General features: G+C 44.1%; 1 protein-coding gene and 1 non-coding gene across 3 annotated transcripts; both read left to right on the top strand.

Annotated features, from left to right (window-relative positions):
• The first annotated feature begins 71,969 nt into the window (after positions 1–71,969).
• On the top strand, positions 71,970–252,647 carry SFMBT2 (Scm like with four mbt domains 2). 2 transcript variants are annotated; one of them, XM_052650792.1, is made up of 21 exons: positions 71,970–72,068; positions 89,157–89,307; positions 94,872–94,966; positions 98,125–98,365; positions 153,147–153,235; positions 154,919–155,165; positions 164,012–164,109; positions 187,655–187,747; positions 189,153–189,300; positions 201,029–201,111; positions 205,989–206,115; positions 217,718–217,831; positions 223,578–223,620; positions 225,391–225,461; positions 228,296–228,435; positions 234,603–234,712; positions 243,947–244,122; positions 245,228–245,394; positions 245,729–245,992; positions 246,724–246,852; positions 250,256–252,647. In XM_052650792.1, the coding sequence occupies exons 2-21, from the start codon at positions 89,208–89,210 to the stop codon at positions 250,394–250,396; spliced, it is 2,676 nt and encodes an 891-aa protein (XP_052506752.1). In that variant the 5' UTR covers positions 71,970–72,068; positions 89,157–89,207; the 3' UTR covers positions 250,397–252,647. The 2 variants fall into 2 exon arrangements, with proteins under 2 accessions (XP_052506752.1, XP_052506753.1); XM_052650793.1 differs by lacking the exons at positions 71,970–72,068; positions 89,157–89,307; positions 94,872–94,966; positions 98,125–98,365 and having other exon boundaries at positions 153,153–153,235; positions 155,110–155,165.
• A 17,269-nt stretch (positions 252,648–269,916) lies between these two features.
• On the top strand, positions 269,917–270,023 carry LOC128058953 (U6 spliceosomal RNA). The gene has a single exon (XR_008200548.1). It is a non-coding gene; the product is annotated as a U6 spliceosomal RNA (small nuclear RNA).
• The last annotated feature ends 18,335 nt before the right edge of the window (positions 270,024–288,358 follow it).

The raw sequence follows: 288,358 nt of genomic DNA, 5'->3' as shown, positions 1-288,358 counted from the left end.
ATTTACTTTTTAATGAATATGGTGTTTCTAAAGAAATCTTGCCCTCTAGCTTTCTAGTCTCAAAACTGGATTCAACCCCTGGAAGGGCTGCAGGCTGGTGGATAAACAGACGGATGGGGCCATCTAGTGGATGATTGTCATGAGGCTCTCTGAGTCCAGGGAAAAATCGAGTATAAGAGGAGGAAGCAGTGACAGACTACTTTCTTGGGCTCCAAGACCACTGCTGATGGTGACCGCAGCCATGAAACTAAAAGACGCTTGCTCCTTAGAAGAAAGGCTATGACAAACCTAGACAGCATATTAAAAAGCAGAGATATCACTTTGCCAACAAAGGTCCGTCTAGTCAAGGCTATGGTTTTTCCAGTGGTCATGTATGGATGTGAGAGTTGGACTGTGAGGAAAGCTGAGCACCGAAGAATTGATGCTTTTGAACTGTGGTGTTGAGAAGACTTGAGAGTCCCTTGGACTGCAAGGAGATCCAACCAGTCCATTCTGAAGGAGATCAACCCTGGGATTTTATGGCAGAAAGTGAAGAAGATATAAAGAGCCTCTTGATGAAAGTGAAAGAGGAGAGTGAAAAATTTCACTTAAAGCTCAACATTCAGAAAACGAAGATCATGGCATCCGGTCCCATCACTTCATGGGAAATAGATGGGGAAACAGTAGAAACAGTATCAGACTTTATTTTTGGGGGCTCCAAAATCACTGCAGATGGTGACTGCAGCCGTGGAATTAAAAGATGCCTACTCCTTGGAAGGAAAGTTATGACCAACCTAGATAGCATATTCAAAAGCAGAGACATTACTTTGCCGACTAAGGTCCGTCTAGTCAAGCCTATGGTTTTTCCAGCAGTCATGTATGGATGTGCGAGTTGGATCATAAAGAAGGCTGAGCACCAAAGAACTGATACTTTTGAACTGTGGTGTTGGAGAAGATTCTTGAGAGTTCCTTGGACTGCAAGGAGATCAAACCAGTCAATCCAAAAATAAATCAACCCTGAATATTTATTGGAAGGAATGATGCTCAAGTTGAAGCTGTACTCCGTTAGCCACCTGATGCAAAGAGCCGACTCATTGGAAAAGACCCTGATGCTGGGAAAGATCGAAGGCAGGAGAAGAAGGGGGTGACAGAGGACGAGATGGTTGGATGGCATCACTGACTCAATGGATATGAATTTGAGCACGCTCTAGGAGATGGTGAAGGGCAGGGAAGCCTGGAGTGCTGCAGTCCATGGGTTCGCAGCAAGTTGGACACAGCTTAGCAACTGAACTACAACAGCAGCAAAGAGGAAGAAAGGACGATGCATTTTCTCTCGTGGCAGAAGATGACGTTCACGGCTGTATTTTTTTCACTGTGAATAGACTTCCCATTTCATTTCTCTGAGGTACAGTTATATTCTTCAGATCATTTATAGGTACAACTTCTCTCCATAGAAGACGAGGACTCAGAGGTCAGCCCATTGTCACAGTAAGGTGACGTGAATAGCTCCAGTGGACTTTAATCCACTTGTTACAAAACTAGGAAGCAGCCAATTCTAACCTTCTCCATCATTACCACGGGGGAACATGGGAGGCTGCAGAGCAGAGAAAGGGTCCACACTCCTGACACAGATCCTGTGGTCTCTCCTTTGGGCTAAGAAAGGATTTTTGAGGGTAACAGTGCAGTGGTCTTTCCAGACTTGGAAGCATAGAAGCAGAGTTTATGATGTTTTTATTAACATTATAAACTGATCAAATTCTTAAGACCGTAACTTGGAAAATACCTGTGACCAATGACTCGATTTTGTGTCTTCCCCCAAAATAAGAGAAATCCGTGTGCCCGGATGAAAACCAACCTTTTATTCAAGGTATGTGTCTGAGATTCATTTCCAAATCACAGAAATAACCCTGACAAGATGGAAAGTCTTGCCTGAGATGTTGCCTCTGAAGTTCATTTATAGAAGCAGACTCAGAATGAGCTCCAAAGAGAATAAACAAACAGAGCCCCAGGGCTCACTCTCTCACCCCCAAAATGGTTTGACAGAGATAACAGTGGAACCTTGGTCTGGGGCTGAAAAACAACCTAAAGAAGTAGATTTTGATAGCACCTCGACTCCGTATGAATTTATGCCCTGACTCATTTCAAAAGCAGACTGAAGGGAGCTATCTTACTTTTTTCTTCCAGGCTGATGTGGCTTGGCAACATATGTACCAATTAACTCATGTAGTTTTGGAGACAGCCCACAGCAGTATGTTATTCGGGATAAGGAATAAGAGAGGTGAAAGGGTTTGCCTGAAGCCACTCGGCACCAGCTCAGCAAGACTGACTCCACATCTTTTGACTAAACCCCATGCTTAGTGCAAAACTTCTCCCTGTTACTTTCAGGGGCTTTGCTTTTTTTTTGGCCACGCCTCAGAGCTAGTGGGATCTTAGTTCCTAGTCCAGGCACTGAGCTCCCCACCCTCGGCAGTGAAAGCAAAGAATCTTCACCACTGCACTGCCAGGGAATACCCTTCAGAGGCTTTTGAGATAAAACATTACACTTGCTGGGAGCAGAGGATCCTAAAGTTGAAAGTGTTAGTCACTCAGTCTTATCTGACTTTTCAATCCAATGGACTATAGCACGCCAGGCTCCTCTGTCCATGGAACTTTCCAGGCAAGAATACTGGAGTGGGTAGCCATTCCCTTCTCCAGGGGATCTTCCCAACCTAGGGACTGAACCTGGGTCTCCTGCACTGCAGGCAGTTTCTTTACTGTCTGAGCCGCCAGGGAAGCCCAGGACCTCCCCTAAAGATCTTATTGTCTGGTTAGTGGAAAAAGGATTTGTCTGAGAGGTTCCCGCAACCTGGTTTGTGGGTGAGATAAAATACAGGATTGTAAGTGGTCCTGGAAGGCTATTAAGCACCAGTGCTAAGTGACCTCACACTCTTCTGCCAATGGCAAGTGGCCAGTTAGCACCTGACTGGTGAGGCAGTGATGGAGGGCACAATATGACCCAGAAGCTAACGATGCATCGCCTTGTGAAGCAGAGCTGGCCACACCTCATTAGAGTAAAAAGAGTTATCAAGACACAGTAATTATCAGAGACAGTAAAACTGCTGTATTAAGATGAAAAAGCCAGTATCAAAGGGAAATAATTAACTGCTTACCAGGGCATCTGATGAGCTACTTGGTCCAGGAATCAGACCCCGAGAAACTGCACAGGGGGGCCCTTCTGCTGGGTGGGGCTTCAGGCAACATTAGTCATTTTAGGCCGGACCTTTTTTTTTCTTTCAATTGTTTTTTACGGTGGTAAAATGCACATAACGGGAAATTTGCCATCTTAACCGTTTTTGAGTGTACACTTCAGTGGCAATAAGGACATTCATAATGCTGGACTGTCATCACCACCATCCTTCTCAAGAAGGCTGTCATCTTGCAAAACTGAAGCTTTTCCCCGTTGAAACACAGCTCCTCGTCCTCCTCCCCAGCCCCTGGCCACCACACGGTACTTTCAGTCCCTGAAGCTGACTCTGCTGCTGTTGTTTTTCAATCACCAAGTCATGTCTGACTCTTTGTGACCCCATGGACTGCAGCAGATCAGGCTTCCCTGTCTTTCACTATCTCCCGGAGTTTGCCACGATCATGTCCATTGAATTGGTGATGCGCTAGGAACTGCGTGTGAATGGAAGCATGCAGCATTTGTTTTTGTCTTTTTGTCCCTGTCTTACTTCACTTATTTCAAGATTCATCTGTGTTGTAAGACTCATCAGATCTTCTTTCCTTTCTAAGACTGAATCATATTCCCTGGTATGGATGGACCATGTTTTGTCTATCCATTTATCTATTGATGGACATCTGGGTTGCTTCCATCTATTGCCTGGATAATGTGTACAAATATCTGTTTAAGACTGTGCTTTCATACTCAATATGCTGTGATAAGCCTTATCAAAAAGAATATAAAAAAGAATCTATATATATTCATAAATGAATCACTTGGCTATACAGCAGAAATGAACACAATATTGTACATCAGCTCTATTTGAGTCAAAAAAAATTAGCAAGAGAATCAGGAAAAAGAAGACATTGCTTTCAGTTCTTTTGGCTTTATATCTGGAAATAGGTTTGCAGGGTCACATGGTAGTTCTATTTTTGATATTTTGAGGAACCACCAAACTATAGGATTGGCCAAAATGTTCCCCTGGTGTTGGTCATTCAGGAGGTGACCAGCAAATACATTAATTAAATGGGATTGAAGTTTCTGCCACTACAGGGAGACCTTGATTTTTTTTCATGTGAATTTGTTCCTTTAGACTGTTGGAGTGCAGTTGGAGTCTATTTAAATGGGTATGATTCAGTGACTACTGCAGCTATAGTAATGTGATTCATTTTGCAGATGGGGGAGACAAAAGGAAACGTTTCAGCATATACTATAATTTGCTTTATTTTCTACGAGTCAGATTACTCAATCTCTGTATTTATTCAATTTCTGCCAGTATTTTTCCTGGAGACATTTTATACACTTAATCTCAGTCAAAATTCAAAACTGGTGAACAGAAAGGGGAAAAGGAGGAAAAGGGGAGGAAAAGGCGGTGTAAAGTTGCACTAGGGCCACCTGATTTGGTAGCTTAACTGTAGAGCAAAAAAGAGGGTTTATAACATCTTTTGTTTGCTTGGTACAGAGAGAAAAGAGAGACCTATAATCACCTTCCCCAAAGAGAAGCAATTTTTAAAAGATTGCAGGCCCCAGGATATTCATGATCGTGTGTGAATTCATTTCACAAAAGGATTTTCTTAAGACCAGTAATTGTAGCGTGTTAACTCTGTACCGAAGGAGTCGCAAAGGGATGTTCAGGAGGAGAGCAGGCAGGTAGACGTCTCCATCTCCCCAGACTGGTAGAATTTTTTTTACCTTCTTATTTTATACTGGGGTAGAGCCAAATAACAAAAAATGTTGTGATCGTTTCAGGTGGACAGCAAAGGGACTCAGCCATACATATACACATATCCGTTCTCCCCCAAACTCCCCTCCCATCCAGGCTGCCGCATAATATTGAGCAGAGTCCCCTGTGCTATATAGTAGGTGACTGTCCATTTTAAATATAGCAGTGTATACATCAGACCGGTAGAGGTTTTGGTCTACGGAGGTGGCAGTTCAGAAATTTGAATATTTTTAAAACCTAGGTCCTCACTATTTCAAATGAAGGCCTTAGTTTAATTCAAGTCATCTAGCTACTATCAGCTAAGAAAGCGGAAAAACAAACAAATTCTTATATTGTCAACAAGTCAAATCTTTTAAATTAGTATTTAGAGCAGCGACTCTTATCCTTTTGGAATTCTGGCTTCCTTTTAAGAATGAGAGGAAAACTTTGATATTTTCCCCCAGGTTAACAAAAGTTACAAGTATAGACAGACATCGCTCAGACAGTAAAGAATCTGCCTGCAGTGCAGGAGACCCGGATTCGATTCCTGGGTCGGGAAGATCCCCTGGAGAAGGGAAAGACTGCCCACTCCAGTATTCTCAGCTGGAGAATTCCATAGGTAGAAGAGCCTGGGGGATACAGTCCATGAGGTCACAAAGAGTGACTAACACTTTCACTTTTTCACTTTCATAGACAGACACACGGAGTCTTTTAAACACTATTCAGAGGATTCAGAACCATTTTATACTGTTCTGAAGGGAAAGCTCCTTAAATGGGGTCCATTCTCTCCAGGTTATAAAATGCTCATCTAGAGATATCCAGAAAGAAGACACCTAAGGAATTTATATTTCATTCTGTTGTTTAAAATATATCAGGAGTTGATTACAAATAAAGAGAGGTAAGGTTTCATGCAAAGCAAAATGCATTTAACGTAATATATTTATTCTAAGACTTGCGTGCAAAATTTTCATCTTTGGGTGGATAAAATAATTTGATGTTTGAAGCAGAACAAATGAATAGAGTATGTATCTCATAAACACTGAAGAGAAAACCAAGCAGCTTTGAATTTAACACTGTATGCTCAATGTTTTAGAAAAATCAGCTTGAAAATTTGGAACCACTGTTGCTAAAAAAAAAAAAAAGGAACTTCAGAAAATGACCCTCTTCATCCCTTACATGAGACAAGTCAAGGGGTAACACTCCCCACGTAGGAAAGGCATGAAATATAAAGTTTGAAGAGCTATAGTTTGCTGGTTACTCCCATGCAGTTTTCCTTACAAATCTCCTCAGCCTATATATTTTCCACTGTTACAAATTACAGTGTAGCTTCAGCCATCTCTGACTCTTTGTGAACCTACGGATGGTACAGAGGAATATTGCTCAGCTATAAAAAAGAACAAAATAATGCCATTCGCAGCAACTCCACCTAGAGATGATCGTACTAAATAAGTCAGAAACAGGCAAACAACGTAGGCTATAACGTATATGTGGAATCCAAAATATGACGCAAATGACTTACTACACAGAAACAGACTCACAGACATAGAAAACAAACTTACAGTTACCAAAGGGGAAAAGATGGGGGTGGGAGAAATTAGGAGTTTGGGATGAATAGATACAGACTACTATATTTAAAATAGATAACCAACAAGGTCCTACTGTGTAGCACAAGGAACTATACTCAATAGCTTGTAATAACCTGTTATGTGATGGAAAAGAAACTATACTTCAATAAAAGTTGAAAAAAACCCTTCATTGCTTTGTGCCTCAGTTCAGTTCAGTCGCTCAGTCGTGTCCGACTCTTTGCGACCCCATGGACTGCAGCACACCAGGCTTCCCTGCCCATCACCAACTCGCAGAGTTTACTTAAACTCATGTCCATAGAGTCAGTGATGCCATCCAACCATCTTATCTTCTGTCTTCCCCTTCTCCTCCTGCCCTCAATCTTTCCCAGCGTCAGGGTCTTTTCTAATGTGTCAGTTCTTCACATTAGGTGGCCAAAGTATTGGAGTTTCAGCTTCAGCATCAGTCCTTCCTATGAATATTCAGGACTGATTCCTTTAGGATTGACAGGTTGGATCTCCTTACAGTCCAAGGGACTCTCAAGAGTCTTCTCCAACACCACAATTCAAAAGCATCAATTATTTGGCACTCAGCTTTCTTTATGGTCCAACTCTCACATCCATACATGACTACTGGAAAAACCATAGCTTTGACTAGACAGACCTTTGTTGGCAAAGTAATGTCTCTGCTTTTAAATATGCTTTCTAGGTTGGTCATAGCTTTTCTTCCTAGGAGCAAGCATCTTTTAATTTCATGGCTGCAGTCACCATCTACAGGAATTTTGGAGCCCCCAAAGATAAAGTTTCTCACTGTTTCCATTGTTTCCCCCTCTATTTGCCATGAAATGATGGAACCAGATGCCATGATCTTACTTTTCTGAATGTTGAGTTTTAAGCCAACTTTTCCACTCTCCTCTTTCACTTTCATCAAGATGCTCTTTAGTTCCTCTTTCTGCCATAAGGGTGGTGTCATCTGCATATCTGAGGTTATTGATATTTCTCCTGGCAATCTTGATTCCAGCTTGTGCTTCATCCAGCCAAGCATTTCTCATGATGTACTCTGCATATGAGTTAAATAAGCAGGGTGACAATATACAGCCTTGATGTACTCCTTTCCCATTATGGAACCAGTCTGTTGTTCCATGTCGAGTTCTAACTGTTGCTTCTTGACCTGCATACAGATTTCTCAGGAGGCAAGTCAGGTCGTCTGGTATTCCCATCTCTAGAAGAATTTCCCAGTTTGTTGTGATGCGCATGGTCAAAGGCTTTGGCGTAGTCAATAAAGCAAAAGTAGATGTTTTCCAGGAACTCTCTTGCTTTTTCGAAGATCCAGTGGATGTTGGCAATTTGATCTCTGGTTCCTCTCCCTTTTCTAAATCCAGCTTGAACATAGTTTACCCATAGACAAAATGAGAGCCCAGACAAGTACCACAGTTACAGCATGAGGTGAATTTATACAAAAATACTCTGATGCTTCTTGGTGAGCAATTTTTCATGTTTTAGATGAGAAGTTATTGACTCTTGGGTACCATGGTCACAGTTGATGTGAAAGTTCAGTTTGGAGGAGAAATGCCCCTACAAATGTGGCTCCTTTGAGGCAGAATTAAGCTTAAAAGCCCGAGGCTCTGAAGATAATTATTCTGTGTAGAATCTCATTTTCTTAATCATTTCAGGCAGCTCCAAAACTTGTCTTTGAGGGTCTTAATCATTTGAAAGGAGCCGTCAAAGCACTCAGGAGGGAGGAGAAGAAGGAGCAGTTTTAAGAAACGAGGAGGGAAGGACTTTCCTGGTGGCCCAGTGGCTAAGATTCCTCGCTACCAATGCAGACGGCCTGGGTTCAATCCCCGATCAGAGAACCAGATCTCACATGCCTCAACTAAGGCTCAGCACAGACAAATAAATAAACACTTTAAGAAAAGAAAGGAGGAGAGGCGGTGCCCCCATGGTGTTATAAACTCCCTACAGCCTGAGAAAACAGGACTGTGGGCAAGAGATGACTTTCTTCCCTCCTGTTGGGTAAGGCAGCACAGTCGTTGTGCCTGAGCTCGGAAATGAGCTGCTGAGCGGTCAGTGATGTGCACAGCACCTCTGCTGAGCCCTGTGGCCGCGCTGCCCTATTGCAAAAAAGTCCTGATCTTAAGAAGGACTCAAGGTGAAAGGTGTGGCCACCGTGGCTCACAGTCTTAGCAAAGGAAACGAAAAGGATAGAAATTAGGCTGCGCTCTCATCTGCTTGAGAATCACTTTAAAAATTACCAGCATGGTTCAGTATCCATCGTCCTGTCTGGCTTTTTATTAGGATGGTGGAAAAATGGGTTGAGTGAACAGATAGCATCTCTGCCTCCCAGGAGACAACGATACTGACTAAGACTAAGAAAGCAAATAGTATCAGATAACCTACTAAAATAAAGCAGGGAAAGTCATTATGCTTTTACTTTATTGATCTGGGCCCTGGCTAGTAGGGGAAAAAAACAACTTACATTGTTGAAGCTGAAGATCTCTAAGGGTCTAACAACATGATATTTTAAAAAGAGGTGTATTTATCAGCAGTAAGAAACAAGACATTGTATTGAACAGTCTGGGGACATGCTGAACACCCAGCCAACAATGGAGAAGAGGGAAAACCATTTGCTTTTAATTGTTGGACATGCTGTCTGAATAGATAACCATTTCAAATACGTTTTTATATTAGCAGCATCCTTTAAGCAGGTTTGGAGAATGGAGTCCAGGCCAGTCTTGTTCACTATTCTCTACCAAACTTATTAAAAATTCATGAATAAATGAATGGCATCTAATAAGAGAAAATTTAAATGTTAACATACTATGATAATTGTGCTGATTTATGTCATTACTGTAGAATAGAAAAACATGAAGAATTGCAAGAGTTAATTTCCTGGTTTACACCCACACACATATACACACATATACACACATATGTAAATATACACACATGGCTTCTCTGATGGCTCAGTGGGTAAAGAATCTGCCTGTGATGTAGGAGATGCTGGAGATACAGTTTGATTCCTGGGTCAGGAAGATTCTCTGGAGGAGGAAATGACCACCCACTCCAGTATTCTTGCCTTGAGAATCTCCATGGACAGAGGAGCCTGGTGGGCTACAGCCCAATGGGTCATAAAAAGTTGGACACAACTGAGTGACTTACCACAAAATTGCTTTAAATTCACTCAGTACAGGAAATTTCAGTGTATGTTTTTATTTTTGTTTCAAGATATTTTTGTACTTATATTTTCTATCTTGCAGCTCAGACAAACTTCTCTCGTTGCCAGATTTTACTGGTTGACCTTCTCTGAGATCCTTACAACACCACGAAATCTAAGGCTATGACAAACAAACACGAAAGGAAGACACATATCTTCAGCGCCCAAAGGCTACCAACGGGAGGCCTGGGGTGTTGCTAGCAGGGCTTCAGATGCCCGCTTCAGATCGGAAGCAACACTCCAGTTGTTCAGTTGCTAAGTTGCGTCTGACTCTTTGCAACCCCACGGACTGCAGCACGCTAGGCTTCCCTATCCTTGATTATCTCCCAGAGTTTGCTCAGATTCATGTCCATTGAGTTGGTGATGCCATCCAACCATCTCATCCTCTGTTGCTTTCTTCTCCAGCGGCTGGTCCAAAGCTCAGCTCTTCTAGGTAGGACTGAACCTCCAGGGAGGGGGCAAGTGGCCTGGAGAAGGAAGACGGGGATCTCAGCACTCCTCGGGGTCCTTCTGCTTCACTCACTGCCTCACACCGGCCTTTGGCACCCTGTGGACTCCGAGGACCCTGACCTGCTCCACAGGCGCCAAGACCCTGCTCGAGAGATGTGGGCTTCTTATTTCCATACAGCACAGGGCTCCTGAGTACCGGTGTTAGGGTTCCTCCGCCTGCACCGTACAGCAAGATGGACACTGGCCTCACAGTCTGACCCTCTGCACCCTGGGCCTGGTATCCTGGGCAGGTACAGGTGGATCCAGCACTGCCCACTTTCCATCCTCTCTTCCCTGGTGGAGAGCAGAGAATGGCTCGTGCCCCACAGACGATCCGATTCCACATTTAGTGGGATGTGAGCACAGCGTGCCTTGCCAGCTGCCCTGGAGCCTTACAACCAGAGAAGACGTGACTTATGCCATCGGAGAATGTGTAATCTAGTGAGACATTTACAAACAATGTGATTGGATGATGAAGGAGCATCTTCTGCCCTGAGCCAGAAGCCTGATGCTCAGTGTAGGGAAGAGGAGGTCCTTCCCTGAGACCTGACAATGTAATGAACCAAGGATAAATTACAGGGGACTTCCCTGGCAGTCCAGGGGTTAAAACATGGCCTTACAAAGCAGGGCAGGTGGGTTTGATCCCTGGTCAGAGAGCTAAGATCCCACATGCCTTGTGGCCAGAACACCAAAACATAAAACAGAAGGCACATTGTAACAAATTCAATAAGACTTTAAAAATGGTCCACATCAAAAAAAACTCTTAAAAAAGAATAAATCTTAGCACAACATTGTTATGGAAACTAACACAATATTGTTCATCAGCTATGCTTCAATATAAAATAAAAACAAACAAAAACAAAGGTCAATGGGTAACGTCTCAGTCAAAGGAAATACTGACTTGAGACAAACAGAAACCCAAGTCTTGGTCTAACATGAGCAAAACTGGTATCACACTTTGGAACTGAATTACTTCATTGAATAAAGGGCTCAGAACTGAAGGGCCATTCTCACCCACAGGGCAGGGCTGCTTAACGATACCCCGTGGATGGTCCCAAGATGACAGTCAACAGGAAATTCCTATAGGCGCAAACTGGCTGATCACCAGGCCTCAGGCAGGTCTACAGCCCAACTGCTCTCTCGATTTTCTGCTTTGCAATCTAGTGCCACTGGGATGATGACCCGGGAGCGGGAGGGGAAGTTGGGGGTGGTGCTTTGACATCTTTCAAGATGAATAAAACAATTACTTATAATACAAATCAATCACTTAGGGGAGAGAGAATCTCATGCCTCGGGGAATCTTTCTTTTCTCCCCCCTTTTCTTTTCCAACTTTACTTTGCTGTCATAACTTTCCATCTATATTTCAAGACTTTAATAACGTCTTTAGAGTAACAAGCAGGTCAAAGACTTGAGGAAACATATGCCGATCCTACTTAGCACATTACCCTCCCCACCATCCCCGTCCAACCCAACCATCTGCTGCTCTGTCAGCCCAAGTATTTATAGCCTCTTGCTTTTGCCTCATTACCGGGGCCCTGGAGTCTAGCTTTCTCTCCCCCACCCCGAAGAAATAACAGGACAGAGTTAACTTCTAATCATTGGACCATTTCCTTCCATTTCAGACCTTAAGACCAAGCTAATCTTGCAAAGTCTTGACTGAGATCTGGTCAATAATTTGCCATGTATTCAGCCTGCAAAGAACAAAAATCACTTCTGACTTTTCTCGTTCTCTCAGATGGAACTCAATAGCCATAATTCAGTAGAATAGGGTATATTAAGCCATAGGCATTCAATCCCATTTTTTAAAAGCTGGCTTTTATTCACAGTTTGGGATGTCATGTTATTGACCTAGAAAATCACAGGACTAAGAACAAGAGATGTGAACACTTGCAACAACAAGAGTAATCAGATCTATTCATCCTGGTTGAACTGGAAAGCTCTCCTCTCGCAAGAGAAAATCATAGACTGACCCAGAGATTATGAGTCTGTGTTTTTTTGTAGTAAACTTTCTAAGCATCCGTTTCTTCATTCACATCACAAACCAACTGACGGACTCAGAATGCTTGATGAAGGGAAGCTTTTGGTTTAACCCCTTCTTTTGAGGGAATCCTGCTAGTCCAAGCATTTTCTCACCATTCACAGGTTCTTTATCCTTTGAACCAAGGGAAACTTGCTAAGTAGCACCCCAACACTGCCCATCCTGATGTCACGCAACTGTCACCCTAATCCTAAAGCAAATCTGACCAAGAGCTCCTACCACTTGGGAACATGGTTGCCAACAGCCAAGTCTGAGTGGGACTCAGAATAAACTCACAGACCGATTTTCTGAGTTTGGGTTTAAAGTACCAGGCCTCCCAAGGAAGATAAACCAGAACCCTGCATTTACACGTCAGGGTTGCTGGAGGTGCCTACAGACAGGAGGGCTTATGTAAGGGGACCCCAGATGGTCACAAAGCACCTCACTGTTGCAGCTGCAGGGTGGGGTCATAGCGAAGGCTATGAGGAGAGGGGCGTAGCTGGGAGGAGGGTCCTCAGGGCTGGCTGTTTTGCAAAATGCCCCTTCTGCCATCCACCTGCGTGGGAGATGGGTGTGCAGGAGAGGGAGTCACTCAGACCCCAGGGCACAGGCATACCTTCCGGATGGGACAGTGAGGGTTACGGATCTAAGACTCCAGAAAGGGAGTGTGTAATAACACTAACGCTGCAAGGAAGCAGAAAGGCCTTTCCTGGACTTCTCTGGAGCAGTGGTTAAGACTTTGCCTTCCAGTGCAGGGAGTGCTGTTTCAATGGTTGGGGAGCTTAGATCCCACATGCCTTGTGGCCCAAAAAACCAAAACATAAAACAGAAGCACTATTGTAACAAATAAAGACTTGTTTTTACAGCCTTTTCTATTTACCACCTTGTGCAAGATTGTGTGGAAGGTCATGGTCTTCAGAAAACGTTTCGGTGTTGGATGTCTCCCTGAGACTTGTCACCACCCCGTCCCTACCTCACCCACCTGATGAAACCTGGGAGGCGTGGAGGGCTTGCCCTGAGCAGACACAGAGTCAGTTGTCCAGTCCTGTGGATCCACAGGGAGTCCCTCTCTTACAAAGCCTCCCACAAAGAAAGAGAGAACCTGGCAAAGTGGATGGAACTCAGAACCAGAATTTCGGAATTTGAGTTCTAACACCAGAAAGTCACATGCATCTTTATGGCCAGGTCTCAATAAACGAGGAAATGGGGGCCAATCATCTTTTGGGTCCTTTCCGGCTCCAAGATCCTGGACATCTTTGCCTTCAGTTTCCCTCCCTTGTCTCCAGGTTAAAAGCACATGGCCGTGAGAGGGTGGCCTCATAAAGTATTTTTCAGTAGCTTACATCTCACTGTGACTTATTTTTAGAATTGTGGTGAAATAAAGCTGTGAAATCTTCATTCCTGGCTTATCACTGATAATGCAGATAACTTGGCAAAGGATGGCTGATTTTTTTTCATCTTCTGCACAGTGAGGGCGCTCCTTCAAAGGCATGCTCATGTGGTTTGCAGAAGACTGCAGCCTTTGCTGCAGAAACACAGAAGGATAGTAACCAGGTCTTCTGTGGGCTCTCTGATCTTGGTCTTCGTTCACATGAGACTGATTTCAAAGCAAACCTGTGAAGACAAGTCTCTTCCACTGAGCCTCAGTTAGGAAATGGCCAAAGAAATAGCTGTTTTGCTGAGTTTTTTTTTTAATGTCACAAGTTGCTACACACTACATTTTTTAAATAGGAAATCCCCGCATTTGGGCACTTATGTTTTCTGTGGTATCTGGAAACTTCGCTTGAGAAAGAACCCTTTGACTCTTTCTGTAGTCTTCTCAAGTTCCAAAATAGTGACACGTAGAAGGTATTCTGCAAGGCTTCCATCAGTCAAGGGCACAGAATTCTGCAAATCTAGCTCCAGGAGGGCAGATAGAACCATTGGCTGCTTGCCAATAGATTTGTGCTATTTTCCTCTGTAACTCACAGGCCTGGAAATTCTGACAGTGTCAGCAGCTCAGTGGTTTTCTAAGTAGCTGCCCCCTTGCCTGTTTGAAATGCTTCTCGCTGGCTGGTGAAGCTTTAGAACCTGGCAATTTCTTGCTTCCCTGGTTTGTAATAATTAAGACATTCCTGCTTATTTTAAATCAGCTCGAAGAACAAAAACACATACTCCCAGAAGAGGAGGTCTGAACAGCGTGCCTTACGTCTCTTGCAGCATGATATAAGAAAATGGGTACTTGACTTGGGAAGCAAATTTAAATGTCTTTGGGAGAATCACCTCACCTCTTTGAGCCTCAGTTTTATCATTTCTAAGATGGTGATGCAAATATCAATCTTGCTGTTTTGTTGGGAAGTTTTAAGTTTAAGATCTAAAGTGTAAAAATATAACATCCTGTACGTTGTCCCTCCAGCATTGGATATTTGATTGTTTGGCGTGATTTCATTTTTCTAAGTAATATTTAGACCAAACTATCTCGTAGCTGATAGATTCTTCAGTCCAAAGATGGCAGGGTTCCCTTGCATCACCTCAAGGGGGAAAATGCAATTAAGTGCTTAACATTTTTCCACTTAAAATATAGAATGAAAGAGGTCTTTATTAATCCAATTTTCATTTACTAATCTTTGCATTAGTAAATACTTGTTTTGTAATTTTTTATGAGTTCTGTATGGATCAGACTCTTTTTTCCTTCTTTCTGTCTTTAAAAAATTTTTCCTGGGCATTGTTTATCCATATTTTATTTTTGAATGTGAAAATAAAATAGAGGAAATAAAACCCAAAGATAGCAGGGTCACCTTGGATCTTGCGGGCCTTTTGGACCTAGAACTTCACATTCTTGGTAACCAGCATGGTTTCTTCCCTTTGGTTATGGAGTGCAAGCATGTGGGAGCAAAAATGTTTACCTTATTAGGGGTCAAAGCCAATCGCGTGGAAGGCTTAAGTCCACAGTCTTTATGTGTAACAAGGAATCATCCTACCGTGGTCTCTGTTTGATAGCTAGAGTCGATTATATAAAGACTTTCATCCCTGATGTCCTCCATCATGGAACTGGGACATTACATGACCAGCAATAATATTCTACCACTTGCTATCTCATATTTGTAAGTGTGGCTTTCTTTTTTTCTTTTTCAGCCACGCCTCACAGCATGTGGGATTTTAGTTCCCTGACCAGGGACCAAACCCGTACCTCCTGCAAAGGAAGCACGGAATCTTAGCCGCTGGACCACCAGGGAAGTCCCTTGTCTCTGCCTGTTCATTGATCTCCTTGTCCCACTCTGTTGTATGTCTTGCTTGTCAACCTTTTCTCCTTCTATCTGTGTGTTTTTCCATGTCTACTTTGTCTCCACGTGTACATGTTTCTAACTCCTTTTGTTCTATTCCTGATTCAAAATGTACAATTAAAATCCTTTTTAAAAATTATTTTTTCCAGTTAAAGATGGCAGGTGAATCTCATGCACGCATCTCTAGTCTCGCCTAAAACTTCAAGCAACTCAAAGAATGTTATGAAAAAGCAAACGATCATCATAAAATATAAATCCACACAGATAAGGAGAACAGGAGGAGAGGCAATGGAGGGGGGAATTTGCAAGCTGGAAGTAGAAGGTATCTCTTTGGTAGAAAGAAGTACAGATCTAAGAAATATTCTAAGCCAGCATTTAGAGAAGCCAAGAAGCAAAATGCTCACACTGCTGCTTCATGATTTTTCTGGAAATGCGAAATTAATTCTAAGAGAAACAGTTGAAAGTCATTGTTTCTGTGGAGCAGGAGACTCTTCAAATTATTTACATGCATAACTTTAATAAAAATAAAAATGAAAGGGGAAAAGCACCAGGGGGAAAATATTAATTATAATACTTCTCAAGCAAAGATTATTTTAAAAAAATGAAAACTCTTTCTTAAATTAAGTTGCACTTTCCTCATGCGACATGAATATCCTTCCTCTAGAAGAAAGAGTCTCAGTAGAAAAAGATATTCCTAGTGCCAAAAATAATACAGCTAAATCTAAGCTTAATAACTATGCTAATAGCTATGGTGTTTTTGTTGAGGTAATATATACATACAATAAAATACACCCATTTAAACTTCATTTGATTTGTATCTGGGCAACTTCTAGTGCAAACAAGATAATGGGGCATTTCCATCACACCTAATGGGCTCCGTCTCAGACAACTCTTCCCCGAAGCTCCAGGTAACCACTGCCCACTTTCTGTCACGTTAGGTTTGTCTCTTCCAGAGTTTCATAGACACAAAGTGAAATACACATAGTACATACTGTTGTGTCTGGCTTCCTTCTGATGCATTTAATGTGTATTGATGTTTCGCGTATCAATAGCCTGTTCTTTTTATTACTGAAGAGTGTCCCACAGTAGGAGGGCTTCCCAGGTGGCGCCAGTGGTAAAGGACCCGCCTGCCAAGGCAGGAGATGTAAGAGATGCAGGTTTGATCTCTGGGTCGGGAAGATCCCCTCGAGGAGGGCATGGTGACCCAGTCCAGCATTCTTGCCTGGAGAATCCCGCGGACAGAGGAGCCTGGTGCGCTAAGGTCCATGGGGTCACGAAGAGTTAGACGCGACTAAAGCGCCTTAGCAAGTACATTCACATGCATCCCATGGTATGAAGACACTGCAATTTGTTTATCTAAGATTGCAGCTCTTTTTTGTAAAACTTGAGATAGTTAATTTTTTCAGTTTCTCAAGCCTCTAGATGACAAGCTCTTTCTTTCCACCAGCACACTCTCTCCTTGGTCAATTATCAAAAAGGGAAAACAGGTCTGACAGCGTGGAGTAAGGTTCTTCTAGGTAACCCAGCTCTGTTGCTTAGCAACAACAGAATAACTGTATTAGTTTAGTGGATTCTGAACAAAAAGATAATCATCTTTTATCCCAAAATAGATAAAAGATAATGTGATTTTAAGTAAAGTGGGGGGAAAAAATAAAAAACATGCGACTGGAAAGAAAATACATCTAGAAAATAAAGGCATCTTGCTGACGCCTAAACTCACACCATTGAGCCCCAACAGCTGTACTATAGGAAACCAAGGGATCCTCCCTTATATTAAATATCATGGTATAGGCACTGATGTGGGTAAAATCTTCTAAAAGGTAGAAACAAATGATGCCAGAAATATTTATAATTGATAACCAAAACAAAGAGAAACATATTAACCTTAATTAGCATTAATCCAAAAAATCCACATGAAGTAAATGAGGAATTTTGTCCTGTATATCTGCCTCTTCCGAGAAGGAAACAATTCCATCACAGGCTATTCTGCACCCCTTAGTGAGGAACTGCATTCCATAGGAAAGGTGCTGACTGGTATTTGTTCACCTGGTTCCTTAACATCAAAAAGAATGGCATTCATTTTGCCGGTGATGTTACTGACAAAAGTTTTTTTTAAAACTTCCCCTGGAGTTTTGCCAACTCTACACCACTACTTCGTTCTCATTATCCGTCCCTCCCTCCCCACGGACCACCACCCCCAAAATGATAAAATCTGGCAGAAATAGCTCTGCTGAAAATCATGGATTTAATGAGCAGAATATCCCCCAGCTATTTAATGCAAAGTGTTTAATAATCAATTGGAGATCAGTTTCACTTAGTTTTACAGGGTTGAGAGGGAGACAGAAATGCTTCGCCACCGTTCCTGAGCTGTCCCTGGAGCGGGTCCCCACTTGCCTCCTGACGACAGATTTCTTGGTTTAAATCATGCCCCGAGGGAATGGCCACGAACCTCTGGTCGTGCAGTTCTCTGTCAGTGCCTGGGCTTCTGGTGAAGACAGCTTTGCAGTTTCACTTATTTGAGGGGTGGAGTTGACCACCAAATAGTTGAGTTTACATCCCCCCTTTTCTTCGGTGGTGAGGCTGAGTTTTCCCGTCAATGTGCTACATCAAAGCCTTCGAGGAAAGGGGCTAGGGAAATGTACCTTCCAGAGCTGCTATGCTCTTTATTTTCAACCTAATTAAAATATTCTGGTCCTGTCTGGTTTTGTGTTTGTTACTTTAGTTTTTAATCGGAAGATAATTGCTTTACAGTGTTGCATCAGTCCCTGCTGTACAATGAAGTGAATCAGCTACAAGTATAGACACATCTCCCGCGCCTTCCAGAGCCTTCATCCCTGCCCCCAGCCAGCCCACCCCTCTAGGTCATCACACAGCCCTGAGCCGAGTTCCCGTGCCGCACGGCAGCTCCCCACTGGCCATCTTTTCTGCACAGGGCAGTGTAAGTATGACAATGCTACTCTCTCAATTCGTCCTCCTCTCTCCGTGCCCTACTGTAATGGACGAGACGTCCACTTGTGGTTGGAACCTTATGTTCTAGGAGAGGCTACCGAGGCAGATAACAGGAAGGCAGGCCCCACCAAAGAGCTTGTAAAACACATCCTGGGGCCCCATACTATTCATGAAAATCTCACCGACCTGCAAAGCTAGCAGAGCCTCTGCTGCCGTGGGGCTGAGACACCATCACTTCTGAGTCACAAAGAGCCTACAATGTCTTACTCCCTGTTGTGACGCTTTGTGGCTCTGGTTTCTGCTCAGGGGAGATTTATCAGTTCAAATAGACTGGATGGAAAAGTCCAGCTTTGCCCATTAACAGATTCTGGTCTACAACTGCCCCTGTTTACAGACACTTACTGAAATGGATTCTCCTTGCAGATAAAAGACTCTGAAAGAAGTGTCCGTATCTCTATATTTCAAAATATATAAAACAAGAGCCAGATTTCAGACTGATCCTTTCTTAAAGTGAAGTATAGTTGATTTACAGTGTTGTCATTAGTTTCTAATGTACAGCAAATTGACTCAGTTATTTATACACACACACACACACACTTTTTAAAATGTTCCTTTCCATTATGGCTTATCCCAGGACATTGAATATAGTTCCCTGGCCTATACAGTAAGATCGCTTCATTTTTAACTTAGTGCTGTCAAGGGATATATAATGGTGAGGGGAAAATATCAGAGCAGTGTCCTCTGAAATTCAGACTTGGGGTCAGCAGTGGCTGAGTTCCATCTCATCTACTCATCTTCATCTTTCTGAGTTTTGTTTTCTTTTTTTTGAATTGTGTTGGCAAATAGTTGATTTACAATGTTGTGTTAGTTTTAGGTGTACAGCAAAGTGAATCAGTTATGCATACGCATACATCCACTCATTTTTAGATTCTTTTCCCATATAGGAAAAGGCAATGGCACCCCACTCCAGTACTCTTGCCTGGAGAATCCCATGGAGGTCATTACAGAGTATTGAATAGAGTTCCCTGTGCTATACAACAGGTCTTTATTAGTTATCTGTTTTATATATGAAAAAGTGCTAGTCGCTCAGAAGTGTCCAACTCTTTGCGACCCTATGGACTGTAGCCCGCCAGGGTCCTCTGTCCATGGAATTCTCCAGGCAAGAATACTGGAGTGGGTTGCCATGCCCTCCTCCAGGGGATCTTCCCAAGCCAGAGATCGAACCCAGGTCTCCTGCCTTGCAGGCAGATTCCTTACTATCTGAGCCACCAGGGACTCCCTATGTTACATAGAGTAGTATGTATATACATGTCAATCCATTTTCCAATTTATCCCTCCTTCCATTTTCCCCTTGGTAACCATCTGCAAAACTAAGGACCTCGTTTCCCCTTTTCCAAGAAGAGGGCGGCTAATGCTGCTTTGATCCAGTAAGCGGCTCCAGTGGCCCCAGTGGCCCCAGTGGCCGGAACTAACTGTGTTTGCAGAAGCGATTAGCTGTGAATTAAGGGCGCATCTGATCTTCCGGAAGGTGTAGCTCATGGGTTCCTATCTGTGAATCTTGATCTGTTTTGCACACTTGTGGGTAATTTATAAATCAACCCTACCAGTCCTACCAAGAGGAAGTCTATAACAAAAGAGATGTGCTCGGTCCACCTGGAAATGCTTTTATTTGGGAGAAAAGCAAAGCATACACTTCAAATAGAAATAAGCTGAGGCTGCAGGAAGCATCTTTCTGCAGCTCTATGACATCAGGAAGGATGCACAGCCTTCCTGAAAAGCACACATTATTGAGAAGCCACATCTCTCAGTTTTCAATAGGGGCCTGGGTCTCATGCGATAACCAGGGCATGGAACTGCAACACATCTGTAGGAATTCTTACATAAAATCAATTAGCTAGCACTTCTGACTCTGAGCAAAAGTCCTGGTTACCCACCTAGTGAAAACACCTTTGTAAGGAGAATGTGACCATACCAACTGAAGGCACTCTTACTAAGATGTGTATTTTTATGCTTGAACTGAAAGCATTCAGAGCTCAGTTTTAAACTTGGCTGGGCTGGATGCTCCCCATGATGACTGATGTGAGATCCACAGGCCATCTGTCAATTTAAAAGTTGTACCTCACCACCCACCTGAGGCTAGATTTGACCCTTCTTGATATTTTCACTTATTCCTGTTATTTCCAACATCCTAGCTTCTTCACTCATTGGCTGTGTGACCACAGTAAGTCGCTAGGCCTCTCTGAGATTCTGCTTCCTCATCTATAAATTGGGGTTATAATCTCTATTTCCAACACAGAATGCCTCGCAAGAGCTAGTTTGCAACATACCGTTGACAATGGGTTTCAACCTCCTCTTTTCCTCTCCTGCCCCTCTCCGCACTGTCTCTCCTGTATCTTGTTACTGAACAGCTCCTCTGACTTCCAATGCATTTGACTTCTCTCTCTAGCACAAAACCAAACAAAAAAAGAGATAAGAATAATCATGTGAATTACAGGCTGCAGACTTGTGTGGCTGACAATTCGACTCTCCAGGGACATTTCCGAACAGAAGCCAGGTCGATGATGAAGTCTGCAGTCCACTGGATGACAACATTTCACATTCAAATGAGAATTATTCTTACTACACGAAGGATGGGTGATAGAGCGAATTTTCTCGTCATTGCCTCCGATAAGGTTTATCTACAGGTATTAGAAGAACAGATAAAAGCCTTTGCTCCCTGGCTTACGCAATATTTCCTTGTCTTACTTTAGCCCTAGTAATTCTTAAAGGCTTAAAATAATACAGGTGAATGTAGCCAGCAGGGAAATTTTTTTAAATAAATTTAATCTGAGATAAAACTCCTGCTTTGTTTTCCCACAGAAGGAATTTTTTATGATTGGTAACTTTTGGTCTGCCTAAACAATTGGAAAAGAGTTTAGTAATGGATTTTGTCTTTCATATGTATGTGTGTGTGTGTACGTATATATGTATGTATTGCTTTGTGTCTCCGTTTTATGTCATCTAGGTATTTGATTTCCAAATGCTATGGTATTTCATAATTCTTTTTCCAACGTGCCACTTAAAAATGAAAGTATATAAGTGTATGAATCCTAAGTAGGTGAACTACTTTCTAGCTCTGACACTGAAAGAATAAACTATCAGGGGAAAATATTACTACACAAATATTGTATAGACCATATAAATTTGTATAGACCATATTAATATGTATTAATGTGTATCAGCATACATATAAGATTAGGAGGCAAGTAATAAATGAGGAGAAGGTAATCTTAAAGTATAAAAGAATCAGAAACTTAATATTCTTAATTTTAAATAGAGAGAACACTCACAAGTCAAGAAGACATAAATAAATGGAATAAAGTGAGTGAAAGACACGGAAGAACGCTTCACAAAGGAAGGGGAGTGAGGGAGCAATAAGCACATGGAAGTGTGCGCAACTACAACAGTCAAAGAAACATAAATTAGTACTGGGAGACAGTATTTTTAACTAATTTAATTGGCAGAATGGTTTCTTTTTTTCAGTTGTCAACTTTATATTGGTAAAGTTGCAAAAAACAGCAATTTTCATACATATTACTACTAGGGATGATATTCATATCCTTTAACCCATCATTCCTCATCTAATAATTTACCTAATGAATTATTTGCAAAGATCTGGCTGCAATGCTCTTTACTTCAGTGTTCTTTAGAATAGTTAAGGAAAGGAAGCTAAAAAATATATAACCATAAGGATATAATTGACTTATGATATTTTAGATACAAGAGAAAATTATTCCGCTATTACAAGGACACTCTTATATGCAGAGTACATCATGAGAAACGCTGGGCTGGAAGAAACACAAGCTGGAATCAAGATTGCTGGGAGAAATATCAATCACCTCAGATATGCAGATGACACCACCCTTATGGCAGAAAGTGAAGAGGAACTAAAAAGCCTCTTGATGAAAGTGAAAGAGGAGAGTGAAAAAGTTGGCTTAAAGCTCAACATTCAGAAAACTAAGATCATGGCATCCGGTCCCATCACTTCATGGGAAATAGATCGGGAAACAGTGTCAGACTTTATTTTGGGGAGCTCCAAAATCACTACAGATGGTGACTGCAGCCATGAAATTAAAAGACACTTACTCCTTGGAAGAAAAGTTAAGACCCACCTAGATAGCATATTGAAAAGCAGAGACATTACTTTGCCAACAAAGAACTGTCTAGTCAAGGCTATGGTTTTTCCATTGTTCATTTATGGATGTGAGAGTTGGACTGTGAAGAAAGCTGAGTGCCGAAGAATTGATGCTTCTGAACTGTGGTGTTGGAGAAGACTCTTGCGAGTCCCTTGGACTGCAAGGAGATCCAACCAGTCCATTCTGAAGGAGATCAGTCCTGGGATTTCTTTGGAAGGAATGATGCTAAAGCTGAAACTCCAGTACTTTGGCCACCTCATGCAAAGAGTTGACTCACTGGAAAAGACTCAGATGCTGGGAGGGATTGGGGGCAGGAGGAGAAGGGGACGACAGAGGATGAGATGGCTGGATGGCATCACTGACTCGATGGACATGAGTCTGAGTGAACTCCGGGAGTTGGTAATGGACAGGGAGGCCTAGAGTGCTGCGATTCATGTGGTCGCAAAGAGTCAGACATGACTGAGCAACTGAACTGAACTGAACTGAACTGATAGATAGCCAATGCGTTTCAGTTGAAATTCCCTTAAATAAGTAAAGTAAAAAGGTAAAATATTGAAAGGTCAAAATAAACCAATGAACACCTAAAGGAGAAATATCAATAACTTCAAATATGCAGATGACACCACCTTTGTGGCAGAAAGTGAAGAGGAACTGAAGAGACTCATGATGAAAGTGAAAGAGGAGAGTGAAAAAGCTGGTTTAAAACTCAATATTCAAAAAACAAAGATCATCGCATCCGGTCCCATCACTTCATGGCAAATAGATGGGAAAACAATGAGAGATTTAATTTTCTTGGATTCCAAAATCACTGCAGGTAGTGACTGCAGCCATGAAATTAAAAGATGCTTGTTCCTTGGAAGAAAAGCTATGACCAACCTAGAGAGGATATTGAAAAGCAAAGACATTACTTTGCGAACAAAGGTCCATCTAGTCACAGCTATGGTTTTTCCAGTAGTCATGTATGGATGTGAGAGTTGGACCATAAAGAAGGCTGAGCACTGAAGAATTGTTGCTTTTGAACTGTGGTGTTGGAGAAGACTCTTGAGAGTCCCTTTGACTGCAAGGAGATCCAACCTGACAATCCTAAAGGAAATCAGTCCTGAATATTCATAGGAAGGACTGATGCTGAAACTGGAAACTCCAATACTCTGGCTATCTCATGCGAAGAGTTGACTCATTGGAAAAGACCCTGATGCTGGGAGGATTGGGGGCAGGAGGAGAAGGGGGTGACAGAGGATGAGATGATTGCATGGCATTACCAAGTCAATGGACACGAGTTTGAGCAAGCTCCGGGAGTTGGTGATAGACAGGGAAGCCTGGCATGCTGCAGTCCATGGGGTTGCAAAGAGTTGGACACGGCTGAGAGATTGAACTGAACTGAAGCGAAGGAAACAAACTTAACCAGGTCACACAGGAGCAGGAAGTGGAAATCAGGTGTCAAGGCTACAGTACCCACCTCTTCACCCACAGACACCTGTGATCTCCCGTTCTTGTCTCTCCACAAGTCACTCTGCTCCCCTGCTTCTACTTGTAGACCAGCTCCCTTGTGCTACTCAAGATCTCTCTGCATAACTTCTGTTTGCAGGTAGCTTTTCTCTTGATTTCACTAGTTTCAGCCAACGCATAAGACTGTTCAAAGACCTTCACTGTCATCTTAATGACCAGACTTTCACAGACCAATTCCAAATTACTAGAAAAGAGAATCCGATTGGCCCCATCAGGGGAGTGTATGTGTGAATGTGTTTAATGTGGGGTAGGGGGACGCTGGCTATAGAATGAATGAAGAGGTGTTATGAACTGTGATCATGTGATCCCTAAGGTCACCTTTTCCAGTCCTAAAATGGGGGGAGAGGTTAGGGTCTTTACAGATGAACTTGGCATGTCTATTACACAGAAGAATATTTAGTGATGTAAAAAGACATTCAAACTCCACTAAGTGTAAAAAAGATTGCATTAAGTATAGTATAATCCTCATTTTTTAAAATAAATATGCATAGAAAAAATAGTAGGAGAGTCCCTGGTATTGGAATAACGGAAGACTTTTATTTTCTTTTTTAATGTTTCTGTTTTCTGTATTTTCTGTAATAAAGTAGTATAAGTTAAGAAAAAAATACATTTTTAATAAAGAAATAAATATAGCAAGTGCTACAAATTTTAAATGTACAAAGAGATTAGGATCCTAAATTAACTCTTAAGAAAAGATAATTACCCTCATTAATGGGTGATTACTTCTAACCCAGCAGATAACAATATTATAGGGGGAAATAGTCTGAGTATCTCAAGGTAAGGAGCCCTTTTACCCTAAGATTCACTGTTTTTACTTGGTGGATGTGGGCAGTGAACACTTAAGACTATGCTTAATCTATAGGATTTATAAACATCAATAGTAGGATTACAATATAATATGATTATAATATATTATTGGGTTATGTCAACAATAGGATTATATTATTAATTTAATGGTAGATATTCATTGATTGGAATCAATATTGGGAAGTTTTTTTAAGACCTTGCTTCACTTTTTAAACTTTTTATCATAGAAATTTTCAAAGAGGCAAGAGTAGAAGAAATAGTACTGTGAACATTCACATTTCCACCACAGTTTTCTGTGATTACTCAGTCCGTTTACCTTTTCACTCATACACCTCCCCTGCCTCCTTACCCCCATCCTCAGATTACCCTGAAGGACATCTGGCTGAGAATTGATCCCCAGCTTCCTGAGGGACAGCCATGCCCAAGCAGCCTCAGATGGTCTCCAGCTTCACTGAACTCTGGCAGGCAGCTGCAGAGCAGGGCAGCCAGGGGCCCTTGGGCACCTCATTTGCCGACTGCGAAGTGACTGCTAAGTAACACTTACTACACACACACTTCAGTGTGTGCAAGAACACCAAACACTATTCTACTGCTTTCAGAGCTTCTAAGTCTGATCACCACCCTTGGTCCTGGCATTTCTCGTGGGTTTCAAAAGATTCATGCCTCGCTAAAGAATCACTCTTAAAAACATAAGCTCAAGGATGTAGGCTTAAATACTCCTAATTAAAATTAATGCAGGGTGGGACAGAATAAGGTAAGCAATAACGTATCAGTGTTAATTATAGGTAGCAGAACCATTTCAGAATAATTAAAACAGGCTAACCAATTAACCAGTCTTTGAACAATAACAGAAACTTGACCCTCACCTTTGGTTTATCATGCTAGAGTGACTGAGATAGTCCCTGTTATCTGGCTTGAGAGGGTATTTTTATGATTGTAAATCTGGGAAGTTCGGATCCTCCCCCAGGGTACCAGGGGGCATCTATGAGGCACCTCCTCCAAGATGGGATGGCAAGAGCGGTGAGTGGAGTCATCCAATGCCTGCCCATCTGACTTACTCTGCAAAATGGGAAGTCCGAAAGACTTCTTTTTTGAAAGGGCAGTTCTAGATTCACAGCAAAACTGAAAGGAAGATACAGAGATTTTCCATCTCCCCTCTGCATCCCCCCACCTGCTCTAGCCTCCTCATGATCAGCACCCCCACCAGATGGGACATTTGCTACAACTGATGAACCTGCGTTGACATGTCCTCATCACCCAATGTCCGTAATTTGCATTGAATCCAAGGGTCCCCTTCGTGGGTAGTTTTACTGCCCTAAAATTCTCTGTGGCCCACTTACTTCTCCCTCCACCATCACCTCACCTGCAACAACTGATGTTTTTACTGTCTCCACCATTTCCCCTTTTCCAGAACATCAACATATGTTTGGAATCATATGGTGTATACACAACCTCTTCACATTGGCCTCCTCCACTTAATAATATGCATTTAAATTTCCTCCAAGTGTTTTCCTGGCTTGATAATTCACTTTTTTTTTTTTTTTTTTTTGGCTCAGAACATTATCTCATTGTCTGATGCACCACAGTATCCCCTCCCCTACTAAATGACATCTTCCAAGTTCTGGCAATTATGAATAAAACTGTTACAGACATCCCTGTGCAGGGTTTTGTGGACATCATGGTCACTTGGCTAAATACCAGGGAGTGGAATTGCTGGATGGTGGCGCAGTGGTACAGAGTCTGACTGTCAATGCAGGAGCACCAAGAGTTGCTGGTTTGATCCCTGGGTCGGGATGATCCCCTGGAGTAGGAAATGGCATCCTGGAGAATCCCATGGGCAAAGGAGCCTGGTGGCGTCACAAAAAGTCAGACTCAACTGAGCAGGCACGTATGATAGGAATATGTTTAGCTTTATAAGAAGCTGCAACATCCAAAAGTGTGTGCACCATTTTGCATTTCCATCATGGTAAGTTTTCTAAACATTTATATATATCTGCTACAGTTAGTGATCTAGAAAGCACCGAGGAATGTATCACTTTAGAGAAGAACCTATTAAATGCTCTAGCAGTTAGGACAAGACCCTTTTTCTTACAAACTAACTACACTATTGTTTAAAAACACACTTTTCTCTCCAACTCCCTCACTTGTCTGTTGGCCCCCAAGCCTACAGTTGCTCATATACCCTGAAGATCAGCTTGGTAACAGCCTCTATATTTCTCCCAATGCACTCACAGTTTGCCAGCAAGGGAGACCTGACTTTATAGGAATGTTTACCTCAAAGTGAATTCTTAAGAGATGCCAAAGCTCCCCACTTCCACTCCATTCTTCCTGGAAAATAAACATCCATTAAAGATTCACATCTTTGGGTGAATGTAGAGCCAAGAAGCCAGGATTTAAGATTCAAAAGGCCCTTGGAAGGGAATGCATTTAGCCGTGAACACTTGAGCATGGATACTTTCATCAGGATATGCTGTCCCGTCCCCTTCCATGGCCCCGAGAAAACGAGGGAGACTGATAGCCTTTTAAAGAAAAGAATCCAAGATTTGAATGGCTGCCAGGCGGCCTCTAGGAAGAAACAGCTGGGATCAGCAGGCGGGCACTAGACACTTGGCAGGCGTCTACACTGGGCAGGAGACTGGGGAGTCGAGGCTCAAAGGCAAAACCGCAAAGTGTTGATTTAACCCTGGGTTTTTCCCAAGAGGTGCCCCTTGTCGTTACAGTTAATCCCCGGAGTTTTTGATCATTCCCTTTACACAAATCCAGATCCGTGGGTGACCGCGGAGCTTTGTCCTCACAGTAGGGTAGGTTGGGGAGCAGGGTCACCAATGGGTCCATTGGCTGTCACTACGGTGTCCCCGGGCATAGGGCCAGTTGTTCCTGCCAAGAGTCATAAATCACCCGTCTTAACCTGTTGCTATGAAGGTATCGTCCACAGTTATTTTTCTTGTAGTGTTTTAGCACCCAGCTGAGCTCATGGCTAATTAGACTCAGAGGAGCCAGGGGACGACTTGCTCATGATTGTGTTGGCTGAAATGCATCCTTAGGACACACTGCTCTGAATTGGCTGCAACAGAGTTTTGGGATTTTCATATTTTGCTGCCTAGTTGAAGTCTACAGTATTTAAAAGGTATTCCAGCTCACTTAACCTGTATTTGCAATGAGTGCATTGCAGAGCACGTTAGGGGTACAGAGCAGGCCAAGATGCTTGTTTTCAAGCACCTCCCTATCCATTGCTGTTGTTTAGTCGCTAAGTTGTGTCTGACTCTTTGCGACCTCATGGACTGTAGCCCACCAGGCTCCTCTGTCCATGGGATTCTTCAGGCAAGAATACTGGAACGAGTTGCCATTTCCTTCTCCAGGGGATCTTCCTGACCCAGGGCTTGAACCCACGTCTCCTGCATGGGCAGGCAGATTCTTTACCTCTGAGAAACCAGGGAGTGCTTAAACACATGCAGAATTAATTCATGAGTGTGAGATAGTGTATAATAAATAGTAAGAGGGTTACCGATTTCCATGGAAGTGGCAGAGAATGGGTGGAGGGTGTTTTAGGAAGACCAAGGATTACCTAGTGGACTCGATGCAATTCTTTTGATCCTTGTAAAGGGAAGGCAGGATGCACAAGGTGAAGTGAGATGTGACAACAAGAGTAAAAACTGAAGCGAGTGATACGTTTCAAAGAGGGAGGAAGGGGCCATGAGCCTGAGAATGCAGGCAGTCTTCAGAAGCTGTAAAATGTTAGGAAAGAAACTCTCCCCTGGAGCCCCCAGAAGGGGTGCAGCGCTGCCATCAATGTGATCTGACCCAGAAGACCTATGTCTGACTTCTGACCTCCCAAACTGTAAGACAATAAATTGGTGGCGTTTTAAACCACAAAATATATGATTATTTGTGATAGCAGCCTCAGAAAACAAATATACCTGGGAATGGACCGTTTTATTTGGGCTGTTTGGCAAAAGAGAAGGATGGTTAAACACACAGACTTTGGGAGTCAGATGGCCAGAGCCCAAACCCTAGAAAGCAGCTCTATGAATTGGGTACATTAGGTAACTTCTATGGGTCTCAGTTTACAGTTTTAGTAAAATAGATCCATCTCATAAGGCGGCTGTAAGGATTACGTGAGTTAATACAAGTAACTCTCGTATTAACTTGGAATCAACTCTTTTATTCCAAGACGATATTCTTGGAGGAACATCATCTAGTACACAGCAAGCACTCAACACATTTTAGTTGATTCGTATAATATTTTGAATATTTCAGCAAATACTGGAGCTAGGATTGTGTTGAGAGCTCTCTATTGCTGGTTTCGGACAGCTCCTGCTGCAACCACAGTAACTGTTTAAAACTCTAGAAAATGGGCTTTCTCAGCACTCACCCCCAACAGATGCCTGCTGCTATGACGTGTTTGCCTTTTGGGAAATCCTCCCCCCACCCCTCCTCCCTCACCCCACCAGCACACATACTCCCTTGGGAAGGATTCTCTTTTTTTAATTCCTTTTTCAGAGTCTCTGAACTTTCATACCATCTGGTCTTGGTGGTTCTGTGGTTCTTGAAACACAGTTTCATTTCTGTTTGTGAAGGTAGAAAATCCTCCAGGCTATATTTAAAACAGTTTAAAGACCCTCCTGACTATACCGATCTGGGCTCACCCTGGGAAATGGCTCTTTCTGATGACAAGCTGCTTCCCCTCCCAAACTGAACCATGTACAGGATTTTGTTTTCTTCTAGGAGCCCAAACTTGGAATAGACTGATCCGGATTTTGTGAGTGGCAATGAACACTGTTTACGTGTGTGCACCATCCAAGCTTGTGTGCAAACATTCAGCTACCCCATTAGCTGCATTTGCAAGCTGGCGTCTGGAGCTCTAAACTGTAACAAGGGTAAGGATGCACTGACTACGATCTTCAGAGCCCGTGAAGCAAAAGCTTTTAAGGTCAACCACAGTGTTTCGGGAACGGGGTGAAAAGAAACCATTGTCTCATCCCATCCTTCTAAGAACTTTATAGTGTTGGCCCTTACACTTGGGTATTTGATCGCTTTTGAGTTAATGTTTACGTGTGGTGGGAGGTTGAGGTTCAAATTCATCCTTTTGCAGATGGATGGCCCGTTGTTATAGGACCATTTGCTGAAAAGGCTACTCTTTTCCCATTGAATTGTCTTGGCACACTTACTGAAAACCAACTGCCCCTTAATGCAAGGGTTTAGTTTTGGACTCACTGACATGGATGGCAGATGAGACCCTCTTGATCACTGTAGCTTTGTAGCAAGTTGTGAAATTGTGGCCTATGAGGCTTCTCCCACTTCCTTCTTCTCTCAAGATTGTTTTGGTTATTTGGAGCCCTTTGTATTAGGATCAGTTTGTCGATTTCTGCAAAAGAAAGTTGGCTTAGATTTGGGAGGCATTGAGCTGAATCTGAAGATTGACTTGGAGAATGCGTGCGTGCTCAGTTGCTTTGGTCGTGTCTGACTCTTTGCGACCCTATGGACTGTATCCCGCCAGGCTCTCTGTCCGTGGGCCTCTGCAGGCAAGAATACTGGAGTGGGTTGCCATGCCCTCGTCCAGGGGATCTTCCCAACCTCGGGGTCCCAACTGCGGGGTCAAACCTGAGTCTCCTGCACTGCAGGCAGATTCTTTACCCATTGAGCCACTGGGAAGCCCTACTGCCATCTAAACAGTCTTCTAGTTCACAGACACATCCTTGAATCCTTTGACAGCCTTGAATTCTGAAGACATGTCTCCAATATGGACCTGCCTAGCTAGCGACGGTCAGGCAGGGTGACTGACATGTCTAGTCAAGAGTACTGGGCAGTGAATTAGTTGGGTGTGGCGCCATTAGTGTACACACACTTTTCTGGGCTGCTTACATCTGTAGGATGGAGCATGGCCTCCAAAGTCCAGATAACTTCTCCAGTTCAATGACCACAGACTTTTTCTCCAGCCTCAGTCAAGTACCATTCAGACTCTTGAAGCGGGTATGAAGAAGTATTGGGAGATTATTTATCATCTTCGGGGTAATGTGTCTCCCACATGGGAATGAAGTCATGTGCCATTCTTTTGGGGTTTAATCTACTCCACATGAGCCTAAGATGCTCGGGTGGTCTCTTGCATCGTATCTACTCATCTACCTAAGCATTTATTCCAGTCTAGAGCTGGAGAGGGGTCTCCTTGGAGGAAGAGCCCTATGGTTCAGAGGAAGTTTCAGTACCGCACCTACCCTGAAAATCAAGGAATTAGAAGGGTATGGCAGATTTGGGGTCATTTTAAGGGAGTCAGGAGCTGATAGACCCACACTTTCAAGCTGTAGGATTTGAACCATCCGTGGGGCTCTGAAATCAATGCAATGGCTCACAACCAGAATTCTGGAAAAATGAAATACAAATAGAACAAGTTCATTGGGAAAGGTAACAGTAAGGTTGGTTTCTGGGAACTGTCAATGCAACGTAAAAGTTTTCAAGGTTTCGGTGCTTTCGTAGCTGCTCTGTGTTTGTTATTTCAGCTGCCTTTGTCTCTTTCTCTACAGCGATGAACAGAAGAGGCTTGAAACAATAAGGCTGGAGAGTTTAGCTCCAAGCTCTTTAAAAGGAGCAAAGCACAAGGGGATTTAAGCTGGACAGTGACTCCATTAATGCTGGATATTCTGGGAAGAAAAAGGCTGATCCTTTGGAAATAAAGAAATCTTGTTCATGGGAAACATGCCTAGGACTGAGAAATGGCCACAGAACTTAACCAGCAAGAAGCCCCAAATATTCTTATTCCTTTGGCCACAAGAAAACAGACCCAGACAGAACAGATTTAACTATTTCTGTTTAATTAACTAATTAATTAACTAAACTGAATTTAACTATCACATTTCATGAAATGTGAAATTGATAACATAGGCACTTGTACTAGACAGACATTTTTTTTTTGCCACGTGGAATCATGATAAGGACGATTCATATGTATGAAGTTCCTTTGCAGGAGATCAAGGATAAGAACTTGATTCTCAGGGAATAATGGGCTTTAAATCCCTACCATCTGCCTCTTCCTTAGGTACCAAGTCAAGAGCTTCAGGCAAAGAAAGTCCTTCAGAATAAAAATCAGGAAATCATACAGGGCATCTGAGTGTGTACATTTATGAGTTTCAAGTGTTTTTTTTTTTAAACTCACTTTCTGAGATTTAACACCTTGTCGGAACACATTTCCAGCAGGTCAAGGGTAAGTTAGGACAAGAAATGTTTAACTTCCATTGAGAAGGAGGCGGGCTCTGATAAAACCTTCAGAATGTGGTATGAGGAAGCAGGGGTAATCGCTCCCTCCCACTGGCCTCCTGAGACCTCAGGGGAAATAGAAACACACATCCATATACACGGGAACAAGTGAAGGATGGTGCGCCTTCCATGCGGGAAGCCAAGAGAAACCGTAAGATTTTCAGTTGATAAATCCCAGTGATCAACATGTACACGTCCTATAAAAGCCCCCCAAGTCCAAGCATAAAAATGCCATCTGGTGCAAGTCAGCACTCTGGAAGTACGGATTTCCCCTGCCCGGGGGTGAGAGTCCAGGAGACGTGTGTCCGCCACGTTCTTCCCTGGACTCCCTCCGTGGCACTCCTAGCCACATCCCGACTCTATTTCTTTCCTTTTTCTTAAAAATAATAATAATTATAATAATTCCCCACACGTACCGCTCATCCTCTTGACTCGTTCATTTTGTAACTGGGATTTTTTGCCTCTTCATCTCCCTCGCCTGTTCCTTTCCTCGCGGAACCCGCTCCCTTCCGCTCACTACCTGTTTGCTCTCCGTGTCTGTAGCTCTGCTTCCGTTAGGTTGTGCGTGTTCATTTGTTTCATTTTTAGATTCCACATGGAAGTGAAACCATATGGTATCTGTCTTTGTCTGACGTTTCTCTCAACATAATACCCTTTGGTGTCGTCCCATATGGCAAGATCTCACCGTTTTTAATGGCTGAGTAGTATTCCATTCCCTACATACACCGCATCGTCTTAATCCATTCTTCCGTGGGTGACCGTGAACCCCATCCCAGGCACGCATATCCACACCTCTGTTCTATTTTTAGGCAAAAAAACACCCCCAAAACCCTTACTTAAAAACCGCAAAACCCACAGTATTTTAGCCTTTTTTCAGTATTAATATTTGGGTCTTCCAGCCACAGTCCTAATCTCCCTCCTTTCCCAAATTGCCCTTTTTAATCAATTCTCCTTTACACACTTCCATTTTTGCCATCGGTCTTCTCTATTCCTGAGTTCTATGTGTCCGACTCTTTTTCTTGGGCTGCCCCTACTTCTGAAACCTGTGAAAAGTCTTGTGACGGGGAAGGGAGAAGAGAAATGTAAAAATAAAATGAGACACCGAGGGATAATTCCAAGACACGGCACAAATCCATCCCCCTCCCCCAACCTCAGGCCCCACAGTAGTTTCAGCTTTGGTTGGTTTTCATCCTTTCTCTGTTTCTTCGATACATTTTCCAGATTTTTTTTTCCAAGTCAAAGTTGTGTCTTCCAAAAATTGACCTACACAGCAAACCACCCAAGATAATCCACCAGATAATATTTTCTAATTTGTATCAGAATGTCCTGGAATTTGTATAAGGCTTTTCTCCCCCAGAATCACTTTATCAGCTTTTTTTTGGTTGATTATTTGGCAAGATGCCCCCATCTATAAAGCTAAACAACGATTTAAAAATGTAATTTCCTTATATAAACAGCACGTTCTACACTCTGATAAATAACTTCAGATTTGTTTGTTGTTTTAGGTAGGTCCTAAATTCCCAGTGCCTCCCATGACGTCTTCCCTTAGAGCAATTCTGATTTTCATTTTTAAAGTAAACACTGCAAACGATCAAATGTTGAACGAGAGAGAGTAAAACAATTCCCATGAATTATTCAAAGAAAGGACCTGAGAAATATCTGCTGGAATTTCCTATAAACTTGCACCTAAAACTGATCATTTGGGATCATTTCCTTGGCAGTCTAGTGGTTAAGACTGCCTTCCCCACTGCAGGGGCCTGGATTTGACCCCTGGTTGGGGAGGTAAGATCCCACATGCTGCATGGTCAAAAAAATAAATAAAAGTGATCCAAATAAATGAAAGTGATCCAAATAAATAAAAGTTGGATTTGTCCAACTCATTTTACAGATGAGAAAAGTGAGGCCTGGAGGTGTGGTAAAACTGTCCCAGAGCTCGCTGGGGATGGGGAGTACGGGGGCGGTGGTAGCCCTGCCTGTCCTCTGGCTTCTGCGTTTATAGTCCTCTCCAGCTGGGAACCAACACCAGCACTTGGACCAACCCTCACCCCACCCTCCTTTGCCCCTCTCAGCATGATGGTCACTTCCCAGGGGATAATGCCTGTGACAGTCCCCCGAACTCATAAGCTAGCGGAGCAGCCTGCACTTACTCTCTCCCACTTCACACTGCGTGGTGCCCCTTGGTTGCTACTTGTGATCTCAGCCTCTGAACTGTGAACTCTTTTCTTTAGTTCTCTGAAACACGCAGCTTCCTATAGTCCCTGGTGTGTAACAGATGCTGAATAAATATTTGTTGGGGGATTTTTCCAGGTCGCTTGCTCTCCCAGAGCGTGCGCTTGCTTTTATACCAGGATCTGAAAACCTGATAGAGTGTCCTTTTCTTTGGGCACACCCTGCGGCCTGTGGGATCTGTGACAGCTACGGTGAAACACGCGTGTGGGTGTGATGGGGATGATGTTGCTGACAAGGCCATGGATGTATTTTCCTTCTAAATGACCCCCTTGCCATTTTCTGGGGATCACCCCCATCTTATGCCAGCAAGCTTTTTTTTTTTTCCCATGGAAGGAAATGGCAGATACCACCTAAAATGAGATAGCTGCTGCTGCTGCTAAGTCGCTTCAGTCGTGTCTGACTCTGTGTGACCCCAGAGACGGCAGCCCACCAGGCTCTTCTGTCCCTGGGATTCTCCAGGCAGGAACACTGGAGTGGGTTGCCATTTCCTTCTCCAATGCATGAGCGTGAAAAGAGAAAGTGAAGTTGCTCAGTCGTGTCTGACTTCGCGATCCCATGGACTGCAGCCCACCAGGCTCCTCCGTCCATGGGATTTTCCAAGCAAGCACCTTGCAGTAATAAGAAGGCTTACCTGGGACCTGAGCCAGTCTGTGTCTCCTTCAGCTTGGAGGGGCACTGAGGGTTTGAAAGGCACTGCTGGTGTGGAATACGGCATCTGAGGGCCAGTGTGTAAATACGACGAAAGTACCATTCAGAGTAAGATTTTTCAGCCAGGTGGTGGCTCAGCCAGGTGACACCTGAAATCCCTAATAGCTGGAATGGTGTCAGTTGCATGAAACTGGTCCTGGCGATGGTCTCCAAGGCTATGCCATACTTCTCAAAAGTCTATAAGCTGAATGTTAAAAGTAATGTTAGTATAAATCGTGAAGATCTTATCTGGCTCAAGGGAGAAAACTAAGAGCCTGCCCAAGGTTCTGTTTTCAGGCCTCTGATGATTTCAGGATATTAAATGTCAGTGACACTACACGCATACGCCACATCACTGATTGGCAACCGAGATAAAATCTAGGTTATGGATCGAAAAATGCTCTCAAGCATCTTCTCGACAAATGCAGCCTGGTGTGAATGATTTGCTAGGATGTGATATTGTAGAAAAGGGATAACTTCTCGCAGTAGGAACGATGAGCCCCTCTCACCCGCCGGTGGGAAACCTCACTCCTGCTCTGGGGTTTTAAGTTGTTCTAGAAAAGCAGGTGTTGATATGATTAGAGTCTGACACAGGAATAAAGGGATAAAGTAGGTCAAATGCAATACACAGTTATCCCAGAAACCAGCTGCTTAAGATAGTGGTTATTAAACACAGAGTTTTGCTTCCTAGATGACTACGCAGAGGGCCTAATCCAATCGCTAAGGCGGTGTCAGATGCTTGGTTTACTCATTTCTTTATTCAGCAGGTATTTTATTGAAAGTATATTGTGCCAAGCCTTGTTCTAGACCCCAGAGATAGCAACATGGAAACAATCAAATCTCTAACCTCATGGAGTGTGCTAAGCAAATTTGAATTCATCCTGATCTTCGGACATTTTCACTTGAGAATATCAAGCGGGCCTGGGAGAGACTACAATACGACACTGGCACAGTTTGAATCTACAGACTGATGGAGATAATCCACTTCCTAAAATATACCTGCAGTTCCGTGGAAGGTTGCATATCTGGTTTTCAGTACATGAGAAAATCACATTATGATGCTTCTACAAGGGGATCCCATTTTGTTCCAACATATCTGCATAGAAAAAATTACCAAAAGTCTATACATTGAAATTTTATTTTATTTTGTTTTTTTTTAAATTAATCTTTATTGGAGTACAGTTGATTTACAATGTTGTGTCAGTTTCTGATGTATAGCAAAGTGAATTGGTTCTACATAAGTATATCCACTTGTTTATAGATTCTTTTCCCATAGGGTCATTAAAGTACTGAGTAGAGTTCCTGTGGTACACAGTAAGTAGGTCCTTATTAGTTATCTATTTTGTATATAGTGGTGTGTATACGACAATCCCAATCCCCCAATTTATCCCTCCCATCCTTACCCCCTAGTAACCATAATTTTGTTTTCTACATCAGTGACTCCATTTCTGTTTTGTATAAAAGTTCATTTGTGCAATTTTTTTTTAGATTCTACATATAAGTGGTATCATATGATATTTATCTTTGTACACTTAAATTTTAAAAGCAACCATGGGATGATGGAGGCATTTCATTTTTCTCACAAGGCTTAAGCGACTTGAAAATCTCAGTGCTTCAACACCATATGCTTCTCCTTTTTGCTCACCAGTATCCCTTCCACGGTGCAGTTCCCCGCTCCTGAGAGCCCCCTGCTCCCCGGCAGGAGCAAGGTCGTGCATGGTAAGGCTATCTGGAGGCCCCACCTGGCAGGGAGGGAGCCACTTTTGTGTGTGATCCATTTCCCCAAACTCAGCTGTCTGGCCCCCTCCGAACTGCACAGGAGGTTCGGAAGCACCTGCTTCCCGCTGCCAGTGAGCATCCAGCAAGGCTTGGATTCGAGTCTCAGTTCCTTGCTGAACCCGTGAGAGCTCTCTGAATATCTGGTTCTTACTGGATGCTCTATGCTTTCTGAAAATGAGCCTGGGAACTTTATATACGTTATTTCAGATGCAAGCAATTCAATTTCATAGTTAGATTTGAGAGGCACAGAAGAGACACTATGGGTCTAGTGTGGCCAGTGCCTTAGACTGGAAGACAGAACAGGAGCTCATTGTGCACCTGCTTTGGACAAGGCATGTGATTTTGGACATATGAGCAGCCTCTTGATGGAAAAAGAATAACATCCCTTATATTTGTAATATTCTATGATTGCTTAAGCTAAGTAGCTGTTTATATGTATATATTTAAAGAATCTACAGTTTTACATTGATACACACACATATATATACACACATTAAAAAACCATGCATATTTGTGTGTGTAGTCGCTAAGTCGTGTCTGACTCTTTTGTGACCCCATGGGCAGTAGCCAGCAAGACTCCTCTGTCCTATGGGATTTCCCAGGCAAGAATACTGGTGTGGGTAACTATTCTGTCCTCCAAGGGATCCTCCCAACCCAGGGATTGAACCCACGTCTCCTGTGTTGCAGGCAGCTTCTTTACCACTGACCCATCTGAGCCACCAGGGAAGCATCGGGCATGTTTATGATGGTTGATTTTATATGTCAACTTGACTGGGCCAAGGTGGGCCCAGATTCAGTATGATTTCTGGGTGTGTCTAGGAGGGTGTTTTGAGATGAGATTAAAATTTGAATCAATGGACTCAGTGAAGGATAAAGAAGATCACCCTCCCCTACGGGAGGAAAGGTGGGGTAGGAACCTCATCCAATACCCCAAAGGACTGAATACAGCAAAAATGTAGAGGAAATTGGCCCCTTTTGCTTCCTTGCCTACCTGCTGGGCTGGGCCATAGGTCTTCTGCCCTCAGACAGGGATTTACCTCCCAAGCCGTCTGCATCTCAGGCCTTTGGACTCAAGACTGGAACCACACCACTGGCTTTCCTGGCCTGCAGTCTCCTGGTAAGATGTCTCAGCCTTCGTCACTGTGTGGGTCAGTTCTTCACAATAAATCTCTGCATAGACACTTGTTCTGTTTCCCTGGAGAACCCTGACTAATAGAATAGGGCCAGGCAGGGTTAGAACCGGGACCGAGTACAGCACTTTCGACGGCTCTGTACTTGCTGAGCGGGCCTGGATATACATACACGTGTGCACGCTGGCCATGACCCTTTCAGTTCAGTTCAGTTCAGTTGCTCAGTTGTATCCGACTCTCTGCGACCCCATGAAACGCAGCACGCCAGGCCTCCCTGTCCGTCACCAACTCCCGGAGTTCACTCAGACTCACGTCCATTGAGTCAGTGATGCCATCCAGCCATCTCATCCTCTGTCGTTCCCTTCTCCTCCTGCCCACAGTCCCTCCCAGCATCAGGGTCTTTTCCAATGAGTCAACTCTTTGCATGAGGTGGCCAAAGTACTGGAGTTTCAGCTTCAGCATCAGTCCTTCCAATGATCACTCAGGACTGATTTCCTTTAGGATGGACTGGTTGGATCTCCTTGCAGTCCAAGGGACTCTCAAGTCTTCTCCAACACCACAGTTCAAAATCATCAATTCTTCGGAGCTCACCTTTCTTCACAGTCCATACATGACCACTGGAAAAACCATAGCCTTGACTAGACAGACCTTTGTTGGCAAAGTAATGTCTCTGCTTTTGAATATGCTGTCTAGGTTGGTCATAACTTTCCTTCCAAGGAGTAAGCATCTTTTAATTTCATGGCTGCAATCACTATCTGCAGTGATTTTAGAGCCCCCCAAACTAAAGCCTGACACTGTTTCCACTGTTTCCCCATCGATTTGCCATGAAGTGATGGGACCGGATGCCATGATCTTCGTTTTCTGAATGTTGAGCTTTAAGCCAACTGTTTCACTCTCCCCTTTCACTTTTATCAAGAGGCTCTTTAGTTCCTCTTCACTTTCTGCCATAAGGGTGGTGTCCTCTGCATATCTGAGGTTATTGACATTTCTCCCGGCAATCTTGATTCCAGCTTGTGCTTCCTCCAGCCCAGCATTTCTCATGATGTACTTTGCATATGAGTTAAATAAGCAGGGTGACAGTATACAGCCTTGACGTACTCCTTTTCCTATTTGCAACCAGTCTTTTGTTCCATGTCCACTTCTAACTGTTGCTTCCTGACCTGCATACAGATTTCTCAAGACACTTTCTCATGACACTTTCGGTCTATGCCATCTCTTTATTATCTTCCTCTTCCCTCAGAGAGGAGCTTCCCAGTGGCTCAGGGGTAAAAAATCCACCTGCTAAGCAAGAGATTCGGGTTTGATCCCTGGGTCAGGAAGATCCCCTGGAAGAAGAAACAGCAATCCACTCTGTTATTCTTGCCTGGGGTATCCTACGGACATGTGAGCCTGGTGGGCTACAGTTCATGGTGTCACAAAAGAGCTGGACATGACTTAGCGGCTAAACAACAACAACAACTCCCCCCAGAGAAGAGGTGCATTCATCCCGTGGGGCCCTGGCCAGCCAGGCAGGTGTGTGTCGTCCGAGGGGAGGGTATACTGACGGGTATACTGACGTCCCCAGCCCATGGGCTCTGCTGGTAGAAACAACACAGAAGCTATTGAGAAACCCAAGGAGAGCGCAGCCCTGCAGTCAGTCTGGCAAAGCCATGTGCCTTTCTCAGTGCTAAGGGGGAGGGGGCTCAGGCTATTTATTTCACACCAGAGACCAGTAAACCACATACCGATGAAAAGGCGACATTTTCTAGCTAACAAAACAGTTCGCGGTGCCAAGGGACAGGGAAGTCTTTTTTTTCAGCAAGGTTGACACAGTCAAAGCAGTCGGGGGAAGGACTGTAATTCCAGGAAACTCAGCTACAAGAATTTGACATTTTAACAGGAACCAGCTAGCATTGCAACCTTGAGAGGCGACAGCCTGCTACAGAGAAGAGGAAGAAGCACCAAGACAAATCCAAAGAAATGACGCTGCCACCACGCTGACTTTTGGTTAGGTGGGAAAACACACGTCCCTATCATTTAAACAGTTTGAGTCAGATTACTGTGTATGTGCATTTTTAAGTAATTCAGATATAAGGGTTTTTGTTTTGGGTTGCAGCAGGTCTTCCCAGGCTTTCTCTAGTTGCAGCGAGCGGAGCTCCTCTTGGTTGCAGTGTGCGGGTTTCTCACTGCGGCGGCTTCTTTTGCTGTGGAGCAAGGTTCTAGAGCGCACGGGTTTCCATAGCTGCAGCTCCCGGACTGCAGAGCTCAGGCGCGGTAGTAGCACAGGCTTAGTTGCTCCGCAGCATGTGGGATCTTCCCGGATCAGGGATCAAACCCTCATCCCTGCATTGGCAGCCAGATGCCTATCCACTGTACCACCAGGAAAGTCCCCAGATTACTATATTTGTTGTAAAAAACCTTCCTGATACAAGGACGCACCTAGAGGGACTACATACTGATAACCAAACCCCCCTCAGGAAGCTGTGCTTTAACAAGCCCCCAGGGAGCAGCCAGGGTTTTTAGAATTCTGAACAACAATCTTTGATTAACTCTAGAAATTGCTGATGGGAGTTTGTGAATGTCAAATATCATTAATCCTCTTGCCTTCCTTAAGGAGACCTTTCAAGTATATGTAAAATGGCTGTTTAAGAGTCAAAGGAAGGATGTCCAATTTTGGATCAGCTCCTGGCAGAGGATACATGGAATCCAAACAACAATTTTAAAAACAACACTGCCCTAAAAATAACTGGTGACGTCCCACTGGAGTGGAGGAACTAGTGGCTAATGTTTCCTGAAGGAAGTATTCCCAGTAGTAGCTAAACTATTATTTGTTGCGTAGAAACTGTAGATAAAACACACTGCTAATTGGTAACTACGGGGGGACCATTTATTATAATTATGGTAATTTAGAAAAGACTCCCATAAACTCATTTTGACTTAGAATGCACAAATCAGTGAAAATATTCTGTACTGTTCCTCTCCTGATAGTTCTATGCGGACTTTCCCCCAGATACTTGTCTACAATCTTCATTAAAAATTTGGACAGACTCACCAAAGCCAACAATCTGTTCTCATTTTTTTTTTTTTAAACCAATGGGTGGTATTTCATTCTCTTTGCATTCTCCCTGAAGAGAGTTTAGTGAAAATGTGCATAATTTTAATTGAAAGATATTTAGTCCTTGTGTGTGACAAGGAAACGCTGGACTAGAAAGAGTCTGGACCCCAGGAGGCAGTCTTATACATTTTCCTCGGTCTGGCTGGCTTCTTCCCTGTGAATTCATATAAAATGTTTGTGAAATGTACTGAAAATATAGATGAGAAACCATTTTGTCTCAAGGAACTGTATTAACTTTCCTCTTTCAGTTTGCAAGGAGTAGAAACTGTCTCTTACTTCAGAGGACAGACTTCTTGTTAAATAGGAATGAAACAGAGGAATCAGGAAAATACATCCATGACTGGATAGCCACTATGCAAAGAGAACAAAGGGTTTTTATCCATTAGGACCCAGTAATAGCAACAGTGGGCAAGAACTCTGGGGACCAGAGAGCTTTCGAGTCCTCAGACCTGGACAGCTGTCACCCCCTACTTAGGATTGCTATTGGGACTTCGTATCTCCCGAATCTTGTTTGCCCATCTTTTGTCTTTAGAAGATGGTTTCACTCTATATAGAATTCCAGACTTTGGTAGTGTTGTTGTTGTTTGTATGTTTTTTGGTTCGTTTTTCTTTTCTTTTTTTTTTAGCACTTTAATGTTATCATTTCATTGCATTCTGACTTGATTGTTCCTAATGAGAAGTGAGTCATCCTTATTATCGACACTGCATTAAAAAAATCTTCAATTTCTGACTTAACTGAGTAATTTCTATCTAGTGTTCAAGTTCACTAATGTTTTCTCTTGAAGATTCAAACCGCTGTTAATGTCATCTAGTGAGTATCTAATTTCAGGCATGCATTTTAGAGTCTTTGAATTTCCATTTTGGTCGGTTGTCAGAACTCTCTTTGCTCTCATGAAATACTCCTTTCTCTTAATCATTATATTCATCTTTTTCTGTCGGTTCTCTTTTTTTAATTGTTTTGATTTAGAACACTTTAAAAGTCTTTATTGAATTTGCTACAATATTGCTTCTGTTTTATGTTTTGGTTTTTTGGGAGATCTTAGCTCACTGACCAGGAACTGAGTCTGCACCCCCTGCATTGGAAGGCAATGTCTTAACAGCTGGACTGCCAGGGAAGTCTCTCTATAAATTATTAAAAATGCTTAAAATAATATTTAAAATTTTTTGATATTAATTCCAATAACTGGGTTAACTGTAGGTCTGCATTAAAAATGTAGGTCTTTAAAGATGTAGCTCTTTACAGACCTACTTTAAGCTGTTTTCTCTCAGTTACTGGTCAGTGTCTCCTACTTATTTGCATGCCTCATAATTTTTTACTGGATCTAAGATACGTACATTCAAAGACAATGAAAACTGAAGTATCATAATATTTTGATTTTATTTCTCAGAGCATGCAGGCTCTTTTCTTCCGTTGACAGGGCGAAACGCTGACTATTTATTTTCCTTCTGGAGTCTAATTGGCTTGGGTCTGTGCTGAAGTTTTAATTAGACTGAGATGACCTATGCTTAGACCAACCCTCAGCTCCCACGCAGCTTCTGTCTTTTTGAAATCTTCAAATCTTTTTGAAATCTTTGAAATCTTGTATTTGGGCTGATGGGCTTCCCTTTAAAATAGTTTTCGTTTACTTTGGATTCAATTCAGAATCCCTGGAATCCAAGCACGGGGTGAAGGCAGCGGTCCTTGTGATTTGCCCTTTCTTCAATGATTATTTTTGTCCAAGTGTGAGGGTGAGGGTGGGATGTGAGAGTCATTGGGCCAATTTGGTTTTGCACTTGGGACTCCTCCGTATTCTGGTTCCCGTCTCGGGGCACCACGACCGTCTGAATTTCAGCAAAACCTCTCTAGGCCAGCCCTGCCGTATCTACACTGGAAGTTCCTCCCTATGAGTGTATGTTGTTCAAACTTTCCCTTTGCCAGTGAAGGGTTCATTTCTCTGAAATTCAGTTTATTAAGCTTTCCCCTGTCCCCAGTCTTTGTCAGCCCTTTGGGAAAGTATGGTTTTTATATGTCTGGGCCTTTTTTGGTGTTGCCATGAGAACAAAGGTCTTTCATGTCCTTCTAACCTGAAGTGAAAGTCAGGGTCAAACGTTTGAATTTTTAAAAGTGAAACCCTAAAATCACTAAAAGAAAATTTAGACTATTGTATTTTAAAATTTGGAGTGAGAAAGTCCTTCCCAAGCAAGACCCAACCCTCAGGATCTCACAAGTCATAAGGAAAATGATTTACTTTCTCTCTCACACATATGAGATACATATATATCAATAGCTACATATAAACATGTTCCTATAACTCTCTTCAGCTTCAGTGTAGTATTAGTGAAATGTACCAAAGATTGAAATGACAAACTCAGAAAGAAATATTTGCATCACATAAGACAAAAATGACTTCAAAAACTATTAAGGGATTTTTAAAGAAGTAAATATTTTCAAAAAGAAAATGAGGTATTTAACATAAAATCATCATAAATAGAGTATCTGATGAAAAGATGCTCACACTCACTGAAAATTAATAACTACAAATTGAACTGAGACATTATTTTTGCCCATCACCTTGACAAGATTAGGTGCTAGCAAGGGTCTGCGGAAACCGGCAATCACAGTGTGAGTGGGGTGGAGATTAACACAACATTCTTAAACAGGTTTGCTTCTTATTATCTTCAAGTGCTTTTTGGTGACATCTAACAAAATTAGAAAATTAATACAGCATTTGACCCAGCAATTTCAGTTCTGGGAGTTTATTCTGTGCTAAGTGTGTGCTCAGTTGCTCAACTGTGTCTGATTCTTTCTGACTCCATGGACTATAGGCCGCCAGGCTCCTCTGCCCATGGAATTTTCCAGGCAAGAGTACTGAAATGGGTAACCATTTCCTCTCCCAGGGGATCTTCACAACCCAAAGATCTAACCCAGGTCTCTTGTATTGCAGGCAGATTCTTTACCACTAGCATCACCTGGGATGCCCAATTTATTCTACAGATACCCTGAAAATGCACATGAGAATGTATGCAAAAGTGGAACCGTTGCTGTATTGTTTACACGAGGAAAACCTGAAAATAACTTTACTATTCATACCAGAGGCCTGATTCATAATATATAGTACATCATCTTAATGGAATATTTCATAACTAGGAGGAAATTAATAGAGCTGTGTGTGCTAATATAGAAAGATGGCCAAGGTATGCAGTCAAGGGTAAAAATCAAGTTATAGGATAATATGATTCCTATGTCCTCATTAGTATATATGAATAAGATCTGTGGATATGTATGTACAGGACAATATATCCAGAAGGTACACAAGGAATCGTTGATGAGTGGGTCTAAGAGTCTGAAGGATTTATTTTTAATTTTAAACCATATTATTACTCGGATTTTTCCAAACTCAAGGAGCATGGTTATTTTTATAAAATAAAAGAAGGAAGCTATCACTATGTTATGAAATAGTGTATTTAGCAACTGACCTATATGGTTTATTGTGTTACAGACCACATCATACTAACAAATATTCTGAGTCCATTGCAGAGTCTTGAACACAAGAAAAGCAACGTGTGAATGAATGAAAAATGAAGCTACGAATTTTTGGACAGTAATGTGGGAAACAGGCAAGTTCACAGAGTCTGCTGATAACATTAAAATGCTGATAGATTTAGCAAATCTCCTTCAGTTGACCAGGTAGTGGCTTATTTTGCTGACCTGAATTCAGAGTTGTTTGTCATAAAGGCTTTGGAAAAAGAAAAATAAACTTTTGCTTTTCGGTGGGACTGAGCTGTCGTTCCAGAAGAAACAAGGATCTGTTGTCTTGCTTGAATTGTAGCAGCATTTTGGGAATCAAGGGCCACTGGTCCCAGAATCAGGAGTCTGGCGTCTGTTGTCTTCACTTTGATGCTAACTGGCCTGTAACTGAAGGCAGTTTCTAAGGAGATGCTTCCAGTGCTCTCATGCAGCCCCATCCCGCCCTTCTCAGATTTGTCTCTGCCTAATTGAACTCCCTTTGGCTCTGATCCAGGACAGTCCTGTTTCACCTGCTGATAAATAGTCTCTCGCTTTCCAGCTTCAGAGCTAAACGAAGTCCTGGAAGGAATCACCGTTCATCTTAACTATGTACCCAGTGCAGAGACCAGCAGGCTGGGCGATCAATGTGGTTTCGCAGCAAATTGGCAGAGTTCAGCAGTTATTTGCTGGAACATTAAAAACCCAGGTACTGAAGGGCTTTTCCCCAGAGTCACTGGGGACCCTCGTTTCAAGGTATGAAAAAAAGAACTTATGCTTTGTTTCAGCTTCTTGCTAAAGTTTGGAAGTTCTAAATAATGGCCTGGGTGAACTGATCAGGGAAATACTGAACTCTCCCTTGGGTTAAGCAGGGGAAATGAAGGATGAACTATGAAGTCGTGAGACATCCCTAGCATGTGGATGGCACCCCCAGCAGGCATGGCTGTCTACACAGCCTGAGTTTAGCTGATTGGCACAGCACAGTTGGCCCCAAGGACTTCTTCTTGTGTATCAAGGCACCAATTCCTCTCTACTCTGATGCTCTCCGTTTTGCCTTCCTGCATTTCCTGCAACAAGTGGTGACTCTCAGACTCCCCATCACTCAATTCTCACATCTGTTACCTCCTCACTCCCTATAGCCCTTCCGTGGTCACCTCCTCGGTCCAGGCGCAGCCCAGGTCTGCAAGCGGATTGAATCGTTTAAGGAAAGCTCCATTGGGAAGGACGTCCAACAGGGAGGCCGAACACAACGTGTGCAAAACCAAAGCTTGGTTTCTTTCAGAGAAGCTGATAAATGGAGCTACTGTCAGCTCTGGGCATGGAGACCATGAGCACAAAAGTCACTGGGGCCAGGTGCTGGTTCAAGCAGCAAGAACGTGGGGCGACCCCTGGACACGTGGCACTGACCACACCTACCAGGTGCAATGAGGTGTTCCTGGGCTCTCTTTTTGACAGGTGGGGGCCAGGTCAGGCGTTTGGGTTTTATGCTACTGTTTCTTGTTCCCACTATAATTTTTTCTGCATCAAGTCCTTGCAGGCTTATAGTTTGGGTAAAGTGGACTATTTGATTTTCTCCATAGGTGGTCACATTTCCTGTCTAGTTTATGGCATATTCACATTTCACACATGATTCCTAAACCAAGTGCCTTTTTCAGAACACAAGAAAGTCACATTCAGCCTGGAGGAAATAATTGAGTGTCTTCTGCATCCTTCGGGTTCTAACACACCCAAGTGCTCAGATGTCTAGATTTTTTGCCTGTTGAGTAGGATGCCAAGAGCTGACTCATTGGAAAAGACCCTGATGCTGGGAAAGATTGAGGGCAGGAAGAGAAGGGGACGACAGAGGATTAGATGGTTGGATGGCATCACCCACTCGATGGACTTGAGTTTGAGCAAACTCTGGGAGATAGTGAAGGACAGGAGATCCTGGCATGCTGCAGTCCATGGGGTCAAAAAGAGTTGGATATGACTTGCGACTGAACAACAACAACAACAAGGAACTTTTTAAAAATACCATTTTAAAGGCTATTTTCCATTTACAGTTATTATAAAACATTGGCCAGTGAGGATTTTTTTGGTCTTATTTTGATTTTTGCTTAGAAGTGAGAATCCATTTTTTTTAAACTACTCATTTTACCTAAGTATTACTTGCTTCTTCAGTCTCAGAAACCACACAAACCTTGAGCAGAATGGGTTTCCCAGGTAGCTCAGGCAGTAAAGAATCTGCCTGCAATGCAGGAGACCCTGGTTGGGTCCCTGTATCTGGAAGATCCCCTGGAGAAGGGAATGCCTACCTATTCCGTATTCTTGCCTGGAGAATTCCATGGACAGACAATGGGGTCGCAAACAGCTGGACACAACTGAGCGACTAACAGTTTCACTTTGAATAGATCACCCGAGAGCAATCTTGTGTCTCCTTGCAGTTGCTAAGTGTTCCCAGAAGCCAGAGTGACCCTAGGAGATGGTGTATGTAATCGTAACGCGAGAGCAGCAGAGGGCTGGGAAGAGCATCATTTTTCTTCCATGCCATCACCTCCATTTCCCTGCGACAAAGACCAATGGAGAGGAGCGGCTTGCCTCCACGGCCTGAAAGCTTTGTAAATTACACTGGTAAACCCCTGATGGATCGCTTCACGGCAAGGAGTCGAGGAGGAGGGGGCCCCTACATTTTCCCTCTCCCAGTCTCTGTTCTAATTTCATCTTTGTCCCATCTCACACATCATTCCCCATCTTCCTCATCACACTTTTTCTATAATTTAGGAGGATACTTTCCAGGGCAAAAGCAAACCAGGGGGCTGGCTTACGAAGAGAGAGCCAAGGAAGAGATTGAGAGCTGTGTGTGTGTGTGTGTGTGTGTGTGTGTGTGTGTGTGTGCACATGCGCACTGTTGCTCGCACAGCTACACAACACACGCCTTGAGGTGTTCTCTATGATCATCGTGGTTTCTAGTTCAGGGGCTGCCCTGCCTTACCCTCCCTTGGGCGGCGCCCAGTCTGAGAGGCAGTGCAGTGCAGTGCAGTAGAAACAATGTTGGCCTCCGGAGTTCATCCAACTCAGCACTGAATTCCAGGCTCTGTTACTTATTATCAGACACACTCTCTGAGCCGTAATTTCTAATCCCTAAGAGAAGGATACAAATCCCAGCTCGCTGGGCTGTTGCTCTGTGTGAGGGGTGTGAGGGGCATACATTCTCTGGAAATGAGAGATTTCATGTTTCAGACTCTTACACTGTGACGGGTAAGAAAATAAATCTTTTTTTTTTCTTTTTTTTTTAGGGAGAGTACGCATGAGAACTGATCCACTTTTTTTTTTTTTTAATGATTTCAGGGTCTAGATAAGGCTATAGCTTGAGTATTTGAATCACAGATCTCTGTGTTAGCAAGGTCCTTGGTACCTAACATGGCACATGTTTTATGAAGGTCATGTTTCCCGATGCGCCTGTGTTTGCCAATGAAGAAACAAAGGTCTACAACGTGACAAATTAACACATAAACTCTTTAGCTACTGCTATAGTCCTTGCCAATGTTTCAAGCCACAGAAAGGAAAAAACCCCACACATATACCTTGCCAGGCCTTATAAAAACTGCACAGTCCTTGCAGAAAGTTTCCAAGCAAGGAATTTCTCTGTAACCTAAGTTATTTGTGAGTTTTTTTTTTAATATAGAAAATATGTTCCTTGCTTGAACCAATTCCCATGTTAAACGTCTGCCTTCATCACTCATTTTTATTACCAGTCTAAACACAGACTGTTTCAATGGAGCCCATTTACAGAGGATAATAAAAAGGATTCATTACTCATTTTCCTCTTATTATCTTTCAATTGCTCGAGCTCAAGATGGTACTTAAAGTGGACATTAGGCCTCCGTAGCCAGGACATTACAGGAATGCAATTTACAATACTACTTAACACCCTCCAACACTTAAAGAAGAGAAACGCTCTTTCTCTAATTCCTTAGCGCAGGCTGCCTTTCCTCATGTATACTCCACTTTTACCTCATTAAACTTCACATTTTTATAGGCAGTTTTCCCTCTTTTCTTCATTAGGATGTTTCCCTCTTGGTCTGCAATTGTCTCAGGTCCCATTCAATGAGCTTGAACACTCTCTTCTTCAAAAAATACACATAAAACACCTGCCTTATCACTTTCATCATTAAGCATAATTTCTCTACAAACAAGCTGTCATCCACTACTAAAAATTTAGCTGGAATTGAATTCCAGTGCTGCATGCAAACAATAGCTGTTTTTGAATGATGGTCAATGGTTATCTCATAATGTGAATAGGTTATAGCCCCAAATTTTGTCTTCCCATGGACTAGTACCTTCTCTCCATTTCAACCTTCCCCTGGATTGATCCCACTATACTCAGCATTATTTTGATATTTAAATAGCATTTACTGAAATTGGAATTAACTTAGCACAGTAGAACAGGTGCTGAAAAATCCCATTGGCTTTTCTCCCTCACTTTTAAACTGGAGTATAGCTGATTTCCAATATTGAGCCAGTTTCAGGTATACAGTAAAGTGATTCAACCATACACATATATGTATGTATATACATATATATTTCAATTCTTTTCCATATAGGCTATTAAAATATATTAAATGTATTTTATTCAATATGTGAATATATTCATATATTGTGCTATGCTATACAGTAAATCCTTGTTGTTTATCTGTTTTATGTATAGTAGTATATATATTGTAATCCCATACTCTTAAATTATCCCTCCCCCTCTTTTCCCTTTGGTAACTGTAAATTTGTTCCTTATGTCTGTGAGTCTGTTTCTGTTTTGCAAATACATTTATACCCACTGACTTTTACAATTCAAGTTAATGTCACTTTGCTTCTTTATTTAAGCAATAATACTATTTTATTAATAAGAATCATATAGCAACTTTCTCTAGGAAGCTCTAAATCATATACAAATCTCATGGTTGCCTGGGGGGTTAACTCCTGATGTATTTAATTAAAATGGAGCAGGCTTATACAAACAGGAAGTGGCCTTCTCCACCTGCCACTTACCTGGAAGTGGCACCCTGAATAAGTCAGGTAAAAGCTCCATGCTTTCATCTCCTTGTCAGTAAAATGAGTATAATAACGAATGAATATAATACTTAGTTCTTAGGGCTGTTGAGAGGAACAAAAAGAATAATGCCCATAAAATACTTACTGCCTTGCCTGGAGTATTTAAAATGCTTCATAAATATTAGCTATTATGTCTACACTCACTACTTATTAGGTGACTACTGTGTGATGAAGGCTTTTATGTGTTGTCTTAATTAATCCCCCTGAAAATGAGAGGAACCATGGTGGCGTTGGTGCTGTCCGTAAATATTAGATAATAGTCTGAACAGAGACTGGAGGGGGTGGTTTGATGGAGGAGCAGAGCTCAACGGACTGATTGACTCCACCCACTGTAGGGGTCAGGGGACATCCAGCCTCCTCTCCTGCCTCCTTCTCCCCCAGGGGTCTAGAAAGGCAGTGTTGGACACGACACTGCACGAGGAATGCCCTCGGCTTTGCCATCAAGGCCACTGCTTTTGGTTAGCTGGCGGCCTTGAGTGAACTACTAACCCTCACTCCGTCCTGGTTTCTTCCGCTGTAAGTGAGCAGATCATAACCCCCTCACATGGTCTGGGGGAAAATTCAAGAAAAGAATGCTTGTAAAACTCTTAGCTTTCACAAGGAAAAAGAGAACATAGTAGATTGAAAAAAAAATTTAATTGGATTATAATTGCTTTACAACCTTTACAATGTTGTGTTGGTTTCTGCTGTACAGCAACGTGAATCAGCTATAGGTATACATATATCTCCTCCCCCTTAAGCCTCCCCCCCTCAGTCCTTCTCATTCCAGTCCCAGCCCTCTGGGTCATCACAGAGCTCTGAGCTGAGGCCCCTGTGCTATAGGGCAGCTTCCCACTAGCTATCTGTTTTAAATGTGATAGTGTATATATGGGAGAAGGTAGTGGCACCCCACTCCAGTACTCTTGCCTGGAAAACCCCATGGACGGAGGAGCCTGGTAGTCTGCAAAGAGTCGGACATGACTGAGTGACTTCACTTTCCCTTTTCACTTTCATGCATTGGAGAAGGAAATGGCAACCCACTCCAGTGTTCTTGCCTGGAGAATCCCAGGGGCAGTGGAGCCTGGTGGGCTGCTGTCTATGGTGTCGCACAGAGTCAGACACGACTGAAGCGACTTAGCAGCAGCAGCAGTAGCAGTGTATATACGCCAATTACAACCTCCCAATTCATTCCCCACTCCCATGTCTGCACATTCATTCTCTATGTCTTCGTCTCTATTCTTGTCCTGCAGGTTCATCTGCACCATTTTTCCAGATTCCATATATATATGTATATATACACACACATACACACACACATTAATACATGACATTGATACAGTAGATTTTAACACTACCTTCTCTCTCTTAACAGCCGCTATAGCAGAAAAAACAAACATTTCCTAACCCCAAAATGAAAGCACACGCACAAAAAATTATAGAGTCATCTTAGATCATATACTTATAATCATGATACCATGTAGTGGCTAGCCTGTGTTTTCTAAAAATAAATTTGATGCCTAACTCAGCACAGGAGGCTTGGAGACTGGATCAATTTCTCTTTCTGACACCTCTACTCAAAGAGTCCATGGAAAAGAGGTTCACAGATTTAGCCAGAAAGTAGAAAACACAACTGGACTGTAACGAAGCAAGATGAAAACTGAAACCGTAACCCTAACCAGCGAGGTTCCTGCTGAATTCAGGGTTGTACACTTTATCAAGCAAACCACTTTCTCAATTGCACCCATCGTCAGACACTGGCTGGTTTTCCCTTTTTCAGTATGGTGCCTGTGAGGTGGCAACACTGGACCCTGTGTGTGTGTTTTCACCCACTCTGTTGGTGACGTCAGCAAGGAAAGCATTTGTTCTGTCTTCATGGTCTCTTTCCCTTTGCTTCCCTCCTGGAGTCCTAGGCGCCCCCCTTCCCGGTCTCCCTTTGTTTACGCTAATGTAATAAACTGTCCCCAGGGAGTTCTGGCTAAACATAGTATGAAATAGTCAGCAACATAATCAGTTATTTTACTAGCAAGGATGGCTTTGTTTATTTAATCTATCTTTTAAAAAACAATCATTTCTAGAAAGGCATTTCATATTTCACTTACTCTGACAGCATCAGGAAACTCCACTGTTAATCATAAACATGTTATATTACACAGACATGCATACAGGCAACAGTCAAGATCTGTTAGCTGGATTGACTTTTACAGCATAAAGCTGTAAAAACATTTTATAGGAGGCAAATCCTAGAGCAGCAGGGCACGCACAGACTGAGGGACAAAGCTCAGCCCAGATGAATCCACGACGGAATCGGGCATTAAATACCCAATTTCATTTTAATACACCATTTTTATAGGACGGGCGTACTTGGATATGAAACGCTAATGATAGGAAAGAGTATTAAGGATTAATGAATATATAGGAAAGATAAAGAGTCATGGATTCTGAATCACTAAGTGTATTGGTTGATTTATTTTGACAGGTGCAGTTTAGTTTTAATGATTTCAAATAACACTTCTTAGTAGGGTACTAAAAATCCTGCTGGGTGTGTGTATGCTCATGGTAATAAAATCTTGGTAATATGAGTTCCACTGTAAGCCTTAGCAGTTAAATCTTCATTAAGAGTAAGTTCCTCTGCAGGTTTGTATGTCAGTGAAGTGAAATTATGCAGATCTCTTCTACTTTATGATGTGATTTCTTTTTGGATCATTGTTATTTATATTTAGTTTAGAATATGATTCCTTTTTGAAGTTAAGAGTGAGAATTTATCTCCTGGATAATCATTCAAGTCAAGTCTCTACATGATTTCAAGGCATCACTTCATTTTCTGCCTCAGTTTCCCAAGGATGCAAAATAGGTAACTTCCTGGTGAGAGAATTAATTACTATCTCGTGAAGAATTTTAAGGTTTTGTATGAAAGAACTCTTCATGAGGAAAAATATGAAGCTGTATGACATAAAAGAGCAAAGACCATAGATTTCAAACACTGTGGAAGTTACTGAAGAGTAAAAAAAATACCAGAGGGATACAGTTATCTTCAGAAAGACATCTATCATCAGGCAGACTATAATACAATGATGAAAGATACATTAAGAAGGAGTTTGATGAAGCCTTTGGGGAATTAAGCACCATGTCATTGGCAAGACTGCTAAGACTCACATTGTACAAACCCTAAATCAAATATCATCCAGAAGGCTGAATAAAATGACAGTGGTCAAATTACAGCCTAAATGTAAGGCTTCTAGTAATCCCGACAAATCTATCAATGACTCAGTTTTTCCTTGTGTTGACATACCATGATTGATGCCTCATTATTGACTCAGAAAAGCCTTTCCATCCTTGCTTATAGACCTGAAGAGCAGGATAATCGAGGGCTGTAGGTTGAATTTCTCTTCCCATCACTCTTTCGTCCCTGGTCTCCCTGCCTTGAGTTTCAAGGGATAAGAGAGGAATATTCAATGTATGGTTGTCTCTGTAAAGTGAAAGTATTCAGTCACTCAGTTATGTCTGACTCTTTGTGACCCCATGGATTGTAGCCCACCAGGTCCTATGTCCATGGAATTCTCCAGGCAAGAATACTGGAGTATCATTCTCTTCTCCAGGGCATCTTCCCAACCCAGGGATCGAACCCGAGTCTCCTGCACTGCAGGTGGATTCTTTACCATCTGAGCCACCAGGAAAGTCCTATGGTTGTCTCCATAACTTCAGTTCAAATAGAACTTCTGTCTCATCACTTTGTACTTGATAACTTTCCCTCAAAAAACTGCTTGACTTTTTTTCAATATACAGTCCATTTTGTGCGGACAGTATCCGACATTTGCAAAGTATTGGGAAATACTATGCTTTATTTTGTCAGGGACAAATAACAGACGCCCAAAGAGTCTTTCTGAAGAAGAACTTGAGAGTTTGGCTCCAGGATGATTCCAGCTCTGAATTGTCTGTAGGCAATTTCCTACACGACATCCACCATTCTCTGCAAAAAGACACGCATGGTAAAACAGCAGGAGATGGCAGACTGACGGGACCATGGGTTCCTGGAAGTGTCTCTGGTCTTGAATATTTTTCCAGTGGTGCTGATCCTTTTCTAAAATCCAGAGGCCATCAGGAATTTCCAAATAATAAGTCATTTGACGGAGGGAAAAAAGTTTCTTTGGAATAAATCCCAGAAGAGGATCATCATTTTCAGAAGCTTGAGACTCTGACTTCCCTGGTGGTCCAGTGGCTAAGAGTCTGCCTTCCAATGCAGGGAACAGAAAAGATCTGGACCCTCACTGGTCCAGAAAGATCCCACATGCCTCAGGTCAACTAAGCCCACATGCCACAACAAAGACTCAGCAGAGACAAAATAAAAAATGATAATAATAATGAATAAAATAAATTAGAACAACTCATAGTTCTTTGCTTTTTTTTTTTTAAAGAAACTTGAAACTCACAGTTGATTTAAGAGGTAAACGTGGACCGAGCAGTCAGCATGGCCATGTACACAGAGCACTTACTATGTTGCTGGGTTCGCTGCTGCTGCTGCTGTTTAATTGCTAAGATGTGTCCAAGTCTTCAGGACCCCATGGACTGTAGTCTGCCAGGCTCCTCTGTCCACGGGATTCTCCAGACAAGAATACTGGAGTGGGTTGCCGTTTCCTTCTCCAGGGGATCTTCCTTCGCCAGGGATCACAGTAAAAGCCAAAAATATTCCACAGGAATCTTTCCTACAGAAGGAAATGTGCTGAGAAAAGAGATGGGTAACAACCTATTATGTGATATAATAATCCAACCAAACTCGTACACAGTCTGGATGTGAATTCAGGTGGCTTAGCAGCAGCAGCAGAGCTGGGTATTGTTACAAATGGAATGTTTGTGTCTCCCCCACATCCGCAGGTTGAAATTCACCCCAAAGGGGAGGGGGCCTTTGGGAAGTGAGTAGGTCGTGAGGGTGGAGTTTCACTGGGTTTAGTTTGTGCTCACTCTGGGCCCGAGTGAGGACTCAGAGACGGTGGCTGTCATCGACAAGACACAAATTTGGCCCTCATCAGACCCTCATCTTGGACTTGGAGGCTCCAGAAATCATTGTCCAGAAATGCATGCTTAAGTCGCCCAGTTTGTGGTGTTTTTGTTTTAACAGCCTGAACAAAGACAGATGTGGACCATCGTTCTTCTGTTCAGCTTTGGGAAAAACTAACAGGTGCCACATTTTTCAGATGAACTGTTGTACCTAATCACTTATGTCTAAGCATTCAGGGAGCTACTTCAGTTTTCAATCTGCTTCTACATTCTAATTAATAATGAACCCTTCTCAAGAAGTTAGAACCCCTCCCAAGAAGTTAGAATTGGGACAAACCATGTTTAAATAACCTATAATTGCTTTGTCTCTACCGTGGATGAAAACACAAATGGTTCTTTCTTCCAAAAGGAAAAGAGAACAAAATTCTAATAAATACTTAGCTGATTTGATACTTCTTGGGAAATCAATTGGGTAATGGAAATGATGGATAATCATAGAGTACAGCTAAGACATAGCATTTCACATTTATATTTTTAGAAGGTGGTTACATTTAAAATATGACAGTAATTATCATATCATGGAAAAGACAGTCTAAAATTTTTTATTTTTTATGCTCTTAAGTCGCTTCAGTCATGTCTGACTCTGTGCTACCCCACAGATGGCAGCCCACCAGTCTCCCCAGTCCCTGGGATTCTCCAGGCAAGAACACTGAAGTGGGTTGCCATTTCCTTCTCCAATGCATGAAAATGAAAAGTGAAAGTGAAGTCACTCATAGTTGGTCCTAAAGACTGAGGGAAAAAAAAATTGATGTTGGGAACACTGCCTTCACTAAGGAAATATATTTAACCCAAGACATTTTATCCCATTTGTACAGATGACGATGGCCAGCGGTATATTGATTATTGAGTTCAACTGGTTATGGAAGAGTTGAAGTTACTTCCTATTTCAACATCACCTCTAATTCCCACTTATAACCACAGAAATATTAGTATACAGAGTGGTCAGTTTAGAACTCAATGAGTAAAACGTTTTTTTCTAAGTCCCTTTATTTATTTTTTTTAAGCATTTATTTATTTATTTAGCTGTGCCAGATGTTTGACCTTAGTTGCAGCATGTGGGATCGAACCCGGGCCTCCTGTACTGGGAGCAAGGAGTCTACGCCACTGGACCACCAGGGGAGTCCCCATAAGTGCCTTTATATTTTTCCACTTGCATTTTCATCTTGTTTATGTTAAACACGAGCCATGTGAGCTTGGCTCCTTCATTCAGCGTTTTCATCTGTCAAATAATGGAATTAAACTAAAGCTTTATTGGTGCATTTGAACCCCCTTGGTAAAATGCAGATTTGAATTCAGGATGTTTCTGGGTGGGAATCTTGAGCATCTACAGCTACAAAGTAATGCCAGGGATGCTGGTCCAGGGACCGTGTTTTGAGTAAAGATGGTGCTTCACGCCTCTCCTTTCATCTTTGTTTTTCATGAGATAACCCAAGGATTCCTGTTCTCGTCATCAGGTTGCTTGAGTTGTCTACTGAGTTTAGGACGCTCAGTAACTTTATCACTCTCAGCATCATGAAATAAAAGGTCCACCTTAGGTTTTACTGTTGATTATTTACAGTGGTTTTTTTTTTTTTTTTCATTTTCCACCAAATACTGGATGTAATCAAGTTTTAAGAAAAATCACAAGTTTGCAAAAGACTGAATTCAGCTCCCCTGAGTGTAAGACCAGAGCCTAGCACTGATACAAGGCCCTCGTTCGCCAATCACTTTTCCTTTGATTCCTTTCAATGTTCTCTGAAAACTCAGTGACCACCCCTTTAAAAGGCACACATTCATCACCTTTCCTTTCAGTTTCTTGGACTGTGGTCTGTCGCCTGTAAAAGAGGCATCTCTTACTCTTGCAGGTGAGGGAGCGTGGTCTAGCTAGAGCAAGTGACAGAGATTCAGGGCTCCCAGCTCCATCCTGATGTAAAGATACTAATTTTAGGCATAACAACAAACCACAACCTTAAGTGCCTTATTGAATCACCAGTTTATTTCTATTTGTCTGCAATAAAATACTTTAAGAGGCTTAAAGAGGTTGAGAGTGAGAGAGTAAAAAAGTTGACTTAAAACTCAACATTCAGAAAACCAAGATCATGGCATAGGTGAAGAGTACTGGCTTACAAACATAAGCGACACCTCCCCAGAGCCGAGGGGACCACCTTGGGTGAGTTATTTATTCTTTTTATCCCTTGTTTTCCTTATCTGTAAAACAGGCTAAAGTTTTCCTAGGATTGTTAAGAAGATGAAGTGAGTTAATGCCTGTTAAGTGCTTAGAACGATACTTGGCACATTGTGAGTCCCATGGAAGCATTTGTCAGTGCTGCTGCTCAAATCTTGCTTCAGACCATATGCATTCGTTCATTTATTGAAGGTAGCCTGAAGCATGCTGCAGTACCTAGGGGCTATGAGATTGCTATCTGTTCACTAAAACAAAACTGAAACCTACTAGATAAAATATGAAAGTATCAGAAATGGAGACTCAACTTTAGTTGTCACCGACTGTCACTGGCAGTTTACAAATATAATGATGGGTTTTTAAAAATCCATCTATCTTTCAGTTCAGTTCAGTTCAATTGCTCAGTTGTGTCTGACTCTTTGCAACCCCATGGACTGCAGCATGCCAAGCCTCCCTGTCCATCACCAACTCCCAGAGCCTGCTCAAATTCATGTCCATCATATCCGTGATGCCATCCAACCATCTTATCCTCTGTCATTCCTTTCTCTCCCCTCCTTCAGTCTTTCCCAGCATCAGGGTCTTTTCCAATGAGTCAGTTCTTCACATCAGGTGGCCAAAGTATTGGAGTTTCCACTTCAACATCAGTCCTTCCAATGAACATTCAGAGCTGATTTCCTTTAGGATTGACAGCCTGGATCTCCTTGCAATCCAAGGGGACTCTCAACACCACAGTTCAAAACCATCAATTCTTCTGTGCTCAACTTTCTTTACGGTCCAACTCTCACATCCATACATGACTACTAGAAAAACCATAGCTTTGACTAGATGGACCTTTGTTGGCAGAGTAATGTATCTGCTTTTTAGAATGCTGTCTAGGTTGGTCGTAGCTTTTCTTCCAAGGAGCAAGTGTCTTTTAATTTCATGGCTGCACTCACCATCCAGGAATTTTGGAGCCCCCCAAAACAAAGTCTGTCACTGTTTCCATATCTATTTGCCATGAAGTGATGGGACCGGATGCCATGATCTTGGTTTTCTGAATGTTGAGTTTTAAGTCAACTTTTTTACTCTCTCACTCTCAACAAGAAGCTATTTAGTTTTTCTTTGCTTTCTGCCATAAGGGTGATGTCCTCTGTGTATCTGAGGTTATTGATATTTCTCCTGGCAATCTTGATTCCAACCTGTGCTTCATCAAGCCCAGCATTTCTCATTATGTACTCTACATATATCTTTAGGGATTAATAATAATGTGCTATGATAACAGACTATGAAGAAACATCAGAGCAGCAAACTGGAATCAGGGGGCTTCCCTGGTGGTCCAGCAGCTGAGATGCTGAGCTCTTAAAGCAGGGGGCCCAGGTTTGAGGCTTGGTCAGGGAACTAGAGCCCATGTGCTGCAACTTAACACCTGGTGCAGCCAAATAAATATATTTTTTAAAAAAAGAACATCTAAGACTCATTATACTTATATATAAAAAAAGAAGACTGGAATCAAATGGGCCATACACCACACCCAGGGGTTCCAACCTGGCTAAGGATCAGCCAGTTGTGGCAACGTCTCCGGGCTGGTGTCATTGATGCTGAGATGTATCAGGGCAAGTCCAAGGCTGTCCCTTGCAGAATTTCCCCCATTCTTGGTGGGGGGTGGTGGTGGCAACCTTTGCTCTGTTAAGGCTGTCAACTGATCAGAGGAGGCCTATTCACATGATAAGGATAACTTGCATTACTCCAAATCCACCGATTCATATGTTCATCCGATCCCAAAAAACACCTTCACAAAAACATCCAGAATAATATTTCATCAAATATCTGGGCACTGTGGCCCAGCCAAGACGACACACAACATTAACTGTCATAGTGCCAACCCCCAACTTCAATACACTCACACTTTTGCAAGAGGGAAGAAAGGTGAGGTATGACGTCATTGCAATGTTGGCGCTATTTGTTTACTCCTTGATGGGCCCCTCAAGCTGGTGGTCTCAGGCTCTACCATTTTTTTCATAACTGCATTTGCAAACAAATGTGTGTACTTTTCTGGTGATGATCAATAAAGTTCACCAGTTTCCCCCCCTGCCCCCCTCCCCCATTCGAATCCAAGACTGCCTAGTACCTTTTTACCATTAAAATTCGTGGCCGGAGGCCATGACATCGAATGCCAGGTGAACGTTAAAAAAAGCCACCGTAGAAACATGAACAGTGGCAAGTTTACCTCTCATTGCCTCTCTAGGGAAAACAAAAGGAGACATTTTGCATTTTTTGTGCAGAGGAAGGCTCCCTTCTCTCAACTATCCCTCTTGTTAAGATGTCTGTCAAGGTCATTCACTTTCCATTGCGGTGCCGGTTTCTGGCCGTGCTGCACAGCTTGCGGGCCCTTAGTTCCCCAACCAGGGATTGAACCCAGGTCCTTGGCAGTGACAGCACAGAGTCCCAACCACTGGGAATTTCCCTCAGCTTACTTTTTAAAACCATACTGTCAGGGTTGTGTCGAGATGAAGGTGCCAGTATACCAGCAAGTACTCTCAAAAGAGCCCCACACTGACACTCAATAGAATAAGAACAATATTCACAATGGTTCAAATTTGCATTATCCTTTGAAGCTGGCAAAAATGCCACTGCAGCGTGGATGATGAGAAAGAGTTTGAGGTCTTTACACCTCTCAGGTTCTCCAGTTTGAGAGTAATGTATCCTTAGCTTTTTAAGAGTAAACAGACCACACGGCAGGGCTCAGCATCCTCACATTCTTTTGTCACTAAAATTCAGTTTATAAAAAAAATTTTCTTATTAAAAGCATCAGCGGCCTGTTGCTGGGGCCTCTCTGCAGCAGGATATCTCCTCTTGTTCCAGGACAACAAAACTGAAAGTAAATAAACCCAATGGTGCAAACAATGGACCTCTCCGAAGCTATGCAAACAATCTTCGCTTGCAAAAGAGCAGAATCTTGATCATCCTTTTTCTTCCAAGAAGCTAGAAAAGTGACAAAACCGCAATGACTTTCATATAATCTTTCCCAAAGCGTGTGCATGATAACATCACACTTCATTTCCAGAAGGGGAAAGGGAGGTGCCTCCCTCCATGGTTTACATTCAGGTCAAGGCCAAAGTCCTGACCAAATCCCACAAACACACACTGAGCCTTTTCTGTGGACAAATGACCATGGTAAACGTCAGATTCAGGTTGAGATCTTCAGACACGTATTTTTTCACTACTAAAATTTTGTCAAAAGCTTCCTTTGAGTTGACAAGTGGAATGAAGAGAAAAAAAACCTGACTTTTTCTTTAAAAACTAGAAAATATTGGCTCTTACAGTGTGATTTATACTACTTTGAGTCAAGAGAAGGAAGATGGAGGTATTTCTGTCTCAAAGAACTCCTGGTTTCACAGATTCTTTCTTTCTTTTGCTCTGAAAAGCAGCTGAAGGCACACCAACAAAAGGCTCTTAAGAAATAGGAGCCATATGTTCCATTCTGTAGGTCTGTTCCTTCTAAGAGTCCAAAGTAGTTTGAAACTAGTACAAATATGAAAGCACATAGCGTGTAGCACAATGCCTGGAATATAACAGACAATAACTTACAATGACTTGAATTATAGCATTGCCTTACAACACAGCTTTTTCTGATTTCTTTGACTCATGATTTGAGCTAGACTTTAAAAAGTTGGTTTATTATCAAACAGCAAAGGAGGATGAAAGGAAGTGTGTTTTTATTTCTTTGCACCTAAGTCAAAGTTCTATATCACTGAGTATATTCAGTTCAGTTCAGGTCAGTTCAGTTCAGTCGCTCAGTATTACATCACCTTAAATTCTCTCCATCCTGTGAGGTAAGACGCTATTAAGAAGAGGTGGCAAGAATACACAGAAAACTACACAAAAAAGATCTTCATCACCCAGATAACAACGATGGTGTGATCACTCACCTAGAGCCAGATATCTTGGAATGCAAAGCCAAGTGGGCCTTAGGAAACATCACCACGAACGAAGCTAGTGGACAGAAAGAGAAAGATAAATATTGTATTCTGATGAACATATATGGAACATAGAAAATGGTTCTGAAGAATTTATTTGCAAGGCAGCAGTGGAAAAAGAGACATAGAGAATAGACTTACAGACATGGAGATAGGGGAGGTGTGGGTGAGATGTATGGAAAGAGTAACATGGAAACTTACATTACCATATGTAAAAGAGATAGCCGATGGGAATTTGCTGTATGGCTCAGGAAACTCAAACAGGGGCTCTGTGTCAACCTAGAGAGGTGGGATGGGGAGGGAAACGGGAGGGAGATTCAAAAGGGAGGGGATATATGTATACCTATGGCTGATTCATGCTGAGGTTTGATGTTCAGGCTAGATTTAGAAAAGGCAGAGGAACCAGAGATCAAATTGCAAACATCCTCTGGATCATCAAAAAAGCAAGAGAGTTCCTGAGAAAATCTATTTCTGCTTTATTGTCTATGCCAAAGCCTTTGACTGTGTGGATCACAATAAACTGTGGACAATTCTGAGAGAGATGGGAATACCAGACCACCTGACCTGCCTCCTGAGAAATCTGTATGCAGGTCAGGAAGCAACAGTTAGAACTTGACATGGAACAACAGACTGGTCGCAAATAGGAAAAGGAGTATGTCAAGGCTGTATATTGTCACCCTGCTTATTTAACTTATACGCAGAGTACATCATGAGAAACGCTGGGCTGGAAGAAGCACAAGCTGGAATCAAGATTGCCAGGAGAAATATCAATAGCCTTATATACGCAGAGGACATCACACTTATGGCAGAAAGTGAAGAACTAAAGAGCCTCTTGATGAAAGTGAAAAAGCTGGCTTAAAACTCAACAATCAGAAAATTAAGATCATGGCATCTGGTCCTATCACTTCATGGCAAATAGATGGGGAAACAGTGGAAACAGTGGCAGACTTTATTTTTGGGAGGCTCCAAAATCACTGCAGATGGTGACTGTAGCCATGAAATTAAAAGACGCTTACTCCTTGGAAGGAAAGCTATGACCAACCTAGGCAGCATATTAAAAAGCAGAGACATTACTTTGCCAATGAAGGTCCATCTAGTCAAGGCTATGGTTTTTCCAGTGGTCATGCATAGATGTGAGATTTGGACTATAAAGAGAGCTGAGTGCCAAAGAACTGACACTTTTGAACTGTGGCATTGTAGAAGACTTTTGAGAGTCCCTTGGACTGCAAGGAGATCCAACCAGTCCATCCTAAAGGAGATCAGTCCTGAGTGTTCATTGGAAGGACTGATGTTGAAGCTGAAACTCCAATACTCTGGCCACCTGATGTGAAGAACTGACTCATTGGAAACGACCCTGATGCTGGGAAAGATTGAAGGAGGGAGGAGAAGAGGATGACAGAAGAGGAGATGGTTGAATGGCATCATCGACTCAATGGACATGAGTTTGGGTAAACTCTGAGAGTTGGTGATGGACAGGGAGGCCTGGCCTGATGCAGTCCATGGGGTTGCAAAGAGGTGGACACAACTGAGCGACTGAACTAAACTGAACTGATGGCTGATTCATGTCTCGGTTTGACAGAAAACCACAAAATTCTGTAAAGCAATTATCCTTCAATAGAAAATGAATTGAAAAAAAAAAAAAAAGCTAGTGGAGGTGATGGAATTCCTGTTGAGCTATTTCAAATCCTAAAAGATGATGCTGTAAAAGTACTGCACTGAATATGCCAGTAAATCTGGAAAACTCAGCAGGGGCCACAGGACTGGAAAAGGTCAGTTTTCATTCCAATTCCACAGAAAGGCAATGCCAAAGAATGCTCAAACTACCACACAATTACACTCATTTCACATGCTAGCAAAGTAATACTCAAAATTCTCCAAGCCAGGCTTCAACAGCACATGAACTGAGAACTTCCAGATGTTCAAGTTGGATTGAGAAAAGCAGAGGAACCAGAGATCAAATTGCAAACATCCTCTGGATCATCAAAAAAGCAAGAGAATTCCTGAGAAAATATATTTCTGCTTTATTGTCTATGCCAAAGCCTTTGACTGTGTGGATCACAACAAACTGTGGAAAATTCTGAGAGAGATGGGAATACCAGACCACCTGACCTGCCTCCTGAGAAATCTGTATGTAGGTCAGGAAGCAACAGTTAGAACTTGACATGGAACAACAGATTGGTTCCAAAGAGGAAAAGGAGTACGTCAAGGCTGTATATTGTCACCCTGCTTATTTAACTTATACGCAGAGTACATCATGAGAAATGCTGGACTGCATGAAGCACAAGCTGGAATCAAGATTGCCAGGAGAAATATCAATAGCCTCATATACACAGAGGACATCACCCTTATGGCAGAAAGTGAAGAAGAACTAAAGAGCCTCTTGATGAAAGTGAAAAAGCTGGCTTAAAACTCAATCAGAAAACTAAGATTGCGGCATCCAGTCCCATCACTTCATGGCAAATAGATGGGGAAACAATGGAAACAGTGACAGACTTTATTTTGGGGGGCTCCAAAATCACTGCAGATGGTGACTGTAGCCATGAAATTAAAAGACGCTTACTCCTTGGAAGAAAAGCTATGACCAACTTAAGACCGCATATTAAAAAGCTGAGACATTACTTTGCCAACAAAGGTTCATGTAGTCAAGGCTATGGTTTTCCAGTAGTCATGTATGGATGTGAGAGTTGACTATAAACAAAGCTGAGCACCGAAGAACTGATGCTTTTGAACTTCACTGTTGGCGAAGACTCTTGAGAGTCCTTTGGACTGCAAGGAGATCCAACCTATCAATCCTAAAGGAAATCAGCCCTGAATGTTCATTGGAAGGACTGATGCTGAAGCTGAAACTCCAATACTTTGGCTACCTGATGTGAAGAACTGACTCATTGGAAAAGACCCTGATGCTGAGAAAGATTGAAGGTGGGAGGAGAAGGGGACGACAGAGGATGAGATGGTTGGATGGCATCACCAATGTAATGGACATGAGTTTGAGTAGGCTCCAGGAGTTGGTGATGGACAGGGAAGCCTGGTGTGATGTAGTCCATGGGGTCACAAAGAGTTGGACACGACTGAGCAACTGAACTGACTGAAGACATTATTATGCCCATTTCACAGTTGGTACATCCAAGGCTCAGAGAAATCCATTGACCTATGAAGAATCTACTAGGGAACACCACTGGGAGTTGAATGCAAGTCTCTTCATTCCTTATACTTTTTTTTTCCCCACTATTTTGGTCTGAAGTATTATTCTAGGTCCCATTGCACGTGAAATTTAAAACAATTTGTCTAGAAGCAGGATATTGGTGGTGTTGTCTGCTTTTCAAACTGGGCATTAAAATTTATTAAGTCCTTTAGACATGGACAAAGTTTCACAGGGTTGTGCAGCCTTGGTATCTATGAAGACTTTGCCTACAATAAGAACCTAACTTAAAGCCTCAACCCTGAATATTCATTGGAAGGACTGGTGCTGAAGATGAAGCTCCATTCCTTTGGACACCTGCTGTGAAGAGCCGACTCGGAAAAGACCTTGATGCTGGGAAAGATTGAAGGTGAGAGGAGAAGGGGACAACAGAGGATGAAATGGTTGGATGGCATCACTGAATCAATGGACATGAGTTTGAGCAAACTCCAGGAGACAGTGAAGGAAAAGGAAGGCCTGTTGTGTTGCAGTCCATGGGGTCGCAAAAGGTCAGACAACTTAGCGACTGAACAACAACAGTATCATATGAATCATTTGCTAGCCCCCTTCTTGTGATGGAATGTTTTATTTGTGTTTTCAGGAAAGGAAGCCACTGAATAGTGGGGTAAGGATAAAGATAATAGAAGACGGTCAATGAAGAAGAGGCTGAAATGATGATATAGGATGTGAGAATGTGGTAAGCAGAAAACAGATTTGGGATATGATTTGACGCAGTCATCCAACCTGCAGTTATTAAACACAAATTTTAAAATACTGCAAGACTGTACTAGAAGTTTATGAACAACGTGTACTTTGAGCAAGTGGAAGATGGGAGGAGATGGAGCAGGAGCAGGGAGTACCTCTTAAGCTTCTCTTCTGTACCAGGCCATTCCCCTGAAAGAGAAATTTAATCCATTTTTACATAGATACAGGTAGAGTGGGAGGAAGGAGAGACGCAGAGACCAAAAGGGAAACCAGTCTTGGCAGCGCTGGTATTTAACTACTAGTCCTTCTGGCTTCCAGTCCCAGTTCTTTCCAATCTAACATACTGCCTCTCTTTTTTCTTAATCAAGCACATTTTCTTTTGTCCCCACTGCACAGCTTGCAGAATATTAATTCCATGACCAAGGGTATTGAACTCGTGTCCCCTGCAGTGAAAGTTCAGAGTCTTAACCACTGGACCGCAGGGCAAGTCCCACCAGGGAGTTTTCTGCAGGCCTCTGGTGAGTTTGGCAACAAGATGCCCGTTAGCTTAGAGTAATACCTAGTGCAGCCCCATTTTCAGCAAAAGCCATTTTGCCTCTTAACTCAAATATAAGCAATGATCAATAAATATTTGAGGTTAATTTTTCGTTTATAAGAACTAATAATCTCCTATATCTAATTTTTAATACATTTACCTCCTTGAGCACCTGGCTTGGAAAACCCTGAAAAATCCTCGTGTTCCTCCCCTATAAGGTATAAAATTAAAAGGAAAACCTCTAAGAAGCCATCAACTTTATTCCAGAGGCACTTACTAGTGTAAAAATTAATCTTTACAGGGATAAGAAAGAAATCATAGTACTCTACTAAGAAGTTAGTTGTAATGACCCTTTTTTTAAAAAATGGAAGAGGTCTTACTTTCTGAAGAAACATGTTAAGGACTCTTTATGTTATTCAAAAACTGAATGGTTTCATACAAATATATCTCAGTTTACTTAAAAGTAGATTCGTTTGATTATAGATAACAACTCGTCCAAACTGTTATCTCTAATGAAATATGTGTGAGTGTTAGTTGTTCAGTCATATCCCACTCTTTGGGACCCTACAGACTGTTGCGATCTTGTGGACTGTAGCCCAACAGGCTCCTTTGTCCGTGGAATTCTCCAGGCAAGAATACTGGAGCGGGTTGCCGATCCCTTCTTCAGGGAATCTTCCTGACCCAGGGAGCGAACCCGTATGTACTGTTTGGCAGGCATACTCTTTATTGCCTGAGCCACCAGGAAATCTTTCTTTACCCCAGATATCTTCCTTTATCCCAGAAATCACAATACTCCATTAAAAAGCAACAAAAAAACCATATTTAAAAAAATCTGAAAGCAAGTCAATATTTGTTTCCAGTAGATGGCACTGCAAATCAAGTCTTTATGGGTCTATTACCTATTATTTCTTTGACCAGGATAATTATTTTCTATAACGAGGTCCACTAAAGCAACTTATACAATGAAATTTTCAATTTTGCTAGTTGAGCAGATGAGGTTGAGGTTACAATAAAGCTGCATTGTCCAGCGTCCAAACACTGATATTTCTTCTCTATTTAGCAGAGTTGGGATTTATTAAAGTGGTAGATGCATAGAATAAAATCTGTCTACTTGCTTTTACAGGAAACTTACTTTTTGATATGGGATTTTTGTTGCCCACTTTAATTTGTTTAGTCTATGTTATGTTATGAGTCCAAGGGGACATGTTATACTTCTGCACAGGGTCTGATTCAATCTCACTAAGGCTAGTTAACTTGCAGAGGCGAAACTGAGCAGGACCATAAACCACAACCCTGACTTGTGCTGGTTTTTGTGTGTGTGTGTGTGTGTGTGTGTGTGTGTATGGGGCAATAAATACCTTCAGTTATAGAGAATGCAAATAATTCCAGACAACTCCAGCTCTGCCAGAAAAAATGACACATGGAAATGTTCTAGTGACCGTGGATCAGAGTCTAGTTTTGTAAGGAAAAGAATATGTTTACAACGTATTTAAAAGCCACTTATGAGACATTACACATAATAGAGACTAGAATGTACTGGTATGTACTAGAGACAGTACATACCATCACATATGTAAAGACTCCAGAAGAGGGACTGGTGTAAAATAGATGCTAAATAAGTCCTCCCTCGGCTTTCTCCTTCTTTAATGGAGCAGAAGAGGGAAAGGTCAGGCGCTGCTCTGCAGCTCTGGGTGAGATCTCTGTCATTTCACCTCCTTGGACTCTGACTTCCCCACTTCTCAAAAGGACTAGGAGCCAGGCTGCAAGATCTAGAATATTCTGCCTCATATAAAACAAGACTTACAAGCGGAGTACATAATACTAGGCAGCCCATACAGGTAGCCTCAGAAGTTGGATGTGACTTTCATCATGGTGTTTGTCTTCCTCAGTGAGAAAGAAGCCATCAGTCAAAACGGGCACTTTCACAGAGAAACCATCTTTGTTCTTTAAATCAATGTCCTAGGGGAGTTCAGACATCACTAATTTTTTTTTTTAATACATCCTCTGTGTTCACTGCTATTTTTTCTCTTGTCAAGGAAGCCTGACACTTCTTCAAATTATACAGGAAGCAACAGTGGGGTTCTGGAATTTTTAGAAATGGATGAGTAAGTGTTCTGATAGGTGATACCTTTGTGGAGATATCCTCTGATAGGTGCAATCTTTGTGGAATATCCTATTCATCATTATGCTCACTTCCCCATGTAAACAATGAACTCCATCACCCAGACTTTTCCCAGTGATTCTCAGCCCAGACACTTCTGTGGGGGGTGGGGAGCGGGGGAAGGGGAGTGGGGAGGGAAGGGGAAGGTGGGGAAACCCATACAGTAATTATAAAGACAAAATAATGATCTAAACAAGGCAGAAATACGACTCAAACAACACTTTACTGCTGGCTAGGAGGGCAAAAAAGGCCCTTCCCCTGCAGATCTGTTCATTACTTTTTTCCTCTTTGTGACCTCAGAATTTACACCTGGGCTATTTCTAGTCTGCAGAGATGGTGTTAGGATATTACAGAAGGCAAACTGTGGCTTTGGGTGGGGTAGATGGATAAGCACTTTTTAGAGTCTGAAAAGACCTTATAGAACGTCTAGTCCAATCCTCTCCCTTTCTTTACCGTAGAGAAAAGACGGCTCAGAGAGGTCATTTGAACTTACATAGGTCACAGAGAAAATTAGTGATGAAGCACTGATAAGGTCATTTGATTTGCATCCCAGGAGCTAGGTGCTGGAACAGGGATAGGGGTAAAGGGTGAAAAATAAGGGAGGAAGTGTCTTCAGATTTCAAACTCAGTGACCTTAAGAGAGTGATGGAAAAACACAGTCTCACCCCAGCTAAGAGACGTGTTTAGATCTCAAGCCTCTGGTAAAAAGAAGATTGCATACATTCCTCAAATATTTGTTTATTTTATTTTTTAATCTTTTTTTAATTTTTTAACTGAAGGATAATTGTTTTTGTTGTTTTCTATCAAACCTCAACATGAATCACAAATATTTGTTTGAGAGGCTTTTGGGGGACACTTGTCCACCCTTCTACTTTTATGTTAAGCTAATTTGTCTAATATCTCAGAGATTCTCTTTGTTAAGGAAGCAATATGATTCATTTTCTTTAGGGCATTTCCTTATACAATGATGTCAACATGGAGTAATTATGAGCCAATTGACTAATATTTTTCTTGGTGTGAAAATTAGTGCAACAAGGTTTAAGTAATCATATGCCTTTAGAATAAATAAGATAAATAATATGCATATAATTTTTGACTCATCTGCAATATTTTTTGTTAAGTCATACTTAGAAATGCCCATAATATGAGAAACTTTTCAACTGTTGTTTTTAATCCTATTTTCCAATTAGCAAATATAATTTTAATATTTTATATATTGTAGCCTCATTTGTAGGAAAGAACTCCAAAGTCCCTTAGAAGGCATAACTTAGACGTTTAAGTGCATTTTGAATGTGATATAATTCATGGTTTAACCATTGTTTAGACATGAGATAAGTTATAGTCAGTTGGTGTGAGCAAAAACTTATTTTTGCCAAGATTTTTAGAAAATGTTAACAATTTATAGAGACCTCATGGTGTTTATCATGAGATTTACTTGGTTGAATTTCCTGACTTGGAATGTATTAATATTACGTCTTCTTTACTTTGAAACAGTCCCAGGCTTTATCTTTGGCTAACTCTGCTGGTCCCACGTCCACTTCATCTTTAATAGATTTAGGGTGGATTCTACCCCTGGATACTCACATCCCTGAAGTATCTGCTTCTGAAATACAAATGAAGGTGGGAAGGTATTGGAGTGGGATGAAGGGACCCTTTAATAACAGCAGATAATCTTGGAACCAATTTCTTTTGTCTCATAGGTGTCCTTGGATAGAGGAGAATGGAGGCAGGATATAGAATAAAAAGCCAAGGAACGGTCAAGAAGTTACGTGGGAAAAGCAATATGAAAGCCAAAGTTGGAGAAATTTTACCCTGGACAACTTCGAGAAGATTCTTGGAGGTAACAATGTGACGACCATTGTGTATTGTGGCTTTATGATTTTATGTCTTAATCGCGGTGAGTACAAAAATTCAAACTCCTCCACACTGCTCTCCAGACCCACTGACAAAGTTATGCAAGCCTGTGAGTTCCAAAAATATAAAAAGACTCCATTACTTTGGAGGAACTGTAGGATAAAGTAGAGACAGTTCATCGAGTTGGGGATTAAGTGGTTTTTTTTTTTTTGCAATCGTTTTTTATTTTGATGAAATAACGTTCCGTGCATAATAATGACTTGAAACTGGTAAACAAACCCAGAGCCGGCGCAATGGCTGCTGCAGCTCACGTCGCCTCTGCCTTTGGGAGACGAAAAGTGCATCCCCTTTGTAAACTGGAGTCGCCCGGAAGTGCTGGGGGGCCAGGCGAGAGCAGCGATCCTCTGCCCCCTCCCCGGCCCGGGCCCCACAGCTAGGTTTGAGACCCTCGAGGAAGGGGCGCTGCCGCGGGCGCCCATCAGGGCTGCGGTCACCGGAGGGCGCAGCACGGGGCGGGGGGAGCCGGACGGGCTGGAGGAGGGGAGCCGGGCTCAGACCTCTCTGCGGCGGATGTTCTGCGCATCCGTGGCGCGGGAGCAGGTGATCCCGGCGAGGGGAATGGTGGGATTCCCCTCGCTGTAAGTCCACTTGGGACAGGACCTTCCCCCCACCCTGCCCCTTCTGGGCCAAACTGTGTGCTGAAGGCTCAAGCAGTCGAGAGACCCCGGGGTAAAGCCGAGGCCGTCTGGAGTTCTCCTTCAGGATTCCTCGGAACCGCTGTGCATCCACGGTCTCACTTAGGAGACATCTCAGGGCACCGAGGGAGGCGGTTTTGGGGCTGCAGGCGGCCGGGTGTGGTTGGAGAAGCTCCGCCTTCGGTGACCTTCAGGTGAAAGAGGTCGGATGTCCCAAAGAGGTGGGGACCGGGAAGCTGGTCTGGGAAGGAGACTCTGGATGGAGTATGACCTGTGAGTCTCTTGCCCTTCCTTTGTTGAGCCTCAGGGGCACTCAGAAAGCGTGACAAGACGAAGGCTCCCTCCAAGAGCCATCGTAGAGCATTCACCAAGACGTGAGGAGACGCCACTTGCCCAGGCTGCAAACGCGAGGGCTCTCACCGCCGCGGAAGTCCCCCAGGATCTCCGAGCTCCACCCACCATTTCGGTGCAAGGGCACTCGCGACCGCAGGGCTTGGCCGGAGGAGTTTCCGGGCACATCCCTCCAGTGGCTCTTCTACACCAGCTCGGGTCCCGCCGTCGGGGAGAGGACCCAGCGGGCAAGACCCCTGCCGGTCCCGCGCGCGCTCAAACTCTTGACTTCCTCTCTGCATCCCTGGTCCCTGCCCTGTCCCTCGCCCTTGGGAGCATCCACTTATCCTTCGGGGACCCTACGTGCCTGAGCACAGGGGTCCTCGCGATTAGCCGGGGTGACCGGGCGTGGGAGGGCGGGGGGAGCTGGGAACGCGTAGCAGTGTCCGGGGTAAGAGAGCCTCCCGACCCCTGGGCCAGGGGAGGGACTCGGAGAGAAGGTCCGTAGGAAGGAGATGGACACAGAATTGGAACACTCGGGGGGGCGGGGGCGGGGAGATTTACCCCTTGTGGTAAGAGAGCAAAAACCCTGCCCAAAGTGCTGGTTCTCCATTTCCCGTGGAAATAATTCTAGCCTCCAGCAAGATCTCCTCGCTCCTCAGTACAGCAAAGCCCACCTTCGGAAGTTCTCGGTCTGACCCACTCGGGCGTCACCAGCTCTTCCTCACTGGGACATTCCTTTCAGTCTCTGTCCAGCCACCGCTCCGGCCAGGGAGATCCTCTTTGTCGTCCCCCCACCCCCAACGCCCCAGGCAAAGTGCAAGCCGACCCGCACACGCCGCACGGAAACCCTGCCCCGCGCAGGTGCCATGTCTCTAGTTCACTCCCTCGGTCGCCGAGGGCCACGCTTTCCTCGGGCAGGATTCTTTTCCCGCCCTCCAAGAGCCAGCCTAGGTCAGGTGCCCTTCGCTGTCCCCCAGATCTGGACATCCGGAGACGCCGTGGAGACCCTCGTTACCTGCGTCCTGCCGATCTCAGCGGCAAGGCTAGTCCAAACAGCCCTGATTGAATTTCCGACTCCTCTGGGCACGTTTCCCAGGAAAAACCTTTCTCCGGCCCCCTCCCGCCACCCCTAAAGGCCTCAGAAAATATTTGAATCTCCATAGAAAAGGCACAATTTAAGAGCGGGGTGGGGCACAGTGGGCGGGTCCCGGGTCTCGGAGCGGATTGAATTTCTTTCCGCTGGCTACCAGCCTTCCGCGGATAAAGCGCAAGTTTGTGCATTTAGTCCACGGAGGGATTGTAAACCGACAGAACCGAAAGTGTCCCGTGAGTTGCGGAGTCTGTCTAGACTTCCCTGCAGATGGATTTGCGAAAGCGCCTGTGATGGGAACTTTCTGCAGATCGGGTATGGAGGGAGCTAAAGGGAAAAAGCGAGGGGAGTCGGACGGGGAGGGGGCAGTGGGAACGTGGGGTGTTTTTAAGTGAGTGTGTGTGTGTGTGGGGGGGTGGCGATGAGCCCAGGCGCGGGGGCGTCCCAGCTCGTGTAGGGGAAGGGGTGCAACGTCCCTCCGGCTAATTGGCTTAAGACGTGCCGCAAGCACTTGGAAAAGGTCGTTGAAGGAGTTCGCTGCGCACACACACAAAATAATAATCTTAAAAAAGAGTGCCGGGCATGCGCACAGAGAGGATGCCATATTGGAATGAGGCTGTAGTGGGAGTCCGAGCCGCGGAGCGGGCGCGCAAGGGAGGCGGCGGGCGGGGAGCAAGCGAGGCGCAGCGAGCGGGTGAGGCCGGCGTCCCCCGCCTCGGCGGCGCCCCGGCCTCTGTCCACGCCGCGGGGAGGACGAACTTCACCAGGTAGGACCCCGCGCCCAGCCCGCCCCGCGAGGGGACCTCCGGCCCGCAGGTTGAGTGCGCCGGTCAGCTTCTCTTTTTCCAGCTCCGAGAAAAAGGGAAGCTGGATTGGACTCGGGGTGGGGGGGCCGAAGGAGGGGGTGCAATGGGAGAGAAGCGAAAGGGCAGGGCTGGAGGAGAAGGCGACAGCTCTGGAGCAGATCCCCAAACTCCGCGCTGTGCTCCGGGTTGTCATTTTTGCTCCCCCTCGTCCCCTTCTTCCAGGTCCCTCGGCTTCGCAAAGCCCGGCCTCACGGGAGTCTGTCCGTAGTTGGAAAGCGTACTCCTCTCCGGGTGCACAGTGTCCCCTCCCGCCGCCCACCTTCCTCATTTGTGCGCTCATTTTGGCGACGCAGCCGCCCTTGCTACCCCGCGTTGGGGTCTCTTTCTTCCTTTTTTTTTTTTTTAGATGGTGTGTGTGTGTTCGGGGTGGCGGGGTGGTGGTGGTTGGGGGAGATGGTGGGGTGAGGACTGGAGACCAGCCATCAAAGGGATTAAAAATCGTGGACATATTTGGAATCGCCGCCCCCCTTAGAAACATTTGCCTGTGTAGCTGAAATGAATTTGTCAGTAGTAGTTTCGGAGCGTGCTCCGGCATGGATGATCTTTTTGTTCTTTTTTTCTTTCTTTTTTCTTCAGCGTTAAAGTCACATCCTGTCCCTTGGGGCTTTCCTGTTGTCTACTCTCATATAACCTCCTTTCACAATTACTAATCTGATCTGGCTTTGGAGTTTATTATTTTTAAAAAATGTGTGTATTAGCAAAATCCGCAAAAAAAAAAAAAAACCCCACCAAAAAACTGCTGTAGGAACTGTTAGATATATTTGTGGATTTTTGATCCGGAGAAGCAGGACACGATTAGCTGGAGAAAGGGAGCCTTAGCCGAGGGAAGTGGTTGATTTGCGGTGGCCAGACGCGCGCCCAGAGCCGCTCAGTTCTGGTGTTTTCTTGGAAGCCGCGGCGGAGGAGTATTTAGAAGCCTTGCCAGTTTCAATATGGCGGGCTAAGGTGGCTTTTAAAAACTGAAAATAAAGATTTTGAGGTGGGAAAAAACCCAACCGGAGTTGCCATCTGTTAGTTTAAGCTCTCTTTGGCTTCTCTAGTAGCTGCTTGAGCGAATTAAAGGGGAAAAAAGAGAAGGAATGAGCTGCCCTAGTTTTTTCCGTGGTTAGAATCTGCGTGTGTCCATTCCATTGCTAAAGGGGAAAGGGGTACAACTGGCCCGGACCGGGGCATCGGAGCAGGACTGCTCTGCGTGCCTTTGAATCAGTGGGCATACCTGTGTTTGCAGTTGGGTGGGAGTGTCCAAGAGATCCGCCCCAGATTCGTGTGTGCGTCTCCGAACCAGACCCTGCCCTGATTTGACGTGACAAACTGCTGACACGTGGTGCAAAATGCATGAGGGCAGAGGGAGTGATTTATTTCAGCTTTCTAGGAGACCAGTTCTCTTTCTGTCTCTGTACGCAGGATCCTGTGTGGGTAAAGCCGGGTAGGTGCAGCGGTGTGCCGCTTACTTAAAGGACTCAGTATCCAGGGTTTCGGGGGCAATCAGGCTGCAGACGCCAGTGGGGTTGTGTGTGTGTGTTTGTGCAGGGGGCGCGCCGTACTTAGTGGAGGACACCGTGTAGTTTGCGCCGCGGTGGGGTAGAAAGTGGGAGTGGGGGGCGGCGGCGTCCGGGGCGCGGTGGGTGGGGTGGAGTTGGGGTGTGTGAAAGTACGTTGGCGGAAGGGCGGGGGCGCACGGCCCTGGCTGCAGAGCGTGGGGTGGAGCGGCGGAGTTGGTTTTGGAGTTGCGCTCTAGGGAAGGTGGGGGATGGGGAGAGCGTTCGCGGAAGAAAGTGCCCCTCGTCCTTGTTGGATCGGCGAGCCTTCCAGGCGATCGAGCGGGGGTGTTGCCTTGGGGTTGAAGAGGGCGGTGAGGTGCTGGGGAGAGGCCGACTTCTGGGTCCTTAGAGGGCCTGAGAGTTTGAGGGCAGAGTCGGAGCTTGTAAGTGGAGCCCGAGGGTAAGCGAGCAAACGGAGTTTCCTTAGCTGGAAGGGGTCCCCGACAGGGGTCGCCAGTGGCCAGGATGCAGCCGCGGAGCGATGGTCGCGCAGCGCAGCCTGCAGGGTGGACCAGGGGGATGGGGGCCACAGGGCTGCCGCGCGCCATCCCCGGGGCCAGGTTGGGGCAGGTTCGGGGGACTTTACCTGGGCCCGAGAACCTGATGGCGCGTCTGCCTAGTGCGCCAGAAGATTTTAAGTCTCAGGATTAAAAAGCGCTGGCCAGGTCTGCAGTTACCACAGTGACGTGGGCTCTGGGCATTCGCAGGGGCTTCGAGGAAGGATCGAGGGGGTCGACTGTCCTACTTGGACGGTCGCCGCGCCTTCGGACAGTCTGCCCCCTGCGGCGTCCCCAGGGTAGGGCTTGGGAGCAAGCATTCCCCAAATTGGGGACCCCGCGGCAGATTTCACCTCCTACTGGGCAATGAAGCTGACCCTCAGGCCCAGAGGCGTTTTGCACCCGCGACCCCCAAGCTGAGCGCGCGGCGTGGCGCGTCCCCGGCGCTCCGGTCCCTGGCGTCCCCTCGGCGACTGCTTCCTCGTGGGCTTCGGTCAAGGGTAAACCAGCCTAAAATGGCTCAGTGCTTGTAAACTGCAGTTTCAGCCGGGAACCCCTCCCCTCGTCCTCCTGACGTCGCTGCTGACAAGCGCACAATCCACTCCAACGCCCCGAAACCTGCGATTTTGCACGGAGCTGTGCGGTGGAAGTCAACGTACAACCGATGACAAAGAACATTCCCCAGGATTCTCGCGGGGCCCAAGTTTCCCTTCTTGTGGGGAGGAGCGGGCGGAGGGCGGAATGGAGACGAAGTAGGAGCACCGCCGACCCCCCTCCTGGAACCTAGACTGGAGACTGTTGCGCGTGAAAAACCCGGGAGGTGCACGGGAGCAGCGGAGGGCGACCTTGCGGCGCGATGACCACTCACTGGGGCGCTCATCCTTGACTGCGTCCGTGGTGTCCGGACGCCGGGAGCCTGGGAAGCCGTTTCCAAACTTCTGGAGACCTGCTTGCAGTTTCGCTTTCGGAATTTTCGGGATCTTCGTGTGGACAGAGTTGGGTGGGATTCCGGGAAGGGCAGGGCGCCCGGGGCTGACCGAGCGGGTCCTCGTTCCTTTCGGCGCAAGAGTGAGGTTGCTCACACACCCTGGTGTCCCCTGTATTGCCTCCCTGGACCCCGAGCTCCGGCTCCTCCAGGGTCCGGGACTTCAGGCTCTGCGCTCGCCCCTTGGCTCCGCGTTTTGTCCGCTCTAGCGGTGCATTCGCGGCGGATCCGAGCCCACGGGTGGGAAACTGTCTCGGATGCCCGCAGACCGTGTCCGAATCCAGACCCATCGGCGCCGCCTGCTACCTTCCCTCATCCCTCCACCCTCGCACCCTTGCCGAGGGACCCGGGGGACCGATTGGTGTGTCTGCACCAAGCAGATGGACCCGGGTTTCACCAGATGAGAGAAAAAGGGAAAACCGACACAAATTCGGCCCCATTTCCTGGGGAGGCGGTTGGGGGTGGGAGGGAGCGGGTGAAGGAGGGGAGGGGCGAGGCCTCGGTAGGCGCGAGAAATTGCTGGCGAGGCGCTCCTTGGAGGTAGGAGGTTTGCTACTCGTTCCCTGCAAAGCGTTACATTTGCACACACTCTGCTTCCTCCCTTCGATGGACAAGTACTGTTTCAGATGTCTGTCGTAGCTCACTGCTGAGACCCAGCCGCTGCCTGGAAGGTGGGGGGCATGGACAATACACCCCATAGGCACCAGAAACCCTCCAGTCCCCTACTCAAGCGCAGGAGACACTCCCCTGGCCAGTGGAAACCGCCGTCCACTGGCAGGGCTATTCAGCAAACCTTACTCTAGACAACTGCGCCAGTCAGTCTGTTTTGATGTGTGGTGTTCTAGAAGTGCTGGCAGAGACCTGCAGGGGTGACAAGAGTATTTCCCCTTTCCCATTGGATTACCCACAGCCTAAACCTCAAACAGGCCATACTGACGGTACCCTGGATTTCTTTAATGATGGGAGTAATTGATCAGAGAGGGCTTTTCTTCTTAATGTTTTCTTGCAGAGATTATGGACTGATTATGAAGTTATGTCAGCAAGGCTGACCACTCATCAGATTCCATTTTATGTTCTCTGACTGAGGTGGCAGTTTCCACCTTTCTCTCAGAGGACTTGCCAAATCCGAGCAGAAATGCTGGGTGATAGAAACATTGCTCAGAGCAGTAAGAGAATGCAGCCTCCCTGGAATTGATACAGGGTGCTTTGGGGATACAAGAAGCGCAGGCAGTGAAAATGTAGAGAACTTAAAAGTTAAAAGAGGGTTTGTTTTTTTAAGTGATTTGAACAAAAATAGTTAATGTGGAGTTTGAATCATCTCCAGTTCTAGTATTAGATACCATTTCTCTTTTAGTATTTCACTTTCTGGGGACCTTTTGGAGTTCCTGTAACAGTGTGGAGGCCATAAAGAAGAGCTTGGTAGACTCCCCTGGTGATCCAGTGGTTCAGCCTCTGTGCTTCCAAATGCTGGGGGCATGGGTTCAGTCCCTGATTGGTGAACTAAGATCCCACACACCATGGGGCACAGCCAAAAAGAAAATAAAAAATAATAAAGAACTTGTAAAAAGTTCTTGCCCCCAAAAGAAATTAGGATCCACAGTTTAAGACATATTTAGTATTATTTTCTGACTGTTCTTAAATCGACATTTCCCTGGGGAAGCAAAACTAGTTAGGGAAATTACCTCTGTGATGGCAAACCAGTTGCAGTGGTGACTTGGGACCTGACAGCTGTGTTTTATGAGGAGGATTCCGGACAGAGGAGGCCAGGACAGAATCCAGAGGAGACCTGGTTTCAGCGACGCTTCTGTCTCACTGTGTGACCGTGGACCAGTTACTGGTCGTCATCTTTCTGAGAATCAGCTTCCATATCTAAGACTAAGTACTTTAAAGTAGAAACTCACTCAAACATCTCCATGGTTCTATTTGGGGAAAAAAATGTGTGGTTCAACACATCTGTGCAGACCTGCCCACGTGATTCATCTTTAAGACTCTGGTCTGGGGGGTAGAGTGGACGCTTGACTGGCCATCATCACAGAGGATGTCTGTGAATGCAGATCCCTGTCCAGAAGTAACGTTACTGTTGTTAAGTGATACAAGTGCACATGGGGTCATGATTTCACTTAGGGTCTGGAAAAGGAGAGATGTAGAGAAAAACTGAGGCATACCACTGTAGTTTTCCCATATAATCCAGTAATGGCAGGCCCTGGGCCAGGTCAGCCTGCCTTTGAATACAGGCCATAGAGAAAACTTTGATTTGAGTTTGCTCTAATAATTCCTAGACTATAAGGGACCATTCCAAATAGCCCCCTGTACCCCACCCTCCCACACAAGGTGACTGCTTAGACTTCATCTGATGATATTCATGATATGTGTGTTTGTGTGTGGCAAGGGGAAGGGGGGGTAAACTGCAGCCTCCACATAACTCAGCCAGTGAAGGAATCAGAAACCTGACCCTCTGTTTTCCACACCTACCCTTCAGGTTGGGCCACTAGGCACGTCCTCCTCTCTTTGTAAGACTGAGAATGTCCTGGGATAGTTCACAGGAAACTTGATCTTGTTGGCTAAGCCAAGCGTTCTCTGTTTGGAGGTCAGTGTAAACAAGATGTTTATAGACAGGACAGTGTATGGTAAGAGGAGATACTCAATTTGGAGCTTGCAGTCCAACAGGGAATGAACTGTGCCGTGCTTAGTCACTCAGTTGTGTCCGACTCTTTGCGACCCCATGGACTGTAGCCCGCCAAGCTCCTTTGTCCATAGGGATTCTCCAGTTGCATGCCCTCCTCCAGGGGATCTTCCCGACCCAGGGACTGAGCCTAGGTCTCTCGCATTGCAAGCAGATTCTTTACTGTCTGGACCACCAGGGAAGCATTACCAAATACAATTCTTAAGGTTTGGTTTTGTATGATCAGCCCAGTGGTGTTCTGATTGAAAGGTACCACCCTTGACTCCCTATCTCGTTAGCCCGTAGAGAATTTTAGTTATAATTTTGGCTGTGCCGCGTGGCATTCAGGATCTTAGTGCCCCTCCCAGCACTTGAACCCACTCCCTGCAGTGGAAGCTCAGAGTCTGAACCACTGGATCATCAGGGAAGTCCCTCGTAGAGAATTTTAAAACATGCTAATACTTTGCTGTACATCAGCAGTTAGGGTCATTCCTGTTACCTATGATACTCACTCTTCAAAAAGTTTTACTCTCTCGTCCTGTAGGTTTCTATTCTTTTTTTATTTTTTGTTTTTTATTTTTATTTTTTTTAGGTTTCTATCCTTGTGATAAGATGGATGTCTTAGACATTGATTTAAAGAAAGAATCCATTGTGCTTTCAGGTTCAATTTTTTTTATTTTTTTAAAAAAACAGTGACGCATTTTGGTTGATGCCTTATATTCAGTGAACTCTAGCGTTGGGCAAATCGGAGAAGGCAATGGCACCCCACTCCAGTACTCTTGCCTGGAAAATCCCATGGACGGAGCCTGGTGGGCTGCAGTCCATGGGGTTGCTAAGAGTCGGACATGGACACGACTGAGTGACTTTACTTTCACTTTTCACTTTCATGCATTGGAGAAGGAAATGGCAACCCACTCTAGTGATCTTGCCTGGAGAATCCCAGGGATGGGGGAGCCTGGTGGGCTGTCATCTATGGGGTCGCACAGAGTTGGACACGACTGAAGCGACTTAGCAGCAGCAGCAGCATGAGCGTTTGAAATGCCAAGTACAAGTTCCTACAAAGCTTCGTGTGAAAGGTCATTTAAACAGATGCTTATTTACTTGGCTGTGCTAAGTCTTAGTTGCAGCTTGCAGGCTCTAGTGCCCTGACCAGGGATTGAACCTGGACTCGCTGCATTGAGAGCAAGGAGTCTCAGCCAGTGGACCACCAGGGAAGTCCCTGCCATCATTTTAATAAAGGCTGATGGTTCTGGAGCATCCCGTTTTTCTCTCCTCCCCTCTCCTTTGTCCCTAATAGCCCATAGGGCTGTTACTAAGAAACAGCCAACTCTGGGATGAAACCTAGCCCTCTGGTTTTCTGTGTTCTTTGATGTTCTGCTTGGAGGCAGGAGAAAGGCTCTAAGTGGAGTAAGAGAGTGTTTGGAGCCTTGAGTCTTGGTCCTTACCATTTATTGTCTTTACAACTTTAGCTTAAATATGCTTTCTTTTTCCCAGCCAGCTGCAGAATTCAGATGCCTTTTTTCCCCTTTCCTCCCTGTACTGTGAACTAGCGTGGCTCAGGGCAGTGTAGCAGGTTGTCCACTCTAAGTAGCCAGCTGGGCACTTGGGACTAGCCCCATCTCTTGAAAGCTTTTGAATGAAGGCTTTTGGGATCCAGCGCAGACCTTGGTGACTACTTCCTTTTTTGAGTCTCTGTTCCGTTTGAGAGGATTGTATATTGTTCTTTCCTACCACATCCATTCTCAACTAGGAAGGTTCAGGAAAATCCAGATCTTCTGAAATGTTTGAGCGGGTTGAGAGAGAGACTTTTGGAGACCTCTAGAATAGTCCCTGTGTTTTACAGTTCGTGAAAACTGTTGCTTGTTGTGGTTTAAAAGGCCCAGAGTACATTCTGCTAAGTGATGGTTACACTGCAGGGTTAAACCAGCTCTTCACAGGATTGGTTACATTTCCCAAGTTCTTTATAACTAAAGTAAATTAGGGTGTTTTTATTGACTTGGCAGTTGGATGGGGCCCAACTTACTATTGTCTTATTTATTCTCCTATTCCTCTAGAGCTTCCCTGGTGACTGAGATGGTAAAGAATCTGCGTGCAGTGAAGGAGACCTGGGTTTGATCCCTAGGACGGGAAGACTTGTTTCTAGTAAATTTCCTTTCTGCATCTAGATCATACCTCTCATGCCTTTTGATTGGTGCCCCATTTTATAGATACATATCTGTGGCTTAAAGTCAAAACCTGAAATGCTCTTCAGGTGGATCCCCAGAGCTCAGCCTGGGGTCACATCCTTCAGGGATGGGCTTGCAGAGTCCAAATCAGTTGAAGTATCTGTGCGTCTGTCCTCCTTGAAGTCATCCATTCAGAAAACCCCCTCAGAAAATTAGGTACTGATGACTAGACGCTTACAGTGGGCCTTCCAGGTGGTGCTAGTGATAAAGAATCCTCTTGCCAATGCAGGAGACTTAAGAGGTGTGGCTGCAATCCCTGGGTCGGGAAGATCCCCTGGAAGAGGGCATGGCAACCTTGCCTGGAGGATCCCATGGACAGAGGAGCCTGGTGGGCTGTGGTCCATGGGGTCACAAAGAGTCAGGCACGACTGAAGTGACTGCACGCACGCGTGCTCACTGAAGGGGACCCTGTCAGGTGTACTTCCTGAGTTCTAATGACTGTACGTACAACGCATAGGCTCATTTCCCTAACTGACCCCTGTGCACAGGTGTGTGATGTGGGATGCACGTCTCCTGTAGAATGTGAGGTTACTTAGCTTTGTTACGGGGGCTTCCCAGGTGGCTCAGCGATAAAGAATCCACCTGCCAATGCAGGAGACTTCAGAGACACGGGTTTGATCTCTGGATTGGGAAGATCCCCTGGAGGAGGAGATGGCAGGCCTCTCCGCCGGGATTTCTTGCCTGGGAAAACTCCCCTGATAGAGGAGCCTGGTGGGGTTGCGCCCAGACTGAGCAGGAGTGTGATAACTTTGCTGCAACCTCGGATGGTGCTCTGACTCATCGCTCTTAATATTTGCAGATGGCAGGGAGATCCTGTGTTTGCAGTTTGTCCAAGTTACTAGCACGGAATGTCTGTGTTAATTCTGAACGTCACGCTTTGATAAGGCCTTACAGCCAAGCTCTTCTGTGTCAAGTATTTCTTGTCCGTCGTATGCTGACGTAAGGATGGTGTTCACCTTTGTGGCTTGCAAGTCAGTTTCTGGTGTGACAAGCCCTAGAGAGCTACCTTGATGCAAAGACCAACGGTTAAGTCGATATTATTGCATCTTTCAAGACCTAGTCTATCTTGATAGGAAATACGTAGAGAATTGTACATACATAATTCGAAGGGAAATAGTTAACAAATAAATGAACTTCCCGGATGGTGGCACAGCTAGTCTGTGATTTGATTGGGTTTTCCTTTCTCTCGAGCAAGTAACGTGGAGGGCTGTTACCTTTCTCATTTTGCCCACGCTCTCGCTCTTGAGTGGCTGATTTAGCTCTTATCTGGAGTAACACACTTGCTGTTTGATTCGGATGGGAGATTAAGAGGTGACAGTTAAGACTGTGAATCAGAAGACACAATTGGCTACGCTCTGCGCGACAGAATCTAGGTGAGAGTGACGTAAGAGGAAAACAAATATTGTATATTAACACATGTATGAGGAATCAGGAAAAACGGTACTGAGGAAGCTATTTGTAAGGCAAGAATAGAGGTGCAGATGTCGAGAATGGACCTGGAAGGTCGGGGCGGCGGGGGGGGGGGAAGAAGAAGGTGGGATGAATTGAGAGAATAGCTTTGACGTATATATGCTCCTGTGTGTAGAACAGCCAGCTAGTGGGAAGCTGCTGTATAACGCAGGGAGCTCCTTTGGTGCTCTGGGATGACCTAGAGGGGTGGGATGGCGGGGGATGGGACAGAGGCTCCAGAAGGAGGGGGCATAGCTGATTCACTTTGTTGTGCAGCAGAAACTAACGCTACGTGTAACACAGCTATCCCCCAGCTTAAAAACTTCTTTAAAAAAAAATACGACCCAGTTTGCTGTCGTGGGGATCATTGGCTGCCACTGGCCTTGCGATGTACTCTTTGACCGTCTCTTACCCTCTGCAGATCTAATTTCTTGGGACAGAGGTATGAATTGGGATGTGAGAAGTTAGCATTTCTTATGCTGGGGGAGCTGTTTGTGTCAGATTTCAATCCATTTAGAGTGAACTGGATGCATACTGGTTGCAAAGTGGCCAGGAGGTTGAGGTCCTAATCAAGGTGTAAACCAAGCTCTGGAGCACATGGCAGATGGCAGCGTTTCATGAAATCTTCTGTCCCAAGGAATCAGGTTATCTCCCTGGATGACGGAATCGGAAGGCCTGCCTCTTCTTGGAGAAACAGTGTTGGGTGGTGAGCATGGGGGAGATGGACTTGGTCACGCATGGTTAGTAGAGTGATCCGGGTGACAGGGTGGGTGTAAACAGAAGGGAGCCTTCCTTGCTGAGTGCCTGGATACTTAACACCTCTTTTCATCCTTAGAGCCATTTATAAATGTGGTTCTTGCAGATAACCGCCAGGATCCCAGGCTGGTATTTGCATGTTGCTTCATAGGAAGGTGGACGCAGTGATTGTTTCAGAGATGAGGTTTGGGTCGCAACTCTGTGCCTCCCTCAGAATGCTCTGAGATTTTCCATTTTGATGGAAATGTTTGGGAAGGTCTTGGCTCGGATGAGGTGTCCTGTGCTCATTAGGAAGTTCCTGGAGTGTGAAATGAGGCCATTTTCTCTGATTTAAATATGCTAGATTTCCACGGGCAGCCAGAGCCTGTCTGGAATTTCATAAGCTGTCCGTTTAGGCCTTCGCCTTTAATTTTCAACCTGGAGAAGAGTCTTTCTTTGGAGTCACATAAAAAACAGCTGCCAACCATTTCCCCGTTTCAGAATGACGAGCTTGAGATGGTAAGCATGTTAATAGGCAGTAAAATTGCCCGTTTCTTAAACTACTTTAAGTGGATCCCTTTGAAAGGGCTAGATAATTGGGTAACTTTAAAACAGATGCAACATTTCTTTTATTGCTATTATAGTAACACTCACTGGAGTAAGGCCTTCAGAGTGGTATGTGTTTTAACTTTGCCTTTTGATGAATGCAGGTAAGAATGATTTTTAATGCTAAGTCACTCAGTCATGTCCGACAACTTGGGACTTCATGGACTGTAACCCACCAGGCTCCTTTGTCCATGGGATTTCCCAGGCAAGAATACTGGAGTGGATGGCCATTTTCTTCTCATCGTCTTGACCCAGAGATTGAACCTGTGTCTCCTGCATTGGCAGGTGGATTCTTTATCCACAATGGAAAGCTTCATTAATGGGCTTTCCTGATCCCTCAGTGGTAAAGAATCTGCCTGCCGGTGCAGGAGACAAAGATTTGATCCTTGGGTTGGGAAGATCCTCAGGAGTGGGAAATGGCAACCCACTCTAGTATTTTTGCCTGGGAAATTCCATGGACAGAGGAAGAAGCCTGGCGGGCTGTAGTCCACGGGATTGGAGAGAGTCAGACACAACTTAGCAACTGAACAGTGACAACAAGCCGAGCTGAGATTTTTTTTGGCTGTTGGGGGGTAAGGGTGGAGAAACCAGAGACAGCATTTGACATTATTATTATTTTTTAAATAAATTTATGTAGTTAGTTATTTTTGACTGTGCTGGGTCCTCACTGCTGCGCGCGGGCTTTTTCTCTGCGAGGGGGCTACTGTTCAGCCGAGCTGCTCGGGCTTCTCTCGTTGCAGAGCACAGACTCCGGTGTTTGTGGCACACGGGATCAGTAGCTGTGGCTCTTGGGCTCTAGAGCACAGACTCAATAGTTGGGGCGTACCGACTTAGTCGCTCCGAAGCATGTGGGATCTTCTCGGATCAGGGATCACACCTGTGTCTCCTGCATTGGCAGGCAGATGTTTTACCAGAGTCACTAGGGAAGCCCCCGCCCATTTTGGGCCTTATTGATAGGCTTTCAGATAAACACAGCGCCCACCCTGAATTCTAGAGGACCACCCAGTCATCTTCATTACAAGCATGTTACTAAGGAGCACGGTCCTTTTCGGGTGTATTTATTGGGGTTGGCTGTGTATCAGGGGACCCTCAGATGGAGGGGTGGAAACCACACAGCTGGTTTCTCTCTGAAGTAGTCATCTGTAGCTGACAGCAGAACCAGGAGGTCACAGCCTTTGGTGGAGAAGGCGGGCTGAGCTCATTCACTCGGCAAACTTCTCACTGGCCAGAACGCAGTGGCATGACCACATCCAACTTTTAGGATGGTCCAGAAATGTTTGTTTTGGGTAACCAGTTCCTCCTCCTTGCAGACAAAGCAGAAAGTGGAGATTTGGTGGGGGAGGGGGTCTCTGGTGCCTGGTCATTTCTCCCTACGTGCAGGTTCTGGCACTTTCTGTCCACAGTAGAGTCGCTTGTGATGATCAGGTCGTGTGTCTGGGTTCCCAGCCCGGCAGTACCATTGTCACCCCTCTATAAATCTGCCTTAATGGCCCCAAGTTCAGTGATTGCTGAACTAAGTGGAGGATGTGTGAGTAGTAGTCATAGTTCCTATTTTGCTGACTCACAAATAAAGGAAAGTTGGTGCATGGAACCGTAGCCTTGTATGTGTAAGAATTTAATAGATGGTAAAGACAGGCTGTTAAAAACCCAATGGGGTAGGAATGGATTATTAACTTCTTCACAGTTGGGGAGGACAGTTTATGAATATAAGTTTTAGAAGACATAAAGTGGATCGATGGATCAGACTAAGTTGAAAAAGACCGCATGTTCCATCCATGTATCAGAAGGTATCACTAAGGGGAGAATTAAGGGAAAACGTCTGCAAGGGTTTTGTGGGATAAGATATGCAGGGCTCTTAAAGATCCATTAAAAATACCAACAAAGTTAAAATGTGGAAAAGAGCTGAGATGTCATGGGAGAATTGCAAATTATGATGTCCATAATAATGAAAAATTAAAAAATCAAAATAATGGCCAGCAGTGGGAGAGGGATAGCAAATAAATAATGTATTCATATTGTAATGAAAATCATACAACCATTTTAAGTCATGTTTTCAGAGAAGTTTAATGATGTGGGAGACATGCTTTCTAGGTGATATTAAATATAAATGAATTAAAATTCTAAATTCTGTATGAAAAAAAAACCCACAGAGAAGTATCTGGAGGAGACACTATAAGTACAAAAGAGATTGTCCCTGAGTGTTAGAATTACAAGTGATTTTAGTTCGTCCGTTTTTAATTTTATTTTGCAAGACTTGTGCAGAAAGTGGAAAGGTTATCTTTTATGGAAAGGAAAAAAGTAAACATTGTGAAAAAGCAAATGGTGACATGTCATTTACCAAAATAAATAAATCTTGCGGCTGCCTGAGTAGACAAAGACTTGTTACTTGTCCTTATAGAACAGTGTGGGTTTTTGGTGTAAATGTTGTTGCTCTTGACTTCTATTCAAAATGATGGGTCTGGTTCATTAAACTGAACTTATTTTACAGTCGCTGATTACCTTTTTACAGCATGTAGTTAGACGCAGACAGAGTTGAATCAATAGGAATCTTAAAAACTTGAGCAGACTTTTTCCTCCTTTAGTAAGGGCATAGAAGCTACTGATATTTGACTAATTTACTAGTAGTTAGGTTCATAGACTTTTCCTTGCAGAAAAACTGTGCCTGGTTACATTTCTGAGGTGGAATGATTTTCTTTAATTTGTAGATGAATGAAAGAAGCTGTAATCTTAGTGGCATAACTTACCTGCTAAGATTGCTTCTCTTTTGAGATTGTTTTGGTATAAAAACAGCACATTCACTGAAAACCTACTACTTTAAGAAGATTGCAGTGAAAGATTTTGAAATATTATGGAGAAACTATTCAGTCTGCTTTTGAAGTTCTTTAGGTTTTAAGATTCCTATGCTCTTTAAACTAGTTTGCTATATATTAAAACTACCAAGAAAGGCAAGAATTGGTGCTGATTTAGGGCATATTCCAAACTCAAATATCATAAACTTCTGCTTACCTAGGCAGTGGTCTGGGTGTTCAGGATGGCAGCTGCTAATCACATAAGGCTTTAAAATAGATACGCATGCATGCTCAGTTGCTAAGTCACGTTCGACTCTTTGTGACCCCAAGCCTGCCAGCCTCCTCTGTCCATGAGATTCTCCAGGCAAGAATACTGGAGTGGGTTGCCATTTTCTTCTCCAGATTTAAATAGGTATAAAAAGAAATATTACTCAGCCATGAAAAAGAATGAAAAATTTGCCATTTGAGCAACATGGATGCACCTGGAAGGTATTATGCTTAGGGAAATATGTCAGACAGAGGAAGACAAATACTATATGTTATCACATATATAGAATCTAAAAAATGTAACAAAGGGATATAATGAAACAGAAGCAGACTCACAGACATAGAGAACAAACTAGTGGTTATCAGTGGGGAGAGGATGGGGGAGGGGCAAGTTAGGAGTAGGGGCTTAAGATATATAAAATCAGTTCAGTTCAGTTCAGTCACTCAGTTGTGTCCGACTCCTTGCGACCCCATGAATCGCAGCACGCTAGGCCTCCCTGTCCATCACCATCTCCCAGAATTCACTCAAACTCAATGTCCATCGAGTCGGTGATGCCATCCAGCCATTTCATCCTGGGTCGTCCCCTTCTCCTCCTGCCCCCAATCCCTCCCAGCATCAGAGTCTTTTCCAATGAGTCAACTCTTCGCATGAGGTGGCCAAAGTACTGGAGCTTCAGCTTTAGCATCATTCCAAAGAACACCCAGGGCTGATCTCCTTTAGAATGGACTGGTTGGATCTCCTTGCAGTCCAAGGGACTCGCAAGAGTCTTCTCCAACACCACAGTTCAAAAGCATCAATTCTTTGGCACTCAGCTTTCTTCACAGTCCAACTCTCACATCCATACATGACCACTGGAAAAACCATAGCCTTGACTAGACGCACCTTTGTTTGCAAAGTAATGTCTCTGCTTTTCAATATGCTATCTAGGTTGGTCATAACTTTCCTTCCAAGGAGTAAGCGTCTTTTAATTTCATGGCTGCAGTCACCATCTGCAGTGATTTTAGAGCCCCCCAAAATAAAGTCTGACACTGTTACCACTGTTTCTCCATGTATTTCCCATGAAGTGATGGGACCAGATGCCATGATCTTTGTTTTCTGAATGTTGAGCTTTAGGCCAACTGTTTCACTCTCCTCTTTCACTTTCATCAAGAGGCTTTTTAGTTCCTCTTCACTTTCTGCCATAAGGGTGGTGTCATCTGCATATCTGAGGTTATTGATATTTCTCCCGGCAATCTTGATTCCAGCTTGTGCTTCTTCCAGCTCAGCATTTCTCATGATGTACTCTGCATAGAAGTTAAATAAGCAGGGTGACAATATACAGCCTTGACGTACTTCTTTTCCTACTTGCAACCAGTCTGTTGTTCCATGTCCAGTTCTAACTGTTGCTTCCTGGCCTGCATACAGATTTCTCAAGAGGCAGGTCAGGTGGTCTGGTATTCCCATCTCTCTCAGAATTTTCCACAGTTTATTGTGATCCACACAGTCAAAGGCTTTGGCATAGTCAATAAAGCAGAAGTAGATGTGTTTCTGGAACTCTCTTGTTTTTTCCATGATCTAGCGGATGTTGGCAATTTGATCTCTGGTTCCTCTGCCTTTTCTAAACCCAGCTTGAACATCTGGAAGTTCACGGTTCACGTATTGCTGAAGCCTGGCTTGGAGAATTTTGAGCATTACTTTACTAGCGTGTGAGATGAGTGTAATTTTGCTGTAGTTTGAGCATTCTTTGGCATTGCCTTTCTTTGGGATTGGAATGAAAACTGACCTTTTCCAGTCCTGTGGCCACTGCTGAGTTTTCCAAATTTGCTGGCATATTGAGTGCAGCACTTTCACAGCATCATCTTTCAGGACTTGAAATAGCTCAACTGGAATTCCATCACCTCCACTAGCTTTGTTCGTAGTGATGCTTTCTTTTTTTTTTTTTTCTCTCTTTTTTTTTTTTAATTTTAAAATCTTTAATTCTTACATGTGTTCCCAAACATGAACCCCCCTCCCACCTCCCTCCCCATAACATCTCTGTGGGTCATCCGTAGTGATGCTTTCTAAGGCCCACTTGACTTCACATTCCAGAATGTCTGGCTCTAGGTGAGTGATCATACCATTGTGATTATCTTGGTCGTGAAGATCTTTTTTGTACAGTTCTTCTGTGTATTCTTGCCACCTCTTCTTAATATCTTCTGCTTCTGTTAGGTCCATACCATTTCTGTCCTTTATGGAGCCCAAAAGATACTAGGTATCGTCTCTTAATTCATCCTGCAGGAAGAGCTACCTAAGGGAAACCAAGATATACAAAATATTAGGTAGTAATTTCTCAGTTTTTTCTTTATCAGGTTATGCCCTATCACTCAACATGTTCTTATTCTCTATTTCCATTCAGTCTCTCCCTGTCTGTCCATCTATCTGGCATGCAGCCGCCCTAATGATTTTTCTGAAACAAACCTGATCGTTTTGCTTCTTAGAAGGAAGCCCTGCAGTGCCCACTTCTGCCTGCAGAGTGAAGTGCAAGGATCCGGTCTCTATTTTGGCAAACCAGCCCTGACTGGCTGACTCTTAGTAATGATAGCACCTGGGTATTTCACTGGCTGTTAAGTACACAAACCAGATTGTAGGATTCTGTGAGAATCGGCTGTAATTTTGCCTGTTTTCCCACCAATTCTAGCAGAATGCAAGTGTGGAGTCACCCTCTTATTACAGGGAAAGTGCAGTTGGTCAGAAAGCACGTTATTGGCATGCAGTGATGCTTTGTCTGGTTTTAGTAACAAATCACTTGTGAGACACCAGTTACCTTCCCTGTGTGTGGGGATGCTGAGGCCCGGGCAGGGGATGGGGGATGGGTGCGGTTCCTGCTTCATAGCTTCCAGCGAGAGAGGAGGGAGAACGTAGATCTCGGAATGTCTTACTAATGCCACCAAGGTAGAGTTGGGGGTTGAAATGGCAGTTTTGTTGATTGGATGACACTTCTGTTGATTGATGAAAAATGTGTCTATCTTACTGGTGATGATGACCTGGAGAAAATGGATGCTTTTGCTGTGCTGTGACCTTGTTGTTGACCTTGTGTGGGTATGTGCTCTTTAGTCTTCAGTCCTGGTATTTTCTGTTGCTAACGTGACATCACTCCCTGCATGTTGTAATGATCGGTAGCCGCTTTGATGGGCTGTCGTTAGTGTCGGAGAGTTCAGAAATTCGTGGTTATGATTGCCGTGCTCTGACTTCTGCTGTTGTTGGTTTCCCTTAGGTAACTCTTCCTGCAGGATGAATTAAGAGAAGACGATCTCAGCCGTTGAGAATGGAGGGCAGTGTGTCAGCTTCCAGTATGCAGGACCCTTCATCCTCACCCTTGGAAAAACAGCAGAGCTCCGCTGATCGTAATGGAGATCTTGACTCAGGTGCGATTTTGTTTCCTAAACGGGTTTGGCCCTTTGACGTCTTGATCGGTATTTTCCTGAGAATGTTTAGAAAACATTGGGGCGTATTCTGAGGCTTTACATACTGCTTGTTCTGAGATCTGCAGGGATATTTATAAGCATATAGCAGCTTGAAAGTTAACGGAAAATTGGGTTCAAAATACTAGACAGAGCAGGCTAGGTTATAATAAGGTGACATGTCACTTCAAAACCTCAGTGGCTCTGTGATCCAGCAGTCCCCATCCTGGGCGTGTGTCTGGACAAAACTGTAGATAAGTGCACCCCACTGTTGGTGCAGCACTGTTTACAGTAGTGAAGAGTTGGAAGTAGCCTAAGTGTCCGTCGACAGATGAATAGACTAAGAAGATGTGGTACCCAGATGCAGATAGACTCTCAGCCACGAAAAGAATGAAATATTGCCATTTGCATCAGCACGTATGAATCTAGAGGTTGGTTATCGTACTAAGTGAAGGCAGTCAGAGAAAGACAAATACATATGATACACTTTATGTATGGAATTAAAAAATAGTACAAATTGAACTTATTTACAAAACAAAGGCACTCACAGACAGAAAACAAGCTTAAGTTTATCCCTCTCGGATAAATTAGGAAGCTGGGATTAACATATACACACTACTATGTATATAATAGATACAACAACATCCTGTTGTATATAGCACAGGGTACTCTACTCAATATTCTGTAATAAACCATAATGGAAAAGAATCTGATAAAGTATATATATGTGTGTGTGTGTATGTATGTGTGTGTAACTGGGTCACTTTGCTGTACACCTGAAGTGAACACAACATTGCAAATCAGCTGTGCTCCAATAGAAAATAAAACCTCGGTAGCTTAACACAGTAAGTGCTTATAAATTGGCCATATCGTTTGAGCAGGGCCAGTGGAGGCTCTGTCCGGTGAGTCCTTCCACACCCTCTTCAGGGCTGCCATCTCTCCACGATGCTCCGAGGTCTGTCCTCACAGGGGTGAGCCGGGCTGGAGGGGCTTGAATCAGCGCTTAAATCCTTGAGCCCAGAGGAGGAGACCTTTGCTCCCAGTCTCTTGACTAGAACTAGTCGCGGGTTTTGGCTGCTGCAAGGGAGGCGACCAAGTAAAATTGTCTCCCATGTGCCCAGAAAGAGAGGGCCAGGGTGATCTGCCCAGTTGTCGGATGCCCCTTCCTAAGACCCTTTCTTTCCTTCTTTTCTTTTTTTGGCTGTACCTTGAGGCTTGAGGGATCCTAGTTCCCCTATCAGGGACTGGACCTGGAACACGGCAGGAAAAGCACCAAGTCCTAAAGAGCATAATGTGAAAGATATTTAGATTCTGTGAATTTGTGCTAAAATATTTCTCCTTTTTAAGAAATCCCAAACAAAGCAATGGATATCTCTGATTGAATTTTCTGTTTAACCAGTGAATTTATACATGCATCTTTTTCTAACTACTGACGTAATAAAGAGTTTATTTTAAAAAGATAATTTTTAAAAAATAAAGGTTTGTGATATTTACATAACAGCAACTTTTATAAGGACAGCTTGGCTCTGAATCATAAACATTGCTCTGGAGAATTCATTAAAAAATGACCATTAGCTTCTGGGAGATTTGACCTGCATCTGAAAAGTTACAAGATGTGTCTTTGCATTTTAATGAGACTACGAGTCTTAACGTGGTTGCTCCTGGGTGTTTGTGTAGTTGGGGGTCCCCCACCCTCACTCCCAGTTGCTGCAGTTTCCTGCTTGATGATCCACTCTGATGAAAACTTCAGCTTCACACAGAGGACTCTCTGTCTCATAAACAGCTTTTTTATTTTTTGTTTTGCCTCATTTTAAGGAAGGCTCAAATAGTAGTTGGGGCCCATGACACTCGAGTCCCCTCAATGAAATGGTTGTTCAGTCGCTAAGTCATGTCTGAGTCTTTGTGGCCCCGTGGACTGCAGCACGCCAGGCTCCTCTGTCTTCACTATCTCCTGGAGTTTGCTCAAATTCATGTCCATTGAGTCGATGGACTCAGTGACGTTATCCAACCATCTCATCCTCTGCCGTCCCATTCTTCTTTTGCCTTCTGTTTTTTTCCAGCATCAGGGTCTTTTCTAATGAGTCAGTTCTTTGAATCAGGTGGCCGAAGTATTGGAGCTTCAGCTTCAGCGACGGTGCTTCCAAAGAATATTCAGGGTTACCATGTAAAATTTCTCCTCCTCCCAGCGGCCCTGAGGCCACCCTCAGGATAAGCCCCATGGATGCTCTGAGGCCTCCCCAGCAGACAGCCTGGGCAGCTCTGGTACGGGGCTCAGAGAAGGAAGTTGGGTCAGGATTGGATTCCTGCTCCATTTCTTCAGTTGCAGTGATGAAAGCAGGCAAAACAGTGTGCTGATGGAGATTTCTTGACGTTCTTTTTTCAGACCAGCTCAATGTAATTTGCTGATGAAGCCTGCAGATAGAGTGGCATTGCACATTCAGACAGGGCAAGCCACTGAGGGAAAGAATTATGCTGGAAATGTGGGCTTGATGTATATGTTTTTTGTATTAGGGGTATACCAATGTGAATAGTTGGACGCGACTTTGCGGCTAAACAACAACCAGAGTTGCCTGGGCTCTACTATTTGGGAAGGAAAGGAATCAACATTCTTTGTAGAAAATTCCAGATCTCTTACTCTTCCTGCTGGGCACTGGTTCAGTGTGACTCAATAATATTCCCCCTTCTCCCCTTTTTAGAGTCTCTTGGAACAGTTGTTGCCTCCCTAACTAGGAGAATGGGGTGTGTTTCTTTTTTTTTTCTGGAAAGTCTGTCTGGCCTTCTTGGGGTCTGGAAAGCTGAGACAGCCTTGAGGGCCTTGTGTTGTACCCCCTCCCAGGTGTAGTCCTGCAGCCGTGAACTCAGGCCTAGGATGAATGTTGGCTAGTCCTTGCTGCGTTCCATCCATGCCGTGTGTCTGTCCACTGTGCTTACAGTGACTGCTGTTCAGTGGCTAAGTCGCATCTGACTCTCTGTGACCCCAGGGACTGCAGCACGTCAGGCTTCCCTGTCCTTCACCATCTCCTGGAGTTTTGCTCACACTCATGCCCATTGAGTCGGTGAGGCCATCCAGCCATCTCATCCTCTGTCACCCCTTTTTCCTTTTCCCTCAATCTTTCCCAGCATCAGGGTCTTTTCCAATGAGTTGGCTCGTTGCAACGGTAGAACTGTTTTTTAAACCTTGTGATCCTAGGGACTATCAGCAGTTAGAATGATAAAGATTGAGTGTCTTCTTCCTGTCTCTTTCCACTTAAATATCTAGCTCACAAGAAGGTGCCCTGTAAGATTTCATTTACTCTAAACCTGCTGGTTTTCTGTTCCTTGACTGGGTACTGGAAATAGGTTTAATATTTCGCTTGCAAAGGACTTCATTGGCAGCCCACTAGTTAAGACTCTGTGTAGGGGGCACAGGTTCGATTCCTGGTTGGGCAACTAAGATTCCACGTTTCATGCCCCCCCCCCCAAATTTTTTTTCCCTTGCGAAGTTAGTCTTATTTCAGATGGTAATATTCTACAACCCAAGATCTGATCCCTTAAAAAAAGATGGGCGAGTCCTGTGTTGATTCCATTTTTCACTGTAAAGTTGTCTGCACGTCCGCTTTTCAGTAAAGTGTTCAGTATTCTTTTTCTAGTTAATAGGAGTGATTCTGGTCACATACCCAGCGTTCTGTATTCTAGAAATGGATCACCACCAATAAATGCTCCTTTCTTTTAAATCGTGACATTTCTGTAGTAGCTCGTCATAATCTGTTTACATTACATCATGGGGAATGCCTCCCACCGGTTCTTGTGCAGAGAAGAGAGATTGTCTATAGAGTTTCCTTGATAAAACGTGGATGGGTTTAAGAGGTTTATGAATCAGCTGTAAATATTTACTGTGGGTTTATGAGACCTCCGCTCATAAACATTGTGTGTTTATCTGTTGCTCTTTGAAATGGCTTTAGAGAATCAGCTGCTCAGGGCATAGGTGGCTGAGGAAGTGTCACTGCTACAGTTTCCAAGAGGCTGTCTTGTGGGTAATCTTCAACTTTGTACATGATTTTATTGTTAAAACAACATTGTTGTTCAGTCACTTGGTCGTGTTCAACTCTTTGTGACCCCATGAAGACCTATAAGACCTTCCAAAACAGCACTGAAGCCTGGCTCTTGGATGCTTTTTAAAGTATTTATTTAAAAACGTTTTTTTTTTTTTGGATTTGGACCATTTTTAAACTCTTTATTGAATTTGTTACAATACTGCTTCTGCTTTATGCTTTGAATTTTTTTTGGCCCAGAGGCATGCGGAATCTTAGCTTCCCGACCAGGGACCGAACCCACATCCTCTGCATTGGAAGGGCAGATTCTTAACCATTGGACCTCTAGGGGAGTCCCTCAGAAATCTGTTTAGATGATAGAGAGCGCCTGTGCTTTCCCGAGCACTGATCTCACTGTTCAGGAGGGACCCAATTATACCTTGTCCTTTCTTGATTGACGGGTGTGAATGCCTGGGTGAGCCCCAGAGCTGCTGTGGCCTGTTTTAGTGGGAGAGGAGAGTGGAAATGTAGCTTGTAATGAATTCACATTGGGCAGAAGCAGCCTTTTTGGTGACAGTGTAGGTGAGAATCTTATGGAGGATCAGGAGTTCTGGGGAGTGGGTTCAGAGTTGAACTTGAGATTAAGCCCTGGCTGTGGTCTCCCCGCCACTTCCAGGGACCGGAGCCGTCAGGTCTCCTCTGGTTCTGACTCGGGTTCCTTAGGGTCAGGCCTGGACAGCACCAAAGGTGTCTGTACGATAATCCCCACCTCCTAATCTGTGCCCCCTTCCCGTTCTGTGTACATATGTCCGTTTCCTGTCTGTCCCTGCCCTGCAGATAAGTTCATCAGTACCATTTTTCTAGGTTCCACGTATATGCCTTAATAGACGATATTTTTCTCTTTCTGACTTATTTCACTCTGTGACAGATTCTAGGTCCATCTGCATCTCTACAAATAACCCCGTTTCTCCCCTTTAATGGTTGAGTAATATTCGATTGTATCACATCTTCATCCATAGGTCTGTTGATGGACATTTGGGTGGCTCAGTGGTAAAGAGCCCGACTGCCAGTGCGGGAGCTGCAGGAGACCATTTGATCCCTGGGTAGGGAGGATCCTCTGGAGGAGGAGATGGCAACCCTCTCCAGGATTCTTGCTGAGAAATCCCGTTGACAAAGGAGCCTGGCGGGCTGCAGTCCATGGGATCGCGAAGAGTCAGACGTGACTGAGCGCACATAGACACACTCCTAGGTTGCTTCTGTGTCTCCTTCCAGTCTTCTCTTTCTAAAACCAGCAAATGGGAACTTTGAAAAAGAATTCAGCAGTGCCCTTCTACACATTGAATTTGTTCCTCTCTCGCACCAAAGAGTTTCTGATTTTCATGGAAGGCCAGTGCCTTTCCATTCTTCTTGCTAGTACTGATTTTCTGGGGTTTTTTTGTTTGTTTGTTTGTTTGGTTTCTGTTTTGAGTGTTTCTTTTAAACGTTAAAAAATTTTCATTTTGTTTGGTCTTTCCACAGAAGAGGGCTCCAGTTTGGAGGAGACCGGCTTCAACTGGGGGGAGTACTTGGAAGAGACGGGAGCCAGTGCAGCTCCACACGCATCCTTCAGACACGTAAGTGACGGTGGCGTCCCTTCTGGTTTGCGTTTGGGATGTGGGAGATGCCACACCTGTTCTGCGAAAGGGAATGAAAAGGAAAGATGAGTTTGGCCAAGATTTATCCCCTGGAGAAAGGAATGGCTGCCCACTCCAGTATTCTTGCCTGGAGAATTCCATGGACAGAGGAGTCCATGGGTTCGCACAGAATAGGACACACCTGAGTGACTAACAGTTTCTTAGAAATATGTAGCAGATGAGGAAGTGAGTGGCGGGGGTGAGCCTTGCTCTGATCCTGCCCACGGGTTTCAGCCTTGTTTTGAGCCTCAAAAAGCCAGAGCAGAAGGCTGTGTTCCCGTCCGTCTGGGGGACGGAGACAGGTAAGGTTGATGTGAGCAAATAAAAGCAACTAGGCAAGTAGGTGTTATGAGTCGTGTCTTCTTAGGAGATGTAAGGACTGGATATTTTAATTTTCCATTGATGTTTTTACTTTGAAAGGACACCTAAGAAGCCATCTAGCCATTTGTGGACAGATGAGCCTAATTATAGGAAATGCCAGAAGTATTCAGGAAATATTTGGATCAAACCAAAAAATCACCCTCATCAGTACTTTTTTTGAACAATGCAAATAGTGTGCCAAGCAGAGGGCAAGTCCCAGGAAGTAAAAAAAAATAAGTTTTTATCCAGTGTTTGCTTAAGAGATTTTGGTGCTGTATCATTAGCAAGAAAAAGAGTAACTTTCTAGGACACAAGTTCCTGGGTTTTCCTTTTTGCTTTACTGGAAATGAAAATTTGATAATGAGAGACATTCCACCCCCCGCCCCCATACCAGGCTTCCCAAGGCAGAGATTTAGCCATCATAAACAAATCCCGGGACTTTCTCTACCTGGCATGACCTCTTTAAAGGTGGATTGCATTCCTGATTGCTTTTTAACACTGACACTTAGATTGTTATAATTACTGGCTTATTATGAATGGGATTGTGGCCATTTAGTGAAACCAGCAGGCAAATATTAAAATATAACAAAACTAAAACTCGCCTATACCAAGTGGTTTCCGTTTTGCCAAAGCCGTTGTAACGTGAGCCCTGTCTGGTGCCAGAAGGACTTGGTAGATTTCTCCAGGCACTTTAGGAATGAGGTAGATCTTCCTTGGAAGCTCAGTGGTAAAGAAACTGCCTGCCAGTGTAGAAGATGCGGGTTCTATCTCTGGGTTGGGAAGATCCCCTGGAGAAGGAAATGGCAACCCACTTCAGGATTCTTGCTGAGGAATCCCATGGACAGAGGAGCCTGGCGAGCTCCAGTCCATGGGAGCTCCAGTCCATGGGATCACCAAGAGTCGGACATGACTTAGCAACTAAATAACAATTGATTGACAACTTTTTCCTTCCTTTCTGTACCGGGAAGTTACCAACATCTCTGTATGAAGTCAGTGCTGTTCTCTTTCACCCAGTCTGTTCCCCTCCCTGCCTTTCAGTCATGGTATACTGTCCTGTACTGCAGAGGACCCATGGGTGAACAGTTTATAATCCCATCATCTGTCTGTGCAGCAGATACTCAGGGACATCTGATGTGCTTGCTCTAGAATATTGTAGCTTGCAAGGGTGGAAAGTTTTCTTCTGTGGGGAGGGCTAGCAAATAGTCATAGACACTTGTGTGTGTGTGCGCTAAGTTGCTTTAGTTGTGTCCAGCTTGGTGCAACCTAATGCACTGCAGCCTGCCAGGCCCTTCTGTCCATGGAATTCTCCAGGCAAAAATACTGGAGTGGGCTGCCATCTAGAGGATCTTCCCGACCCAGGGATCGAACCCTTGTCTCTTAAGTCTCCTGCATTGGCAGGCGGGTTCCTTACCGCTAGCACCATCTGGGCACGCCTTCATAGATGATAACCCTTAATTAAAAAAAAAAAAAAAAAAAGAAAATCCATTTTCTGAGGCTTCACTGTTCACATGCCATCTAGCCACGAGCCATCTAGCACTTGGAAAGTGTGTCGTCGAAACTGAGAATGAAAGTGAGCAGGACCCTACAGGACCTTCCTGGGGACAAATACCCATGTTCCTAATTCCAAAGCTTTAGCTTCCTAAGGTCTTCTCTGAGTTTCAAAGAGCAGATTTAATCAGAGAAGTAAGAAAAATGAACAAGGGAAAGCTGTCAAGCAAGACAAAATAATAATTGTTTAGTTGCCAAGTCATGTCTGACTCTTGGGACCTCATGGACTCTAGCCTGTCAGACTCCTCTGTCCATGGGATTTCCCAGGCAGGAATCCTGGCATGGGTGGCCATTTCCACCTCCAGAGGATCTTCCCAACCCAAGGATCCAACCTGTCGTCTGCATTTGCAGGTAGGTTCTTTACCACTGAGCCACCAGGGAAGCCCCAAATAATGATAGTTTAGCCATAAAACAAAGTCAATGACCCTTAATTCCTCCTCATGGGCTGCAGATAACATCCTGAGCATGATCCTTGAGTAGTTTTGCAGATACCAAAACCCCCACCAGCTGGAAGAGGTTAACTGCATGGCAGCCAGCAGCATGTGGACCCCAGACACGTCAGAACCAGAAGGTTGATGACTGAGTTTCTGAACACATCACCCTGTTAACTCTGTACCAACCAGTCAGAGAATTGTGCATTAGCTGATTTCACAGCTTGTGGCCCACATCCCTGACTTTGCCTTAGAAACCCAGGGAGTTTGGGTCTTTTGAGCATGAGCTGCCCATTCTCCTCGCTTGGCCCTGCAGTAAACGCTGTACTTTGCTTCACCACAGCCCAGCCTGTTGATTGACTTTACTGGACATCTGACTAACAGACCCAAGTTCTGTTTCGTAACAGGATGTGCTGTTAAGTGTAGAATGCACACCAGATTTCAGAGGCTTCCTTGGAAAATAAGAATGAAAACTTTCTTGTTACTATTTTTTTATGTTGATTACATCTTGAAATGATGCTACTTGGGATTCTTTGGGTTAAATAAAACACATTACTATGATTAATTTCATCTGTTTTATCTGTTTTTAAAGTGGCTACTAGGAAATTTAATGACTCATCAGTGGCTCACATATTTCTCTTAGGCGGTGACGGTCTCAGGAAACAAATATTAAGCGTTAGGTTTTTAATCATTCTTGTTATTTTCTGGATGTTATGTGTCTAGTGTGTGATGGATTTCTTGTGTTTTTGGTTCTTTAAGGTTGAGATCAGCATTCAGAGCAACTTCCAGCCGGGGATGAAGCTGGAGGTGGCCAACAAGAAGAACCCGGACACATACTGGGTGGCCACAGTCATTACCACCTGTGGGCAGCTGCTGCTGCTGCGTTACTGTGGTTACGGGGAGGACCGCCGGGCTGACTTCTGGTGTGATGTGGTGATCGCAGACCTGCACCCCGTGGGGTGGTGCACGCAGAACAACAAGACCCTCATGCCCCCGGACGGTGAGCATGGGCTGGCCCAGCTCTCGGGCATCACTTGTGATGCTCAGAGAGAAACCTTGTAGCGATTTGATAACTGTGATTTCCTTGGAAGATCCACCATTTTCACAATCTCTTCTTGAGTGGCTTCAGCCTGAGGGTGCTAGAGTAAGGGGGAGCTGGGTGTGTTTTCAAGAGTTGGAGCTGAACCTAATGGCTGAACCCACCGTGGCCCTTTATAACCTTTGAGCTTAATCAATCCTTGTGTGGGTGTTTGGAGATAGGGAAAGGAAGGCTGAAGTGATCCTGACAGTGGAGGTCTTATTCTCTATTTCCTGCTGATGGGTTATCTTGCCTTGTTTCTGGGTGAAATCTTGCCTTTTTGCTGTCCTTGCTTATCTCAAGACTTACTCTTAAAATTTGACACTTTTAAAACATTCGGAGAAGAAGTAAGTGGGTTTCTTCACTTTATAATACATCCTCTAGTGGGTTGTTTTAGAGAGAAGTTCCAGGGTACAGAATTTTAATACTCTTAAGAGCTGATGGGTTCATTTAGTTAAAAAAAAAAAATCCATGTTGTAGCTTTAGAAAAGAGGGCAGAGTTGATGAATCAATTCTCTTTCTTGCTTGGGTGAAAAATGTGGCAGCCGCCCTAGTTTCAGAAACACCATCAAATCTGTATCCTCTTGACTTGGTGCTCTTAGGCAAGACCCAGACACACTTAAAATGACAAATTGCAAGTGAGAAATGGGGAAACCCCGTGAGAAGGAGACACCATTAATGTGACTGAAAGATCTGAAGTCTGTTCAGACCATCCCAAGTGAGGCTAATTGGAGAATTTCTTTATTGCTCGTTTTAGAGAACTTTTAACAAAATTGAGTAGGTGATCGATACACGGCCTGGAAATCTTGCGTACAGAGAACAAAGTCAGGAAGTCGCAGGTTCACAGGGCAAGAGGTTATTGATTGCTGTAGTGCAGGATAATCATTGCTTTGTAGCCAGAGATAGCAGCTCGTTCCAGAGGGAATCGTGGGCTGTGTTTTTGCCCAAGGATTCTTGGTGGTGTGGTTTTCTGTCTTGCAGAGCTCATCACACGGTATATCCCACAGCGGTACCTGGTTGATCTTTGTCATGGTTAAACTTGAAAGGCGTCCCAGACTATTTAACATGAGTGAAAGTGGTCCATGACACCTCATATATTTGTTTGAGATGCTGCGTGGTGAAAGATTTTGTTACTGATCCTAGGAATCACGGGGTGGGAAAAGCAGGAACATGGCAGGTGGAGCCAGAGGTGGGGGTTCTTGTCTGCCATTTCCTGTAGGGACCTGGGTGAGACCCCTCCATCTTCTCCTCTTTGAAATGAGAGGTGATAGCGTATAATCTCTAAAGAGCTTTCCAGCATGACCTGCCTTGGTTTGCGATCCCTGGGAAGGAGAGGAGGAGGAGGGCACGGGTTTTGTTATTGGGTGTGCAAAGAGTGGAGTTTGCTTTGGCATTAGAGTCGGTGGAATTCCAGCCTGGGAGTCTGTGCAGAGCCCAGAAGTCAGGTTTCTTTGTGATTGTTGGGGCTGGTGACGTTTCGGCGGATCGGGGAGCAGACTCAGTGGGGAAATCATGATGAGCGCTTGAGTCCTTTGTTGCGTGCCGTGGATAGAATTTCACTTGATCCAGAATTGTAGACTCTGCTTCCTCTTTGGAACCCTGAGATCTGGGAGCGGAGCGCTCAGTTTCTGAGAGACTAGTCAGAACGTGGATGACAGTTTCAACATACCGTTAAGAGGGCAGGAGTTTTGGGTGATTTTATTAATGGGGAATGGAGAGGACTGCCTTTTCTGGTCACATGTAGGGTGCAGGGCCCCAGTCTTTCAGGTCATTTTGGGATTCAAGTAGCTTTCTGTCTTATAAAGTCACCGCCCTGAAAACGGGTCATTTTAAAAATTTTAGATGATCTTTTACCAAGCATGTGGCATCTTTTGCAGTCCTGTATGTTCCTGCCTTGCTCTTTTCTTGTTTGTTTGTTTGCATTTATTTATTTAATTTGGCAGCCTTGGGTCTTAGCTGTGGCATGACATCTTTGATGAGTCATATGGGAACTTCCTCAAGGTGCACAGACTCTCTAGTTGTGGCGTATGGGCTGAGTCGGTGGAAGTCTTGCGTACAGAGAACCAAGTACATCCCACAACCATGCCTGGTTGATCATGCAGGCTTGGTTGCTCCGTGGCATATGGGATCTTAGTTCCCTCACCAGGGATTGAGCCAGTGTCCCATGCATTGCAAGGCAGATTCTGAACCACTGATCCGCCAGGGAAGTCCCTGCCTTGCCCTTTTAAGTGAAATTAGTCTTTGAATCAGTGCAGGCCATCATCACACCGTTGATGTTAGGAGGAAGGAAACAGCATGGCAACAACTCCGGGGTAGTTTGTTAAGAGAGTTCCTTTAATAAAGACAGGTTCAGAGAGACTTGGGTTTGGTGACCCACTGGCCATTTCAAAAGCAGTGTTCCTGCTCCAGAGCTAATTGCCACTAATCTTTCTTATTAAAAGTATTAAGAAGCACAGTACATTAAAGCCTCACTAAGTGCAGTGGAGGATGATAGCTCTTAATACCGGAGCAAAATGTAAAGCATTTCAGCTTGCTGAATCAATACGTCTCGATTTATTCATAAGCACGTTCACGCTTGCAAAGGGCAGCTGCCAAATAATTATTGTTTATGGTGATAATGTAAGGAAATCGTTTAACCCAATGACTGTTTCACTGTTATTTGTTCAGAAGTAACAACATTGCCTCTTAACGTCTGGGCTTGGGGAGCTTTGGCATCCTGGCAGGTACCCGCAGAATCCCGGAAAGGAATGCTCCTGTGAGATTGCAGGTAAACACATTCGAGGATGCCCATCCAAATAATGCCTACCTTCCCAGCCCCTGGCTTATATTATACATTGAGAGGTATTACATTTATGTGCGCTTTCTACTGTTGCAAGGAAAGTATTGGAATTCTGGTGCCTTAGGATTCATGCCACTAATTTTTATTTTCCCCATTATTAAAATTTCCATAACTTGAATCGCAAACTCTGCAGTCTTGCCAGAATGACTCTATTTGCCCTTCGAGGTTGAATTAGAATGACTGGAGTTAGTTAATAGGTAACTTATTTGAATACAGGGATGTTTATTCATGAAGTGTTGGGAGAAAGTGTGACTGTGGCCTTCTGTTAGGTTGTGGGACTGGATCCTGCCTGGTTGTGAAGCTGGTGCTGGACTGTTTGGGGGGAATTATTGTTTTTGCTATAGTTGATTGTGAAATAAGAGATCTGGCCGTTGGTACACAGGACCCTAATGTGAGTGGGTGACAGAACTTACCAGTCTGTAACCCTTGTTTAACTGTGGACGCAAACTAGACTTTGTGTTACATGAGACAATCAGCATTTAAAATTTCTATTAAAAAAAAAAATTTAAAGACATTTTACTAATACTAGCAAAACCTAAACAATCACATTGTTTTCACTGGCTGTCTAATATCGTAACTGGAATTTGATTTGTACACTAATAAGAAAATTAAATATATATACTATCGACTCAGAAATGGTAAATCTAAGTGGACTCTTGGAGTTGACTAAATGTTAGATGGTTTAATGTGAAAAATTCAAGAAAATTAGTATTAAGAAAAGTGGTGGATTTGGCTTTTTGAGGTTTTTAAGAAGAGGATAGAAAACTTCCGTCCAGACTGTTTTCCATTTTGTCATTTTTTGGAGGCAAATAAACGAAGAGATCTGTTCTGGAGCTTCCTTGCCAAATGGTAATCGTGAGATTATGTAAAGTTATGTAAATTGTATCAGATGCTATTTGGGTTTTTCTGCACCATGGGAAAATCGTAAGCACAGAGCGGGACTATGAGATTTTCCTTTTTGGTGTTAGACATGAATGTGTTTATTTTCTTTTGCTTCCTAACCCTGCAGCATATGTACTTTAAATCAGGCTAGTGTTTAATTCTGTGTGGAAGTGAGGGTGAGTTAGTCCTGTGGGTTTCCTTGCCTTGTGGTCTGGTCCCTATTCCACATGGTTAATGCTGCTGGAGTCCCAGGCCCACCCATCAGCTCTCTTCCTTGGTCCCCTACTGCCCACCTAGGGATCTTGGCCTCCAGATGCTCCCGACTGGGCTTTGGTCCGGGTGGTCCCTTGTGGGGGCCTCTCAGCTCTCACTGGACCCTGTTCCTGCTGTGGGCAGACCCTTTACTACCATGACCTTAGTGTAGAGCCTGCAAGAGAAGCCCCCACTCACCTTCAGACAGGCTCATCCCCCTTGGCACGATGGGTCCTTGGGGACTGCTGTTTTCCCCAGCCCTGACGCTGCCTACTGATCCTCCCTGCTCTCCAACCCTGAGCCAGGAGCCATCAGTGTCCAGGAGCCCTCATTGTCGTCTCTCCAGGAGCCCTCAGTGTCCTCTGTCCAGGGGCCTCAGTGTCCTCTGTCCAAGAGCCCTCAGTGCCCTCTGTCCAGGAGCCCTCAGTGCCCTCTGTCCAGGAGCCCTCAGTGCCCTCTGTCCAGGAGCCCTCAGTGCCCCCTGTCCAGGAGCCCTCAGTGTCCCCTGTCCAGGAGCCCTCAGTGTCCCCTGCCCAGGAGCCCTCAGTGTCCTCTGTCCAGGGGCCTTCAGTGCCATCTGTCCAGGGGCCCTCTGTGTCCTCTGTCCAGGAGCCTCTATATCTTCTGTCCAGGAGCCCTCAGTGTCCTCTGTCCAGGGGCCCTCAGTGTCCTCTGTCCAGGAACCTCAGTGTCCTCTGTCCAGGAACCTCAGTGTCCTCTGTCCAGGAGCCTCAGTATCCTCTCTCCAGGAGCCCTCAGTGTCCTCTGTCCAGGAGCCCTCAGTGTCCTCTGTCCAGGAGCCTCAGTATCCTCTCTCCAGGAGCCCTAAGTGCCATTTGTCCAGGAGCCTCAGTATCCTCTCTCCAGGAGCCTCAGTGTCCTCTGTCCAGGAGCCCTCAGTGTCCTCTGTCCAGGAGCCCTCAGTGTCCTCTGTCCAGGAACCTCAGGGTCCTCTGTCCAGGAGCCTCTATATCTTCTGTCCAGGGGCCCTCAGTGTCCTCTGTCCAGGAGCCCTCAGTGTCCTCTATCCAGGGGTCCTCAGTGTCGTTGTCCAGGGGCCCTCAGTGCCCTCTGTTCAGGAGCCCTCAGTATCCTCTCTCCAGGAGCCCTCAGTGCCATCTGTCCAGGAGACCTCAGTGTCCTCTGTCCAGGAGCCCTCAGTGTCCTCTTTCCAGGAGCCTCAGTGTCCTCTGTCCAGGAGCCTCAATATCCTCTCTCCAGGAGCCCTCAGTGCCATCTGTCCAGGAGCCCTCAGTGTCCTCTGTCCAGGAGCCTCAGTGTCCTCTGTCCAGGAGCCCTCAGTGCCATCTGTCCAGGGGCCCTCAGTGTCCTCTGTCCAGGAGCCTCTATATCTTCTGTCCAGGAGCCCTCAGTGTCCTCTGTCCAGGGGCCCTCAGTGTCCTCTGTCCAGGAACCTCAGTGTCCTCTGTCCAGGAGCCTCAGTGTCCTCTGTCCAGGAGCCTCAGTATCCTCTCTCCAGGAGCCCTCAGTGTCCTCTGTCCAGGGGCCCTCAGTGTCCTCTGTCCAGGGGCCCTCAGTGTCCTCTGTCCAGGAGCCCTCAGTGTCCTCTGTCCAGGGCGTCTGCCCAGTGTCGTCTATCTAAGAAACCTCAGTGCTGTCTTTCTGGTCTCCGTCACGCTTCTACCTCCTTCTAGCCTGTTGGAGAGGTGCGCTTCAATTTCTCTTCTCCCTGAGTTCCTAAAGAAGCCTGCTGACCTCACACTGCTTCTTATGAAGTCTCTCATCACGGTTCCTGGGCCCTGCCGACCTTCCAGGGTTGTGCCCTCCTTCCGTGACCGTGCTTCTGTTCCAGGGTCGTGCCTCCAGTTTGCGTCCTTCTGTTTGGTCTCTGGGACAGTCTGCCTTGTTTGACTCCAATTCTCAGCAAGTGACTGATGTGTGCATGGATTGTGTCCTGAGCCTAGAACCTTGTGAAAGCTGGGCAAATACAGCTTGTATGCAAAATCCTGGGGGCTTAGACAGTGGGATTTCAGAGTAGACTTTGGTGTTGTGTTGATTAGGGTTTTCCAGAGAATCAGAACGAATAGAAGCATGCACACACTCATCCCCCACCCAACCCACCCAGATTTAAGCACATTGGCTCACCCTGTTGTGGAGGTTTGGCAAGACCACAGTCTGATGGGGGAGGCCAGCAGGCTGCAGACCCAGGGCAGAGCTGCCATTCTAGTCCCGTGGCCGTTTCCTGGAGAGACAGGAAGACTTGGGGTTGCTGAGGAAGTCCAGAGCTTCCTGCTGGATATTCCCTCTTTCTGGAAGAGGTCAACCCTTCACACAGATTCTCCTCTGAAGACACAGCAGTTTAAAACTTTTATTTTTGCACGTTAGTTTTTTTGATGAAAATACAATTGTATCAGTTCAGTTCAGTCTCTATCGGTTGTGTCTGACTCTTCACGACGCCGTGAATCGCAGCACGCCAGGCCTCCCAGTCCATCACTAACTCCCGGAGTTCACTCAAACTCACGTCCATCGAGTCGGTGATGCCATCCAGCCATCTCATCCTGGGTCGTCCCCTCCTCCTCCTGCCCCCAATCCCTCCCAACATCAGAGTCTTTTCCAATGAGTCAACTCTCCACGTGAGGCGGCCAAAGCACGGGAGTTTCAGCTTCAGCATCATTCCTTCCAAAGAACACCCAGGGCTGATCTCCTTCAGAATGGACTGGTTGGATCTCTTTGCAGTCCAAGGGATTCTCAAGAGTCTTCTCCAACACCGCAGTTCAAAAGCATCAATTCCGGCGCTCAGTTTTCTTCACAGTCCAACTCTCACATCCTTACATGACCACAGGAAAAACCATAGCCTCGACTAGATGGACCTTTGTTTGCAAAGTAATGTCTCTGCTTTTGAATATGCTATCTAGGTTGGTCATAACTTTCCTTCCAAGGAGTAAGCATCTTTTAATTTCATGGCTGCAATCACCATCTGCAGTGATTTTGGAGCCCCCCAAAAATAAAGTCTGACACTGTTTCCACTGTTTCCCCATCTATTTCCCATGGAATGATGGGACCAGATGCCATGATCTTTGTTTTCTGAATGTTGAGCTTTAAGCCAACTGTTTCACTCTCCTCTTTCACTTTCATCAAGAGGCTTTTAAATTCTTCTTCACTTTCTGCCATAAGGGTGGTGTCATCTGCATATCTGAGGTTATTGATATTTCTCCCAGCAGTCTTGATTCCAGCTTATGCTTCTTCCAGCCCAGCATTTCTCATGATGTACTCTGCATATAAGTTAAATAAGCAGGGTGACAATATACAGCCTTGAGGTGCTCCTTTTCCTATTTGGAACCAGTCTGTTGTTCCATGTCCAGTTCTAACTGTTCCTTCCTGACCTGCAAATAGGATTTTCAAGAGGCAGGTCAGGTGGTCTGGTATTCCCATCTCTCAGAATTTTCCACAGTTTATTGTGAACCACACAGTCAAAGGCTTTGGCATAGTCATAAAGCAGAAATAGATGTTTTTCTGGAACTCTCTTGCTTTTTCCATGATCCAGCGGATGTTGGCAATTTGATCTCTGGTTCCTCTGCCTTTTCTAAACCCAGCTTGAACATCTGGAAGTTCACGGTTCACGTATTGCTGAATCCTGGCTTGGAGAATTTTGAGCATTACTTTACTAGTGTGTGAGATGAGTGCAATTGTGTGGTAGTTTGAGGATTCTTTGGCATTGCTTTTCTTTGGGATTGGAATGAAAACTGACCTTTTCCAGTCCTGTGGCCACTGCTGAGTTTTCCAAATTTGCTGGCATATTGAGTGCACCACTTTCACAGCATCATCTTTCAGGATTTGAAATAGCTCAAATGGAATTCCATCACCTCCACTAACTTTGTTCGTAGTGATGCTTTCTAAGGCCCACTTGATTGCACATAAATGAAAGAAAGTGAAAGTCACTCAGTTGTATCTGACTCTTTGCAACACCATGGACTCTACAGTCCATGGAATTCTCCAGGCCAGAATACTGGAGTGGGTAGTCTTTCCCCTCTCCAGGGGATCTTCCCAACCCAGGGATCAAACCCAGGTCTCCAGTATTGCAGGCAGATTCTTTACCAGCTAAGCCACAGGGAAGCCCTCACATAAGTATATTTGTATGATTTATTCTCAGATGATTTCTGTGAATAGTAGACAAATTATGTGTCTGGAGTTTTCTGTTTATTTTTTTAACTAAATATGATTTTGCTGAACTGAAGGCAGAAACAAATTTTATGGACTCTCTCTCTGTCTCTCCACACACACACATGCACACATGTATACACACATATAAAACAGTTTACTGATTTATTTTATTACTCATCCAAACACTGCTAGCCCATCAGCAGAACGCCCAGACAAGTGATCATAATTAAATTTAGTAATCTTTGGCATTTTTCCAGCCTGCAGTCATATATAAACCACAGATTTTTACATCCCTTTTCATTCTGTCCACTGAAGATGTATTTGTCAGTGTAGGCAGATAGAACGTAATTCACAGTCAGTTTGCTTTGATTAGTAAGTTAAAACTATTTCCACGTGGAAATGGTCCATGTCTGTGGACCTGAACGTGCGCTCTTGCCCTGGGCCCCAGACCTGTTACCAGCAGACCTGTCCTCTGGTTTCCAGTGGCATTTCCTAAGTCCTTTGTGTACCGGCATCTTTCCAAGGGTTGCTGTGCACGGGTCTGCTGGGGGAATCAGCTTCCATCTGCCTGGAGGGTCCCCATCACTGTGCCCACACCCCCCACACCCCCCCCCCCCCCACCGCCCCCGCCTCAGCCATCGTTTGTCCACTTTGGAGAAGGATGCGTCCCTAGGGTGCATCGCTTTGTGACACTAAACACAGACTCTCTGTTTGCAGTGATTCCTCCTTTTCTCAAGGCCTCACCCTGACCCTCCACCCTTAACAGTAACATATGACAATTACCTTTTTATGCTTAATCATCAGACGTCTGTAATGTTACAGATTGTTGTTTGCTCATGGCTGAAAACAATTGGCAGTGGCCTAAGCCCAAAGGAGATTCTTACTCTGTGATCAGAGAAATCTTGAAAACTTGAATTATGTCTTACAGTTTTTGTCACGTATGAATTTCTGTGATTGTTGCAGAGAAGAGTCAGAGGAACCGTAAAGGACTTTGGGGAGGGGCTTCTTTGGTGGTCCAGGGGCTGAGACTCCGTGCTCCCGATGCAGGAGGCCCGGGTTCGACCCTTGGTCAGGAAACCAGATCTCACATGCCACAGCTAAGAGCTCCAGTGCCACAACTGAAATTCTGCGTGCTGCGGCTAAGGCCCAGCGCAGACTTTGGGGAGGTGGCTCAAATGGTAAACAATTTGCCTGCAATGCCAGAGACCTGGGTTCAGTCCCTGGGTTGGGAAGATCCCCTGGAGCAGGGCATGGAAACCCACTCCAGTATTCTTGCCTGGAGAATCCTCATGGACAGAGGAGCCTAGCAGGCTGCAGTCTGTGGCGTCGCGAAGAGTTGGACATGACTAAGCACGTGTTAGGGTAAGAGTCTGAGGATCTGTGACTTCAAGGAGAAAAAGGAACGCTACACAAATTAACTGGTAAGGAGCTTATTTATGTCTGTTTGAAAATGCATGATAGGAGAGATCAGATTATTCTGTTGAATATATTTTATGGGAGTGATAGAGCAGTTTTATTCAAAATGTCATGTCAGCAGTACGTAGGAAGTGACATCCTTTGCAACTGTTTAAACCAGTGACAAATTTTAGAAGGCCAAATTGAGAACACTTGAAGTGGAGCCATCAGATCTTCAAAAGTAGAGCCTCGGAGGTTTCCGTTCGTCCTGAGTAGTTGTGCTTGGGGCCTTGTGGGTCTCTGAATGTTTTGAACTCCCCTCTCCCTCCCACTCCTGCCCCTTTGTATCCATCCTGGATACAGGATGGGGTGAGATCTGATGGCCCTCAAACCACCTCGGACCCCTCTCTCTCCCTGACTCTCCCGTGCTCTCTCACATCTTGTCCACTCATTATGACAGTTTTTTTATAATTTAGATAATTATAAGTCTTCAGGGCTTCAAAAATGCTTACCATCATAGGACTTTTATGGGTTTATATGTATGTCATAGAATTTCTTTGGTCCTGATAAAGGACAAATCTCAAAGCTCTTCCCTGATGGGGAAAGGACTTGGCAGAGGAAGGTCTTGGATTGATGGGCAAAGACCCTGTCAGGGGTGCCAGCAGCCACTTTGGTCCACAGAGGATACTGCAGTCTTAGAATGGAATGATTTTTATATCCATCTATGAAAGGTTATTTATTGAGTGTGCCTGATTTTTTTTTTGTTTGTTTGAATATACAGTATGGTTAATATTAAGCATTTTGTATGAAGCATGTTTGTAATGCAGTCAGCTTTTTGGCGGACAGCATGGACTCATCATGATGAACTTATTTTTGGAAAGGATGTTTCGTGCAGAGCTGACGTATCAGTCCTTTCTGCTCGGCCTTTCGCTCCTCAGGCTCTCACTTGTCTGGCTCAGAGGTATGAGAAGTTGATTTGCAATTGAGGAAACATGGGTATCGTCTCTCTCCTTGTTTGGGTGGGAGATTTTCTGAGAGCCACTTCTCTTCCAGTTTTAAAATCTATCTTTTTTTTGTGATAAGCATGTAACGGATTACTTACTATTTATGTCTGTTTGGTTGCTCTGATTCTTACCTGCTCTCTGGTTCTTCCTTGCCGTGCAGGCTCCCTCTGGTTTTGGAGAGTAGGGGGCCGCTCCCCAGTTGCGGTGCGAGGGGTTCTCACTGAGGTGGCTTCTCTTGTTGTGGACCACACTCTCTAGGGCTTTAGAGCACAGGCTCAGTAGTTGTGGTGCTTGGGCTTGGTTGCCCCTCAGCACGTTGAATCTTCCGGATCAGGGATTGGACCTGCGTTCCCTGCATTGGCAGGTGGGTTCTTACCCACGGGACCACCAGGGAAGTTCTGTGCTAGGCATTTTTAAAGGGTGGCTAGCCTGCAGTGGAAATTGACGAGAGCTGGACATCGACCTGCTTGGTAATGGGACTCTGACCCTTGACTTCTGGGGGTGATCTGCTACTAACTAAATGGAGGGGCTCCTCTGGACTGGATTCTGCTGATGTTTCAGTAAAATAAGTTGGTGTTTCTGTGGCTGACTTCTGTGCAGTAAGAGTGCTCCTTAGGTCTGAATGGAGGCGTGGATTGGCCTGGTGAGTGGCTCAGCTGTGCCCCTTGCTGAGAGTAGGACCGTTGGAAAAAAGTCACGTAACCTCTTGGCGTCACAATCCCTGTATCTTTAAAATGGCTAATTAATACCTGACCTTGGTGATGGTGTCAGCAGCAGCTTGCATGGCAGATGCAAAACCTCTCTGTAACTGTGAAGTTGGAAGGGCACTTAGGGCACATCACGTTTTTTTTTGTTGTTTTTTTCTTCTATCTTAAAGGGAAGAAGCTCTGATCAGTTCAGTTCAGTTAGTCGTGTCCGACTCTTTGCGACCGCATGAATCGCAGCACGCCAGGCCTCCCTGTCCATCACCAACTCCTGGAGTTCACCCAGACTCATGTCCATCGAATCGGTGATCCATCCATCTCATCCTTGGTCGTCCCCTTCTCTTCCTGCCCCCAATCCCTCCCAACATCAGAGTCTTTTCCAATGAGTCAACTCTTCGCATGAGATGGCCGAAGTACTGGAGTTTCAGCTTTAGCATCATTCCTTCCAAAGAACACCCAGGGCTGATCTCTTTTAGAATGGACTGGTTGGATCTCTTTGCAGTCCAGGGGATTCTCAAGAGTCTTCTCCAACACCACAGTTCAAAAGCATCAATTCTTCAGCGCTCAGCTTTCTTCACAGTCCAACTCTCACATCCATACATGACCACAGGAAAAACCATAGCCTTGACTAGACGCACCTTTGTTGGCGAAGTAATGTCTCTGCTTTTCAATATGCTGTCTAGGTTGGTCATACGTTTCCTTCCAAGGAGTAAGCATCTTTTAATTTCATGGCTGCAATCACCATCTGCAGTGATTTTGGAGCCAAAAAAAATAAAGTCTGACACTATTTCCACTGTTTCCCCATCTATTTCCCATGAAGTGATGGGACCAGATGCCATGATCTTTGTTTTCTGAATGTTGAGCTTTAAGCCAACCTTTTCACTCTCCTCTTTCATTTTCATCAAGAGGCTTTTGAGTTCCTCTTCACTTTCTGCCATAAGGGTGGTGTCATCTGCATATCTGAGGTTATTGATATTTCTCCTGGCAATCTTGATTCCAGCTTATGCTTCTTCCAGCCCAGCGTTTCTCATGATGTATTCTGCATATAAGTTAGATAAGCAGGGTGACAATATACAGCCTTGAGGTACTCCTTTTCCTATTTGGAACCAGTCTGTTGTTCCATGTCCAGTTCTAACTGTTGCTTCCTGACCTGCATATAGGTTTCTCTAAATAGCCCGGGGACAGAGGAAGCTATCAGAGGGAGGATGTGTCTGTATTCAGCATGAAGAATCTGGAAAAACAGCTCCAAAGGTGCAGACGCCCCTCACTTAGCTTGAAGCCCCCACCCACCTGTGCTCAGGCCCCAGGACACTGAGAAGGAATGGCATTTCCCTCCCCGTGATCTCGGAGAACTTTGGTCACATTTCTTTTCAAACCATTATCTTTGCCTGTGTTGTAGTTGTTTATGGATCTGTGGTGGTACCCATTTGATGACAAAAGTAAGACTTGTGAACATTATGTAACCTAGAAATGCATCTCTTGGACCCTGATATTACTGCCTAACTAAGTGTGTGAACTTGGGCTGGGTACAGTCTTTCTAAACTTTGTGACCTTCAGTGTGCTCATTTGCAACTTGGGGATCATGATAGCTGTCTTATCATGGATTGTGTAATGTATCAAATGGGCTTTGTATGACCACGTCAGAGCCGTGCTGAGAATGTGGGAGGAGGTGGTGAAATGCTGGTTTTTCCTTCCTTCATCCTTCTAGTTAAGGGTGGTATCTTCTCTGTCTTTTACAAGTTATTTATTTATTGCTGTGGAGCAGTTTATTGTTTTTGAGCAGTTTTAGGTTCACAGCCAGAGGAAGAGAACGTCCTGTCTGACCACCTCCACCGTATCCCCACCATCAACATCCCCACCAGGTGGCACTTCTGGTACGATTGATGAGCCCGCACCGACACGTCATCATCACCCAGAGCCCACAGTTGACATTAGGGGTCACCGTTGGTATTGTAGGGCTTCCCTGGTGGCTGAGATGGTAAAGAATCCCCCTACAATGCAGGAGAACCAGGTTCAATCCCTGGGTCGGGAAGATACCTTGGAGAAGAGAATGGCAACCCTCTCCAGTATTCTTGCCTGGAGAATTCCATGGACGGAGGAACCTGGTGGGCTGTAGTCCATGGGGTCTCAGAGAGTTGGAAGTCTGAGTGACCAACACTTCTTCAACACTTCTTGGTGCTGTGCGGTTTGGACAAAAGTGTAATGACGGTGCCGCACAGAGCAGTTCTCCGGCCCTGAAAATCTTGTGTGCTTCACCTTTGCATCCCTCCCCACCCCAGCCTTCGGCCGACACTGATCTGTCTCCTGTCTCCTGTCTCCATCGTTTTGCATTTTCCATGTTGTCGTATAGCTGGAATCACACAGCCTCTTGTTTTTATACCTCGCACAGACCTAAAGCTCTGTCCTTGCTACGTGGGTAAAGAGCAAAGCCTCTGAGCCACCACCACGACGACAGCAGGGGCTGATTGGTAGGAGCGCATGCATGTTGTTTTTTGAAGAGCCTTTAAATACAGTCACGCTCACACACTCCAGTCACACTGCTTGATCTTGACGACTTTGCATGTCAGGTTTTTGGTGGTGAGAGGCGGGGAGGAGAGTCACACAACCTCACAGGTAAGTGGCCGACAGCCCGTCTGCAAGGGAGGAGAGAGAAGCATGGGGAAAAGTGGATGCCAACCCACGGGCGGTGTCACACCAGGGACCGTTGAGCAAATAGCCCAGCCGTAGGTCTGGAGGCTCTGGGGTTATTACACAGCGCCTCGTGTGCATGTTCAGGCATGGCTGACTCTTTGCGACCCCATGGACTGTAGCCTGCCAGGCTCCTCTGTCCATGGGATTTTCCAGGCAAGAATACTGGAATGGGTTCCCATTTCCTGCTGCTCGCACAGACTTAAATCAGATGCTGTTGACTTTTGTGTTTCGAGATATCGTGAGCTGTGTTGGTCAACCAGAGGGACAGGCATGGGACCTGGACTGGGGACACCTGCTGGGCTGAGCCTCAGGCTAACCTGGAGCACGGCTGGCTGGGTCCACAGTTAAGGCAAAGGATGTGACCGTTCAGCTGTCGGTTGAGATTGATTTTCTAAGGTGACACAGACAGGTCCTCTCTGGTGGATGGCGCATCCATATGAGACGTCCAGGTGACATACTCCAAGCCTGAGAACAAAGCAAGACCCTGATGCATGGGATGGGCTCCTTGGAAGAAAAGCTAGAACCTACAGCAGTGTTAGGCCCTGGACTGGGAAGCTTACCAGGTAGGGTCAGAGCATGACCTGACCTCATAAATGGGTTAGCAGAGGTGGGAAGAGGGAGCTAACATGGGGCCGTACAGTACTTCCTGGGGCCCTGAACGGATTCCTAGGATAAAGCAGGCTTCGCAAGGCCACGTGTATGCACCCTGGGAGTGAAAAATGGACAGGGAGATTCGTAAATACCATAGGTTCCTGAGACCTCAGAGTCAGAGGGAACACTCTGACCTGAGAGGTGGAGAATGGGGGAGTGAGCCCCCTAGACAAGGATCTTGAGTGTTTTGTCATTATCTCTTATCAACTGACAGAGCTATTAAGCATATTTGGTTAAAAAATACAAACAAAAAAAATAACATATTTGTACAGCGATGACAACCTCCAAAAGCCCATCGTGGATTGTACAAACAAGTTACAGCCATTAAAAATTAAAATAATCTGTAATTATTTTTTCGACTAGACAGTATGTCAAATCATTAGCATCCGTTCAGCTTGTTTCTCAGAAAATTACGTGTTGGGTATCTTTTGGGTCTGTCATAAAGCAAAATCACACCAACTTCCCTCATCACCTTCAATCATAAGCAAAACAAAACTGTCTGAAAGTCTCCAAAGAAAATAACAGTTATTTAAAACTTACTTTTGGGTTCAAATGTTTTCTTGCCCTGTAAAGGTCATGGGATGATGTATATGTCTTGTGTGTGATGTGGAGCAACAGGTAATCACAGCTTTGTTTTGTGAAATCTGTAAAGCAACCCTGTCTTCAGATTCTTCATTTGTACATCCAAGGTGTGTAATTATTTTTAGCATCAAAATTAATTTTCAGTCCCTAATGTACATGGAGTTTTAGAGCTGTAAGTTCTGCTAATGGTTCTTTCAGTAAAGTGTATGTATTTATGTGTCTTTTCTTGGGTGGATTTCTTCGAAGCATTTTTTGCAGGTAGGATGTTCACATAAATAACCAAGCAGCAAATAAATGTCAATTAAAAATTCTATTAACGTAACTGGCAGGAGTCCTTTAACAAATATTTAAGTATATTTAGATTAAATTTAATTCAGGGGGAGATGCTTGCCTGCTTAGCTTCCCAAAGTAGCTCATCTTTCTCCTATAGCAGAAGAATATTTTATTTTACATTTCAGAAGTAAAGGTCTAAACTGCATACATCTGAATTGTTTTTTGTTGTTGTTTAGTTGCTAAGTCGTGTCCGATTCTTTGTGACCCCATGGACTGTAGCCTGCCAAGCTCCTCTGTCCGTGGGATTCTCCAGGCAGGAATACTGGAGTGGGTTGCCGTTTCCTTCTCCAGGGGGTCTTCCCCACCCAGGGACCAGACTGCATTGGCAGGCGTATTCTTTACCCCTGCAAAATGGGGGAAGCCCGCAGACATCTGAATATTGCCTGTTAAAGTGTTACAAAGATTTTAAAGTGGTTTTTAGAAGCAAAGAAATTTGGTCATTTTCAAATTTTCAACTCGCCTTCATGGTTACCTTTCTTCTTTCTCCCTGTACCCTCTGTTTTTCGTTTTCACAATTTCTCTTTCCTGAGGTGTTTTTTTTTGTTTGTCTGCTTCCAGCTCATCTGAGGGCCTTGATCACATGGTTGATGTATTAGGGTGCAACCTCGGCAGCTGTGATGGAAAGACTGAAATACCAAGGCTCACATAGACTTACACGCTTACTGCTCTTTACTTCAACAGGCCAGGGGGAGCAGTTTGGGATGGTGGTGCCTCTTTTCCATTGGATCTGTCAGGCACTGGGTTCTCTCCAGGTTGTTAGAGTTCCCTGTGCTACGCAGTAGGTCCCTGTTGGTTATTTATCAAGTTCCCACCACAGAGACTTGGAAAATGCCCACTGGTGCAGAGGAAACTGGAGAGAAGAGAATCTGAAAAGGAATGAATATATGTGTATGTATAGCTGATCACTTTGCTGTGCGCCTGAAACTGACCCAACTATACTCCAGTAGAATGTATTAAAAATTAGCCTCTGCAATCACAAAGAGGGAAGGGAGCATTCAGAGTCTTTGGCTCACCTCCCCATCAGCCAGAACTTGGCTGTCTGTACGTCGTCGTAAGGGATGATGGGAAATGTCCCCAAGTAGCCGCAGTTTGGTTCAACTTTGTAGCCAGAACTCTCAGGTAGGAGGCTTCCTTTAAGAAAAAATTGTTTGTTTATTTGGCTGTATGCAGGATCTAGCTGCCTGACAAGGGGTGGAACCTGAGCCCCTTGCGTTGGGAGCTCAGAGTGTTAGCCACTGGACCAGCAGGGAAGTCCTGAGGCTTCTTTACCTAGAAGAATCAGGGGGACAGAGAGGTCTGGGGACACAGCAGTGTCTACCATAATTCATGTAGCTCACAGAATCTCTTTTAGGATGACTATTTTAGCCTTACCGAATATGTCAGGGGAATGTCCAAATGCTGCAGAGATAGAACCAGACAACTTTTTTCTTCCTTTGGGACTCAAAATGCATTTTCTGTAGTTGATACAGTACCTTTCAATTTCTAACTGGCAGTATCTGCTGTTCGTTTAATAGGACTTGTGCTTTCCCTGGTATTAACTTTTAAGGAGATTAATGGCCCACGATATCATTGCCTTTCTAATAGTTGGGCTCATCAGCCACGCTTTTCACTGTGCTTTTAAACTGCAGTCCATCTGGAACAGTCCTTAAACTCATTTGCCGCTTCCGCTGGGTTCCTGTTTATGTACTAAAACATAATATCTTGGGCCTAGATTCATTTTCTCATTTTTAGATTCTGTTTTTTAAGCTAGAGTTTATTAGTCAATATAAATGAATGAATGAATGAATGTTAGTTGCTCAGTCATCTCCGACTCTTTGTGACCCCCATTGACTGTAGCCCTCCAAGCTCCTCTGTCCATGGGGTTTTGCAGGCAAGAATACTGGAGTGGGTTGCCATTCCCTTCTCCAGGGGATCTCCCTGACCCAGAAATCGAACCCAGGTCTTATGCATCGCAGGCAGATTCTTTACTTACTGAGCCACAGGGGAGGCCCTGTCAGTTAATATACCCACAATATTTTAGAGACAAATGGTTCTAAAACACTTCTGAAAAAAATTAGCAGTATCTTACATCCTGCAAAATGCTCTTTCTCAAGGTGCTTTCAGCTGTTTAAGATAAGTACTCAGTGTAAGACCCTCCACCATGATATAGCATCAACAAGTTATTTATTTTTTAAGGAATTTTTTGTGATGTGAATAATTTTTAAAGTCTTTGTTGAATTTATTGCACACTGTTTCTGTTTTACCTTTTGGCTTTTTGGCCGTGAGCCATGTGGGATCTTAGCTCCCTGTCCAGGGATTGAACTGGCAACTTCTGCATTGGAAGGTATAGTCTTAACCACTGGACTACTAGGGAATCCACAGCATCATACAATTTTAGAATGCAGAAGTCAGAAACATCCTACAAGTGTCTAGAAAGAGAAAAAAACATTATATACATACTGTTAATTAAAATATTTTGAATCAGTTACTTCGCACAAAGATAAAAAGGGGAGGTTGTCAGGTGTGTATGTTCTTTGCAGTATGTAGTCAAATGTTAGACTCAAAGTTAAGCCAGCAGCTCCTGCCATTTTGGAGTTTGGTCTTGAATTAAGTATCAGTGAGGAAATTTGGGAGGTAAAGACCACAGGGTTCAAGTGTTCAGGGCCTTACTTTTGCCTTAAACATGGTAGGAATTTATAGTGCTTTTATTATATTTTGTTTATTTATTTTTCTTTTTTTTCATTGAAGGATAATTGCTTTACAGAATTTTGTTGTTTTCTCTCAAACCTCAACATGAATCAGCCATAGGTATACATATATCCCCTCCCTTTTGAACCTCCCTCCCATCTTCCTCCCCATCTCACCCCTCTAGGTTGATACAGAGTCCCTGTTTGAGTTTCCTGAGCCATACAGCAAATTCCTGTTGGCTATCTATTTTACATATGGTAATGTAAGCTTCCATGTTGCTCTTTCCATACATCTCACCCTCTCCTCCCCTCTCCCCATGTCCATAAGTCTGTTCTCTATGTCTGGTTCTCTATTGCTGTCCTGTAGATAAATCCTTCAGCACCATTTTTCTCGATTCCATATATGTGCATTAGAATACAATATTTATCTTTCTCTTTCTGACTCACTTCACTCTGTATAATAGGTTCTAGGTTCATCCACCTCATCAGAACTGACTCAAATGCGCTGCTTTTTATGGCTGAGTAATATTCCACTGTGTATATGTACCACAACTTCTTTATGCATTCATCTGTCGATGGGCATCTAGGTGGCTTCCATGTTCTAGCTATTGTAAATGGTGCTGCAGTGAACAGTGGGATACATGTGTCTTTTTCAATTTAGCTTTCCTCAGGGTATATGCCTAGGAGTGGGATTTGCTGGGTCATATGGTGGTTTTATTCCTAGTTTTTTAAGGAATCTCCATACCGTCTTCCATAGTGGCTGTATCAATTTACATTCCCACTGACAATGATGAAAATTTGCATCTTTTCTTCCTTTGGTTGACCCAGAAGAAACACTGGGTTTAAATGAAGTAGGTTTGCATTGAACTGTAATGGTGAATGTGGCTTTGTGCCACTGCTCAGCTGCGGAGTTTCCATGTTTTGCCTTTTCAAACTCCTCATCAGAAGAACACTAAACCATCGTGGATGTAATAAGAGCATCTTAGCTCTGATCCTGGAGTGAGCTGAGGTGGCGGTGAGCCCTGGGGGTGAACTTCCACACCCCAAAGTAAATTACTTAGGTGTTTGTATTGGCATTACTATTTGTAGACTAATTTTATTTTTGGCCGTGCTGGGCTTTGTAGCTGAGAAGGCTTTTCTCTGGCTGCGGCGAGCAGGGGCTGTTCTCCAGCGGAGCATGGGCTTTTCATGGCTGTGGCTCCAGTGGTGGAGCGTGGGCTGTAGGACTCAGCTTCAGTACTTGCGGCCCCTGGGCTCAGTAGTTGCAGCTCCCTGACCCTAGAGCACAGACTCAGTGGTTGAGGTGCCACAGGCCTAGCTGCTCTGAGTCATGTAGGATATTCACCGATCAGGGATTGAACCCGTGTCTCCTGCTTTGGTAGGCGGATTCTTTACCCCTGAGCCATCCGGGAAGCCCTGGCATTACTGTTTCTAATGGATTTTTAAAGAGGAAATTTTGAGAGAGTAAAGCACGGAGCTGCCCTATGGTATTGAGAAGTTATCTCTGCAGAAAAGACGAGCTTATTCTGTTGTGGAGGTTTTGAAAGTGGCTTGTGGTCATGTGTGGGGCGCCCACTCAGCTGTACCGGTTTCCTCTTCTTATTTTAACCATTGTTAAAGAATCCTTGAGGTTCTGTCCAGTGACGTTGTTAGGAGGATTGTTGTTGTTAGTGGTCACTGATGGTTGGAAGTGGAGCTGCCAGAAACCCGCTGTGCCTTCACCTGTGACTGCCGAGGAAAGGTGGTCACCTGCAGGACCCGACAAGGCTCATTGTCTGTGTTCATCTGCGTGACAATAGCTCTGGCCACCAGCCCATCTGCGACCGGCCTTTCTGAGTCAGTGTTCAGCATCTGCACGAGGAGACCCCGCTGTGGGGAAAGGGGGCACGAACCCAGATGCTGCAAATGGGGGCAGCCTCTGAACACTGAGACTTCTCAAAGGTTTATTCTTGGCTGTCAACAGCCACGGAGCTTGTTGCTTCGTAGGAGGTGGAGATTTATTTAGCGTTTTCCTGCTCATAGATTATGCAGGTCCCATGGTAGGCAATTCCTGAGCCCACTTCCCTTCCTAGAAAATCTGTTGTGTCATGACTTTAAAGGACTTAGGCTAATTTGTGGGACATGGGAGAGTGATAATAAACTTACCAACTTGGAATTAAAATTGCTTTGTAAAAAATTAAAAATTTCAGTTTTCATTGGAGCGTAGTTGATTTGCAGTGTTGTGGTGGTGTTAGGTGTACAGCACTGTGATCCAGTTATATACATACTTACATGCATTATTTTTCAGGTTCTTTTCCCATATAGATTACTATAGAATGTTGAATAAAGTTCCCTACGCTGTATAGGACGTCCTTGTTGATTATCTGTTTTACATATAGTAATATGTATATGCTTTTGAACTGTGGTGTTGGAGAAGACTCTTGAGAGTCCCTTGGACTGCAAGGAGATCCAACCAGTCCATTCTAAAGGAGATCAGCCCTGGGTGTTCTTTGGAAGGAATGATGCTAAAGCTGAAACTCCAGTACTTTGGCCACCTCATGCGAAGAGTTGACTCATTGGAAAAGACTCTGATGCTGGGAGAGATTGGGGGCAGGAGGAGAAGGGGACGACAGAGGATGAGATGGCTGGATGGCATTACCGACTCGATGGACGTGAGTTTGAGTGAACTCCGGGAGTTGGTGATGGACAGGGAGGCCTGGTGTGCTGCAATTCATGGGGTCGCAAAGAGTCGGACACGACGAAGCGACTGAACTGAATATATGTATGTAAATCCCAAACTATTTATCTGGTGCTCCCCCCAACCTTTTAGAGCTCTAGAGAGAATCCTATTCTTCCTGCCTATTAAATAAAATTTTGGTTGGAAGAGATTTTATCCCAAACTCCAATTGAGGTTGTCTTCAACTAGGAGAAACCAAAGGTCTTGCAACTGAAGAGCATCTCTATTTCTCGATTTCCCCCAAAGAGAACCAACAAAGGATGACACGCCTTGTCCTGAATTTAACTGGAGCATGAAGCAAAAAGTCAGTTTGGTCTTTACATAAAATTTAAAATTAGGCAAATGTCCCTAAATGTGAACTGCTGCTGCTGCTGCTAAGCCACGTCAGTTGTGTCCGACTCTGCAACCCCATAGACGGCAGCTCACCAGGCTCCCCTGTCCCTGGGATTCTCCAGGCAAGAACACTGGAGTGGGCTGCCATATCCTTCTCCAGTGCATGAAAGTGAAAAATGAAAGTGAAGTTGCTCAGTCGTGTTCAACTCTTAGCGACCTCATGGACTGCAGCCCACCAGGCTCCTCCGTCCATGGGATTCTCTAGGCAAGAGTACTGGAGTGGGGTGCTATTGCCTTCTCCACCAAACCTGAACAGTCTGTGTCAAACATGAGTGTCCTCTTGAATTATTGTTGAGAGGCAAGATAACAAGTGAAGAATGGGGAGCAGAGTGATGTGTGGAGAGTGGTTGGCTGGAGAATCAGAAACAGAGCAGAAAGTTAGGTGTTAACATCTGAAAAATAAGCAGTTCTGGTAAAGTGCATGTGAACCTTGATTAGAAATTATTGTGAAGTAATTCTTAAGGGAGAAATGGCATCTTTGTGAGACGAATGCCTTTTCCCACCTGGTAGGTTTCTTCACTGGTTAGCCCTGGGCAGGATAAGCCAGGTTTTTAAAATGTTGATGAATTAATTATTGTTATATTGATTGCTATTAGCTCTTGTCATTGCTGGACTGTGGGAGACAGTGGGAGAAATTAGGTTGATTTAGGACTACGTGTGTGTCTCGGATGTGGAAACCTGAGAGTATTGAAAAGTATCAGTGGAAAATCTTTGAGCCCAGTACAGTGAAATGGGGTTGACTGTGGTCTTAACACCTGTGAGATGAGGAATCCTTTTAATTGAGAGGTCCAGATGGACAAGAATTTGTATTCTATTTAAATTTTTTTCCCTGCAAGGCATGTGGGATCTCAGTTCCCCAGGGATTGAATCCTCCTGCATTGAAAGGGTGAGTCTCAACTGCCGGACTGCAAGGGATGTTCAAGGATTTTTAGTCTAGAAAGCGTTTCAAGATGGACCCTGAAATGAGCTGGAGAACATGGGTGATTGTGACCCTCAGTGTCAAAGATTGAAAACTGCCGTCTTGGTCCTGGGTGTTCTCAGGATGGGTAGGTGCCTGGGACCCGAGATGAGGCCGTAAGGGGCAGAGGGGCCCTGACGGCATGACATCCTGGTGAAGGTGCCTTGTCTCGTGAAGCAGCTCACTTTTCACACCTTTGGCCCAACAGCAGCAGTTTTGAATGATACCAGTACAGTATCGTTCAGGAAGTAGGATTGTCAGTAACGATACAGTAAGTAGGATCCTTGATTCACGTCCCTTGCATGTTTACAAGCTTTCCTAAAAACTGTCATTTCAAGAAGAAGTGGAGACACCCCATCTCTAAATCAAGGTGCATGCCCAGTCCACGGTCGTAAGTTATGGTACATGTGTCAGTGAAAAGAAAAGAACTTTCACGGGGTTCAGTCCAATTGGATAGGGAAAGTACCTTGTATGTCGATACTGTAAACAGTTGCATTTAAGACCCTGTTGTCTGTGTCGGTCCTTAAATTTTTCTCTTCTGACATCCTGTCTCCATTTCCTTTTTCTCCATCTGCTTTCTCCTTGATGCTCAATTTTCTGTCCATTCTTATGCTAAAAGTACACTTTCAGGGCACCAGCGACTCTTAGTGGTCTTTTTCTGTGAAATTTGTCATAAGTGGATTGCATTAACATTGTTCTTCCCTCATTTTCCCAACTGTTTTTTGAAAAATGTTTTTTTGTTTCCCTGGTCATTTTCTCTCGATAGTATTTTTGCATCCAATTCCCAGGTTTTCTGTCTAATGGCACCACATTTAAATTTGCTGACATCACAGAGGATAAAATAAAACATCATCCAACTCTTTGTGACCCCGTGGACTGTAGCCCACCAGGCTCCTCTGTCCATGGTGATGCTCCAGGCAAGAATACTGTAGTGGGTTGCCATGCCCTCCTCCAGGGGATCTTCCCAACTGAGGATCGAACTCAGGTCCCCCCATTATAGGCAGATTCTTTACCATCTGAGCCACCAGGGAAGCCCCCAAATAAAACATCACATTCCCCTAAAGTACTTTGGATGGGGTGGGGTTCCAGCTGTGCCATTATGACCCCCGAGTGTTTATCCTTCCTTCCTTGGCCAGGCTGCTCATGGCTTGTGTTCAGCTCCATTTTACAATCTGTAAAATTTGTCATGAGTCAAGAGTTGCTGTTGTATTCAGATAGAGTTCTAGCTAATTCTTGTGCCCCTGATCAGTCGCTCAGTTCTGGCTGACACTTTGCAGCCTGTGGACTGTACCCTGCCAGGCTTCTTTGTCCATGGGATTTCCCAGGCTAGAATGCTGGAGTGGGTTGCCACTTCCTACTCCAGGGGTCTTCCCAACCTAGGGATCCAATCTGCGTCTCTTGCATTGGCAGGTGGGTTCTTTACTACAGCGCCACCTGGGACTGCTAAGTCACTGCAGTCGTGTCCGACTCTGTGCGACCCTAGAGATGGCAGCCCACCAGGCTCCCTCGTCCCTGGGATTCTCCAGGCAAGAACACTGGAGTGGGTTGCCATTGCCCTCTCCAATGCATGAATGTGAAAAGTGAAAGTGAAGTCGCTCAGTCCTGTCCGACTCCTAGTGACCCCATGGACTGCAGCCCACCAGGCTCCTCCATCCATGGGATTTGCCAGGCAAGAGTACTGGAGTGGGTTGCCATTGCCCCCTGGGAAGCCCTAGCTAATTCTGCTGTGAAGAAATTGGCGAGAAGAAAAGTGAACCATAATTCGGCAGGAAAACAGTCTTTTATGACTCCTTGAGCATATTTTACACTGTTTTATTTCAAGGCAGTTTTTCATTTACAAATGATTAAGGATTTTAGAAACTGTTGGAACAGAGTGAGTTCAGATGGGTTGAATTATTATGTCTTTGATTTTTATGTGTGTCTGTTTGATATTCTACACTAGCAGGTGAAATACTCATTAGAGAAGTGTTTGTCCTCTCATGGAGGGTTTTTATTTCCTTTTTAGTGACTGAGAATGTATTGCAGAAGCTTTGGTTATGCCTCGTTCCATAAGGCATTGTAGTCCCAAATGTTTTAGGTAGAAATTTGTGTTGTTTAGTTGCAAAGTCGTGTCTGACTCTTTGCAACTCCGTGGACTATACACAGTCCATGGAATTCTCCAGGCCAGAATACTGGAGTAGGTAGCATTTCCCTTCTCCAGAGGATCTTCCCAACCTAGGGATCGAACCCAAGTCTCCTGCATTGCAAGTGGATTCTTTACCAGCTGAGCCACAAGGGAAGCCCAGGAATACTGGAGTGGGTAGCCTATCCCTTCACCAGGGGGTCTTCCCAATCCGAGAATCGAACTGGGATCTCCTGCATTGCAGGTGGATTCTTTACCAACTACCAGGGAAGCTCAAGGCGAAGGTGAAGACCATTCAATTGAGGAGCCTCGTGGATACGTACGTTTAAAGGTTGTTTATTGACATTGTTGTAATACAGTATTCACCCAGTTTTCCTTTCCACATGGATCATGGGAATTCTTTTCTTACTGAAAAATACCATGTTTACAGATGCGCGGTTAGACAGCATGTCAATACGTGCTGCAGAGTGACGGAAGGAAGAGGGTAGGCTTAGCACAGGGGCAGGGTGTTCGCCAGAGCTCACAGCATAATTTTCATTTCTGTATGGTAGCTTAGTTTGTAAAGAAGGCTGGATTGGCTGGAGTATTCCTGTCAGAATATGAGCACAAGTGAAGGCCCAGGGGAGTATCCACCGAGGTTTTCAAGGAAAAAACAAAACCCAAAAAACCCTCTACCCTGGACTGTGCCCAGATTTGGTGAGAGAGGGACTGAGGTTTTTTGCTCCATGCGAGGCTTGCTGTAGCAGGGTTGGGCTGGGACGATGTCATGAAAACGATGTCGGCGTTCTGACAGTCACCGGTCACCCGGCGCCCTTTGTTGGAAGGAGGCAGATAGCGGAAAAGGCATCAGAAGTCATTGCTCTCGTGTTCTTGCAGCAAAAAGGGTGTTTCAGTCAGAAAGTGGTTTAGTGGCAGCGACACAGATTTAAAATGTGCGTCTGACTAGGAAAGGGGCTGGGGAAGGAGAGAGGGATGGGGGAGAGGGAAGGGGCTGGGGAAGGAGAGAGGGATGGGGGAGGGGGGGAGGGGAGGGGCTGGGGAAGGAGAGAGGGATGGGGGAGGGGGAGGGGAGGGGCTGGGGAAGGAGAGAGGGATGGGGGAGGGGAGGGGAGGGGAGGGACTGAGCCAGTCCCGCTTGGCTTGGTGGAGCGTGTCCTGATTAGGTAATTATGGTGATTATCAATTAACGGGTTGTACTTACAGGGTGACACACCTCCTGGGGTGACCTGTGCTCACTCACAGGACTAGATGGGGAGAAGGGCTCTGTCCATAAGACTGCTGGGTACCAGGGTGCTCAGCTTATGTACCTGCTTCCTCCTGGCATTTGGGACAGGGGGTGGATGTTTGACCTTGAAAGTTGGGTGATGGAATTCAAGATTAATCACGAGTTTTCCCTGAAGAGAGGGGGCCTCACAGAGGCATTTTTCTAGGGAGTCATGAAAAACCCTTGGAACTGGCTGGACCAGTTATGTTTTAAAGATAATGAGAAGTGTTATAAAGTTAGCGGAAGGGACTGACTTACCTTTCAGGTTGTTGAGAAGCAGAGTCTTCAGGACTAGGTTTGCTCCGTGATCGTGAGGGGAGTAACAGAGCTACCCTCGTTAGAAAGCCTTCATGCACTGTTCTTTGGGGGGCAGAATAAGAGGTTTCTGGATGCTGAGAGTGGTCCCTGGGGCTGCAGAGCTTGGTGAGGAATCTCCATCACCTCTGGGGACCTTTTTAAAATCAGGCTCTAGATTTCTTTGTCCTCCTTTCTGTTGAGGGCGGGGTCTGTGTCCCCTCTCCTGGAACCTGGGCAGATGTGTAGCCGTTTGGGCCTATAGAGTGCAGCCCAGATGACCACACGTGACTCCCAAGGCCAAGGATGAAAGGTGATGTGGCCAGCACGGTACTGCCTAGAGCACAAGCCCCTGGGACTCGGGGCCACCACGGAGCATGTGGGACTCCTTGGCTGAGAGAACACCAGGCCATACGGAAAGGTCCCCAAAGGTTATGTACTGTTTGATTCCACGTGTACTGTTGTTCATCGCTAGGTCGTGTCCGACTCTTTGTGACCCCATAGACTGTAGCCCGCCAGGCTCCTCTGTCCATGGGATTCTCCAGGCCAGAATATTGAAGTGCATTGCCATTTCCTTCTCCAGGGGATTTTCCTGACCTAGGGATTGAACCTGCGTCTCCTGCGTTGTCATTTAGGTCCTTTACTTCTGAGTCACCTAGGAAGCCTGTTGCTTATATGGAATCTTTAAAAGGCAGAACTGCAGTGATGAAGGAGAGCATCATTCTGGGTGGGGCTGTGGGGTCAAGGGAGGATGTGATTACAAAGGGACCCAGAAAGGGATCTTTGTATGTACATATGTGTGTGTGTAGAGGGAATGGAACCTTGTCTCGTATCTTGATTGTGGATATGATAGTGTGAATCTATACCTGTGTTAAAATCCATACAAGTGTATACTCTGTCACCTTGAAAAAAATGCACAAGGCGAGAGTTGTGGGTTAAGTTTTATTCGGGACAAAAGTTCTACCTGGTGCAGCCTGGGAGACCGCACCTCAGATAGCTCTGAGAAGCTGCTCCATAGAGGCAGCGGGGAGATGAGTATATATGTGATTTTGGTGAAGGCACAGTGCGTGCAGTCAAGCACATACTTTTCCAGAAGGTTTCTGCTAGTCTGCTGAAGCTTTCCTCTAGTCACGAGGAATGGTCATCACCATGCAGGGTTTTAATGCTTTTCTAGATGTGAGACTTAGGCTCATAAGAAAAAGAGTGCTTTAGATCCTCTGAAAGTGTCTAACTATCTGAAGACCTGTCCTGCCAGTTTCCCCTGAGCACTGAGTGCCTCATTCCTGCTCTCCACCCTGAACTCCTTTCAGAGGGTGTTGAAATTCACCAGGTGCAATAGTACATGATTTAATCCTTATAGAGGTAGAGGGTAAGTGCCAGTTTTTATCTGACAACCTCCAAAGGTCAGTTTTATCTCACAAGGGAAAAAAATGACAGAAACGATCCTTGTAACTCCTTTGGTTGGTGAAGAGCGGTGTGAGGAGGGCTACTCCTTACAAGGGAGACCTGGTTTCTCGCTGGCAGCTGGTGGTCCACACCGAAGCCTTGAACAGGAGCACTGGTTGCCGGAGGGTCGCAGGAAAATGATGCTTCCTTTCACTGTGATGTTCCCAAGGTTGTCTTAAGTGTTAACTTCCTTAACTATTAGCCTCAGAAAAGCATGGAGAAGGTGACTCAGTTGGTAAAGAATGCCCCTGCCAATGCAGGAGACACAAGAGACACAAGCCCTGAGTTGAGAAAATCCCCTGAAGGAGGGCATGGCAATCCACTCCAGTATTCTTGGCTGGAGAATCCCATGGACAGAGGAGCCTGGAAGGCTATAGTCCACGGGGCTGCAGAGTCAGACACAACTGAGTGTGCGTGCGCATGTGCGCGCGCGCACACACACACACACACGCACACACATACACAGGTGTTAACTCTGTAAAATATTACCCAAAGAAATACATGGAGAATCCAGAAATCTCCCTCTCCAAAAAAGGGGGATATCTGCTCTTGTTTTAAGGATGTATTTAAAAGAGAAAGAGAGATTCCTTTGGCACCAGGAAACGGCACTTGACTTGATGTTTATGAAGACAGGGAAATTTAAAATTTTCCTCTTCAGTGCGCATGGTAGAGATATAACTTTGTGATTCAAAATCACAGCTAATCAGTGTCATACAATTAAATTACCATGCACTGCTCAGAAAATTAAAGGGTAAACTCAGTCTGTGAGATTGGAAGACAGATTTGTTTTGAGACAATGCAAATAGTGATCTTTGGTGTTCAGACTAATATCAATATTTACCTGGTATGCCACCTGGGTCTTCTCAGCTGTAGCTGCCTAAGCTGATTTCAGATAGGAGTTGAGAGCTGACGCCATTGAGCAGGCGAGATCACTGATTTCTCGGGTGCCCTGTGGAGCTTGAGGGGATTTGAGAATTTGCGGGGGAGGGTTGATGGGGAAGGGCAGCTGGCATTTTGGGAGCAGGAGCCACAGATGCTGAATGTCCTGTGGCACATAGGACCTCCATATGCAGTGGAGAATTGTCTCATGATCTTGGAATGTCCACGTGGACGTGAAGGTGAAACATGGGTGTAATTAATGGACCCTGGACCCTAGTCATTTTTTTAGAGTTTGTATGGTTTTAAAACAGTGTCAGTTTTTCAGGAATGTGGCTTGCTGGTATTAAGGGAAGATTGTTGCTTATTTGGAACCTTAACAAGAGTTGTTCGTTCTCACATCATCTTTGCACTGGTGATATTCAGGTAAATGAAACACATAAGTATGCCTCTGCACCTGTGACAATTGTATATTTGTATTTATATATAAATATACTTTGTATAATATACTTGTATATATATGTCATATATAAATATACTTTTTTTCTAAAAAGAAATAAGGGCAGATATACATGTGATAAGGGACTTCCCTGATAGGTCAGTTGGTAAAGAATCTGCCTGCAATGCAGGAGACCCCGGTTCGATTTCTGGGTTGGGAAGATCTCCTGGAGAAGGGAAAGGCTACCCACTCCCAATATTCTGGCCTGGAGAATTCCATGGACTATATAGTCCATGGGGTCACAAAGACGCGGACACGACTGAGAGACTTTCACTTTCTTTCATATATGTGATAGGGCTTCCGCGGGGTTTCAGATGGTAAAGAGTCTGCCTGCAATGCGGGAGACCTGGGTTTGATCCCTGGGTTGGGATGATCCTCTGGAGGAGGCCATGGCAACCCACTCCAGTATTCTTGCCTGGAGAATCCCATGGACAGAGGAACCTGGAGGGTTACAGTCCATGGGGTCTCAAACTGAGCGACTAAGTGCACAGCACGTACATGTGACAACAAATGTGAATATACTTGTGCTTCTTTCAAAATGTCACGTAGAAAAGGATGTCAGCAACGTGCAGGTTAATACTATCTGCTTTTAAATTCCAGCTGACTTGTGAATAGGTAGAAGTTTTGACTCCCACGATCTAACCTCTGGTTGAATTTTACCCGAGCATTTATTAATACATTCTGAAACTCACCTTGATTTGGTAAAAATTGCTGTCCACTTGGTTTTTTTGTTATGATTAGGGCATTTTATTGATTTTTTTTTTTTTTAAGAGAAAAGAAAAACTTAGATGTAACGGTAGGCTTTGTTGGGCTCCCGTAATGGCTTAGTGGTAAAGAATCACCTGCCCATGCAGGAGATGCGGGTTCTATCCTTGGGTCTGGAAGATTCCATGGAAGAGGAAATGGCAGCCCACTCAGTATTCTTGCCTGGGAAATCCCGTGGAGAGCGGAGCCTGGTGGGCTACAGTCCATGGGGTCGCCAAAGAACCAGACATGCCTTGGTGACTAAACAACGACAGGGTTTGTCACCTCCGTTGTTAGGTTATATGAAGAGAGGTTACACATTACAGAGAACACCACTGTCATTCCAGACAGCTGCCCGTGAATGCACGGGCCACACACCCACACCCCAGTTTACACAGACTGACAATTTTACACTCGTGGGTGCTGCCGTAGCTGCCGTCTGGTCAACTACTTTGCAATTGTTGTCCCTGCATGTTCTTAGCAGTAATAGGGATGCGTGTATAACATTTAAAATACCATGTAGAATTCCATAGTATGGATTTACTATGGTGGATATAATTAGTCTCTACCCCATGGACTTTTAGAATATACATGCAAATATCTCCGAATATTTACATATCGATGTTTTTTTTCTACAAAGAAATAACGTTTCTATGCAAAGTTTTTGGAACATGTCTCTGAGTATCTCTGTTTCAAGGAACTGTTCGGTCAATCTATATTTTCTTTAAAAAAAAAAACGTTTTGGGGACTATAGCGCATGTTCAGAAAAAGTGCAGAGATTAAGGGATCAAGCCCTCCCCCCTGCGTTAGAGGCATGGAGTCTTAACCACTGGACCCTCAGGAAAGTCCTCCACTTTCTTTTTTTAAGTAAAAGCTTTTCTTCTCTTCCCTCCCAGGAAGATTGTTAATCTGCTTTATATACGAGTGATCCTGTAATAAAACTTGTCATATTATTAATTAAAAAGAACCCACACTGGGTCCTGAGGGAAATCAGATGAAAGAAGAGTGTTCAGTGAGATTTTTGAAGAGTGTTTTTTAGGTAATTTATTTCATTCTCTTTACTGTTAGAACCAGTACAGGAACTGGTGCTAGGCAGGGCTGCTATGCTGGCAAATGGGGATTGCTGGCTCTAATAATAGGGCAGTTTGCATTGACAAAATCAGTGATGTTAATTTCCCAGTGAAGTGTGGCATTTGGAATTAGCATGATGTAGTAAAAAAAAAAAAAAAAAAGTGGACTTTGGTGGCTTCCCTGGTGGCTTAGATGGTAAAGAAATCATCTACAATGCGGGAGACCCGGGCTCGATCCCTGGGTTGGGAGGATCCCCTGGAGAAGGGAATGGCAACCCACTGCAGTATCCTTGCCGGGAAAATCCCCATGGATAGACGAGCCTGGTGGGCTACAGTCCATGGGGTTGCAAAGAGTTTGACATGACTGAGCAATTGACACTTCAGGGTCAGAAAGACCCCAACGTGGAATCCCTGGTTCAACTCCCCCTTCCCAAACCGAGTGAACCCCAAATTAGACTCTCTAAGCTTCATTTTCTTTATCTGAAAAATGCAGATGATACTTTAGGGTGGTGTCATGGAGAAAAAGAAATTCCATATATTGTAATGGACCGGGCTCTCAGCAGATACGACTCCTGCCTCTCTTGCGATTGTTTATCTTTCTTCCTGTAGTGAAATAGTTTCTTAAGGATTCTCTGGGGAAAAAAAATTCTAAGGAAAGAAGGTTTCCATCATTGAGAAGCAGCATTTCTGCCTTGGTTCTCTCTTGATTTGTTTTCTGAACGGAGACGAGTGGCTGCAGCTCTGGGGGATCCTCTGTTTGTTTCATTTAACCGCAGGGCAGGATGTTTGAGAATACTACAAAAGTGATTTCAGATCCTTTGAGGAAGAACTGAAAAAAGGGCACCATTAATTAATTTTAAAGAGTCAGCAGCTGCACACTTAGCCATCTAGTTTGATAAGAAAGGAAAACAAGTTCAGTGAATTTAAATTGCCTCCCGTGTATGACAGCATATTAGAGTAATGAGGGCAATTCATCTTCCCAACATGGAGTTGTCAAGCTGTGCTTTGTCTTTCTCTCCTTCTCTCTGGGAACACCTAGTTTAATTCCTACAGTTCATGTATCACAGAGAGATACAGCAACAATACACAAATAACCAAAACTAGATACTTGGGACTCTTGGGGTTTCTTAAGATACCTAGAAACAAATTTACCTTCCTGGAGAATGTTCTATTTTTCCCAAGTTCAAGGTCAAATGAAGACCAGACTTGCTTCCTGTACAATTTGAGTTCTCTCTGGGACCCATGGGCAGCATTGTGACAGTGTTCAATTTTATACTTTGGATTTATCTCACCTGAATGAACACAAAGAATGCTTTTGCAGATGCAGAGGAAGTAATTGCTGCTAGATTTTGAAAGACAGCTTGAACAGTTCCTAGCTCCGTAATCTTACGCTAGGATGACTGAGCTGAATGATTTTGGTGTAGTAAGTTCTTTAAAGGGCTTCCCTAGCAGCTCAGATGGTAAAGCATCTGCCTGCAATGCAGGAGACGTGGGTTCAGTCTTCCCTGGGTCAGGAAGATCCCCTGGAGAAAGAAATGGCAACCCTCTCCAGTATTCTTGCTTGGAGAATTTAATGGACAGAGCCTGGTGGGCTATATTCCATGGGGTCGCAAAGAGTTGGAGACGGCTGAGCGACTAACACACTCAAGTTCTTTAAAAGCAGACTTGTTATGTATTTCATTTACATATTGATAACTTTGCCTCAAAACTGAGGCACATGGTTTTGAGGATGGTTCAACATATGGAAATAAGTGAGATATGCCAAATTGATAGAATGGGTGATAATATGATCATCTCAGTAGATACAGAAAAGGCATTTGAGAAAATGCAACATCCTTTTATGATACTGCTCAACAAATTGGGTATCGAAAGAATATAACCTCCTGAAAGCCATATGCGACAAACCCACAGCCAGCATCATACCCAGTGGTGATAGGCTGAAAGCTTTTCCTCGAAGATTAGGATGCCCACCCTCATTACCACCCCATTCAATATTGGACTGGAAATCCTAGCCAAAGCAATCAGACAGGAAAAAGAAAGAAAAGGCATCCAACTAGGAAGGGAAGAAGTAAAATTGTTTGCAGATGGAATGATCTTACATACAGAAAATCCTAAAAGCTCCGTCAAAAAACCGCTAAAACTAATCAACAAATATAGGAAGGTTGCAATATACAAAGTCCACATAGAGAAAGCAGTTGTGTTTCTGTACGCCAACGAGAAAACATCTGAAAAAGAAATAAAAGGAATAGTCCTGATTACAAGAGCATCCAAAACAGTGAAATTCTCAGAAATAAATCTAAGCACGGACATGGCAGATCGGAACGCTGAAAGCTCCAAGACCTGGATGAGAGGAACTGAGGAGGGTGGATCAGAGGGTCCTGTGCTCCTGGATTAGAAGAATTAACATTGCTAAAATTCACGCGTCCAGAGCGTAGCCTTCTCTACCTCCCACCTCCGCTCTGCTCTGATTTTGTCTCCTGCAGATCAGTCTTTGTGATTCTGCTTTGCTTGGCTGGTTCCTTTGTTCCCATCATCCACAGACATGCCAAGTTCATTGACACCACAGGGCCTTTACATTTACCTTCTGCCTGGAACCCCAGATAATCGCACGACTTACTCTCGCTTCTTTTAAGTCTCTGCTACAGTGCCACTTTTCCAAAGGAGCCCTCCCTCCCCGTGTAATGATCTGGCCGATGCTGGCAGATTTACTTCTTTTTCTTTTCTTGTTTTTAAGCGTTTATCCTTGTCTGACATGCTGCATGTTTGCCAGCTGACTGTCTCCCCCAGCCCAGAATGTCAGGGTAAAGGCCAGAACTTCTCAGTGTTGCTCCCTGCAGTTCCCCTAGCCTTGAGGCTCTGTGTTTATGGAACGAAAGGTTGATTAGATAGCCTTGGATTAATAAGTCATATTATGGCTCAAGACATATTTAGCAGAGTCAGTGTTTAAACTTCTACTAATGAAACGTAAACATTACTGAGCTCATTCAAGTCATAAAATTCATGACGGAGCCAGTGGTCCTGCTTAGAGTCCGAGAACTTAGCCATGGGTGCCCTGGGGAGTCAGACATTTCTAAGGGGGTGAAAAAAATCGTATTAAAAATGTGTAAAGAGTAGATACACAAATAATACATGAAGAGATATATACTTTACCTCTGGTTTTATTTTTATTTTTAAGATTTTTTTTGACGTGAACTATCTTTCAAGTCTTTATTGAATTTGTTGTAGTATTGCTTGCGTTTCATGTTCTGGCATTTTGGCCACAAGGCGTCTGGGATCTCAGCTGTCCAGGAATCGAACCCACACCCCTACATTAAAATGCAGTCTTAAGGGCTGGACCTCCAGGGCAGTCCCTCCTTGTGGCTTTAAAATGCCATGAGGATATGATTTGGGAAGAAGCGTCTGAAAGGGCTCCTTAGGGGGGGATATTGGGGGGAAAGAAGGGTGAAAACCCCTGGGGTTTCTAGGCTAAGATCAGTAAAAACAGGCAAAAGCTTTCCCATGGATGCCCCCTGCACCCTCATGAATGTGCTCATTGTGTGTCTCGTTGTGGGTATGTCTTCCTGGTGTAAATCAGACCTGCCTGTAACAGGACCCGTTTTAAAATCCATTTTCTTAACTAAGTATAAGACAGCAGGCTCTCTTCCTTACAGGGCAGCGATGTGAATGGTTGGTTGATAAGGTGAGGGGGTTGGGTATGTCTTCTAGTTGTCCTGACCTCAGGTTGTGCTTGGGAACAGAAGTCATTGTTTTATTTAGGGAAGTTCTCCAAAGGCAGGCAGAGGGCTTTGCATGCTCCCATCAGCTCTTTGACCAGGCCAAGCTCAGGGATCCCCCGGATTCCAGGAGACTGTGCCCTTTGCACTCTGACCGTAATAATGCTGTCATCTTCGAAAAGTTAGGTTCTGCAGTACGTTTACCTGACCAGTCATTAGAACCTCCGTTTCAGAGCTTTATAATTAACCCCAAGGAAGAGAAACAACCCCAGCCTAACTTTCTACTCTGTGGGGTTCAGGAAATATCCTTTTGATATGCTCACGGCCCCTGATGGAGACAGACACAAGCTGTAACCTCAATAGGCCACTCAGCTGAGAATAGAGGCACCAAAGTGGTTCTAGTCGGCTAATTTGCTGATTATTGGCAGGTGTTTTAAGTATTGTAACCGGAGCTCCTGAGACCTGCGGCTGCTGTGCCGTGTGCAGGATGGCAGGACATACTGTCTGTGGTCCCATCTTCTTCTTTTCTCTCTTTCATCCATTTTACTTTGGGCCTCAGCACTGCCAGTCATCCTGAACACACCACTGCAGTGTCCTTCGTATCACAGGAAGTGTGGATCCTGTCTCTCAGCTTTCGCAAGTCCTCCTGCTCTTGTCCATGAGAAGGCTGGCTGCTTTGAAAAGTGCCTGTGGCTCCTTCAGATCCCCAGAGACCCTTTAGTAGATAAATTTACTACTTCTGTGACCCAGACTAACTAGTGTGCTTGGCTTATGGCTGATGCCTTAAGGATAGCACTATTTTTGTGAGAGGTGTCAGTACACAAATTCTGGGCCAAGAAAATAAATGTCTAACAATCCCACTCTTGGGCTTATATCCAGGGAAAACTATAATCTGAAAAGATACATGTACCCGATGTTCATTGCAACACTGTTCATAATAGCCAAGACATGGAAGCAACCTAAGTGTCCACTGAAAGAGGAATGGATAAAGAAGATGTGGTATTTATGTATAGAACGGTGTATTGTGTAGCCGCTGAGAAAGAATGAAATAGTGCCATTTGCAGCAACATGGAGATGCAGGAAAGGCCAGTTTGATCCTTGGGTCGGGAAGATCCCCTAGAGGAGGAAATAGCAACCCGCTTTCTTGCCTGGAAATGTCCGTGGACAGAGGAGCCTGGTGGACTGCAGTTCGTGGGGCTGCAGAGAGTCAGGCAGGGCTTAGCATGCCTGCGTGCAATGCCGCAACATGGATGGACCCTAAAGGTTATCATGCTGAGTGAAGTCAGTCAGAGAAAGACAAATATCACATGATTCTATTATATGTGAATTCTAATAAAGAGGATACAGATGAACTTACTTACAGTGCAGAAACAGACTCACAAATCTTGAAATCAAACTTATGTTTACCAAAGGGGAGTTTTGGGGGAGGAATTGATGAATTAAGAGATTGAGATTGACATACACACACGACTATACAAAACATAGATAACCACCAAGGACCTACTATATAGAACAGGGAACTCTACTCAATACTCTGTAATAACCTATGTGGGAAAAGAATCTGAAAGAGTGGAGATATGCTCACATGCATATATCTGATTCACTCTGCTGAATACCTGCAACTCACACAACATTGTAAATCAGCTCCAATAAAGTTTTAGAAAAAGAAAATGAAACGACTTCAGCTAATGATTTCTGCAGCATAGAGAAATACGTTTTGAGTTACAGATGAGCTTTTCAAAAATGGTGGTACTAGCCTTTCTTCAACTGTCCCCTGCCTCCAGCGCTTAACATAAATCCTTTTTTAGAGGCCTTAAAAAGGGCTGTGACAAGTGTCATTACAGCAGATAAATTTAGGTCATGTATTTTATCTACATAATCTGATTGTAATTTATATATCACCAGGCTAGATAAAGCACAGCCATCTCTTCTTACTAAATTTTTCTTGTTGTCAACAAGATGTGATATGATGTGAGCTGGATATTGACTTTGCTTGAAGGGTGGTGATTCATCACAGCCGGGTTCGGGGAGGTGCGGGGGAGATGATTTTATTGCTGGCAGAACTGAGTGACTGCTGGTTAAAGCTGTGAGTCAATCAAGATTAAACCCAGGCGAGTTAGTGCCTCTTGGATGACAGTGGATGATGTGATGGATATATTAGTGAAATTCTCTTTTAAAAAGCACTTTATATTCTTAGCAGGTGGATTTGAAAATAGGAAAATGAAGAGTCTCCCTCAGTGGAGGAATCTGCCAGTTTGCAGAGCAGAGTGTGGCCAATTGAGTGTCACAAGGAAAGATAAACCACTGAGGAAGAGCCACGGGCAGCGTCTAGCTCGAGATACTTCTTGTGAAGTGCAGAGAAGGCAGCCGCATTCTTAGTGATTCACTTGTTGGATAGACTAGGAAGAAGACCTTCGTCTCAGGTACAGTGGCGCACATGGTGTCGTGGGATTTTATTTTTTATCAGAGAAAGCTTTGCAGCCGAGGCTGACATCCTTCTTTTGTCAAGTGTGTGTGTGATCTCTTGTTTTCCTCCCCAGAGTTAGTGTGAAGTTGGGAAATGCAACTTAGTATTAATCTAAAATAAAAGAAAGTTTTCAGGAAGAAGCCTTTAGGGAAAATCAGGCCAATGCTGCTGAAGTTCAGTGTCAGCACTTATTGGATTATCCACGCTTTTATCATTTGTGCCACTAGTTTTCTTCGTTTGAACACTTTGAGAGAGGGCTACCTAACTAAAATGCTTTGCGTAGAAGGTAGTAGGTTAGTCAGTTTCCTTCTGATTTCTGGGTGATTAGTTTATAAGATCGGGGGCTTCCCAGGGGGTGCTAGTGGTAAAGAACCCGCCTGCTAATGCAGGAGACATAGGAGATGCGGGTTCCATCCCTGGGTCAGGACCATCCCCTGGAGGAGGGCAAGGCAACCCACTCCAGTATTCTTGCCTGGAGAATCCCATGGACAGAGGATCCTGGGGAGCTTCAGTCCATAGGGTCTCAAAGAGTCGGACACAACTGAAGTGACTGGTAGCACAGTTTATATGGTCAGTGTTCACTAAAATTTATTCATGGATTTACCACTTTATTTTCTTGTAATTCCTTGTTAGATCTTACATCCTCTTTCTGGGGTCACTTTCCTTTTGTGTATGAGGTATGGTGTTCTGGAATTTCCTCTGCAGTATCTGGGGGCTATTGATAAATTCAAAAAAATTTTTTTTTTTGGTCTCAGAATGCTTTCCCTTCTCTCACACTGTTGAAAAGTGTTTGCTGTGTAAATACTGCTGGATAGACGGGTATTTTGTATTTTATTTGTTGCTCCGCACTGTGTGGCATGTGGGATTTTAATTCTCCAACCAGAGATTGAACCCTCGCCCCCTGCATTGAAAGTGTACCGTCTTAACCACTGGACCACCAGGGAAGTTCTTGAAAATAAAGTGTTCTTAACGATGGATGGCACCTACACGATATTTAGACATCGTTCAGATTCCATCAGTATATTTTGTATTTGTAGACTCCGACTGGTTGGCCTGGCACACCATTCTTCCTGGTAACTTCGCAGTTGCTCAAAATGTATTAGGGAGTTCTGGAACAGATTATTAATGGGCCCTTGAAGCAAAACCTGTTTGTAGGCTGGGGACTCCCTGTAACGGTCATAAGAAAAGTGATTCTTTAATGACTTGTTCCAGCTACTTCTGCCTTTGCACTCCCTACAGTGGAAAAAGCGTTTCTGTGGTCCCCACTCATTTATGAAAAGAAGATGCCCGTAATTGTGATCCATCCTCGTTTCTCCCAGCACTTCCTGTTGGACCAGGCAGGACCCTCATTCACAGGAAAGAGGACCTTCTCTCAAAGGAAGTGAGAGAAGAATGTAAACATTGTGGTTTTCTGCATGCCACATAATTGCCTTCCTCCTGTGGTCAGATGAGATAGGTTCCCATCCAGCTTCTCTCTGGGGCCATGCTAATATCAAGCCGTTATATTAAGCAGAGGGATGATGGCACTACAGGCATTCCCTTTCCCTTCTTTTCTTGCTGAAAGAGTCTAAAAAATAAGAGTTGTAACCAGGAATGTTTACTGAAAGAGATACGTTTCCAGATCCGGGCTAGGTTTTAAAATCTCAGCAGTTTGTTGTGTTGGGGTTATCAAAATTCTGGATAAAATGACAAAAACTACCAAGAACTTGTAATTTTCTTTTTTTCCTTAAAAATTTTTTTATTGGAGTATAGTCGATTTACAGTGTTACGTTAGTTTTGGATGTACAACAACAAATCAGTTATACATACAGCCAATCTTTTTTTAAATTTTTTTAGTTCTTTGAGTTTGTGATTTTTTGGCAAGTCAGTTCCAGGTTGAGGTGCGAGTCACTGTCTATATGGAAAGCCTGTTTCACTATACTCTCCCTTCTTTTAAAATCTCAGATTGCCTTCTCTTCCTTCTGTGGAAGGAATCATGGTTGCAAAATGAGCCGGAAATTTATTCCTCTCCACTCTGGCATGGATTGTCTGCCCCACAAAAGTTGATGAATTGCTACTTCCAGAGCTGACCCAAAGTTTTTGTTTTGTTAAATAGCTATAAATCTCATCTAAATACGGTTTTAGTGGTAACAGGAAGAAAACCGTAAATTTATATCTGTTAGGTTTTATTGCTTAAAAATAATTGTTACTTAGTAAAGCTTCATTTCTACAGACATCATTTGACCTGTGTGATTGATAGAAGAAAAATCGGGAGAATTTGTCCAGGCTCTGTTGACAGCTGAGTGTTTCAAGAATTGCCACATGCAGTACTACAAATGAATTCTGTTTATGTAATAGAGTGGGTCAGAGCACACAGAATGAATTACTGCCCAGCTGCTGGGACAGATTCTTCCTTGATGAATTCTGACCCCTTTGCAAATTTTTATTGAAATATTTTGTGATATACTATGGGAGCATTTTTGGTTGGTTTTAAGAATCACAGAGGACAAAATCCTAAGGGATTAATTTTTTTGAAATTTCCTATTCAGTTATTGAGGATCATGAGAGAGAGATACATACACTAAAATGCACCTCCTTCTATACTGTCGGTGCCCACCCACCAAATTTATCGTTTTCGTCTGAGGCACTGTGACTGCCCCATTGTTCTTCATTGGGAGGAAACCGCACGTAGTAATTTGAGTTCTTTCTGAACAGTCTGTCTTTAATAACAAACTGGTTTATAGTTTTAAATCATGATTCCCACACTTTGGAATGTTCTTTTTAATCAGTCACTTTTATTCTCCTTTCTTATAATAGGAATCGAGCTAATTGCCTAGGTATCTCTGGTTTTGGAATAGGCATTGAATTCTGTTTATGCTGTTCAGAAACTTCGGGGGAACACTAAGGGTCAAGGTTCAATGTTATGGTTGGTTAGGGCTGATTTAACAAAGTACCATAAACTGGGTGGCTTATAAGCAGCATTTTTATTTCTCACGGTTCTGGAGAGTTTGAGATGAGGGGGCCAGCGTGGTTGGGTTCTGGGCTGCAGACTACCCGCTTCTCACATGCAGGAAGGGGCTCAGGAGCTCTCTGGGGTCTCTTACAACGGCACTGATCTCATTCGTGGAGGCGCCATCCTGTGGACCTCATCGCCTCCTAAAGGCCTCACCTCCTAACACCATTGGGGGTTTGGATTTCAGCATAAGTATTTTTGGGGAGGCTGGACCAAAGCATTCAGAATGTAACACTAAGTGAAGAATGTTTAAAAAGGAGAGTGTGATCTTACTTATCCAATGCTCTTGATTATGTCAAGTACATATATGATTGGGAATTGGCCATTGGGTTCAGCAATATGGAAGACATTGGTTTTTATTGATTTATTTATTTTGGGAGGATGCTTTGCACAGCATGAAGGATCTTCTTCCCTGACCAGGGATTGAACCCACATCCCTGCATTGGAAGGGCAGAGTGCAACCACTGGACTGCCAGAGGAGTCCCAATCTTAACCTCCACTCTATTAATCTTTTCCACTCTGCTTTGTACCCTGCAAGTCTGGCCCCACCTGCTTCCTGGCACTTGCTTAACCTGTTTCCAGATAGTTCTGTTCTGCATGCCTGTGCTAGGTCAATTCAGTCATGTCTGACTCTTTGTGACCATATAGACTGTAGCCTGCCAGGCTCCTCTGTCCCTGGGATTTCTGAGGCAAGAATACTGGAGTGGTTTGCCGTGCCCTCCTCCTGAGACTCTTCCCTGCCCAGGGATCAAAGCTTCATCTCCTGTGTCTCCTGTATTGACACACCGGTTCTTTACCTCTAGCACCACCTGGAAAGCCCAGTTGTATCCTGGCATCAGACAGTTGTCTTCTGTTGCACCCTTTGCCCTTGGCCTTCACAGAAAAAAAGTTGATATTTGAACCTTGCTACGTAGAGTTTTTCAGAGCAGAAAGATTTTAAGGGAAAAAATGTGTGAAAGAGTGAGATTATATGTTGAGATTGTTCTCCAGTTTGCAGTCCCATAATTTAGATACCATTCCACCTCTGTAATTTTGAGTTGTTAGTGACTCTTTTCATTTCACACAAGATGTGTTTAAAAAAAAAGTTAAAATTCAGTAATAGATTTTGCTACATGATGAGAAAATTTACAGGTCAGTAATAATGTCAGATATGCAGATGACACCACCCTTATGGCAGAAAATGAAGAAGAGCTAAAGAGCCTCTTGATGAAAGTGAAAGAGGAGAGTGAAAAAGTTGGCTTAAAGCTCAACATTCAGAGAACTAAGATCATGGCATCCGGTCCCATTATTTCATGGCAGACAGGTGGGGTAACAGTGGAAACAGTGGCTGACTTTATTTTTTGGGCTCCAAAACCACTGCAGATGGTGATTACAGCCATGAAATTAAAAGACGCTTACTCCTTGGAAGAAAAGTTATGACCCACCTCGACAGCATGTTAAAAAGCAGAGACATTGCTTTGTCAACAAAGGTCCGTCTAGTCAAGGCTATGGTTTTTCCAGTAGTCATGTATGGATGTGAGAGTTGGACTATAAAAAAGCTGAGCGCCGAAGAGTTGATGCTTTTGAACTGTGATGTTGGAGAAGACTCTTGAGAATCTCTTGGACTGCAAGGAGATCCAACCAGTCCACCCTAAAGGAGATCAGTCCTGGATGTTCATTGGAAGGACTGATGTTGAAGTTGAAACTCCAATACTTTGGCCCCCTGATGCGAAGAACTGACTCATTTGAAAAGACCCTGATGCTGGGAAAGATTGAAGGTGGTAGGAGAAGGGGACGACAGAGGATGAGGTGGTTGGATGGCATCACTGACTCAATGGACATGAGTCTGGGTAAACTCTGGGAGTTGGTGATGGACAGGGAGGCCTGGCGTGCTGCAATTCATGAGGTTGCAAAGAGTCAGATACGACTGAGCACCTGAGCTGAACTGAACTGAATAATGTCCTCGTAGAATGTAGGGATGGAAAGGACTTAAACTACAATAGCTAGATAATAAATATATTTTCAGGAATGTGTTTTCCAGGGTCTCCATTTTGCCAGCAAGTTCCTTTTTCTTGGAGAAGGAAATGGCAACCCACTCCAGTACTCTTGCCTGGAAAAAAATCCCATAGACGGAGGAGCCTGGCGGGTCGCAGTCCATGGGGTTGCAGAGAGTCGGACGCGACCGAGAGACTAACACTTCAGTTTTCTAGTCCTTGAGAGACAGAATCTCAGTGTTTTTATAGGACGTTTTGGTAGAAGAGAGTTTGTATTTTATTCGTCTTCTCACACATGGCAGGTTTAGAGAGTTTAAGCAGCCCCGGGGCCATGTTTTATATTCAGGCATGACTCAGGTCACTGAGTTTGTCCATTACTTGTAGAATGCCTGCAAGCCCTTGGCACTCACAGTTGGACCTGACTCATTATGTATGAATCGCACTCTTCTCTTGAAGAACATGTTCTGAATCTTCTTGAACTTGACTTTAATAAGGGCAATTTCATTGCATATCATAAATACGTCACATCTCACATTGAATACTTACATTGCGTTCATAGCATCTCTTTTCTTGGGTTTTGCTCATCCTAGGTGGAAACACACTTTCAGTGAGATGCATTTAAAGATGATACCTTTTTTAATGATTATAATTAGCATGTCATTGACTCTTAAGAAAGCAGTACTCAGTTAAGACTTTTCACAAAGTATTACTCTTAAAAAATTTCATTCTGAGGGAAATAATATTTCATGAGGTGTCATTGCTGGCAGTTTTCCAATTATTTATTTAAAATTTGATAACCTAGTGATACCAATCTTTTAAAGAATACAAAAAGTAGTTCTGAGAAGTCTGATCAGGATCTAAAGGTTTTTTGAGGAGCTGTGTTTCACGTTCTTAATTTCTGAAATAATGTGTGTTTCACATTTGTTTTGTTTCCTTAATTATATATGTGTTTGGAGGAGTTACTGTTCTAAACATAGAACTTTTATGCATATTATGTGAATTAATGGAAATCTGCCTGTTAGAATGCACTCTTTGAATATTGTTGCCACCAACTGTGATACAGGTCTGCTTCGTCTATTTGAATCTTTTTTTTTTTTTTTGTGGAATGTGGATGGAAATAACTAGTTCATTGGCGTTTTGGAAGCACTGAGTTGCTATATGAGAAGGTACTTGGTACATAAGGAACACTCACTAGGTGTCTGTAATCAGAACCGTCGTGTCTTAAACCTGTTGAGAAAGGTGATATACGCTGCTTCACTTTGGACAGCTGTGTGGGGTTCTTTGTGTTGGGCAGCAGGATCAACAAAGATGGTAAGAAGAGCCTCGAACTCAGTCTAGTGACTTACATCGTAGCCGCGTTTTAACATAGTATTGTCTCTGTTCTTTTTTTCAATTTAATGTTTACTTTATATTGGAGTAGAGTTGATTGACAGTGTTGTGTTAGTTTCGGGTGTGCAGCAGTTGATTCAGTTATTTTTAGATTCTTTCCCCACATAAGTCATGACAGAATATTGAGTAGAGTTCCCCATGCTATTCAGTTCATGTTGCTTATCATTTTTATATATGGTAAGTACAGTGTGTGTGTTAATCCCAAACTCCTAATTTATCCTCCCCCATTTGCTCTTTGGTAACCATAAAGTTTGATTTTGAAGTCTGTAATTGTTCTTAGTCTTGCTGGGGTCATAGAGCCCTTTGAGAATCTGATGAACTCAACCAAAGTTCTTGGAGGAGGCCTTCAACACATGGGCACTTGTACACACGCATGCATAATTTTGTATTCAGTTTTATGAGCTTTCAGTTTGGTGAAATTCACTTACAGTCTCGCTGTACTCGGTTTCATGAACACCATGAGGGCAGTCACACACTGTATATTAAGAATCTTCGCTTTGGAGATATAACAGACAGTCAGTCAGAGACTTGAGTGGTGACTGGGTCTGGGAGGAGAGACCTGACCTGGCTGCCGGGCTTTTGGTTGAGTGGCAGTCCCAGCAGTCCACACAAACATGGCAACCCAAGAGATGGAAAAGCCGGCACTAGCTGGACCAGGGTCATACGTGGCGGGTGGGTTTGCATCTCTGGCAGGGCCTTCAGGGCTGCTCCAAAAAGCTGAGTGCAGAGTGGTCTGGCTTTGGAGCAAGGCTCTGAGGAGAGGCTCAAAGCACAGAGCATGTTAATCGTCTGGCTCCTATCAAAGCTCCTGAAGAGAATGGCTGGTGGGTGTCACTGAGAGTCTGGGTCTCTCCAGGTTGCCTGGAGTCCTAATTCTATTCTTTTCTTTTTAAAAATACTTACTTGGCTGTGTCCCGGTGTGAGTTGCAGCTCGTGGGATCTTTAGTCGCTACATGTGAGCTCTCAGTTTCGACATGCGGAATCTAGTTTTCTGACCAAGGATCGAACCTGGGCCCCCTGCATTGCGAGCACAGAGTCTTAGCCACTGGACCGCCAGGGAAGGCCCATAATTATTTTATGAAGCAAAACTCACGCACTTCCTTGTGGTTGAAGACAAATCATGGATTATTGTGAATGAGGCCTCTGGATGTAGGGTGTGTGACCAACCACAGACCTCCCTGTTAACCTCATTTAGGATGGATTCAGCTGCCCGGCCAAAGGGAGCATGTTCTGTATTGGGAATATCAGTGTGTACAGTCCAGAGAGTAGATTACAGCTGTGTGTGTGGGGTGGGGTGCAGCATGTGGAGAAACTTGTTGCAAATACCACCCTCCTCTATCTGTCCCCCGGAGTCTCACGCTCTCCTTAGTTGATTCTTGTAGTCATCAAGCACTGTGCGTGCATGCTAAGTCGCTTCAGTTCAGTCATGTCCAAGTCTTTGTGACTAAATTGACCGTAGCCCTCCATGAGGACAGGCTCCTCTGTCCTGGGGTTCTCCAGGCAAGAAGACTGGAGTGGGTTCCATGCACTCCTCCTGGGAATCTTCCCATCCCAGCGATCAGACCTGCATCTCTTAAATCTCATGCATTATACAAAAACAAGACCCCTCTATATGCTGCTTACAAGAGACCCACTTCAAAACAAGGGACACATACAGACTGAAAGTGAAGGGCTGGAAAAAGATATACCACTCAAATAGAGACCAAAAGAAAGCAGGAGTGGCAATACTCATATCCGATAAAATAGACTTTAAAACAAAGGCTGTGAAAAGAGACAAAGAAGGCCACTACATAATGATCAAAGGATCAATCCAAGAAGAAGATATAACAATTATAAATATATATGCACCCAACATAGGAGCACCGCAATATGTAAGACAAATGCTAACAAGTATGAAAGGGGAAATCAACAATAACACAATAATAGTGGGAGACTTTAATACCCCACTCACACCTATGGACAGATCAACTAAACAGAAAATTAACAAAGAAACGCAAACTTTAAATGATACATTAGATCAATTAGACCTAATTGATATCTATAGGACATTTCACCCCAAAACAATGAATTTCACCTTTTTCTCAAGTGCTCATGGAACCTTCTCCAGGATAGATCACATCCTGGGCCATAAATCTAAACTTGATAAATTCAAAAAAATCGAAATCATTCCAAGCATCTTTTCTGACCATAATGCATTAAGATTAGATCTCAATTACAGGAGAAAAACTACTAAAAATTCCAACATATGGAGGTTGAACAACACACTTCTGAATAACCAACAAATCATAGAAGAAATCAAAAAAGAAATCAAAATATGCATAGAAACTAATGAAAATGAAAACACAACAACCCAAAACCTGTGGGATACTATAAAAGCAGTGCTAAGAGGAAAGTTCATAGCAATACAGGCATACCTCAAGAAACAAGAAAAAAGTCAAATAAATAACCTAACTCTACAACTAAAGCAACTAGAAAAGGAAGAATTGGAGAACCCCAGAGTTAGTAGAAGGAAAGAAATCTTAAAAATTAGGGCAGAAATAAATGCAAAAGAAACAAAAGAGACCATAGCAAAAATCAACAAAGCCAAAAGCTGGTTCTTTGAAAGGATAAATAAAATTGACAAACCATTAGCCAGACTCATCAAGAAGCAAAGAGAGAAAAATCAAATCAATAAAATTAGAAATGAAAATGGAGAGATCACAACAGACAACACAGAAATACAAAGGATCATAAGAGACTACTATCAGCAGTTGTATGCCAATAAAATGGACAACATGGAAGAAATGGACAAATTCTTAGAAAAGTACAATTTTCCAAAACTGAACCAGGAAGAAATAGAAAATCTTAACAGACCCATCACAAGCACGGAAATTGAAACTGTAATCAGAAATCTTCCAGGAAACAAAAGCCCAGGTCCAGACGGCTTCACAGCTGAATTCTACCAAAAATTTCGAGAAGAGCTAACACCTATCCTACTCAAACTCTTCCAGAAAATTGCAGAGGAAGGTAAACTTCCAAACTCATTCTATGAGGCCACCATCACTCTAATACCAAAACCTGACAAAGATGTCACAAAAAAAGAAAACTACAGGCCAATATCACTGATGAACATAGGTGCAAAAATCCTCAACAAAATTCTAGCAATCAGAATCCAACAACACATTAAAAAGATCATACACCATGACCAGGTGGGCTTTATCCCAGGGATGCAAGGATTCTTCAATATCCGCAAATCAATCAATGTAATTCACCACATTAACAAACTGAAAAATAAAAACCATATGATTATCTCAATAGATGCAGAGAAGGCCTTTGACAAAATTCAACATCCATTTATGATTAAAACTCTCCAGAAAGCAGGAATAGAAGGAACATACCTCAACATAATAAAAGCTATATATGACAAACCCACAGCAAACATTATCCTCAATGGTGAAAAATTGAAAGCATTTCCCCTAAAGTCAGGAACAAGGCAAGGGTGTCCACTTTCACCGCTACTATTCAACATAGTTCTGGAAGTTTTGGCCACAGCAATCAGAGCAGAAAAAGAAATAAAAGGAATCCAAATTGGAAAAGAAGAAGTAAAACTCTCACTGTTTGCAGATGACATGATCCTCTACATAGAAAACCCTAAAGACTCCACCAGAAAATTACTAGAGCTCATCAATGAATATAGTAAAGTTGCAGGATATAAAATCAACACACAGAAATCCCTTGCATTCCTATACACCAATAATGAGAAAGTAGAAAAAGCAATTAAGGAAACAATTCCATTCACCATTGCAACGAAAAGAATAAAATACTTAGGAATATATCTACCCAAAGAAACTAAAGACCTATATACAGAAAACTATAAAACACTGATGAAAGAAATCAAAGAGGACACTAATAGATGGAGAAATATACCATGTTCATGGATCGGAAGAATCAATATAGTGAAAATGAGTATACTACCCAAAGCAATTTACAAATTCAATGCAATCCCTATCAAGCTACCAGCCATATTTTTCACAGAACTAGAACAAATAATTTCAAGATTTGTATGGAAATACAAAAAACCTCGAATTGCCAAAGCAATCTTGAGAAAGAAGAATGGAACTGGAGGAATCAACTTGCCTGACTTCAGGCTCTACTACAAAGCCACAGTCATCAAAACAGTATGGTACTGGCACAAAGACAGACATATAGATCAATGGAACAAAATAGAAAGCCCAGAGATAAATCCACACACATATGGACACCTTATCTTTGACAAAGGAGGCAAGAATATACAATGGAGTAAAGACAATCTCTTTAACAAGTGGTGCTGGGAAAACTGGTCAACCACTTGTAAAAGAATGAAACTAGATCACTTTCTAACACCACACACAAAAATAAACTCAAAATGGATTAAAGATCTAAATGTAAGACCAGAAACTATAAAACTCCTAGAGGAGAACATAGGCAAAACACTCTCAGACATAAATCACAGCAGGATCCTCTATGATCCACCCCCCAGAATTCTGGAAATAAAAGCAAAAATAAACAAATGGGATCTGATTAAAATTAAAAGCTTCTGCACAACAAAGGAAAATATCAGCAAGGTGAAAAGACAGCCTTCTGAATGGGAGAAAATAATAGCAAATGAAGCAACTGACAAACAACTAATCTCAAAAATATACAAGCAACTTATGCAGCTCAATTCCAGAAAAATAAATGACCCAATCAAAAAATGGGCCAAAGAACTAAATAGACACATCTCCAAAGAAGACATACGGATGGCTAACAAACACATGAAAAGATGCTCAACATCACTCATTATCAGAGAAATGCAAATCAAAACCACAATGAGGTACCACTTCACACCAGTCAGAATGGCTGCGATCCAAAAATCTGCAAGCAATAAATGCTGGAGAGGGTGTGGAGAAAAGGGAACCCTCCTACACTGTTGGTGGGAATGCAAACTAGTACAGCCACTATGGAGAACAGTGTGGAGATTCCTTAAAAAATTGCAAATAGAACTCCCTTATGACCCAGCAATCCCACTGCTGGGCATACACACCGAGGAAACCAGAATTGAAAGAGACACATGTACCCCAATGTTCATCGCAGCACTGTTTATAATAGCCAGGACATGGAAACAACCTAGATGTCCATCAGCAGATGAATGGATAAGAAAGCTGTGGTACATATACACAATGGAGTATTACTCAGCCGTTAAAAAGAATTCATTTGAATCAGTTCTGATGAGATGGATGAAACTGGAGCCGATTATACACAGTGAAGTAAGCCAGAAAGAAAAACACCAATACAGTATACTAACACATATATACGGAATTTAGAAAGATGGCAATGACGACCCTGTATGCAAGACAGGAAAAAGACGCAGCTGTCTATAACGGACTTTTGGACTCAGAGGGAGAGGGAGAGGGTGGGATGATATGGGAGAATGGCATTCTATCATGTATACTATCATGTAAGAATTGAATCGCTAGTCTATGTCTGACGCAGGATACAGCATGCTTGGGGCTGGTGCATGGGGATGACCCACAGAGATGTTATGGGGAGGGAGGTGGGAGGGGGGTTCATGTTTGGGAACACATGTAAGAATTAAAGATTTTAAAATTAAAAAAAATAAAAAATAAAAATAAAAATTAAAAAAAAAAAAAAAAAAAATCTCATGCATTGGCTGGTAGGTTCTTTACCACTCAAGTCACCTGGGAAGCCCCATCAAGCACACAGGAAGACTCAAATAATTGTAACTGATTTAAAATTTGATTCAGTTTTCTGTGTCTGCAGTAAGCAATTATGTGATCTTTGGTGATAGTTTAGTTTCAGTTTTGAAATCTAAAAAGGTAGCTTCCAAATGAAAATCTGATTCATTTTGAAAATTGGGTTATTTCCTCATCACAGTGCATCAGATGGGGTGTGGTCAGGTTACCACCACTCCTCTTGGTCCCTAGGACCCTGTCCCTTCCTCTCCTCCCATTTCAACTCCCCTGCCCCACTTTCTACCCCCATTTCTGTTATTTAGTAATACTTAGCCTCTGCCAAGAACTTCCTGTGGGTGATCTCACTTACATTCACAAGACCCTCCCACTTCGCTCTCCTTCAGTATTGTATTGGCTGTTTGGGATTTTGCCTCTCTTTGTGTGAACTTTAGAGTCCCTTTTTCAGTATCCACAAAATAATTTCCTGAGGTGTTGATGTGGATTGCATTGAATCTGTCAGATTGGGCAAACTGACATCTTGATAAAATTGAGTCTTCCTATCCATGGACAGGAATATTCATGTGTTTATTTAGTTCTCCATTGATTTCTTCATAATTCCTGCTTGCTCAGGGGAGCCTTCAGGTGATCAGATGAGGCCTACCACATTGAGGAGGGCAATCTGCTTTACTCAGAAAGCATCAAAAGTGAAAGTGTCAGTCGCTCAGTCATGTCCAACTCCTTTGCAACCCCGTGGACTGTAGCCCACCGGGCTCCTCTGTCCATGGGATTCTCCAGGCAAGAATACTGGAGTAGGTTGCCATTCCCTTCTCCAGGAGATCTTCCTGACCCAGGGATTGAACTCAGGTATCCTGCATTGCAGGGGATTCTTCACCATCTGAGCCACCAGGGAATCCATTTTACTAAAAAATCCACCAATTTAAATGTAAATCTTCTCTACAGATATCCTCTTGAGACAGGATAGTGTTGGACCAAATAACTGGGTACCATGGCCCAGCCAGGTGGACACATAAAATTAACCATTACACACAGTAATGTGAAAGCTGTTGAAAGTTAGACTGACTCATGTGCTCAGATATATATGAAGGGCAGGTGAGTTTAAATTTTTTACAAGCTTATTTCTTTTTAAAATGTACTCTCATGGGGAGCCCTGAGAAAAATTTAGAAACTGTTTAGCTAAGAAAGTAACTATAGAAAGAAACAAGTGGTGTGAGGGAGAGAGAGAGAATATGAGAGTAAAATCTTTAATAAACAAAGTGTCTTATTCCATTGAACTTAGAGGCCTGGACCCTTGTGGATATATCAGTTCAGTCTTGACACTTTCTCTGCAGTGATAGCCAATAAAAGAGCTGCAGGAAATCTGTCCTATTGGAGAGAAAAAAAATCGCTGTCTCTTTGGAAGGGTATTCGTTAAAAGCAAGAAAATGTTTAGAGCAAGAGCAGAAATGTCTATAAATGGGATATGACAGCTAGAGAAGAAGAAAATGTACAATACTGAGTGAAATTCCATATTTTGTTGGATAAAAATCTCTAACTAGTGAACAATGATGAGGTTTTAAATTTCTTCTAATAGTTTCAGAGGCTGTTTATCTTCTAGGCTCTTAAAGATATGATGCAGAGTAATATGAGTTATACCTTGAGAATGTTATAAATAGGTCTTATCTTTATGGCTTTTGTTGTGTAAATTATGGCTGTTTCTAGGGCTCAGAGGTCCTAGGGCACTTCAGAGAAAGCAGCTGGTCCCTTGGGGATTAAGCTATGAATATACAATATCTTGAGTTTCTTTAATCTCTGGGTGATGCCCTTGTCTAAAATGAACAGTATCAGTGTTGCCTAATGGCATAATAGCGTGTATTCACCCAAAAAGAGAACTCGAGAAATATTAAATTTCTGTACTCTCCTAAGGTGTTTAATGCCCACTCAATTAAATGAATGATCTCTGGCTTTCTGGTGGCTCAGATGGTAAAGAATCTGCCTGCTATGCAGGAGCCCTAGGTTGGGAAGACCCCCCTGGAGAAGTGAATGACAACCCACTCTAGTGTTCTTGCCTAGAGAATTACATGGGCAGAGGAGCTTGGTGGCCTACTGTCTATGGGGTCAAAAAGAGTTGGACACGACTGAGCGACTAACACTTTGCTGCTTTCCGGGTGATGTGTGCTGAAACTAAAATCTTACTTGATAACTTACATCATGTGTAAGCAATTGCAAGCCAGGCAAACACAAGAAGAAGCAAAATGCAGTGTCAGTTCTTTTGTGAATGTCGGACATGACTTAACGATTGAATGGCAACAACAATACTGTGTGCTGTGGGGCTAAATCATATTTTTTATTGAAAGCTCTGAGTAACATCCATGGTAACAGGGGTTCCTTATCTGAATTCAGCAAATTCTTTTGCATCCCAAGATTAGTTAAAAACAAAACAATTTGGACTTACCTGGTAGTCCAGTGATTAAGACTCTGCTTCCAACATGGGGCGGGCGGGCGGGGGGGGGGCGTGGTGTTTGATCCCTGGTCAGGTAACTAAGATCTGATATGCTCTGCAGCGTGGCTCAAAGCAATAAAGGAAGACTCAGTTTCTAAAACCATTAACCGGTCAGTCCTTCCCTCCAGTGACAACATTTTATTAAACACCTGCTATGCGGTTGTTACAGGGGATACAGTGATAATGCAGAGATGTTATGGTTCCCAGGCTCATGGAGTCATCAGATGGGGACTGTCATTGCACACATAAGTATGAATATGTAATTATAAGTTATACTAGGTCTAGGAGGGGAGAGGATGTGGGATCCCAGGAGAGGATAGCTGTTTATCATGGAAGTTAAGGAAGATGGGGGAGGATGCGAGATGAAGAGGGGTCGTTTGGGGACAGACGGGGAAAGTGTTTCTATGAAGAAGGAAGAGGAGGTGCAGAGCCATAACTCAGCCCTTTGGAAGAGACAGGGGAAGAGAAAACCAGCACAGAGAGAAAAGGGGAGCAGGGCGGGGTGCCGCCAGGGATGTGGGCGGTTGGGCGTGACGTGGGGGAGCATCTCCATCTCTCAGAGCTGCCGCTGTGTGCAGTGTGCAGCCACTTCGGAAGACAGCTCAGTTTGGCAGTTTGTCTAGTGGAACCTCCACTCCCCTACCACCCACCGGTTACGCTCTTGGGCATTTTGTTTGTAATTATTCAAGTATATTTATGCAGTGGAAAGAGTTCTGAAAGTTTGAATAGAAACTTCCCCTCCATTCTGTATATTTTAAGTTCTGAGGAATATGCATATGTGACTTTTATGGCACTCTTTACAAGCTGTGTCGTCTTCTAAGCTGTTTTTAGACAGAAATACTGTTATCTATACGTTTGAACCCTAGTAGTATGTGCTGTGGTCCACGGCACATAGAAGGAGCTTATTAACCCTCTTGAATCATTTTATGATCTGTTCTTTGGATTGTAGGAACAATTTAATTTGGACCCTCTGTGAAATATTAATACAGATTTCTTTCCTTTAAAAATCTCCAAGGGAGAGACCTCTATGGTCTTTTGTTCTTAATAGCATGTGTAGGTGCTTCCATTTATAATTCAGGATTCTCCATCGCCTCATTTCTTTAATAAACTACACTTTGTGCTCAAGGAGCTTCCCAGATGGCGCTAGCGGTAATGAACGTGGCTGCTAATGTGGTAAACATGGATTCAATCCCAGGGTTGGGAAGATTGCCTTGAAAAGGAAATGGCATTTCTAAATCAGCCCTTCCTATGTGCTGAATGTTTGTGTTGCCCCCAAAATCCATTTTTTTAAAAACACATATTATTCTTTTTCGCAGGTTTTTTTTTTTTTTTTTTTTTTGCTCACATCCCATGGCACATGGAATCTTAGTTCCTTGACCAGATATCAAACCCACATACCCCTGCATTGGAAGAGAAGGCTTAACCACTGGACCATCAGGGAAGTCCCCAAAATTCATTTGCTGAATCCTCATGTCCCATGTGATATTGCATTAGCAGGTGGGACCATGCCAAAGCACGTTGAAAATTTCAGTCTGGAGTTGTGGGACTCAGTAATAAACATTGGGTGAGACTGTGTAATAATTTAATATACACTTGTAACAGAACTAGAGAGGCTGTTAATTGCATAAATGTGCCAGATACGGTTATATTTTACCAGCAAGTGTATCTTCTTTAATCCTTGTAGCATCATACAAGCAACAGGTAGCATCAGAGGGAAGAATACAAGAGAAGTTGGATGGATTGAAGTCATGCAGCCCAGATGGCAGAGCCCAGCTCAGAGCCCAGGTCTTCCCCACACCGTGAACTTTGCCACCACTCTTACGGCCTAGTTTCCTTCAGGTTTCAGCTAAATAGTTGCATCTTGCTTTGAAAGAACCTAGTGTGCAGTGGAAGCTGCTCAGCCATGTCCGACTCTTTGCAACCCCATGGACTGTAGCCCGCCAGGCTCCTCTGTCCATGGGATTCTCCAGGCAAGAATACTGGAGTGGGTTGCTGTACTGTCCTCCAGGGCATCTTCCTGACCCAGGGATCAAACCTGGGTCTCCTGCACTGCAGGCAGATTCTTGACCGTCTGAGCCACCCTGGAAGCCGGGCTTTCTGGAAAGCTGTCTTAAATGCAGTGTTCTTTTGTGCTGTTTGGGGCCCTGTCACAATTGCACCAAGAGAACAGCAGCCTCCACCTTGACTTCTCTGCCACTGGCCTTCTTTGTTTCCCTTCAAGCCTTTATGCTGCTTCTAGATTGATGTTAGGCAGAGGTTTCCTGATTTAAAACCTTTCTTATTGGCATGTAGTTGATGCTGAAGCTGAAGCTCCAATATGTTGGTTACCTGATATGAAGAACTGACTCAATGGAAAAGACCCTGATGTTGGGGAAGATTGAAGGCAGAAGGAGAAAGGGGCAGGAGAGGATGAGATGGTTGGATGGCATCACCGACTCAGTGGACATGAATTTGAGAAACTCTGGGAGATTGTGAAGGGCAGGGAAGAAGCCTGGCATGCTTCAGTCCACGAGGTCATAAAGAGTTGGACATGACTTAGCCACTGAACAACAAAATAGTTGATTTACAATGGCGTGTTAGTTTCAGATGTACAGCCGAGTTACTCAGTTATATGTATAATATATCCACTCGTTTTCAGATTCTTTTCTCATATAGGTTATTACAGAATACTGAGTAGAGTTCCCTGTGCTATATAGTAGATCCTTGTTGGTTTATATGTATTAATAGTAGTGTGTATATGTTTCATCTCAAAGTCTTAATTTATACCCCCTGCCACGTTTCCCCTTTGGTAACTGAGTTTTGGAAATTGGTGAGCGTGTTCCCGTTTTGTAAATAAGTTCACTTATATCATTTTTTAAATTCGATTCCACATAGAGATTTCCTGTTTATTAAACATGGGTGCTGCCTTTTTGGCCTGTCCGCAGTTTTGTTCCTGCCGCTTAGCATTACGTTCTGTGCTCCAGCCAGACCGTGTGCCGCTGAGGGACATTCTTTCTCCATCTCCTCCCTCCCTTCATTGCTCTGATTAGTAGATGCTGTTCCTCTCAGCCTGAAAATCCCTCCTTTCTCTTCTCTGCCTCAGTAATAAGTCTTTATTATAATTTAGAGCCTGGCTTTATTTTCTACCTGGAAAACTTTCTCCAATTCTTCTGTTCCCTCTTTCTTCTTGGAGCCTCCTAAATTCTGTGCTTTGAAACATCTCCTTGGTTGTTTACAGAAGTTTCTAAACAGATGATCAGACTTCAGGGTCTCATGTTCTTTCACCTTTCTGATGCCCAGCGAAACCTAGGCACGTGTTCGATGAGACCGTTACCCATCGCCGGCAGGTCCGTCGTTGGCATTTTAGTTCTTCCTTTAAGCACAGTATCTGAAATGAAGAAACATCATGAAAGAACTCATATGTACAAAAAGGTGCTGGGATGCTCCATTGCTTTGTTAAAGTGTGTGTGTGTGTGTTTTCTCCTTTGTTTCACCAGCTATCAAAGAGAAGTATACAGACTGGACAGAATTTCTCATTCGGGATTTGACTGGTTCCCGGACGGCCCCCGCCAGCCTTTTGGAAGGTGTATGTATTGTTATCCAGCTATTCTCTGTCATCTGAAGCTGCACAGTTAACACGAGCTCACAGCTAAGAGCACCTTTGCATATATCCTTCTATGGGTGCACGAGTCCACACGGACATTAGTGTACAAATAGCATAATGTCATGTCTTTTCCCGAATCACTTAGATGACTGATTCTAATGGGACCGAAGTGTCTTCACCTGTGGCCCAATCCATAAGTGGAAAATTTGCTTTTATGGGAACATACTTTAAAATAATAACATGGTAGGATAGTTACCTACTATCTTGTACATTTAAGAGTCTATCTTATGTTCGTGAATGCATATAAAATCCTGTAGAAAAACTAATTTTGTTGAAGTGACAACTAAGCATTCATGTGCTGGGGTGTAGCCTCAAAGTGTGTTGATAAATGATTAGCTGTTTTATTTATGCATAGCCCCAGTTTTTAAGCACACGTGTTAAATCATATTTGAATAAGTCCCCCTTGTAAAACAAGAGGAGAAATGACTAACCATATTTAAATATGGTTAAGGGTGTTTTAAGGTACTGAAGAAAAAACGGGTTATTTGAAAATAATTTTATTCTGATACATTTTAATATTTATATACTAGAACAGTATATAAGAGGACTGCACTGTCATAAATAATTATTGAGTTACCAAATCTGTTTTTTGAAGAATGCCCCTGAGAAAGGGAAAAACACGATGAATGACCAAGAATATGATACAGAGTTTGACAGTCTCATTATTCTCTTAACATTAACCATAAATTTCCTGCCTTTCATAAATGATACTGAAATTTGGGAACACCACAGACTCATACAGGGTTGTCTGGTTTTGTTTTGTGATGATTTTGCCTAATGTAGTTTTGTATCTTGGTGGCTACTAATTGAATTGTTTGGTTGACAAATCAAAGTAATGGTTGCTCACCCTTTCAAAAGGACAGATTGTCTTACTTTGTTAATTTTTTAAGCATATTTGCCTACAGGGCTGGCTGAACAAACACCCTTTTCGTATGCAAACGTGCTAAGAAGGTTGCTTAGAAGGGGCAGACATTATATACATTCTCCAAACCAACTGTGGGGTGAAGTGTACAAATTACCCAGTAGTCTAATTTAGCTGATTATTAGTATTAGGCGTTCATCAAGAATGTCCGCCACACGTGTATGGCGTATGCATGTGATATGCTTTATGCATATCATCACAGGTATGAGAGGGTGCTGATTATGAGAGCAGGGCCATTGTAAGACAGACGTCTGCTGAGTCAAGGTAGAAATTGATGGCCCCATATCAGATGGATCCATCTCTTGGAAAAGCAGACGTTTTGTTCCCACTCGTTTTCCAGTTTGAGGCAAATTTGGTGGAACACGTCTTCAAAGCACCCTCGTTCCTCACAAGTGTAGTTGTATCTGGGAAGGGTGATTTGTTTGGTGAAAACTTAGCATAAACTGTTCTTTTCTGTTTGCTTGTGGTTTTGTTGTTGCATACAGAGTTGGGAAAGATTGATGTGGGGCAGGAGGGGCGGGGGGTGGGAGAGGAGGGTGGGGGTGGAGGGGAAACACCAGACTGTTTGCCAATAGCTTGGATGATGGTGTGGAAAAAAAAAAAATTATCTTCTGCTGTCATCTGTTTCCATGAGCACCTGAAAATAAAGTTTAAAATAAGGAGTTTTGCTTCTGTTTAAACAGCCTCTGCGAGGGAAAGGCCCTATAGACCTCATTACAGTTGATTCCTTAATAGAGCTGCAGGACTCTCAGGACCCTTTTCAGTTCTGGATAGTTAGTGTGCTTGAGAATGCTGGAGGAAGATTACGCCTTCGCTATGTGGGATTGGAGGACACTGAATCCTATGACCAGTGGTTGTTTTACTTGGATTACAGACTTCGACCAGTGGGTTGGTGTCAAGAGAATAAATACAGAATGGACCCACCTTCAGGTAAGGGGCGGGAGCTTCCGCCGCTCTCAAGTGCTGTCGGAAGAGATGTGATTATTTGCCTGGATGTCTCTCTGGAAGATGTGTTAGCTCTGCGGTGTCTTTCCCATTTGTACTTGTGCACAGGAAGTGTTTTAACCTCACACACTCTCTGTGGTGAATGGAACCCAAGACCTCAATGAATAGTGTTCTGAAACGAGAAGGCAGAGCGGGAAGCTGTGGGAAAGCTAGTCCGGTTCCTTTGGAGTCACTGGTTTGGAAATAAAAGATGCAGTGCATGGGGACGGGGCGATATTCCCTGAGTTTCTTTAGGAATCTGATAGTCTTGCAAGTAGGTTCTGAAATATTTGCCCTTCTACCCACGGCCATCCATCCATCCATCCATCCATTCATCCACCCATCCACCCACTCACCCGCTCATCCATCCATCCATCCATTCATCCACCCATCCACCCACTCACCCGCTCATCCATCCGTCCATCCATTCATTCACCCACCCATCCACCCACTCACCCGCTCATCCATTCATCCATCCATCCATCCATCCATTCATTCATCCACCCATCTACCCACTCACCCGCTCATCCATCCGTCCCTTCATTCCCCCATCCAGCCTTCTACCCATAGATTCACCTACCCACCCATTCATCCGTGTGTACGTTCAAGTACAATGCAGATTCAAATGAAATGCTTATTGTTGCATTATCTGTCCTGACCTGGAAATAGCAAAAAAGAAAACCACCATGCTTTTTTCCCCTGGTGCATCATAGATTTTTAAATAGCTTCAAGTACCTTGACAAATGCCTTTCTAGAGATTTAATTGGGTAGAAGACTACATCATGCTTCCTCACATACCCAACTGGGCAAAAACTCAAGAGTTTACAAAAATAACCATTCTTGAATGTTTTCTACCTGCCAGGTGATTTTACATCTGTTAGGTTGTTTATTTTGATTCCAAAAAAGTGCTACGTGTTTCGTGTGAATATTTCCTCTTACAGCAGAGAAAATTTGAGACTGAGTTTAAGCTCCATGTCTAAGATTGCACGGTTTTTCAGAGGAATGTGCTGAAATTCAGATTCCCAGGTCCCCTTCTTCTTCTACACAATTTCCCCTGCTGCCTCTTACTGGGCTTATCAACCTTTTGATAGACAGCTGTAGAACAAAAATGTTGGATTCTCATGGAATTAAAGATGCCAAGGAAGGAATGCTGCTACTGCTGCTAAGTCGCTTCAGTCGTGTCCGACTCTGTGCGACCCCATAGATGGCAGCTCACCAGGCACCGCTGTCCCTGGGATTCTCCAGGCAAGAACACTGGAGTGGGTTGCCATTTCCTTCTCCAATGCATGAAAGTGAAAAGTGAAAGTGAAGTCGCTCAGTCGTGTCCAACTCTGTGCAACCCCATGGACTGTAGCCTACCAGGCTCCTCCATCCATGGGATTTTCCAGGCAAGAGTACTGGAGTGGGTTGCCATTGCCTTCTCCAAAGGAGGGAATACATCTTCCCAAATTTGCTGATTTTCATTCTGGTCAATTTCACAGGTTTACTGAAAGCTAAGAGTTGGCTCTTTCCTTCTGTAAAATTGCCAGAGCCTTTCCCCTCCCATCTTAGTTGCCAGAGTTCGTCTTGAGGACGTGAAGCAGAGGAGTCATATTTCCCTTTTCCGTCAGTCAAGGGCTTTAATTGAAAAGTGTCCTGGTTCTCCATGTCACGTGTTTGCATTTGTGTTGGATTTGACAGGCGTATAAACCTGTAACGTGGTATTTCATTAGTATTGTTGTTGTCAATGTTATGAGAAGCAGGCAAGAAATCCACTTATACCCTGAGTAGTTTGGGGATATGATTACAAATGAAAGGCCTGTTGGTTTTGTGAGGAGAGGCCTTAGCTCCCAAGGTTTGCCTTGGGATTCATAACCTAACAGGAGAAATTTACTTCGTGCAGAAAGTTGGGTGTATCGATCTTAGTATCTGATTGCTGTAAAATTTTAAGAGCAATATATAGTTGCCAGTGTAAATTTATAGCAAAGCAAAGGATGACTAATAGCGCTTAGACTCTGTGTAATGTCCCTCTCCTATGCTCATACTCAATGGCCAGAATGGAAACTGTCCCTCTAGAAGCTAGGGAAATGCTTGAATAAAGGAAGAGACCCCTCTCTCTCTTTAAGATAATTTGATGTCTTTATAAGACAAGAATAGACTGTATTTACTCATAGTAATTTTCTGACCATGAATTGTTCATTTCACTGAAGAGTTAAGGCCTTTGGGAAGGGCATTCCTCATCAAGTACTTGTGTTTTCAACATGTAAACTGTCAACAGGAAAGGCTGTGGATGGAAAGAAATTAGAGGGTGAAAGGTCACCCCAAGTATGATTTTGAGTTCTTCAGATGCAATAGTTACGAGATGAACTCTGATTTCTACCTGATTCAGCAGAACACCACCCGGGAACAGAATCCAGTCCTTTGGGTTTCTATAAATTAGTTTCAGGACCAGGTGTGACTTGTTAAGCTAAGATGGTAGTGCTCTTTCCTTGACTGAAGTCTAGGTGGGAGTGAGCTTTCAGACTGGCACAGAGAGCACTAGACCATTTTTCTTATTCCCAAACACACTTAAGTAAATGAATGTTCATCACAACGGGTGGTAAGAAGTTGAGATGGAAGGGTGGGCAAGGAGTGCAGGTAAGGGGCACTTTGGGTAGAGAGTCCTCCCTGGGTATCCACAGGGGATTGGTCCCAGGATCCCCACGGATGCCAGAGATGCACATGCCAGGGACCAGTGATGCTCGAGTCCCTGATATAAAACAGCGCAGTACAGTTGACCTTCTGCATTTGCAGGTTTGATGTTCTGCATCCGCCATCTTCCCATCCACAGGTTCCATATTATCAGGCTTCTCCATCTGCAGTTTCTACCGTCCTCGGGGGTCCTTCTGCCAAGGATGGAATATTCAGGAACTGCAGGCCTGGAGGGCTGCCTGGACTTTGAGAGTGAGGTTGTGCCAGGTCACCCTATCCTCTTTGCTGTGCTGACAACAACTCCTTTCTTTTCCTGATACTTTCTGTTTCTTAAAGGACACAGTATTTCTCAACTGTTCAGTGCAGGTAGAGGTATAGAAATAGGTGGTAGATAGTACGTGGCGCGTAGGTCTTCAAACACTGGAGGAGAAGGTGCTGGCTGTTACGCTGTCTGCCAGCGAGAAGCCTGCATCCCATTCATTTCTGGATGGAATCAGAGGACACGGGATGGTGGATGGGAGATTAGAGAGGGTGCGGCCACCCCACTCCACCCGCCATCAGGGGTGCAGGTGCTGAGGGGCAGGAGTCCAGCTTTAGCAAAGACCAGACGAGGGAACGGAAGCTGGTGAAATGCCAGTACTCATCGGAGGGCAGTGGCTTCCTGTGTCCGTAGTGATTCAGGTGTTATCAGGGCGGGATGGGGAATCCAAAGGTGCCCTCTTTATTCAGTGCTGAATGGAAGGCAGAGCATGATTTGACAGACCTGGAGCTCTTTTTCCAGCCCTGCATCCCTTACGCCTCCCCTCATATGCTTATTTTCTGGTGTGCGGCCTCCTCTGTGGTCCCCAACTTTTCTGTGTGTGTCTCCTCTTTTGGAACACTGCTTTCTCATGCCCTCACTTCATCCAGAACTCGGATGCTGAACTCAAAGTGCATGACCCATTCTCTGCTGTGCCCCCTCACACCCTGTCCAGCACGTAGTAGGTGCTCAGTAACTGTGTGTCAAGTGAGTTGACTGAATAAAAATTCAGATGTGTCTAGACAGAAGGAAGGAACTAGCCAAGTCCACCTCCCAGGAGCCAAATCATTGATGGGAGTTTGGAAGCCAGTTCGGAGGGGAGAGCCTGGCGGAGATACCCCTAGACTGTGCTGCTCACCTTGCCCTGAAGCGTTAGTGGAGCTTCTGAGCAAGTAGAGATGCGATCTCTTGAACACCTGGGACAGCTCCAGGATATGAGGTCTGTGGTGTTCAGGATGGGAATTTGTTCCTCTAAAAAGGTCCCCACATGACTCGAGTTTGAGAAACCGGACAGAGGGGAAGGAACCTGGGCTTGGAGTCAGGGTCCAAGTGGGCCTTTCCTTCCACTATGTCACTGGCCTCAGAGCCTCTGGGTGAGTTCCTCTACTTCAAACTTCAGTTTTCACATCTGTAAAATGGGAGTTGCCCCATGTTTGCTTTGCTGCTGTTACTCAGGTGATTGGTATTTTCTAAATATTCAATCTGTGATTAGAGTATTAAGGTTATATTTGATTTTCTAAGAAATGTAAGTAGGCTGTTGAGGTCCAGGAGTCGTTTAGAGGCCCCACCTGCTTTTAATTTTTAAATTTATTTTAATTGGAATATAATTACTTTACAATAGTGTGATGGTTTATGCCATACATCAACATGCATAGGCCACAGGTATACCTGTGTCCCCCCATCCTGAACCCCCCTCTCACCTCCCTCCCCCGCCACCAGCTGCTTTTATGTTTTTGGAGGTTTAGAAAGCAGATAGAATCTGACATGTTTTTGCAGAAACTAAAGAGATGAAGCTTCTGAGGTTTAAGAAAAATCCTTAAATCCTTACCTCTATATTCTTGTGTATATCTTTTCCCTTCAAAATCTTTATGTCAACCATCCCCCGCCCCACCCTGTCTTCTTTTTATTTTAGATAGTGCCTGGAGCTAGACGTTTCTGAATCTAATTCAGATGCTTCCTACATGAACTGTTTCTTATTCCAAAAACAATCATTATTTTTTAATCTTAGCTTGGGCCACCTTAACAAAATACCATTGACTGAGGGGTTGAGCCTTGAAAAACACAAATCCACAGTTCTGGAGGATGGGAGTTCAAAGTTAGAGCATCAGCAGTGTTGAGTGCTGGTGAGGATTCTCTTCCTGATTTGTAGATGGCCGCCTTCTTGCTGGGTCCTCACCTGGCCGCCTCTTCTTCTTTTTTAATCTTCCGGCTGTGCTGCATGACATGTGGGGTCTTATTTCTCCACCAAGGATCCAACCCACCTTCCCTGCACTGGAAGCATGAAGCCTTAGCCACTTGGTCACCAGAGAAGTCCCCGGCCTCTCCTCCGCGTGTGCATGGAGATGTGTATATATGCGTATCTCTGTCTGTATGTTGAGAGCGAGCAAGCATGCACTTGAAAGAGAGCTCTTTGGTGTCTCCTTTTGCCAGGACGCTAATCCCATCATGGGCCCCCCACCCTCCTGACCCCATCTAAACCTAATTACTTCCCAAAGCTCCATGACATCAAGGGGTTAGGGCTTCAACATACAAATTTTGGGAGGACACAAGCATTCAGTCCACAGTACTTCCCAGTGTCTGTGAAGGAGCATAGGCGAGCCTTTCCTCACTGGTCCAAGGCTGGTGGAGAAGGAAGGAGGGGGGCTGTGGGGTGCATAAATGAAGAGGATTGCCCCTCCAGGCCTGCACTCACCTCAGCCTGTGAGATGAGTACTTCGCTCGCCCCTCTTCCTCCTGCACTTTCCATGAGATGGATGGCCAGTCTGCAGAGGTGGACACCTCGTTTTCACTTAGGTTTCTAGTTCAAGATGAGTCAGGACAGGTTTTAATTGCCTCTTAACTTCTTACCAACAGAAATGGACATGATCCGCTCTGTTTAATTACCAGCAACACGATCACTTTAAGAACATGTTTTATGCTCTTTTAATGGTGCTAGTTATTGTCCATAAACTTGCTGGTGTAACCAAGCACCTCTCGGTCTAATGAAACACATACACAGACTGTTGTTCTTCGCTTGTTGAAGCTAGGAGGTGTTCAGCTTCCGGAGGTGGCCGAGGGTACTGACAAAACTGCAGCTGTTTTTTCACTTTTTAAGACAGAGTGTGCCCTGCCGTGGAATTCACTTCTGTATTAGAATTTAATATCCTCAGCACGAAGACAAAGCATCTTGAGACTGTAGGACAGAGATTAAAGTCCGGAGAGATCTCCTAGGTATCTTCCTTCATTCCAGCTGCTGTAACAGATGGGAAAGAGGGGGGCTTATAAACGAGAGACATTGATTTCTCCCAGCTCTGGAGGTTGGATGTCCAAGATCTGGGCACCAGCAGAGTCAGTGTCTGATGAGGACTTACTTCCTGGTTCATAGACCATGTCTTCTCACTGTGTTCTCACCTGGAGGAAGGGGTAGGGATCTTTCTGGGGTCTCTCTTATAAAAGGACACTGATTCCATCCTGGGAGGTCCATTCTCATGATCTCATCACCTCCCAGTGGCCCCAGCTCCTCAGGCCATCACCTTGAGTATTTCAACATGAATTTTAGGGGGACCTGCATTCAGATCAAAGTACTAGCTTTATGACACTTCTCTCTGGTTTGCTGGAACAGACATGGCATCAGGTGGATGCAGCCCCCTGGGGTGACACGACTGGTCCAGGCCTGCTCTGCCAGCTGTCAGGAGGGGCTGTGAGCACTTCTCGGAGCCCCAGAGAAATCGCTGCCCATCTCCGTGCTCAGATCTGAGTTTGGATCTGACCATGTTGGGTTTTCATTGCTCTGGTCCTGAGTAATTTTTTTTTAATTTTTTGGTTAATTATGGTTTCTCTTTACCTTTCTTTGGTTAAATATGGTTTCTCTTACCTTTCTCTTTAGAGGTAAAAATTACATTAATTTATATAATAATTTGTCAGACCATAATCCCACTCATTCAATTTCAGCATATTATTTGGTGATACTCAGCAGCCCTTTTATCTTAGTATTTTTTTTTTTAAATTTTTTTGTTGGAGTCTAGTTACTCAGCCTTGGGTAATTTTAACCACTCTTCTTTTACCCTCCTCTCTGTCTCTGGGGCTCCTCCTGACTCAAGAGTCCTCAGTTACAGACTGTGGGAGTTCAGGGAGCGGTGCTTTCTCTTCTTTTTTCTTTCCCTGTATGTCTGCAGACCTTCCTTTAACCTTATCTTTAGGAGTCACCCTCCTTTTGCATGACTTGGTTCTCCTTTTATTATGATGTCGAGCTCCCCGTTGACCTGCTTCCAGAACCCTAGAAAAGTGGGTTTGTTCCTATTTTACTTAGGAAGTCCAGGATCTTGTTTGTTGTTCCCTCCTGACCCCCCTTCTTGGGGCTTCCCTGGTGCCTCAGCTGGTAAAGAATTTGTCTGCAATGTGGGAGCTGTGGGTTCCATCCCTGGGTTGGGAAGATCCCCTGGAGGAGGGCGTGGCGACCCCCTCCGGTATTCTTGCCTGGAGAATCCCCATGGACAGAGGAGCCTGGTGGGCTACAGTCCATGGGGTTACAAGGGGGCGGACAGGACTGAGCACTGAGCACGTTTGGCGCACCTGACCCCCTCTTGAGCTGCCCGCTTGGGGTCCTCTGGGCTGTGCTTCCAGAAACCTGAACTGCCTTCCTCTTTCCCGAGGTTCTGATGCAGCGCCCTGAGCTGGAGCACTAGTGCATCCCAGGGAATCCCCGTCACCCCCCGCCGGGACACTTCATAAGGCTCCGTGAATTGGTCCCTCTTCCTTCTTTGTGGGACCTTGTGATAAGTAATTTCTCCCTCTGGCCCCCTGCCTTCTCACCTGTGGAGGTTGGAGGGACCATTCTCTGCAAAGGTGTTTATTGGGGGAGTGGCTTACTATATTCCTCTAAATGTGTCTACTAAAAAGAATCTCATTCTATTTTTGCTCTGATAACGAAATACCAAATTGGGGGAAAGAATTCCGCAGAGGTGTAAGAGCATAAATAAAAGGCTAGAGAGGGTTAGAGGCAGTTTATACAAGTAGAGTCTGTCTTGTCATTAAGTATCCTTTATGGGACTTGACATAGCTGACAAGAGTGATGGTGGGCAGGGCATTGATAACCTGGCCCCTTCCGGCAGCACCGCTTGCCCACTATAATTGTGATAGTCTGCAAAGACCGAATAAACTGCTAAAACACAGGCGGTTCAAGCTCAAGGTGAGTTCAGACGCTATGAGCATCAAAATATATGGCTGCCTGCTAAAAAGCAGACATGCAAGAAATTAGAAATACAGCCCCAAAGGCTTAATGTTGCCTTTTAACTGTGCTTAAATTGATATTCATATCCTAGCTATCTGTCTGAAGTAGCCTGAGTTAATATAGCGAAGGTATAAACATATCTCCTGCAAGTGAGTGCTTCTGCAAATCCTATTTTGATAAGGTCTTAAATCTGTTGAGATCAGATCATAAAATTCCCCTGCAGTTTCAGCAACTGGTAAAAACACCTCTCAACAATTTTGTTCTTCTAATTTTGTATTCAGACAGTGTAACCTCCCTTCATAAATCCCTTCTCCCCACCGTGGGTGGAAACCTGGGCAACATGTGATGTGGTAGCAATATTTCAAGTGCAAATATTAAACTTGGTTGGTAAATTTTAATCTACCTTTTCATAATTTCCTGGCTTATGTGGACTATTTTTAGCATATGAGAGCTTAGAGATTTAGTGGGAAATAGGCTGTAATAACTGAAAACGCCAGACAAGAGTCTTCTCATTTAGAAACTTACCAGGTAATAAGTTCTTCATCATTGGATATGACTTCCCCGGTGATGTGTGGAATTTGGGGCTGAGGATGGATGAAGGTGTGATGAATGTGACGTATTCCATCAAATTACATACAGAGTGCATGCAGGTAGTCCCTGAAGAAGAGCCCTGTTAAGTTGATTCTTTATTTCGGATCGCAGAATCCCAAGTTGCTATTTAACGGAAGGAAATCTCTTTAGCAGGTGGCTTTTTATGGCGGGCAGGGTGCAAATGCTTATAGCCGCTGAGCCTGCCAAGTTATTATGAAACCCTGAGAAGATAAAATTGAGCAAAGAACCACCCGGTAGACCGTTTCAGCCCTTAAACTCGTATGTGATTTGCTGTTGATACAGAAATCTATCCTTTGAAGACGGACTCAGAGTGGAAACGTGCTCTGGAGAAATCTCTTATTGATGCCGCTAAGTTCCCTCTTCCAATGGAAGTGTTTAAGGTAAGGTGTTGATTCCTAGCAATTTATCTGCTCTTTTTGAGAATAAACCCTGTTAAGAAGTTGCCTGCTTCCCAGTACTTCCCGCTATTTAAAAAGCTACCTTCTTGACTGGTGTCCATTTTAACTCTTTAAAACGCGGTCTGTTCCATTTTGCTCAGTTTTGTAATCTTCCCAAATACCCACGTTCCTAGATAATGCTTAAAACCTTTTTATTAAATAATTAATAAGGATATTATAAGATAATCCGAATCTGACTAAAATTTTTTTTCAAGATTTACAGTTCTTTCTCCGTCATATGAGATTATAGAAATTGCATTTTCACCCTCTCACTCCTTACCAAAGAAACCAAAGAAAATAAAGCAATCTAATTTTGTTATTTGTTTGATTAAAAAAATGATGTTTTCCCATGATGGCTCAGACAGCTCCTGCCTCTGGGTAACCAGATCCCTGACTTTGGTGTTAACCATGTCCTTGCCTGTCTGTGTCGTGTTACTACCTATGTATGTTTTCCTTAATGTTATACATCTTACTCTTGACGTGTACATGAGGAGTGAGACCAGCCCTGATTGTTGGAGGAGACGGCGTTTTCTTGCTCTCTGGAGTGGAAGTAGCCGGACGTGGCCTGGGTACTAAACAGGCCTCACCTTCCACTGAGCTTTCAGGGAAGTTAGGTAGGCACAGTCCTGAGCTGACCTTGGGGAGCTGTTTGGGTCATCAGCGAGACTGCGTCCTGAGCTCCGGGTGCTGGCCATCCCTTAGTAACGCAGACCGCAGTCCATGGGTTTACCGTCTCTGCTTGTCCACCTCCGGTTCTCAGAACACACCCAGCACCGCATTTCTGTGCAGTGACTCCAAGCTTCCCATCTGCTCTGGGCGGCGGGGCCTCAAGGGGGCCCTGGGACCTTCTTCAGAGTGTGGTCAGGGCGAGTCAGGTGTCATTAGCAATCTGGAGCTGGCTTACTGTGGCGTTTTGTCCTCAGGTTACGAAGATGATAAAACAGCGCAGCCTCTAGCCCTGGCAGCCTGCTCTGCCCTCGTCCTGAGGGACTGAGAGAGTTGTGATTCTGTCTGCATACGTCTCTGATAGCTTGGGTCTAGAATTCTAGGTCGGCTGTCCCTTTTGTCGAGAATCCGGAGTTACTCATTCTTCCTTTCCTCCTCTGGCACCGTATATTCTCTTTTTCTCCACTGTTGTGAAATTTCACGATGGTTGACCTTTGCAGGTGTCTATGTCCATCTAGAGGGCAGGGTATGTTGGGTGACTGCCGCTCATGGCTTTTAATTTTGGAGATGTTTCTTCTCAAGTCCTGTCTTCCATCTCTCTTATTCTCTTCACCTGTGACTGTGTGGATGTGGGGCTCTTGGCCTGGCACTGCAGTGTTTTTCTCTTTATTTCAATGTTTCATCTTCTGCTCCGTCTGCTCTGCTGTCAGACGTTTTCTCCACTTAGTGTGCTGCTGGGCTTTCATGAGCACTCATTTGGCACTTTTTTTTGTGAGTGCTCCTGTTCTTTCAGCCTGGAAGCACGAGTGTTTCTTGTTGGAAGTATTGATTTTTGTCAGGTTGTTTTTTCCCCAGAATAGTTTGCTTTCTCCACGTTGCTTTTGGTTTCTGTCATTCTCGCTCGAGGCTGTCCTTGGGTGTCTGAGAATCCTTCCCCGTGCTCTGGAGTAAGAGGGAGATGTGAACGCTGAGGGCGAGGCTGGGCCGTGCAGCGAGACCTCCGTAGTACGGGAGCCTCTTCTTTGTGTGATGATTTTTTTCTCTTTAGCTGATTTCTGAGGAGGAGAATTTCAGCTTCCCACCAGGGGTTCAGGTTCAGCTACCCGCGTCATTAAAAGCTGAGTGGCAGGAACAGGGCTTGGGGTTTCTACCTTGAGTTTGTATGTACCTGCACCCAGAGACTAGGGACCACCTGCTTTATCCTCTTCACAGGAGACTTGGGGACCCCTGGTCTGTAGAGTTGGAGAGGGAAGGATGCCTGGGATCTGACTGCCTCTCAGACAGCCCCCCACGCTTCTTGCTTTATCACCTTCCATTCATCCGCAGTTTCAGACATACCTGCTGTTACTGGTTTCTGAGCCTTCTGAAGGTTCTGCCCTGTCCATAGGACTGCGTCTCAGCTCTTCTGCAGGAGGCTTGAGATTAGGCTCTGTTGAATAAGTTTAGTTATTTCTTATTCATGTGTGTTTTAGCTTCTCTTGTTTGTTTTTTTCTTTTGGCTGTGCCAAGCAGCATGTGGGATCTTAGTTCCTGGATCAGGGATTGAACCCACTTCCCCTGCAATGGAGTCTTAACCACATTCTGTCTTACTGGCCTGCCAGGGAGGTCTTTAGTGGCTTTGTGTCTTTAAAAAACTTTACTGTGATTTTGGTTAGCATCTAGGAAGAGGTGAAATTAATGTGGGTTTTTAATCTACCATCTTTTAATCTACCATCCGGGACTCCCTTTTTTTTAAAGTCTTGTAGCTTGGACTGTAGGGTAAAGTTCTCACATCATTCATTCAGTGAAACATAACTCCTTGGCTATAATCATACTCAGTAAATATTTCTCAAATATGGAATGAATTCTTGAATGGACAGATTAATTTTACTCATTGATTTGAAATATTTGAGTTAATAATGTATGAATAGTCACAGAGTCATTGGATATGCAGATTTATTATTTAGAATTATGAATACCAAGATTCAAAATATATAAACATTAATAATTCTTATATATTTTTAGGGGATTCCCAGGTGGTGCTAGCGGTAAATAACCTGCCTGTCAGTGGAGGAGGTGTGAAAGACATGGGTTCTGTCCCTGGGTCAGGAAGATCCTCTGGAGGAGGGTGTGGCAACCCACTCCAGTGTCCTTGCCTGGGAAATCCCATGAATAGAGGAGCCTGGCGGGCTGCAGTCCTTGGGGTCGTAAAGAGTCAGGCATGACTGACGCAACACAGCACACATGTATATTTCTAACTAATAATTAACTAACTTGTTAGCTGTTTATTGAGTAGCTTCTCTGCATAGTGCTCTTGACCTGGTTCCAAGGTTTCATAATTGTTTATATTTTTCTCAAAAACAGCAGTTGCCTCCTTCTCTCACTTTAATGTTTTCTATTAGAAACCATGTTATTTCCATGGAGTACCTGAGACTTGTCCTCCTCCTCAATATTTTGTTTATAATTAAGTTGCTTTTTAAAAATTATTCTATTTTGGTATATAGTTGATTAACCATGTTATATTAGTTTCAGGTGTACAGCAAAATGATTCAGTTACACATACACATGTGTCTGTTCTTTTTACAATTCTTTTCCCACTTAAAGTATTACAGAATATTGAGCAGAGTTCCCTGTGCTATACATTCGCTGCTTTAAAGAGTAGATACTGAGTATTTTCTGTTTTTCACAGGGTCGAAGGGTGTATGGAGTGGGCACTTAATAAATAAAAATCGGCAGAATTGAAAATTCTGTGTTCTTAAAGCTTATGAAACACTTTATAAATGTTACCTTTTAATTCAGTTTGGTGGAAAAGAAAGGGGAAATTTTCTGAAACAGATTTTGTATGCAGTGAATGTTTGTACAGTTAATTTTGAAATCCTGAGAACGACCACCGTGTTAGTTTCCTAAGACCGTTGTAATAACGTGCCACAAACTGTGTAGCTGAAAACAACGGATATGCACTTTGCCGCGGTTGTGGAGGCTACAGTGATATCCAGGGGTCGGCAGCGCGCCCCCGGAAGGCTTTGAGGGAGAAACGGTCCCTGGAGTCTGTCCTCTCTTCTGGGGGTTGCCCGCGGTCCTTGCTGTTGCTTGGATGTGACTGTAGCAGCAGCCCAGTCTCTGCCTCCCTCTCTGTGTGGCCTTCTCCCTGCGTGTCTGTCCAGACTTCCCCTGTGGGGTCACCGATCTTTCAGTGTGGGCCTGTGCTGACGCCGTGTGACCTCCGCTTCGCTTGAGAGCAGGAGCAGGGACCCTTTTCCCAAACCAGGTCAGATTCACAGGTTCTTGGTGGAGGTGCCTTTTTTAAAAAGAGATGTGGTTCCACCCAGGACAACCATATTTCATGTATGTACATTAATCTCAGAAACCACAGAGTAGTATTTTCTACTGAGTAATTCCACATGCATGGAGGTAAATTATTCAGATATGTTACATGGGGGCATGGGATGAGATTCAAACTCTCTTAGCAGTTGAATTAAAACGAGACAATTTATTGCCCTTGATTTGAGAGAGCACATTAAATGATTTTCAGATGCCATATTTTACTGAGAATTCTGACTTCCCTATTTGAAAAGTGCAGATAAATTTCAAAACGTATCTTCAGAAGAAACATAAGTTAATGAAATGGGTGCCAAAAATGGGGAAGGGATTAAAAAATATTTTTTGTTATTGGAAACTTTTGTTTCTTGAAAACCAGTCTCATCATTTAGAGACCCAATAGATTTGATAAAGAATAATCTGTATAACAATACTGATTTATTTGAGAGAAAATATTAGGTATATATTCCTGTACTACAAATCAGCAAGGCCTCTCACTGGCTATTTTTTTTTAACATTTTATGTTACTTTTGTAAGCCATCATATACTTAACGTAGGATACATCCCACTGTCGAATAAAGTGAAATGCCCCAGTTTCAATGAAAACTATTTACTTTTGTCTTCACAAAGGACTACCAGGGTAGGTTTCTCTTAAGAGTTTTTTTGTCATGAAAAATGGAAGACAGGGCTAAACCAGTTTTTGGCCAGTGATTTCTTACCTGCTTCAGTTCTAATTCAGGAAGTATTTATTAAAATATAAAGAGTGGATTTGAGGGAATTTAGTTAAGGTTTTAAAATAGGGCCAAGGGAGACTAGACCGTAAGAATCTAATGATAATCAGTGTATTGATTAATGTATAATCAATGTAATTATCAATGTGTTTCATATGCGAGACACTCGTAAGCCTTTTATAATTACTGCTGCTTTTCATTTTCTGCAGTTCTTACAAATAAGTCGTAATCTGCCATGGTGACCCCTCTTGTTTGCAAATGTTACATTACAGAGGTTTCACGGACAACTCCCATGTACATCAAAAAGACCTGCAAATGAGAAACAGCAGTTCCTAATTTGCCAGGTGATTGAAAAACAGGCCTTTTTCCTTAGAGGAATACAGATGCTCAGCCCAGGAAAAGCGGGGGCTCTTCAGAGCCCCTCATTCGTGACCACACCTCATAATTGCAAGGGAAGTATGTTCTTTGGAGTGTCACTAAGGTCCATTCTTTATTTTTACCTCTTAAAGAAGTGAAATTGTTTGAAGACTTCTTTCCATTCATTAACAGCAACAAAAAAAGCTTAACTCCTCAATGTGAAATGCCGAAGACGCTATTTAGAGACATGCGGGAGAGTCAAGGGAGCTCTAAGAACTGAGGTGGGGGCCAGAAACCCCAGTGTGCTTCCCAGGTCAGGGTCCTCGGATCTGTCCCCTACCCCCTCCTTGGTTTGGTAATTCACCAGGACTCAAGGTTGCTGTGATCACGGTTGCAGTTTATTACAGTGAGGGACCCAGCAGGCAAGGGGCTTCCCTGGCGGCTTGATGATAAAGAATCTGCCTGCCAGTCCTGGAGACGTGGGTTCCATCCCTGATCCACGAAGATCACGCATGCCAGGAGTAACTAAGCCTGTGCACCGCAACTGTTGAGCCTGGGCCCTAGAGCCCAGCAGCTGCAGCTGCAGCCGGCGTGCCCTAGAGCCTGTGCTCTGCAAGAGAAGCCACTCCCGTGCGAAGCCCGTGCCCCTCAGCTAGAGGGCAGCCCCGACCCCCCACAGCTAGAGGAAGCCCACGCAACAACAGAGACCCAGCACAGCCAAAAACAAGTAAAATTACGGAAGAGAAAAAAAAAGTTTCCTTAAAAAGAATAAAAGATAGCTGGCAAAATCAGCAAAGACAGTGAATGCAGTGAATGCTGGAAACCACACACACACGCTTTTACCAAGTCCTCTTCCAGAGAAAGTGCACAGGATGGTCTTAATTCCTCCCGCAGCATGTTGGCCCAGCACGTCCTGGGGATGCTTGGAAGAGACTCAGTGTCCGGGGCGGTCGTGGGGGCAGGCAGTTGTAGGTGCCCTTTGCCCAGCAGGCACCCATCTTCCAGTTGCCTGGAGGGAAACTAGGGGTGTTGGTATAAACTGTATGGTTGGTACAAACTGTGTGGGCACAGTGGGCCACTCTTACATTTAGGGGAGATTTCACGTCCTTGTTGGGTCCTGTTAACCTGCCTCCTGACCCTGGAGGCAGGCCTTTTTCAGGCCTGCTGCCTGTGCCAGTTCTTGTCTGCACGCCTCCATCCCACTCGTCTATCAGCCTCTTGGCTCTGCCAGCAGAATCCAGAATCCCAAGTCCACCCACCCTTCACTGTGTCCGCCACCGCCACCCCAGTCCAAGCTACTATCCTCCCTGGATTCCTGCATCCGTCTCAGAATTTGTTTCCGGGCTCGTTCACTCACAGCCCCTCTGCAGACTGTTCTGAGAGCCGCCAGACGGATCGATCTGAAACAGGATTCAGCTCATGTCACTCCTCTGCTCTGTGGTTCCTGATGGGACTCCCGTGTGATGGTGGGGTCCCCACGAGCTCTCTGAGCGCCTCTGCTGCTCACGGGCCCCATCGGCTCTGCTCTGCCACCAGCTTTTGCCATCCGTCCAGGGCACAGAGATGCCCATTCACGGGCCTTTGCGGTGATGCTCTGCCTGGAGTGTGATTTCCCCTACTCACGCCCCTCACTGTCTTCAAGTCTCTGCTTAAAGTCAGAGAAAGCATCCTCATGCCATCTCCCCGGCCTTGCAGCCTGCTTGGCATTTATCCCCTGAAGCCGTCTGCATCAGGTTGCTTTCTCTGTTTCTTCTCTCTGGAATGTATGCTCCATGAGAGCAGATTACTTCTATTTTCATGAGCTGGCACCTTGAACACTTCAGCCATAGGAAGCACTCAGTACGTCTTCCTGAGTAGGTTAGTGAAGAAATAAGTACAAGTCTCAACTTGGATAAAAGTTCCTATCCATTGTGGCCGCCTTGACCAGTTTCCCATCAATACATGTGGCCATGGTGGAGATTAAAGGGGTTCAAGGTCATGAGAGCTGAGGCTTTGACTTTGTCAGGACTCACAGCAGGTAGAAGGTGTGCCTGGTGCAGTACTTTGTAAGACTCCCAGTCTCCTGGTGTCCCCCTCACAGCTCAGCCTCTGTCATCTCTGACTTGGGTAGCAGTTGAACAGATCCAAAATTAGGTATCTGTAACTGATAATGCGTTATAGATGTTCAGTGCCCTTGACATCTGTAAATAAGGGGCTTCTGCTAAGGACGAAGTGGTAAGTTAAGCCTAGTTTGGTTTCATCTCAGGTGACGCCTGTCTCATTTTCATTGCTCCTTGTTTTCCCATAAGTTCATGTTTGATAAACAGAGGAGGGACCACTGAGAAAAGGCTAATTGAGAAAAAAAGATGCTCAGTGTGGCCATTGTGATTTTTTTTTTCCCCACATACACATAAAGACAGACATTCCGTGCACGTATTTCTTCACCGCTCAGAGTGTACAGGCTGTGCTTGTAACACATGGGACAATCCCCATCTGTTATTTCTTTAGCTCTTTCCAACTTTGAATTATGTACCTGTTGGTGCGCTTGTCAACTTAACCCTCAGGAGAGAAACCCTCTTCTGTTTTCTCTTCTGAGACCAAGGTCACAGGCCAGAGAGAGAAGGTCAAGTGTAGCCAAGAGAGCTTTCCTTTCTCATTCTGTCTGGTCCGGCTGAAGAGACAGTGTAAACCGCTCTTACCTCAGGTTGTCAGGTTATGGTTTCCATGGCGACCAACTTCTTCCCTTCTTGGGCAGCTGAATACAGCAACACTGTAAGACTCATAGCTGAATTTGGCCTCCAGGTCAGACCCTTGGATTCTTCCAGAATTTGCTCGAGGCCCCCTCTGTAGGGCCCGAACTTGATTTCTTGAGCACGACAGTCCCTGTTGCACCCAGCAGCATGTCTGATACCAAATAGTGAAGCAATACTTTGGCCACCTGACGTGAAGAGCCAACTCATTGGAAAAGACCCTGATGCTGGGGAAGATTGAGGGCGAAAGGAGAAGGGGGCGGCAGAGGATGAGATGGTTAGATAGCATCACTGACTCAAGGGACATGAATTTGAGCAAAGTCTGAGAGACGGTTAAGGAAAGAGGAGCAGTCCGTGGGTCACAAAGAGTCAGACGTGACTTAGCAACTCAACAAAATGTTTGTGTAACGCATCGTGACTCTTTCTTTCTCGTCAACTAAAACCCAGTGGTTCTTTGAAAGAGAGCCTGTCTTACACAGCAGGTCATGTTCTCACTGGCCTGAGGGCTGGAACCCTGTGATCCTGCTGGTATTGCTGACTTGACCTCAGAGTTTCTGCCCAATGGTGGGCCCCGGGCTGCTCTAACGTGGACTCTGGTCCCGCACACCCAGGCCTGGGAGCTCAGTCTCTGCAATTCCCCTACCTTCTTGCTCTTTCTCATCTCTTTAAAGACTCAGGCAGGACAGTCTCTCTGGGATGGTGAATCACATCAGTTTATGTAATGCTTGTCCTTTGCCACTTAGAGAAACCAGAGGAGGGGCTTGTGTGTGTTATTTTTCACATGTTCTGGGTTCTTGAACTGTAGCCCATGCGTTACAGAACTCAAAACGCAGTGGGGACAACCTGTTTTTACGTGTGTTGGAAAAAATCTTGTGAGACCTGCTAAAGAGGGCAGCTTGGTCCAACAGGAAAGGTAATGGTGAAAATCTCAAAGCCCAGTTGTGTCGAGAGTTCAGAACAAACATCGTATAGACACATATATAACAAATCTAAAAAAAATGGTGGTGATGAAGGTGTTTGCAGGGAAGGGATAGAGACACAGAGAGTGGATGTGTGGACACCATTGGGGAAGGAGAGGGTGGGGCGAGCTGGGAGAGTGGCACTGACATATGTACACTGCCATGTGTAAGACAGCTCACTAGTGGGAGGCTGCTGTCTAGCACAGGGAACTCAGCTCGTTGTTCTGTGATGACCCAGTGGGTGGAACGGGAGGTTCAAGAGGGAGGGGATCTATATACTTAGGGCTGACTCACTTCATTGTACAGCAGAAACCAACACAGCATTTTAAAGAAACTATCAGTTCAGTTCAGTCGCTCAGTCGTGTCCGACTCTTTGTGACCCCATGGACTGCAGCACGCCAGGCCCCCCTGTCCATCGCCAACTCCCAGAGCCTACTCAAACTCATGTCCATCGAGTTGGTGATGCCATCCAACCATCTCATCGTCTGTCATCCCCTTCTCCTGCTTTTCCCAGCATCAGAGTCTTTTCAACTGAGTCAGCTCTTCACATCAGGTGGTCAAAGTATGGGAGTTTCCGCTTCAACATCAGTCCTTCCAATGAATATTGAGAACTGATCTCCTTTAGGATGGACTGGTTGGATCTCCTTGCAGTCCAAAGGACTCTCAAGAGTCTTCTCCAACACCACAGTTGGAAAGCATCGATTCTTTGGCACTCAGCTTCTTTATAGTCCAACTCTCACATCCATATGACTACTGGAAAAACCATAGCCTAGACTAGATGGACCTTTGCTGGCAAAGTAAAGAAACGATTAAAAAAAAAAAAAATAGTGATGTCTTGATTGTGGGGCCCTGCGCTGCTGCCTGCAGGCTGCTAGGTAGTGTCTTGCTTTTAATTCTAAACACTTAAGAATTACAGTCCATCTTGGTTATCTTTGCTGTGATTTGCCTGGTCAGGAAACTAGGATCCCACTTGCCACACTTCATTGTTGGTTAGTTGCTAAGTCGTCTCTAACTCTCCTGGCCCCATAGACGGCAGCCCACCAGGCTCCCCCGTCCCTGGGATTCTCCAGGCAAGAACAGTGGAGCGGGTTGCCATTTCCTTCTCCAATGCATGAAAGTGAAAAGTGAAAGTGAAGTCGCTCAGTCGCGTCCGACTCTTTGCTGCCCCATGGACTGCAGCCCACCAGGCTCCTCCGTCCATGGGATTTTCCAGGCAAGAGCACTGGAGTGGGGTGCCATCGCCTTCTCCTTATCTCCTGCATGACAGGCGAATTCGTTGCTGCTGAACCTCTGTGGAAGCCCGTAATCATTGTTTACCTATGTGTGTGTGTGCCTGTTTTTTTTTCTTCTAGTGGTGCTGTAAGTAAGGTTGAATTTCTAGCCACTTACAGTGCTTTTGTGGTGTTTTAAGTATTAATCAATGAAAGGCATTGTCCTTGCCCCTGTTGTTTTAAAACAACCAGTGTATCAGTTTGGGAACTAACTTCGGAAATAGTCCTGCTACAATGACCTGTTAATAAATTTTTGTGGTTGGGGTTGAAGTATGTGGTACTAGGTTTTCTCATGTCTGCTTTTTAACTTGATTGAATGCAGGACTAGTTGATAAAAATTGGTATTTACAGCTGTAAGTTAAAAATGGAAACGCTTATTAGTGTTCAGCTTATAGATTTTTTATTACTTTTTTTTATAAAGACTTCGTTGGTAAGTTTAATTAAGTGCAATGGAATTGAAATATAATAATGCTATTGATTTAATTAATGCTGGCATCTTAATGTCCATTTTTAGATGAAACTAATGTAAAGAGGGTAATTATCTAATGACCATATGAGAACTAGGTCTTTTGTAAGACAAAAGAGGAACAGTGTGATAAATTGCATTGGATTTTTTTTTTAGCATAACAGAACATGCTGATGTGAATAAAGGAATTAAAGCCTAGGGCATTGTGTATTGATAATATATATGTGAGTGTAAGACTAATTAAAACCCCCCTTGGACTTTTCTGGAGCCTATTCTTAGAAATTATGCAAATTAAATGAAGCCTTTGAAAAAATGCTTATGCAATGTTCGAGGTCTCTGAAGACCAAAAAAAAAAAAAAAACTGGCATGTTGCAACTGAAAAAATTATACTGGGAAGTGTTCTTTTTTTATTAATTAATTTATTTTAATTGGAGGCTAATTACTTTACAATATTGTGGTGGTTTTTGCCACACGCTGACATGAATCCGCCACGGGTGTACACGTGTTCCGTATCGAGAGCCCGCCTCCCGCCTCCCTCCCCATCCATCCCTCTGGGCTGTCCCAGTGCACCAGCTCTGAATGCCCCGTTTCATGCGTCGATTTGGACTGGTGACGTATTTCACAGTTGGTACTATACATGTTCAGTGCTGTTCTCTCAAATCATCCCACCCTCGCCCTCTCCCACAGAGCCCAAAAGTCTGTTGTTGACATCTGTGTCTCTTTTGCTGTCTCACATACAGGGTTATCATTACCATCTTTCTAAATTCCATATACATTCATTAATATACTGTATTGCTGTTTTTCTTTCTGACTTACTTCACTCTGTATAATAGGCTCCAGTTTCATCCACCTCATTAGAACAGATTCAAATGAGTTCTTTTTAATAGCTGAGTAATATTCCATGGTGTATATGTACCACAACTTCCTTATCCATTTTTCTGCCAATGGACATCTAGGTTGCTTCCGTGTCCTAACTATTGTAAACAGTGCTGCGATGAACGCTGGGGTACACACGTCTCTTAATTCTGGTTTCCTGGTGTGTATGCCCAGCAGTGGGATCTAGGTTGCTTCCATGTCCTAACTATTGTAAACAGTGCTGTGATGAACACTGGGGTACACACGTCTCTTAATTCTGGTTGCCTGGGGTGTATTCCCAGCAGTGGGATTGCTGGGTCGTATGGCAGTGTTTTTGGGTAAGACGTGCTAAAAGATTTTGATACTTATATGCAAGGGGACTGAATTGCATATTGTTTTTTGTCCATTTTTTGTATCCTCATGAGCAAAACTAGAACCAGAGGATTAAAGATTGAGGCTCAAATGGCCACTGCTGAAGGAAATTCCTGGAGTATTTAATTGTGGAACTGGGGCTGTAAAAGTTTGGTTTCTGTACAGGGAGTGAGGCACTGCTTTTCTTACATGAAAGTCTTCACCGAGTACATTTTAATTGTGTCATGTTAATTAGTTTAAACTCCCTCTCCCCCATGCCACATTCTTCTATTTTTGTACCATGTGGGGTGTATTTATCTAATGAAGCAGGGCTGGCAAGAAGCATTGGCTGCTTGGAGAACCTGTGATGCACATGTGCTAAACTGTAAGTGCCCCCAGCTCCTCAAGTAAATGGAGAGCAGTCAGTGGGTTAAGATCAAGGAGGCATTTGGGAAATGAGGTGACCCTAAAATGGTCTTTCTTTTTCCCTGTCTTCTGCCTCTCAGTCAGTACTCTTCACCTCCTTCTGTAGGCTAATCCTCTGGCACTTGTCTGTGTCCTAGAGAACCTCAGTATTCACCCTGAAGCTCTGTTGCTCTGCCAGTGACCAATATTCAGGCAGCTCTGCGCAGTGTGTGTGCTCAGTCATAGCTGATGTTTTGTAGCCCATGAGGCTCCTCTGTCCAAGGGATTCTCCAGGCAAGAATGCTGTAGTGGGTTGCCAATCCCTCCTCCAGGGGATCTTCCCGACCCAGGGATTGAAGCCGCATCTCTTACGTCTCCTGAATTGGCAGGCGGGTTCTTTATCACTGCACCACCTGGGAAGCCCGCTCTGTGCAGCAGTGTTTGTTAAATGGTGATATTTGATTCTTTCAGGTCATGCTTTTTTTCCCAGGCATGGGGCTCCCTTTAAAGGGATCTCGGGGACCAGTGTGTACCTGGGGTGCTCTGAGGTCATCTGATGTCCTCTGCCTCACAGGTGTAATAAAGACATCGGGCAGAATGCCAGATATATTGCGTTTTATGCACACTTCTTTTTCCAGCCTTCTTTATCACATTTCAGTCATTTTCTAACTAAATTCCAAGATTCTCAGTGTCGGGAACCACATGTTTTTTACTTCATTCTATACCCAGGTTAGCACTTAACACAGGGTATTGAAAATACCACCAGCAGGTTGGGGCTCCTGTGGACTTGGCAGCTGGGCACGTTTCCTGGATGAACTCCATTTATCAGAGGAACCCGTCTGGGTTAGCACTGATACTGTTATATGACAGATAGGTGTCGATGACTGATAACTTGTAGAGCATTGTAGGCATTCGCTGTACACATTTCTTCAATCTCCACGCCTTAAAGAACATGAAAGCAATTAGTAAAAAATAGTGGTTCATTGTTGATGAAGACTGATTGTATACAACCATTGGGAGGTAATTCTAGTGTCAGAATTTTATCTTAACAGTTTTTTCTTAAGCCATTGACAAGTGCTGTGAATTGACATCAGTAATTGGAGGTTTGCAGTAAGTGGTCAGTATTAACAGCTATCACTTTTTAATTTGGCAATATCTTTATTTGAAATAGCATCTTAGGAGTGTATAGGTTGTAAATAAGGGTTTTATTTGTTGTTATTTTTTTGCTTGCTTAGCTATTAGCAGTTGAAAAATGAAAAGAGCCATTTTGGTCTTTGCTTCTCAGTCTGTTCCATGGCTACTCACAGACGACTAGGTAATCTGATGGCTAGATCATGTTCTTAGCCTCAGACCACGTCGATTTGAATCCTGGCTTCCCAGGTGGCGCTAGAGGTGAAGACCCCGCCTGCCAGTGCAGGCGACATATGAGATGCAGGTTCGATCCCTGAGTCTGGAAGATCCTCTGCAGAAGGAAATGGCATCCCACTCCAGTATTCATGCATGGAGAATCCCATGGACAGAGGAGCCTGGCGGACTATAGACCATGGGGTTGCACAGAGTTAGCAGGCACGCGTGCATTCTCTTGTCAGCTGTGTGTCCTTGTTTAGGTAACTTAACCTCTATATGTCTGTAAGATGGATCATACCCCATAGTCTGCTATGAGGGGAAAATAATAATACAAGGAAAGTGCTCACAAGTATTTACAGTATGTTCATTGCTGTTACTGTTTCTCCCTGCTTGAATATTTTACTCCAAACCCAGCTAGGGTCAGTGTCAGTGCAGAATCTCTTGACTCTTCAGCTGTTGCCCAGTCATGTCCGACTCTTTGCGACCCCATGGACTGCAGCATGCCAGGCTTCCCTGTCCATCACCAACTCCCGGAGCTTGCTCAAACTCGTGTGCATCCAGTCGGTGATGCCATCCAACCATCTCATCCTCTGTCATCCCCTTCTCCTCCCGTCTTCAATCTTGCCCAGCATCAGGGTCTTTCCCAATGCATCAGTTCTTCTCATTAGGTGGACAAAATTTTGGCGTTTCGGCTTCAGCATCAGTCCTCCCAATGAGTATTCAGAACTGATTTCGTGAGAGAGAGTGAAAGCTCTGTGGGTTTAGGAAAAGTAAAGCTGATGAAGTTCGCGTGGGTTATGGAAGTTGATGTGTATAAAAATCTCTTTTACATTGTCATTCGACTGAAAATAAGATTCCCTGAAGAGTGATTGTTAAGGTAGGCTGGTAAGACAGCCCTTCAGTAAAATGAATGGTGTTTTACTTCTCATCAATATAAAACTACTTCAGGGCAAAAATAAAACATCCAGCCATTAATGAAAATGGGAATGACATCGCTAGCCTGTCTTAAGAGAAAGGGGATTTTCCATAAGCAGTTGAACTGGACTCTGGTTTGTTTGAATAAACAGTGTTTCGTGAATGTGACAGGCACATCTGTAAATGTCCTGAGGATCTACCACTTACTCCTCATTTCAGGAGCAGCATCATTCTTGGTTCAGTAATTGAGAGGTGTGAAGGATTCTTCGGAGCTTTGCAAAGGCCAGGATGTATCTTTCAACCCACAGTGAATTTCCCATTATCTCTCGGCAGATCATCGGTTTTCTGAATCGTTTCGGGGGTCAGCAACACTTCCCCTCAGTCTCTCCTTAGAATCAAAAATGATTAGCTGGTGTCTGTAAATGAACGTGTGTTCTCTGACTGTGTTAATAGCCCTAGGTAAATGGGCTCGAACTAAATTTGTTTTCCAATGAGAATATCTTTGCCTTTTCTCATACATTCATATGTGTCTACATTTATTTGCACACACACTGAGCTCAGAAGGTCTGTGTATTGGCTTATTTGGAAATCCACTGGCGTTGAATTTTTTTTTACCATAAAAATCTCTGTATGTATTAGGAGTGCTGAATGACTCCTTTTGCTTCTTGGATCAGACCTAAAAACCTCTGCAGTATTTTAAGACCCAGCCTCCCTAACTGAATTTACTGTCCCACCTTCCCGGAATCATTTCACTCTCATCCGAAGTCTCATGATTTTTATATTCAAAATTAAGTTTCACACTTTTAAATCCCTGGACTGCCAGTGTCTTGGTGGTTATGCTTTTTGATGCTACAAATAAAAACAGTGTTTGTTCTGAATTTTTTTTCTAAGCCTGCATCTTCCATCGTTGTTCTCTGTGTGTCTCTTCCTTCCACCTTTTACGAATGCAGTTTTCATTGTGTGTATTCTGTGCATCATCTGGTGGCCTGGTCTGGGGTGAAAGTGAAGCGAAAGTGCTCGTCGTTCAGTCATGTCTGACTCTTTTCGACCCCAAGGACTGTAGATCGCCAGGCTCAGGCTCCTCTGTCCATGGAATTCTCTAGGCAAGCAAACTGGAGTGGGTAGCCGTTCCCTTCTCCAGGGGATCTTCCCTATGCAGGGATTGAATCCGGGTCTCCTGCATTACAGGCAGATTCTTTACCACTGAGCCACCAGAGAAACTCAGTGTGTGGTGCCCCAGTGGTTTTTAATGGATGCTGATCAAATGAAAGGATGAAGGGCAGAACACAGAATTGGAATGGATATCAGGAAATCATGTAGTTTTGATGTTTCTCCGGCTGAATTTGCTTGCGTTGTTGGAAGAGGGTGTTTGGTATACCAGCGCATTCTCTTGGCAAAACTCTATTAGCCTTTCTTACTCCAGGTATCTCTTGACTTCCTACTTTTGCATTCCAGTCCCCTATGATGAAAACAACATCTTTTTTTGGGTGTTAGGTCATAGCAAACACCCTCTTCCAACAGTGCAAGAGAAGACTCTACACATGGACATCTCCAGATGGTCAATACTGAAATCAGATTGATTATATTCTTTGCAGCCAAAGATGGAGAAGCTCTACAAAGTCAGTAAAAACAAGACCGGGAGCTGACTGTGGCTCAGATCATGAGCTCCTTATTGTCAAATTCAGACTTACATCGAACAAAGTAGGGAAAACCACTAGACTGTTCAGGTCTGACCTAAATCAGATCCCTTACGATTTTACAGTAGAAGTGACAAATAGATTCAAGGGATTAGATCAGATAAGAGTTGCTGAAGAATTATGGATGGAGGTTCGTGACAGTGTTCAGGAGGCGGTGATCAAGCCCATCCCCGAGAAAAAGAAATACAAAAAGGCAAAATGGTTGTCTGAGAAGACCTTACCAATAGCTGTGAAAAGGAGAGAAGTGATGAAAGTCAAAGAGGAGAGCGAAAGAGTTGGCTTAAAGCCCAACATTCAGAAAACGAAGATCATGGCATCCAGTCCCATCACTTCATGGGAAATAGATGGGGAAACAGTGGAAACAATGTCAGACTTTATTTTTTTTGGCTTGAAAATCACTGCAGATGGTGACTGCAGCCATGAAATTAAAAGACACTTACTCCTTGGAAGAAAAGTTATGACCAGCCTAGATAGTATATTCAAAAGCAGAGACATTACTTTGCCGACTAAGGTCCGTCTAGTGAAGGCTATGGTTTTTCCTGTGGTCATGTATAGATGTGAGAGTTGGACTGTGAAGAAGGCTGAGTACTGAAGAATTGATGCTTTTGAACTGTGGTGTTGGAGAAGACTCTTGAGAGTCCCTTGGACTGCAAGGAGATCCAACCAGTCCATTCTGAAGGAGATCAGCCCTGGGATTTCTTTGGAAGGACTGACGCTAAAGCTGAAACTCCAGTACTTTGGCCACCTCATGTGAAGAGCTGACTCATTGGAAAAGACTCTGATGCTGGGAGGGATTGGGGGCAGAAGGAGAAGGGGACGACAAAGGATGAGATGGCTGGATGGCATCACGGACTCGATGGACGTGAGTCTGAGTGAACTCCGGGAGATGGTGATGAACAGGGAGGCCTGGCGTGCTGCGATTCATGGGGTCGCAAAGAGTCAGACACGACTGAGCAACTGAACTGAACTGAACTGAACTGAAAAAGCAAAGGAGAAAAAAAATACACCCATTGAATGCAGAATTCCAAAGAAGAGCAAGGAGAGATAAGAAAGCCTTTCTTAGTGATCAGTGCAAAGAAATAGAGGAAACCAATAGAATGGGAAAGACTAGAGATCTGTTCAAGAAAATTAGAGATATCAAGTAAACATTTCATGCAAAGATGGGCACAATAAAGAGCAAAAATGGTATGGACGTAACAGAGGCAGAAGATATTAAGAAGAAGTGGCAAGAATACATAGAAGAACTATACAGAAAAGAACATCATGACCCAGATAATCACGATGGTGTGATCACTCACCTAGAGCCAGACATCCTGGCATGCAAAGTCAAATGGGCCTTAGGACGCATCACTACGAACAAAGCTAGTGGAGGTGATGGAATTCCAGTTGAGAAATTTAAAATCCTAAAACATGATGCTGTGAAAATGCTGGAAAAGATCAGTTTTCATTCCAATCCCAAAGAAAGGCAATGCCAAAGAATGCTCAAACTACCGCACAATTGCACTCACCTAACATGCTAGCAAGTAATGTTCAAAATTCTCCAAGTCAGGCTTCAACAATACATGAACCGTGAACTTCCAGATGTTCAAGCTGGATTTAGAAAAGGTAGAGGAACCTTAGATCAAATTGCCAACATCCATTGGATCATCAAAAAAGCAAGAGAGTTCCAGAAAAACATCTGTTTATTGACTATGCCAAAGCCTTTGACTGTGTGGATCACAACAAACTGTGGAAAATTCTGAAAGAGATGGGAATACCAGACCACTTGACCTGCCTCCTGAGAAATCTGTAGGCAGGTCAAGAAGCAACAGTTAGAACTGAACACGGAATAATAGACTGGTACCAAATACGGAAAGGAGTATGTCAAGGCTGTATACTGTCACCCTGCTTATTTAACTTATATGCAGAGTACATTATGAGAAACGCTGGGGTGGATGAAGCACAGGCTGCAGTCAAGACTGCTGGGAGAAAGATCAATCACCTTAGATATGCAGATGACACCACCCTTACGGCAGAAAGCAAAGGAAGTGAAAGAGGAGACTGAAAAGTTGGCTTAAAACTCAACATTCAGAAAACTAAGATCATGGCATCTGGTGCCAGCACCTCATGGCACGTAGATAGGGAAACAGTGGTAGACTTTATTCTTTTCGGCTCCAAAATCACTGCAGAAGGTGATGCAGCCATAAAATTAAAGACGCTTGCTCCTTGGAAGAAAAGTTATGACCAACCTAGACAGCATATTAAAAAGCAGAGACATTACTTTGGCAGAGATGGCCAACAAAGGTCCGTCTGGTCAAAGCTGTGGTTTTTCCAGGAGTCATGTATGGATGTGAGAGTTGGACTGTGAAGAAGGCTGAGCGCTGAAGAATTGATGCTTTTGAACTGTGGTGTTGCCTCTGCTCACTGCAACTAAACAAAAGCCCACACACAGCAATGAAGACCTGGCACAGTCAAAAAATGAGTAAATAAAATTTTAAAAAGGAATTTGAAATTTGTAAAATTTCATCCCCAAAAATGACCTAAACAAAGTGAAAGTTACATCTGAGCAGAAAAGGATATGTTTTAAAATTTCCAAGTTCCTTTTTGAAATTTGGAGCTCATGTTTATTAATAAGATATAATCAATAACTCAGTTCAGTTCAGTTCAGTTGCTCGGTCATGTCTGACTCTTTGCAACTCCATTGACTGCAGCACGCCAGGCTTCCCTGTCCATCACCAACCTGGAGTTAACTCAAACTCTTGTCCATTAAGTATGTGATGCCTTCCAACAATCTCATCCTCTGTTGTCCCCTTCTCTTCCTGCCTTTAGTCTTTCCCCACATCAGGGTCTTTTCCAATGAGTCAGTTCTTCCCATCAGGTGGCCAGAGTATTGGAGTTTCAGCTTCAGCATCAGTCCTTCGAATGAATATTCAGGCCTGATTTCCTTTAGGATGGACTGGTTGGATCTCCTTGCAGTCCAAGGGACTCTCAAGAGTCTTCTCCAACACCACAGTTCAAAAGCATCAATTCTTCAACTCTCAGGTTTCTTTATAGTCCAACCCTCACATCCATACATGACCACTGGAAGAACCATAGCTTTGACTAGACGGACCTTGGTTGACAAGGTAATGTCTCTGCTTTTTAATATGCTGTCTAGGTTGGTCATAGCTGTTCTTCTAAGGAGCAAGCGTGTTTTAGTTTCATGGCTATAGTCACCATCTGCAGTGATTTTGGAGCCCAAGAAAATAAAGTCTGACACTGTTTCTAGTGTTTCCCCACCTGTTTGCCATGAAGTGATGGTACCAGAAGCCATGACCTTAGTTTTCTAAACGTTAGTTTTAAGCCAACTTTTTCACTCACCTCTTCACTTTCATCAAGAGGCTCTTTAGTTCTTTACTTTCTGCCATAAGGGTGGTGGTGTCTGCATATCTGAGGTTATTGATATTTCTCCCGGCAGTCTTGACTCTAGCTTGTGCTTCATCCAGCCCAGTGTTTCTCATGATGTACTCTGCATATAAGTTAAATAAGCAGGGTGACAATATACAGCCTTCCCGTACTCCTTTCCCTATTTGGAACCAGTCTGTTGTTCCACGTCCAGTTTTAACTGTTGCTTCTTGACCTTTATATAGGTTTCTCAAGAGGCAGGTCAGGTGGTCTGGTATTCCCATCTCTTTCAGAATTTTCCACAGTTTATTGTGGTCCACACAGTCAAAGGCTTTGGTATAGTCAATAAAGCAGAAATAGATATTTTTCTGCAACTCCTTGCTTTTTTGATGATCCAGTGGATGTTGGCAATTTGATCTAAGGTTCCTCTACCTTTTCTAAATCCAGCTTGAACATCTGGAAGTTCACGGTTCACGTATTGTTAAAGCCTGACTTGGAGAATTTTGAACATTACTTGCTAGCGTGTTAGATGAGTGCAGTTGTGTGGTAGTTTGAACATTCTTTGGCATTGCCTTTCTTTGGGATTGGAATGAAAACTGACCTTTTCAGTCCTGTGGCCACTGCTGAGCTTTCCAAATTGGCGGGCATATTGAGTGCAGCACTTTAACAGCATCGTCTTCTAAGTTTTGAAATAGCTCAAGTGGAATTCCATCACCTCCACTAGCTTTATTCATAGTGATGCTTCCTAAAGCGCAGTTAACTTTGCATTCCAGGATGTCTGGCTTTAGGTGAGTGATCACACCATTGTGATTATCTGGGTTGTGAAGATCTTTTTTGTATAATTCTTGCCACCTCTTCTTAATATCATCTGCATATGTATTCTTGCCACCTCTTCTTAATGTCATCTGCATCCGTTAGGTTCAAACCATTTCTGTCCTTTACTGTGCCCATCTTTGCATGAAATGTTCCCTTGGTATCTCATTTTCTTGAGAAGATCTCTGTTCCTTCCTGTTCTATTGTTTTCTTCTATTTCTGTGCACTGATTACTGAGGAAGGCTTTCTTATCGCTCCTTGCTGTTCTTTGGAACTCTGCATTCAAATGGGTTGATCTTTGCTGTTGTCCTTTGCTTTTTGCTTCTCTTCTTTTCACAGCTATTTGTAAGGCCTCCTGAGACAGCCATTTTTTGCTTTTTCACATTTTTTGGTGGGCAGATGGTCTTGATCCTTTTCTCCTGTACAGTGTCCCGAACATCTGTCCATAGTTCTCCAGGCACTCTATCAGTTCTAATCCCTTGAATCTATTTCTCACTTCCACTGCATAATTGTAAGGAATTTGATTTAGGTCATGCCTGAAAGGTCTAGTGGTTTTCCTTATTTTCTTTGATTTAAGTCTGAATTTGGCAATAAGGAACTCATGATCTGAACCACAATCTGCTCCCGGTCGTGTTTTTGCAGACGTTGTAGAGCTTCTCCATGTTTAGCTGCAAAGAATATAATCAATCTGATTTTGATATTGACCATCTGGTGATGTCCATGTGTAGACTTTTCTCTTGTACTGTTGGAAGCAGGTATTTGCTGTGACCAATAGACATGGATATTTGAGACCAGAATATAAATGACCTGCTTATGGTTGCAAGTAGCCCCTCAAAATATTCAGTTTCTTTCTTTTTTCTTTTTCTTTTTTTTTTTTGCAATATATTAAACAAGAAAGCTCAAGAGTTTTCACATAGATTGGAACAAAACCAGATGGATTTCCATGAGTAAGAAATTTGTGTGCTTGCAACTGAATCCTAGTAGAAAAAATTTAAGTGTAGGAAACCTAAGTTGTGATTCACAAAGGAAAACTTGTTTCTCAACCTTTTTTCACTAAGCTTTATTTTAAAATATTTTATTGTCATCAAGACAAAGTGTTGCTAGCAGTACTTTAATTGTTTAAAAATGTTCATGTCGTTAATATTTTATTTTCATCCCACATGTGACTACATATGGTTTTGATGTGGGTGATATTTCTTAAGTATGAACAGAGGGGAAGATGTTCAGAGGTTCACAGAGGCATACAGGGACTCTAGAAAGAGGAGAGTGTGGTACGTACACAGAGTGATCCCCTCTTAGCCTAGATGCACAGTTTAATTCAGGATGCACTGAAATCATTGACAATAAGGATTTATTATAGAATCCACAGCCTTGGAGAGAGAAGATTGTCTGTGGACCGCATTTCTGTCCAAGACTTAATGCTTTATTCCTAAGGAGCAGAAGGTACCTCTAGACACCTATGAGTAAAATGGGGCAGCAGGTTGTTGGCGGTTGTTCCGATGCCAAGTCATGTCCAACTCTTTGCGATCTCATGGACTGTAGCATGCCAGCCTTCCCTGTTCTCAGTCTCTCCCAGAGTTTGCTTAAACTCATGTCCGTTGAGTCCGTAATGCTATCTAACCATCTCATCCTCTGCTACCCGCTTCTCCTCCTGCCCTCGGTCTTTCCCAGCATCAGGGTCTTTTCCAAAGAGTCAGGTCTTCATATCAAGTGGCCAAAGTATTGAAGCAGGTAAGGGACAGTTATTAGTGAAGGGTTCCTGTGCATTAAAAGGTTTCCACCCCAGCATTGGGAGTTGTGATTGAGCAACCTTCTGGTGGGGCTTGGAGCCGAGACAGGGATGGATGTGAAATTGGCTGAAGACTTCAGGTCAGTGGTCAAGGTCACACGGAGAGCTTGGGACGAATTAGACATTTGGGATTAAAATATACGCGTTACTGTGTATAAACTAGATAGATAACAAGGACCTACTATATAGCACCAGGAACAATATTCAATTTCTTGTAATAATCTGTAATGGAAAAGAATCTGAAAAAGAATTCACATGTGTTTGTATGTGTAACTGAATCACTTTACTGTACACCTGAGACTACCACAACATTGTAAATCAACTATACTTCAATAAAAAAATTTTTTAAATCCACTTTACATTGGCAGATCAAAGGAAGTCATAGATCCCCAGCTGCGTTTGTACTTCTCACACCCAATTGATGTATTTAGAAACAGCAGGATTTACTTGCAGCACTTATTTCCTCAGGGACAGCCTGCAAAGACATTTATTTATCCACTGCTGTTTATAAAGACCGTGAGTTACGAGGTGACCTCCATCTCGGCAAGATAAATCCTGGTGGCCAGAGTCCCACCAGCCTCATCTGTTGCTGGGTAGCTGAAGCAGTGACTGAAATGTGTTTTCTTGAGAAGGCAGGAAGGCTCTGCTCACACACACAAGGCTTTGGTGAATTGTCTATAAAACTGCCAGACACCTATTAAGTGGGGGGTGTAGCTCATCTTTATAGAGCAGGAGGCAGGTTCTGATTGGGTGCTGGGCTGTTTCGGGGTGTGTTGTCTCCACTTTTCCAAGAACCACTATCAGTACCCATCACTGATACTGAATGCAGAGAAGACAAGCTGTATCCCCCCACCAGATCCTCCCCGAAGCCTGCGAAGTAACTCCAGTAGCAAGAGGCCGCCTTTTCCAAGGATGCCCCTGCTGTGTTTTAGATGACTGGTTGTTTCCATTACTGTGCTACATGTCTGTCCATGATAGGAAAATCAAAGCCATGTGGTGTGTTTTTTTTTAAATTGTGTAGTACAAAATTTCAGTATGGCCACCAAGGCTTGTTTCTCCCTTGGAAAAGCAATGAAGCCTGCAGAAAATAATTAAATACATGATGAAGTGAAGCAAAAGTCGCTCAGTTGTGTCTGACTCTTTGCAGCCCAATGGACTGTAGCCTGCCAGGCTCCTCTGTCCATGGAATTCTCCAGGCAAGAATACTGGAGTGGGTTGCCACTCCCTTCTCCAGGGGATCTTCCCAACTCAGAGATCAAACCCAGGTCTCAGACGTTGCAGGCGGATTCTTTACTGTCTGAGCCATCAGGGAAGCCCCAAACACGTGATGTCTTGCCATAATTAGAGGCTGGAGAGGGTTAATTATTTCAGTCTGTTGTAGGTCGCCCACTAAAACATTCAAAGCAAGCATCCGGACAGTTACCGAGTTAATTTACAATCCAAGGTCTTTTTAACAGTCTCAGTCTTTTCCCTGCAGGACCATGCAGATTTGAGAAGCCATTTCTTCACAGTTGGGATGAAGCTAGAGACCGTGAACATGAGTCACATTTGCCCTGCATCCGTGACCAAGGTGAGCATCCCTCCCCTGCTCCTGACCTCCACCTCTGGAGTGGATCACATTGTAAGTGTTTCTATTCCCAAGCCAACCCGAGGGAATAGGCTCAGTGCCACGTAACCCAGGAAAGAGGGCTTCCTCTGCAGCCCAGCCCTGTCTTAAGCTCCCGTTTTGGTCACTTACATCATGGAGCGAGTTTGATCAGGTGTCTCCTCTTGTAATGGGTGGGTGAACGTCGGTTGCCCTCTGATAGTACAGAATGCAGACGCTTGTGTCCTAGAGGAAGCTGCTGACAAGAAACTGAGTTTATAGCAGTGAACTCAACCACTGAATATGTGCCACCTTCTCTTATTAACCGCATGATACTGAGCCTACCATTTGTCTGTGCTCATGAAAAGAACTGCTGATAAGTTTGCATACGTAGTATTTGTACTAATAATTGGGCTCCTCCTGCCACACTGATTATAGCCCATGTGATCTATTTTGAAAATACTTGCAAATGGTGATAAGCAAAGTCCTGTTTCCGGAGTGAGGGGGCAGAGAACACTTCACTTCCTTTCTTTCATCTGCTTTCACTGATTAAAGGAAAAGTCATACATCTACAGTTCTCAGATTTAAAATGAAAGCATCATTTCATGTAAAGACATTTTCATTAACCAGCTGATAGTCTTTTAAGATTATAATTTCCCTTCCCCATCAAAGACGTCTCAGTCAGCTCACCTATCCTCACATCTAAAGTACGTGTTTCTACTTTAAATACACACACACACACGTATACACACACATACACACACACACAATTTATTGGAGGAAGAAATGTCAACCCACTCCAGTGTTCTTGCCCAGTATGTGTTTCTACTTTAAATACACACACACACACACGTATACACACACACACACACACAATTTATTGGAGGTAGAAATGTCAACCCACTCCAGTGTTCTTGCCCAGTATGTGTTTCTACTTTAAATACACACACACACACACACACGTATACACACACACACACACACTATTTATTGGAGGAAGAAATGTCAACCCACTCCAGTGTTCTTGCCCAGGAAATTCCACGGACAGAGGAGCCTGGCAGGCTGCAGTCCATGATGTCACTTAAGAGTCAGACATGACTGAGGGACTGAGCATATCCACTATTTATATCATTTTATAAATGGTGGAAGAATCCAGCACATTTAGATTCTAGCCAACATGGGTTTTAGTTCCATTAGTATGACCGAAATGATCAACTTAAACTTTTTCATGACTGGACCACTTTAAGAGTATGCATTGAAACAGCAGGTATTGCTGTGACCATTTGGGTGAAATATATGTACTTCACTTGAAAGCTGTGCCAGTCTTCCTCCCAGCATTATTTGTTCATCTCAAGGAATTAACCCCGGGCACTGTTGTCTTTTCTTTCAGGTTTTTAACAATCACTTTTTTCAAGTGACGATTGACGACCTCAGACCAGAGCCTAGTAAACTCTCGATGTTGTGCCATGCGGACTCTCTGGGGATCTTACCAGTTCAGTGGTGCCTTAAAAACGGAGTCAATCTCACCCCTCCCAAAGGTTTGTGTTTTGTGAAAACTGACAGCGTTTGGGTGGTTCAGGAGGACCCGTATTGTCAGCAAAGTGATGCCTTTGTTGATGTGGAGACGTTTATGCCATAAACATTTCGGACGCAGTGGGGAAACAGTGTGTTTCTTGGTTAGCTTGACATAGGGTCTGTTACAGCTCCTTCAGGCTTCCCAGGTGGTGCTAGTGGTAAAGAACCTGCCTGCCAGTGCGGGACACAGAAGAAATGCAGGTTTGATACCTGGGTCGGGAAGATGCCCTGGAGGAGTACGTGGCAACCCACTCCAGTACTCTTTCTTGGAGAATCCCATGGACAGAGGAGCCTGGCGGGCTCTGAGGTCACACAGAGTTGGACATGGCTGAAGTGACTTAGCACACACACGTGTACACACACACACAGCTCCATCCCCTGGGGAGGCATGTGACCCTGGGCTCCTCTGTGAAACATTGCTACGCTTCTGTTACTGTACAATTGACAGCTGTGTTTCTGCTGTGTGGTGAGAGAGGGTACAGAATTGCCAGGTGATTGGGATTAAAAACTGGAACGTGTCTGAGCTGTGGCTTTAAAAAGGCAGCAACCTGCTAACGAAACATTTCTCTAAAACGGTATTTCCAATAAGTTGACTTTTCCCTAGAGCCCAGTTGCTCTCAGATTTTTAGCACTTTGTTTCCATAAGACATGACAGTAATTAAGTTGGGAACCAGGTTGCATTCAAGTCCTCTTGAATTGAGACCCATAAACCATAGTATGACTGAGTACCGTGCTGTACTTTACAGATGTGATTTCTTGTCCTTGTAATTCTAAGGTTTTTCCAGGGAGGATGCAGAGAGATGAAAGGTGAGAAGATGGATAGGAAAAGAAGGGGAATGAAGGAAGAGAAAAAAAAAACAAGAATAGAGAACTTAAGTTCTGGGGAGATTTTGACAGATAATCTCAAATGAAACAGGGCTTTTGTGCTCATCTCTTCAGATCTCCGGAGACTGGGTTATGTGTACATCAGTCATGTTGGTCCTCACTTATTGTGGAATGACTATACTTTGCTGGGCTTTTATCCTAATTCATCCTCCAGTGTCAGCCCCGCGGAAGAGATGCTTTTGAATTATTTCCATCTCGGCCCTTGCTTCTTCTCATTGACGTTCTGCAGTAATGGAATTCAGCCTGATTATAATGTTTCTCCAAAACACTGCTTCCAATGTTTCCAGTGCCAAATTCATCGAGTCCTCAAAATGAGGATTTCCCTACAAGGAGACTTAGTTCCAGGGAGTTTATGTAACCTCCCCAGGACCCTACACTTAGTAACAGGACAGGCGATCAGGCTGCTGATTCTTTGCTCAGTTATGGGTGGTGAAGATTAGGATCCCGTGGCCTCTGTTTTTGTGTCCATTTGGGTGCCTGTGGATGACTCTGCAAATCAGTGTGCCTCAGTTTTCAAGACTGGTAAATGGGGGCACCCCTGGTACTCCACAGATATTCTATAGCAGGGATCCCTGACTGCCGGGATCTGATGCCTGATGATCTGAGGTGGAGCTGATGCAATAATAATAGAAATAAAGTGCACAATAAATGTAATTCACTTGAGTCATCCAGAAACCATTGCCCCACCCCTGGTTCATGGAGAAACTGTCTTCCATGAAACCAGCCCCTGGTGCCAAAAAGGTTGGGGACCTCTGCTGTATAGAATCAAAGAGGTGATACAAATCCCAGTGTTCTTATAATTCTTTACGTGACAGTACAAGTTCTGTGTTGTGTGTGTGCATGCTAAGTTGCTTCAGTCGTGTCTGACTCCTTGCTATGCTGTGGACTGTGGCCCACCAAGTTCCTCTCTCCATGGGGATTTTCTAGGCAAGGATGCTGGAGTGGGTTGCCACGTCTTCCTCCAGGGGATCTTCCTGACTCAGGGATCGAACCTGCATCTCTTACGTCTTCTGCATTGGCAGGCGGATTCTTTACCAGCAGTACCACCTGGGATGCCCAAGTTCTATGTTATGAACCATCTACTGGTTCAGGCAAGAGAAGTCTTTTCCTTCTGTGAAATGTCAGCAGCTGGCCAGTTGTAGAGTTGGAAAGCCCTCTGGCCATCTTTGTTTCTTCCCAACTTCTAATCAAAGTGTGTGTGTGCAGATGAGTCTGTTGTCATTGAAGAACAATGTCACAGATATCTAAAATGTGTCTTGGTTGGACTTGAAAAATTTCGAGTTTGTTCCTAGCAAAATAGGATCTATTTAAGAATTTTAAAAAATGAGTTGGGTATTTCCTCACATAGTTTAAAAAAATAGGAAAAACATTTAAAACATCTGCATTTTGGATGTTTGATTGATGGATGGTAGAGGTTTAACATTTACCAGGGTCTTGAGAATTTTTAAATATGTTTCCAAAAAGAGATTATTCACATAGCTTGGAGCTTTACTAGTAAAATGGATGTGCCTATTTTGATAATTGCATTTTATGATACTAAGAAAATTGTTTTATATTAATATGGTTGAACTCTTAAATGTGCAGTGAAATGATGGTACAAATTTTTTTATAATATTAAATATTTTTTATATCTTAAGCTTTTTATACCTACCCTTAAGCCATAATTATGACTTCTCTGTCACCTAAGTATTGGTGATTTTTGGTAAAATGACATTGTCTTCATGTAGTCTTCCAGACAGTTCCTTCCACATTTGAAATTGAAGCATATCTTTTCTAGGAGGAATGTTTCTCTATTGGTATTATGTATCATTTGTAAAATACTGAGTAATGGTGATTAGTATCTTCCAATAAGAAAATCTCAGTGATAATCATTTTTTAAACCCTTAAAGCAAGAAGTGATCTATCAGTAATCTTTCAGTTCAGTTCAGTTCAGTTGGTCAGTCATGTCCAACTCTTTGCAACCCCATGAATCGCAGCACACCAGGCCTCCCTGTCCATCACCAACTCCCGGAATTTACCCAAACTCATGTCCATCGAGTCAGTGATGCCATCCAGCCATCTCATCGTCTGTCGTCCCCTTCTCCTCCTGCCCCCAATCCCTCCTAGCATCAGGGTCTTTTCCAATGAGTCAACTCTTTGCATGAGGTGGCCAAAGTACTGGAGTTTCAGCTTCAGCATCATTCCTTCCAAAGAAATCCCAGGACTGATTTCTTCTAGGATGGACTGGTTGGATTTCCTTGCTGTCCAAGGGACTCTCAAGAGTCTTCTCCAACACCACAGTTCAAAAGCATCAATTCTTTGGCACTCAGCTTTCTTCACAGTCCGACTCTCACATCCATACATGACCACTGGAAAAACCATAGCCTTGACTAGACAGACCTTAGTTGGCAGAGTAATGTCTCTGCTTCTGAATATGCTATCTAGGTTGGTCATAACTTTCCTTCCAAGGAGTAAACGTCTTTTAATTACATGGCTGCAGTCACCATCTGCAGTGATTTTGGAGCCCAAAAAATAAAGTCTGACACTGTTTCCACTGTTAGCCCATCTATTTCCCATGAAGTGATGGGACCAGATGCCATGATCTTCGTTTTCTGAATGTTGAGCTTTAAGCCAACTTTTTTACTCTCCTCTTTCACTTTCATCAAGAGGCTTTTGAGTTCCTCTTCACTTTCTGCCATGAGGGTGGTGTCATCGGCATATCTGAGGTAGTCTTTAGGGGTTGTCTTTTGGCTGTAGGACTGTTGTCTTGAGATGGTAGAGCTCTTACATATAATCCAGTAAGAAGAAAAGCAAAAACTTATATAGGTTTATAAATACGAGTAGATACTTAATGATAATAGAATCATGCCTTTTATGTGAACTCATCATAAGAAGAGAAATGCCCAGTAAAGTCATACTGAGATGGCACGGACTTCTCAGATGAGGTGGGTATCCAAAAGAGAAAGGAAGAAGCAGGTCTGTTTGGATGGAGTATGGAGGGACAGGTTCTCTCAGACTTGCTGGCAGGAATGCAGGTAGGTGCCAGCTGTATGCAAGGCAGTTTGGGAAGTTTTACCAAAATTACAGATGCATTTAGCTGTTGACTTAGCATTTCCACTTCTGGGAATTTCTCCTAAACTTACAATGTACTGATAATATGCATAGAAGTTTGGTTATTTTTGCAGCATGATGTGTAATAGCAAAAGACTTGGGAAAATCCACATGTCTCTCTGTATGGGGTTGGTTAACTCAATTTTAGGTGTTTATATAGTGAACACTGTGCAGCTATTGAAAAGAATGAGGCAGATCTCTCCATATTGACCTGAGATGCTCTACAGGGTGTGCTGTGAGTGGTCTGATCAGTGGGTTACAGTACCATGCCTTTATTGCTAGAAAAGAGGCTAGAAAGGGTGTATATTGTTTCTTTATGTATTGCTGCGTTGGGTCTTGGTTGCAGTGAGCAGGTTTTCCTCTGGTTGTGCAGCACGGGTCTAGTTGCTCTGTGGCATTCGAGATCCTAGTTGAGCCCACATTCACCTGCATTTCTTCACCACTGGATCACCATGGAAGTTCCAGGATGTGTATTTATGTTTGCACATATTCTTGTAAAGAGAGTCTGGAAGATTATCTAAGAAATCAATGAAAATGATAACTTGTATTTGGGAGCCTAGGGTATGGAGGTGGCAACCAGGGCAGCCAGGAACCAGACTTTTAACAGAATAGTTTTTAACTATTTTTATTTTTTATTTTCTCTTTGCTCTACATGAATGTTTTATTTATTCAAAAATGATTATATATTATTATAAAAGGGTTTTTATAACTGAAAGTGGTACTAGAGATTATCTCATCACCTCCAATCATTATATATGTGGGGAAATTGAAGTTTAGTTGTGTTAAATGGTTTTTTAAGTTTTTAATAAGTCTTGGGGCTGAACTTGGCATAAAACTACACTCTTAAGATGCCAAGTTGAATGTGTTTTCTGTGTAACCACCCTTTATTGCTGTTTTCTCTCCCTGATACTTTGTAAAATCCGCCCTTCTCAGTAACTTGAGGGCATTTTGGTGGCCTTATGCAGGGCTGAGCGATGTCAGTGGACCATGACTTTCCCCTGACTGGAATGGTCTTTGGGTCAAAGCATTTGGAGAATTTCAGCTCTAGGGAATAAAGTTCCAAATGTTTGCAGTTATAACAAAGATACGGCTTTAATTATTGAACTCCCTCACCACCTGGGGCTTCCCTGGACAGAGGAGCCTGGCAGGCTACAGTCCATGGGGCCGCAAAGAGTTGGACACAACTGAGTGACTAACACTTAACACCACTTGGGGACACCATATTGACTATGTATTTACATGGTCATATGTGTAGTAAAGTGTTTTTATTTTTTTAATTAAAGTGAATTAAAATTGAGAGATGCTGGTGGTCTCGGTAGCGGTGATTTTATGGTTGCTTGAGATAACTTGTTATGTGCCTTATATATCAGCATCTAATCTGGCAATCACGCTGTTGGATGCTTTCCAGCACCCTTATTTGCTTCAATAATGTATGAAAGTTTGTTGTTTTTAACTTGAATTCTGAGAGTGTGTAGGATTTGTTATTTTTGTTGTGGTTGTTTAGTCGCTCTTTGCAACCCAATGGGCTGTAGCAGCCCACCAGGCTCCTCTGTCCATGGGATTTCCCAGGCAAGAATAGTGGAGTGGGTTGCCGTTTCCTTCTCCAGGGGATCTTCCTGACCCAGGGATCGAACTCCCGTCTCCTGCATTGGCAGGCGGATTCTTTACTGCTGATTCTTTACCATGGAAGCCCAAGATTTATAATACATGTTGAAAACGAGTTCGTATGTGTTCTTGTCGGTATGTTTTCCATGAAAGCATTACATTGTTTAGATTTCTGTTAGAACCATAAACACTGCATTGAATTACAACAGGTCTAAATCCCAAAAGACAGTAATGCACTCATTCCCCAGTGTGAAACAGCTAATGAAACAAGACACCTGGTGATGCAGGAGATGTGCAGACAACATACGTCCCTGCTCACATTATTTTGACTCCATTCCTATTTAAAAAAATCGGTCGCCAGATTCCAGATATAAATAGTCTTAGCTAGAATGGGTCGAAATTTTTTAGCGTTGTCTCCATTTGAGCAGGTGCTTTCTTCCTAAGCAAAGGACAGAATCTTGGCAATTTCACTGCATTCATTGCAGCCCAACAAACAGCGTTTCAGTGTTATAGCCACTTTGAAAGGGGATCAAACAAATAAATCAAGAAGGGAAAAATGCATATAGGTTATCAACCGTGACTTGCTGTGTTTAAATCATTTCATTAACCTCCTTGATGCATAACATCCAAGGTTAGGCACAGAATCACACCCCCCAGGGGATCTTTGCAGAGCATGTGAAGCCTGTATATTTCTGCTGTAAAATGTGCAAGCAAAAGCTGCTGCCTCTGCTAAGTCGCTTCAGTCGTGTCTGACTCTGTGCGATCCCACAGACAGCAACCCACCAGGCTCCCCCGTCCCTGGGATTCTCCAGGCAAGAACACTGGAGTGGGTTGCCGTTTCCTTCTCCAGTGCATGAAAGTGAAAAATGAAAGTGAAGTCACTCAAGTAAATCAATTATCTTTGTACTTCGTCTCTCCTATTTGGCCATCTTAGTAGACACAGAACACAGTTTAAGAAGTAGAAGTGTTTTTCAATGATTATTAAGATGCACGGTGATGAACCCTAATTGGTATTCTCTTTTCCTCAGACATTGACTGTCGTCTCCTATTTCAGACATTCCAATGGGGGCAGAAAATAATAAACACACTCATGGACCTCCCACCTTGATTGAAAAGAGGGCTACCATTTTGCCATATTTGATTCTGCTTTTTAAACAATGAAATAGAGCACTGTAGGTATTATTGGGGACCCAGTCGACCTTGACTCTTCTATTTCACACCCGCATGTGATCTGTCGTGAATCCAGTCCATATTCTCAAGTTCTGACTTGGTGCCATCATGACCGTGCTCATCCTGGTTGCCGTCAGGTCTCCCCACTCTTTGGGGGGATTTTTAACATCTGAAAACATTCCTGATTGTTGCAAGCTAAGCATCCCTCTTGCTCACCTATCCCTGAATTTACTCTGTTCTTCAAGATTCTTAAGCTAGTTTTGCCTTTGACAGTTGACATTTATACGATATCAGATTCCATCCTGGGGACATATCTATATCTCCTAACATTGTTTATGAATCAGAATAACACTTTGAGCCTGACTCCCTACTTAGGGGTGTGCGTGTCACACTGTGACCTTCCATGCATTAAATACTTCTCAACATTTATTCTAAAAGATAAGGACTTTGGATAAGGCTGGTGTTTATACTAACTGGACTTGTTTCCCTTCTCCATCTTTCCTTGTTTTTCTTTTTTCTTTTTCTGTGCTATTCCCTGAATGTAAAAACAGATTAATTCAATTGGAAATTAATGTGTAAATTTTCAAGATTGGCCGCTTGAAAGGTTGTGAAAATGAATGTCAACTGAAAATATGGAGGGAGGTAGTGGATTTCGAAGGCAGGGATTGCTCTTTTTTAAAAAAGAACACAGAATAGGAGCTTTTACTCCTGTGGTCCCTTTAAAAAAAAATTTTTTTTTGAGAGAGAGAGAAATATTTTTTTAAAGCCTTGCCCTTCCCCCCAATCCCAAGTCACTGGCAAGGGACAGAAGACCGCCATGATTGCCTCGGGGTTCACTTCCTGGCGGTGGTGAGAGAGGTAACTTTCTCTTGTAATTGGATACAGTCCAGATTCTGTTAGTAAAGGAGAAGTGGAAGGCTGACCCATTGTATTACTGAATTGGTTGGTGCTTTGATTATTTTTTAAAATAGAGCAAAGATGCTATGCCTTCAACATGTTTTTATTATTGAAATAATTCATGAACTTGAGTGAAAATTTAGACAACGCAAAGAGGTAAAAGAAAAAGTATCTAGAAGTCCTACCACTCAGATAATTATTTTGCTATTTCCTAGTAAGTTTTTCTTACATTTCCTCTAGTCCTTTTCTTTGCATATTTTAATGTCAGTTTAATAATTTTGTATATGGTTATAGCAGTCTTTTCATCTAAACTCACAATAATCATTTTTTCATGATTTTTTTTCTAAGTAAACTAGGTGCAGTTTTCATGCCTGCATGAATTTCCACGGACTCAGCTAAGTTTCATATTATTTTCTGTTTTTGGATGTAAAAATGTTTTTTTATCCTCAGAATTATCACTAATAATGCCATTGTATCTTCATGTATCACATTTTATAAGTTTGAGGGGGTTTGTTTCTATGGGCTACATTCCCAGAAATGAAATAGTTGTGTCAACGTTCCTGGACGTTTTTACTGCTGAGTTCTATTTCAGAAGAATTGTCCACTTGCACAGCCAGTAGTCAATGTTTGCAAGCGGAGCTGTTCTGTGTCAATTAATTTGTATCATAAGGAAATGGGTCATTGACCTGTTTCCTTCTGGACCTGTAACAGTTGGAACTTCATACAGAATAAACACTAATTAAAGCTTAAATAACCCTAGTGGTGAAGGTTCAACAGTCTCTGATGGCAGCTCATTGCAAAATTTAATAGCCCAGGGGGTTTTGATTTCCTTTTATTTTCTTTTCCTCTCTGCTGTTTTCCTCCCTCCTGGGTTTAAAACATGCTTTCCTGGCTGCGGTTAAGCCTTAGTACTTCTTGTTCTGTCTTTGTTGATTAATGAGTATAATTGACCCCTGTTGTCTCTATTATACGAGCCACAGCAGTTTGTTTTTTAATGTAGCAGTTATTTTCTGAGCTGTCACAAAAATGCCTTACAAAGCGAGCTCATTATCAGTTCTAAGGAGAAGAATTTCAAGTGAGACAGTGAATGAAGGTCTCTTAAGAGAAGGAGGAGGAGGAGAAGTTGAAGCTGTTCAAAGGTTCAAGAAAAGGAGAGAGTTCTGGGGGCAGGATAACGACAACGACTTATTGCTCGGGTACCCAGCAAAACTTGGATATATCCTGAAATTAGTAGAATAAAAATCACTCCCTGTAGAGTCTTGGCAACTGGGTATAGAAGGACTGATTGCAGGTCCAAGAAACCTTGAGTCCAGCGTTTATGGAGAGGATTGAAATCCATTAGAAGTTGGTGGTTATGAATGTGATAGAACACCCAGGTAAAAGTCTATCTTTTCGAGGAGTAGAGGAGATCTGTTAAGTTGGAAAGTTTTATCTGAACAAGATGCTAACCAAACAGAATACCTAAATTTAATGTTCTTTCAGAAAATGGTTTGCTATTCATTTGTAAGTCCCCCCCCCCCCCCCCATTTCTCCCTTCTCCCTTTACCCCACGATCTTGATGAGATTTTCCATTGCTCACAAACTGACCCAGAGTGCAGCAGAGATCCAGGGAAGAGAAACAGAACGAAAGGAGATCTTGGCTTTAACACAGCCAGTCCGCCCTGGCCCTGAGCAAGCAGGGCCCTTCTGTTGCGGGGCTCAGCTTGTCTCCAGCTGTTCGGGTGCGAGCTCTTCTGGGGAATGTCTTGCTGTGGAACCTCTCTTCAACCCGTTGCACTTTTCTCTAGGAGAAGAGATGGAAATTCACCACAGAGGGAAGGGAGAGTGTCCTGAGTGGCAGTAATAAGTAGTACTAGTGGCTCTGAGCCAGGGAATGCTGCAGCTAGAGGAGACGTGGGGCTTCTCTGGTGGCTCAGTCAGTGAAGAAGCCACCTGCAGTGCAGAAGGTGCGGGTTCAGGCCCTGGGTTCAGAAGATCCCCTGGAGAAAGAAATGGCAACCCACTCCAGCATTCTTGGGAAAATCCAGTGGGTGGGGGTGACTGGCGGGCTGCAGTCCATGGGGTTGCAAGAGTTGGACTCGACCTGACGACTAAACCCCCACCCGAGGAGACTTTGACGATCGTTTCTTCCTTTTGTGGATTAGCAGGTAGGGAAAGTCAGGTACGGAAGCCTTAATGTACTCTGACCTTGGTTCATTCCAGTCCCGTTAGAACTGGGTCTTAATCTAGGTCTCCTTTCTGGTTCAGTACTTTTTGTTTAGCGAGGGGATGTCTCACCAGCTTTTAGTGACTTCTCACCAGCTTTTAGGCATCTTTTGGTAAATTCTTCCATTCTTATATATTCATGCAAGGATTTGATCCAGCACAGTCCCAGAGAAAGTACTCGAAGTGGAAGATTACCTTGATGGTAAAGAAACTGGCAGTGCCTTACTTAAGACACATTTTGTTTTGCTTATGAATAGTCAGAAGAAAGTTGATTTGGTTGCTTCCAGAAACCTCTACTGCCAGAGCCCTCTGGCTGGAGGGGCAGCTCTGGGGGGAAGGGCTTGTGGAAGAACGTGCAGAACATCTTCATAACTAGCTGCAGAGTACGCAGCGTCCTAGGACTCTGAGACATCTCATCTTCTTGCTTGAGGAACTATCATTCATCGTAGGGATGTCTCAGGAACAAGGTGGGCGGGGAGAGGCTCTGCCACTGATGGTGGGTAGGGGAAGGTCAAGGGTCAGTCCCCAGACCAGGAAGATGGCTGCCTTCTTGGTTAACCCTCACCCTCATCTTTAAAACAATTGAGTAATTGGAGCTTACTTAATGAAAAGTATACCATTTTGTATGCATGTAAGTTGGAAGCAAACAGTATCTTGAGTTTCTTCAATGTGGGAATTTCTGTAGTCTCTGCAGCTGTGGGATTTAGTAACAGAATTCCCCCCGTTAAGTGAATTTGCAGGTGCAGAATTTATGATGATATGGGGCAAATAAGTCAGGGGGGCTTGGGTTAAGAATATGCTGAAGAAATCCCTTACAGATTTGTTTTATATATACGTGGACCAGTGAAGAGAGAATTGAAAATGATGGTTATAGGGACATTTGTATACTTTCAATTAATCCTGATTGGTGCCTTTTTTTTTTTTCCCAGTTGTCTTCCTGTGTTTATAGGAAATGCAGATGACACTCACATTGAGAGATATTTTCCTCTCTAGGTTCAGTCATACACTTAACATTTCTTGTTTTAGGCTTTAAACTTCTCACATGTCTTGTCCTGGTGGTCATGATGGATCTATATATACATTGTATAATTATGTAGCTCTCCCCACCCGCAGATGAAATGAATAAAGAAACACATTAAATTTAGTCCATATGAATAGTTGGCTCTCAAACTCCCCAGCATCTCAAATGTGCCCGCAGAACTTCCCCCAGAGAGGCCCACCTTCTCAGGTCCTCGTTTTCCTTCCTTTTTCATCAATCCGAAGGGAAGGTTTATTCCTCCCGCTTTCCGTATCTGCGGAGGCTTTCTTGCTACAATCTCAACTTACTCTTTTGCTGTTTGTCTTACCTTCTGCTCCTCCTTCAAGATTATTCCTCTCTAGCGGTGTTTTCTGATAGAATCCCATGGTTTCCATGAAGACGTCGAGATGTGAGCTCACGGGAGCTCAGAGCTGCTGTGAAGGCACGTTCCTGTATTCTTGCATAGTGCCTCGTGCGCGTGTGTTTTGTGTGACTCTCTCATCTGTTCTCCCCAAAGCAAATCTCCCTCTCTGCCTGGGATGATGTGGGCAGATACCCTCCTTCATCTGATTTCAGGCCCTGAATTATGGTGATGTGGTGCACCTTACCTGTATTTAGAACTTAACACTTTCTACAGTGTTTCATTCATTTTATGTTTCATCATAAAATACGATGTGTTGTCACACTTGAGAAAGGGCCTCACCTTTTGAGCGGAGCTAAAGTTGCCCCGCTTCGTACCTTAACCCTAACGCCCTGCAGCGCTCTTCTTTGGTCTGAGACGCGGCGCAGCTGACGGGTTGGATCTGTGTTTTGTCACACAGGTTACTCCGGCCAGGACTTCGACTGGGCAGACTATCACAAACAGCACGGGACCGAGGAGGCACCTCCCTTCTGCTTCAGAAACGTAAGACGCCTGCTGCGTGCTCCTCCTTCTCTCATGTATGTTACCCACCGTGAGTTCCACACGCTGTGTACGTTGCTTCCTGTTTATTGGCCATGGTGGGCTGAGAGTGCCACCCTGCACCGCAGCATCCTAAACTTCGTGTTGGTTTTAAGTCCTTTCCGCTCTTGTATCGGTTAGGGTGATGCTGGGCTGTCGTAGCAGGCTGGAGACGAAACGTGTCATAAGTTTCTCTCTCGCCGGTGGATGGTCCAGGTTGTTATCGATCAGCAGGTGGTTCTTCTCCTTGTGCTGAGCCTTGGGCTCGGCTTGTACTTGGCCTGGCCATCTGAGTCTAGTGAGCAGACAGGGAAGGGAGAGCCAGGAGAGGAGAACCTTGGTTCTAGACGCTGAGTTTGATACTGACGCACATTACATGTTACTTCTGTCACCTTCCATTGTGGAGAACTAGTCACTCGTGGCATGATGTTGCAAAAGTGGGAAGTGTGCCCTGGTCAGGCGACTGGTCCCCCACCTTGAGCCTGGATTCTGGCGGGAGAAGGACAGATTTTGGTGGACAGCCAGCCACCAGGGCCACGTAGGGCTTCCCTGGTGGCTCAGTGGTAAAGCGTCTACTTGCCAATGCAGGAGATGTGGGTTCAGTCCCTAAGTTGGGATGATCCCCTGGAGAAGAACCTGGCAACCCATTCTACTATTCCTGCCTGGGAAATCCCATGGACAGGAGCCTGGCTGACTACAGTCCATGGGGTTGCAAAGGAGTCAGCCACAACTGAGCACCTAACCAGCAACAGCAGAGTGTGACCTGTGGGATCGTAGTTCCCAGCCCAGGAATCTAACCTGCGCCCCCTGCATTGGGAGTGTGGTATCTCAACCACTGGATTGCCAGGGAGTGTAATATTGATAAGTTCATGGAGTGGGAGATTCTCTGCTCCTGAGAAATAATGTTAAATTATGTTCCTAAATTTCTTTATTGGATTAAAGTAATAAGATGCTAAATCCAACACTTTTCTGCTGTGCTTACTTGAAGCTACCTATTCAAACAGAGCTTTTTGGCACAGTGACACATGATATAACTGTGTGTGTGTGTGTGTGTGTTCAAATGTGTGTAGTTGCTTAGTTATAGGAGTTTCTTGTACAAAATAGTTTATAAACTATTCATTGAAACATAGGAACCGAAAAGGGATGTGAATCATCTCCATCTTGAGAATGAGACACAAAGGTATAGCCTCATAAGTCGAACATGCATTTAGTTATGAAAGTTCATTTTTTATGCTAAGAATGAAGACTTGGCCCTCCCGTTGGGGACTGTGCCTACTGCAGAGTGTCACGCTCCCACGCCGAAGCCGTGTTTTCCAGCACATGCTCCTAGAGCTGCTGATTCATTGCTGCCTCAGGATAATTCATCCTCCAGGGATTCGGTTGGCAGCCCTTTCTGTTGGGAAGAGCTGGCTTAATAGAGAGAAGCTCAGTGCTGAGCATAAATCAGAATCAGATTTGGGGAAATTAAGTAGGTTGATGACGAGGTCAGCTTGTGTTCATAAATACAGAAACACATCTGTGGCAGGGCTGGAAATCAGGGCTCCGTACGTGATCCGGCGAACTCCTGCCAGGTGATGTCGCCTTTCACGGCATTGACAGGGCTGTACGGTGGGTGGGGTGGGTGTGTGTGTGGTGGGGGGTATGGGGATAGCTGTGCGACCAGCCAGCAGAGGACAGCAGCTGGTCAGCCCTGAAGGTGTGTTAAGTCCGTTGGAGTCTTACTGGGCTCTGTGCTGTGTTGATATCGCTAGCCATGGAATCTACTGGCCTCGCTGCCTTTCGTTTAATTGTGAAAACTCTTCATCACATCCTCCCACCCCTCTGAGGCCGTGCTTTCTTCCAGACGGGAGATCATCCTTCCCCAACTTTTTAGCCGTGGAAAGAAAACCTTCACATCCCTGTCTCGTTCTGGTTTCGGCAAGTTATTTCTTCCAGGACAACGTGCTTCCCCCAAGGCATCTTTTTATCTTGCCCTCTGCCAGCCGTTGTTCAAATGGATCTTTATGGGGAGTTAGGAGCCGTGTCCCCAGGCAGCCTCTGAGCTTTCAGGATTCAGCGTACCAAGATGAGATCTGTATTAATGAAAACACTGGCGTTTTAATTAGGAATGCACTTGCTATCAAGGTGCCCCCCCCAACTTTGTGTCTGGTTGTCTGTTTATTTAATCGACAGCGTGGGTATCTGCCTGGTGGCATGTGCGTTGCATTATTGGGACCTTGCTGGACGATGTTAGCAGGCCACACGTGGTCTTGAATGGCATGCGGATTGTGAATTCATTTTTCAGTCGCACATCTTGTGTGTACTAGAGGAGGGGTAATGAGGAAGTGGGTGCGTGGAAGATACTGCCCTGGGGATGTTTAAAAATCCGAGATGGTTCTGAGATGGATCGACACAGCCAAATACTTACTAGAATAAACTCACAGGTAACAGTTTTGCTATTGGTCCTTTATAAATTACCCTCCTGCAGTGAGCTAAAATGAAAGGAGGTTGTACGGTTTCAGCTGTCCCTTATTAAGTAGGATAAAATGCATTTTAACTTACTTAGAGACTTTTCAGGCAGCCTGTCAGGTCATGTCATCAAAAAGAAGCTCAATACCTAATAGTCATGAACCTGGCAGGATGACTTGCAGAAAAACAGCCAACCTAGAATTTCTTTATTTCCCGAGAAACATAAAGGAAAGGAGCAAATGGGTTTCTTAACACACACATCGGATAATTTAGTTCTGGTAACATAAAGATTTAATTGCATTTTCAACTTAACTTCCATTAAAAGAAAAACCATGAAAATATGAATTACCTTGTTTTCCTTCTAGAAGTCACGTAAAGATGTAATCGCTCTTACTTACAGGAACCTGTTTATCTCAGTTTATGTATTTCAAATTAGATATATTTATAATATTGTAACCAGATAAAAAACCAGTAAGTAGTGGGTAATTTGGGGAACATTTCATGTTTATTTTGAAATATTAGGAGGGAGTGTTGCTTCTAGTATTGGCTGAGTAAGCTCATACTTGATCCTCCTGCGGATAGCAACTATAAATTCTGGATGGAATACCAAACCAGGCACCCGAGAGACGTGGAGAATGAACATAAGCAGGCAGATTCTGAGGGGAGGCAGGTGCCTGGAAGAAAGGCGTGCAGGAGTGGTCATCCCATTTTTTTTTTTTTAACAGACTTTTGCATTTGTCTTATGGCCCCACAATCCTTCTTTCCCTAGAGAAATGAGAGCTTAGTGTTAGAGACTGAATTTTGTCCCCCCAGAATTCATGTGTTACAGTCCTGATTCTCAGCACCTCGAAATGTTGACTACTTGGAGTGAGAGTGTTTAGGGAAGTAACTAGGTAGAGTGAGGTCATGTGGATGGGGCTTTATCCACCATGACGTGTGTCCTTATAAGAGGAGATAAGGACACAGACCCCATCCATGGCAGGAAGACCTTGTGAAGACATGGAGAAGATAGCCGTCTTCAAGCCAAGGGAGAGGCCCCAGAAGAAATTCACCTTTCTGATGACTTAAAGTCGGATTTCTGGCTTCTAGAGCCATGAGTCAGTATTTCTGTTGTGTGAGTTTCCCAGCCTGTGGTATTTGCTGTAGCAGCCTGAGCATATTAGTGAACTTACATTCACACAAAAACTTGTCCTTGAATGTTCATCGCGTCTTTGTTCACAACTGCCAAAGCCTGGAAACCGCTCAGCTGCTCTCCAGCTGGTAGATGGATAGACACACCGTGCTTCTTCTGCAGACACCAGTCAGCATGAAGTAGAATGAGGTGCCGGTCCTGTGGCAGCATGCCTGATTCTCAGATAACACTTTGCTTAGTGGAAAAGGCCAGACTCGCAAGGCTCCCTAGCACAGTAGTCTACTTAGATGGTGTTAGAGGAAAAGTGGAATTACAGTAACAGAGAATAGATCCAGTGGTCCAGGAGCTGGGGGTCCTGGAGGGACTGATCAGCAGAGTCCCAGGGCCAGGCCTCTGCAGGTGACGGCCCTGTCCTGTGTTGTGCCTGTGAGTATGGCTGCAGGATTGCATGCGTTCATCTGACAGTCCTGCCTTCCTAGAACATCACCCTGAAAAGAATGAATTTCCCTCTACGTGTATTTTGAAAAGTGAATTTCAAAAGTTAATAAAAATAAACAAAAGGATCAAAGGGAAAATAAGGACCATTTCAGATAAAAGGAAACTGGGAAGTCAGCACCCGCAGACCTACAGTTAGAGGGATGGGATGGGGAGGGAGGTGGGAGGGGGGTTCAGGATGGGAACACATGTACACTCATGGAGGATTCAAGTCATTGTATGGCAAAACCAATACAATATTGTAAAGTAAAATAATTAATAAATAAAAAATAAAACCAACAACAACAACAAAAAACAAACTGGCGGACAGACATCATGCTGAAGGAGGTGATGCCAGGTGGAGACTGCGGTGTCCTTTCCCCCTGAAATGTACCCGGTGTGATATGAGTGAGGAGCGCAGGGAAGAGAAGTGATGGGTGTCACAGAGATTCTGGGGTTGGAAGGATGCACACAGAACTGGGAAATGAGAGTGGACTCATCCTCTCGCTCATTCGGGTATTATTAGGCACCTGCTGTGTGCCAAGCAGATGTCTCTTTTCTGGTACCCAAATGAAGAATGTGTGGTTCTTTCCTCATGGGTGATGGGGAGATAAGCATGTGAACTCACCTATCTTAGTACGATCTGTGCACTTGCATGCGTGTGCACATGTTTGCGTGTGCAGGTGCGTGTGTGTCCATTTCTGCTGCGCCAGCTGGCTCCGCTCTCACTGAGCGTTTTCTCGTTGTGGCATCTGCTGGCTCAGTGTCCGTTCTCTCTCTCTTCCAGACATCGTTCAGTCGGGGGTTCACGAAGAACATGAAGCTTGAAGCCGTGAACCCCAGGAACCCGGGCGAGCTCTGTGTGGCCTCCGTCATAGCTGTGAAGGGGAGGCTGATGTGGCTCCGCCTGGAAGGTACTCACAGTTCCTGATCGTCTGAATTTGGGGTCCCCCGGGAAGGGGCAGGGGCCGACGGCCACAGCACTGCTCAGTGCGCCCGCTTCGCTTTCCTCGTGTTTCAGCTGTCTTAAATTATTCAGCATTCTTAAATAAGTGAAACGAATCAAATGTAGATTCGTTCAGAGGCTCTCGTCTTGACTAATGGTTTCATGAAATGAGATGCTGGTGCGAAATTATGTTTGGAACACAGTGGTCTTTTTACATCTCTGATTATACAAGCTAATGTCACAGTTAAATTAATATGAGTCACTAAAACTGGTATTTGAGGTCTTGGTTGTTAACAGGACAGAATTATATATTTGCATTTTAATGTGAATCCTACCCTTTACTGTGGTTTCTTTCACAGATGTTTAGTTTTTCCTTAAAATAGTAACTGGACATGACTGTCTCCCCAAATATATAATAAACAGAACGTAGACCTGTTTGTTCAGTGATGTTTAAACCAGCAGTCCCCAGTCTTTTTGGCACAAGGGACTGGTTTCGTGGCAGGCAGTTTTTGCATGGACTGGGGGTGTGATGGTTTCAGGATGGTTCGAGTGCATCACATTTATCGTGCACTTTCTTTCTGGTACTATATTGGCTTGACTGCATATCAGCCCAGAGGTTGGGGGCCCCTGGTTTAAACTGTTCTTCATAGCTTCATTTTATTTATAATCATCCAGATAATTCACAGAACAGTACACTTCCTAAGCAGAAGTTGGATGAGCTTGTGAACTTTATTTTTCAGACGTTACATTTTCAGTGAGGAAGAACTAAAATGCATTTGATCGTTAAGGTTTTGTCATCTTCCTATGACTTAAAATTCTTTGGGTCTTCTGTTTGTTTTTCAGTTTCATAGCATTTCAGATGTATATGGGAAAAGAATAAGGTGTTAGAGATGAGTCATACAATCATGTTAGCTTTCCTAGCTTAGATTTTAAATTTTATGACATGGTCAACCACCATAGGCCTAGAAAGTTTGGAAGGTTATAGAATTGGTGCCAGTATCTTTATCCTCTTTCCTCATTAAATTAGTCTTAAAAAAAACACTGTCTTCTTTGATAGGCCTATTATCTAATAAATATTATAGTCCAAGAGATTGGAAGGGGCAGAGAACAGTGATTCTAGCTGAAAATCCTAATTCCCAGAAAATAGTTTAAAACATAACCATGGTTTGGGATTTCAAAATCAATCTAAAATAAAAGGAAATTCTGAAAAAAGTGGTTGCTTTTAGTAGATTTACACTTCTACCAGGATTCTGAGTAGAATGACCTCTAGTTGGAATCAGCCACAGTGTGGACGCAGGTGTCATGGTGGTATTTCAGCAGTTACTGAAGTAGGGTGCAAACTTACTTTCATTACTGCCTGTAAAGTTGAATCAACAACTGTTGGAAAAACAAGATCCCTTCAGTGATGTTTGAATCCCTAGAGCTTGTTACCTAACACCATACTAAGCCTAATACTATTGAGAGATTAGAGTCTTGTTTGCGCAGTTAAATTTGACAAAAAAAAAAAAAGTGGTAAAGTTCAAAGTCCATGTTCCCTCCTCATTAGTTAGCACATCATGGTTAGAATTCTTTGGCAGTCATAATTTATTTAGCAGCTTGTGCTTCCAGAGTGCTTTACAGCTAACAGACAGCAGTTAAGAGTGTCCTGATTTTTATAGATGGAGAAACTAGCTGAGGCATTAAGAGGTGCCTGTGGTTTGGTTTCATCCCTCTTAACATCTTTATTGCGTAATTCAACAGACCCTACAACTTCCCAATTCTTAAAAAGAATGATGAGCAGCATCTAGTGTGCATTTAACATTTTGACACTCTTTCCTCACTATTGATCTTTTCCTTTGGGTATCCACTTCTGGTTTTATAGCAAAGAAATGTAAATCAGCTCATGGCAGCTCTTGTTCTTACTCTCCTGAGTGCTTTCATTGGGATTAATGAAAATTAGTTAGCTTTAGGAAGCAGGTCGGAAAACTGTCCGTTTTTCCCGACCTTACATATTACAAAAAAAAAAAAAAAAATCTGTTGAATATTGTTTACCTGGTGTTGAGTATTGTTTACCTGGTGTTGAGTATTGTTTACCTGGTGTTATTGGTCAGAATTATGCCTTTGCCTCATCAAGTCAATTTAAAATTCATTCAGTCTCTTGATCTTTTGGGGTTTTTTTTATTTTTTGGTTCTGTTTTGATTTTTTATCCCTTTCTGGATATTGACCTTTGAAAGTGACAATAATCTTAATGGCACTTTGCTGCTGCTGCTAAGTCGCTTCAGTCGTGTCCGACTCTGTGCGACCCCATAGACGGCAGCCCATCAGGCTCCCCTGTCCCTGGGATTCTCCAGGCAAGAACACTGGAGTGGGTTGCCATTTATTTCTCATTCTCTCAGATTTTTCTGTGTGTATTGTTTTCTTTCCTCAGTCCTGGAGACAAAATATTAGAGATTCACTCTTCTTACTTTGTGCAGTTAAATTATTGCTATGATCATGGTGATTCTTATTATAGACAGTTTATGTGACAATTTATTATGTACTTCATACCAGTTTATCATTTTCATGTATTAAATTGATTTGAAATATTTTCAACACATAGCTAATTCACTAAGTTTAGGTAATTAAAATGATCATTTTAATTTAGTGTTTGACTTCCCTTAAAGTCAGGTACTTCTTTAAGTGCCTCTACAGGAGCTAATGTTGGAGAGGAAAAGAAGAATCAAACCCATGAGATGAGTGTAATATTATTTGGGGTTCATATTTGGGAAGAATGTCAAGGTTTCAAAAACTGCTGACAGTGAACCAGGGCAGTTGCTGATGATGGGGTTTTGAGTTTGGGAGAGGATGTGACGCTTTCTCTTGTGTTAATATCTGCTGTCAGTTAGCGTCTCTGATTAGCAGCATTTATTCATGTTCTGGGCTTCCCTGGTGGCTCAGTAGTAAAGAATCCACCTACCAGTGCAGAAGACTCAGGTTCCATCCCTGGGTTGGGAAGGTCCCCTGGAGGAGAAAGTGGCAATCCACTCGAGTATGCTTGCCTGAAAAATTCCACGGGTGGGCTGCAGTCCATGGGGTCGCAAAAGAGTGGGACACAACCTAGTGACTAAACAATAGCGATTCATGTTCCATGCATTTACATTCAGTTATAATGTCTCTTGTGTCATAGCCCCACACACTAGCTCACAAGCGGTTACACCCGCATCTCACAGTCCAAGTCACGTTGTATTTATTGGCCATCATTTTCTCATGGGACATGTAGGGTGTGGGTGTTCTCAGAGTGTGTTAATTTTCTCGAAGAAGGTTGACACCTTTGGATTGCCTTTCTTGGTCTTTCTTATTCCCATTATTACACTGTTTTCCTCCCATTTTGAAGAAGTTGTCTGGTGAATGTTAGGTGTTTCAGCCTTTTAGCGTAGGTAGAAAATACCTTTTATGTTACCAAAGTACCACGACCTGCAGGCCTTATTTCCACTGGCTTATTTAGCTCTTTCATTCTTGCCACTACAGGAATTTTTGTGGCGAGCTTTAGAACACGAGTAACCAAACCTGGTTTTGAAATTGGGAGCCCTGTTAGAAGTGAAAGAAAGTTCTAGGTTAGCATTTTTGCACCTTGAACATGGGGAGGGAATGGTGGCCCACCCAGTGTTTGTCACCTGGGGGTTTCCCTTCAGGTTTGTCAAAAACAAGCATACAGAGAACAGAAAGACACAGAGATGACCCAGAAGTCATCAGGTCTGTGGAGAAGTACCAGACTGCTTAATTTGAACCATCAACTTAGGTTGTTACTTGTAGTATCTCATAGTCTTTTCTCTTTGCTGCCCTCTGAAACAAAATCAGGAGAGAATGAAACTTCTCCACAGTCGATACTAGAAAAACATAGTATAAACATTTCAGCCCCAGTCTGCTCTGTGTATCACTTTGGATGGGACCTTTTTGAAAAGCCGCATCCTTTACCGTGAACCTCACATCTTCACTGACCAGCGCTGAACACACGGGGCCTGGCCCGGACGTGGTCCCTGATTCCACAGGTGACGTCCAACGCAAGCAAAACCTGTCTTTGCCAATTTTCACAGAGTGCAATACTTGTATGAGAGTTCACGCGCACTTTGCTTGCTAAAGTCTTGTCGAGTGGATACGAGGAATAAATAAAAGCTGTGTCCCTCAGTGAGAAAGCGATTTAAGTTATGAGCAACCCCTTAAGAACTGCTTTTTGCTAATCGAATGTTGAGATAGTGAGATATTTTCTACTCATCAGCTGAAATTCAAAATCTCCTTGGTTGGTTTTTGCTGTGTGCCTGGCTCAGTTCCGGTAAACCTCCTTCCACATCATAATCCGTGGGAGTCCTAGGCAAGTACCAGTTCCCAGGGCTGCTCCACTCCCACCCCTTCTGACCCTGGGAGCAGGGTCTGGGAATCTGCATTTCATATCACCTTCCCCAGATGATTCCTCTGCATGGGGAGTTTGTCAGGGCCTCTCGGACCTCAAATGTGCCAAGAAACTCAGGCAAGGTTGACCTCTGAAGAGGTGGAAGAAAACCGCCCTTTTAGCCTTTCTGTATTATGATCAAGTCAGGTGGTTGACAAGCATTTTGCAGAGACTTGCAAAAATGAGACAAGGGAGAGTGCAAATGTGAAAGTGATTATGTTTCCCACCAGTGTGGGTGGGTTTTAAATCTTTGAAAAGGGTTATGGGCTGCTGGAGCCATTTTGGGGAGAGGCTGCTTTAGCAGATGGTTGGGTGTGTGTATATGTGTGTGTGTGTGTGTGTATGTGTAGATATATGTATATATATATATATGGGTATGTATAGGTATGTGTGTATATATATCAGTTCAGTTCAGTCCCTCAGCCATGTCCGACTGTTTGTGACCCCATGGACTGGAGCACACCAGCTTCCTTGTCCATCACCAATTCCTGGAGCTTGTGCAAACTCAAGACCATCATGTCAGTGATGCCATCCAACACCTCATCCTCTGTCATCCCCTTCTCATCCTGCCTTCACCTTCCCAGCATCAGGGTCTTTTCCAATGAGTTACTTCTTCACATCAGGTGGCCAAAGTATTGGTGTTTCAATTTCAGCATCAGGCCTTCCAATGAATATTTAGGATTGATTTCCTTTTGTAAATCAATTAAAAATCCTTTAGTTAGATCTCTTTGCAGTCCAAGGGACTCTCAAGAGTCTTCTCCAACACCACAGTTCAAAGCATCAATTCTCTGGTGCTCAGCTTTCTTTATAGTCCAACTCTCACATCCATACATGACCACTGGAAAAATCATAGCTTTGACTAGATGGACCTTTGTTGGCAAAATAATGTCTCTGCTTTTTAATATGCTGTCTAGGTTGGTCATAGCTTTTCTTCCAAGGAGCAAGCATCCTTTTATTTTATGGTTGCAATCACCATCTGCAGTGATTTTGGAGCCCAAGAAAATAAAATCTGTCACTGTTTCCATTGTTTGCCCATCTGTTTGCCATGAAGTGATGGGACCGGATGCCATGATCTTTGTTTTTTGAATGTTGAGTTTTAAGCCAACTTTTTCACTCTCCACTTTCACTTTCATCAAGAGGCTCTTAAGTTCTTCTTCACTTTCTGCCATAAGGGTGGTGTCATCTGCATATCTGAGGTTATTGATATTTCTCCTGACACACTTGATTCCAGCTTGTGCTTCATCGAGCTCAGGATTTTGCCTGATGTACTCTGCATATAAGTTAAGTAAGCAGAGTGACAGTATACAGCCTTGACAAACTCCTTTTCCAATTTGGAACCAATCTGTTGTTCCGTGTCCAGTTCTAACTGTTGCTTCTTGACCTGCGTACAGATTTGTCAGGTGGTCTGGTATTCCTATCTCTTGAGGAATTTTCCACAGTTTGTTGTGATCCACACAGTCAAACGCTTCAGCATAATCAATAAAGCAGAAGTAGATGTTTTTCTGGAACTCCCTTGCTTTTTCTATGATCCAGTGGATGTTGGCAATTTGATCTCTGGTTCCTTAGCATTTTCTAAATGCAGCTTGAACATCTGGAAGTTCACAGTTCATGTACTGTTGAAGCCTGACTTGGAGAATTTTGAGCATTACTTTGCTAGCATGTGAGATGAATGCAAGTGTGCGGTAGTTTGAATATTCTTTGGCATTGCCCTTCTTTGGGACTGGAATGAAAACTGACCTTTTCCAGTCCTGTGGCCACTGCTGAGTTTTCCAGATTTGCTGGCATATTGAGTTCAGCACTTTCAAAGCATCATCTTTCAGAATTTGAAATTTCTTAACTGGAATTCCCTCACCTCCACTAGCTTTGTTCGTAGCAATGCTTCCTAAGGCCCACGTGACTTCACATTTCAGGATGTCTGACTCTAGGTGAGTGAGTACACCATCGTGGTTATCTTGGTCATGAAGATCTTTTTTGTATAGTTCTTCTGTGTATTCTTGCCACCTCTTAATATCTTCTGCTTCTGTTAGGACCATTTCTGTCCTTTATTGTATACGTCTTTGCATGAAATGATCCCTTGGTATCTCTAATTTTCTTGAAGAGATCTCTAGTCTTTCCCATTCTGTTGTTTTCCTCTATTTCTTTGCATTGATCGCTGAGGAAGGCTTTCTTATCTCTCCTTGCTATTCTTTGGAACTCTGCATTCGGATGGGTATATCTTTCCTTTTCTCCTTTACCTTTAGCTTCTCCACTTTCCTCAGCTATTTGCAAGGCCTCTGCAGACAACTGTTTTGCTTGTTTGCATTTCTTTTTTGGGGGGATGGTCTTGATCACTGCATTCTGCACAGTGTCACAAACGTTCATCCATAGTTCATCAGGCACTCTGTCTATCAGATCTAATTCCTTGAATCTATTTCTCCCTTCCACTGTATAATCATGAGGGATTTGATTTAGGCCATACCTGAATGGTCTAGCGGTTTTCCCTACTTTCTTCAATTTAAGTCTGAATTTGGCAATGAGGATTTCATGATCTGAGCCCCAGGCAGCTCCTTGTCTTCTTTTTGCTGACTGTATAGAGCTTCTCCATCTTTGACTGCAAAGAATATAAGCAATCTGATATCACTATTGACCATCTGGTGATGCCCATGGGTAAGAGTCTTCTCTTGTGTTGCTGGAAGAAAGTGTTTGGTATGACCAGTGCGTTCTCTTGGCCAAACTCTGTTAGCCTTTGCCCTGTTTCATTCTGTACTCCAAGGCCAAATTTGCCTGTTACTCCAGGTATCCCTTGACCTCCTACTTTTATATTCCAGTCCCCTATGATGGAAAGGACATCTTTTTTGGTTGTTAGTTCCAGAAAATCTTGTAGGTCTTCATATCTATATATATATAGATACAGATATATATGGGTGTGTTTGTGTGTGTGTGTGTATATATATATATATATATATATGGTGTGTAAATATATGTATGTGTATGTATGAGTGTGTATATATATGCATGTATATTATGGCTTGGTATATATATATGTGTATGTGTACATATGGGTCTGTATATGTATATGTGTGTGTATATATGGCTGTGTGTATATATATGTAGGGATATATGTGGGTGTTTCTATGTATAAGACTTCCCCAGTGGCTCAGTGGTAAAGAATCCACCTGTAATGCAGGAGACATAGGAGTCACAGTTTCGATCCCTGGGTCGGGAAGATCCCCTGGAGGAGGAAGTGGCAACCCACTCCAGTATTCTTGCCTGGAAAATCCTATGGACAGAGGAGCCTGGTAGTCTGCAGTCCCTCGGGTTACAGAAAGTTGGATGCGACTGCACATGCAGGTCCACACAATACATATGTGTGTGCGTGTGTGTATATTTATATAGGGTATGTATATTTATATAATGCGTTTGTATATATATGGGGGTGTGTGTGTTTATATATGTATATATGTGTATGGGTGTATGTGTATGTGTATGTATGTATACATATATAGGTGTGTATATACATGTATGTATATATAGGTGTGTATATGTATATATATGGGGTGTATATATAGGTATGTGTGTATATATATGTATGTGTAGATGGGTGTGTATATATGTATATACATATACGTGTGTATATATGTATGTGTATAGATGGGTGTGTGTATATATGTATGTGTGTGTATATATATAGGTGTGTATATATATATGGGTGGGTATATATATGTATATATATATAGGTGTGTGTATATATATATGGGTATATATATGTATGTATGTGAGTATATATATGTATGTATATATGGGTTATGTGTGTGTATATATATATATATAGGTGTGTATATATATAGGTGAGTATATATATGTATGTATATACGGGTGTGTATATATGTATATACATGAAGGTATATATATGGATATACATATGGGTGTATATATGTGTATACATGGGGTATATATCGACATATATATCTATATATAGGACTTGCACATCTGAAGAAGGAGGCGGGGGTCGCTGTCTGTGAACAGGCTTTGGAGACCACCAGTCAGCTACAGAGGTTCTGGGTGGGCAGCAACAGCCCTGGCTCTGGTTTTCTTAAGCGAAATGGGGATATGATTGGGGAAGAATTTGATGGGAGGCTGAGGAGGGAGATCTACTCCCTAGAAGGCTTTGCAGTAGGAACCAAAGGCGAGTTTGGGTTTTCAGGCTGCTGTTGTGCTCGGTGTGACTTCTGACTGACCGTGTTCTCCGCACGAACCTGCCTTGAATGCCTTCCTAGGCTCCTGAGCGAGATTGCCTGGGTTTGAGCCCTAGATCCCCTCTTACCAGCCGTCTGATGTTTTCCTGACCCTCAGTTTGTCGTCGTCGTTCAGTCACTGAGCCTCGTCCAGCTCTTTGTGGCCCTGTGACTGCAGCTCGCCAGGCCTCCCTGTCCCTCCCTGTCTGTCCGAGTTTGCCCGAGTTCGCTTTCACTGAATCAGTGATGCCATCCAACCATCTCACCCTCTGCTGTCCTCCTCTCCCGCTCTCAGTCTGTCTCAGCATCAGGGTCTTTTCCAGTAAGTTGGCTCTTTGCATCAGGTGTGAGCATTGGAGCTTCAGCTTAGTTTACTCATCTGTAAAATGGGAGTGAAACCATCTGATCTCCCAGGGTCGTAAGGATAAAACTCTTTGAAAAGTACCTGCACAAGAGTGAGTGTCCTAAGAGTTCACCATCCATGGCTCTCTCCCTCCACTTACACGTTTAATCCCATTTCTGTCGTTTTCTTTCTGATGGTTTCCTAACCTGTGTAGCTCTTGTCAGCTAGTTTTGCTGTGTGTTGATTCCTTAGGAATTCAGCTCCAGGGCTGAGACGAGTGAGGGCTTCTCTGAGATCCCGCTCTGTGGGCAGCGTCTGCAGATGGACGGTGCGGAGTGGATGCTGGGCGGGGCTTCCAGGACCCAGGTCCTGCTTTCTGTCTTTCAGTGCTCATCCTTCTCACTGCACACTTGAGCCCATCCGACTATTAGTGTCAGCGCTAGACGAGGTTAGGGGCTTCCCAGGTGGCGCAGTGGTCAAGAATGGCAATCCACTCAGGTATTTCTTGCCTGGGAAATCCCATGGACAGAGGAGCAGTGGCCCAGTGGTTAAGGATCCACCCTCCATTGCAGGTGATGTGGGTTGATCTCTGATCTGGGAAGACCCCACGTGCCTTTTGTTGGGCAGTTAAGTTTGTGCCCTGTAGCTATGGAAGCCCAGGCACCAGAACAAGAGAGAAACCTGGAGAAAGCCCATATGCAGCAGTGAAGACCTAGCACAGCCAAAAATAAGATAAAAAGCAAAATGATTCTTAGGAAAAGAAATATATGAATGTTTATATTGCTACAGAAGTGTGTATGTTAAAGCACACTAATATGATGTGATGTCTGAACTAGCAGATGGGAAGAAGTAATCTATAAAGGTCACTTTCTACTCCCTCCTGAAGTATGACTTTGACCTTGAAAATCTGATTTGTACCTAAACACATCTACTATTTGTATGTAGTGGATGAATTCAGCCTGTTAGCAAAATTGCTGAGTAGCTAAGAAATAGGCTCTCTCTTTGTATTTTTGTGAGCATGGAGATGAGGGAGTGCCCTTTGTAATGGGAAACAGCTCGGTGACTCTTCACTGGCCCATCTGCCGAATCCAGTGCCCTTCTCGACAAGAAAAGATCAGTTTTGTATTTGAAGCTAGTTGGGGAGTTTCTTTAGCTTTTGTCTGTTTTGGCAGTTTTGATGATTTCTTTAGCAGATTAGTTAAATGTTGGTTGAGTCATTTAATGCAGGGCGGAAATGCTTTCTAGTCATTCAACTGTGTTGGAACCTAAGCCCTATAAACCTGCTTGCATTCTTGTAGGTTATGTATCTTTCAAATTATCGGAGAATTCAGTGAAAAGGAAGTTAGGATTGATAACCATAGTAATGACTTTCTCTGAGAACACATCAGAAGTTCAGTGTGATGACTGGAGGTCATGTGTGTATAAGCATCTGCTGTCCGTGTTCCAGGCGCTTTGTGTACACCAAAGTTAGGTTTTAGCGCTAAATCTGGTACCTAGGTTTGTCAGATAATGGACTCTGGGAGCCAGTGTTGCGGAAATAGTGAGGAGATTTTATGTTTACTAGTATTGAGCTTCCAGAAGCTAAGTTTTGGAGGGGAAGTGCGATTCAGAATTCACCAGGTGATGTGTGATCGCTTGGTGTGTGATGGAGTTTCTAAGAGTGTTAACTTTTGTTTTGATTCCCAGTGAAGAAACAAAAGCACAGCAAGATTAAGTGGTCAGGGCCAGGGGGTCACTCCATTAATAGAGCTCTTTCTTATCTTTTGATTCTTGGTTCAAGAGTGTAATAGAGCTCTTTCTTATCTTTTGATTCTTGGTTCAAGAGTGTCTCTCCTCACAGGGTGCTTTTAAAGGACTGTCGATTTGGTGCAGAATCTCCTTCTCTTTACCAGTTTGCAGGGTCCCAGATTTATTCTCTCAGTGACCAGAGTCCCTTGGAACCTCTGCTCATATTGTATCCAGATCTTTTCTCTCAGAGTCTCTCAGCTGCTATGCTGACTTAACACAAGGCATCGTTTTGACTATGATATGCAGGCAGATCCCCACCAAAGAGACTCTCCTGCCTAAGTGACTTCGGTGTCACATGGCAAGAGTCTGAATTCAGAAGAAGTGACGTGGTCAAAGGATAAAGGACCGTGTCCCCTAGGGAACTGTGCTTTGATGCTCACTGCTTATAACCAGCATCACTGAACTCTCCCAGTTCCTTTTAACTGGAACATCTAACTTCTGTTGGTTGAAGGTTGACCTCTGCTTGGTGCTGGGTGAAGAATGTCTTGGTGCCCCCACCCCACAGGCTGGACTACCTTCTTTAGCTTCAGAGCCATTCTTAGGAAAGAAAGATGCTACAGTTGTCCCCAGTCATCCTTCCCCTTTCTCTTGTTTTCAGGGGAAAGTATGTCTTTTCCAAGCCCCCCTTCTTGTGAATCCTGTAAACTCCTGCTACCGGACCTCTCTGGTGCTTCTATCTGTCGTAAAACACTGTTGGCTTTGGGTTCAGCTTTCAGAACAATGTCTCCCCCCTCCCCGCTCAGAGCCGCTCTGATTCCCCCTCCTTCTGTGTCTTTGTTGTTAACACCTGTTCGCACCTGTTGTCTCGACTCCCCACAGGCCTGCAGAGCCCGGCTCCAGAGTTCATCGTGGACGTTGAATCTATGGACATCTTCCCTGTGGGTTGGTGTGAGGCCAACTCCTACCCTCTGACTACACCACACAAGACAGCCTGTGAGTATTGTCCCACTCGGAGCCTTGCTGGGCATCTCTGGGACTTAGGTGAATAAATAGGCAATTTGGTAAAGAGAGTGGAGCCAAACTGTAAAAATCAAAAAGTGTTCTCAGTTTTGCACAGAACAGCAGGACTTCTGTCTCATTCATCCTGTAAGTGTCTGCGTGAGATGAATGTCTGCAGGTACTTCCCAGCTTGAGAAACCAAGTCACAGTGACAAGGTGGAGATGAGCGTCTGGGATCTTTACTCCCTGTTTGTATTCATGAAAAAGTTTAAGCTAAGTACTATACATTTGTATGATTATATCTGAGAAAGAACTTATTCTCCTAAGGTTTACCCCAAAGGTTTATCCCAAAACCAATTGTAATTGGTTCCAATAATTTACTGACATAAACACTTAACTATTCCTGGCAATGAAGAGATGAGGCCAAAGTGAAAACAATGCCCAGCTGTGGATGTGACTGGTGATGGAAGTAAAGTCCGATGCTGCTGGAATGTTAGGTCCATGAATCAAGATGAATTAGAAGTGGTCAAACAGAAGATGGCAAGAGTGAACATCGACATTTTAGGAATCAGTGAACTAAAATGGACTGGAATGGGTGAATTTAACTCAGATGAGCATTATATCTACTACTGTGGGCAAGAATCCCTTAGAAGAAATGGAGTAGCCCTCAGAGTCAACGGAAGAGTCTGATATGCAGTGCTTGGATGTAAGCTGAAAAACGACAGAATGATCTCTGTTCATTTCCAAGGCAAACCATTCAATACCATAGTAATCCAAGTCTATGCCCCAACCAGTTATGATGAAGAAGCTGAACTTGAACGGTTATATGAAGATCTACAAGACCTTCTGGAACTGACACCCAGAAAAGATGTCCTTTTCATCATAGGGGACTGGAATGCAAAAGTACGAGGTCAAGAGATACCTGGAGTAACAGGCAAGTTTGGCCTTGGAGTACAGAATGAAGTAGGGCAAAGGCTAACAGAGTTTGGCCAAGAGAATGCACTGGTCATAGCAAACACCCTCTTCCAACAACACAAGAGAAGATTCTACACATAGACATCACCAGATGGTCGACACCAAAATCAGATTGCTTATATTCTTTGTAGCCAAAGATGGAAAAGCTCTATACAGTCAGCAAAACAAGATTGGGAGCTGACTGAGGCTCAGATCATGAAATCCTCATTGCCAAATTCAGACTTACATTGAAGAAAGTAGGGAAAACCACTAGACCATTCAGGTATGACCTAAATTAAACCCCTTACGATTATACAGTGGAAGTGACAAATAGATTCAAGGGATTAGATCTGATAGAGTGCCTGAAGAACTATGGACAGACATTTGTGACATTGTTCAGGAGGCAGTGATCAACACCATCACCAAGAGAAAGAAATGCAAAAAGGCAAAATGGTTGTCTGAGGAGGGCTTACAAATAGCTGAGGAAAGAAGAGAAGCTAAAGGTAAAGGAGAAAAGGAAAGATATTCCCATTTGAATGCAGAATTCCAGAGACTAGCTAGGAGAGATAAGAAAGCCTTCCTCAGTGATCAGTGCAAAGAAATAAGGAAAACAATAGAATGGGAAAGAATAGAGATCTCTTCAAGAAAATTAGAGATACCAAGGGAACATTTCATGCAAAGACGTGCACGATAAAGGACAGAAATGGTATGGACCTAACAGAAGCGGAAGATACTAGGAAGACGGGGCAAGAATACACAGGAGAACTGTACAGAAAAGATCTTCATGACCCATTTAACCACGATGGTGTACTCACTCACCTAGAGCCAGACATCCTGGAATGAGAAGCCAAGGTGGGCCTTAGGAAGCATCACTGCGAACAAAGCTAGTGGAGGTGATGGAATTCCAGTAGAGAAATTTCAAATCCTAAAGGATGATGCTGTGGAAGTACTGCACTCAATATGCCAGCAAATTTGGAAAACTCAGCAGTGGCCACAGGACTGGAAAAGGTCGGTTTTCATTCCAATCCCAAAGGAAGGCAATGCTAAAGAATGTTCAAACTACCACACAATTGCACTCATCTCACACGCTAGGGAAGTAATACTCACTGTTCTCCAAGCCAGGCTTAAAGAGTACATGAACTGTGAACTTCCAGATGTTTAAGCTGATTTTAGAAAAGGCTGAGGAACCAGAGATCAAATTGCCAACATCTGTTGGATCATTGAAAAAGCAAGAGAGTTCCAGAAAAACATCTACTTCTGCTTTATTGACTATGCCAAAGCCGTTGACTGTGTGGATCACAACAAACTATGGAAAATTCTTCAAGAGATGGGAATACCAGGCCACCTTACCTGCCTCCTGAGAAATCTGTATGAATGTCAAGAACCAACAGTTAGAACCGGACATGGAACAAAAGACTGGTTCCAAATTGGGAAGGGAGTACGTCAAGGCTGTATGTAGGTTGTCTCCCTGCTTATTTAACTTATATGCAGAGTATATCATGCAAAATGCCAGGCTGGATGAAGCACAAGCTAGAATCAAGATAGCCGGGAGAAATATCCATAACCTCAGATATGCAGAGGACACCACCCTTATGGCAGAAAGCGAAGAAGAATTTAAGATCCTCTTGATGAAAGTGAAAGAGGAGAGTGAGAAAAGCTGGCTTAAAGCTCAACATTTAGAAAACTGAGATCATGGCATTTGGTCCCATTACTTCATGGCAAATAGATGGGGAAACAGTGGAAACAGTCAGACTCTATTTTCTTGGGCTCCAGAATCACTGCAGATGGTGACTGCAGCAATGAAATTAAAGGATGCTTGCTCCTTGGAAAAAAAGCTATGACCAACCTAGATAGCATATTAAAAAGCAGAGACATTACTTTGACAACAAAGATCCATCTAGTCAAAGCTATGGTTTTTCTAGTGGTCATGTATGGATGTGAGAGTTGGACTATCGAGAAAGCTGAGCGCCAAAGAATTGATGCTTTTAAACTGTAGTGTTGGAGAAGACTCTTGAGAGTCCCTTGGACTGTAAGGAGATCAAACCAGTTAGTCCTAAAGAAAATCAATCCTGAATATTCATTGGAGGGCCTGATGCCGAAGTTGAAACCTCAATATTTTAGACACCTGATGCGAAGAACTGACTTACTAGAAAAGACCGTGATGCTGGGGAAGATTGAAGGAGGGAGAAGGGGACAACAGAAGTTGAGGTGGTTGGATGGCATCACTGACTGGATGGACATGATTTTTAGCAAGCTCCGGGAGCTGGTGATGGATAGGGAAGCCTGGCGTGCTGCAGTCCATGGGGTCACAAAGAGTCAGACACGACTGAGAGACTGACCTGAACTGATTCTTGGCATTAAATTACCAGTGAGATTTCAATTGGGACTTTGAAGGGGGCATTACATTACATCCTTCTGATCACAAAAGTGCCAAATCAAACCAATATTAGTAGTCAAAATAACCCAGCATCCCATACACACACACATACACTCACAAACACACCACTTAAATATATACAAGTGTGTGTTTTAATATAAATTGTTGTAGGTCATTATCCTGAAATGGTAACCATTTAAAAAAATATTAATTTATAGTATATGATAATTCATTCAATAATAAATCTTAGCATTTATAATTCTACCCTAATGTGTCAACAGTAGTATTTAAAATTGTCCTTAAATATAAGGCTTTTAATTTTTTGTGAAATAGGTTAGATATTTCTAATGTTTTCTTTATTAATTTGTATGCTGGCTAACTATTTTTTAGCACCCTCCCGTGAGGTTCATTTACGTAGATGCTCAGAATATTGCTGTAAAGAGAGTTCCCTGCCATCGCCGGCCTCCTGTTTCCTGAGGTCGAGAAATTTTGAAGGACACAAGAAACTTAACAGTTCTCACCAAGTGTCAGATGGGGTTATTCATGTGAATAAAGTAGGGGCCCAAGCTATAGACAGAGGTGGATTCTAAGAGGTTCTTTTGCCCTGTACCCAGTACTGCATACCGAATCTCATCCAATGACAGTAACGTCTTGCCGTCAGTTTAAAATACTTCTTAAGTTATGAGCTTAGAATAATGATTTCAGCATTAAGGGCCTTCTTTGCCTTTTATTCTCACTTAAAATGTCTTGGGTCCTTGGCTGTCAGCCCCCACAGCCCTGGGCAGGTCCTCCCCCGGCTCTACAGGTTTAGATCCAATCCTCCGTGCCTGCTTGTGCCTCAGACAGAAATTCGTGTCCTGACCCTCTCGCTTCCTCCTTCACTGGCTTTGGGAGGGGAGGAGCATTTTCAGTTTTTCTGGGTGAAAGCCCATGCAGGTTAAGGTGAACGCAGTAACGTTTCGTCTATGTTCCCCAGACTGTTGTGTTTGGCTTGTCATCAAGACATCACACAATTTGGGCATCTCACCCTAATTAACAAAGACCGACTTAGGCAACGTAGTCTGCACACTCATCTTCCCCTTTAGAGGTCACAGAGTTTGTACTTTCTCATAGTAATTACAGGCAGACTTTGTTGTCACAGGTCATTTTTACACATAGAAAGTTTCAGGCATCCCTGCATCAAGCACGCCTGTGATACCACTTTTCCGACAATGCTTTTTCGCTTCGTGTCTTTGTGTCACATTTTGGTAATTCTTGCCGTATTTCTACCTTTTTCATCATTATTGTATTTGTTGTCGTCATCTGTGATCAGTGACCTTTGGATGTCACCACCATAACTCAGTGACGCTCAGATGATAGCATTTAACAATCAAGTATTTTTGATTAATGTATATACACTGTTTTTTAGACAGAATATTATTATGATACACACTTGATAGACTACAGATTTATAGTAGACTTATAAAACAACTTTTATATGCACTGGGAAACCAGAAAATTCCCGCGACTCCTTTATTTTGATAGTCACTCTATTGGGTGGTCTGGAACCAAACCCACAATATCTCTGAGGTCTGCCTGTCCTGGAATTGGATACTAAATAAAATCAAGAATAGGTGAAATTTTGAATCACTATTTCTCTTGTTTATTTGTGTTCTCGTGTTGTTTCTCATACACGCATTTTGCTTTGAAGAGGCAAAGTCTAATTAAACCTGCCAAACTCCGACAGCTTTAGAAATTCTGTGAGCATTAATTTTTCCTAATGTTGGAAGATGCAGGATTATCTATGTCTGAGTTAGTAGATGCCAAAAGCTCTAGTCTGTCTTTGTGAAGGTGATTCCAGCCAGTTCTAAATGTAACCTGGAGATATTCTTAACCTCAGGTTATTGTTGGCTGGTTTCTGTCACTGTTTGACAGACGTATATATTTGCTAGGTACCAATCTGCTTTTTAATGATAAAATGTTGTAGTTTATAAACGTGCCTCTAATCCTAATTTGGGAGCATGCTGCAGTGGTAAAATTATTTGCTGTATCACGCTTTCTGTGGGGAAAAGTCATCTGGATAATCAGTGCTTCTACCAGTCCATTTCACCAGCTGTGTTCCTGGGAGGTCTGATATGTGTATTCTTTTTATTAGAAGCACATTTTAGAATAAAGTAGCCCATGTAGTGATAAGGTAAAATGTACTAAATTCTCTTTAGATTTCATTTCTGAAAAGTCAAAGTCCCCCGTTTTGTGCTGGAAGAGATAAAGATAAAATTGTGGCCGGAATGAAGTAACTTTTCAGTTTTCAAATTGTTACTTTAAAAACAGACACAGTTCTATACCTATGGAGCCATTAAAAAAAATGCTTATTCCCAACTCGCTGTTAAAGCCGGTTTTCTTTTTTCCCCCCTTTTGCCTGTTTTACAGCACAAAAGAAGAGGAAGATCGCAGTTGTGCAGCCAGAAAAACAGTAAGTGTTTTTTCACAAAAACTCCATGATAATCTATGAAGTATCTTTAAAGAGGATGGAAATAGGGCTGCTTTTGTTAGAGAGCTGGTCCCAGCCTAGCACAGGAGTCAGGGCGACAGGAAAACATGTACTGAGCGTCTGTTTTGTGCAGGACACGCGGGGTCTGCTTCTTAAGGAATTTCTTTTCCAGACTGTAACCTCTCACTTTCGTCCCAGCGTAGCTGACCTGAAGGATGCCCACGGTCCTGCGTTCTGGTCAGGGTGCTCTGCGACAGTTCTCCAGGTCTTTAATGCCCCAGGGCCCCCACAGAGCTGCCTGTCCAGGCCTCAGCTCTGCCCCCTTACAGCCCGGTGAGCTGGAGCAGGTTGTTTTATTACTCCGTACCTCAGTGCTTTCCTTTGTAAAATACCTATTTCTTGGGGAGTTTTAGAAAGATTAAATTAGAGTCTACATGAAGATGTGTGGGCCCTCCATTGCCAAATAAATGTAGGTCACTCCACGTTTCAATTGTAAGTTTATGAGGAAGGGGATGTTCTGTAGTGTGTGGACCTACTGGCTGTATATTTTTGGAAAATTGTCACTGTTAGTACCACGTTTATAAATGTCTGGAATACACCATGATAAACATCCCTTACTGAGTGAATCTGTTTTCTTAATACACTGATGGAAAGGGAGTTGAAAGCAGCTTCTTTTTTCATGTACTGAAGTTTAAACTTAAAATCAAATAATAGCTTCATTGTTATTTGATGTGAATAACAGTTTCACGGGTATTCTGAGTATGTTTCTAACAGTGTATCAGGCTAATCATCTGACTCCAGTTTTATGTGGATAACACTGAAATAGAGAGGTAAAAGCTAAAATAACAGTCCCCCTCATGAATCTCAGTTTGAATTCATGACTCCTAAATTTGCAGCCTGTGGATCAGCAGTTTTCTCCTTTACTTGCATCTATCACTAGACAGCTCATTAAAAAACACAGGTCTCCAGGCCCCATCTGCAGAATTTCTGATTCAGGATGTCTGTGATGGGGCCTGAGCTTCTCCACGTGTAACAGGCTCCCAGGTAATGCTGATCTGACAGCTTGGGGAGCCCGCTTTGAGACCCAGCACCATAGATGATCCCACTAAGAGCCCTTATTACTATTTACTTGGAGTTTACGTAACTGTTCATCTGTGCAGTTTCTATGAAATCAACCTGTACATCTCCTGGAAACCCAATTTGCCTTTTTCCCCTTGAGTGATAGTTTTTATATTTGTTCAGCAACTTTTTGCTGAACAGCAGCACAGACTTCTGTCCTAGACTAATAAGCCTACTTCACATTTTAAGAATCGTCAATTTTGAGATTTTTCTTTGAGGATCTACTTTTCAGTGTGGCCTCAACCCATACACGCACGGACCCCAGAAATCAAAAGTCAGCAGAAGAAAGTCATTAATAAGGGAAAGTCTGACTTTAATGAAAGTCAGTGCAAACTGATGTTTTTGCATGTCCTAAATATGATTGAGGACATTCTTTAACAAGCGACATGCCCAGGAAGTGACCTAGAGGAGCCTCAGAGATCAGTGATGACCCCCTCGAGGGGCGGGTGACCTACAGGCTCCTTGGAATTATTGTTAAGAATTGCCCCCCGGTGATCTTACCTGTTCTTATCCATGCGCGCATTGTGTCTTACATATTTATAGCTTAGATTCCTGTAAGTTATGAAAAGACTTTGGAAGGTACTGGTTTCTTCTGTAGCCTGGGACCCACGGGCGTTTCTCCTTTATCCACAGATCACCATCCACAGTGCCTGTTGAGAAAATACCTCACGACCTTTGTCTGTTCCCTCACCTGGACGCCACAGGTAAACCGGCTGCTTAGAACGCCCTGGGAGAAGGCAGTGGCACCCCACTCCAGTGTTCTTGCCTGGAGAATCCCAGGGACAGCGGAGCCTGGTGGGCTGCAGTCCATGGGGTTGCTAAGAGTCGGACACTACTGAGTGACTTCACTTTCACGTTTCACTCCCATGCATTGGAGAAGGCAATGGCACCCCACTCCAGTGTTCTTGCCTGGAGAATCCCAGGGACAGCGGAGGCTGGTGGGCTGCTGTCTATGGGGTCGCACAGAGTCGGACACGACTGATGTGACTTAGCAGCACCAGCAGGATGCCCTGGCCCTTCTCAGTGCGTTGCTGTGAGTGGAGACATGGGTATATTTTTAGGTCAATATGACAATACTCAACTTTGATATATTTTTAGGTCAGTATGAAAATACTCAACTTCGAGCCAACTATCTTTTTTTACAGATACCTGCTCCTTTAAAATTTTTTTCTAAGCTATATTCTCGGTGTCTTTCCCTTTTTGTTTCTTGGTCAGTAGCTAGAGACACTTCGCTTGGCATGAGAAGCTGGGTCCACGCATCACTTGGAAATTACATGTCCAGTTAGAACTGTGTATTGGGAATAATCATGTTGGAAAAGAGTTGGAAATATTATTAGGCATTTCTTTTTGGACATTTTATGTCATTTATGCCGGTGACCCTTGCATTTTTACACTAGTGGTTAATCTTTAAGTCCCCATAGACTTTTGAATTGTTCCCTAAAACCTTGTTTGAGTGGCTGGTTGGGAATAATATGTTTTTTTAATGTATAAAGTCCTGTGTCTTACAGTAACTTTTAAAAACATAAATGTGAATTACCTTTGGATTACAAATCTGATTATAGACATGTTTGTACATTAAGTAATATATTTGATTAAGTATTCTATTTTCCAGCCAAAAGGAAGTCTGCTCCGAACCCAAGATTAAAACTTGTGTACCATGGAAGAATCCTATTAGTCAAAGTTTTCTTTGCAGTAAAGAGAGCAGTTTTATGAGTAGACTTACTAAGATTGTTTTTTCTAAAGAGCTGGGCAGAGTAATCCTACCCTCGAATTTCCATGTAAATGTAGCTGTGGACTTCTTTTTTTTTTGCCTTTTTTATAAAATTCAAACTTAAGAATGATTTTAAAAGAACCATGTCATCTTTCAGAGTCGGTAATTGTTATTTGACTCCTTCTGTCTTATACTTGGAAAAATAACGTATCTCCCCCCTCACCTATTGGTTCTCAGTTAAAGTCCTATGAGAACAAAGCTTCCTGGACTATCAAATCACCATCCCAAATGAATAACAAGGTTTTAAAACTTATTTTTTAATTAGGGTATAATTGCTTTCCAGTGTTACTAGTTTCTGCTGTACAATGAAATGAATCCGCTATATGGATACATACATCTCCTGCCTCCCTCCACTCCTGCCCCCAATCCCACCTTTAGGTCATCACAGAGAGCTGAGCAGAGCTCCCTGAACTGTACGGCAGCTTTCCGCTAGCTCTCTGTTTTACACATGGTTCTCCATGTATATATGTGTGTATATGTTAATTTGTTGTTTTTCAGTCGCTAAGTCACGGCCGGCTTTTTGCAACCCCATGGACTGCAGCACATCAGGCTCGCCTGTCCTTCACTATCATCTCCCAGAGTTTGCACATATTCATGTCCACTGAGTCAATGATGCTATCTAACCATCTCGTCCTCTGCCACCCCCTTCTGCTTTTGCCGTCGATCTTTCCGAGCATCAGAGTCTTTTCCAGTGGTTCAACTCTTTGCATCAGATGGCCAAAGTATTGGAGCTTCAGCATCAGTCCTTCCAATGAATATTCAGGGTTGAGTTCTTGAAGACCGATTTGTTTAATCTCCTTGCAGTCCATGGGACTCTCAAGAGTCTTTTCCAGCACCGCATTTCAAAAGGATCAGTTCTTTGGCGCTAAGCCTTCTTTGTATATATATGTCAGTCTTACTCCCTCAATAACAAGTTTTTGCACAGAAAGACCACTGTTAGTGCAGCTTGGCTCGGAGCAGCTGTGAGAGAGGGTGGATCTCAGCTGGTCCTGTGACCACATCCCGTGTGTGTAGATGGCCGATGGGTTCCACTGACACCTTACCATTTAGTTCTGCTTTTCCCTGTGGCACCTTGAGACACAACTAAATCAACACCTTGCCTGTTCACCTTCTAAGCTGAAAGAGCAATGAGGGAAATGCATATTCAAGTCCCTGGGAGGCACAGTTCACGTCCCTGGGACTGGCAAAATGAGGAAGCCCTGCCGTATCTGGTGTTGGCCTGGGTGTGGGGCAATGGCGAACATATACGCACTATCATATATAAAGTACGTAACTGACAGACACTGTGGAGCACGAGGAGCTATATTCAGTTTTTGTAATAACTTTTAAGGAAAAGACTCTGAAAAAGAACATACATATATATATATATATATATATATATATATGATTTCCCTGGTGGCTTAGTGGTAAAGAATCCTGCCAATGCAGGAACATGGCTTTGATCCCTAGGTCGGGAAAAATCCCTTGTAGAAGAAAATGGCAACCCACTCCAGTACTCTTGCTTGGAAAATCTCATGGACAGAGGAGTCTGGCAGACTGTAGTCCACGGGGCTGCAAAGAGCTGGACACGACTTAGTGACGGGTCAACATCATCAGCTATATGTATGTGGATAGCTGAGTCATTGTGCTGTATACTGGGGACTCGCAGGGCATGGTGGGTGTAAAGCATTCTGATAGGGGGTCTCAGGGCCCCTCTGGGTAACTTGGTTGGTGTGGTGGGCTAAGCTGTGGGTCCTGGAGCCTCGACCGTGTTTCTCTTCCACGCAGGAACGGTGAACGGGAAGTACTGCTGTCCTCAGCTTTTCATCAACCACCGGTGTTTCTCAGGTCCCTACCTCAACAAGGGCAGGATCGCCGAGCTGCCGCAGTCGGTGGGGCCAGGCAAATGCGTGCTGGTCCTTAAGGAGGTAAAGCTCGTCCACAGCCACAGACGGTGGGGCGGTGGGGGGTTGGGCACGGTCCCTGAGGGAATCACAGGAGTTGGGGTCCATTCATGTGCCAAGCACCCCCTTCCTCTCCATCCTGCACACTGAAGGCAGTCATACACAGATGGGAACAGTGTTCCAGCCCGGGAAGACTCCCTTCTATTGGAGGGGGTGCTCCTCCCTCCCCAAGTCAGCGGAAACGCTCACTACATTTGAGTAAAGTCTTTGGTGAGTCATCACTTTTTTGTTTAAAAAGGTGACCTGTCTTGAACCTTCGTATAGTCCCATTCCTGTTTTTGTGACAAAAAAGCATGTCCAGAACATCACCTGCACCATGATGAGTGTGTTGTAATTCCTTGGGCATGAGGGGTCTGTTTATCCATCCATTTAGCCACTGAACAAACTTGCGTGAGCTGGGCTTTGTATCAAGAACAGGGCCTGGGCTCGAGGAAGGGGGCCGCCCACTCTAGGGATTGGAAAAGCCATCTGAGCAGCCTGGAGCATCGGCGGGATCACAGGAAGGAATGCTTGAAGCGCCTTGAACTTGCGGACCATAGGGCCGGGCCTGGAAAGTGCAGAAATCTGAGTCTAGAGAGTCCTAGGGCCTGGACCCTGTCCCTGGCGCTTGGCCTGTGTTCTTATTTAGGCCTGCTTTTCTTTAGACCCATCACCTTCATGTTTTACATCCCCAAATTACTGGAGGCCTGGCCCAGCCTAAGTGGCGAGTGGACCCCATTGAAGAGAAATTGGTAGTGAAAGGGAGATGGTGGCTGGGGGAGGGCAGCCCCTCTCAAGGGCCTTAGGGAGATCCGGGTGGGAGGTGAGCTCCAGCTGTGTTAAGCTGACACAGACTGTAGACCCTGCAGGTGTTAGACTTGGTCAGGGAAGAAACCAAGCCCAACTTACACATGGGAATTCCTGTCACAGTGTGAAATAAGGCCCCTAGACCAGGAATGGGCTCCCAAGTCCCCCAGCAGTTTCAGGCCAAGCGGTCATCCTTGCCACAGCCTTGTCCCTTGCCTGTATTTGTGCCTGACTTTGTTGCCAGCGATCAGAATGGAACGGGAGACTGGCACAAACCTGGTACTTGTTTAAAGTCCCTGTGAGGCTGTGTCACACCCACGTGATTGTGAGGTCCGTGGCCACCTGGGGGCCCTGTTAACAAACATGGGGACCTTAGAGCCCAGTCTCTCTCTGAGGCTTGACTAGTTTGCTTTGCTACATACTTGGTCAACAGTAGTTAGCCCTGATCGATTCTCTGAGAGGTGCCAGCAGCTAAGTTTAAAAGCCAGGCCAGAGCAGTTTTTTGATGACAAAACTAGTTTTTTGCTGATGTTCAGAAAATGCATGAGGCAGGAAAGAGAGAGAAAAAAGAAGCAAGTGCTCTAGTTCTGTGAGTGCAAGAAAAGGGTGAGTCTGCCAAGCCAGGCTTTATGCTAATAGTCCTGCCTTGGACCTGTGTTTGGCTTCAGGTTGCATTTCACTTACGGAGAATGAGATCATTGGAGCAAAGACAGAGCATGTTTGCTTTATCGGGCCATTGGGTGTTCATAGTTAAAGGTTTCTCAGACTTGGGAAATGTAGGCTGATGGCTGTTTTCCCCCTGCTTCTTCTAGAGGTAGATGAGGTCTGTGCACGTGGTCACCATGCTGGCATTTGTTGAGGGGGGTGTGGTCTTGAGTGCTGAGAGGGTGGTGGACCAAAGACTGATCTCCCTCAGTCTGCGTCTGTGGGCTTAGTAGCGCTGTAGCCTCAGCAAGTACAGAAGTCGGTGTGGGGACTGAATGGTCCATGTATATTTCTTTTTGCCCATCTACACCTTCCAAGGATTTTTCGATCAGTTACTGCACACTTAGCGGCTACTGTCATGTCAGATAGTCTCCTAGCTGTGGGAACCGAGGAGAGAATGAAACATCGTACCTCGATCCATCTGTCCATTTAGACAGGTCCAAAGCAATTCAGAAGTGATAAGCATGTGCTGGTGGGTGCTGTCCTGGAAGCTGGGGGTGGGGGTCAAGGTGAGCAGGAGCTGTGCCCCCCCGGGTGAGTTGATTCCCCCCTGCCCATGGCCTCAGAGCAAGGACTTAGGCATTTCAGGTTATACTGGAAAGAGGAAAAGTCCTGCCTATGTGGCACCTGGTTAAGTCAGTCAACAAGTCAGAGATGCAGACGTGCCTCTGGACGATATTTTCTGGATTTTATACTGAACATTGACCACTGAGAACTGTGTACCAAGCATGTGGGTGATGGAAACTATAGCACATACGTAATGTGTGACGAAGGAATTAAGTAGACAGTGTCCAGGAAGGTCGGGAAAGATGTAATTTTTTCTTGTTAAGGTTTTTTTTATAAAGAAGAGAAGATACCTTTGTTGAATTTTCTCATTGTACCATAGGGTAGGATTTTGTAGGAAAGAAAATCAGTGGCAAGTGCTACCTCCTGAGCTTCCCTCTACTGACATAGATTTTATGGTACCAAACAAGTTTTTGGCGTGAATCAATCATTCATTAATTTTTAGGTGTGCAGAATAATTTGATTTCAGTGCCCATCTTGAAATTCATTGAAGAAATCCCCCAAATTATTTATTGAGCACAGGCATGGTTCTAGCTACGATGAATCAAGCAACGAACAAAATGAAGCCCCTGATTTCATTGAAAATCCTGATTTCTCGAGGATTAGGTTCTAGAGAGAGTGATGGTAAACAAATAAATCAACATGTTTTGGATACACGGAGGGTTTCCTAGTGACCTAGATATGGACTGTGAGAGTAAGGCCTTAACAGCAAGGGGAGGCAGCTATGGGACCGGGTAAATGATTCGGGCAAGTGAAGGTTTGCCTGTTGTACAGCCAGTTGGAGATGGGTGTGAGAGTCCAGCACACATTTGGTGACCATGGGTTTGCTAGTGTGTGGACAGTGTTTGCAGCCAGGTGCACTGTGGGGTGAATATAGGTGGAGGAGGACAGTCCAGCAGTTGCACCCTGAGGTCGCTGTCATTTGGGGGGCGGGCACAGAAGGATCAGAAGAGCCTCGGGTCCTGAGGGTAAGGGTAGGAAGTGTCTGCAGAGGAGGCAGTGCCCCCAGCTGCTGACGGGGTGAAATAGGACAAGGCCAAGAAGGACTCCTTCTTGGCAAAGCCGGCATCTCAGGTGATCTTGGTAAGACCTGTTTCCAGGAAGCCCTGTTGCACTGTGCCCCTGAGGAGCTGAAGGAGAGAGAGAGGAGTCCGTGGGTGTAGGCGGTTCTTGAGGGTTTTACCTACGGTGGAGACAGGAGTGAGGCGAGGTGCCGAAGATGAGAGATGGAGAAAGTAGTTTTCCTCCTTTAAGACGGGAGGCTGAAGCCCAGTGCACACACAGAGGGTGACAGTCCAGGGGAGAGGAAGGGGAGGATGAGGTGGGAGGGGATGGTGTCCAGTGGGCTTGGGCCACTGTCACGGGGCACCATGGGCTGGACCAGGCAGCTCAGAATGCAGACATGGATGCTCACCGGTCTGAGGCTCCAGGTCCTACATCGGGGGCCAGCCCGGCAGGTGGGTGAGGACTCACTTCCTGGTTTGCACGCAGCCACCTTCTTGCTGTGTCCCCATATGCCTCAGAGGGAGGGAAAGCTCCCATCCCAGCTCCATCCAGCTGTATAAAGGCTATTGCTTCTCTGTGATGATGAACACACACCTCATGAACCCTAAGAAATCCAGTGAGACGTTGCTGTAGCGCCAGTTTCTTCCTTGAGTTACTCAGACCAGTCTCACGCCAGTTTATTGGGAATAGTGTTCATCGGCCTCACAGTGAACACCCTGTTGGTTATCTGGGGACAAGTTGTGTGCTCCCTTTTGTGGTCAAGAGCACAGTGGCATGAATTCTGATGCTTTGCAAGGTTCAGTAATTCAGGCTAACTTGGGTCATTGTAACAGCTGTCAACTTCACTATTTTCATGGAGAGAACTCTAATGCACCACTGTGTCAGGTACACACAAATTATTCCGCTCACAATTCCAAGGTTTTGTAGAGAGCTTGTTGAATTTAGAGACATATGATGTGACATGGGGAGAAGCCATAGGAAAAATTATTCAGTATCTCATGCTGTTTACGATTTAATTGCTGGCGGTTTCCACTCTGAATTGAAGTCTGGAAGGCATTTGCTTTTCACAGTCACAAAATGCATTTCGATGTACAAATAAGATGTAGCTCTGGGGTTTTTCTCAGTGAAGCACAGTGACAAGACTGGGGTGAAATTTTATTGTCTGTTGATAAACACTTGGTGTGTGATTTCAGCCAGTGCCAATTGGATTTATTTTTAAACTCAGTTTCTGTAAATTGTACTGACAATAAATAATAAAACCAGATGATTATTCTAATAGAGAAAGCATAAACACACCAGAACTGCTTGTATTGCTGTGTTCTGGCCGTTGAGTGCTTGGCAGAGCTGTGTTCTCTTGGTGAGGCTTTACAGGCACCTTGGAACACAGCAAAATGCTGCCCAGATGAGAAAAAGACACTTGCCAGGCTAACTGCTGAGAGTAAAGAATATTTTAAGATCAAATCCTCAGTGATGAGAAAGCTTTGTTTTTCAGAATTAAAGCAGGGTGCACACCATGCCAGTTACATCCTGGAACACTCCAGGTACATGAAAACTGAGACTTGAACATTTCTGCAACATACCTTTCAGCTGGGGGCTTCCCAGGTGACTCAGCGGTAAAGAATCCACCTGCATTGCAGGAACTGCAGGAGACTCGGGTTCAGTTCCTGGGTTGGGAAGATCCCCTGGAGAGAGGCATGGCGACCCACTCCAGTGTTCCTGCCTGGAGAATCCCATGAATGGAGGAGCCTGGTGGGCTTCAGTCCATAGGGTCAAAGAGTCAGACACGACTGAAGCGACGGAGCACGCACGCACACACGCACGCACGCACGCGTCTTCTGTTCCCTTCCCATAGGTAGTGTGCCGATCTCCTCCGCAGAGTGGTAGGTGCTTCAGCAGTACGGCCAGTGTTCTCCTACCTGAGGGAGAGATTTTTCTCACTCTTGTAGTGGGTTTTTACTCGAAACACAGCGCGTGAACGCAGAGCCTGGCTCACTCCTCGTCTGGATGGGGAGGGACTTCGGGAGCAGGGGCTCCGTGTCCTGCCTCTGCGCTCTGGGACCCGGCACAGCGCAGGTCTTCAGTGAGTGGGCGTTTCATGGAACAAGCCCCCGAGATCTCAGGGTTCCTTTATGGGCTGTGTTGCCCCTTCACTTTCTTTTTGCGCTCTGTATCCCAGTAGTGATGGCTCACGTACATGCCTGGAGAAAAAAATGGCAGCCCACTCCAGTGTTCTTGCCTGGAGAATCCCAGGGACGGCGGAGCCTGGTGAGCTGCCGTCTATGGGGTCGCACAGAGTCGAACACGACTGAAGCGACTTAGCAGCAGCAGCAGCTGGTCCTTGGGCATATTGCAGTGGTTCTGGCCATATGCTTATTTTCTTGCACTTGGGACTTGGGAGCGAAGGGGTAGTTTGAGAAAGCTGTCAGATGACATTAGATACTCAGGCCTTCTTTCGGAAACACTCTCATCTCTGAGAATTGTCCTAACGTTAAATATGCATAAGTGGGGTCAGCATTAGGTGAGTTTCAAATAGTTTGTTAACCCTCCGTACAGATATTTGCTGCTGGTGCTGCTGAGTCACTTCAGTCGTGTCCAACTGAATGCAACCCCATAGATGGCAGCCCATCAGGCTCCAAAAGTGTGGGCACAAATCTATCATCTCCGTCTTAGTGATTCCTTTTGAAATATATTTTAAAGAATAAGATGGAATTCTTAGTAACCACTCGTACTGAAGGGGAATCTAGTTGAAGGATGATCAGTGAACCTTTGGAGAAAACAGTACAGTTTCTCTGCAGTCTGGAAGGTTAGCAAGAGCTGACCACCCCACCCCTCTTGCCCCTCAGTGACACACACTCTCCCAGGCAGAGGCCTTGGATTTCACTGCCTTCCTATCCCATTGATGGGAGACATCGTTGGTGCCAGTCTACAAAATATCGTCTCCGACTCCATCCAGCCTATCACTGAATAGAGGTGCAGGGCAGACACCCCGGAAGTGTCAGCAGGGTGCTTTCTCGTTTCAGCAGAAATGGATGCAGTTGAAGTTCATGGCCATTCCTTGTTTTTCCCAACAGATTCTTAGCATGCTCATCAATGCAGCTTACAAGCCTGGGAGGGTGTTACGGGAATTACAGCTGGTGGAAGACCCACACTGGAACTTTCAGGAGGAGACGCTGAAGGCCAAGTAAGTGTCTTCAATTCTGGAAGATGTGGGTTCTCAGCTTTCTTTATCTGCCCGTTTGAAACTGGTCCTTCCTGTTTTTGGCATGGCCCAGAGAAGTGGAATCAACAGAAGGACTGTTGTTCCGCAGTTCTGGGTGCCCCACACAGATGTGCTGGCTACACGTAGTTTATTGTGTTAAATATTCAGAATAAAAATGTGCTGATGAATTGTTCAATCCAAAGGGAAGCATTTATATAAAGAGAGGAGTTCTCCTAACATTATTATACATTTTTCATTAACAGACCTTAAGATCTGATACTGTCAAGTCCATAGCAGGCACAGATGTTCTTATCTTTAGAGTTGAGAATTTTAAAAAACAGGAAGAACCAGTACCTCTGTTTGATTTTGGTTAAAACACAGTGGGTGGACATATAGTTGGTTACTAACTTTATTTGGAAACAGGCTAATTGGAAAGGTGCTAATTTGCTTTGCTTTAAGTTTCTGGAACTCAGACTGAGCACACTCACTGGCTTCCTATGTGAGAACTCAGTTCCTGAGGAGATGGATAGAAAAAGACCCATTTCTCAAAAATAGCTTGATGTTTAATAATTGCTTTGATGGTTTCAGAGGGCTTTTAATATTCACTTAATTCTTTTCCAATGGAATACATTTTCACCTGTCCACTTCCTGTATCACGGTATCCTAAGACTGCATTTTGCTGTAACATTTGGAAAATGATGCTGTTTTAAACAGTGAACTACTTTTCAATGGCTAGAGCATACCTAAGTCCTCTTTTAGAGAAAGTAGTGAAAACTGAAGAATTCTGAAGAATTTCTATGGCCAACAGTGTTTTTTTCCGGAGTTAACGTACACGAGGACTGAGTGTAGGTGTGGTGAAATTTGCAGTTATATTGCATTCATTGTTAGTTACCCACTCAAACTTTCCTTGTGTCTTTTTTGAGCATCTCTATAATTTTAGATAGAATAAAACTCATCTAAGGTCCAGTGATACTCTGCAAAATCACAGAAGTTAAAGGGAATATATAATACATGTAAATAAGGAGAGTGTTGAGCTGTTGGAAGCATCATGTTGATAAAGGGTGACACCATATTTCACCCTTCCCTTCTTTTCCAAGGAATATTTAAATGAGCTTCACCTATAGCCCCCCCCAAAACAAAACATGTTTTTTTCAAATCTGATAATCTTTATTTTTCTACTATAGTTAAGTTGGTGGTCCTTAGCATTGGAGAAGGAAATGGCAGCTCACTCCAGTGTTCTTGCCTGGAGAATCCCAGGGACGGGGGAGCCTGGTGGGCTGCCGTCTATGGGGTCGCACAGAGTCGGACACGACTGAAGCGACTTAGCAGCAGCAGCAGCCACAGTTAAACGTTTTCTTCCAAGGTCAGTTCCTACTGGTAGAGGTGGCAGGTAACCCGGGCAAGTATTTACACAGAAAACCCTTATTTCTAGTTTTAAATTTTTTCTGTAAAATTCAATACTTCTAAAATATACATAAGGATATTGAAATAGTAAAAGTACAGGAATCTTAATATTCCGTTAAGATCTCCCCGGCTCCATAAGCAAGCCAGAAACTTGCTCCAAATTCCCAAAATGACAGGGAGAGTTTATTTTGCACTGTTTGCCCTCATTTTCATGTTCCCAAAGTCGATCAGAGCTTTTATGAAACCAGCCTGACACAATCAAAACAGACACAGTGTGACCCAGCCTTGCTGCCTTGTAAAGGCAGCGTATTACCGATTATATCAAACATGACAGCATGTGCCTTAGCAGAATCTTACATAGCAACTTGTAATGAGAAAATGTGCGTCTGAAGTGGGTTTCAAGCGTCTGAATCAGAGTAGCATCTCAAAGCAGCTGCTAATGATGACAGATTTATAGTCAGCAGGAACACCCCTTATAATACTGTGTTGCTTCACCCCTTTCCTTCTGATGTGAAACGACAACTTTTTTAGATCTGGATAACATTGATGTTTTCGTCGGTGCAAATGGGAGGAAAGATGACTTCTTCCCATTTTGCTGAAAGGCTGAAATGCTTTTTGTCATGAATAAATTAACTCAGCGAGGGGGAGAGCTGCTTTAATGCATTTACTTGTCTTGGCTGTGGTCCTCAAATTATAACATCACAGAGAGTGTTCTCAAGAAGAAATAATATGAGCTCTTCATCCATAGGATTTTGCAAATGCTGGCACTTATCATCTGGGGGTTCTGATTGGTTTTTTTCTCTTCTGTAAAGAAGGTGGGGGTGGCATTGACAAGGTGGTTGTTGTCAGTCCCTAAGTCATGTCCAACTCTATGTGACCCCGTGGACTGCAGCACGCTGGGCTCCCCTGTCCTTCACTATCTCCTGGAGTTTGCTCAGATTCATGTTTGTTGAAACGGTGATGGAATCTGTAACCTCTTTGACTGCCTTCTCCTTTTAGTGTGAGTCTTTCCTAGCATTATGGTCTTTTCCAGTGAGTCGTCAACATCAAGTGGCCAAAGTATTGGAGCTTCAGCTTCAGCATCAGTCCTTCCAATGAATATTCAGGGTTGATTTCCTTTAGGATGGACTGGTTGGATCTCCTTGCAGTCCAAGGGACTCTCAAGAGTCTTCTCCAGCACCGCAGTCCAAAAGCATCAGTTCTTTAGCACTCAGCCTTCTTTATGGTCCAGCTCTCACATCTGTACGTGACTGCTGAGAACCCCATGGACAGTACTGACAAGATTTGACCCATAAATAGAAAAATAAGCACTGTCATCTGTTGTTTTCCCCCAGCAATTTTTGCCTATTTATCCAACAACTGGTGGGCTGCAGTCCATGGGGTCACAAAAGGTCCGACATAACTGAAGTGACTTAGCATGCCTGCATATCTTTTATACCAGAACAGATTATTGAACTATTTGAAGACTGTATGAGTCTATGATACAATGAGTCTACAACATGGATTGAAAGGCAAAATCAGGAATAGCTCTGTGGAAAAGGGAAACAGGCATACTAGTTAGCTCACTTCAGCAGTTCTAGATGAGAAAGTTGCTTGTTTCTGATGTATGACATTACTAAATCAACCTACATTATTTTGAATATTAGGAGAAAGAATTTAGGCTATGCTTGGCTATACCTTAGGAGGAGTTAAAAGAATTCCTAGCCTCTGCATTTAGAGACATTTACATATGTTTTCCAAAATGTATATAGGATCTCCCTGAGGGGGAAAAAAGACAGCTAGCTCTTGTGTGAATGACTTTTGTGACAGTCTTTATTAAAGCTGGGTGGAGTTTTAATGGATTGCCCAGTCTTTTGTTACAGTTATGCAGAATGCTTTAAGAGGAAATATCCTGATTTTTGAGTGAATTATATTTCTTAATCACTTAGGCAGAAACAAGGGGATAAAATCGGATAAAAGTCAGATCTTTACCCTCAGGTGAGTCATGTTCAGCTCTATGGCAATGATGTTTTGGTTCATTTTTCCACAAGCAATGACTAATTTTGCATGTGTTTTCATTTATTGGCATTTATTCATGCCCATACTTTGTGAATGGTAAGATGTAATACTTGGCTATCAAGGAGAATTATTTGAAAAAGGATTCCCTGAGAGATTTTTCACTGAAAAAGATTTTGTCTGTTCATGTTCATTTTTACTTCGCTCAGACTTGAGAAATCTGCTCTCCTAAAAATGTATGCTGTAAACATTATGATAAGCAAGCAGGTGAGCCAGTTTCTAAAGAAAAGACAGAATTTTTGATGTGTAATAAATTCATCACGATTGGGCATAGCATTTCTGGGTCACATAGACCAGTTGAGGATGTTCTGAATCAGAATTGTCTTTTGTAAAATAAATACACACCCCGTTTATCACTCAGAGTTCCCATAACTTGAAATACAGGAATCAAGAAAGAAGAGAGAAGTTTCTGAGGAGCTCAGTATCTTAAGACTGAAAGCCAGCATTGCACTTTCTAGACCTGAGTTCTCGAGTAAGAAGACATGACCTAGGAAGTACAAGCTTTGTTTTGAGAGAAGGTGGGGTCATCCCTTACTGTTTACTTCTAATGAGAAGAGTGGTTTTTCTCATCGCTTGCCAAGCATCCTTATTTTCTTCAGTCATCATCTTTTTTTCCCTTTTAATTCTTCCTTAAATATTTCAGAAGGTAAATTCAGCTTGACAGACTGGAACCTTATTCTCTGTTGTCATATTTCTGTCACAAGTAACTCTTGCATCACAAACTTTTTTTTTTTTAAAGGTCCCAATATGGGTCATTTTGTAGATGAATGATAGAACTTAGACCACACTGAAGTCATTCTGCTTGAACTCGCTTTGGTGTTTCTGTTCTGTATTTCTTTTTGACTCAAGGCCCATTTTGATTTTCTCAACTCTTAACTGAAAGAGAACAGACTGTTTTGCCCAAAACTCTTGTTCCTTTATCTCGTGTGTCTTTCTCCGACTCGTCACATGTGCTCACAGGTCAGTTCAGTCGCTCAGTCATGTCTGACCCTTTGCGACCCCACAGACTGCAGCACGCCGGGCTTGCCTGTCCATCACCAACTCCCAGAGCATACTCAAACTCATGTCCGTTGAGTCGGTGATGCCATCTGACCATCTCATCCTCCGTCATCCCCTTCTCCTCCCACCTTGAATTTTTCCCAGAAGCAGGGTCTTTTCAAATGAGTCAGTTCTTCACATCAGGTGGCCAAAGTATTGGAGCTTCAGCTTCACCATCAGGACTGATTTCCTTTGGGATGGACTGGTTGGATCTCTTTGCAGTCCAAGGGACTCTCAAGAGTCTTCTCCAACTCCACAGTTCAAAAGCACCAATTCTTCAGTGCTCAGCTTTCTTTATAGTCCAACTCTCGCACCCATACGTGACTACTGGAAAAGCCATAGCTTTGACAAGACAGATCTTTGTCGGCAAAGTAATATGTCTGCTTTTTAATATGCTGTCTAGGTTGGTCATAGCTTTTCTTCCAAGGAGCAAGCATCTTTTAATTTCATGGCTGCAGTCACCATTTGCAGTGATTTTGGAGCCCCCCAAAATAAAGTCTGTCACTGTTTCCACTGTTTCCCCATCTATTTGCCATGAAATGATGGGACTGGATGCCATGATCTTTATTTTTTGAATGTTGAGTTTTAAGCCTGCTTTTTCACTCCCCTCTTTCACTTTCATTAAGAGGATCTTTAGTTATTCTTCACTTTCTGCCATAAGGGAGGTATCATCTGCATATCTGAGGTTATTGATACTTCTCCTGGCAATCTTGATTCCAGCTTGTGCTTCATTCAGCCCGACATTTTGCATGGTGTACTCTGCATATAAGTTGAATAAGCAGGGTGACAATATACAGTCTGGATGTACTCTTTTTCCAATTTGGAGCCAGTTGTTCCATGCCCAGTTCTAACTTGCTACTTCACCTGCATACAGATTTCTCAGGAGGCAGGTCAGGTGGTCTGGTATTCCCATTTCTTGAAGAATGTTTCACAGTTTGTTGTGATCCACACAGTCAAAGGCTTTGGTATAGTCGATAAAGCCGAAATAGATGTTTTTTTTGGAATTCTCTTGCTTTTTCGATGATCCAGAGGATGTTGGCAATTTGATCTCTGGTTCCTCTGCCTTTTGTAAAACCAGCTTGAACATCTGGAAGTTCTTGGTTCATGTACCGTTGAAGCCTGGCTTGGAGAACTTTGAGCATTATTTTGCACTCACACATGGATGTAACTCTGTAGTTGGTGGGAAGTTATTGGAAGGCCACACACTTCCTTATTGATGTTGGGCGGGGAGAATCCTCTTCATTTGCCCTCTTAGGTGCAGTGCCTGGGAGCCTGTAAACTAAACTAGCAAAAGATAGCAAAATACAAAGACCATTTCTGTGCTGGTAGGATGCACGCACACGCAAGAGTGCTCTATGCTGACGTTGGCGCTTACACCTAAGTCAGGCATAACCTAGTAGGGGGAACGGAATGGGAAGAAAAGGCCTCAGCTGCTGCTGCTAAGTCGCTTCAGTTGTGTCCCACTCTTAGTGACCCCATGGACTGCAGCCTACCAGGCTCCTCCATCCATGCGATTTTCCAGGCAAGAGGACTGGAGTGGGGTGCCATCGCCTTCTCCTAGGGGAAGACAAATAGGTTTCTTTGGGAAATACTAATGGGTTTTTTAAGAGAAAACCTGGGAGATAAGAAAGTTCAGGATAGTTTATGCAGGCAGGAGTGGTCTTTCTTCTTCAAGGCCATGGAACTTCTCCAGGAGGAGATTTATAGTAGGTTTACCCTGGGATTTATGCCCCAAAGAGGGGATTTATGATGATCCTTGTTTCTCAGAAGTTTCTGCTTTGAGTCCAATAATGGAATCTCCGAAAAAGCTTCTTTCTGCATCTGTTGAATGGTGAGCCATCTTCCTCTTCAGATAGCCTTTCTGTGCACTGTGGGGTCTGCGTGGGTCCCCATGTGGCCGTCAGGGAGCCAGTCCCTCTGAGGTCCTCTTCCTTCCTGTCCTGTTTCACAGTGTGCGTCTGACTCCCATGTCAGCTCAGCACCCGCTCTCCTCAGCGGATTCCTTTGTCACACTGGGATTTCTCTAGAACCTTGGTAATGCAGCCGCACTGTGGGAGAAAGAGGAAGAAGTCTTGAGAAAGCAGAAATGTAGCCAGCGCTCCTCTCTGAGGACCATCTGACCCGAGGGTCTGCTCTCCCCCAAGTGTCCTCCTGCGGCTCTCTCCTCCCCCGTCTTTTTCATTATGCTTGGACCTCATCACTTACCCCCCTGACACCTTTTCCTCATTCCCTCCTTCCTTCCAGGAGTGTTACTTGTGTCTGCTGCGGCCTGCCTGACGGTCTCATTCAACATTTCCCCCTTTTTGTTCAGAGAACTTTTCGTATGTGCTTCAGAAACCTCATCTTCAGGTTTACAGCAGCCTTGCTGGGCACTGAATAAACTCCCAAGGTGAAGTGTTGTCCCTCTGGACTCACACTGAGATAAAGTGAGAGAGAGGCACTGGCCCCTGCTTTGGAGCTGCAGCCACATGCCCTTCCTAAAGGAGAATGTCACTGGCATACAGTTGTTGAGCCTTCAGAAGAACAGGAAGGAAAAAACAAGTTGACATAAACTCAAAGGCAGCTTATCCCATTGTTCTTAGTGAACCAGATCTAGGTTTTGAACATGAAATATCTAATTCACAAATTGCAGCAGTGACGATCTCATGTTATACTTTCCTTCGTACGAACTGCCTGTGGTCCCTGCCGTGTTTTGAGGCTGACTGTTGGAGATACCCCACCAACTGAAGATGGTTCAACTTGATTTTTCAGCTTTACGATGTGAAAGTGACGCACATTAGGCTGAAACCGTACTTGGACATGAGACTTGATCTTCCCCTGGCTTCTGTGCTGCCCTGCCCTCTGGGGTGGTGGGCGGAGGCCACGGTCCCCCGTCAGCCACAAGACCATGAGGGTGAACCTGAACTCTTCCAACTGTCCCGGACACACACAGCCCTTCTGTTTTTCACTTCTATTGTCAGTTAATTACACGTGATATTCAACACTTTATCATGAAATAGGCTTTATATCAGATGGTCTTAGCCAACCATAAGCTAGTGTAAGTTTCCTGAGCACGTTTATGATGGGCAGGTAAAGCTGTGAGGTTTGGTACATTAGATGTATTATTAATGCGTTGCATTTTTAATGTAGGATGTTTTCAACATAAAATGGGTTTATTGAGATATAGCCTCTTATCAGAGGCTTCCCAGGTAGCCTGAGTGGCACAAAGAGTCTACTTGCAGTGCAGGAGTTCTTGGTTTGATCCCTGGGTCGGAAAGATCCCTTGGAGAAGGGAATGGCTCCCCACTCGAGTATTCTTGCCTGGAGAAGTGCCATGGACAGAGGAGCCTGGTGGGCTACAGTCCATGTGGTTGCGCAGAGTCAGACACGACTGCGCGGCTAATACTAGCAGTGAAGAACCCACCTGCCTGTGCAGGAGATTGAAGAGGCCCGGGATTGATCCCTGAGTCGGGAAGATCGCCTGGAGAAGGAAGTGGCAGCCCACTCCAGGACTTTTCCCTGGGGATCCCATGGACAGAGGAGCCTGACGGGCTCCAGTCCATGGAATCACAGAGAGTCGGACACGACCGAGGGGCTGAACACAGTCCCCATCGGGAGTCAGGAAGACCTGTACACAGGTGTATAAAAGAGCACTTGGGCCCTGCTGATGTGGAAACTGACAAGGCCGGCCTTCCCTGGTGGTTCTTTCTCTCTCAGGCAGTTTTTCCTAAAAGTAACACAAGTGTTCTCAGCCAGTTACCACTCCGTGCATCTTTCCTGGAAAATCAATTATCGTTCAGGATTTCCTCTTAACAATTAGGGGGTCCCTCAAGGGCAGAGTTTAATAGGCCCAGTTGTTTTGATGGGTCCTCATTTCAGTGGACTCTTAAGTTTAGTGAGATGTGAATTAATTGAAGACCTGGGATCTGTTGCCAACTGAAAGATTTATAATCATTTTGTACCAATGATAGTTGTAAAAACTGTATTGAAAGGTGACTCAAACCTATTTCCAAGAACTTACCTTTTCAGCCAGGGTGATTTACAGCATTTCAATGAGGGCTGCAGGACCTACTTTTAAGACAAGAAGCCATCCAACCTGCTTTTCAGAAGATCTGGGTTCTAGTTTTGCATTGGTGATTTCACACGGTTTTTCTGGAGCAGGAGAAAGTTTTTTTCTCGAGAGTCTTGAGCCATGAATGACACTGTTTGGATTCCAGAAGCATTCTGAAGCAGTGTTCAGTCACATATACCCTGGTGAGAGTGGGCTTTCCACGTGGTTCAGACTGTAAAGAATCTGCCCGCAGTGCAGGAGACCTGGGTTCGATCCCTGGGTCAGGAAGATCTCCTGGAGAAGGGAATGGCTCCTCACTCCAGTATTCTTGCCTGGAGAATCCCATGGACAGAGGAGCCTGGTGGGCCGCAGAGTCAGACATGGCTGAGTGACTTTGACTTCACTCAGTAGTGAGAATGCACTGAGTGGAAGCCTTTTTTTCGGGATCCCAGGTTCTTTCTGGGTGTCAGTGACCATGCGTTCGGTCACCACGAACATTGCCCACAGCACTGGCATTTCTTAAAAATAGTTCTGTGAGCTCATAAGGAACAACGGAAGCAGACGGAAGAGAAACCACACACAACCCACCCCGCTGTTAGAGAGCGAATGCGCTGCTCAGGAGTCCACTGTGTGGAAGAGATCTGAGCGAGCCCGTGTTCTCTTCATCACCGTTCCTTCTCTGTTTCCAGGTACAGAGGCAAAACGTACCGGGCTGTGGCCAAGATCGTCCGCACCTCCGACCAAGTAGCGGACTTCTGCCGCCGGGTCTGTGCCAAGCTCGAGTGCTGTCCAAATTTGTTCAGTCCTGTGCTGGTTTCTGAAAACTGCCCGGAGAACTGCTCTGTTCACACCAAAACTAAGTACAGTAAGTGGCAAGCGAAAGGAACCTGTGGGTCTGCACTGCAGGGTGATGTAGTTGGTGGGCTGTGTTTCTTTTTTTTTCCCCCAGACCTCTCAGATAGCTTTTCATAGAAATAGCTGCAGGAGAATTCTTTAAGGTTTGCTTGGTAGATACTCGTGCGTTTCTCTCCTGGTGTAAGGAATGGGAGGGGGTGTCTCTGGTTCTTTGGGGACCACAGTCCTGGATGAGCTGCACCATGGTTCTCTTTGGGTATCAGACAGTAATGTATAAGTGTTTGTTCACTTACCCCAGGGGGTTTCTTGATGATTTTTATAAACGCCATCTTCATGGACCTAGTGAGAGGTACTGGAAATAGACAGTTTTGGTTGGTCATTTTGCATCCAAGGAAATTGCAGTCTGGAGGCTGTTGACTTTCCTCTGCCACACAGTCACCGTGAAGATGTGTGGACCCCCGTCTGTCACCTGGGTGTCTTCTTTCTGATGCCTCCAGCTGTTAGATAAAGTTTCCTTTGGTGCATTTGGTTCTTTTTTGAGAGCTCCATACGGGACAGTTGAAGCTTCAGTTAATTGGGGAAGTGTTCTGGATGGTGATCATAAATGGAAACTGGATCGCAGTTGGTTTTAATTAGTTGATTAGACATTCAACTTATAAAATACATCAGTATTACTGAAATTTGGTGAGAAATTTTCTAAGTAGCGCTCTAAGGGGGTAACACAGACATACAGCTCTGCTGTTGAATTCAGAAGTAAGGCGAGTGTCCTCTGAATGAGTAAAGAATAACAGGTAAGGAACACTATTTGAAAAGGAGAAAGGTGCCCCATTAATTTGGCCTGTGTGTTCACCACCAGTTCTGAGAGGGACCACTTCTGCCCTTGATACCTGTGACCACAAGGGCATTGAGACAGGGTTCCTCCCTGTGAGCTATTTTGTCAGAATTGTTCCCCGAGATGAGAACGGGATGTGAAGCTTCATCTCAAGTGTTTTTCTCTCTCTCTCACTTCCCCCTCCCTTCCCTTCATTTTTCCATCTCTCCTCCCTCCCTCTTCCTCCACATATGCCCTGGATGTAACCTTTTAACAACGACTTTAACCATCTCTCTCCCTGTAGCTTATTACTATGGGAAGAGAAGGAAGATCAGCAAGCCCCCGATTGGGGAAAGCCGCGTTGAGAGTGGACACCCTAAGCCGGCCAGACGCAGGAAGCGACGAAAATCCATGTTTGTGCAGAAGAAGCGGAGGTCGTCTGCCGTGGACTTGGCCGCAGGCTCCGGAGAGGTACGTCCGGCTCGGACGCTGCTGACCGTCGATCGATCGGGAAGCAGGGCCACAGCTTCACTGCTGCTGCCGAGGCCGTGGTTTGATGCTGAGTGGTGGGGATCATGAGCTGGTACCCTGTCTTACTTGTAGAACAGACTTAAAACTGCAGCGTCTCTGGCAGACAGAGGTGCCACTGGGGCCCTGGGTGGGACCCTGGGGTCTGTCTTCTGGGCCTCCTTGGACAGACCTCACCAGCAGGGCGGCACAGGTGCCAGGTGGGAGAGGATCTGGGGGGAGTTGCAGGCCCCCTCCTGCCTTCTCTGCCGACTCAGCGCACCTCCCATCCCCCTAGGAGAGTGAAGAGGAGGATGCAGACGCCATGGACGATGACTCTGGGAGTGAGGAGACCGGCTCCGAGATCCGTGATGACCAGACAGACACGTCCTCGGCCGAGGTGCCCTCCACCCGGCCCCGGAGGGCCGTGACCCTGCGGAGCAGCGTGGAGGCCGAGCGCCGGGCCCCCGTGGAGAGGTCGCGCAGGGCCCGGAGGGCGCCGGCCGCCCCCCAGGCCGAGGGAGCCCCCCGGAGCCCAGCCACCAGCCAGGAGGCAGCAGAGGTGAAGTGTGGGTCGCGAGGACTGGCTTGTCTGGTGTCCCCAGTGGGGACAGCTCCGGGCGCACTTGGGCCCCTGGTTTAAGATAAATCTCTAGCAGCTGCTCCCGCTGAGTTCCTGAATCGGGCCCAGAAATCCTGGTGCTCTGCATCCAATGAACGGGGCAGTGAGCCTCAAGATGGGGTTCTGGGGAAGACTTTAAAGCCACAGGGACTCTTGTCAGGGGAACAGAGAGCAAGTCCTCATGGTTCCATTAAACCCTGGGCTTTCCTTCCTTAGGAGACCTTATGATGCTATAAAATGTGTCATCGGGGCGTCAGGTCTCTCCTGAACCCACGTGTTACACAGTCAGCTGGCAGGTCGCCGGCACCAGCATCACACATGTCCACGGGGAGCAGCCTCTCGGACCATCACCGGCTCCTGCCACTTCTTTTCCACCAGGGATGGAGCCAGTGATGGGCTGGCCCCAGACCTCCTGAGCGTGGGAGTCACTGTCAGCATTGCCATGCCTTTTCCTTTTTTTAATTACCTCTAAAGACGCACAAGTCTTAGGAGCAAAGTCACAGCCCAGACGAGTTGCTTAGCGCCTCCCTGGACACTGGTTGTATCTGTGTCTGCCCGGGTGCCCAGTGAGGATGCCGCGTGCAGTCCAGGAAGTCCGGATGCAGCCCGCTGGGAGTGTCCCACCATCTGGGAAGCAATGAAAAGACCTCTCGCTTCCCTTCTGTCTGCAGGATGTGAAGCAGGAGGAGGAGGAAAGGTTGGTTCTGGAGAGCAACCCGCTGGAGTGGTCGGTGACAGACGTGGTGAGGTTCATCAAGCTGACAGACTGCGCGCCCCTGGCCAAAATATTTCAGGAGCAGGTACGGGCTTCTGTCCTGGGTCTTCTGTGTCAGCTGGCTTGGAGTTGGCCACGCCAGGGGGAAGGGGCTTGTCGCCACTGGGGGCAGGAGAGCAGGAAGCCAGGGCTCCGCACGTGGTCCCACCAGCACGCCTGTGGGGGCTCTGACATCTGATGGAGATGACATCTCAGGTTTCCCCTGGGCATTCTCGGATTCCCCTTGGTGGGGGAGAGGAGGCGCTGGGGGGTCTTAGGCGGCCTGGCCATGCTGGTGGTCAGTGCTCCCGGCTTTGCCTTTGCTGGCGGGTGGGGGACACTGTCCCCCAGTCGAGCAGTTGTCATCTGAGAGGCTTCTGACTTCCCAGCTCCACCTTCCAGGAGAGAGAGCAGAGGCTTTGGTTGGTTGCTTCATTGGTGCCCATTGGCACTTCTGGGCTGCCCGCTTGTTGAGTAGTAAAGTCATAGGACTTGACTTTGAGCAAACTCCAGGAGATGGTAGAGGACAGAGAAGGCTGCCGTGCTGCAGTCCACAGGGTCGCAGAGAGTCGGACACGGCGGAGAGACTGAACGGCAGGGATGATAAAGTCACAGGAGGGCAGCAGACAGACAGAAGCCTGAAGCTCCGGCCACCGAGTCACACCTGGGGCCCCACGGCCCTGGCCAGGCTTCCTCTCTCCACCCTCCCGAGCCTTCCTGTGACTGTCTTATTTGTAACCCCCAGGGCTTTCAGGGAAAATAGAGAAAAGTCGACTTGATCTTCCCAGAGGCAGAAGCCCTCAGGCCACTGCGTTTTACTGAACACTGCTTTCATCACCGTTCTTCAGCCTGTTGATTCCTTTCCTAAATATCTGGTAATAAGCAAGGAAGCGAAAACAAGGCTGATTGGAGGAAAAGGCTAAAATCCTGCTTATCCTGAGTCATCCTGCATTAGACTTTAACCCCTGTTTATAGTAAAATGTCAGAAAGTTCCGTGCCTTCCGAAGTTAAGACGTCTGAAACATTCCTGACCCTTGGCCTCTCTTAGGATCAACGAGGTTCATCTTCGCATGTCACTGAGAGACTCGGCCCTGTGTCCCTGTTTATTTCTCTTATAGAGAGAAAAATAGGTGGAATGCAGTTGATTGCAGCCTCACTTGTATTTAGCTGCTATGTTAGGCCGTTTCCTCTGTCACAGTAGAAGGCTGTCGTGGGGCTACCTGAAGTCTGTGGGCATTTGTGGGTGTTTTGTTCACTCAGACCTTCGATCACTAATTTGTTCGTTCACTTTTGAGCCCAAATGCCACAGCTCTGATTTGATGAGGCCTCCAGGGGGTCACTTCAGGTGTCGGATGAGTTTTTAGGTGAACAAGGAGGGGCTGGGGGTTTAGCCTGTGTGAGAGCACAGCACATGGGATCACAGCCACACGCCTTCCCTCCCCTGATTCTGAGTGGTAAATTCAGAGACTTGTCATAATCACCAGGAGCTTTTACAAAAATTACAAGTTTCCTGTTACCAGAACATATGCTTTTTAATTCTGAAATGTTACAGCAGCTGCTTAAAAAACCTATACTCTATAATTTCATGCTGCAAACATGTACATTATGTAGGAAACCGCCACACATATATAAAAACACAGAACTCATAAAATTTTGCCAGTCACTCACCTTTTGTGAATCGGAGCCGTGCAGTAAGCAAACTGCCCAAATTCCTTCTCCTCCGTTTCTGCTCACCCTCCAGATTCTTTATCATTTCCTTTCCCCATCTTTGGACTTCCGTGTTTACCGCGGCCAGTTCTTCCCGTTCGTTCTCTTGGCGCGTGTTCAGTAAGCCCCTGCCTGTTATGTGCCAGCGGGAACTGCTCTGGGTGCTGAGGGTGGAGCAGGGGCAGCAAAGACCCCGCGCCCTGCTTGGCTCGCTGCTTTGACAGACAGTTCAGCACGAGGCTGTCCCTGGCCCCCCAGCATCTCCAGCTCTGGGGACCTTTCTCATCTGTGCCCTCGGTGGCTCCTTGCGCAGGTGTGTCTGTTCCCAGGCTGCAGGAGGAAGCCTGTCTCACTCATTTTGTGTCTCCTGCAACTTCTCTGGGGGCTGACATTCAACTAGTTCTATATATATTTTGTCCGAGTCTTAGCCACCTCATGGACTTCAGCCCACGAGGCTCCTCGGTCCATGGCGGTTCTCCAGGCAAGAATACTGGAGTGGGTTGCCATGCCCTCCTCCAGGGGATCTTCCCGACCCAGGGATCGAACCCAGGTCTCCTGCATTGCAGGAGGATTCTTTTACCAGCTGAGCTACCAGGGAAGCCAAGAGGCTTATAGCACCTCCCCCAAAATTAATTTATGAATTTAGGGTTTGTTTTTTTTTTTTTTTTTTTTTTGCTTTAGAGGTTTACAGAACAGCTAAATAAGCCATCAGTTTAAGAACAAACGCTGCCTCTGTGAAACTCCTTGACCCCTGCTGAGGTGCCTGCCTGCGTCAGTGCTGGGGCTCGTGGCAGCCCCGGGGTGCCTGCGTCTCCAGCTGGCAGGAGCCCAGGGTGTCTGCCCCTGCCCACCACAACCTCTGTCGTTACCTCGGGCCTTCAGGCTCTCGGACCCTCACCCGTTTCCTCCGAATGTGAAGGCTTGGTGCCCTGGAAGGGGTTGCAGTGACAGTCAGTAACCCAGTCAAACAGTATCCAGATAAATAGACCCAGCCCTTACAGGAAGCAGGCTGGTCAAGAGGCAGAGCTGCCCGATGGGGGTGGTCCTAAAGCCTCAGGCTGAGCCCTCTTGCTCTTCTTTCTACAGTGACTGCGGTTCACCCACCATTGAGTGAATCTCTCCATTGTGTATGGATGCAGAAAGCTAAATAAGACAGCCCAGAGGCTTACTCAGCAGAAAGCTAAATAAGACAGGCCTCAGGGCTCATTCTGGGTGGCGCAGGTTACAGATGTGAGGGTGTGTGTGCACACACGTGTCCACGTGCCTGTGTTCTCCCATGGAGGATCGTGTTGTGTGGTAAAGTTGTCTCTCCCTTCCTGATGGGAACTGTCAGGGCTGGTCTCTTGTCGGTGGAGAGCCCTTTCCAGGGCTCAGACAGTCACAGCAGAGCAGCAGGGGGACACCACAGCCCAGGAAGGGCTGGACCTGCGGTTCAGGGCAGCTTGCACACCACAGCCCCAAGGGCTGGACCCTGGAGACAGCCCAGTCCAGCCCTCCGTCCCTTCCGGTCCAGGCTAGTGAATTTCACAGTAGCCAGTGTTCTCTTAGCAGAAAGGTTTTCTCAACAAGGGGTTAGGCAGCCATCAAGCCAAATTGCCATCTTGGCCAGCGCTCACCAGGCTCGGAGGGGACGAGAGCCACCCCTCCTGCCCTGGGCTGGGGATGAAGCCCGCCACAGCCCAGGCGCCCCATTGAGTCCTGTCCCATCTGTCTCGGCTCTAACCTGCTCTCTCTCCCAGCAGGACATCGACGGGCAGGCGCTGCTGCTGCTGACACTCCCCACGGTACAGGAGTGCATGGAGCTGAAGCTGGGCCCCGCCATCAAACTGTGCCACCAGATTGAGCGGGTCAAGGTGGCCTTCTACGCCCAGTATGCCAACTGACCCCTCCTGGTCCCAGGCTGCCCGCCGGCCCAGCGAATGCCACATCTTGGGTCTCAGGAGGTTTCCTGGGCTGGAACTTCCATTTTCCCCAGACGTGTGTGATGGTGCGTCCAACAGGTGTCCACATGAGGGCCTCCTCCGCCCACCAGCCTGCTCGACATTTCCGTGTTTGCAGAGCACCCAAGCCCACAGCAGTGGTCCTGCAGGGTGTGAGTTACCGCTCACACCCCACGGGTGTGGACCTGCATCTCTGTAGACCACACCCCATCTTTCTCCTGCCCCAAACCAGGCAGCTTCCTAAGCCAAGGCCCATGCTTCAAAAACCCAGGCGCAGGTGATGACTTTTCCATCGTGACCTAAGAGGAGGTCTTCTGGTGACTTCACGGTCATTGTACCCCAAGTGCCTCCCTAGGTGCTTCTTTCAGGTCGAAATGGGTGGCTGTCACGGCTCTGGGCGATGTCTTGGATGACAGCGGAAAAGGGACTCCGCCTGTTGGGCAGTGAAGGAAGAAGGAGCATGTCATGGTGGGGCGGTGGGCATCCAGGGAGCCTTCAGGGAGGAGGCATGCTTGCCATCCTGTATGGAACCTTCAAGGTCCCCCACATTCTGAATAACTGCGACCAGATGGGAGAGGGGCTTCTTGCATCTCTTAGGGCATCTTGCCTTGTGCATTGAAGGCAGAGAGCTTCGTTCCGGAGAGCAAGGCCGGGGGAGACTGGGGAAAGCTGCTGATGCACCGGCTCCTCCCCTGAGGGGTCGCTGCTCCAGGTCTCCTGGGGAGGTCCCCTCTGAGCCCCAGCTTGGTCACCCCTGCAGAGCCACTCGCGCCCCTGGGTCAGCCAGTGACTGACCCCGTCATCTGGGCTGACGTTGAATCACCCTGGACCTCCTTCTGGTGAAGCAACAGGTATGAACTTTGACGATGTGGCAGGGACATGGGTCCCCTCGTCCCCAGCGCACTCCTGCTTCCAGAGGAGAGTCTGGATTGGCCAGAAGGAGACAAAGAGACTGACCATGTAATGCTGCAGCCCACCCTGCTTCTGGTTGACTTAGGATGTCCCTTGGCCGTTTTCATTAAGTGGGGCTCGTCATTTATAGAAAGATCCATGACTCCAGGAGCCAGCTGGTCTCTGGAACCAGGCACTTGTCCATATGTACCCTGCAAGGAGCTGTTAGATTTTTTTCAGTCCCAAATGGACCATCGTCTTCTGTGCTGGTTGTTGCTCAAATGTCTTTTTCAACTTGTGCGCGGAAGCTCAGCCTCCACGTTGCCCAGGAGAAGCGGGGGTGCACAGCCTTCTCTTCCTTTATTACCTTGACCTTTTCTCTTTGATGAGAGTGTCAACAGTTCGAGGAATAACGTCCTGGGCGGGCTGATGAGCTGCTTGTATTTCTGCAACATACGGAGGCCCGGCGTCCTGTCAGATCTTGAGAGGCCCAATCACGCAGGCTAACCTTCTGTTGTCATCTGTCACCAATACTGATGAAAAGGGAAACACGCATTTAGTGGTTGAGGCTGTCGTCTCCCCCGTGACTGACCTAAGGCAGGTTTAAACATTTGGCACTGGACTTGCCTGGGCGCCTCGGCCGGGAGCCCCGTCTTCTCAGCCCATGAACACGGGCAGTTCCGTGGGGAGTCAGGCCTGGCCTGTGGTTTGATTTTTCTTCTCCGGGCTCAAGTTTCCACTCCTTCTCTGTTCTTCACCTCTTGTCTCTTTAGTCCTGGGGCTTTTGTCCAGCTCTGTCAGCTGCTTGAGAAGGGCTTCCTTGAAAGGCCTTGGGTGTTTTCCTGCCTCGGACACACTTGTGATCCTCACTGTGGCCTTTTCTAGCTGAGCTCCTCCCATTGCACATGTGGTGCAAATGAAGCGGGGGACACTCACTCTTTAAGAATGCGTGTCACCTTCTCGTGCCCTCCCTGAATGGCACTGGGGTGGGTTGCTCTGGAGTCAGGTGCTCTCTGGTGCCTGTGGCAGGGGTAAGCCCTGGAGTCCACCCCGAGGAGCTGGAGGCCTCCCACCTGGCAGCTGAGGAAGACCCCCCACTGGTGCTGGGAATGTGGCCTCTTCCCGAGGGGCCAGGTGTGCAGAGCCCCCCTCGTCCTCTTTGAGGGCTCAGCGCTGTCAACCCGCATGCCTGGTGAGGGGCCAGCCGTGCTGGGCCAGGGGAGGTCCAGCTGCAGCTTGGGGCCGTCAGGGTGCTGTCAGCCCGCCCTGCTAGGAGCCGGGAGACTCTTCAGGGTCAAGAAGATGTTTTTTTTGGTTCTGAGTGCTGCGCATGCACCCTCCAGCTCTGATTCTCTGGGAATTCCCTGCTGGCTCTGTGCCCCTTCGAGTCAGCAGGACTTCAGCTGCAGAGTGTCAGGTGGCGTTCATGTCTCTGTAGGGTTCACCGCTCACCAGCTTCCATCTCAGAGAAACGGCCAGTTTTCGAGGAACGTTTGCCTGTCATGACTGTGTCGTTACTGTGTTTTTGTCGCTTGTGGCGGGAAGAGTTCATCTCACACCTGTAGCCGCCAGCGTACCACGGCCCCTGGGATAAACCCGTGTTGGTTGAAATGCTCCACCCAGCGATGCCCCCTTCCCTCTTCAGCTCCAAATGCTGCCATCTCCCCGCGGTCTCCCAGAAGATGCTTTGGGACCAGAGTCCTCTCCTCTGTGTGCACCACACCGCTTGGTCCCTTCAGGAACTGCCTGAGATGCAGACGCTTCAGTCTGTGCAGTGTACCACCTCATCTTGAAGGCTGAGACTCCATCTCTCAGTCCCACCCTAAAGCTGAGGACGCTTCCGTCGACCTCTGACCTCTTGACTGTTTGTGTCCTGTGTTAGGAAAATCTCTTTCCCACAAAAATGTAAACCTAGAAAGAGTAAGTAAGGTATGACCCCCATTACAGAAGAACTCATTATTTGCTTATCAAAAAAAAAAAAAAGCAAAAACCCAGTTTCCTTCACCACAGAGTTGCATAGTATGGAGAAATCTGTCACTTTTAAAATTAGGTTCATTTGATCAAAGTTTGACTCACAGTTTGCGCTGTACAGCTGTTAGGTTGCTTTGCCTTATTTGATCATATTTGAACGATGATTTCCTGTGTTTGATCTGTGTCTCAATGAATTAGAATGACTCAGACCTTTCACACTGGCCCCTCTGGCCCACACGACAGTCTCTGGAAGGTGGGTTTTGATCAGCCTTTGAAGATTGGTCTCAGTTTCCTTAATTTGTGTCAGAGAATCTGGAGTGTTGTTTATCAGGCGAGTTCTGAGCCTTGCTTTTTATCTTAAACCAAATGTCCCTGTCTAAGGGTGTCTCTCCCTTCGTTTTGGAAGCATTAGAAGTTTCATACTTCTTTTGTCAAACACCCATTTGTGTTTATTTCTGTAGATAGAACTGTAGACACAGTTGCGTTAAGTAGAGTCTTTGTGATTTGAGCAGTATTGTTGCTCTTTTGGTGAATCTAGGCTCCAAGTCCTGCTCTATCCTTTTGTCTTTAGAAAACTGAGATCAAAGGTACAGTTTTTTGAAGGTAAAAATAGTTAATTTTCAGGTATCTGTAGTTTTTAAGGGAAAAACAATTGTTACGGAGACATACACACGGTTTATGAAATAACTAAATAACAAGAGAAGGTCCATTGGCAACAATTACAGTGTCATGATTCTCTTTCTTCCCTCACTTGTTCTTTCTGTTCAAGAGTTCCCTGGAAATTGCTTTACTCCTTTCAGCTGGGTGGTTTTTACGTTGGGCAACTCTCATAGCTTTTATCACTAGGGTTGATTGGCACAGATCCTGACCCAAGGCACCAGTATCCATCTGTGCTATTTTTGACCCACTGAATTCACCTAAAAATTGTAAGTGCTGACACGGTGCTGCCTTGGGTTTTGGTTAAGAAAAGCGTCTCTGGTTTAGAGGATCAGTAATAACACAGTATCCTGAGCTGCAGACTTTCTGTCTCACTGGTTTTATTTTAAAAATGGCTAGGATTGGGTACCAGTGAGGACCAGTAGGTCAATAGCTGCATCGCCAGATAGATTGGGTGCTTCATGTGGACCAGAGGGATGTGTTGAAGAAAAAGTTCTGATCGGCATTTGCTGAAAATCACTTTACAGTGGGAGATGGAAAACAAAAAGTGTTTTAAATGACAGAAAAAAAAGATCATCTCATTTGTTGTTCAGAATGGGAGCCTGCATGAGGTCTAGAAGCATAAACTACCCCTAGTCGTGACCATCGAAAGCTGTTTTACTGCTCTGCATTCCGGTTTGAATAGTTTGTATTGGAACTTGATTCATATCTTGTGTCTGTTCTGGTGCGTAGAAGAGAAAAGTTGGTGTTTTTACTTTTGAAATTTGCAGGACAAAAGGGCATGTCATTGATTTGCTGTAAGATTATATTCTGTATATATGTTTTCATGTAAATAAATGAAAATCTATATCAGAGTTATATTTTAATTTTTATTCTAAATGAAAAAAACCCCTTTTTACTTGAAAAAATTGTAAGCCACATTGTTAATAAAGTAAGAATAAATTCTATGGTTCTGTTTGTGTCTTTATGTGGAAAGTTATTAAATATTATTTTTAAGGTTTGAGTTAAGATTATCTCATGTTTTATTTCCCACCATGCAGTGAAGCAAATGTTTATAGGGTTTTAGTAACCGTGGCTCTCAAAATCCTGTGTTACTTTTCAAGGTCACCTGCTTGTTCTGGATATTTTTACTCAGGAACTTGTGTTTATTCTTTTTATTAAAACATTATATCCTCACACAATCGCCTCCAGCCTTCCCATTTTCCATTCTTTCAGTTATTTTATGATCACCTTGTGCATTAGTAGGAACACTGCTTTATGGCCGTGAGAGTGATAAGTAAGCAACTATGTTTAAATTTTTCACTGCCCTTCAGTGACACAAATAGGTACAAGCATCCAGGTTGGAAGAAGAGATTTTTGCACAGATCCTGGGGTCTCTGTCTCCAGGTTAGAATGTCCCTTCTCCTCCCCTACCACTGCCTGGGGAGCATCACTGAGGGACATATAAGGTGAGGGGACGAGAGACCTTCAGAGAATGGAGATGGGGGAGTGCTGAGCAATTTCTGCTTCCAACTGCAGCCTGTCTCCAGCATCTTGTTGTTGTTCAGTTCTTAGTCGTGTCCGGCTCTTTGCAACCCCATGAACAGCAGCACACAAGGCTTCCCTGCCCTGTCCTTTGTTATCTCCCGGAGTTTCTTCAGACTCATGTCTTTGATGTACTCCTTTCCCAATTTTGAACCAGTCCATTGTTCCATGTCCAGTTCTAACTGTTCAGCATCTTACAGTTAGAACATCTTTAATACATACATACATCTTTAATACATCTTTCAGTGTATTCTCTTACCCTGCTGGCAATAAAATTCTGCATATAGAATTTTTTATTTTGCTTTTAATTATGGGAGCCTTTGCTCTTAGTAAAGATTTAGTAGCATATGGTTCATTTTCCCAAAATATTCTAGCAGCATCTAGGTCAGGATTATATGGCTGAGTACATACAATTTATTTCTATTTGTGATGAAGATGTTTGATGACAAGCTTACAGATCAAATATATAATAAGGGAAGCCAAACATTTTTCCAGATGTCTAAACTGAATGAATTAATGCCAAAAAAATGCATTTTTCTCCATTTTGCCTCCAAAAGCCTATTTCTAATTCATCACCATGTCACACTGCTGTTCACAGCTCCCAGTCTGCTAGAAGCTGTTTCCCCTTTGAACTGGTTTTTGGTGCTGCTACTATTTCATTCCAAGTTCTAATGGTAAAGAACTCACCTGCCAATGCAGGAGGTGTAAGAGACAGAGATCCCTGGGTTGAGAAGTTCCCCTGGAGTAGGAAATAGTAACTCACTCTGGTATTGTTGCCTGGAGAATCCCTTGGACAGTCCATAGGATCGCACAGAGTCGGACATGACTCAAGCAACTCGGCATGCACGCCTGTGGGACAGTATCCTGCCTAAGGAGGATGTAAAGACTGCATTAAAAATACTGTTTATATGACTTGACCTTGGGTGACTGCAGGATGAAGACTGGATGTTTAATGGTGGGTGGAAAAAATACCGCATCAAGATAATGCCCCTCCCCAGGTTCAGTTCCTCCACTTCTCCCGGGCTTGCTGTCCCATATGGATAAATCCAGCCTCTGCTGCTGTTATTGCACCAGTTGTGGCCGCCTCTGGGGTGAGGGCTGTCATGATGGCAAGCCCTCTGGCGCTTGGGGTCCATTGCCCCATACCTATCAAAGCTTTTGATTCCTGGACCCAGCTGAAGTGCGGGGATGGGGACTGTCTGCTTCAGATGATGGAACCTGGATGTGCTCAGAGTTCAGGTTCACGGGCGAATGGTGGTCCATAGCAGACAGGATGTAGCCAGCAAGGAGACTCCCCTCCTGCCCTCCCCCAGGTGCACTTCGCCGCATCTGGTGGTCTAGAGACATCCCTCGTGTCTGAACAACTACCCCTGCTCTCATGAGACCGTGGCCAGCTCCGTAACGCAGGGATCTGCACCGAGTTTTCTTCCTTCCCGCAGTTTGGGAATCCACCCGTAAAGCCTCAGTTTGTAAGCTTATCTTCCGGATCTGTTTTCTAGGGAACAGGCCTGAGACAGGAGGCAGCTATTATTACACTTGCACAACCAATGTGCAAATAATAAAGACAAAATACGCTCCTATAATCCAGCCCAGGCAGCCTACCAGCCTGGTGTAATTGGGACCGTTTGTAACATGAACCCTCTTGGAATGACTTTACGACATGGGTTGAAAGTTTAAATTGAAAATGTTCTTTCTGGTTATTAGAGTAATATGTGTGCATTAAAGAAAATTTGGAAAGCAAAGGACAGTTATTAAATTGCCCTGTTATCTCACTCTGTCCAATTACCAGTTTATTGTGTTTCCATGTGTATTTATAATGCAATGTTGAAACCCAGTTGTTCATACCATTTAAAAAACTCCCACTAGCGGTTATTTTGTAATCATGTTCTCTGGGGGTGGAGTTAAATATCTAGCTAATATTTTTAATGTTTTGATAAATGTTTAAATAATTCAACATAGCAAATGTGTTTGCACCATCCACCCAGCTTCTAGAATTATTACCATTTTGCCATATTGGCTTCAGATTTATGTATTTTATAAAATTCTACAGATAGAGTTGAAAGCCCCTTTATCACCTCTATTTCCCTCCCCCGTATACCAAAAGGAACCACAATTCCAGTTTTTCCATTCTTGGGCACAGTATTTTTATCATTACTGCATATTAATATGGCCATAGTAATGTAAAATGGCCACAGCACTCACCACTGCTTTGTGAGTTTTCAACACTTTAGTGTTATCATGCTTCTTGCACCCTATTGCAAATTTTTGTCCACTGTTAAACATTTATGCAATTTATGTGTGTTAATACAAATATGTCTCATTCATTCATTTTCAGTGTGTCATAAATCCCACTGGCTATATGGTAATTAGCTTATCCTTTCTCTTATTGGTGAACATTTACATTCTCAGTTCTTTTGCTGTCTCCAAGAATTCTGCCATGAAGCTTTCATACAATTCTTACGCACACATGTTGCAGAGTCTCTAAAGAATGGCTCCAAAACTGAAGTGGATGAGAGCTTTCCTTGCTCCACGTCCTTGTCTGTACCTGGGAGGCTTTCATTCTTGCCCATCTGATGAGTGTGGAGATAGTTTTGATTGGCATAGCTCAGTTAATTACTAGTGGTTAACTAGTAAAGTTGGACATCTTTCCATATGCTTATTGGCCAGTTCAGTTCAGTCGCTCAGTCGTGTCCAGTTCTTTGCAACCGCATGGATTTCAGCAACTTCCCTGTCCATCACCAACTCCCGGAGCTTACTCAATCTCATGTCCATTGAATTGGTGATGCCACCCAACCATCTCATCCTCTGCCGTCCCCTCTCCTCCTGCCTTCAATCTTTTCCAGCATCAGGGTCTTTTCCAATGGGTCGGTTCTTCGTATCAGGTGGCTGAAGTACTGGAGTTTCAGCTTCAGCATCAGTCCTTCCAATGAATATTCAGGACTGATTTCCTTTAGGATTGCTTATTGGCCATCTATGTTTTTTTCTTTTGTGAACGCTTGCTTATCCCCTGTACCCGGTGGCTCTTACTCTCCCTCCTTCCCTCCTTGCTCTCTCTGATTTATTCTATAAAGGTTTTAAAAAGTAGCTTCATAATGTTAACCCCATATCAGTTCCCTGTGTTGCAAGTGCCTTCTTCCACTCCATTTTTGTTCTTTTCCTTCCTTTTGTCCTTGGTGATCCAGGAAGGTTTTAATCTAAATGTGCTTCACTATATCACACCTTTCTTTTATGATTCTTACTTTTATTCCCTTGAAGACATTAAGATGGTTCCTTTTATTTCCTTTTAAAAGTTAGTATGCTTTCCTTTTTCCAGTCTCATTTTGGGGTGAGGGTTGGCATTTCCAGTGTTATGCAAAGCGGTGCTGCCAGTTTACACTCTTGTCCTACAACAGTTTCCTCTGCCGCACATCCTCACCTGTGCTTGGGAAGGTTTTTAATAATCGCCAGTGTGATGGGTGTGGAAAGGGAGCCGTGATGCGAAGAGTAAGGCAGATAAATTACCCTTCTCTCTCTGCCCAGGAACTTTTGCTTTCTCCACTCACCTGCCACACCCCCTGGGTCATAGTTCAAGTGTACAGATATGTGACTTCACCTTTTCTGGTCAGTGGAGATCTTCATCTTATTTTGAGTTCAGCCACGATTTTCTGTAAAGAATCTGCCTGCACTGCAGGAGACGTGGGTTTGCTCCCCAGGTTGGGAAGATTCCCTGGAGGAGGGCATGGCAACCCACACCAGTATTCCTGCCTGGAGAATCCCATGGACAGAGGAGCCTGGCGGGCTACAGTCCATGGAGTCACAGAGAGTCAGACACGACTGAAGCGACAACTCAGGCATGCTCAATTTCCTAGTTTATCTGTCTTTTGTTCTATATTTTGAACAGAGGGTGTGTGTCCAAGTTTTAACTTCCAGAGCCATATTGACTAAAACTTTGTCTAATATCACCTTTCAAAAATATTCTTCCAAGCAGCAGGTGGTATTAGAGCATGTTCTGAGAAGGAAGCTAATTTTTGCATTATTCAGACTATTTAGAAATGAGATCTTTAGCCCATATGAAAATTCATATGGGGTTCATTTAAGTTACAATTCCCAAAACACTCAGCTAGTTGACATTTCTAAATGTCTCTTCTGCATAGTTTAGCTTCTAGTAAAACCCCAGTTTGCTACAAATCGTTTGAAAAAACTGCTTTACATTTTATCCCCTGTGACTTTTTTGGTCATAAATCCCTGTGGCTGAAAGATGTGAAATTGAAGTGGTGTTAAATGCAAGAGTATTCTGTTCTGCTCTAGACCACACGCTAATAGTGCTTTTATCTACCACAATTTTAGCAAAGCGATCTCTTCTCTCTCACTGTTGGCATGAAGGATTAAGTATGGACACGGTCAAATACAGCTGTTGGTGTTACCTGCCACCTATTAACTGATCAGCCTGAAACAGAGCATCCATAATATGTAAATAGGCTGATTGATGCTATCCCAACAATTCATGTGAATGAGCAGAAATGGAAAAATTTTATGATGTGTTTAACCGTATATGAAGCTAATCACTCTGAGAAATTTAAGAAAACATGAATTCATGTAACAGAAATATTTCATACCTACTAAGTGGATGTACTGAGCTTAGCCCATTAGGAAAAAGAACAGCCCTGTGTTAGTTGCTCTTTATAGGGCAGAAGCTATCTAGAAGGTGGGTAGACCACATCCGGAAATCCCTGTCAAGGAAAACGGAGCTGATGTGTGTACAACGGGAGTTTAGGCTGAAGCTAAGGAGAGAAGGGATACTTATGCACTCCCAGATTCCTGTACAAGGTCCTAGCATTTCTTACTAGCTGTAAAGTGGGACTGAAACTCTAGTGCCCACAGGATCAGCGGAACAGGTGACTGCAAGGAGCTGGTGAGCAGCTGGGAACCAGAGCTAGTGCATCTGTCCTCCTGGCTGCAGAGACTGGAGACCAGCAGCTGCCTTGCCTTCTCTTTTTCCCAGGGGAACTGGAAATCCAGAGTTTTACGGGAAATCTTAAATTGTTCGAGGCTGGCATTCAATTCAAATGCTTTCAGAATGATGATGCCCCATAAATCATAGACTTCTAGGTCTCCTGAACTTTGACCTCTGTATTGTCAACATTGTGAGGCTGTGGTTTGTACTGGAGATCCTTCTTTGAGGCTAGGAGGGGACCAACCATTCCAGTTTGCCTGGGATGTCTAGGCAACTGTCCTGGGTAAACTGGGACAGCTGATTCCTGGTAGTCAGTCTGGACATGACTCCAAACAGGAAGTCCTTGTGACCACAGCGATCATGTCTTTCATCTCCTACCTCTGAAAATAACCATTTACCATATGTTATCTTCTAACTGCTTCCAGTGGGAGGCTGAGCCTATAGCTTCCTCCGCCACCCCATGTCTGGAAGTAGAAGTTAATACTCTTAATCATTATGAGTCTAATTTTTTCTTCTATAAGTAAAGATATGGAGCCAAATCTCAAAGTGTTGTAAAGATTAAGAGATTATCTGTACAAGTGTTTGAAAATAATAAAATGTTAGATAAATGTTACATTTTTGTTTACCAAGATACTGCATACATTTTCCTACTTACAGCAGTTTTACGTATACATATATGTGTAGATGTTGCTGTTTAGTCACGCAGTCATGTCTGACTCTTTTGCAGCCGCATGGACTATAGCCTGTGAGGCTCCTCTGTCCATGGTATTTCCCAGGCAAGAATATTGGAGCAGGTTGCCATCTCCTTCTCCAGAGGATCTTCTCGACCCAGGGATCAAATCCACTGTCTCCTGCATTTGCGGATGGATTCTTTACCACTGAGTCATCAGGAGAGTCCATGTATAGATATTAAACTGAAATAAATTCAAGACGAATTAAAGATTGGAATGCTAAAGTAATGAATGTGTACCAAAATAGGAGATTTTTGGCTTGACTGTCTCTGCAGACCTGTCACAGAGTGTGTGTGTGTGCACATGCGTGTGTTTGTTAAGAATTAACACACTCCCTGTATATCATTAATAGAAATATAATTGTCATTTTTCCAGACAACAAAAATTATCACAATTTTGCAATCCCAAGAGTAAGTTACATTAATTCCCTAACCCCTCCTCCTCAACCTCTCCCTGCTCCTGGCATCTCCCAATGTACTTTCTGACTCTATGAACTTGGCTATTCTAGGTACCTAGTATAAGTGGAATAAAACTATATTTATCTGCACCTAATGTGTATTATAATGAATTTTAAGGTTATTTTAATATATCTCCTACCAACAGATTGTACCTTAAATAGTATGTTTTATATTATGTAACTTTTATCACAATAAAAAATACATTTAAAAAAGTGTAAATCACACTGTGGCAATTTGTTTCATGTTTGTCAGATTTTTAAAATGCAAATATCAATTAATATTCATTGACTAAATAAATGAGTCAAGATCTTTACATAAATTATCTTCTTTTCTAATAAAGATTTTTAAAGATTTTTTTAAGGTGGATCATTTTTTAAGTCTTTATTGAATTTGTTACAATATCGCTTCTGTTTTATGTTTTGGTTTTTTGGCCACAAGCCATGTGGGATCTTATCTCCCCACCCAGAGGTCGAACCCACACCCTCTGGACTGGAAGGCAAACTCAAGATTCAAGAAGAATTATCTTCTTGACTCATCAAGATTGTTTGAGCTGAATTCTGTTTTTCAGCCACTTACACCTGAGGAATATGGGGTTTAGGAGATGAACTTGACCGTGATGAGGAAGAATAAGTGCCAAAGTATCAGGATGTAGAAATTGAGTCTCTGAAGTCCAGAATGCTCTTACTCACTCTTCCAAGAGTCATGAGCTAGGGGAACACGAGCTTGTGTGAGAATCAATAAACAGACTCTTGCAGAGATATGTTATCACCCCATTTTCAGGATGATCAAACTGTGTTGGGAGGCATATAGTGAACTGAATACAGCCCAGCCTACGTTTAGCCTGAAATACCAGTCACATCTACCAGTGATCTTAAAATCAGCATAAACACACTTAATTTAGTCTAGCATTAGAGTCCTTAGGAGCAAGGATAGGTGAGAAGGAAGGAGAAGGTTCTGTGAATGAAGATTTGTGGAGCAGACACTTGTGCCCGGTGCGTGGTGTTTATGACATCCTCCAGTTCTGACAACACCCGTGTGAAACCTGCCGCCGGGGCTGAGCTTGCCTCCTCTGTGTTCGCCAGAACCCTGGGCTTAGCTTGACCCACAGCGTTTCAAATTCTGGCTCCTGCCTCATCTTCCGCACTGTACTAGGAACTTCTTGAAGGTGGATGCTGTATTTTTCCTTGTCTAAGAACTCTCCAGATCCAGCACATTGTCTGTCCCCCATAATGCTATAAAAATGTAAATTAATCACTTGTGTACTGTCCTATTTGGAAAATGGAGTTCAGCTAACTTAGAGGGTTTTAAAAGTTAGAGAAATGAGACAATCATGTACATGAAAGAGCTGGAAAATAATCCAAGATATTTTATAGTCCAATGCTTAATTTTGTGGTGTGCAAGCTCTGAGAAGCCAAGACTTCAAAGCCTGGAAGGATTGTCATGGGCTGAGACTAAACTTGGAAAGACTTACTTCTTTATTCATTTATTCAGTATGTTACAAATGCTTGTGATATATGGTAAACTCATATGGGTATAAACAGTAACATAATCCTCAACCCCAAGGCATGTACATTTTAATGGAAAAATTAGATATAAGATGATCTATAAGATAGTCTTCTAATGTCTAGTTCAGTATAATTGTAATAAAAACATGTTGTGGTTCAGCTGCCCAGTCACGTCCAACTCTGCAACCCCATGGACTGTGGCACGCTAGGTCTCCCTGTTCATTATTTATAAAAAATAAAAACATAGGGGGTCATTTTCACTTTACAAAGGCCAATTCTGATTGTTTGTTTTATTTAAAAATTATTTTTTAATACCACTCACATCAGCCTCTGGAGTAATTGAATATGTTTAACTTTTTTCAGTCTGTTTGAAATTGGACATCTTATACAGATGGCAACTCAGTCCTCCTGGGTCCTAAGATATTAGGACCCAGAGTTTGAACAAGTATAATATCATCATCATCATCATCAATGACATCATCATATCATCTTCAACAACATCGGTGACATCATAGGGACATCTGTCAAGCATTACCGTGTGCCAGATTCTGTGCTGATTTCTTGTTGGCTGAAGGATGATGGACACACAGTATCTGCCCATTAAGACGGAACTATAAAATATTTACAAGCAAGGAGGAATGAGAACACACCGCCTCTTGTAGTCTTAATCTATGGTTTAGATCAGGCATCAATGGACTGTGTGCTCTGGTCACTGTTTAACAAGGGAAGGAAGGGCTGCCCTGAGCGTGGTCCACAAACTTACTGCTCTGGGCCCCTAAAAGCTATGTGACCATGTGATCGGGTGACAATGGAAGCTCTTCAGCCCGGGGGACCCTCTGGAGACGAGCAATTGAATCAGCTCTTCCTCTGCTGAGTTAACTCGACCACCCAGAGCCAGGGTTTCTGTCTAAGGACTCCAATAAGCCTCCAGAGCATCCAGACTAGCTAATCTCACCTCAGGGCATTGTAGGGATTATCTCATCTCAGCCCCTAACAGCCTTCTGAGGCATTCTCTATTATTATGTCCATTTTACAGATGGTAAACTGAGACTTAGAGAAACTAAGTTGGTTTACAGTCATCAGCCAGTAACTGACAGGTCAGGACTTGAGTTCAGCTCTCAGGCTCTTTCACTTGACCTCAATGATATATTGGCATATAGATTCAGTCTAATAGATTGCTTCTCCATTTGTATATATTCATAATCTTATTATATCCTATATATTGTACAGTGCCTAGGCAAAGTGTTGAACTCAGGAAAATTACTCTATAACAACTCTAGTGGGCATGAGAAATAAAGTTAACTAAAGCTCATTGTTAAGCACAGAAAATCTGTGTTCTTTGACTTGAAGAACTGAGAGCTTAAACATGCCTGAAAAAATCCTTAAAGGAGCCAAGCAATCAGCAACTCACAAGATCACAGAAAAGAGTATTTTCATCAGCCATCTTTGAGTAGACTTTCAACCCATACTTACTGATTGGATGGAATCAAATAAACAGACATTCATGATTGACACAACATGGAACCTAATTGCAAAACCAATCTGAGGAACAACTTGATGAAAGAAAACAAAACTAAATGGGGTGATGTGAAGGCACTCTCACGGTATTTGAGCATCTTGGTTTCTGGACTGAAAGGCCACTGAAGGGAACCTTGTCAAGTGTGGACAACATGCAGGCAAGGGCCAAATAGAATTTCTTTAACTTAATCATTTTGGAAATTGTTTATACAGTTGGTATATGAAATGCTGTGGAAATTGTTTTCGTGTCTTTGCAAGACAGTGACTGCATTCCATCTCCCTATCAATCTCTGTGCATTTGCGATGCGATTGCAACAGAGAGCAAATGTGTAATAACTGCATCACCTTCATCTTTTATTTCAGCATTAAAGTAATATATAAGATGATATTCTTGGAAATGGTATTATTGCAAGATGAAATCCAAAAGTTAAGCTTCAGTGGAGGGGAGAGGAGTGAAGTCAAACAGTAATGCTAAGCTTGGGTTCCTAAAAAAGAAATTTTCCATGGAAATGCATTCCTTGGAGATTCTTCTGGTGTTCAGGAAGTCAAATTGTCTTATTAAATTGTGCAGAAATTGACAGATTCCAAACAGAGAGAGTAATCATTGGAGAGTGCACAATAATCTGGCAATATGGAAGTTACAAATTATAATATTTTTCCCTTGAGTAAATGAAATATTCAAAAGAACAACTAGATAATACAATAGAGTCTGTGTAATTCTTTGGTAGCTACAGTTAGCAAGCTATTTTATCACAATTGCATGCTTCTCAGTTGATAATGAATGCACAGATTTAAGTTTAAAATAAACTATAAAATTTTTTGTAAAGTTACTGTATATAGATCAGGGAGATTAGCCTGGTGCTCCATGACTACCTAGAGGGGTGGGATGTGTGGGAGGTGGGAGGGAGGTTTAAGAAGGAGGGGATGTGTGTATGCTGCTGCTAAGTCGCTTCAGTCGTGTCCGACTCTGTGCGACCCCGTGGACTGCAGCCTACCAGGCTCCTCCGTCCATGAGATTTTCCAGGCAAGAGTACTGGAGTGGGTTGCCATTGCCTTCTCCTGGATGTGTGTATACCTATAGCTAATTCATGTTGATGTATTGCAGAAACCAACACAGAATTGTAAAGCAATTACCCTCCAATTAAAAATAAATATATTAAAAAATTTAAAGGTTAGTTTTTACATAAAGCACCATCAGGAAATACCAGAATGCTCTAGCAACCCGTCAAATAAATCTTGAAAAATATCTGTGCATTTTTCTTCTGAACACTGCTTTGTTATGGTCATACTGCATGCGTGCTATGTCACTTCAGTTGTATCCAACTCTGAGCAGCCCTATGGACTGTAGCCCCTCCAGGCTCCTCTGTCCATGGGGTTCTCCAGGCAAGAATACTGGAGTGGGTTGCCACGACCTCCTTCAGGGGATCTTCCCAACCCAGAGTTCCAACCTACTTCCCTTCAGTTCAGTTCAGTCACTCAGTCATGTCCGACTCTTTGCGACCCCATGACTTGCAGCACACCAGGCCTCCCTGTCTATCATCAACTCCCGGATTTCAAACTTACATCCATCGAGCTGGTGATGCCATCCAGCCATCTCATCCTCTGTCGTCCCCTTCTCCTCCTGCCCCCAATCCCTCCCAGCATCAGAGTCTTTTCCAGTGAGTCAACTCTGCGCATGAGGTGGCTAAAGTACTGGAGTTTCAGCTTTAGCATCATTCCTTCCAAAGAAATCCCAGGACTGATCTCCTTTAGAATGGACTGGTCGGATCTCCTTGCAGTCCAAGGGACTCTCAAGAGTCTTCTCCAACACCACAGTTCAAAAGCATCGATTCTTTGGCTCTCAGCTTTCTTCACAGTCCAGTTCTCACATCCATACATGACCACTGGAAAAACCATAGCCTTGACTAGATGGACCTTAGTTGGCAAAGTAATGTCTCTGCTTTTGAATATGCTATCTAGGTTGACCATAACTTTCCTTCCAAGGAGTAAGCGTCTTTTAATTTCATGGCTGCAATCACCATCTGCAGTGATTTTGGAGCCCAAAAAAATAAAGTCTGACACTGTTTCTACTGTTTCTGCATCTATTTCCCATGAAGTGATGGGACCAGATGCCATGATCTTCTTTTTCTGAATGTTGAGCTTGAAGCCAACTTTTTCACTCTCCTCTTTCACTTTCATCAAGAGGCTTTTTAGTTCCTCTTCACTTTCTGCCATAAGGGTGGTGTCATCTGCATATCTGAGGTGATTGATATTTCTCTCAGCAATCTTGATTCCAGCTTGTGTTTCTTCCAGCCCAGCGTTTCCCATGATGTACTCTGCATAGAAGTTAAGTAAGCAGCGTGACAATATGCAGCCTTGACGTACTCCTTTTCCTATTTGGAACCAGTCTGTTGTTCCATGTCCAGTTCTAAGTGTTGCTTCCTGACCTGCATACAGGTTTCTCAAGAGGCAGGTCGGGTGGTCTGGTATTCCCATCTCTTTCAGAATTTTCCACAGTTTATTGTGATCCACACAGTCAAAGGGTTTGGCATAGTCAATAAAGCAGAAATAGATGTTTTTCTGGAACTCTCTTGCCACCTGTCTTATGTTTCCTGTAGTGGCAAGTGGGTTCTTTACCACCAGCGCTACCTGGGAAGCCCCACGGTAATGCTAACTCTTCATTATATCAGGAAATTTTTCTAATCTGCTTTCAGCCTATTTTTTCTTTGTCTTTTTCTTTTAGTTTTTATTTTATATTGGAATAGAGTCAATTTACAATGTTGGGTTAGTTTCAGGTGTACAGCAAAGTGATTCAGTTGAAAATATACATGTGTCTATTTATTTTCAAATTCTTTTCCCATGTATGTTACTACAGAGTAAAGTTCCCTGTCTATACAGTAGGTACTTACTGATAATCTATTTTTCAATGTACTTGTATATATATGTTAATCCCAAACTCCTAATTTACCTTTCTCCTTTGGTAACCATAGGACTTCCCTGGTGGCTCAGGTGACAAAGCTTCTGCCTACAATGTGGGAGACCTGAGTTCAATCCCTGGGTCAGGAAGATCCCCTGGAGAAGGAAATGGCAACCCACTCCAGTATTCTTGCTTGGAGAATCCCATGGACGGAGGAGCCTGGTGGGCTACAGTCTATGGGGTCACAAAGAGTCGGACACGACTGAGCGACTTCACTTTCACTTTTCTTTCACATTTGTGTCATAGTTTAGATCCCACATGTAAATGATATATGGTATTTTTCTTTTGCTGTCTGACTTACCTCACTTGGTATGAAAATCTCTAGGTCCATCCATGTTGCTGCAAATGCAATTATTTTATTCTTTTTTATGGCTGAATAATACTCCATTGTTTATATATACTGTGTCTTTATCCATTCATCTGTCAATGGGCATTTAGGTTTCATCCTGTCTTTTCAGCCTATTCTGATACATAGCACTCTTGGTCCTAAAGAAATAGGAAACTTTAATTCTGCCAGAAATATTTTTACAATCTTGATATGATTTTAATAAGATTATCTCCTCATGCTTTTCTGTGGAATATGATATGGAAATCTGATACTGGTGGGGACGATGACATTAATTCATTTTATTCCACAAGGCTTTGAGGAGTGTTCTCTGCTTGAAGACCAGGAGCTCCTCTCATGAGGGATACAGTGAGCACAGAGATGTGCCTTGCAGCTGCTAATTTCACCTTCACTGTTACTGCTTCCTGCCACAAACCACGTGTGTTCTTTTTCCTCCGCATCTCCTGCAAGGTATCAAGACTATATTATCTTATTGGTGCGCCATCAGTCCTTGCCCACTTTGGGGGTTGATATAAGAGCCCCTAAATCCCTGTGTTATTTTTTAACCATCCGCAGAAGGGATGACACATTTCCAGTCTTCTCTGACCTAAGGAGCAAACTCTTACCGGCTGTAGCCCAGAATTGCTCAGCAAGAACATGGCTCTGGCATCCTTAATTCCCCAGTTCGAAGTCTTTGAGGCAACCTAAATGGAGAGACCCAGTACAGCTCATTTACTACCCCTGCCATTTTAATGGGATGTTCTTTGACTTAATTTTATCTCAATGAGAATAAAGCACAGAGAAGCTCTCCCATAAACCTGGAGTTGCCTCTGACAGCTTCTGGGAAGGAGCCCCAGTGGGCAGCATGGTGATTTACTATACTAACAGCACTGCAGAACAGCTTTGGCACCAGACGTTTCGAGGGCTTAATTACTGCCTTTAAAATTTAAGCCAGAATTAGGCACTGAACAGTACCCAGCAGAGGAGGGGAAAAGGCATAATTACAAAGCAAACAGAAGACTGGCAAGATAAAGTTGGTGTTATTCTTTGTCGTAGGTCCTGCGGCGACACCAACCTAAACATCTCATCTTTCTTTCTATGGTTAATTTTTCCATTCCTTGTATGCCTTTTATTATCTATACAAAGAGAACTGGCCCCTTTGAATCCAACTGAAGTATTCTATCCACGGGTATTATCAGACTTTTACCCACTCCTTAAAAAAATCAGAATTTTTCTACTTCTTTTAGACAGTCTCTGGCCCAAGATACAAAAATTCCAGTAGTCTCAAAATGTTCATATACTTTATTTTTATAAAATACTTTAATCTCATATGTGTCATAAATATATTTTAAAACAATCCTGTAATCAACTTATGGAAAATAAGTTGATTATTTCAAGTTATTATTTCATTCAACTTACGGAAAATATTCATCACATAATTGGCAAAGCCATTCCGCATTGTGAAATCAATCAGGCAGATCAAAGTATTTGAATTCTTTTCAAGTTATAAATGTGTGCTTGCATGTGTGTGCATACTAAGTTGCTTCAGTCGTGTCCGACTCTTTGCAACCCTAAGGACTGTAACCTGCCTGTAATCTGTCCATGGGATCCTCCAGACAAGAGTGCTGGAGTGGGTTGCCATGCCCTCCTTCAGGGGATCTTCCTGACCCAGGGATCGAACTCATGTCTCTTACATCTCCTGCACTGGCAGGCTGGTTCTTTACCACTAGCACCGCCTGGGAAATCCATAAATATGTTCATATACTTTTAATTCTGTGAACCACCCATACCCCCTTTTCTCCCATTGAACTGTTGAAGATATGCTATATTTTTAGGGCCATTCAGAGTTCCAAAGACAAAACACAGAAACAAACCCACCAATAATGCTGTCTTGCTAGCTATTGTAAGAAGCAACAGTTTAAGAGATAAAGATTTTCTGTAAGTGGAAGGACCTTCTTCAAAATGGGAAATCACTTTTGATTAAGAAGGTGATGGTGCTTGCTTTGGCAGCACATATATTAAAATTGGAACGATACAGAGAAGATTAGCACGGCTCCTGTGCAAGGATGACATGCAAATTCATGAAGCGTTCCATATTTTTGGAACAAAATAGAAAGCCCAGACACAAATCCATGCACCTATGGACAACTTATTTTTGACAAAGGAGGCAAGAATACACAATGGAGAAAAGACAATCTCTTTAACAAGTGGTGCTGCGAAAACTGGTCAACCACTTGTAAAAGAATGAAACTAAAACACTTTCTAACACCATACACAAAAATAAACTCAAAATGGATTAAAGATCTAAATGTAAGACCAGAAACTATAAAACTCCTAGAGGAGAACGTAGGCAAAACACTCTCTGACATAAATCACAGCAATATCCTCTATGACCCATCTCCCAGAGTAATGGAAATAAAAATAAAAATAAACAAATGGAACCTAATTAAACTTAAAAGCTTCTGCACAATGAAGGAAATTATAAGCAAGGTGAAAAGACAGCCTTCAGAATGGGAGAAAATAATAGCAAACAAAGCAACTGACAAAGAATTAATCTCAAAAATATACAAGCAGCTCATGCAGCTCAATTCCAGAAAAATAAACAACCTAATCAAAAAATGGGCCAAAGAACTAAACAGACATTTCTCCAAAGAAGACATACAGATGGCTAACAAACACATGAAAAGATGCTCAACATCACTCATTCTCAGAGAAATGCAAATCAAAACCACCATGAAGTACCATCTCACGCTGGTCAGAATGGCTGCTGTCCAAAAGTCTACAAACAATAAATGCTGGAGAGGGTGCGGAGAAAAGGGAACCCTGTTAACACTGTTGGTGGGAATGCAAGCTAGTACAGCCACTATCGAGAACAGCGTGGAGATTCCTTAAAAAACTGGAAATAGAACTGCTATACGACCCAGCAATCCCACTGCTGGGCATACACACCGAGGAAACCAGAATTGAAAGAGACACGTGTACCCCAGTGTTCATCGCAGCACAGTTTATAACAGCCAGGACATGGAAGCAACCTAGATGTCCATCAGCAGACGAATGGATAAGAAAGCTGTGGTGCATATACACAATGGAATATTACTCAGCCATTAAAAAGAATACACTTGAATCAGTTCTAATGAGGTGGATGAAACTGGAGCCTATTATACAGAGTGAAGTAAGTTAGAAAGAAAAATACCAATATAGTATATTAATGCATATATATGGAATTTAGAAAGATGGTAATGATGACCCTATATGCGAGATAGTAAAAGAGACACAGATGCAAAGAACAGATTTTTGGACTCTGTGGGAGAAGGCAAGGGTGGGATGATTTGAGAGAATAGCATTGAAACATGTATATTATCATCTGTGAAATAGATCACCAGTCCAGGTTTGATGCATGAGACAGGGTGCTCAGGGCTGGTGCACTGGGATGGCCCTGAGGGGTGGGATGAGGAGGGTGGTGGGAGGGGGGTTCAGGATGGGGAACACATATAAACCCATGGCTGATTCATGTCAGTTCAGTTCAGTTCAGTCCCTCAGTCGTGTCCGGCTCTTTGTGACCCCATGAATCACAGCACGCCAGGCCTCCCTGTTCATCACCAACTCCCAGAGTTCACTCAGACTCATGTCCATCGAGTCCGTGATGCCATCCAGCCATCTCATCCTCTGTCATCCCCTTCTCCTCCTGCCCCCAATCCCTCCCAGCATCAGAGTCTTTTCCAATGAGTCAACTCTTCGCATGACGTGGCCAAAGTACTGGAGTTTCATCTTTAGCATCATTCCTTTGAAAGAAATCCCAGGGTTGATCTTCAGAATGGACTGGTTGGATCTCCTCCTTGCAGTCCAAGGGACTCTCAAGACTCTTCTCCAACACCACAGTTCAAAAGCATCAATTCTTCGGCGCTCAGCCTTCTTCACAGTCCAACTCTCACATCCATACATGACCACGGGAAAAACCATAGCCTTGACTAGACGGACCTTAGCCGGCAAAGTAATGTCTCTGCTTTTGAATATGCTATCTAGGTTGGTCATAACTTTTCTTCCAAGGAGTAAGCGTCTTTTAACAATATTGTAATTAGCCTCCAATTAAAATAAATAAATTAAAAAATAATAAAATAAATCAATTTTTTAAAAAAGGCGATGGATAAGACCTCCTCAAGTTCTTCATTTCACTGGGAAAGGATGCCTCTCATGTTCCATGCTGTGCTCTGTTGATGGTGCTTTAGAGGCTTTGAGTCTGAGGGCGATATTCTAAACACTGGTCACAAACACTGTGTCCCAAAGACACAGGCACTGATGGGCTGTGTCTTTGGGAAAGAGATGGAAAACCTAAGTGAATGGGAGCTGAATTTCAAAAATGTCTAGGAATTCTAAAATCCATTTTGGGCAAACAGACGAAGCATATCCAGTCATCTCCGGTGTTTGGGAGCTAAGAGCTCTGTGGAAGAGAAGCCACAAGAGGAAGCTTCGGCTTCCCCCATCTGACCTGCCACACCCCGTCTGCCGGAACTCTTAGCTCCTGCGATCCCCTCTAGCGCTATTAAAGCTGCTCACTATTTGATGTCGCTGCCCCTGTCTTTTCTCTGCTTAGCTATCAGATAACAGCTCGAAGGTCATCTCTGCCCACCCGCTCCGGGTTAGATTCCACTGACGTCTCCCAGCTGGCCCAGAGGCCCCCGACGCTGTTTCTTTGCTGCTAAGTCACGTCAGTCATTCCGACTCTGTGCGACCCCATAGACGGAAGCCCACCAGGCTCCTCTGTCCCTGGGATTCTCCAGGCAAGAACACTGGAGTGGGTTCTATTTCTTTGGTCCTTCATTAATCTCCCTTGTCACCCTGCAACCTCTCTTCAGCTTCCCTCCCAAGGAGAGTGGATTCTAGAGATCCTGAAAGCTGTCTGGATTTCTGCAGCCGCACAGCTTAGCACACAAAGGTGCTCAGCAAATATTTGCCGATGAACAGAACTCCCCATCACGGGAATTCGTTTACTGTTGACATAATTTCACGGGTCATTCTTCCGCACGTGTAATATTAACTTTCTGGTGTTGCAGATATAAGCCTGTCAGAAAACTTGCAAGTTATTTTAAAGTCTGTGCCTGCAGGCAGAAAACAAACATACGGATACCTAGGGGAAAGTAGGGGTGGGGGGAGTTGGGAGATTGGGAGTGCCACATACACACTATCACTGCTATGTGTAAAACAGACAGTTGGTGGGAACTTACTGCATAACACGGAGAACTCTACTCAGTGCTCTGCGGTGACCGGAATGGGAGGGAAATCCAAAAGAGAGGGGGTATATGTATGCATATGGTATATGTTGTATGTATAATGATTCATTTTATTATGCCGTAGAAGCTAACACAATACTGTAAAGCAACTATACGCCAATAAAAATTAATTAATAATAAGAAAATAAAAATAAACTTCAAAAAAATAAATTGCTAATCCCAGTCAGCTAAATCATGAGTAAAGCATATTTTCTCCATTAAGAAAAAATAAATAAATAAAGTCTGTGTCTAGTGATAGAAGGAATAGTCTGTCTTCCCAGAAGATAGCTCAGTTGGTAAAGAATCCACCTGCAATGCAGGAAACCCCAATTTGATTCCTGGGTTGGGAGGATCCACTGGAGAAGGGATAGGCTACCCACTCCAGTATTCTTGGCCTTCCCTTAGGGCTCAGCTGGTAAAGAATACACCTGCAATGTGGGAGACCTGGGACTGATCCCTGGGTTGGGAAGATTCCCTGGAGAAGGGAAAGGCTCCCCACTCCAGTATTCTGGCCTGGAGAAGTCCATGGACTGTATAGGCCATGGGGTTGCAAAGAGTCGGACAGGACTGAGTGACTTTCTCTTTACCAGGAAGATAAAATAAGGAGAAATTGGGTGTGACTAGGAAAGACCATCTCCACCCCTAGTTGTCAGCATGACATGAAACAGATAATAGTGAAATAACAATGTGGTTCGAAACGTCGCTGCTGAGGCAGGACCATCACTGAGCAGGGCTTTGAAAAAAGAGAAGGAATGCCCTTGGCAGAACGGATGGTGCTGTGCCACCGGCCTCCTCATCAGGCTGAATGTCTGGGTCACATATCTCTTCGTGGGTTGGGGTCCATTCTCCCACTGAGCTCTCTGATCCCTGGAGCGCACCATGTCAGTCACGTGTTCCAGGATTTGTGTCAGACTTGCCAGGAGCCAGAAATAGTTCAGTGAGATTGTGAAATGGAAGAGTGGATTTCCAAACATAAACAGCAGTGGATGGTATTCACTTTCTATCCTGTGTGTGGTAGAGGAGAATGCGATGAACTTCTAAATTCTTGGTGTAATTTTTGTTGTTAGTTCATAGGTTCAGATCACGTACACCTATGTTTCTAGCCAATCAGAAAGCACCGCGGTGAAGGTAACAGGACACAGGTGAGGTCCCACTGGGCCAGTATCTTGGTACCATCACTACGGGCTGACCCTCAGAATGACACATGACTTCTCTGGACTTTCGTTCTCACACCTGTAGAACGAAGAGCTTCATCTGAGTGAAATCTTACCAGCTCTAAAATCCTTAAAGACAAGCTTGCTCCTTAATAGTGTTTGTAGGGCATTTGTGCTCTACCCTCTAAGAATCATTTCTCATATTGTGAAAGTGTAGGTGGTTAATAAACAATAAGTTGTGTTCATTCCCAGCCGCACAGTTGTGTCTGACTCTTTTGTGACCCCATGGACTGTGTAGCCCACCAGGCTCCCCTGTCCCTGGAATGTCCCAGGCAAGAATATTGAAGTGGGTTGCCATTTCCTCCTCCAGGGGATCTTCCCAACCCGGGGACTGAACAGCCTTCTGTGTCTCCTGCATTGGCAGGAGGATTCTTTACCACTGCAACACCTGGGAAGCCCCAAATAGTAAGTTACTGACTTCTTTTAAAATGATTTTTTTTTTTTGATGCGGACCATTTTTGAAGTCTTTATTGCTTCTGTCTTATGTTTCAGGTTTTTGACCGTGAGGCATGTGGAATCTTAGCTCCCTGACTAGGGATGGAACCCCACACCTGGTGCATTGGAAAGCAAAGCCTTAACCACTCGACTGCCAGGGAAGTCCCAAGTTACTGACTTTTAATTCTGAGTTTTAGGAAGTGAAGTTTCTGTCCTAGATATACTTGCATGTAATCTGTTTGCTAAAGAAACAAAGGAAGGAGGTAAGCATTGTATGAAGTACACCAGATGTTCACTGTGCTACTTTCTTTGTGACTTTAAAGACATGAATAGTTCAGCTCACTGAATAAATCTCTACTCTGAGCAAACTCTTCAGTAGGGAATTTTCAGGAAGTGCAGACTCTAGGCCCCTGGAACCACTCCCTCCACTGCAAGCAAAATACTCTTGATTCACAAATGGTTCCCACTTCCCGGGGCTCTGTGTTTGTGGCAATCAGTTAAAATGAATCGTGTAAATACTGTGGTTTTGCTGAGTCTTTTATACATTTGAACATACATGTGACCACAGATTGGAAATCATTGATTGGGTGGGCGCCATGAGTAAGCAGCCTAGAGAATTATTTATCAATATCAGAGTGAATGAGCAGTAAAAAGCAGGGGCTTTTATAGAAGAGCAAAGGGATTTTAAACAGAGACTTGTATTTTATTATAAAGTAAAGTGTCAGGAAAGGGTTAGAATTTCTGACCATCTGATCAGAACTTCAGCCCTAAACCTAACCCCCTCCCAACCCCCTCAGACCTGGACTGGGTGGTCTCTTGAGTCCCTGTGCAGAACTGAAAAGCTCTCTGCCCACATCCTGGGCTGCACTGGAGGAATTCTAGTTTAGTGGAAAAAGCAAATGATTGGAAATAGGCTTCAACAAACTTTCATTGTTCTATGGGTAAACAGAGATAATCAGCCTTCAAAGGTGTTTTCTGCCAGCCGGGAACTCAATTATAGTGTAGTTGTAATGCCAGAAGTCTGTGCCCTGCACCTACGTATTACTCTCTGCACAGATCTTTAACTTTCACAGCTATTCATTAGTTCAAGAGACCTTTGCTTTATATGAATCACGGTTTAGTGGGTACAGAGAAAGGTATTCATTCCACACAGCTGCTACTTTATTGCAACCCTTCCATTCTTCTTTTAAATTACACTCTGACCTTTGGAAAATGGGACAAAAATTTCAAAAGTTTATTGGAGATTCTCTGAAAAGCTATTACCCTGTTTTTTCTTCTTGATTTATAAGGTGTTCTTATTCTAAAATATAGATACTCACTTTAAAAGGAGATTAGCTATAAATAAACAGCATGCATGATACCTTCCAGGGAAAGGATGATAAAAACATCTGTGCTGGATGAGGGAAGCTGACAAAAATCATGACAGAGTGTAGGGTACAAATGCGATGCCCAGAAAATGGGCAAGATCACTGTTCACTGGGGTTCTGAGGCGGGTGGTGCATGGGAGCTTGCAGAGGACAAGGGCAAATACTAAATGAAGGTTTAAGGAACTCATTAGCATGTGGGAAGAGAAATTTTAATGCTGTCTGTACCAAAAAGAAATGAAGGAAATTTCCCTTTCCATAATGTTTAATGTACACAATCACATTTGAGCTGCAAGTCATGTGGTTTGATGGTTTCTGAGTTAAGACCAGGTGTTATGCTGGGTCTTATTCCTCCTGTGCTTTCTTTCTGCATGTTTGGGAATAATCAGCTGATTCATGCCTGGGAAAGTGGTTTACTGCATTTCCACATTTTACTTACTTCAAACAATTTTTATTTATTTTGTTTTTAAATTTTTGACAGCACCCCCTCAGCATGTGGGATCTCAGTTCCCCACATAGGGATCAAACCCCCACCTCCTGCATTGGAAGGCAGAGTCTTAACCACTGGACCACAAGGGAAGTCTCCCATTTCCACATTTTCAATAGTAGACTATTTAACATACTTTGTAAAGATAAGGAGTGACCATGAATATTTTTTCTACCATCCAAAGGTTTGCTGCTTACTTTGTGGCCAAGTGTCAAAACAGTTGGGAACAGAAAGATGAATTGCATATTTTTTTTTCTTTTGCAAAATAGACAAGAGCTCCAAGTTGTTGACTTTTCTTGTGATGAGAAGTGGCTTTTGGAGTATGCTACTGAGCAATAATAGGTGCATTGAATTCATCCCTCTGTGGTCAGTGTTGCTGTTGTTGTTCAGTGTTGCTGCTGTTGTTCAGTGTTGCTGCTAGACTGTGTTTGACTCTTTGCAACCCCATGGACTGCAGCCAACCAGACTTCCTTGCCCTTCACTAGCTCCCAGAGTTTGCTCAAGCTCATGTCTATTGAGTCGGTGATGCCATCCAACATCTCATCCTCTGTGGTCAGTGCAACTTATTAATAACATGGGGGGAAAAAAACAAGAGCTTTCTGAAAGAAGCTCATGCTTTAGAGAAAGAATTTTGAAAATGGGTCTTGGGAAATGTTACTGTCATCGTGTGACTTTCTTTTTGAGGCAAATGGTTTAAATGAATCACTTGCAAAGATTTTCATATTTTTATGCTTAAAAAACTTGGAAACAATATTCTAGTCAGTTTGAAAATTTGAAGCAGAAGAGTTGCAGAGCATTTTGAACCAATTTGTTGAAAACAGAAAAATGCAGCACCTTCTGGTTAGTAAATGAAAACATCTGCAAAGAGGAAAGTGTATCATCTGAATTTCAACAAGTTTTTGTATGCTTGAAGGAAGGGACTGAAAACAGAAGATTTGGGGCATGAAAAAATTACTTTCTCCACCTGGGTTGCAACAGCCTATTAAGACCACATTTGGGAATAGGCTGAATTTAGTAAACTATTAATTTTGTAAATTGAACAACAGTGAATTCTAGATTGTTCAGTCATGGGTGTTCAACCAAATTTTTCAAAAATAATGACAGTAACATTATACTCCCTAGAATTTTAGAAAAAATTGCTTATATTAAGAATACAATTTTTGTACCTTCAACAACTAGCCCATTATTAAATTTTCATCCATGTCTTTCAAATTTCTCTCTGCATCTATTTTGTAATATATATATGATATTTACATGTCAATACATGTATTACATGGGATAATATAATGTAACATGTATATGATATATGCGATGATAATACTGCTGCTGTGCTGTGCTCGGTTGTGTCCAACTCTTTGTGACATTATGGACTGTAGCTCACCAGGCTGCTCTGTCCATGGAATTTTCCAAGCAAGAATACTGGAGTGGGTTGCCGTTTCCTACTCCAGGGGATCTTCCTGACCCAGGGATCCAACCTGCATCTCTTGTATCTCCTGCATTGGCAGGTGGATTCTTTACCACTGCACCACCTGGGAAGCCCTAAGAGCATGTTAAATGACTTTCATTCAAATTTAGTCACTAATTTATAAGGAGGACAATTATGAGTAAATGGGAAAAAATTAGATATGTGCCATGCATAATGAAAGGTCATTAAGAATTTGTACATATGTCCTCCAATAAAGTTCCGCCTAATCCTTTGAATATTAACAACCTCAGATATGCAGATGACATTATCCTTATGGCAGAAAGCAAAGAAGAACTAAAGAGCCTCTTGATGAAAGTGAAAGAGGAGAGTGAAAACGTTGGCTTAAAACTCAACATTCAGAAAACTAAGATCATGGCATCCGGCCCCATCACTTCATGGCAAATAGATGGGGAAACAGTGAAAAGAGTGACAGACTTTATTTTGGGGGGGCTCCAAAATCACTGCAGATGGTGACTGCAGCCATGAAATTGAAAGATGCTTGCTCCTTAGGGAATCCTTAGGAGATTCCCTGGTGGAGCAGATGGTAAAGTGTCTGCCTGCAATGAGGGAAACATGGGTTCAATCCCTGGGCCGAGAAGATCCCCTGGAGAAGGAAATGGCAACCCACTCCAGTACTCTTGCCTGGAAAATTCCATGGATGGTCGCCTGGTGGGCTACAGTCCATGCGGTCACAAAGAGTTGGGCACAACTGAGCGACTTCACTCACTTCTTGCTCCTTAAAGAAAAGCTATGACCAACCTAGATAGCATATTAAAAAGCAGAGACATTACTTTGGCAACAAAGGTCCGTCTAGTCAAGGCTATGGTTTTTCCAGTAGTCATGTGTGGATGTGAGAGTTGGACTATAAAGAAAGCGGAGCACTAAAGAATTGATGCTTTTGAACTGTGGTGTTGGAGAAGACTCTTGAGAGCCCCTTGGACTGCAAGGAGATCCAACCAGTCCATTCTAAAGGAGATCAATCCTGAATATTCATTGGAAGGACTGATGCTGAAGCTGAAACTCCAACATTTTGGCCACCTGATGTGAAGAGCTGACTCATTTGAAAAGACCCTGATGCCAGGAAAGATTGAAGGCGGGAGGAGAAGGGGACGACAGAGGATGAGATGGTTGGATGGCATCGCTGACTCAATGGACTTGAATTTGAGTAGGCTCTGGGAGTTGGTGATGGACAGGGAGGCCTGGCGTGCTGCAGTCCATGGGGTCACAAAGAGTAGAACACAACTGAGCAACTGAGCTGACTGACCTGAATCCTTTAAATGAAGCCGTTGGGGAGACTAATGTCTTCCTAATTTCTGAGGCCCCATCCTTCCAAGACTAGCAGAATCCGGCCGCTCCTTTCAGAATGGCTGATAGCCTGTCATGTCTCTAATACTACGTGTGTATATATATATATTTTATAAGTAACTTGAATATGTATATATATGTAAATATGATTTATTTGTAAATCATAAGCATATGATTTAGAAATAAAATAGAAACATTCTTTGAGAGTATATGCTCAAAACCATTTTTTTTGGTTGTTCCAAGTGTAGAGACCAAAGGTGAAGAGGAAAGAATATTTATGACGGACTCGGAAGACCCACATCCTATTTCAAGTTCCTCCACTGAGATGTAGTACCTCATACAAGTCAGAGCCAATGGGTGAGGAGCGGGGTTCTTCTCAGAGAGGACTGGTGGATATAAGATTATGTATGCTGACTGCCTGGCTTAGGGCAGAGTAGAGCCTCCAAAACACCAGGCCCATCACCTAATTATCTAGTGAGGACTTGGTGGGAAGAGGGTACAGTGGATTTGCGGCATCTCCTATAGCAGGTACTGGAAGGACCACCACTGAACTCCACCTGGGAGCTCTTTGGAGATTTCACATTAGTCCTGGTGACAACATCTAATGATGAGCTTCTTATAACAACGTTTCCTCCACAGGTCAGCTCTTAGGGTATCACAGAGGAGGACTCTGGAATCTATATGTAAACTTAGCAACTATATAAGCCACCCTAACCTCAGTGCTTTTCCCAGATGGACATTTATTGATTTTCATTTCTCTTTCCCACTGCCTTTAATTCCCCATGTCCAGAGCTCTCTGGAGAGACCAGAAGAACAAGGGGCAGAACCCCAAAAGTTCTGTCAGGCTCCAGACCGTATCAGAAGCTAGGAAGAGAGTGAAGTGTGTGCTTGGAGGTTAGAAAGGGCGAGAGATAAAGAATAAGGCTGGTCTGAATCAGTGACTTTGAACTTTTGGGGAGTCATCCATTGCTCTAAGAATCTGATGAAATATATGCATATTGTCCCTAGAAAACACATGCATTAAAGGGCATATGATATTTTATTTAAGATTACAGGAAATCACACAACTCTTGGAATCTACCCATCGACTAATTATTCTGTAAGTTCCAGCTCTAGGAGTCTCTACATCTATAAATATAGAGGAGAAGAAATTCCTTTCATAAAATTCGACTATTCACATCCTCATCCTGGCATTGCCCTTTTGTTCATGTTCACCCTTTAATTCAGTTTGGCGGCACGGGTGGTAAAATCAAATGTGTTTTATATATGTTCTTAATTTCCACCTGGATCAGTTCATCCCACGAACACCTGGGTAAGGGTTTCTGAAACTATCATGATGCTCACATCAACCTTTCTACTTTATTTCTCCTTCCTGTCATCTTTTTTAAAAATGTATTTTATTGAGGTATAGTTGATTTACAATGTGATGTTTCCTTTCTGCAGTCTTGATCATGACTCTTTCAAAGTGTTTCCTTCTTGAAATCTGGCAACGTGACTTTTTTGTCAAAATTGGTGTACTTTTAAGTACACGTGTTCAGAAAGACATATGGTATTGAATTTTTTAAATAACTAATGGAAGAGATTTAACATTTATGCACTGCTTACCCTGAACCAGACACTATACTTGGGTAAGAGGTGTTTATTGAATCCCATCATTATGTCTTGTAATGTGACTATTATGTTTGATGTTACTACTTTTATTTTTGGAGATTAAAAAATAAAAACTCAGAGAATTTGAGTAATTAAGGAGTGAATTAGATGCCCAGACTCCTAGATGATAATTCTAGAATTACTCTCTCCATGGGGAACTTCAAACACATCACTGAATCCTTTCTTCGCGTTTTTCCATCTGTAAATCGTGTCTGTCTGCTGCTGACTTTGTATATTCACACAGATGAGTGATTAGTGAGCAGAGGGTTTGACTGTGGCAATACCATCTGTTACCCTGACACAGATCTGAACTTTACTTATTAGTCAGCAAAACTTTTCTCCAGCCCCTCAGCCTCCAACTAAAGTTTTAGGTGTGATGCCCTTCACAGAAAGGAGCATTTAAAGCCACGAGGAAGTCTAATTGGAACTAGCTCCCAAAGTAAGTCATGGAAAAGCCATTCCTGCTCCAAATCTGAAGAAGGAAGTCAACATGAAAAACCCATTTAGAGACAGGTCTGCCAGTTTATTTGGAAACTGCAGAGGGTTGTGTGGTCTGTCTGGGATACGATCAGCTAACAGCACACAACCCTTAAAATTGCTCTGTCATCGGCCAACAGAGCTAAGTGAAAACATGATGGTTTGAGCAATAAATTTGTCTTAACTTCAAACTTATGCTGGTGAGTTTCAGTCATTTCATTACTAAAGAAAGATTATTGGTGTTTATGCATATTTGTTTCTCTGTTTATGAACCTTAGGAGTAGAAGCTGTAAGTTAATGTAAATTCTCAAGTCTCTACATGATGAGGATAACGCACTGATGGAGATGGCCTTGACAATGATGACACAAATGCTCTTGAGGGGAATTTGTGGATAGCACTCGAGCATTGCAAACCCATGGTAGTCGTAGGTGGAAATGATGATAGAACCCCTTGTCACAGAGCCTTTGCACCTGCTGGTCTCTCTTTTCTCAAGGTGCAAGTGCCTGGAGTGGAGTGGGAGACTGGTCATTCTTATTCTGGGTCATATTCTTAAAGATGCCTGTTCTGAAATGCCAGCAACACTGCTGTGACACGGAAAGGTTCTGTGAAACCGTAGTGATATTGCTTACCTGGGACTCCTTAACCTCTTAAAAAGCGGAAACTTGAATTGCACAAATCTTGAAAAGTTTTCAAGTGGCTGTGCACGTGTCAAGGACTTCTCTCTCAGGAGCCGAAGTGATCAGAAAGAGAACCCTTCATTTGTCTGTTTCATGGTGTTCACCGGGGAAGCAGCCAAATGATGTCAGACGGCTCTGGGAGAGTTGTTTCTAGGGGCACCTTTTATTTAGGTGCCTATTGGCAAGGCATCGGGCCTCCCTGGTGGCTCAGTGCTAAAGAATCTGGCTGCCTGTGCAGAAGAGGCAGGCTCAGTCCCTGGGTCGGGAAGATCCCCTAGAGGAGGGCACGGCAACCCACTCTAGTATACTCGCCTGGGAAATCCAATGGACAGAGGAGCCTGGCGGGCTGCAGTCCACGGGGTTGCAAAAGAGTTGGATAAGACTTAGCAACTGAGCATGCACATTGGCAAGGCATATAGCCCCCTCCTTGCGCTTGGGAACCTGATGGACACATGAAGTTCTTGTTCAATTACAAAGGCACGTCGTCTATTGGGAAAGACCCTGGTCAACATAAACAAAAAAGCAGGTGTAGCCAGAGCAGAGTTCAGAAGCTATTCCAGCCCTTCAAGAAAGTGTTCCTGTAAGCTGGGTTGGAGGTGACTGAGGTGTCAGCGGAGCCTTTATGTGTGGCTGATTCCTTGCAACACAGTGTGTGATGAGGGTTTAGCATCTTCTTGGCCAGATCTCCCATCACTCCACTCTAGGGCTCTTGGTGATCCACACCACCCTTTCAGGCTGACCATCTCCTTGAAGGACACGAGATGTACTGCTGACAACCTTGATAAGGGTCCAATCCAGAAATGTTTCAAACTCAGTCGAAGTCGATGTAGGCTCATCTTCAGAAATGACAATGTTTCTGACCATCCAGGTGTTACGGATGATGGTGGAAAGCAGTGATTCCCATAGGAAAGAGCTGAGGGGTAAAGAACAGAGCATTCCAAAGCCATGTTGAAGAGTTCCCAACCTTCGGGGTCTGTCTGATGATCTGAGGTAGAGCTGATGTGGTTGGTAACAAGAGAAATAAAGTAAACAATAGGTGTGATGCACTCGAATCATCCCCAAACCATCCCCCCGCCCCATCCCCATTGTGTTGCAAAATTGTCCTCCGTGAACTCAGTCCCTGGTGCCGAAAAGGCTGGGGATTGCTGCTTAATGAGTCAGCTCTCGTGAGGAATTACGATGCCACCTTATAATTAGCCCCTAATTCCTAAATGTGGTTTTTAATTTACTTAAAGGTGCTAGTACATTAACATCAAATCAGCCTTGAAGAAATAAAAGCGCCCCAGCTATTTTACAAGATGAAACTATGTTGTCTATGAGAGGCACCACTGAGGGAACAGTCACTAGGCGCTAAATGCGCGTCTAAACATTTTAGGTGCTTGGCAACAACATAGATATTGTTATTATTCTCGATTTTCCACGTAAGGAAACTCACAAAGCCTAAATGACCTCTTCGAGGTAGAAGTGACAAACCCACCTGCCTTACCGCAAAACCATATGTCTTCCTCTCTGAACATGCACTGCCGTCTGCATTGAAGATGGTTTTACAGTTAACATAGAGAGACAGGGGCTTTTCTCGTGGCTCAGTGGTAAACAATCCATCTGCCATGCAGGAGACATGGGTTCGATTCCTGATCCAGGAAGATCCCACATGCTGTGGAGCAACTGAATCCTTGGGCCAAAACTGCTGAGCCCGTGCTCTAGAGCCTGCGAGCCACAACAAGAGAAACCATTGCCCTGCGGCTAGGGAAAAGTCCATCAGCAACGAAGACCCAGCACAGCCAAGTAAATAAATAAATGAGTACAATTGTATATTAAAGAAAGAGAGAGAGAAAAATGCTGCTTCTAGCCCTCCTGCTGTCCCCTCTTTTGGTCTACTTCCTTCCATTCTTTTTGGATTTTTGTCCCAGGCATATTATCTCCTACTTTAGTCATTATAGCTTTTTTGGGGGCATGGTGAATTTCTGGATCACACGTGCCTTAAATAGGGTGGAAGTCCTAGTAGTTACGTTGATGAAATGGCCCAAGAGTGCTCCTTTGAAGCCTGATAAAACTGTACTCACTTATGAAAAGCAAAAACAAAACAATCTAAATGGGCAGTGAAAGGAAAAGCAAAAACTGGAGACTGCTTAGATTACGTGCCCCTGGTTAACTCCCAGTTCTTACCTCTTCTCTCCTTTCTGAATTACTTTGGGCTGATTTCCTTAATCTCATCAAATGGTTAAAAAAATTCTGTGTTTAATGACCCTGAGATTGCCTAGAATATAAAATGCCTTCATGGTATAAAATGATTTTCAGCAAGAAATACAAATAGGCCAAATTGGGCTTCTCTGTGCCTATTTGAGGATCTACAACATTTTGCATATCTCAGAGCTCGTGGGTGGGATTCTAGCCTATCACACAGTCATTCCTGTCTGGGCTAGGAGTGTCTGGCAGCTTACAACAATTTTTCACTGGTCAATAGCAAAATGAGAAGAGAAAACATGAGTTTTTCATCAAGCTCAGTTTATTCAATTTAAGGAATTGTTCTTTCTTCCCAAATAATGTTCTTCTGTCCCATTCGATGATGGGGTTTGGTTTCTTATTTTAAATTTTATTTGATTTTAATTTTTATTGGAGTATAGTTGCTTTTGGAAAAAGAAATGGCAACCCACTCCAGTATTCTTGGGTTGTAGGATGAAGCACGGTGTAAACATTCTCTGCTTACCCTCTACGACGTCTTCAACGGCCCAGCCATCAAACTGGCATCCCCTGCTTCTCCTGGATCAGCAGGCAGATTCTTTACCACTGTGCTGCCTGGGAAGTTCTTTCAGTGGCTAGTCCTTGCTATTACTTAGTAAGCATGCTTTTTATTCAGATTTGATTCCACTTGATTTAGGCTATCCTTGTTCTTCAGAAATAGCTCATTCTGTCATCTCTCTGCCAACAAGCAAGCAACAGGGTCCACATGGAGACTGGCCTGGCAAGTTGGAGGATTTGTAGGCATTGTGCCAAGGTTGAGAAATGAGGGCTTTTCATTTTCTTTTCCGTCTGGTTACTTACGGCAAGTAGATTTTCCCATGTGGAAATGAGTTTTGATATTTATTCAGAAGTTGACATTTTATTATTGTGTTCAGAAAGTGTAATTTACCTCCTTTTCCCCCACATGTGGGCAGGGAGTTCAGCCTCCCACACATCGACACCAAGAAATTCTCCCGAACATACATTTCAAAAACTATTAAATAATTTTAGAATAATATGGAACATCAATAAAAAAAAATGTGCCTATAAAGTTGCATGTAGTAATTCCCTGGTGGTCTAGTGTTAGGAGTCTGCGTGCCAAGGCAGGGAACATGAAGGAGTTCGATCCCTGGTCCGGAAAGATCTCACATGCCCATGTGCTGCGGGACTAGAAAGCCCTTGAGCTGCAACTGCTGAAGACGGTGCTTTAGAGCCCGTGCTTCAAAACAAGAAGAGCCACCACAATGAGAAGCCCTCAGACAGCGACTACAGAAAGCTGTGTGGCCATAAAGACCCAGAGCAGTCAAAAATAAACTACCTAATATAAAAAAAAAAAAGCTGTACAGTATTTTTTTTCCCCCTCAACAGACTGTTTGCAACATACCTAGAGTGTATGGGAATTGGGGCTGGTCATTATCAGAGACAGTGGGCATGCCTTTCTCCCTTCAAGGTGCAGTAAAGGCTGTTCTCCAAACACTAGTGATGACCTAGAATTCTGGGGGTTGCACTGTGGGGGGCCACCCATTCTGGAGCCATCTTGGTAGCCGTTTTTGTTACTGTTTGTTTGGGCTCAAGTTACCCTTCTGGGTTCCTTGCCCTGTATTGAGCAGGTAACACAAATAAAACTCAAACCTGTCTCTTCAGAAGAGGCTGAGCACACAGGTTACAGTTAAGGCATTGATGATGTTCAGTGTAAGACAGCCTCTCAGTCTATATATTTTCATGCAATTGTGCATAATTCATTTATGGTTATATCTTTAGTGCTCATTGTTCTTTACAGGGAGAGTTCAACAAGAATGAACATTATGGCACCGTACCTTCTGAAGGTTTTTGGGGGTCATGATTATTTTTTGTTGTTCTTTTTTTAAAATTAGAGTTTAGTTGCTTCACGATGTTGTGTTGGGCTTCCCAGGTGGCACTAGTGGTAAAGAACCCACCTGCATATGCAGGAGACATAAAAGATGTGAGTTTGACCCCCGGGTTGGGAAGATCGCCAGGAGAAGGAAATGGCAACCCACTCTAGTATTCTTGCTTGGGGAATCCCATGGACAGAAGAGCCTGGCAGGCTACAGGCCATAGGGTCACACAGAGTTGGAGATGACTGAAGTGACTTAGCATGGATATTGTGTTAGTTTCTGCTGTACAACAGAGTGAATCAGCTGTATGTATACATATAGCCCCTCTCGTTTGGATTTCCTTCCCATCTGGGTCACGACAGAGCACTGAGTAGAGTTCCCCAAGCTATACAGTAGATTCTCATTTGTTATCTATTTGGACTGAAAGAAGATCAGACCAGTTGATCCTAAAGGAAATCAATCCTGAATATACATTGGAAGGACTGATGCTGAAGCTGAAGCTTCAGTACTTTGGCCACTTGATGTGAAGAGCCGACTCATTAGAAAAGACCCTGATGCTGGGAAAGACTGAGGGCAGGAGGAGAAGGGGGTGGCAGAGGATGAGATGGTTAGATGGCATCACCAACTCAATGGACATGAATTTGAGCAAACTCCAGGAAACAGTGGATACAGAGGAGCCTGGCGTGCTACAGTCCATGCCCAGAGTCAGACATAACTTAGTGACTAAGCAACAACTACAGTCAATAGTGTACACATGTCAATCCCAACTCGCAATTCACCCCACCCTGTCCTTTCCTCCTTGCTGTCCATAGTTCTCTTCCTCTGTGTCTCTATTTCTGTTTTGCAAATAAGATCATCTATGCCATTTTTCTGCCTGCAATGCAGGAGACCTGGGTTTGATCCCTGGTTGGGAAGATCCCCTGGAGAAGGGAATGGCAACCCACTCCAGTATTCTTGCCTGGAGAATTCCATGGCCAGTCCATGGGGTCACAAAGAGTTGGACATGACTGAATGACCGACACTTTCTTTCTTTATACCATTTTTCTAGATTCCACACATATGCATTAATATATTTGTTTTTCTCGTTCTGACTTACTCCGCTCTGTGTGACAGTCTCTAGGTCCATCCGTGTCTCTGCAAATGAGTGTGTGTAGTTCTTAATTTAGGAAAGTGGTGGTGAAAAGCATGGATTCCTGGCTTAAATCACCTCCACAGCTTGGTGGGACCTTTGTGAGGACCAAACAAGATGGGCATTGGGTCCACAGGCCAAGTCATATATGTCCCATTTGCATTGAAAAGACAGTGAGAACCCCACTTCAAGGAGATGGATCCTTGAGATACCTTCAGCAAATTTCCACATTCCTTCATCTCGTTTTTGGGAACATGAGAAGCCAACTGGATTTCAGCTTCTTTCTGCCTACAAAGAAGCACAATCTTTGTCTGAGCTCTGTTCATGTTTTCACTGGAAGCATCTAGCTCATCTTTTCTTTACTGTTTCTCTGCCCCATTGTTTTGAGGTTACTCTGCAGCCTGGCACTTCCATCGCATGAAATTGCTTTGGATTAATTGAGGAGAAATGAGTAGTTTTGGAAGAATCACATGCGACATTGCATAAACCAGCCAATGATCAAATGACTATGGCTTTGAACAAAGAACTGAAAGAGGCGTCACAGACCACCCAGTGTAACTCCTTTATTTTATAAATGAGGAAGCCAAAACAAGGGAGGGGGAAAGGCAGTTTACCTAAGGTCACAGAGAGGTAGAACTTGGATGATCTGATTCTTGCTCAGGGGTATTTCTGCAAGCAAGCACACATCGAATCTGTGAAGGAGCCCACTCAGACCTATGGAAATGCACTAGGTTTGCATCTGACTGGTCAGTCAGCCATTCAACCAGTAAATGTTACTGAGCACCTTCCACCAACGCTGTTCCTCGGATGGAGCTGTGACTATGAATTCCGTGGCTTTTACAGTCCACTGGGGATTATGAGCCTTAAGTAGATATTTACCAGTGTAGTG

Source organism: Budorcas taxicolor, chromosome 13 (genome assembly GCF_023091745.1).
Source record: "Budorcas taxicolor isolate Tak-1 chromosome 13, Takin1.1, whole genome shotgun sequence".
Taxonomy (NCBI): domain Eukaryota; kingdom Metazoa; phylum Chordata; class Mammalia; order Artiodactyla; family Bovidae; genus Budorcas; species Budorcas taxicolor.
Note: the sequence above shows the minus strand (reverse complement) of the source record. Positions and strands in the feature narration are given on the sequence as shown.

Bases quoted from the DNA above. Each gene is read 5' to 3' on its own strand.
- SFMBT2 (XM_052650792.1), top strand. From the start codon at position 89,208: ATGGAGGGCAGTGTGTCAGCTTCCAGTATGCAGGACCCTTCATCCTCA. The intron at 228,436-234,602 runs GTAAAGCTCGTC...TTTTCCCAACAG, and splicing joins GCGTGCTGGTCCTTAAGGAG to ATTCTTAGCATGCTCATCAA. The intron at 246,853-250,255 runs GTACGGGCTTCT...CTCTCCCAGCAG, and splicing joins CCAAAATATTTCAGGAGCAG to GACATCGACGGGCAGGCGCT.